This window comes from Harpia harpyja, chromosome 6, assembly GCF_026419915.1.
Source record: "Harpia harpyja isolate bHarHar1 chromosome 6, bHarHar1 primary haplotype, whole genome shotgun sequence".
NCBI lineage: Eukaryota > Metazoa > Chordata > Aves > Accipitriformes > Accipitridae > Harpia > Harpia harpyja.
The window spans coordinates 29377636-29647965 of record NC_068945.1 but is presented as its reverse complement, the minus strand read 5'-3'; the positions used below and the strand labels follow the sequence as shown (position 1 = coordinate 29647965).

Below are 270330 nucleotides of genomic sequence, written 5' to 3'. Positions count from 1 at the left end.
AATTTGTGCCTCCTACACGCCTATGCCCCAGGAGCTGTGAGGTGCGAGGTTTAATTTCCCAGTAGATTGCGTTTCAGGCACAAATGGGTTCGTCCCCTCCCCAAACCAACCTGTGGACAGTGACAGAGCCCACGTGTGCTTGCTGGCTCCAAAGGCAATGCACCCAAAGGGGTCTGTCGCCCGGTCTGCACCAGGCTTTCATCCATCAGTGCAGAGACAGGGCTGTGCTGGGAGCAGTGGGAGCTGGCTGGCATGCTCTGTGATTTCCTCCTCATCCTCCTTTTGTTCTCCTGAGCCCCACTTCTGCTTGATGTAATTTTGTAATAGCTTAGAAGCATTGAGTATAGGCTTGCGATCCGCCCGTACCTAGCAGGATATCTGCACAGAGGATCAGATCCGTTAGGATTAGCTAGCTGCTGCTTGGTTTGCTGCAGCAAGGTGGGCACTCCAGGTGATTGCCACACGCCTCCAGAGAGAAGCCTGCAATCGCGTCTTAATTTTAACCTCACTGAAGTTCAGCCATGATACCCACCTTGACCACCGGCGCAGTAACTGCTTCACTAATCCTACTGCAGAGGGAGGAAAACACAAGCCTTATGGTTTTGACCGCACTGGGAGAGAAACACATGGTTTGGGCAAACCAAAAGCCAAACAGATTTTAAAAAAATGACATTGAAAGCATATTATTTATTGTGTTCCCAGAGCAAACCCTAAGGGCAGGCAAAGATGTGGTACATTTGAGAGGGCAGAAGGGAAACCACTTTCCAGGTATGCAAAGAAAATGAGAGGGAGATCAGTGGTGGCTGGCACAAGGCAGGAGACTATTCATTTCTCCAAGAGACCGCTCAGTGCCAGAGCCACAGGCCACCCCGGTAGGGCCTGCCAGGCCAGGCGTCCTTGAGGACATCATGCCGAAACATGCAAGATCCCCCCCATCCCCAGCCAACCGTCCCAGCTCTCTGTCATAGGTCACCCCAGAGGGATGCCAGAGCCAGTGTGTGTCCATCGGTCTGCAAATTCTCCCTGAGTTTAAGCTCAGGCTTAAAGCTAGCGTGCTGCTCATGCAGCCAAAACCCTAGAATAGCACCAGTTTTGCCTCACAGGGTCATTTTTTCCCCTGGCTCACTTCCCTGCCATGCAAGCACTGGGAGGGCACAGTGAGGAGCGGGGACCACCTCTTTCCACAGCCACCGCCGCACCGGTGGGCTTGTGCAAGTCATGACATGACAGCCTTGCTTGCTTCAAGCAGAACCCCCCCAGCTGAGTTTGAAGCACCCTTGGAGGCAGCAGGAAATGAGCACCGGGCTTCGTGCTGCCGGAGCTGGGAGATGCTGGCAGACCCCCTGCCTCCGACGCTGCGGCAGCTGCTTGCTGCCCATGACAGGGCTCTCAGGTGCTGCCGCATCCTTTGCTTTCCAACAGAGCTGCAGCATTGAGACGGCTCCAGGCATTGACGTGCCACGTACAGCTCAAACCGCATGGAAATGCTTCAGCTGCAGTTCAGCTTTCACTATGAATAAGGCTCCCGTGTGTCACTCAGCATCTTCCAGGCATAAGCACGTGCATATCATCCTGCCCAGTGCCTGGGGGGCTTCCAGCCCTTTCCACCTGGCTTGGAGGAAGCCCCTGAGTGGCTGTGCACACACAAGCCCCCTGAAGCCGCTCACTCAGGATACCTGCCCACCACCAAGCCTCCGACTGCCTCCGTATCTCTGGGCAGCCACAAATTCACCTGCACGATGAAGGCGAGTGCGGGGTCGGCTTAGACCTGAGAGGGCCACCCAGCCAGAGCCAAAATCACAAAACCCTTCTCAAACAAAAGCCCTGGCGGGAGAAAGAGGAGATGGTTGGGAATCTCAGGCACATGCTTCCTGATTGCAACATGCCTATAAATCACAGCATGAATGATATACTGAGCTCGGCTTAATCCCAAGCCTGATTAAGTGTTATTCCAGTTTTTCCTAACAAGTTTCCTTGCTGTTCTCTAGCATCCTTTAGGCTTTTATCAGCATTTTCTGAGATGATCAGACACAAGTATCTGCCTGTCTTTAAGGCAACACCAATCCCCCAAATACTACTCTCCCATGGTAGGTAGAGGCATGGGAGAAGATGGACTTTATCCAACTAGCCTCCCCCAAGGTCCACGGTAGAGGACAAAACTCCAGCAAGAGTCACAGAAATACTTCCCTGCTCAGCTGCTGGAGGTGAGGGAGCTGCTGCAGGATGCAGAAGGCACCCTGGATGCATGGCAGGACATGAGTCGGATACTCTGGTGGGAAAGCAGAGTAACCTGCCTTCTGGGTGCTACTGCAGCTTCAAATAAGGAAACCCATTCGAAAAGCTTTGCTGAGTTGACCAAAAAGCTGAGGAAATGTGTATGGTGAGTTAAATTAAACAGCAGAATGGAAAAAGCTGACTTACTTTGGGTCTAACAATAGCTGGAGAGACCCTTTGCCAAAGGAAGCTGAAGTTGCCAGTAACATATGTGGAAATGTCATTAGTTTCCCTAATAATGTGCACTTGCTGCAGATGATACCATTTTTGTCTATTAGTGAGAGAACAAGTGCAATCAAATACACACAAGTTTGTATTCTGCTTGCTTTGCAGGCAGCACTGCAAGAGGTCAGGCCGGAGCCAGCGACATATGGCCAGGCAACATCTCACAAAACTTGTGCTAAACAGGGCTGGGATGAAGCCATAGGAGGTCTGGGAGCAGGTGCTGGGACAAATGGGACCGTGCTGGGGTCAGCAGTGCTCCCGAGACCATCTCCAAAGCCTGTCTCCATTGCTCCTCTGGCTGATCAGGGAGAACCGAGAGAGAAATCAGAGAGAAAATATCCCGAGATTCAGTCACCAACCCACTGGATGAAGCACACAGCAAATTGGCCAAGGATATTCAAGGGCAATGTGTGTTGTACAATATTTTTGTAGTAGCTGGTGTTGTCCTGCTGCAGGAGCGACTGCACCATTCCCGGGGAGCACTGGTGATGGCCAGGCCAAGTCTTTCTGATGCTAATTGCCTTCATTGGCATCACCAGAGCATCTTCACAGGGAGTACATTACACTTCTACTCATTTTTTGAATGGTTTGTGCTACCAGAGCAATGTACAATGGCCCACAGACTAAAATCAGGAGCTCTCCCATTTCATATCGTACCCTGCTTTCCCCCCTTCTGCCTGCACTGGGGGCCAGTGCATTGACACCCCTGCTTCAGCTCTCCTGCACTGCTCGGAAGTGGAAATCGACTCATTATTCCTGCTTTGCAACCTGGAAACGGGGCAGAGAGGGGTGAAACAGCCTGACATTGTCACACAGTGATATGTAAAATACACCCCAGCCTCCAACACTGTTTCTCATCCCTCTCCCCTCCTCTCCTTGCCGAGCTACAGATCTAGACAAGAGCTGCAGGCACATTACCAGCCTGAGTCTCCACCTCCTTATGCCATCCTCTATCATGAAAAAGAGTTTTTAAATGCTACCCTTTGACATTAGATCTGTTTTGCACCCCTTGGCCCATGGGTAAATAGCCAATGAGGGTGGAGGATGATGACTCCTATTCTCCCTGCTGGTTTCCCACAGAGCTGAGCTTGCTCTGCAGGCTTTGCACACACTCCCCTGCCCCGCTCCCCAGAGCATCCCTGCCTGTGTTTCAAAGACGAAGGAAAGCAAAGTGAATCTGCCTGGTGCGGCTCCCCATGCCAGCTGTTTGGCAATGGCTTTGCATCCCAGGATGAAATTGGCTGTGCAAAGCCCGTACCACTGCCCCCCTCTGAGTCACCCTCAGGTGGGCCGTGCACCCAAGGGTCCTTTGTTAGTAAGGCGCTAAAGGGGAGGCATCCCCCGGGTTAAAGGGTGCAGAGAAGGTGGAGCACGCGGAGGAGGGAACAGGGCAAATCTCTGTGTCCCCAGGGGAAGGTGGGGGTCAGCCATGTGAAGGGAAGTCTGCCAAGGCATGGCCAAGAAACCTGCTGGGGACAAGGAAAAGTAACAGTGGGATTGGTGGTAGCTCATCTGGACACGCTGAACCTCAACAGGCACCGGTGTCACCAGGAGCCTGCAGCGACAGAGGGGACGGCGAGCATGTCCCTGACCAGACACTGAAGCCACCCAGGTCCTTCTGCAGGGCTAGAGAGCAGGCAATGGGGAGTAGCAGGGGGATGAAAGAGGAGAAACACCTTTTAGGTGGGTGCTGCAGCTTTTAGTGTATTTCTACACCCTCAGCAGCCCAAAAGCAGCTTTGTCCAAATTGCTCTCTGTGCCCCCCTAACCTGGGAGCTGGCTCTCGTTATTTATTGCATCTGCCTGCCTGCCATCTTTAGGACATGTCTGCCCTGGATTTGTCTTCCCTTCCCCCTGCCGAACTCAACAACAACCAGAAATATCCTGTAATCTCTTCTGCTTCACCTGTAATTTGTCTCATGTTGGCAACGAGCAGAACCGTCTGCTTTTGTCAAGATCAAAAAAGCCATAGAAGCCATGTGATGTCAGCTTACATTAAACCCCCCCTCTCTCCCCTCGCCGGCTTGCCGCAGAGGGACAGACACGTCTTCGTCCTCCTGTGGCCTTCTTCCTCCCCCCGGGAATGTCTCCTGCCATTTGGAGGTGCCCTGGTTGAAGGGGCAGGGAGGGACCAGCCCCGGCAGGCAGCTGAGGGGCTCCTGAACCCTCCTCCGCACCGAGCTGGAGCCGAACCCTGGGACAAGGCAAAGAGCAAGAGATGCAGCAAGGTGGACCACAGGCCACCGAGGGCTTTACATCGCTGCACGTCATCATCCTGCTCTGACCTTGGAGTGAGAAGAGCTCAGCCTACATCTCTAACTGCAGGGCCGCTGGCACGGGCTCCTTCCTGCCTGTATCACGGGCAGGGGACTGCAGGGCCGGGCAGAGGCCGGCCAGCCAAGGGCGGCGAGGGGAAGGTGCCCAGGAAGGGGTAGGACGGTGGTCGGGGCTGCTGGAGCTGCCGCAAAACCTTGCGCAGAACAAGTCAGCGTGCAAAGCCCGGCCGTAGGGTGTTCAGGCAATTCCCTTCCCTAGCCATTACATCGAGCAGCCTTTACAGCAGGGAAGTGCACTGCCCTTGTTAATCCGTGTCTGCGTAAGGGACAGCGGGATTTCACTGGAGCCTTCGGTGCCGCTCAGGCTTGAGCAGAGTAACGGACCCCACCTCCTGCAAGGATGCCCCGGGATCCGCGACTTTGCTTCTCGGAAGCTTAGGGCTTAGGGTGGGACGAGGCCAGCGTCCCACCGCCGAGAGCCCCCGCCGCGGCTGCCCCGGGGCCGCAGGAACACCGCTGCTGCGCGGGGTCTGCCGGTACGAGAGCGGCGCTCACCGAACGGGCAGGCCCTCTGCTATCGGGGGGGGGGGGGGGGCACCACAGCCCCGCCCCACCGCAGCCCCGCCCCACCGCAGCCCCGCCCCACCGCAGCCCAGCCCCACCCCGCCCGGCACACGCCTGCGCGTGACTAAAAGCCCCGCCCGCGCCCCGGCGGGCCCAATGCGCACGCGCGCAGGCAGCCCCGCCCCCTCCTAGGCTCCGCTCCCTCCCCTGACGCGCTACGTTAACGCGACGTGTGGCGTAGTGGCGGTTTGAGTCCCGGCGGGCGCGATGGCGGAGTTGCAGCCCTACGACAAGCTCCCGGCGCTCAGCTCCGCCGTCCTCCTGGTAGGTCCGGCGCCGCCGCCGCCGCCCCTGCCGCCCCTTCCCTCTCCCGGGGCCCGGCCCTGCGGTGGGCGCCCGCCTGCCCCGCAGCCTCCGCGAGCCGCGCCTCAGGGGCAACGGCCGCGCCGGCCCCGCCCCCCCCCCGCGGGGATAGGCCGCCTGGCTGCCGTAGGCAAAGGTGGGCGCCGGGGCTGGCCCCGCCCCCCGGCCGGTCGGCGGGGGGCGAGTGGCGGGGCTGCCCCCGGCTGGGCCCCGCCCGCGACCGCCGTTTTCCCTCCTGTCCGCGCAGCTGGTGGGCTCGGACGGCGGGCTGCAGCAGCGGCTGGCGGAGGCGATCCTGCGGGAGAAGAAGAACTTCAAGATCAACATGTGAGTGGGGGGGGGGGAGGGGGCAGCGGGACGCCCGGCCGCAGGCCCGCGGCGGGAGCGCAGGGGGTCCCTCTGCCGCCCTGGCCTCGGGACGGAGCCAAAGCAGCGGCTGTGATGCGGGTTCACGGAAAGTTTCTGCTGCAGAAGGGCCCGCACGGAAACTGCCTATAAGTGCAGCTTCTCGCCAAGCGGCGGTGGTGGGAGCCGGAGGGTGCGGGCTTCAGAGAACGAGCTTGGCTGTTGTGGGCACCGGAGGGCACTGCTGCACGGCACGGATGTGGCGGGCCTCTGCGGAAGGCATACTGCTCAGTCTTCAGGGCACGCGGCTCGGGCGTGATTAGAAACGGGGGTGGAACTAATTCTCGCGTTCGTCACGTTCACTGTGCACGTACCATTGCCCTTTGGATGGTGCAGTGATGTTTGACTACTAAATTGGAAGGGTATGAGAGGAGCACAGGTATTTTTTTGTCTCCTGCGAGACGGGCATATACAGGAATTAAACACCCTGGGACGAAATGGGACAAGTACAACGCTTGCAACTACTTGCAACCAAACAAGTTTTCCTGAAAGATGTCCTTTACTTTTGGTGCTTTTCAGAGCCATTTTCTGGTTTGTATGCATGCACGTGCTTTTCCTCCTCAAGCTATTAAGACACATTTGGAATTTTAACTTTATCTGCATGACAAGTCCTGTCTTAAAAGCTCGATTAACTAACTTTTTACGATATAATGTCCTTGACAGCTCTCTTGCCAAGACCAAATGACTTTAGTCAGCTCTTCAGAAGGTTTTTGTGTTACTTCGCTGCTGTAAGCCAAGGCGATGCAGTAAAGGCAAACCCGAGCTAATGCTCTACTAGCCAGTTAGAGCAACTGTACTACTCTGATCATGGCATCTTGGATGTTTGAGCTAAGTAATAGTAAGTTAATTACCCAATTTTCTGTGCAAATCCTGCAGCCTCTGCTGAGCTGTGGAGTGCCATGGCTAGATGGCTGCTGGTACTGCAGCTGGGTAACTACACAAAGGCATGGAAACTTAGGCTCATACTACAGAGCAAGATAAGTCCCTGCACTAGTATCACTAGGGAAGCAGAAGTCCGTGAGGAAGCAGAAGTCTGTGACAGTTTTTTCCACACTGTTGCTTTGGGAAAATATACATTACAAAGAAACATGGTATCTTGTCTGGCAAGTCTACCTGCCAGATACAGCTGTTAGGAGAAGAATTGCAGGGCTGGGGTTTTTGTGTCTCTTACCACTAGGAGAAGAAAAAAAAAAAAAAAAGGCTTCTGCAGTGCATATCTGGAGGCTGCTGACATCATATAGTGATGTTGGTTTAAATATAGTAGAATTCCAAATCATGGAGGCTTTTTTGGGTTTTGTTTTTTTTCCCCCCCTAGACAATGAGATCTGATACTACCCTTTCACCACAGCTTCTCCCTAAATTTCACCTTAAGTTTATAAACTTGTTTGTGTTGCAATGTGTCTTTCAAGCACACTTTGCTCCTATCTTGTGTTAGTTTCGAAATGTTTTTGTTAAATCGTACCTTTCTTATTTATAGGAAACAAAACACCTTTATTTGGAGACTGGCAGATAAAACTATGAACTGCATACAATTAATAGAAGGGAATGTGTACCGTGGTCTGTGGCTACTGGGGAAAACTGTTAAGTCCTTAAGATTTAATTGGTAGAAGTAATATTCCCCAAGGAGACCAAAATCAGTGTTTCTTTTGGCTTCCAGAGAGGAAGTGGATTGTGAGAGAGACTGAAATTCTGGGATTTTTGTTTGTCCAATCTGTTTTTTGGGTGATCTTCCAAAAATATGGTGCTGATAATATTCTTCCCTGTGGAAGGCCCAGATGTGCACTACTGAAACCTGTTTTTTGTAGTGGGAAGAGACACAAAAAAATCCCCACCCTGTAATTCTTTTTTCCAACAGTTGTATCAGCAGTGGTGGTATTGTGTGGAAGGACACCTAAACTAACCTAGTAACTCGTGACACAGTGAACGGGATAAAAAGGGGGGTAATGGTATAATAGAAGCTCTTTCCGAGTTATAACTTTATCTATAAAGCTATACTAGTGATAAATTTCTGGTTTAAGGTTTTGCAAATACAACACACCTTTCTGTTACATGGACACCCGAGAAGGTAGCCTCTCCTGTGTGAGCAGTATCTTTGGAATGTGACAGGAGAACACTGACACATTTTAACTGAAACTTGGCAGCAAAATATACAGTAAAGCATTGGGGTTCACTTTGTTAGAAAGGACTGTTCTTAATAATTAAATAAAATGACTGTCGTACAGATCTGTGCAGAGAAAATGTTTCTGTGAGTCTTGTTATGCTCTAATAAGCTTCCCATTATAAACAGCCTTCTCTAGCAAGTATCACTGTGGCTGTCAGCAGCTATGAGTAGGCCTAAGGGATGAGAATGCCACTTAAAGAATCACAAAGTCTCTTCAGTGCCTACGTGTTTAGTAATTAGTGGGCTTCCTGGTAACTTGCTACATGGTGAACTGCAATAGTTATGAGGTTATGGTTAAGTGGATACTGCCTTGCCAAGCTATTTGGTTAAACTGGCAAATTTATTATCTTTCAGTCATCTTGCTACATCCCTTCCCTTACCTCCAGAGAGGGATCACCTTCGGCCAAGGATAGATCTGGTTGCGTTTATGATTGACATCAAGAGCAAATACAGGTAAAAGAAGGGTGAACATATGAGAGGGGAAACTGATATTCTTTCTTGGCTTGATGGCTAAATCTACATTTTTACTGTGTCAGAATTGCTGAATAGTGGATTTCAAAGCCAAGACTCGCTGTGGTGGAACAGCTCAGTAATATATACAGTGTTTTTCTGGCCTCCAGCAATGGATTAGGACTGAACCGCTCTGTCCAATAACATGCCTGTTGTGCACTAAGTTGCCATAGCAGAGGAGGCAGAATTTATTCTTGGATCCAGATATGGGATGATACAAACTGGGCTTTGGAAAGATGCTGTCTGTAAAATTAGATGGAAATGATGGTGGTGCTGTTAAGTTCTGTAATATGCAGATGGCTGATGTGCGCTGCGTAGTGCTACCTGTTAACCAGCCAGGTGCTGCATCCATGTCCCCAGTTCACTGATGCTGCTGGTCAAGTGGGATCAGCACTATGGATGTCTGCAGGGATTGATCCCTTTTCTCTCATCTTGTGCTCATTATTGTAGAAATGATATTTGTGTCCCCAGGCCATAAGTAAATACTTGCTAAGACATGAAAGTCAGCATTTTGTGACTTGCTTAACTTGTGACTGATGATCCTGGGCTCTCATTTACCAAAAATGACGGGCCCAGCTGCATACTTACTGCACAGATGGTGCTGCAGAAATGTGTGGACTAGCTTTTCTGAAAGAGCTGAAGCAGTGCTGAAGTGTCGTTGAATATTAATGAATTTGGATGCTTCGTGTCTGCAAATCATGGAGGACACCGTTCAAACTAAGTCTAACTGTTGAGTATGTTGCAGATTATTAAACAGCTGTGGGTATTACAGAGGTCTCTGATGCCATGCTTTTAGCACAGAGCATAACCCTGCCAGCTCACAGATCAGCAGATGTTAATATCGTTGGTTTTCTAATTGTGCTTCTGAAAGTTATTCCCTTTGTCCTTACGCTGCACTGGTTTTACCTCCCTGTCCAACTGGATTGTCTGTGCTTTTCTGACAGCTTGAAGAATGTTGAAGCTTCCCTAGCATATGTGGATGACAGCTTCTTCCTGGGGAAAGTATGCTTTCTTGTTGCTGGGGGTATGTATGGCATCTGCCCTCTTCCTCCTCTCTGAGCAGCACAACTCACTATTGCCTTCCTTAAAACAGGGTAGTGACTTAACTTGAAACAAAACAAAGGAAACCAGTGGCTTTGTTGAAAGCTTTGTTTAAATTATATCTGAGCTCATCTGCCTTTTTTTTTTGTTTTCTTAGATAAAACATAGTTCTCTTATCTCATGTTCACTTGCTCTCTCCTTTTTGTTTTTGCTAGTCAGACCTCTCTGTCCCTAATCCCTGAATATCATTTGTGTTACTGATATTTTTTTTTTTGTGGCCCTGCAGAAGTCTGTTCTGTCTGCTCTTGCAGATATGTCTTAATGATGATCTTAATGAGCAGTGAGGAGCATATGATACTGGGGTAATAAAATGAATCTAAATGGGTGAGCTACTAAACTATTAAGTACAGTTTTAATACAAGACTGGTATCCCTGCCGTGTACTGCCTGGCCCTGTTGTGCCTCTAATCTCTTTCTCTCTCTCTCTCTTTTCTCTCTCCCTGCCTCGAGCGGAGAGGGTGCTTTCCTGCGTACCCTCCCTTCTTCAGCTCTGAGGAACTGGAGGGACCAGACTGTACTGCTCAGTGTTGGAACAGTGGGGATGTGTCCCTGAAATCTGGGGGTCAGGAGGCCTAATTCTGGGTTGAGAAGGAGTCTTAGCATTGTCTTGTGCTATGGCTCTCGTGACAGAGTGAATTCCTTGGAGACATGACCACCCCGTGATACCACATGAGCCAGGAGGGCTTCTAATTAGTGAGTGGAAGATTCTGCCCATGCTGATAGTGTACTGATCCCTTATCCAAAATGTTAATGTTACAGTACTCAGTAATGTGGCAATGCTATTCCTGCTGTCAGTATTATGAAAGGCTTCTGTGCATTGTGAATCTTGTACCATTCTGTTTGTACTGCTTGCTGTTGCCTTACCTTCTATGGTGCTCTCAAAATTAGCTCTGGATCATTTGTGGATGTGGAATTTCCTGGTACTTTTCTTCACTGAATGTTGATTGTGGGGCTTGTAATGTGGGAAAACTTTTTCTGTAGTTGGCAGGGTGAATTACTGCAGTGTAGAGATGAATGCCATCCGGAACCTGGGAGAAGTCTACTGCAGCCCTGTGCTATTCTGTGAGCTGGAGGTAAGGTGCTTGTTTGGTGTCTGAAGGGATTTGTGAATTCCACTGCTCTCTGATCCTTAGGAGTGTCATTACATTAGCAATAAATATATGTACATGCCCTACTGTCTTGTGGAAGTGTGAGAGACCAGACTCTTTCTACAAGAGCAGTAAGAGGTACAGGAGTCTGACACTCCTTGAAATGAGTCTTCTAGATTACCTGCTCCTTCTCCATGCTACTTCAAAGGCTCAGGAAGCCAAGTCTAAATTAATGAAGACTTCTCTGATATGCAAAGCCTTGGTACACTTGTTCCTTGAGGCATCTTCTTTTCCTGGGAGCCCCTGAGCTTTTATTTGCCATGTGACTCTCTTGCCCACATAATGCTTCCTGTTAGCTGGGCTTTGTTGCTTCACAGACTGTTTTGCCATCTGATATGCTGCTCTTTCCAATTACCTGCTTGGTCTGAAAAGCTGGAGGGAGAGTTTGGCATTCAGCGGTAGCACACTTCACTTTTCTGTGTACTCATCATTCCACCCTCAGAGACTGCTTCCCTACCAGCAGGTAATATCTGTGCCTTTGGCAAGCCCTTCAGGGTTTTTGGCTGACAATGCTGTACCTTCCCTAATGTTAGGGGAGTAAATGGGCCTCTTCAGGATTTTCTGTAGCTAGCTGCTCTGAACCATACTTAATGCCTGCTCCGGTTCATTCTTTTATCACAGCTTAGCACTGCTTTTCTTCTTTTCTATTGGTTAAGTAATTTCTCCATTTTGTTTCCAGGTGGAAGGGTCACAAGTTGCCACTGCTCAGCGACTTCTACGGATGTTAGAGATCTGTGCTGGTCACGTACCAGGAGTTTCTGCCTTGTCCTTTAGTTCACTGATGAGAAACTGTGCTGATGACTAGCTTCTCATTGTGAGAATTCAGCCACATTCATCAGTTTTTTCACTTCAGGCATTCAAGCTGCTGCAGTTGGAATCACATTGGGAAGCTTTTTTTGCCTGACTTGTCATGACCACTCGTCCAGAGCTGTTTCTAGTTGCTAGTCTCTCAAGAAAAGCTTGATTTGTGTTCAGTGGATAACATAGGTGCTGGGAGGAGGGCAGTTTGAATTGGGGATTCCTGTCCATTATTACATCGGAATCCCATTTCATGATCAAGTTTGAGTTTTACCCACTTTGCCAGTGGCCAGGAGCTACATGTTTTACTGAGAGAATACTGGAAGAACGGGCCACTATCCCAAATGCCGCATGTCACGGTTGAGTATCTTCATTTCAGTATCACCAGAGTACTAGAGAAGAGGCAGCAGGCTCCTGCTTCCTTTCAGTTGAAATACAGCACCTTAGACTAATGTGAAACCTCACTGCCAGGTTTTGTCTCCCCACCAAGAGAAAAACGGGGAAGAAAGGCTGTCCTGCAGCTTCTAGATAGACTGCACTTGGTAGTTAGTGATCCAGCTGTGTGAGCATCTGCCCAGTGAAGGGCTTAGTATTTCCATGCCTGATACCTAATTGGGGAGGAAGGGACTAAAAAAGATAATCTAGCACTTTAGCTTTCTTTTAGACCTTTAGAGAAAAAGGCTCCATCTATCAAGCCCAGGATGACCCTAGCAACCCAGGCTCTGGGGCTGACCAGAGATGAAACACAGCAGACTGGACTATAGCAATGTACAGAAAACACGTGTCTTTTGCAAGTTGGGCATATGCTGTGTATAATCCTTTAACTAACAGGTTCTTATCAGTAGTAATGCATGCCTTATTCTTACTGCAAGTCAGTAGTGTGTTTTGGAGTTCTAAGTTAATAAAGTGTTTACTATTGAATAATTAGTTGCATGCTCTTTGTTTAGGTGTGTGGCACGGGCTCTTAAAACCTATGAACACTTGCCCCAGTTGGCCCTGGCAGTAAGGCTGGTCCTCGCTGGCAGTTTGCGCTTGTTTGGCAGTGGGCTGCAGTCAAGCTTTCAGCCACGTGATGGCAGCAAAAGCTTTCTGAATGTAATCCTTCCTGCCTACTGAGTTGTGTCACCTCCAAAATACAGTGTTTCTTGAAATGCTGGGATGTTTCTTACCCAGAATTGCATGCCAGGTAGAAATGAAGCCTAGAGAGAATGTGTTAAGCTCCCCTCTGGTTTAATTTATTTAATCCCTAATAGTCTGCTTTAATGTTCCTAGGTGCAGAGCTCTAGCTGCGTGTGCTGTTTCACTTAGCTTGTTTCTGACATCTGTCTGTGAGCAGGAAAAAGCAGAAAGCAGCACTGCAGGCTTAATCAGCTGTGAGTGTTGGCAGTCCTTGCAAAGAGCTCAGCAAGGCACAAAGCCTGTATCCTTGCTCAGAGGACACGCAAATCCTAGCTCCAGTTGTACTGTTGCTGGCGGGGGAGGGCTAAGTTGTTTGTCAGCTGGAACAAAATGAGCTAAACCATTCAGTTGTGTCACAGTGCCCAAAAGGGCTGGACTCTGGCTAAAACCCAAAGGAGAAAGACATGTGCAAGCTTGTGGCCATGTAAGAAGGATTGGAAGCTTAATGGGCATGCCCTACTTTTCAGCTAGCTTTGTGATCCTGAAGGTACTAGCCAGGACTTTGCCACCAGAGAGGGGCAATCATGCTGAGAAACAAGTTTCTCTGTTGGTTATGCTGTCTCAGTCTTGCTCTCGCTTTGGGTCCCTCAAAATAAATGAGACCATGGTTTAGAATAGACTGGTTTCGATTTGCTCTTGATGTGCAGGTGCAGTCTGGGGGAGGGAAGGAAGGGCTGCGGCATGAAGTGAGCCAGTCTTTCGTGTCCTCCACAACTGCTGTAAGGTAAGGAGGCTCTTCTGTCTGCTAGGTTGCTCTCCAGTTGCTTCTAATAACTATTGGATTTGGGTAAAATCCCTTCAGCCTTGAGTAATTTCACTGTGCTTTCTTAACTGGTGAAAATGAAACTTTCTTTGGTTCACCCAGAATGCTTTGTAGCAACCGACACATGCTATTGTCCATTCCTGTACCTTCAAACTGGGGTTTTTTTCCACTGCTGTGTTTCAGATGCAGTATTTCTTTCCTTCTACTACTTTCAAAGAAGAAAGATGCTGTTTGTACTTCCTACAGGTGGCCGAATCCCAGCTGGTACAAAATAAAATCTCGTTCCTTAAGAGCAGCATCTTGCTTCACCTTGGGGCAAATATTTTTTTTACTCTTGGGAAAAAGTCTTTACTAGAACTGGCAGGGGAAGTAGAGCGTATCTAAGAATATGACACTGTGTCTCAGGTCCATCACGTTTTACAACCAAAAGTATTTGGGACACATCTAAAGCTACAGCTTCAACTGTGTAAATACCTCTAGGAACTGTCAGCTATTAATTTAGACAGGCCATAACACAGCCCCTACCAGAGAAGACAAGGCAGCTGAGGGTATCTTTCATCTGGATGGAGCAGCCAGGGCTAATGTTTGATGAAGTCTTGTGAAAGTAGTACTTGGATTGGGATCAGAGGCAGGGAAGGCCTGAAGCTGAATTAAGGGTAGTGACTCAGGTTCTGTTGTATTTAAACATCGTGAAACAGCTTGCCAAGCTGGCTGAAATCTAAACTAACAAATATTTTGGAGTTACTTGCTTTCTCTTCCTCTCTCTGTTGCCTCAGTTCCCTATCCCTGTGGAGATTTACAAAGAGAAATCCCCCTCTCTGTGGTAAAAGTACCCATGAGCATTGCTGGTTTGACTGTTTCAGTTTGTGGATGTGTTTTTGTTTGTCAGCAAAATTAGTGTAAAAGCAGTTTAATTAGCATAGAAGACCTTGCACCAGTTGCAGTGGTGTAAGCTTTGGTCATGCAGTGCTTTGCTTTGGGTGGAACTGAATGAGGCTGTAATAAGGTCTCTTCTGCTATGGCAGGTTGACCCACAGGATTTTGCCTTCAGTCCCATGACTTGAAGAAGATTTTGTGTCCTCAGCCTGCTAGCCGAGCTGCTCACAGAGGTGCTCTGTGAGAGATTTCAGCACAAATCAGCTTGGTTGGCATTACTTGTTGGGATTATAGCTCTCTGCTGGCCCAGGTTTTCCAAGGGAAGGGGTCTTTTGCTGGCTTCATGACACCAGCAGTTAAATCAAGCCAACTTTTAAGCGTGATAAGACTTGATATGCTCAGTCTGTACTTACAGGAGAAAAAGTCTGTGTGCTGATACGGCTCTAGTAAAAGATCTCTCTGTCCTGGAACAAAGATCAGAGATAAATCCAGCCCTGGGGATTTATCTGTCCCTCCAAACCTTGAAACTGGTGGTAGAGGTTTAGAATCAAGGCCACCTCTAGTATTTGCTTTGGAGACTGGTTAAAACTGAATGTCTGCTTGCCAAGACCTGTAGTTTGAAGGGGCTGGCTGGGTTAGGTCAGCGGTGGCACTCAGCAGCTGTGGTCACGCTGTAAGAGCTGCTTGGTAGCTCTCATCATGACCACTGTCCACAGCAGTGGTGGACAAGAAGGGATTCCTGCTCCGCTGCCTGGAGCTGACCTGCAGAGCTGTGGCAAAGGTACCTGCTCTGCTGGCAAAAGCAAGGGAGACACTTTCTCCTGTGGGGTTTTTAACTTGTCTTGATTTAGCAGGAGCACTGGGCTTTGCTCTGGCCAGATTCCAGCTGCTCTGTCTCCATTCAGCTGGCCCAGATCCCCTGGCAGTCTCCTCTGCACACTGAGTGTTCTCCATGTCCCACCCAAAAAGCTGGTGTGCAATGTTGCTGTGAACTGCTGAATAACTGCCACTTTCCATTCAGTGGCCAGCTGTCCTTCACTGGTGGGGAAAAGTGATTTATATGCAAGAGAAAGCAATAGCTGGCACAGCCCAGAGCTGGGAGCCAGAAATGCTGGACTTGTTTCGCCTCTGTGGCTGATTTCTTGCATTACCCTGGGCACGTGTCTTAAAATCACTGTGCCTCACTTGCTCTGCCTCTACAGCAGGAGCTGCATCCGCTGGAGGGGTGCGATGAGGGTGAATTAACATTGCTTTGGGGTCACAAATCTGGAATTGGGTGGAAACATTTGGAAGAAACCATTTTTTCCTAATTAGCAGAGTTTGATTTTTACCTAAGTTCTGGGGGAGGAGGGTTTGCTGGGACCTGCTTGCCAGGCACCTGCTGAGATCGGCTGTGTTTTGTGCTGCTTACCTGCCTGACTGCTGCAGGCAGAGAGGCTGCCTGAAACTGGGCTGCGATCCTTCTAATAAGGCATTGCGGCATGGTTGGGGTTTGTTGTGAACTGGAACAAAACCACCTTCTGAAACGCTGAAGTTCCCTGCACAGTTCAATTATCCTTGAGTTGGCCGGTGGGAGAAATCAAAGTCTCTGGATCTCTTCCTCACTGTTAAATATTAATACGGCGTGGCGATGCTAGGCAGGATGGCATCCCCTCGGGTCGCCTCTGCGCAGGAGGGGCTGTCTTGGCTGTGAAGAACCAGTGTGCGGGAGAGGTTGGGTGCAGGGGACTCGGGAGTGATGTGACTTGCTCAGACTCCTTGGCAGCTGAGTAGCGCGGGCTCCCGGCCCGTGCTGGGCCACGTTTCCCTTGCCACAGGCTCCTTCTGCAGGAGCTGACACGTGCCGTGATGCCGACATCCGTCGTCCCCCTCGAGCTCGTCGTGTGGTGGGGCGTTCTGCGAGGAGCCAGGAAAGGCGCCGTGCCTGTCCCCCCGCCTCCTTCGCCGACGGAAGTCAGCGGTGTGTGAAAGAGAGCCCGTGTTTTACATACGCGCAGGCTGCTTCCCCGCCACGGACCCAGGTGCAGCTGCGGGCTGGGTGCGAGAGCCCTGGGGGCTCTGCGCGTCACGGGAAGGAGCACCGAGGTGGGGTGAGGACAAAAACAAAGAGAGAAGCCACCTCCCCTTGGGAAACCTGGCCCTGGTGTACAGGGGCTGCTCTGTCCTCCAGGTCCTGCCACCCTCTCTGCCCTACAACCAGCTGTGCCAGGGCCAGCTGAAGCGCCCGTACTCTAGACTGGTCCCCGTGCAGGAGCGAGGCGGAGGCATGCTGGTGAGCACTTGGAAAGACCTAAAAAGCCTGGCTGGCCCTAAACAAGCTAAGGAGGCTTCACCCATTTTCTGGCAGCACGGAGTATTTTCCTTTCCTGTCCTCCCATGGAAGCGCTCCCGTCCCACCATGTGCCCACCCTGCAGTGACGGGGTGATGGTGCCGTGCTGCAGCTGGGCCTGCCTTGCTCCTGCCCTGCTGGCTATGTCACTGCAGTGCTTGGGTTGGTGAAACACCTTGGGTGTTTGCTGAGGGTCGGCAGTCCTTGAGGCACTATTGCTGTCTGCACTGGTCAGCTCAAAGCTCTCCTGAGCCTCTGTGCTGGCCGCTCTCCTAGGTTTGGCGGCAGAGTTGGCATCACCCCAGTGTGAACGTTCATTTCCACCACCCCCCCCCCGCTGTTTCCTTTTCTTGCTCTTCCAGAGATGACAGATGTGAAGCCAGGGCTGCGTTTGACATAGCTCAGTACGTAACAACCTGTGGCTTGTGCTGCAGTGAAGTACCTCTCTTCGAAGCAATTTGCTAGCATCAACTAATTAATCCTCATTTGCCCGTGGGACTGAGAGGTGACTCAGTGCATTGTGCTGTTACTCCGAGCAGCAGAGAATCAAAGGCATTGGAGCTGGGGAAGCCCTGGGATAGCGCAGTGTTGCTCTGTGCCTGCACACCGGGCACCTGTAAAGGCTCAGTCTTGCACACTTGTCTCCAGGGCTCCTTTTCAGCCATGCAGAGGGCTGAAAGATCTGCTACCTTAGAGACAGGGCTGGAGCTGCCTTCACCTTGCTCTGCAGGGAGTGTTTGTACTACCTGGTGTTCCCTTTTGATCTTTTCTGTCCTGTTGCTCCTTCGTTATAACTCAACTTGGCCATCCTGAACAATTCTCCCTCCTTTTCTCACCTACAGGTCTTTAATGCCTCCTTGGCATCTCTGCTTGGCTGTGCTGAGCAGCAGGCGCGTGTGTCCGGGTGAGAGGCAGGGGCAGAGAGGCCTGGGCACTGTGGAAAGAGAGCTGTGGTGGTGGTGCATGTCCCCCTCGGGCTCCATGACCCCCAGTGAGCTGCACACCAGGCTCTGCTAGCACGGTGGCCCTGAAGAAGTGAAAACCAACCCCAACACCCGGCCTTGGGCTGCCCTGGCATCCATCGTGCTGCTGCGTGAGCTGCTCCCGGGGAAGGGAAGGGGAGCTGCTTCCGCGCAGATGTTGCATAATACTGACCTAGTTTGAACACAAGTTTGCGGGCTGGGAAGTGTTTGCCCAGCCTGCAGGGAAGAGAAAGCCCCTCCGGGGTGAGGGCTGCTGCACCGCGTCCTCTGCTCTGTGTTATGAAGGAGATGAAACATGAAGCGTGTGCTTTCTCCAAAACCTGGCTCTTCCCTCTTGCCCAGGTTGCACGTGGAGCATCACCTGCGCGAGTCCCCTCTGTGTGTGCATGAGCTGTGGTTTGGCTGAGCTCAGCCACTGCATGGGACTAATATGTAGTGATGGTGTCCTATAAATTATATAGTCGGTATGTTCGCCATCTGCTCTGCGCCGAAAGCCGAGTGTGACTGAGACCTTCCCCCCTTCCCAAAGCTTGACTCTCTTGCCAGGCTTGAAATGTGTGCGGATCTTGCGTAAGTGGTTCTGATTGAATCAGGTAAAGAGGGAATTTTTTAGGCAGGCTGCAATGTTCCCTGCACCCGAAGTGAGAGCTGAAGCACAGGCCAGCATCCTATTATGAGGCTATGAGTAAAAAGCGAGTCTGATTTCTTGCTAATTAGGTTCTAAAGGGAGTGAGTCTTGATTGCAGTGGTCATATCAAAGAATCGAAATAGTAATGCAAAAAAGCAAAGGAAACCCCGGAGTGATTCATATGAGAAGGGGAAATAAAGACAGTCATGGATGAAGAAGGAGTTTGAGGGGGACTGAATTGCTCTGCTGCCCAAAAGCAGAGGGGATTTGAATCAGATTATCCTCATTAGATGTCTCTTTAAAGCATCATCAAGCCAAATGAATGGTCCGGGGGAGAGCTTGCAGGCATGGTGGCTGTGATTATCACCAGGGATTTACAGTCCTAGTTATCTAGCTTAGAGACAAGATTATTAGGGGGTATAAAGCTGTATCTGCCCTCAGCCTCTAATGTGCATTTTTAGGTTGGGTGATGGGAGATGCTACGTTGCCGCATGGTCCCTCTGAAGCCTGCCTGCATCCTCTGGTGGTCCAGCCCTCTGCAGTGCTGTGGCTGCAGTGTGGAAGGGGAAGGCAAGTGTGAGCCAGGGAGCTGTGCTGGCCAGGAGACGTTCCCTGGGGGCGGATGGGCAGCCTCCCCCGTGGACTGGCAGAGGGCAGGACCTCCCCTACGGATGCTCTTACCGAGATGGGAAATGGGGAAAGGGATCTCAGAGGGGCAATTACGTCTGCCTGCCTTGCAGTACCGTTCACCCCCCACAGCATCTCCCTTCCTGTAGCAGTCTGTGCCGGTGCAACTCATCCTTCTTCCAGCCAGAGCCTTTAAGGCCCTAAAGGCTCAGAAGTTGGTGGGACTGTTACAGGGGGACACCCTGCGAGCTGCAGGGAGGACCATCCCTTTCAAAGGGAATCGATGGGCTTTGCCCAGAGGTCCCTTGGAGAATGGGGCAGGGGGGAGCATGGGACAGGGCTGCTGGCAGTCCCTCTCTACCTCCCCAGCTCTGCATCCACAGCAGCCCATCATCCTCCCCTTCCTCTCCTTTCCCAACCAATGCATTGCTCCCCTGTTGCTTCTCCGGGCTTTGGCAGGGTGGCCGAGGCATCATGCCCAGATACCGGCCAGGAGAGGTGGGGTATGGGCCAAATCTGCCTGTCAGCTCTCTCCTACATCACATCCTTAATGCGGCCTTTGAAATGTATAACATGAGTCTGCATTCAAGCCCCTGCAAATTAAATCACTCTGGCCTTTTTACACCAAGCCGGTACCTAAAAGTCTCTGAGAAGCTGGTGAATGGTGTGAAGGGACTGGTAAGTGCAGCAATGCCACCGCAGACTAATGAAACACTGTTGGCTCGGAGGTGCTTCGGCTGGAGAGGGAGGAGGGGAGAGGCTGTCAGCTGGAGCCTTGCAGCTGACAGCACGGCGGTGACGAGCTCTCTGCCGGAGGCAGCTGGCCGGCTGCAGGGGCCTGCTTCGGCTCAGCAGAAATGTGCTTCCTTGCTTCTCATCCCGGACTGGGGCTTTGCTCATGTCCAAACACGTGCCACTCATTCCTCCTCCAGCACTGCAGTCCCTCTCAGTGCTCCAGGGCTGACACCAGCTTGAGTTTGGCATCTGACCAGCCAAGCAGCCTACAGTCAAAAATCCCTGTACTCCCTCAGCTCAGCCACTCGTGGGGCATTGTCCAGCGGTGACAAATGGAAAAGCTGGAGCTCCCCGGCGGTGGGGGTGAGGGAGGCTGACCTTGCACCTACCACCCCTGCCTGTGGCCAGGGTGGTGGGAGGCTGCAGGGCAGCATGCTCCCTACTAGCAATGAAAACAAGTTGGCCACAAAAGCCACCTCAGGGAGCCGTTTCTGGAGCAGTGGTTAGTACTGGAAACCACTCAGGCTCCTGTACACTTACTCCTGCTTAGGCTGTTGCAATCTGCAGGTGTCATAGGAGTTTTAGGGGGGGGTTGGTGCATTCTGTTCCCTGTTTGAGCTGTGCTTTAAGTTATCCAGGCACGCTGCTGGTTTTGAGCATCTCCATTAGGATGGCTTGTGTGGCCAATGTTGAGGAGCATGACTGAGGAGCATGGCTGTGGAGTGGCTGTGCTGGGGCTGGGCTGCAGTTGTGGGGTGTTATTTGTGTATGGGCAAGGCGGTTGGTCGTATGGCAGGCAGCAGAGTAAACTGCAGCAAATGAGTGCCTCATAAAGATAATTTCTTCTGTGTTGGAGTCGCTTGCAAGCACCTTCCCATTTCCTCAGGTTGCCTTCTTGTTCAAATATATTCACCGAACCATTCCCATGCATGAGCCAGAGCTGCAGCTCTCCTGCAAGCAGTTCATTATAACGAAGCGCTATGCAAAATGCAGTCAGGGCTGCTTAGTTTAGTTTTGACTTCCAGGCTGACCGAAGTGGTTTCCTGTCCCCTGCTGCTGGAGCAAGCCGCAAAGGGTGGGGAGTCAACGGGAGACAGCCCCATACCTTCAGCAGGCTTTGATTTTGGCTCTGGAGTCGTCTGCTGGACACCTCGGCGCCCTGAGAGCGCAGCAGTGGGGCTCCCCACTGCGAGTGCTGGGGAGGTTTCTGCGCTCAGTCTGGTGTGCCAAGGAGGTTTGTGCCTCGGCGTACGCATGCCTGAACCAGCTGAACCCACCTGCTCGGAGGTTTGCAATGTGGCAGCGCATCGCCCTCGGCCATTGGTTTCTGTTTCGGTGTCGGAGGTGCTGCCCGTCCCTGCCAGGGCATGTGAATGCTCCCTATAACCAGTCAGAGGCGAAGCTGGGGGGGGGCACTTGGCCTCCCGCTGGGTCACCCAAGGGGGACAGGGCGAGATCCCACCCATCTTCGGGATGAGGATGGGGGCAGCGTCCCTGCTGCAGGCAGAGCAGGCTCACCACTTGCTCGTGGGGACATCCCATCAGAAGAGCGGGGCTCAGCTAATGGCGTGTCGCTCACGACATGGGGGGGGGGGCTTGCAAGAGCTTGGGCAGTGTCCGGGGACCCAAGCCTTGCTAAGAGAGTCCCACTGTGCTCTGCAGAGCGGCAAGAGCAGCCAGCGGAGGGGCTGGAAACACCCCTCGCTCCCCCCCCCCCACCGCCTGCTCCTGGCAGGGGAGGTCGAGGGCTCGGCTCCCCCAGGGCTGGATCAGGGAGGGGGGCTTCCCCCATGTCCTCCATGCTGCTGTGGAAGGCTCTCTGGAGCAGGGAGGAAGAATGGGCAGAGGGAGCTTGAGCCTAGGCAGTGCCGACCCACCGCTCTGTAACCCTGGAGGGGTCTTCAAAGGGCAGCCCACGGTAGAAGCCTAATTTGGGTGCCCAGTATCACCCCTGGAGGGGTCCAAGTCCCCTTGCAGAGGGAGCCGAGGACACCTGTTCATTCTTCCTTAGCCTCATGGACAAGCACAGCTCCAGGGACATGTAAACAGAGAGGGAGGAGGCAAATGACGTTCAGCAGAGCCGGTGCCACCGAGGCACTGCCCCACACCAGCTCCCCGTGCAGGTGGTTGAACAGAGCCACAAAAACCCTCGGTAAGGAGCAGAGCGCCTATGGAGGGGTCTAGGTTTTAGGGTGACGGTGAATCTCTTTAGGCCTTCCGTTTCCCACATTATTCCTAAAATCTTCCCAGATTTTGTCCCTAAGCCTGGCTGGCTTTGAGAAGGCAGAGCAAAGTGGGGCTGGGGCATCCCAGTGGATCCCGAGGAGGAGGTTTGTGCTGGAACCCTGCGAAACTGGCTCCTCAGAGCCATAGTGGGACCTCTCAGGAGGGGATGCTTCCCACTAGCCACCACAGGGGTGTTGGGAAGGGGTGCGGGGGTGAGGTGCCGAATGCGCTTTGGGGGTTGGCTGCAGCCAAAGTCTTCCATCGGCACCATCTGGATGCGGGGCAGACATCGGGCTGTGCCGAGGCGTTCCTGGGGCTTTGGGTGCACCCTGTCAGAGGTTTGTCCTGTGGTAACTGGGTCTGCTCAATAAACACCTCGTGGCTTCTCTGATTGACAAGCCTTTGGGTTTCCGGTGTGCACGAGCACAAGGTGAACTTTCGGTGGATATTTTCTGCTACGGGCGGTTCTGCAAGCGTGTGCGTGAGTCACTTCACCCACCCCTGACACCAGAGGAACCACTCGCATGAGTCCAGTCGCTCATGAGTGCTCACAGGATGCAGCCGTCCCTCCGTGCTCCTGGGTCACTGGTGCTGCCCCATCCACCACAGGGATCCCAGCAGCTGACCTCGGCCAAAGCTCAGCCCTCCCAGTGCAGGGTTGGAGCAAACAGCACTGGAAATCGAGCTCTCCGACTCCAGGATTAGGACATAATTTTTAAATAGCTTTGATATCTTTGATGGTTTATTTGTTTAATAAAAGCACTTACTTAGCAGGAGTCCCAGGCTCCTGGGGCTTTCATTTCTCTGCAGAGGAGATAAGAAAAGCACATTTCCTTATCCAGTGAGTCATTTTTTCTGCTCTTTAATTATGCATTTGTGCTATTATCAAGTGTATTCAGCTCTTAGATGCAAACAGTTCAAGCTACCCAACAAGCTTTAACTTTTGCTGTTCCAAAACCAATCAACAGCTGTTATGAAGGGAAGCGGAGGCAAAGATGGGGAAGATGAAGAGGGGGACGGCCGATGCCCAGAGCCGACCGGGCAGCCCGGGCCACGCTGGTGAGCAGGCTCACGTGTGAGTGCCGCTGGGGAAGTCAGCGGTGATTTTCTCCATGAGTAAGCGTTATCATGTGTGAGTTCAGACTTCATTTTCTTGGCCCAGGAGGAAGCAGACGGACTGGGAAGGGAGCATGAAAGTGCTGTAGAGGGGGATAAGGGTGACCTAGGAAGTGGGAGGGAATGGGGTAAGGTCAATCGCGGCGATGGAGCTGCAACATCCTTCCGCATGACAGGACCCAGGAGCACTTTATTCACAGGAGGACATCACGGCTGCTGTCCCTGGGGTCCCTGCCGTGCATTCGCAGCTTCAAGTTTTCACTCCAGGTACTGAATGAAGTGGGAGCCATCAGCTCCTGAGCTCTATTGTAAACCTCACCCCCCACGTCAAAAGCAACGTGTAGGTACCTCGGTTTGGGCTTTCCATGGTGCATATATTTGACTGGAGGGGGTCACAGAGTTAATCTGTAAGTGTGGTACAGCAGATGCCAGGACCCATTTCCCCCCTCCTACATTTAGCCAAGCAGGGAGGGGAGAGGGGAGGGAGAGGGGCAGGGTGACAGTGCTACAGCGGGACCCACGGCAATAGGGGCTGGGAGTTGCCAAGAGGTGACTGATGTGGGGGGAGCACAGTGGGGGGATTTCGGGGGGGGGAGGGCAAGAGGGGGATGATGGAGGAGCATCCCCCTTTGGGAAAAGGAGACCAGCAGGTGGAAACACCCCGGGGCAAGAGGAACAGCAAAGCCTTTGGAGCAGGGAGCTGTTTCAGGGGAAGGTGTCCTAACAGAGCACTGGCTGTTTTGTGGAGGTCCTCTGCCTCCGTCCACGGCTCCAGCCCCACCAGTCCACAAGGCAAGATGTTTTCTGCTCCCTAGTCCCTACCCTTACGCTTCTGTGAGCTGGCTGCCAGGGACAGCAAGCACTCCAGGTGCCCTCTCCTCCCTGAGGCTCTCCGCTGTGGAGCTCAGCTGTGGCCTGGAGCGAGCCTGAGCTTTTCTCCTGACCCCTCAGCCCTCCCTGCTGTGGCTTTCTGACACCCCACCCCCCCAGGATGCTCCCAGTGCACCCTGCCACTGAACGCATGCCCCTCCTGCTCCCGTGCTTGCACCACAGCCCCGATCCTTGCCCATGGCACATGAGAGGCAGGGAGCTGGGTGAGGTGGGATACGGAGAGATGTCCTCCCCCAGCAGGTACCAGCGCAGGGGCGAGCGTAGCCCGTTCAGCGCGAGCATCGAGGTGGAGGGTGCCGAGCTAGCTGTGCTGCTCCTGGCTTCAGAGCTCAGGGCCGTGCTGAGAGAGGGAAGTGCTTGGAGTGTCCCTGCTCAATTGGGGAGTTTTACTTTGACTAACGTGGAGGGGGAATAACTGAGTCACAGGTGCAGGAATGGCAGTCGGGCTCTCACAGCTCCTTGGAGGAGCCCGCAGTCCCCCGGGCTTGGCACAGCGCAGCTGGGCAGAGCGCTCCCTGACAGCCAGGCGCATGTGCACGTGTGCGAGGGGCAAGGGAGCAAGTGGCTGGGCACGCCAGCTGGAGAGGGAAGTGAAATCGCATCAGGCGTGGAACCGGCGGGCAGCGACCGGTTTTGGTCGGGACTTTCACTTGCCCAGAGCCCTGCGGCACCCGGCGGGGAGAGCTGAGATGGTGCTGAGGCTGCTTCGGTGCTGCCCTGGTGCAAGCCACCCTCCGGGGATGCTGCTGGTAGGGCAGGAGATGCAGCCGGAGTGACAGGTACTGGTGGCAGGACGTTTCTCCTGCTCCTGATCAGGAACACCTAGGACCATTAAGGGTTTATTTAGTCCCTTCCAAGGGTATGGGGACCAGACTTGCTTGGTGTGACCTGCTTTGCCCATGCCCTGGGCAGTTACTGAGCAGAGCCAGCTCTGAACCCTGGAGAATGAGACGTGGTGCTAATGGGCTGGGAGGGTCCTTGCCACAGGTCTAGGTCTGGGTTGGGGGAGTTAGAGAGAGCAAGATGGTGGTGAGCACCATCATTAGGAGAGGTGGAGAACACACAACAGTTGGCCTGCGCATGCGGCAGTCACTAACAGGCCGTGTCCTGCGGGCAGTGGGAACTTTTCAAAGGGGAAACCTCAGCACCCCTGCACTCTTTTCTCCTCCGGTCCTTTTCTGGATTTTCCATCCAAGCCAGATCGGTGGCCCTGGGATGGGGTCTTGTAAAGGTCTGGGCACAGGAAAGCCTGCTGTAGGCACTGGAGGATGCTGAGGGGGCTTTTCGCCAGCCAGCGAGGAAGGGTGTGGGTTGGGGACATGCCCGGGTTGGGGGCGGTGGGCTGGGGAAGGGCGAAGGCTGAGGAGGTGACACCATCGGGCTGGGGGCCATGCCGCTGGGCACAGGGTGCTGCGCGGCTGGGGCACGCCAGGGGCTGCGGGGATTTCGGAAGCATATTTTGGAGCAGAGGGGTAGTTTGAGGGTGCGTTGCGCAGGCAGGCAGGGGTAGGGCTTGGGCATTTGCTCTCCTCCTCCCCGGTGAAGATCCGCCCCAGGACAAGCGCAGCGATCGCGAGCCCCAGGGGAGACGACGCAGCTTGACAGACTGTATCTCCCTCTGCCACGGGCCCCAAGGCGCTGCGATTTCACACTCGGGCGGCCCCTTCGCCGCCGCGCCATGCGGGAGCCGGGCTCTCGCTCCCACTCTGCCATGTCCTCATCAGGAAAAGCCACCGGTGCTTCCTCCTGCCTCTCCTCCCAGTGCTTCGACCTCCTGACCAGGTCCTGCGTCAAGTGCTCCGACTTGTTCAGGGACAACACAAGTAAGGGGACGAGGGCGGCCAGGGACCGACCTCCCCGGGGCTGGGCGCTGGTGGGCCAAGGGGGCTGGGGGCACCCCAGGGGTGGGCAGGCGGAGGGGACCTTCTCCTGCTGATGGCAGTGGAGGTGGCAACGGAGGATGGAGCTCTGGCTTCACCTGGAGGAAGAGGAGAGAGGAAGAGGGCAGCCAGTTCCAGCGAGGGGAACGCAGTGCGGGGAGAAGAGGGATGATCCAGCCCAGCGGGGTGGGGGGTCACAGCCTGGCCCAGGGGTGACCATGGGAAGAGCAGGATGGCCTCATCTCCCGCCAGCCAGCGACAACAGCGGGTGGGACGAGGGTCCCGTCAGGCAGGGGGACAGTTTGTTGCGGGTGGTGGGTGGGTAGCGGTGAAGAGCCGCTCTCCTTCCCCGCCGCCCCGGCCCCAAGGCCGGCCGGCCAGGTGGGTAACGCTGCCGCGCTCCTTCCCTCGCCAGCTCTCCCCCTCCTGACGCTGCCGGCATCTTGCCCCACAGCAGAGCCTGGCCGCGCAGCGCCCACCTCCGCCCTGGCACCCACCATCCCCTCGGCGGACCTGCCCAGCACCCTCCTGATCTTCGGGGTCCCAGCAGCGGTGGGGCTCATCCTGGCCCTGGCCGCCCTCTGGGGCTTCCTGGCCTGCAAGGTGGGGAAGCAGAGGAGGAAGAGGAAGGCAGCGGACGAGGAGGCCGAAGGTAGGGGACCTCTTGCTCTCCCCGTCACAGCACCCTGAGGACCCCCCGGCAGTTGGGGTGACTCGCCGCCGGCTCCCCTGAGGCGCATCCCTGTCGAGGCCGGCTCCTCCACCTCGACACAGGCTCCACGGGCACCCCGGGGCATTTTGGGGCAGCCGAGCCACCCCCTGAGTGATGGTGTCCCGCACGCAGGTGGGAGCCCACACCTGCACCTGACTGCCAGCGTGACCTTGCTGAACCATCCCTCCCTTTGCCGGGTCTCCCCACGCCTTCGCTTGCTTAAAGCACCTGCTGGCACCGTCCCTCTCCATGGGCGACACGTACAGAGCAGTGGTGAGGAGCCTCTCCCTCTCCCCGGTAGCTGGAGGGCCGTGGATGGAGTGGGGGGATGCAGGGGCAGCGGTGGGCATCTGGGGATGGCTACGGAGGGAGCCTCTCCCCACAGCGCTGCGAATGGGGGTCCCGTGAGGACTGCCCAGCTTGCCATTCCCACTTGGAATGCCCGGTGCCCTCCAACGCGTGCCCCAAAGACCCCAACGGTGTCAGGGCCAGCCCCACTGGGAGGACACCGGAGCGCTGCACAGGGTCGTCCCCAAAGGCATCAAAAATAGGGCTGGGGGGCAAGGGATGGGGCTGAGCCTTTCCTGGTAGAGTATTTCCAGGGCAGTGAGGCCAAGGTGGCCCACGATGGCTCATCCCGTTGGGGCATCCACGCAGCCGTTTCCTCCCCCGGGGACCCGCACCCCAGCGCTGACTCAACCCTGGCCACTCTTCTCGGAAACGGTCTCGCCCTGGCTTCACGCCTCCCCATCCCCAGGAAGGGGATATGGCTCCCCGGGACCCCCACGAGGGGCCGTCCTGGGGCATGCTGGCACCCACCACTGCCCCACTGCCTGGGTGGGTACCTTTGGTGGGCAGCGGGGCTGGGGGCAGCCAGTCCTTGTGCCCTGGCTTGCTTGCATGCTGCTGGTGGTGCCGGCCGGGTGACTCAGACTCGGGGGGGACATTACCTGGGGCCTTTCCACTAAACTGAGTGTTGCTGCAACAGCCTGTGACGAGCACACACCTGGGAAAAATACCAAAAATGAAAGAGAAGGGAGAAATCCAGTGGCAAGAGAGGTCCAGCCATGATGGGAGAGCATCGGAGGCACCCCTCGGCTACTCCCCTGCCGCAAGCCCTGGTCCCTGTCCCCCCTGTTCCGCACCCCAGCAAGCCCACTGCTGCGGCACTGGATGCATGGAAAGTCATGGGAGGCTTGGGGCCAGCAGCATGCGCCTGTGTTCAAAGCATGTAAACAAGTCTATTTTTAAGTGGGAGGCGGTCGGGGAGGGTGAGCCGCCAAGGGCCGGGCTGATCTGCCACCAGCAGGGTTTAGCGAGAGGGCTCGAAGTGCAAGTGCAAGTTTTTGCCTTTCCCTATTGTTTTTTAGGGGGGAAAAAGCCCATCAGTCATAAACAGGAGGAGCTCTGCAGCAGGAGAGGTGCATTGGGGACCTTGCAGGCTCCTCCTGCTCAGCTCCATCTTGCCCCCTGTGTGTCCCCAGGGACTGGACCCTCTCCCTGGGACCTGCCTGGCCCCACTTTGTGAGTCCAGTAACCCCCTTTTCTTGCCTCCTCCCAGCAAACATGGATGCCACCAGCCCCCTGCCCAGCCTGGGCTGCCAGGACCCTGCCATGCTGGAGGGAGATGCCACCCTGGCCCCAGCCCCAGCTCCGTGCCCACATCTCAATGGAGGCCTGAAGATGCCAGGGCTGCCCGGGAAAGCGGGGGCGAAACGGAGGCCGTGCTGCCAGGGTGATGCCAACGGTGACATCGTCCTGCTCTCTGCTGTGTACCCCCGGCATGAGGAGTGCAACCACGGCTTCCCACTGCCCGCCACCGAGCTGGGGGCTGCAGCCCTGGTCACCACCAAAACCACCCAGAACTGTACCGGAGAGGAGAGAGCCTGAGAGCAGGAGGAACGGGGCTGGAGCGCTCCAGCTGCTCCCTGCAGATGCCCAGAGCCCATCCCCAGGGCAGGCAAAGCCTTGCACAGATATGAGCTGTCTGAGGACCAGGTTTTGCCTTGAGCAAGATCAGCCTTCTAAGATGACTGCCCTTTTCCACGTCCCCGGTTGTGCCGAGTCCTAAGTTATGCCTGTAAGCACTGGAGGAAGCCAAAGCGGATCACGCCGAGTTATGCTGAACTGCCCACAGCTGCCACGGCCGTACCGTTGGGAGGAGGAAGAGGAGACGCGGCTGGTGAGGACAGAGCGTGGCAGGGGCTGCTGTGCCATTTGCAAGGCTGCCTTTGTGCCAGGACGGGTCTGCTGCTGGATGGGTGATTCCTGAGGAACATGGGGCTGGAATAGCAGAAGAAGGGGTGGGAAGGAAGATGGAGAGGGAGGCAGGGAGTTACATTAGGACCAAATTCCACACCACTGCCATTAACTTGATTTTTGCTACTGACCTCAGTAAAAGGAGGCTTGGGGTCATGTGGAGCAAGGCACATCCAGCAGCATCTGCTCCATTCACAGTCCTGCCCGCCCCCATCTTCTGCATGCCGTAATATCCAGATCTCTCCTCCCTCTGGGCACTCTCATGTAGCGGCAGGCACCCACCGGCGCTCATGGGAATCCCCTCTGCAGCCGGGTACCCCAGGGATGAGAAACAAGTCCGTCTTCCCAAGCAGGGAGTGAGGGAGGGAAGGGGTAGGGGGGGAATCTGTCTTTGTTCTGACTTGCGATCACTGAAGTCAGGGAGGACCAGGGGCAGGCAATGGAGACTGCTGGTCTAGAGGAGCTCCCTGAGCTTCTCATTATGGCCCCAGACAACCGTCACTTCAGCTCACTGTGGCTGCAGAAATACCACGTGTCACTTGGGATGGATGTTTCCAGGCCACGCAAAACCAGGCAGGGAGTGATGTGAGTGTAGTTGGGATGACTTAATTTATGTGAGTGTCTTCAAGGCTTTGCCTGCGTGCAAGAGCTGGCCAGCATTGCTGGTCCAAGACACTTCTCTGTAGATGGTCTTGTTCACCTGCCCACAAGTGGCTTTACTGCACAGGAAGGGCTCTGCTTTGGAAATGAACTCGTTAGTGTGGGATTGCTGTTCCCAAGTAATTACAGCAGCTGAACCCCCTGGCTGAACAAGAGCCAGGCCGATGCTTTGGGTGAGAAACCCTGCTGGCCCTGGAGGGGGTGATTAGGCAATTAGAAATGCTTTGCGGGGTTATTTGCATGAAGCACCATCTCGGTGGCAGTCTGGGTCTGCTCTTCCTTTGGTGAGGCAGCTTCCTCGCCTGAGAAACTTCAGGGACCAAGCAGAGGTGGCCAAGCAAGGTGTGGGAGCACTGCTGCCAAGTGCCAATGGGCCACCAAGGGCCACAGCTCACAGTAGGGTCGCCCGGTGGCACTGTGCGGAGGCGATGTCCCTCTGATGACGGGAAGGTGACTCCCTGCCCAAGCCTGAGCTCTCTTCTGAGGCTGCAGGACCAGACACTGCTGTTGAAGGGTGACCCTCCCTCTTCTCCCCTCCCCACGCCACTGGAGGTGGACTCGCAGCATCCTTCCCATAAGGGGAACCACAGGCACTGCCACGGGCGCCAAGACCCCAATTCCTCACTACAACTGCTGTCCCAGACCTAAACACGCTGGTGGAGGTGAGCCTTCATCCGGCTGATGCTCCGCATGACCCGGAATGGGATGGGTCCCCATCTCAGCCTGGGGGCTGAGGATGGTGAGGGGCCACGTGCCCAGCAACTGTGTCCTGGGGCTCCAGGCACCTGTGGCTTGCTGGCAGGAGCTGTGGAGGCTCCAGTGCTGGGCTCCCAGTTATCTGCAGCAGGCGTGCTGCCTGTCACAGGAGGGGTATCCCCCCCATGGCACGAATCGGGCATCTCCTCATCCCCATGCTCCGCACCCAGCCCTGTGAAGTGACTTTGAGCAACCTTTGTGCATCTGGAGTGGGGAAATGAGCTGAAGCCAGGCCGGGGGACATTTTGGAGCTGGAAGAAGGACTGCTCGTGGGAGACAGAGCAACCTGCTTCATGGGAAATGGGGGCGAGAGGGAAATGGAGCTGGACCGTCAGGAGCATCTCCCACTTCCCACCCAGTGACTGCTGCAGCTCAGCCCTGCAGATGTGCTGTCCACCCTGACCGGTGTGGCGATTTGAAAAAGAAACTCCCATACAAATCCTGTTGAAAAAGCCCCTCTCTCTGCTCAGGTAAGGGCTTTTGCTCTCATTTCTGCTAGAGCTTCAGCCAGGCATCTCCTCTACGGGACGCTGCCAGCATCTGCAGTGTGCAGAAGCAGCATTTTGATCCACATTGGATTCCTCTCAGCCGGCAAGTACCCTTCAGATCCCCTCTCTGTTATGGCACGTGGGGCATCTTCCCCACATCCTACCTGCCCAACTGCCAGCCGTGGTGGGGCAAGGCTCCCCTTCTGCCTGGCCTGCCTGTCTGCCTGGACCTGGGAGGGATTTGCAAGCCCCTCTGTTCGTGCTTCTCCATCCTTATGTGCAGGTCAGGGGGCTGTCCGTCTCATCTCCATGGATTGCAGAGGGAATGGAGATCAAAAATATGGCTGTAAAAATTAAAGTGAACCTGCTGCCAATGCACACTCAGAGGTCTGTATGGGGAGGTGGCTTCTCAATCCCCATTCCCTTGGCTTCAGAGGTCTCCAGCACGGCGGTCCCGGGGGTACAGCAGGACCTTGATCTGGAGAGGCTCCCTCTGCACCGGCTTCACCAGCACGTCCCCTGTGCACGGCCACATGTGTGGCTGGGGACCGGCTGAGCTCGGCCACCTCCATCTGCCCTGCGGCCACCCCGGGAGCTGGCTGACAGGACGAGGAGTGGGGCAAGTGGTTTTGGGGGGGGATGTTGCCCGTCTTTGACTTTCCACAGCAGTTTCTCACTTCCTCCTGCAAGGCAGGAGCTGTGCTTCCTCCCCAGCCCGGTGCCCGCACAACTGCCTAGAAAGGTGGCGAGGCCGGACTTAACCTCGCCACAGGACACAGGGTTTTGGAGAGAGCCGGGGGAAAGTCTGAGGAAACCCCAGGGCAGGAGGAAGGAGCCAGGGCTCCTCCTTGCTGCAAAACCATCTCAGGCATATCTCCAGCCATTTCAACACCACTGACCCTTCTATGGTGGAGGTCATTGTGGTATTTGAGCTCCTGCAAGTCCCACCAACGATGCTGGTGGTAAAGGACGGAAACCTTTGTGTCCCTAGGGATGGGGGGTGGTTTTCACCCCTGGTCCTAAAGGCAGGAGCCAGCTGGCCGACAAAGTGTGGAGGCACAGGGAGGGAAGGCACCGGGGGGGACCCTGGCTGAAGGTCTTCTGCAGCCACCAGTCACGTCTGTGAAACCCTCCTCAATCCCACAGGCTCCCCGGCCTCCAAAGTGCTCGGCTTCTTCCACCAGCCTCTCCGTCTGGGCCCTTCTCCCCTCCCTTTCTCCTCTCTCCCCCCATTGCTGGTTCACCCACCAGTTTGGTCTCCTGGTAGTTCACCCACAGGCCCAGCTACTCCAGCCCAAAGCACGTCCAGAGACCCATATTGCCCTTCCACGGGCTTTCTGTGGGTGCTGGACCTCAACAGCAGGCAGGGCAAGGTGGGCACCATTTTATCCCATGCACAAAGCAATACTCCAATGGCCAACGTCCAACAGGGACCGCCGGTCCCTGGGTACAGCCCCCGATCCCCCTCACTTGCTGCAAGACAACCAGGGCTGCGTGGCCACCCCATCACCCGCCCGTGGGGCACGGACCTCATCGCACCCCACAGGAGCCTTCCCTACCACCCGCTTCCCAGCGCCAGCCATGGCAGAGGGAGGCCGTGGGTGCCCCTGCAATCGCCGGGGGACACCCGTGGGTGACGATGAGAGTCCCGGGGCGCCTGCCACGAGGTGGCACTGACACCACACGCCGGCCTGCATGGCTGCAGGGGAGCTGCATGGGAGGGTGAATGCACAAATGCAGCAAGGGGAGCTGGGGAGGGCCAGGCAGGCTAGCGGCCAGCCCCGCTTTGGCCAGAGAGAAGGGTGATGGCTGGGCCTGACTCTGGCCACGCAGCCCATCACCATGGCCTCTGGTTGCCTGGGAGAAACGGCTGCTGGTGGATCTGGCTGTGGTGCCCATCGCCGCGGCCTCTGGGCTGCCCTGGAGAAATGGTTGTTGGTGGCTGGACGCCTGCGGGCAGGGCAAGCACGGAGTGGTGGGACAACCAGGGGCACAGTGGGATGCAGCAAGCTGCTGCTCCTTCCCCCAGCAGCACTGAGCACCTCTACCATTGCCCCACTGCCCAGAGCAGCCCATCCCCAGTGGTGTCAGGCCTCTGCGGGGACTCCCTGGGACCTGGTCCCACCAGCCAGCACCTCCCTTCCCCATCGCCTCCCCATCAGCCTCTACCAAAGAAGAAACTGCCCCGCTACCTGCCAAGCTCCCCAGCTGGAAAAGGCCCCAGGCTGGGGAGAAGATGCTGCCCAGCCCCCCCCCCCCCCAGCCCCGTGCGAGGCTGTTGGGGACCACGGCCTTCCTGATGCTGCTCATCAGCATCCCTCCCTAATTGCTACCCACTGCCTAATGACAGTAATTAGGAGGAGTGAAGCTGCCTGGGGACTGGAAGCGCTGACAGAGCTGGGGGAGCCAGATGGTGTTCGCACTTAAGGAAAGATTAAAAAAAAAAAAAAAAGAAAAGAAAAAAAAAATAGCACCCAGCTTCGATCAGCCTCCCTTTCCTTCACTCAGTGTCAGGATCACTTTGGTCCATGGGCACGCTGGGGAGATGCTGAGACGTGGCACTGGCCGCCCTCCCCCCACCCCCCGCCATCTCCAGGTGTTTTAGGGTGCCGGGGGAGCGGTGGGAGGGGGCACGGTGCCCGCCCAGGTGCCCGGTGCAGAGGGGGTTTCCTCGCTGCCTTCATGGGCTGATGCTCTCCCCCGGGGCCACCCCCGCTGCTCCCCGCTTTGCTGGCCGTGCTCAGCGAGCGGTTTTGCAGGGGGGCAAGAGCAGGGGAGACAGCCAAAAACCACCTGAGGGGCTGCGGTGAGCGGGCAGCAGCTCCCCTGGCAGAAGGGGCTGGCCAAGGGACAGCCCCACATTTTCCCCGGCACCGCAGAGCAAGGCCACCACCCCGGGGTTTGCAGGGGAGCACCCAAAACCTGACCTCGGGGACCAAAGCGGTCGGACAGGGACGGCGATGCTCTCGGCCTCACCTCCCTGGAGAAACCCCACCTGCAGCCAAACCCCTCCAAACCCTTTCGCCAGCCCCTTCCCCGAGCCCCGCGGCGATGGCACCTGCCTCCAGAGCCACCTGCGATGCTGCGGGTGCACCCGGGGCCGGTGGGGGAGATGCGAGGGGGGTCTGAGGGAAACCCCCATCCTGCCCCCGGCCGCTGCCCCCAGTGCTCTTGGGGTGCCCGGGCCTTTGCCCCCCCATCGCACCCCGGGGATGCAGGGACAGGGACGTGCCGGGCAGGGATGATGCTCAGCCTCATGGAGGAGGATGCTCAGCCCTGTGCCATGGCATCAGCCTGGCCCCGCTCCGGGGATGCTCCAAGAGGAGGCCCCAAGGCAGGCGTAGGGCAAACCTGGCACGTTCCCTGGGCTTCGGGGGGTGACCTCCCCCCCTCCCACAGCAAGTGAGGTCGTTTTAAACCCGCTCTTCGCCCCAGTCCCGGCTAGCAAGGAGGGGGGGAGCCCCACCAAGTGACACAAACCCTGTCTGACACCTGAAGTGATCAGCAGCGACAGGCAGATTGCGCGGGGAGAGCCTCTGCGCTCCCGTCAAGGCAATGCCATGACAGGGACCAACCCCCCCCCCGCCAGGGACACCTCCGAGGGATGCAGGGCTCTCCTCTTGCCGGGAGGTGGGTCACCCCACTGCGCTGCTCCCAAAGGGCTGTGGAAATGCACGTGGGATGTGGAAGACCCCCAAAAGTCAGGGTCCACTTTTGGACACCCCCCCCCAAAAAGGGATCGGCCAGGCGGTGAGGTGGCTGGTGTCGGAGCTGGAGCACATGGCGCAGCCCACCCTGCTACAAGCCCACACTGCATCCTTGTCCTTTCCACCTGCTTTATGTTATTTCCCCTTTTTCCCCCTTTTTTCCAAGCATGGGGCTGGGAGCCAGGGATGCAGCCAGAGGGGTGCAGGGCTGGGGGCGGTCACCGGCAGCGGGGTGCCGTGGGAGTGAGCCCCATGTCCTTCATCCAGCAGCTCCAGTGTCAGCCGGCTGCAGCTCGCTGGCTGCTGGCGGGAGCTATTCTGAGCCCAGATCGATGGTCGAGAGCAGGGGTTTGGGTGACAGCCATGGGAGGCATGTTGGGAGGAGGGCTGCAGGCAGGGAAGAGCAGGTGGGATTTTTCAGGAGATTCCCCCATCTTCCCCCCCCCCGTCCTGAAAGGTTTCAGTGATGCAGATGTCTTTCTCGTTTCCTTCCCTGCGGGGGTTGCAGTCTGACTGGGTGCCACTACCCAGATGCCGCTTCCTGATTTGGGAAGCACCAGCATTTCGCGGAGCAGCGAAACTCCGGGATGAAGGCACCTGCAGCCAAAAGCTGTGGCCGAGACCAGGCTCAGGATGGCAATTGAAATAGGAGTTTATGGTGGGGGTGACATGCAAAAGAGCATCTTTTTCTTCCTCCAAAAAAACCCTGTAACTCTTATTCTTTGATACTAATAATATTTTTGATAAGAGTTTACAAGGCTGTTAATTCCTTCACGAAGTTAGGGTAACTTTAAAGCAGGTGCTTTAAATGCAGCACTGGTAAATTTGGGTATTGGGTAAATTCAAATATTTGAATAATTTTTCGGGGTTTTTTTAATGCTGCTTTCCCTAGCTGAGAGGTTTGCTTTCCCTGTGAGCATCCCCAGGGGTGTCCACCATGGACCATAGCCCTCATGCAGGGGGCCCAGTCCCCTTCCCTGGAGCAGAGCAGGGGCAAAGGATGGGCACAGGAGGGATGGCCATGGCCAGTGAGCCTCGCTGGCCCCTCGTGGCCATCGTTGCCCTCCCCTGAGGTGCTCCCGGCTTATTTGCAGTGGGAGATGCTGAAAGCACTTCCCATTCCAAACAAGAGGGAGCATAGTTTTGAAGCTGGGCAATCCCATTGCGGGGAGGGTCAGAAAGGGCTGGAGCAGTGGAGTGAGATGAGAGGGAAGGAGAGACCTGTTGCCCCCCTCAAAGCCCCCCCAGAGCTCCCCCCCAGCCCCCCAGGCCTGCCCCCCCCTCAATCCCCTTCTGCCAAATTCCCTCTTCTCTCTGCTCCCCTCCCCACTAATATAAAAATGAGATCTATAAATGCTGCTGGGGTGACACATTTCCCAGCATATTCCCGGTAATGGTCTCTCTGGGTTTCTGGTTTGCTGTTCAGCTCCTCAATTATTTATCTCTGCAAGGAAACGGGGAAACAAACTCAGTGAAGCAAACTTCGGGCCCTGTAGTGACACCATGAGTTATTAAAAAAAATAATAAAAATTCCCCAATGAGTCATTTAAGATGTATTTAATCAGCTCTAACCACAGAGACGACAGTCATAACTAGCTGCTTAGTGCTGGCATCAGCCAGGGAGGGCCAGTGGCAGGGCTGAATCAGGATCCTCCCGTGGCATTCCCCAACAGGGATATTTGCGGGGGGCTCCTGCTGGTGGAGGGTAAACCCTGAATGTCCTCATTTACAGTTTAAGGTGGCTGGGGGTAATCATAAGCTCCTTGTAACCCACATGCATGTCTGGACTGGGGGAATGCAGCGATGTGGGAGGTTATAGAGACTGGTGGGATGTGGGGGATGGAAGGGTGCAGGGGATTTGGGGGATGCAGAGGGATGTAGGGGATGTGGCAGGAGGTGGGGGATGCAGGGCGCACAGGGGGATGCAGGGGCTGCAGGAGATGGAGGGGATTGGGGGGACGCAGGGGGTGCAAGGGCTGTGGGGGGATGCCGACGTGCACGGGCACATTGTGCCAGGAGGCTGCGGAGAGCCTTTCCAGGGACTTGGAGAGCAGCGGGGTGTGTGCCAGGTCAGTTCCCTGGGAGCGGTGCTGACCTGTCCCCAGCACTCCCCTGCCCACCCGAGCCCCATCCCAGCTCTGATGCCAAATGGCCGTGGGGGGCAGCAGTGAAAGGGCTCCCTGGACACCACCTCCCCGTGACAGTGGGTGTCCGCCGCAACCAACTGGGCACTGACCCCATGCTCAGGAGAGACCCCCCTTGCCCCTGGGGGTCACTTGCTGTGGGACCCCCCTGCTCGTCGCCTCTCGCACCACAGCCAGGGCGCTCTGCTCCCTCAGCCACTGGGAACTGCTGGGGCACGTCCCGTGTCCCCGCTCCCAGCCTGGAGAATGGCGGTGGCAATGCGGGAGGTGGCTTAGGGCTGTGCAGAGGGTGTCTACAGCCCAGTATGGGTGGGCTCCAGTAGAGAGAAACTCGGGGGGACTACTGGCCTGGGAGGTGTTAAGAGCAGCTTATCTTTAGCTCAGCCCTTGCTTTCAGCCCAAAACCAGAGCCATCCGCAGCTAAAATGCTCGTGCCCAAACTGTGGTGTACTTTGAACTCTGGCTTATGTGCGCTGCGGAAGGGGAAGTGTTGAAACCTGTTTTGCTTCAAGGGATGCTCTGATCCACCCTCCGCTCCCCACTGAGGGCATCCACGAAGTCATAGAATCATAGAATCATTTAGGTTGGAATAGACCTTTAAGATCATTGAGTCCAACTGTCAACCATGCCCATTAAACCATGTCCTGAAATGTCCAGCACAGACCCCTGCTGTCACCCCACGGCTCCCTGGCTCTGCACTTCCCAGCCCTCCCACCTCTCCGGTCCTCTGCCCTGGGAGCCACCAGCCAGCGAATGCTCATTTGGGCAACGCTTAACCCATTGCTCCACTGGCCCCGGAGCCGGGCATAGCCAGCGAGCTCTCTCCTCGCATGCCGCCGGCACGCTGGGCTCCGCTTCAGCTTGAACGCCGAGAAAAGCAAAGGGCATAATTTTAGGAGAAGCGTGTGAAATGTGTTCTGGCAGATCAGCCGAAGAGCTCTCCAGCGAAAGGAAAGCATTAACTTTTGCAAAAGGTCCTTGCAACAAAGCAAAAAATTCCCAGCAGGCAAATCACGATGTGGGGATATACAAGCCCTGGGATGCAGACAGGGATGGGACAGGTCCACTGGTTTGGGAACGGTCCAGGAGGGTCCCAGCAGGGAAACATCCCTGGGCAGGAGTGTTACGCTAGTGGGATGAAATACTGGAGGCAATCGGAGTGCAAGGGACTGCTGGCTCCTGGTCGGGATCGATGGCACGCAGAGGTGCAAGGGTATCGGTTTAGACTTGCTTGGGACAGGATCTCCCCTGGGTCTGAGCTTCTTTTCTCTGCCAGCCCCTCTCTCCCACATGATGGATTCACAGAGAAAGGAGGGGAAAAAAACCCTGAAGCCTGCAGCCTGTGATTCATCCTTACTATATTTGCACTTATTATTAGAAAGACAAAAATATAGCCAGAGCTGGAATTACAGATTTAGTAAGCAGGACTGCCTATTTCAGCACATACTGCTTTTCCCAATAACTCTAACGCTCCAGGAGACCAACTTACACTCTCACTACTATTAAGGCATTGCCCTACCCCGTCTGCTTATACATCTGGGTGGATATATTAAGCGAGCAAGTCCTTCAGGGACGGCAACGTTTGGGTTCCTGGTGGTGCCCGCTCAGCACGCTATGCAACCTGCCAGCGCCTGTAAACCTCTGCCTTGACATTCAGCCTCCTGCTAACGCTCACCCAGATTTTGGAGACATATCGGTCCATGAAAGCTGTAGGCGGAAGAGACTTGTTTGCTCTCTGCTTTACAAACCTTCTCCATCCCGGGCAGGGAGCCTGTGCCAAGGGGGAAGAGGGGGGACCCTGAGCTTGCTGGGTCCTTGCTGTAACTCACCCCTTTGCCCCGAGCCCCCAGCTTTTATGGACAAATTATTAACAAACCCCACAAGGGCCGAATGCCGCCTTCTTGAACCCGAGGTCTCAGCAACCATGCCTGGCCCCATGCCAGCCCTCGTCCCTGTGCCTGGCTGGTGGTCTCTGCAGCCACCAGGGAGGGAAGGCGGCTGATGTCTCCCCGTGACACCTCTCTGCATTACCCCATGCAAGGAGACCTGCTGCTGTCCATGAGACTGGCAGCCTGCCCAAAAGCCACAGCATCCTCCTGCACCGGTTCTCCCTCCCCGTTGAGGTCAAGTGGCCTGGGTATCTGCTGCAGTCTGCTTGCTTGGTTTAAGACCTTTTGGTTTGCTAAGAAACTAGGTTTATTCAGCATTGTGGCTGCCTGCAAAAGATGTTTTCCAAGGTTTAATGAAGCAGCAGGCAGCTGCATGACCTGAAGAGCAAATAAACTACCAGGTGCGGTTGCTGGTCTCCAGCATCTGGCTTACAAAGCATTGGTGTGCTGAGCCCACTCCAAGTGCAAAAGCCAACACGGTGGGGCCAGGAAGGCAGCACCAGACCCCGCAGCCAACACAGACCTCGCCCTACCACCAGGCAAGGGCTTGGTGGGATGAGGATGGGGAGGGAGGCAGCAGGCTCCCATCTGGGAACAGTGGGCACCGTGCCCTTCTCATAAACATGTTGTTTGGAAGGGTCTTATTTGTCCAGGCGGGTCTCCTCAGCAGCCCAGCGTTGGGAAGACCCCCTTGGTCCCTGTACCCAACCCGCCGGTCAGTCAAGGGCTGCGGAGCAATCCAGCAGCAAGCCTTGCAAGATATGTCAAGCTGGCCCACTGCAGAACCAGCAACCACCTTTTCCACGGCAGCTCTCAGCCAAGGCATGGGAGCTGTGCTCATCACTCTGTGGCAAATTCCACCGCCATCACCTCCCACGCTGACAGCCAGCTCGCCCACCCGCTCTTTGCTGGCGGTGGGTGCTGGGAGAATGGAGAGGATGAGTCCCAGACCACCGGGTCTCATCCTGCACCCATGCACCTGGGCCAGCCCGGCTCTTCTCCCTGAGTGGATCAGGTCACCACACATTTCACAGGGTGTCTTGCTGAAAGGCGCTGGTGGGCTAAGAATAGCTCTGCCCAGAGGCAAAGGAAATTCAGGTGTGTTTTCCCCTGAGATGACAGCACGGCACCTGGAGCAGCTCAGACCAAGGAGGTGAGCGGAGCCCCAGGATCTGTCCCTCTGGCCACCACAGCCCACGCAGGGATGCAGCCCCAAGGGGGTGAGCAGCATGGTCACAGGCATTTTGGCAGCAGCACGGTGACCCGCGCGGCCAGGGTCTGCGGGGAACGTGACCTTGTGTGACGCTTTCCTGCTTTTTTTGGCAGTAAAGGGAGAGCCACCGCTTTTGGGGGAGATTTTCTGATTGCTCCATCCCCAGGGAAGGAAAGGGAGGGCATAAGGGAGTCAGCTCTTGGGATCGCACATGGCAAGAGACTCTGAGCCCCTGATGTTCTCATGTTTGCTGTGAGAGGCGCTGGGGGACTCCACCTTTGGGATTGCAAAACACTGGGTGACCCCAATGGCTCACTGGAGAGGTGGTAGCACCCCTATTTCTGTCCTTGGCCTCCTAAGGAACATGTGGGAGGTATTTTTATCCTCCTGCCGGCTCCCTTAGTCACCGGTGCTTGCTTTAAATGGGTCAAGAGGGAATAAAGATGCTGCAGCCCTTGCTCCCTTGCTGCCTGTCTAGGAGCACATTTACCAGCAGCACCAACGCTCCCTCCTCTTGTTCTCCATCCCGGCCAAAAGTGCTGTTGTGGACTTGGAGATCCAGGATAGATCTCCTCCTCTTGGGCAGTGTCACTTGTGATTAACTCCTCATTAAAAGCCTGGTGGCGAGGCAGCCCTGCTGCAGAAGTGCCACACATCAGGACAGCATGGGCTCTCTCCTGGGATGGCAGAGAGGAAAGTGGCCACCCTGATGGTGGCAGAGGCAGCGTGCTGGGGTGGAGGGATGCACAGAGGAAAGGGGCAGCAGGAAAGAATCCAGAGAGTCCCAGACATGTGGGTACAGGGCAGCAGGGCTGGCCCTGGAGCATCAGGGGCAGGTATAGCCCCACTGAGTTGTTTCAGGAAGGGGATGAGGTACACTGGGAGAACCCACAAGATTTGCATCTGTTACCAGCAAGACCGTAACAGCATTTGACACCAATGACTCCAAAACGACAGCGATCTTCCTGGGACATGGTGCCACTCACTGCTGCAAGTCCCAGTGTGCTCTGCTGCATGCTCTTGCACGTCTCGCGATCGTTGTGCTGGCATGGCTTGGGCAAGCCTGCCTGGGCACGGCGTTTCATGGGCTTGTGTCCGGATACACCTCCCGCTTCCACCTGGAAACCTCGGAGGGTTTGGAGCCAGGGCTCTGCCTGAGCATCTCCCCCTGCCCTGGCTCCAGCCCCGCTGCCCTGGCACAGCCCCGCTGGCCCGGCGAGCAGTGCATCCCTCTTCTAGCGGCGACGCTAGCTGGCTGCCGGGCCAGGAGATTTTAAAGGGTTTGCTCATGAAGGGTGACAGCAGAGCTGCACGTCTGCCTGCACCCGGTGTTTCGAGGGTGTGATTTCCACTATGGTCGCCTTTGCAGCTGACACCCGGTCTGGAGGGGACAGAGCGAGTCTCCAAGGTGACCTCAAGAGATGAGCAGGGGGTAAGCCGCAGCACCCAGGGGAGATTTGGGCCTAATCCTTGTGGCATCTTATACCCAGAGAGAGAGAAAAACAGCAGGAGACAAGCTGGGTGCGGGGGGCAGGAGCGATGGCTGACAGAACCAGGCAGTCATCTCCATCACATTTAAGGGAGTTCGTTTTCCTCCTGTCTCCTCAGATCTGTCTTCCCGCTGCACTTGCACGGAGACACGCAGCATGGCTGCCCTGGGGAAGAGGCGAGAGGAGGGGGATCAGCTCATCAGGAGACATCCCGGACAGGAGCCGCGGCTCCAGGCAGGCCGTGCAGATGGGGATGCATCCCCCGGTGTGAGCCAGATGGAGAGCGGGGGGTCAACAGCCTACCCGGGACCCCTGCCACATGCAGGGAGGGTGGGATGGGTGCTGGCAGCCCGGCTTGCCCACTCTGGTGGGAAAGCATCTTTGATGTAGGAGGAGACTGCAAAGTCCTCCCAGGCCACCAGCAGCTGTCCCGGGGCGGGGCCTGGCATAGTGCTACCCTCGGACACCTCGAGGCAGGAGCCCAGACTGTGGAAAGCCAAAAACTCGCATAAAGATGGTGAGTAAAAAAAAAAAAAAAAAGGAAAAAAGTGAAGTTTGGGGACTTTTCTTATTTCATCTCCAGCTCCTGAGCCTCCAGGCTATACTCATTTTACCTTTGCAAGGCTTTTCTCTGTGAGCCAGGGGACTAGAAACCCACGTCTTGCTTATGAAGGCAGAGCTCCACGGGCACTTGTGTGGGTGGGGAACCTGGCAGGGCTTTTGGGGCTCCAGCCCCTTCAGTTTCTAAAGCCACTGAGCCCCACTCGCACAGCTGGGGGCGGGGGGGAGTGGCACGAGAGCAGCAGTGAGGGCAGTGTGGCTGGCGGAGGTAGAGCCGGTGCAATGGGAAAATGCCTCTGGCTATGATGTGGAAGACAGCAGAAGAGCCGCTCAGGTGTTGCTAATTTTTAAGACTGAGCTTTTTTTGCCTTTGCAGTTCGGCTGCTCGGCAAGGCATGACATTTCTCCGCCGCTGCTGTGCCGGCCACCCCTTCTCCCACTGGTCCTGCTGCCCGCCGAGGGCAGGCTGGTGGTGGCCGCTGTCACCATGCAGCCAGCAAGCTCCTGTTCAGAGCTGAAGGACAACCTGGAAATGTGAGCTAAACATCTAAACATGAGCTCAGTGCTAAAACGTCCCCTGCCCTTCCAAAGAGCCCTTTGGTACGAGGCATCTCTGATGCATGTACCACTTTCCTGCTGCAGGATGGTGCAAGTGTCTGCGATTTTCTCCTTCACCTAAAGTATTGAAAACACTTTAGCTAGAGCAGCCTCGAGCTATCAGCCCTCCCCATGAAACAGGGGCTCCAACCTTCACTAAGAGGGGCAAACTGGAGCAAGAGAGCTCCCACATTTCTAAACGCTTAGCACTCTGCATCCTCCACGCCTCCCAAAATCAGGGGCCCAGGGTCTTGTCTCAGGCTCCTAAACACCAAGGGAGCAGAAATGAAGAGATGCTTCTGGCTGTGCTGTGCTCAGCAACATGCCTGTGATAACATGGCAGCTCTGGGGCACACCGGGGAGCAGCTTCCTGAGCCAGCTTTGCTCTGCCCAGGGTCCGCTCCCCCCTTCCCACACTCCAGGCAGGACCCTGGCGAAGGGACCCTCCGGCCAAGCTCTTCTCCCAGCGCCCAGCTCAGCACGCGGCAGCCTCCCCTTCCCCAGTGGTGCAGGAGCCAGCTGCTCCATCCTTAAAAAGGATGGCGGATGGGAGTTTTTACACCTATTTCGGACCTGGCCCAAGACTGCTGGGCTCTCCGTGCTGCTGGCAGTACAGGGGAAACTCATTGCTGGTGGATGCCAAGTGCTTATTTTTCTCCTTGCGTTTGCAATTACCTCTGTTGGTTGTGACAAATACTGGCAAGCTTTAAAAATTAGCAGGGCAGCTGCAACTCTGCATTTACACCCCTTGCTCCAGCAGCCACAGCCCTGCGTTTAAGCCCATTGCCAGCCAGGGCGTGAGCACCATCATCCTCTGCCCGCGAAAGGCCGATGGAACATCGTGAAACACAGCGCGGGGACAGAAAAAGGGCAAGACCAACGGCAGCACCAGCAGGCGACTGCACGGGGTGGCCGTGGGCTCTCATCACACGATGGACATCCATCAGCGAGAGCCCCGTTTGGGGGGGATGTCAGGGACTTCTCTCTCCACAGCACCCATTAGACTCTGAACTAGTCCTCCAAGAGGAGCGATGGGCGAGGGTTAGCACCTGCCCTGCGCAGGGCCTGGGAGGCTCAAATGCAGCTCTCCCTGCCCGCAGTATGTGAGCTGGCACTCGGGCAGCTTCACCGTCCCCTCCGCCTGGATCCCACGTGCATGGGTGCGTGCCCCGGCCGATGCGCTCGGGCAGTTGCAGAAGTGAGAGCAGACCTGTCACATCCTCCTCCCTGAGCCCGCTCTGCTGCTTTGGCACGTTTTTAATGATGCATGGCTTGCTCCAGCCTGAGAGGATCCTATAGCCGCATATGTCTCGCTGTCTGGATTTTCAGGTTTTCTGCTGTTCTTAATTTAGTCCTAGTCCTCCCATTGCACATTTGCCCTCTTACCCTGTCCTTCATGGAGCTGCAGGTAGTTACTGAGCCCCTCATCTGGCCTCGGCACTTCACAAACATCACATAGATCTTCAGAACAGTATCTTGCCTTCCTTTCCTTCCCTTCTTTTCTCCAAGATTTTCCACGGATCCTCCTGCATCCCTGGTCACAGGAGTTTCTGCTGTCACCTGTCCCCCAGTCCCTTGCCTCCCCGGGGTGGGTGCACCCACCTGATGCCCTTCTGTTTGCCTCAAAGCTACTTGCTAATTTGCTCTTCTCTCACCTCTAGACTGCACTGAGCCATGCCAGCCTTCCCCCTTCCTCACATTATACAGGATTTTTTTATCCCCAGAAATATTTGCTTAAGCTGAATCTCACCCCTCCAGCTTGCAATGGCCTTATGCTCTATGTGGTGGCTTCACAAGTGTCAAGGGACAGTCCCTCACCTCCTGACGAGACAGGGAGGCAGGAGGGGTGCAAGATCTCTGAGGCACAGGGACAACCCAGCTCCCATGCCGAGGCTCTTCTGCTGTCATTCTGTTAGAAATGGTGGCAATGCCGGCAGCAAGCAAATTGCATTTTTAAATGAGTATCAGGAAGTAGAGTGAATATTTTGCATTTTCCTGGGCTGGAGCCATGAGGAGTGGGACGGAGTGGGTGTCCGAGGCTCAGCAGTGGAGACTTTACACCCCTAACTATCGCAGGTGATGAGCACTTACTTGGGTTCAAGGGAAACCCAGACAAGCTCAAGAAGTAGAAACCCTTTGAGACATACCAAACCCAAGAAACGACCCCTGCATCAGGAGTCCCCCAGGCTGCTGGAGGCAAGGAGATGGCCTGGGGAAAGTCTCACTAAATACTTGCCCTCCTACTATCTCCTCAGCATCTCCCTTTGGTTGGTGTCAGAGATGCTTCCCAGGGCTGGACAACCCCTTGGTCTGATGCTGCCTGCTCTTACCCTTCCTTCTGAGGGGCTCAAAGCCACGATGGCTTTGGCTGGCATCCAAGGGTGACAAACACAGGACTCGTTTCACCCAGAGCCCTGCTGCTGCTGGCATCTGTCCTGTCCCTGAGCTGGGATTTGGGAGGCGGAAGGAAAATGCCGTATCTGGTGGGAACACCAAGGTGACTCCCAACTGCTGCAGCAAGGCTCCTGGCAGCACGGTGCAGGGATGGTTCCTACGGGGGAAAACAGCACACTTGATTTTTATTCTCCCAGAAGACAGAGGCTTATTGCCCAGCAAAATGTCATTGGGTTAATGACAGTAGACCTGAAGCAAATCCCTGATGCTAATAGGATTGGGCCATCTTCAGCAGGTCTCACTCACAAAGGCGGATCAGGCCAAAAAGAAGCTGGCTCGAGAGCCCGTAGGGTCCCAGTGGGTGAGGGAGCTCTGCCCGCAGCCAGCCCTCTGATAGCAAAGCCTTCTCCCTCCGCTCTAATCTGGGGAAAAGAGACATCAAAGGGCGAGTTCATCTGCCCTGGGACCGCTCTCGGGAAGCCAAGGGCAAACAGAGCCTACTGTCTGCCGACAGAGAGGGGAAGAACTTGGCACATGCCCAGGGAAGGTGATGGTCCCGAAGGCAGCACGCTGCTCCGTGCGGAGGCGATGCAAGGGGGCAACACGTCCGCACCTCCACGTTTTCTTTAGCTTCTTGTTCACCCTCGTCCTCTGCCATGTGAAAAGCAAACCTGATCTGCTGAGAGCCTCTTCCCTTCCCTGGTATTAGTGAAGGACCTTCCCTGCCCAGTTCTGCTCATGAGCCTTCCCCAGTGCCTGCCTGAAGTCCCTCTTTCTCAGGACACATCCGATATTGCTTTTTCACCCCTTTGCACTTCAAGCAAGGGCAGGAGTGGGAAATCTGGGGCCAGCCTTTGCTGGAAAAGGATATTATAAGAGGAGGGAGGTGCTGAGCCCCTCCACATCCCCGCTGGAGGAGTCTGTACCCCGGCACGGGGCAGAGCAGGTGGAGGAGGAGGTGGATGCGCTCCTGCTGCCAATGTCCCCCTAGCCAGACTGTTTCTGTGTTGAAATGTTGTCCTTGTAGAAGAACAGGAGATTTCATCCACTTGCTGGGAGGTTTGAGGCACCGGGCAGCCCTGCTCAGATGCCCACTGGCTGCCCTAGCCAGCCTGCCCGGCACGCAGACTCTAGCAGTAAATTGGCCACTCCGGCCGCTCCGTCTGCCTCACTCCCCAGGGCTGCCCTGGCCATGGCATGTCCACCGACCCTGCCCGAGATGGCCGCCAGCACAGGGACGCACAACGCACACCTGCACCCTTCCGCCATGCATTGACACACGCACGCACCGCTACACCGGGCACTTATGTATGCACGTGCCCACACACGTGCAGCCTCCCACCATGCATACACATGCACGCACCCCCACATACATGTGCACCCACATCCCTTACCACACGCTTAGACACGCACCCCCCCACACACACATATTTACATGGCTGTGTCCCCCCTTCCACGGCCTGTATTCCCCGTGCCCATCCGGCTCATCGGCACTTACACCGCGCTACAACCGCACGCACGGTTATACCTGCCTGGCCCAAACCTGTGCTGGGCAGGGGGTGACAAGCCCCCACACGTCCCCTGGTGCCCCGGGGATGAGGAGGGACAGCCAGTTTGCATGGAGGCGTCCCGCCGTGCCGGCCGTGCCGTGCCGCCCCATGGGCTCTAAGCCTCCTGCGGCACCTGAGCAGACCTGGCAGCAGGCCGGCGCCTGTGCCAGAGCCCGCGCTTGGCACGGCCACCCTTCCCGAGGAGAGGCTCTGCCGGTCTGCTGCCGGGATGGCACACTGCACGCTGCTCCCGGCCATATGGCCTCCTCCCACCAGCCCTGCCTTGGCTGCCGGAACAGGCGCCCTAAATCCACCCGCCCCGGCAAACGCCAACAGCTCGCTCTGCCGCCACGGCCATCTCGGGTCCCAAAGCGCAGGAGGGAAAGCGTTGGGTCCCTTTTGCTGCCACAGCCTGGTTTTTATTGCTCCACAGCTGGCAAAAGCAGCCCGGGACTGGCCCCGCTGCCTCCCGCCCGCTCTGCAGCGGACCCCCGCCCCTTTACACACAGCAGTGTCCCCCAGCCCTGGGGACGGCCTGCATGGGGACGGCTGCTCTCATCCCTTTTCCGTTTGGGTGTGTTTTGCCCTAAATGATTGCAGTTTGAATCGGCGCCTTGCATAGGGGTGAGAGCGTCCAGGGGAGGGGTGGTGGGGAGGGGGAATGGAGCCAGGGATGCCGCGGCACTGCCGGGTAAGCTGGGCTGTGCACCACCACCTCTGGGTGTGCTTATATGGCCTTTTAATGCTCGAAAACACTGGTAGAAACTTGCTTTGAACAGGAAAGCAGAGAGAGGATGCTCGGGCTCCTGCCAGGATAGTGGCAGGGACTGGCCACACAAGCCCGGCATGGGAGGGAGGTTTGGGGATGGGCTGTTCCTGCTCCGCTTGCAGGCACCAGTGAGAGGATGGGTTTGGGTCCAATGTCCTGCTGGCTGCCCTGAAGCTCAGATAAGTGTAAAGGGGGCTGCAAAACCCCACACCCATCCACAACACGAGCTCCAGGCCACGCTAGCAAAGCCTCTGGGGCCAGCAAACTGCTGGGTACCGAGTGTCTGCGCAGGGGGGGCATTTACCAGCATGGCCCCTGCCACCAGCCTCCGGGATTAATCCTAAATGCAAAGTCCATATGCAGCCAGCCCCACCAGGACTCTGGGGGTCACAGCCGATGCTCGGGGGCCTCTGTGGCTGTATCCGGGGGCACAGCTGCCCTCTACCAGCAGCAGCTGGGGCAGCTCAGGCTGCCAGCCTGGATCCTGCTTGCCCATACCGCAGTGTAAATTACAAATAAGCCCTTGCTTTTTGCTGATTTTCTCCTGATTCCTCTGGATGTCATTTGGGTTCGAATCCAGCCGCCTTTGGGAAGCTGGGAGCTTGCAAATCTCGACTTTTGAATGTTTGCAATTATGATCGTAATGGTAAAGGCACATATGCTTCTGTGTTCTCTATAAGCCATTACGAGGCACAGTTGCTCTTTTACAGCCGTTTTACAGCCAGAGCATCAAGCACAGGCAGGGCAATAAAACCCTTGTGCACATTGGGCTGGAAGTAGAGTGGCTGGGGGCTGCTCTGGGCTCTGCCACTGTGTCCCTGTGCCCCTCCAGTGCATTTAACTAACTTCCCCCTGCTTTAGCTCTCCATCACCAACACCAGACACCCAAGATCTCCTTTGGGTTCCCTTATCTGCTGAGCCCATGAGGACATGTGGAGGGGAGCAGCATCTTACTGTGTGTTAGCCCAGCACCCAACCCCGTGGATCCCTTATCCCAGTCCTAGACAGTGGGTCCAGGAAAACTCAAGACTTGCCAGTGGAACGCTGATGTCCAAAGAAATTTCCCCCATAGTGAAGACAAATGCAAGGAAAGCCTCTTCCCTGGTTCTATGCCTGGCTGGAACAGCATCAGCTTCAGTAGCTGAAGTTTTGGAGGGGAGCAAGTCTTTTCGGGGTGTCCTGGGGAATGGTGGGAGGTGTGGGGGAGCACTCCTGCCCTGGCACAGCCCTTCGGTGTGGGGCATCCACCCCGCAGCAGCATCCTTTTCTCCCTTCACCTCTTGGCCCAGGGGCCAGCTTGGTCCTGCATGGCAAAAATCACTTTTTGGCGCAAATGTCTCAAATAATCCCTGGCTCTAGGAGGGGCTCCCTGGGTAGCTTTGGTGCTCTGACCACCAACAGCCAGCTTTCCCCAGGAGCTGATTGTACCCCAAAGTCTCCTGCGCTCAGGGAGGCTCCCGTGGCTTTGCTTCACATTGGTGATGGCTCCCTCCTTCTCCTCCTCCTCCTTTGGCAGGGGCCTGGCAGCTCTGCCTGGCTTGCACCTCCACGATCAGCAGGGATCTGGGTCTGTTGGGCTCTCTGGCTCTCTGGCTGCGACAGAGAGGATCTCCTCCAGATCACCATGCCCTGCCAGAAACAATCTGTTTATAGTATCAGGGCTCAGCGTATCTCTCCCCTCCCGGTGTTGAACCGCCCGTATCCTATTTCTGCAGGTGCAGAGACACCCTTCTGTAGTCCGGGTGGTGTTGTCACTGCAGGGGATATTTCTGTGACATCCTCCAAGGCTCATGGCCAAAGCCTACCGCAGCTCCTCTCCCAAATCCCCATCCCCAGAAGTGCCTGCAGATGTTGCAAGCGCATCCTTTGCTTTTTCTCCGGAGGTTCCTGCTGACCTCAATTTTCCTATGGGTCCTGCTGCTGATTCCCGGGGATGAGAGAGGTGTGGGTGCCAGGCTACAGGATTTCCCTCCCACAGCCCCCTCCCTTTTGTGATGCAGCTTGTGGCTGGGTTGCTTATTTGACGAAGACGAGCTGACGGCTCAGCGGGGCTGTGGGCTGCAGCCCCTGGTGCCAGCACCGCACGGAGCCAGCCCCTGCAGGGTCTTGCTCTGCGCACCAGGGACATGCCAGGGGCAGGGGGTGGGTGGTCCTCCACACCGTGCCCTTGGGTTTGCTTTCCTTCTGGGTTGATGCACGCAGCTAACACCTGCTAATGAGCGGCTCTCCCTCCCTCCCTCCCTCCCTCTCGCTCCCAGAGACCCTTTAAATTGGCTGCTTCACACTCAGTGAACATCTTCTCCCCCTTAAAACCATTCCCTTTCTCCCAGGTCATGCCAGGCAACCATTTTCCAGCAAACTCCCTGATTTTGGCCAGTTTTTCACTCTGCCTGCTAACAGCCTGCCAAAGCCTCCGGGCCCCCGGGGCGGCTTTGTGTGCACACACATCGGGAGCGATCGCCCGGCGCCTGGGAAATGATTGCTGGCATTACCTGGGCAGCCAGCAAACTTTGCTTGCGCAGCTTCTGCTGTCGGCTATTAGCGCTAACGACCCCCACGTCTGCAACTTCCAGCCAATGGGGCCTTTCATGAGAGAGCCCCTCTGAGATTCGGGGAAAGCGAGGCTTTTGGAGATGCGCGGTTTTCTTCCACCTCACTGGCTTTTTATCTCTTTTGTGAAGCTCTGGAGGCTGTAAGCTACCTTACCTAATGGATCTCTATTAGGTTGCGGCAGTGGAGGCCGATTGGACATGTCCCGGGCTCCAGCTGCTCTCCTTAGCCACGTTTTCAACAACTTTTGCTTTTGCCAGCTTCCAGATGGGAAGCGGTTGGGGGCCTGCCAGGGTCCAGGCTTGGTGACCACGGAGAGGCTATTTTATCCCGTAAATTCCTCCCACAGCAAAACACAGCAGCGTTTCACCCTCGCTGCGGGGGAAGCTGTTTGTGCAAAGCTCTGGCCTGAAACATCGTGTCGCCATGATGCGCGGGGAGGAGGATGACGGTGTGTTTCCTCCCCCTGTGCGGCACGTGGCGTGGCGTTCTCCCACCTGAGCAGCTCGCGATGGTGTCACGTCCCACCTATGGCAAGGGGGGAGTGACTCACTCAGATTCGCAAATCCCCTCAGTGTGGATTAAAGTGAAATAGCACTCGAGGTTCGTGCATAAACATCAACTTTAATGGGAAACTTCTATAGCAACAAATATTCCACAAACGATGGCACTTTAACAACTAGATCTACCTAAGCTATGCAACTTTATGGGAGATCAAGGTCGGCCTTGCATTACTTAACCATTTAAACTATAACTTAGAGACTATTTAGAAGAGGGGCGAGAGATAGAGACAGAGACAGAGAGAGAGATCATCAGTCCTGGATCCAGCGTTGGACCTGCCAATGGGGGTGTTTGCTGGGGAGAGCCCCCCAAGAACTCGTCCTTCCTTCTTTTATACCTAAAGTGTCTGCCCCTGTAGATGGGGATTTGTCGTCATTGAGCAGGTGCAGTGTGTGCTCAGGAATGTTCCAGAAATGAGTTGGTGGTCTTGACATGCACAGTTCATGTCTCTGGAAATGGGTCGATGGGTTGTCAGGGAGTTGCTTCTCCCTCCCCGTAGGCATGACTGCTATCTGAGCCTTCTTCCTGGCACGTGCGTCATGCTTCTTCTCATGGTTGCTTAAAGTAGGGAAGTGTGACTTTGGAGAAGTGCGGTCCCATCCCCGTGGGGCCCTCTCCTCCAGACATACCCTCCTGTTTACGCAACTCCAGCGCTTTTACAGAGGCCATTTTTCTCCACCAAAGTTTTTTAATGAATGTTTGAGACATTGGTTATAATTTTTCAGACCGTCACAGATGGCCAGCTCTGGCCCCGCGTGCCCACGGGAGGCTGCCCAAGCCCTCAGCCGGGGCGGTTGTCTCTGCAGGAGCTCCACGTCGGTGTGAGACCCTCAGCCTGCCACCCATGGTGGGGCAGGTAAGGGATGGGTCCTGGGGACAGGCTGGTCCGTGGGCCTTCAGCGCTGGCCTGAAGGAGGCACCCATAGGAGGGAGCTGAGCCTCCCTGACCCATTTAATCCCACCTCCATCATTACAATGTCTTTTTTGTACCACCGCTTGCCTGGGGTCTCCTGTGCCGGCACTGTGCAGCCCAGAGGCAGCCCCGTCTCCCAGGTCAGGGTACCGACAAGGCAAGGCAGGATGAGGCAGAGTCCAGCCTCTCTTTCCTGGAACATGGAAGGAACGATTTGCCCAAGGAGACCCTGGTGGTTCTGGATTTGCTGCCCTTCCCTGGGGCAGGACGCGGGACTGTCCGGAGAGGACGAGGCTGCAGCCACAGCTCCCACGTGTCGCTGCCCCTTGCCCCAGCTGCCCTTGTCCCAGGCTGCACAGCATGCCAGTGCTGGGCAAGGGGCTCGATGGCGCCTCAGTTTCCCCCACCCTGCTCTTGCCACAACAGCCTCAGAGCAGGGAAAGCAAATCCTGCCCTTCTGGGGAGAGGACCCGGCAGCGAGGATTAATATCATCTTTATGGGCAGCACCGGCCAGAGCGCAGAGCAGGGGAGGCACGTCACCCAGAGAAGCCCAGACTTTGAAGCCCGAACAAGGGGCCGTTTAGCAGCTTGCTAAAAATCACCATGGCTCTGAGGAGGACGTGTTTCTGGGGGTGCCCCAGCAGCCCCCTGCTTCGCCCATCCAGCATCCCCCCTGTGCACGTCTCCCCTCGGGGGGTGTCCCAATGCTGACACAGGGCTGGGGCTGCCGCTCCCCTCCCTCCCCAGCTGTGGGGCTGCCGGGGGGGGGGGCATCCCACCGCCCCGGGGGCCGTGTCCGTCCCCCCCCCCAGCACCCCGAAGGGCCAGCCTGCCGCCCCGCAGCTCCCTCCCGGGAGGGTGGGGGGCGTCTCGCAGCGGGGGCGGGCGGGTGCCCGCGGCGGCAGCCCGACGGGGAGGGCGGGCGTCCTGCCGCCCGGTGCCGGCGGCGGAGCCTGGCAGAGGACTCGGTGAAGGACCTTCTCCGATTTCCTCGGGAGGCTGTCAGGCGGCGAGGGAGCCGAGCCCCCCGCGCCTCGCTGGCCGCGCCGGCTCCCTCCCCCCGCCCTCCTCCTCCTCCTCCTCCTCCTCCTGCTGCTGCTCCCGCTCCTCCCGCCCGGGTGTGAAGGGCTTTCGCTGCTTTTCCCTTTCCTTCCCCCCCCTCCCCTCCGCCGAGCGCGGTGCCGGCAGCCGCGGGGATGGGGCGGCCGCCGCTCCCCCGCCCGCCCGCCCGCTCCCGCCCGCCGCCGCCGCCGCCCGCCCTCCCCGGCCGGCGGGAGGTGGCGGCTCTGCCCGGCCGCCCGCCTCGCCCCCTGCTCTGAATTGCTGCCCCTCGGCCGAGCTGGGGAGAGGCGGGGAGGGGGTACGTCCCCTCGCACTTCCCCCCCCCCTTTCACTCCCCCCCCCCTTTTTTTGCCCTCCGCCCCCATCACCCCCCTCCCCAGCCCGTTTCTCCGCCGCCGGGGCTCTTCGGCGGCCATGCGGCCGGTCCCGGGCGGGCGGCTCTAACTCGCCCCCTCGCCCGGATGGCCCCCCGGAGCCGCGGGCGGATGGAGCCGAGCTACGTCGTGGGCATCTGCTGCCTGGTGCTGCTGGAGCCGGGCCGGGTGTGGAGCGGCGAGCGCAGCACCGGGCGGCCCGGCGAGAGCGGGAACGGCAGCCGGGCACCGGCGGCGGAGCCCACGGCCCCCGCGCCCACCAGGGCGGCACCGCCGGCGGGGGACCGCTGCCGCGGTTACTACGACGTGATGGGGCAGTGGGACCCGCCGTTCAACTGCAACGCCGGCATCTACCAGTACTGCTGCGGGACCTGCGGGTACCGCTTCTGCTGCCAGTTCAAGCCCGGGCGGCTGGACCAGAGCGGCTGCTCCAACTACGACACCCCCAACTGGGTCAACACGGGCCAGCCACCCACCCGGGTGGACGAGACCCCCGAGGACCCCACTCGCGACAAGACCAACATGATCGTCTACATCATCTGCGGCGTGGTGGCCATCATGGTGCTGGTGGGCATCTTCACCAAGCTGGGCCTGGAGAAGGCGCAGGGTCCCCAGACAGAGATGACTGTCTCCAGGTAAAGGGGTCTGGTCCCCCCCCACCTGCCCTGCTCGATTCCCCCGTGGGTGGCAGCCCACATCCCCAGCCCCTTGCATAGGGCGAGCCCCCGCTTCACCCTAGGGCTGCCAGGAGGGTGAGGTGATCCCCAAAACCCCCGTCCTGGCATGCTGAGACACCAGGGGGGTGGGTTGGCTGCAGCCCCCCAACCTGTCCCGGCAGGGAGGGCTGCCAGCCAGGACAGCCTCCATGAGAAGGGGTGATCGTACACCCATCCCCTCTCAAAGTGACCTGCTCCGTCCCTTGGGGAAGCCTGTCCCTGCCTCCCGAGAGCCATCCCCATCGGCCAGCGGGGTGGGCAACATGTGAGCTGTAGGACGTGGCTTCTGTCCCCCCCAAAACAAAGCCGTGGTTCCCAATGTGCGAGGGAGGCAAGACTGGGTCCGACTGTGCGTGGGGTGACTCGGGACCGCAGTCCCCTTGGGCTCAGCCTCGCTGGCAGTGCGGGGGGAGAGGAGACGGCAAAGACAGCTCGGCTGTAGCTGCTGCGCTGCCTCGTTGTGCGTGTGCATGCATGTGCACACGCGTGTGTGTGTACATGGGTGTGCACAGCTGCCTGCCTCTGTGCACCGGGGTGGGACGTCACCCTTGCGGGGGGGGGACGACTGTGCTGCACACCCCTGGGGCTCAGCCTCCAGCATAAAGTTGGGCAGCCTCCCCCTGGCCGCCGCGCCCTGCGGCTCCAGCCCCCGGCTTTTCAGCCCACTCCTGGGGCTGAGTGTGGGGCTGGTGGGGGGGAGGTTGGGGTGTCAGGCACACTTAAGCATTGGGGACCCCTTGCATGTCCCCCTGCTCCCGCCCGGCTCCCATGGCTGTTGGTGCATCTTACCCTCTCCCTCCCGTACCAGTCTTGGCTCCAGATATACGCTTCTCACCCGTTTCGGCCCACCCCCCCTTGCCACACAGCCTCCCCCCCATCTCCCAGCATTGAGGTGTCATGAGCGGCCTGGCCTCAGCCCCGCCAGCTTCCCTGGGGGCAGCGGGGTCCTGTGCCTGACGCTGGGGCACGTGGGGACAGGCAGGAGCGGCAGGTGACACCCCCACCCCGGCGTGGGGTGGGGCAGGGCGGGGCTGGATGTGCAGGCAAGGCCAGGCAGGGCTGGTGGCCCCAGCCCCAGCCATAGCTCTGTGGCCTCGCTTTCCCGTCGGTGTCGTGTCGTACAGCTCCTTCACTTGAGTAGGTTTTTTTTCTCCCTCCTTTTTTTTAATTTATTTCTTTTTTTTTTTTTTACCAATCACATTCAATGAGTTTAACACTTCGAAGCGGCTGCCGGCAGTTCCAGCCTCCCTGGCGCAGCTCTGCCCCTGCGGCTCTGACTCAGAGCTGGCCCTCCTCAGCCCCCCCCCCCCAGCGCACATGCAATGCACACATGTGCACACACACAGAGGAGCAGAGCCGGGGCAGGTTCACCAAGGTGGTTGTGCCGTGGTCGTGTCATGGGTGCCCTGAATCAAAGAGGGAGGGATGGAGGGGGGACCCAGTGAGGGCTGCAAGTGCAGAGAGAGGGGCTGGTGGCTGAGCCAAATCCAGCACCTTGCCGAGCAGCGGGATGCACGCGCTACTTCGCGTCTTCCCAGTGAGGACATTGAGCCTGGCGATAAACCCATTTTTATGCCATTTTGTTCAGGGATTTTAGCTTTTAAAAAGAAAAAAAAAAGGCAGGGCTGGAGGAAATTATTTCACAGGGACAATCAGGGAGCCGCCCTGATTGTACCTCCCCAGCACAGGCACCCTCTCTCCTTCCCCTGGGGCACCCACCTCCCCCTGCCCGCCTGGGGCTTGGGCAGCTGCTGGGTGCTACACCCCAACTCCAAACCTGCTGCACCCCATCCCCAGACCCACCCTGCTCCTTGCACCCACCTGGGGGAGCAGAGGCTGACCCCCCTGCTTGGAGGAGGGTCGTATCCGGGCATGGGTGGGCATCGCAGGGCCCTACTGAGCCACGCGAGGCAGTTTTGGGGGGATCCATGCTGCGGCTCCCCCCCCTTGGCAGGGAGCCTGGCTGGGTGCTGCTGCGAGCCCATGCCTCCCCACCCCGCATCGCCTGAGGAAGCGCTGGCACCTTGACAGGATCAATACGGCCTCTGCCAGCCTCCCTGCCTCTCGACTCCCTTTCCACTTGCCCGCCGCTGCGTCTTTTTTTGGTGTCCCCCCCCACCTCCTGGGAAGGAGATACTGTGCTTGGGGAGGGGTTGGCCCCCGGGACGCCCGGACCCGGGTCCTCATGCCCTGCCGGTGGGTCTTGCCTTCTCCCATCACCAGCCGCTGGCGGGACTGCTGCCACTCACCGGGCGGTGTTTTCTGTGGTTAGCCTCAATTCTGTGCCGCCGGAGCCATGTGTTTCCCCAAAGCTGCACATCTTTTGGGCATTGACATATGGACTGGGAGAAGGCATTTTCCTTGCCTGCCTTTGTGGGACAAAATCAGAAGGGCACCTCCATCACTGCAGAAGTCAGGAAAGGTCTCGCCATCTCCCATGCCCTGTGTCCTTCTGCGTAAGCCATGAGCGGCTCCCGGTCCACGGGGATGGTGACCAGCAAGCCACGGCAGGGCAGGAGCAGCGCATCGGGTACAGACCCCCGGGCAACAGGCAAGGCACCAGGCCGGCGCAGCCTTTTGGGTGCCAGGCTGATGGAGACAGTGCCAGGGGCTGGGTACATGGCACGGGCATCTGAAAAGGGATGCTGTCGCCTCCATCCCGCTGTGCGCCCCGTCAGCCTGGGCAATAAGTTTCATCACGGTGCCTCTGAGAGAGCAGGGCTATTTCTAGGTGCCTTGCCCCTGTACCCACGCATGGCCCAAAGCATGGGCAGTGCCACCTCGCCTCCCTCCCAGCGCCTCAGGTAGGAGCTTCTCATTTGCTCCTCGGGCACCGCATCGTGGCCTCAGGCCAGCTCCCTGTTGCACGGCTGACTTGGTTTCCATTCCCATCCCTCCCTCCCGCCAGGGTTTTTCCGCTCCTGGGGAGTGCTGCCTGCTGCCCCGGGATGGCTCCTGCCGCCGCTGCTTGCAGGCTTCCCCCTTAGAGGGGGGAAGGTTAACCACTTCTGCACCTCCAGGCATCGTTTGTCATGGTCCTGGTCCTGGTCTGAGCCCAGGAAGAGCGGCCAGGCACAGAAACCTCACCAGCTCCTCCCAGATGGAGACACCTGAGCTGCCCGCTCAGTCCTGGCTTGTTGCAGCCCTCATCCAGCTTGTCCTGAGACCCACACGCCACAGCCACATCCAACACGGCTTCTCCTCCCAGCTTTGCCTGCCGGTCCACCCAGGGGAGCGGGCGCCCAAGCAGCTGCAGCTACCTGGCGTGTCCCCCCTCCCCATCCGCCTTCTTCCCGCAGGGCCTTATGGCAGCTCCCGCAAACCCCTCTCCTTCCTGCTCGGCTCACGCTTGGCAGCCATCCCCGGCACTCGCTCAGCCTGGCCAAACCCCGCGTTGAGTCAGGAACACCTGCCCATGTTTTTCTTCGGGGCCCGGATCTCCGGGGACGTCGGGTCCTCGGGGGCTGCTGGGATCTGGCTGTGCCCATTGCATGAGAGCACGCGCGTGCCCCGGGCCTCTCCCCGAAACCTCCTGGGGGGGGTTGCAGGTTATGGCTGGGGTGACCATCCTTATGGGACGAGTTGGGCGAGGAGCAGCCTCCTGGGGGGGCAGCGGGGATGCTGGAGAGGGGCAAAACAGCCGGTGGGAGTGGGTGCTCTGGCAGCCACAGTAGCCGAGCCCCTGATGCTGGCTTTTCACTCTCTGGGTCCCCCCATGCTATTTGGGATCCCAAAACCCAGCCCTGCTGTGCATTCGACCGCCCTGGGTGTTTGGCAATGCTCCAGTCTGTGGCCAGGCCTGTGGTCAATGCCCACGGTACCAGGTGGCTAGACCTGAAAAGGTGTTTGCAGGCAGCATGGCGAGTCGTCATGTGCTGCCCTGGCTCTCCAGGGGACAAGAGAGGGGACCCAGCTCTTTCAGGGAGTGACATCCAGACCCCTGTCCCCAGACCGGATGCGATGTCCAGCCAGGCTCACTCCCACCGCCCGGTGCTTTGCCCAAGCTCCGTTACCCCTTGCTGCAACTCCAGTTTTGCAAAGGTGCCTTGCTACCCCCAAGCCTTCCTGAGTGTCCCAGCCCTGCCGGGCAGGTGTCCCACGCTGCCCGCACTGCTCAGTTGCACAGACGGGCACCCCCTGCCCCGAGCAGATGCACCATAAGCCACGGGAAATGTCCCCCCCCAGGAGGTGAAGGTGACACTCTCGCTGGGTGTGGAGGTGGCATGGCCGGCCAGGGTGCCAGCCCACCTGCAGCCGCAGTATGCCGTGTGCCTCCTCCACCACCGCGCCTCTGCTCCAAACCTCGCTGTCTCGCTCAGCAGGCAGCTGCCACCTTCTGTGTCCCCTCCAAGGGTTATTCACTCCAGCTCGGGGCAATGTCACTTTGCCTGTCACTCCATCATCTCTCCTCTCCTCTGGAGGCTGCGCTCCTGTCTCCTCCCCATTGCTCCCTGTCCCCTTGCCCAGGACTTGCAGCCACTCTCCTGTTGGGCTTGCCGGGTGTGGGGCTTGGGCCTCCCAAAAGCGGGTCACCACCCCTGGGCCGGGGTGCTCTGCCAGGCCCTGGGTCCCGCTCCCACATGGGCACCTCCATTTCACGTGCCGGTGGCTCCCCTGAGGATGGCTCGGGAGCACGGAGCGCTGTGTACCAGCTCCTGCCGTGGAGCTGTCTTGGCCTTCACCATCACTGCTCCCGGATCTGCCTCTCTGCTTGGTCTCAGGGCTTGCGCCAAGCTGGTTTGGGGAACCTTGGTTGCACCCGTTGGCAGAACCAGGCTTGCTGCGGAGGTGGCTGCACGCCTGGTCTGTCAGCGGCTGTGCTCGGGCAAGCTGGCGGGCAAGCGACCACACGTGGCCTCATGCGCTCAGCATCCATGGCCGTGGTGGTGGATGGAGGCCTCAGTGGTGCCGCTCGTTAGCGTTTTGTTGCAGATGAGCAGTGCAGCTTTAAAGGCGCATCTGCCCTGTGTACCCCACTTCCATCTGCACCCTGGAGCCGTCTTGGTGCCACAGACTGCCGGGTGACCTAGGGAGATGTGGCCTGACCTTCCCCAAGCCCCCCGGCCTTGGGACTACGCTGGGGCTCATAAAACCCCCCAAAACATGTACAATGAGACAGCGGCTCCTCAGCACGGTGTCACCCTTCAGATCCACCTCCCCTGCACCGCACCACCTGGGGACAGGGACGGGGAGGGGGTTGCAGCCCCCGGGGCCCTGCTGGCAGCCCCCGGGGCCCTGCTGGCAGCCCCGGCCGGCGGCATGGCTCGTGGTGCAAGGTGGGGGGTGAGTCCGGGTATTGCCGGCACTGAGGGCTCGTGCATGCGTCTCACCTTAGCAAAATAGCTCGTTAAGAGCTGCTCGTACCATTATTGTTAATTGTTATCGTCCACAAACCCCGGGCGGTCGGCGTGGAGGGCAGGCTTATGAGAAAGAGCAGTGATGGATTTATGTGGAGAGGAAGTCACAGATAAAGGATTGCTCAAGCTTCACAAACAGACCCGAGGAAAAAAAAAAACCCAGAATTTAAAAAAATAGGTCAAATCACATTGAACTTCCTGGTGAAACGCCTGTTTGAGCGCTGGCCCCAGGGACAGGCGAGAGCAGGCAGCGGCCAGTGGGGAGGGGGCCGGCCAGCATTGCACCCCGGGGAAGGTGGGACCTGACAGGGCGGCAGCTCCCCGGCTTGACAGCCTGTGCCCACGGCCTCGGGGGACCTGCCTCCCCCCTGCCCTGCCTCGCCACAGCCCGCTGCCCCCCCAGGCTTGTGCCCAGAGCTTTTCTGGGTGCAGCACCCGTGGCCAAAGGAGCCTGGCTGGGCCCAGAGCTGGGGTCAGGTCGGCTGCAGGAGGGCTCCCGGGGAGGTGTGGGGTTTGAATAGCTGCAGGATGGAGGTGCCACAGCCTCCCCGGGCAGCCTGGCCCAGCGTTTGACCACCCTCACTGGCAGGTTGTTTATTCTGTTTAAACAGAATTTCCTGCGTTTTGGTTTGCGCCCGTTGCCTCTTGTCAGCCTGGCGCTGTCCTCATTGCATCCTCCCTTCGGATATTCACGTGCATTGATAAGATGCCCCTGAGCCTTCTCTTCACACTGAACAGTCCCGGCTCTCAGCCTCTCCTCGCAGGAGAGATGCTTCACGCCCTTCATCATCTTTGTGGCCTTTTGCTGGACCCTCTCCAGTATGTCCGTGTCTCTCCTCTACTGGGGAGCCCGGAGCCAGAGCCAGCACTCCAGGTGTGGCCTCCCCAGTGCCGAGCAGAGGGGAAGGATCACCTCCCTCGGACCTGCTGGCAACGCTTTGCTTAATGCAGCCTAGGAGACCATTTCGTCGCCTTTGGCCCAAGGGCACGTTGCTGGCTCATCTTCAACTTGGTGTCCACCAGGAGCCCCAGGCCCTTTTCTGCCAAGCTGCCTTCCAGCTGGTCAGCCCCCAGTGTATACTGGTGCCAGGTGTTATTCCTCCCTCATTTCAATTTCTTCAGCTCCATGAGGGTCCTGTTGGCCCATTTGGAGATTAAGTGATCCCGGGGCGGGGCGGGGGGGTGTTACCCAAAGCTCCCCAAGAAGGATGTGAAATGAACCCAAAGGGCAAGCGACCCTCCCTTGTAGCTTTGCTCTTGCCATCGCCCTGTGATTGTGACTGGATCCAAACTGGGAGGGAAAATGTCCCGGGAACAGCCCTTGGGGCCCCTGGATCATCCACACCCCCAGGCATAATGTATTGCTTTCGCTGTTGTTCTCACTGCCTTCCCTGGCAATTCCCTGCACCGGGCTCACTGGGCTTTTGAGCGCTCCAGAGCCACGAGCTGACATATCCACCAAGCCAGGATTATTCCCCCCTTCCTCTCCAATTTGCATTTATGCACGTTGAGTTTAATCTGCTGTTTTATCGTCCAGCCACTTGCTAACCATGAACTCCTGCTGCAGCTCCCGGTGCGTGTCTATGAGCCAGCCAGAGCCTTCGAGGCGCAAGGCATGCTGACAGTGACCCAGGGATTAGGGAGCCAAAAAAAGCCCCGAGTGGACACCCCTGCACCCTTGCAGTCATGCAGGGCCGATCTCTGCAGGGGGAATGGTGGGTCCTTTCATGGTGAAGCCCCACACCAGCAGGAGCATCCCATCCTGCCCTGGGACTTGCTGCTGAAGGCTGCAACGCCACAGGGGCATGCCCCACTCCGGCACTGCCGGTGTACCCCGCTCCGGCACTGCTGGCGTGCCCTGCTCTGGCACCACTGGTGTGCCATGGTGGGACTGCGGCATCTCTGTCCATGAATGTTAAACACAATAGGGCTTTATCTTATGTAATGGTGTTTAATGTTTAATGCTGTTACTTATAAGGAGGGCGTTACGCAGGGACAGCGCGTGTGCCGGGGGCTGCCGCTAGTTCATCCTCCTCCCCAAAGAGGTGCAAGCGGCCTCTCTAATCCCTTCCTCGGGGTCTTCTCTGCTTTGAAGGAACTCGAGTGGAAGTGTTGCCTCCTGTGTTGTCGTCCCCCCCCCGCCATCAGGCTCTCACTCCGGGGGAGCATCCCCGAGGTGTTGCTCCGGCTGCCGGCAGTTCGGGTTCCTCCAGCTCGGTTGGTCGTACCCTTGCAGCCGGCTCAGAGCCTGCATCTCCCTTGCTGCCCTCGCCCGCTGACGCTCCCGGCCCTGGGAGGGCTCAGACCCAAATTCACTGCTGGCAGGGGCTCGCCAGCCCCCTTGCAAAAGCTGCGTTGGGAGCCTGGGTGCGCTCCTTGCTCCCAGCGGCCATTTCCTAGCCACGGGCTGCCTGGCTCTGCCTCCAAAGAGGGGGGGTTCAGGGCTGGGACGCATTGGTGGGGCCAGGGGAGCAGGGTATCGCCCTAACGGCCCTTTGCCCCCTCCCCAGGACGCTGACGGACCTGCTGAAGCAGCCAGGCCACAGCCCCTCTGAGCACATGGATGGCCTCATGGGGGGCGTGCAGGTCCCTCTGGGTGAGGGGCTGGCCCGGGGGCCCCCCAGGAACGGCACAGGTAAGGCGCTGGCGCGGTGGGGAAGAATAAGCTCCCTTGGGTGAATAAAGGTGGCAGAAGGGTGCTGCCCATGGCTGAACCCCCCTGCCCGGCTGCCTCTGGCCCCCCAGACAAGCCGCCCCTGGACAACGCGGTGGCCATCGGCCCCCCGCTGGGGCGGCCCCACAGCCACAGCAAGCGCCTGCCGCTGGCCAGCAGCCTGGCCCTGCCGGCCCCTGCCTACGCCGCCTATGCCGCCCTCAAGGCTGGAGGTGAGTGCCGCTGCCGCGTGGGCCGGGATGGCGGCCGGGGTGGGACGTGCTCCGTGGAGCCCGTGGGCGGGTGGGGAGGGGTGGTGGGCTCGCAGAGGGGCGCGGGCAGGACCAGCACCCCCGTCCCCCAGGGCGGCTGCTCACGGCAGAGGCTCTGCACTGCCCCGCCGGCCAGCTGCACTGCCCGGCCAGCCGGCAACCAGGATCCCCCGTGGACCCGCTGCACTCCCCAGCCAATCAGAGCTCAGGATGCCCCCGTGGATCCACTGTACTCCCCAGCCAGTCAGAGCTCAGGATACCCCACAGATCTGCTGTACTCCCCAGCCAGTCAGAGCTCAGGATACCCCACAGATCTGCTGCACTCCCCAGCCAATCAGAGCTCAGGATGCCCCCCGTGGATCCACTGCACTCCCCAGCCAGTCAGAGCTCAGGATCCCCCTGTGGATCCACTGTACTCCCCAGCCAATCAGAGCTCAGGATACCCCCATGGATCTGCTGTACTCCCAGCCAGTCAGAGCTCAGGATCCCGCACGGACACACCGCACTGATCTCCCCAAACCCTACGGCACTCCCCGGCCAACCCGCGGCCGAGATCCCCCCCGCACTCCCCAGCCAATCGGCGCCCGGGATCCCCCCCACACTGGCGGTGGCGGCGGGGGTGTCCTCGGGGGGTGACGCCCCACCCCTGTCCCCACAGAGCGCGCCCCCAAGGACGCCTGCAGGCGGTTCGGGGGGCCGGAGGTGCCCCCCGCCAGCGCCCTGCCCTTCCCACCTGCCGAGCCCCCCGAGGGCTGCCCCCCGCCTGCCGCCAAGGCCAAGGGCCCCAAGCTGCCGGGGGGCCCAGCCTTCCCGGGGGGCTGGGAGGGGGGCCCCCCCCGCGGCCCCCGCCGGCCCGGCCTGGCCGCCCTGCGCCCCGAGGGGCCGCCCGAGGCCTTCAGCCCCGCTGCCCCGCCGTACGGCCAGCCCGCCCGGCACCTTGCCACCAACAGCAAGACCGAGGTCACCGTCTGACGGCCGGCGCCATCGGGGGTCCGGGGCTGCCCGCTCGCCCGAGCATCGCTGACGGCCTTCCCCCGGGCTGGCCCGCCGGAGCGAAGCGTCGAGACGGATGGCCGCGGCGGGAGACGTGCCGTCCTTCCTCTCCCAGGGATGGGGGCTGCTGGCTGCGCTGCACCGTCGAGGAGGCACTGTGGGCCAGGCCGTCCCTCTCATCTGGGCAACAAGTTTTGGCCGTTCTCGGCCCATCCGATGATAGAGGCTGAGCCGGGGGCATGTCAGCTGAGCAGCGCACTGCTCGGGGGACGGGGGCCGACGCTGGACAGACTACAGCTCCCAGGGATGGGGGGAAACATCCTGCTGGGGCCAGGCACCCCCACCTAGCTCCCGGGACCAGGTGGGGGAAGAGTAACGGACTCAAAGCACCATCCCAGCGCTGCCGGCAGAGTCCCAGCAGCCTCCTTCCCTCCCCAGCCTCCCCTTCCCCACTGCCCCAGCCTCCACCTTGTCAATAAATAATACATTAAACTGTACGGCCCGGGTATGGATTGGCTGGGGGACCCCACGCTGCTCCCAAAACCCCAGCTCCTTCCCCGGGGCAGCAGAGCCCATTCCCACAGGGCCCGGGGAACCCCCCCAATGGGGGAAGTGGTGGGAACACAGCTTCCAGGGCCAACGGCAGACCACTTGGAGCAGCTACGCGAAAACCAAACAGATTTCCTCTGTCTGAGGTTTAATGGTTCTGACAGTTTTACCAGGGGGAGCAGAGAAACAAAGAGACGGAGTGAAAGGACATTGTTCCGAGCAAGGTCGGGTAAAAGTTTTCCTCCCCTATAGATGCTCCTAAAACTGCAGGCTTCTGGCCCAGCTCTGCCTCGCTTGGCTCTGCTCGAGCCATCAGCCCCTTGGGTTGCTTCCAAAGGAGCAGAGACACCACACGTGCTCCACCAAGGGACCATCTTCCGCTACCAGCCGTACAGCTCCATTTTCCAGGTTATCCGGACAAAGGACTGACAGCTTCCCAAGGCGCTTGCAGGGTTGGATGTCTCCGAAGGACGTTTCAGGCTCACCTATGGTTAAGAGCAGCTGCTGAGTGGGATGGAGAGGGCTGAGAAAGAGGGCAGGCAGGACGTGGTGGCAACGTTCGCCTTTATTAGGTAACAGATGCTCAGGAGCCCTGAACAGGGTTTTCGGACAGCAGATATGTTCCCCAGGGAACCTCCCCACCACCAGCTGCACCTCGTATCACAAAGCACCCCTACTCCAAACTCCATGTGGATAAATAGACTTTCTTCACATAATCCATAAAACAATTTCCTCCAACCCGCAAACGAAAAAAAGTTACAGTATATACACACACATATAAAAAAAGTTGTAGGGACAGATGGGCAGCAAATTTATAAACAGTGTAGAAAAAACAAGGCAAAGATCCCTTGCCCTGGAAGGGAGAGAAGTACCATCCATGGGTGATGCCGTTAGCTACCAGGGTTTCAGCCCAGCAGCCTCCCACCCCCAGCCCAGCCTGTACTCCCTGCAGCCCAGCCCCCAGGACTCGGTCCACTGTTAGTGACAAAGTGAAGCCTCAGCATCTCCCTTTTCCAATTACTAAAGCACAAAACTTCCCACGCGTTGGACGCAGATCTGGGGAAACGCAAAATAACTCTGAGGTTGTCACAGGTAAGGAGTTTCTGTATTTTAGGAAAAAACCATGAGCAGGAAGACAGTGTGAGAGCCACTTAAGAGGAGAAAAAGTAGGAGGGTGTAATCACGCCACACACCCACACCCCCCCCCAACTAGGATCCCTGATAACCTAGGAAACTTGGGATGGGCAATCCAAACCCCCCAAACCCAGGAGCTGTTCTGCACACTTGGGATCCCTGCTCAAAGCAGACGTGGCTGCCACCAGAGCATCCCCTAGGCTGATCGAAGACAGGCAAGAGCATCCTCAGAGGATGAGCTCACCTCCGACTGGCAGCGGGAAGCAAGGGACCCCCCCTGCCTGCCAGTGGGGCGAGCAGCACAGGCTGCCAGCCATCGAGGCTGGGTGTGCACCAGCTATTCCCCAAATAAAGCGGGAGAGAGAGGGAAGCATCTTCTGGTCCCCATACTGTTGTTTGCAGCTATAGCCCACGGCCGCTGGGAATGGGCTTTGCTGAGAGACGGGTTTCTCCTGGCCCCTGTTTCCATCTTGTTGAAGCCAGGCAACTCCAGGACTAGCACTGTGTTCAATTCCCACAGCACATGAAACCCCCCTCCCAGATGCCAAAAGACCCCATGCAAAGTGAGGCAACAAGTCCCCATCTTTTTCCCCTCATTTTGGAAGGAGCTCAAGCTCTCATGCTCCTCTGCAAAAGCCAGATACATGTAGAAGCTTCTTGCAAAACAGCCTGAATTCTGATTTTGCAGGAGTCAGGCTGTAAGGGCCTGACTGGGACAGGATAGGATTGGGCTGCTGCCCTTATCTAAATGCTTCTAGCTGCCGACACGGAGCACACGCCAGTTATGCACAGGGAGAAGCAGTGATGCTCGCCTGCCAAGGGCTGGTTTCCACATTTGCATGAGAGGGCAACTGCTTTGCACTTCTTTGGAGAGATGCAACAGGAAAGGCAGAGAGAAAGAGGGCAAACTGTTCCCTCCCTGTCCCCAATCCGCCTCCCCCTCTTGAAAAGTCACAGGCAATTCAACACCTGCAAGTCAAACTGCTCTGAATAGCAATGGTAACAGAGCTGGGAGACTCACACCCTGAACCAGTGCCTCCCAGTCCCTGGAGCTGCTCAGGAGCTGTTGAGCAGTTGGAGAAGGGAAGGAGAAACACCTGAAGACAAGTTCTGGGACTGGGAGTTGAGTAAAATAAAAAACTGTTTCTAAAAAATTGTTTCTGCATCAACAAGGCACCAGAGCAGCATTCACCCTTCGCGCAGAGTGCAGGGTGCTGCACGTCCACCTCTGCTGCCACGCAGCACTGGATGACCAGGGATGCCCCGGCCTTCTACGAGGCTCCGCTTGTTGTAGGCTGCCACAAACCCAGCCCCCTGCCAAAAACCAGAGGCAGCTATCACAGAAAGGAGGCGCACGAAGTGGAGAGAAAGGGAAATCTGCTGCATTGTTCCCTATGTTTTTGTAAAGCCACAAACACTCCTATAAAAAAACCTGTATAAAAACCGTAGAGAAATTTGCCGGGCAGTACTGGCCCCACGTAATACTCCCAGAGCACCTCTGTAAGTTGGGTCTAGGGGCCTTCGGTTTCCTGACACACAGCTCAAGGAAAGCTGGTGCCTTCCTCCCCCCCACCTCGGGAACAGCCCCAGAGCCCAGTAGCCCTGTGGGGCAAGGCTTGAGCAGATCCTCTGTCTCCCCAAAGGTTCCTTTCCACAGAGGTGTTTGGAAAGAGAACAAGAGGCCCCTGAGGACAGACACAGGGTGTGCCACTTCTCTATGCCTTGGGCTTGTGGGCTTCTCCCCCAGCAGGGATGGGGGCTCCGGGTTGGGGCAGCGCTTCCCAACAGCCCCGGGCACGGTCGCAAAAACCACAACTAGACAGATTCCTGCTGCAGTGCCTGAGAACAAGCAAGGGGGCTAATAAAGCTAAACCTGGGACAAGGTAAAAAAAAAAAACAAAAACCAAAACCAAAACCCTCCCTCCCTCTCCCACCCCATCGCGATCCCACCAGCACGGCCCTAACCTAGCACTTTTTTTTTTTTTTTTTTTTCTTTTAAGCTCCAGAAGGGCAGTCTAGGCTGACGGTCAGCCAGGCTGTCTTTACATGAGGCGGCCCCACGCCGGCGTTAGGAGGCGGCGATGGCTGTGCCCCCGCTCAGCTTGACAATCATCTGCTGGCAGTCGTTGCAGGAGCGCTTGTCCCCCACCTTCTCCAAGGTGCGGGCGGCCTCAGCCAGCAGCACCGCTCGCTGGCCCGGGGAGGAGAGGAAGGAGAGGGGGAGATGGCGGCAGGCCAACAGGATGGCTGTGGCTCGCTCCCTCTGGCCCGGCAGGGTGTCCAGTTCACCTACATGCAAAGAGGAGGGAAAAAGCTCACCGTGAAGCTACCACCTGCATGACAAAACCCCGCCATGCAGGCCCTCAACTGGCACCAGTTAGCACAGGCATCCCTGGCTGGCATCCCCCAGCTGTGCCAAGATTGAGGGGCTCCCTGCGGATCCCCGGGCAGCTGCTTTAGGCTGGCAGGGGAGAACAGTCTGAGCTGGAGTCAGGCAGGGACTGGTAATCCTGTCTTCTACAGAGACAGTCCCTTTCACTTCACTTCCTAGGGCTCATCCCAGCACCGGCACACACAACTGCCCATTTCCTTAAACCCCCAAGGGATTTTATAACCAGCAGCATGCCTCTTGGCGCTCCCCTTTAGGATTCCTGGCTTCTGCCTTTGCACTGACCCCCCTGAACTCTGCCAAGTTTTGTGCACGTGTGGCTGCACGAAAGCGAATGTTTTCTAGCCTGTTGGCCAACACCTCCAGCCAAGGGGTTGGCAGCTTGCATTAGCCACCTTGTAGAGAGCATGGCAGAAGCATCGCCGTGAGCCGTAGGCTGACGAGAGCTCGTTATCCTGAGCCTCAGACATGGGGAAGATGCTGTGCATTGCAGCCATGCCCCCCCACCTTGCCCGAGCGCTGCCCCCTCCCAGCCCCACAGGCAGTGGGTCGCTGCCGGGGCCCAGGAGCCCACCTTGCTTGCTGCTCTGGGGGGTGCGTCGCCTCAAGCTGTGCTCCAGCAGCTGGTGGGTGCGGGTAGGGCTGGCACCCGCCATCAGGCGCACGGTGGCCTCGTGGAGGAAGACCTGGAAGGGAAGGCGGGATGGGGAGGGAGAGGTGGGCTGGCACGGCTCATGCTGCGGCTGAACTCGCGTCATCCCTCAGCCACTGCCATGTCAAGAGCGGAGCGCTGACGGCTTGACAACAACAGAGACCCACTTCCCTGCTTCTCCCTGATCTTCCCACCTGTCTCTGGGGAATTTGCAGGTCAGGGCAACCGCAAAAAGGGGGAAAAAGCTTTTGACACGTAAGTAAGTGGCCTGGAAAGGGGGAAGAACGAGAGCAGGGAACAGGGCAGAAAACAGGAGAGCAAACCCTGGCACTGTGGCCTAGGTGGGCATCTCACCCCAGGCTGCTAGTGCAGCACTCTGACAACAGCATCAAACTTTGAAATCCAGAGTTTGGACAATAGCAGGACAACTCTCTTGTCCAAGTATTAGACTACACTTCCTCCACAGAGGCTTAAAGCTAGATGGTCTAAACAGAACAGAAGCAGGGAAACCCCCCAAAGAAGCACCTGGTACTCTACAGATGCAGAAGGCATCTGACCCCCCAGCTACCTGCAGAGCCAACATGGCCAAGGAAGCCTCCTTCCACACTCCCTGGAGGGACTGACCAGGTCTGAAGCCACGTTAAAGGACAGGACCCCATAGTATTTGCTTGGCAATACAGTCCTGCTGATGGTTTTCTAGGCAGAAACTAAAGCGGGCACCTCCCCACACACACCGGGCTCCCACGGGAGCCCCCTTATCACCCACCAAGAGAAAGTATGGAGGTCACTGGTGGCAGACCATCCCACCCCAGGTGTCCAAACTGCTCAAGCCCACACACACCGCATGTTTCCAAGGGCTGCCTCCCCGTCACCCCCCGGGGAGGGCTATAGCTAAGCTGAAGCAGGCAAAGGATGCAAGCTGTCACCTTGCGATAGGCGGGCCTGAAGCCATGGGCCAGCTTGCGCAGGCTGCCGAGGTCTCGCTGGAAGCCCGTCAGCTCGGGGGCCGAGGCGTGGTAGGTCTCACCCAGGGTCTGGCTGGCATTCGCCTGCTTCTGCCACAGGCTGGTGCGGAGAGAGAGCAGCAAGTCACAGGCCAGCAGCTGGATCATCTGCAAGAGCCAGGGTGCCCGGGCACACATGCCAATTAACACAACCCATCAGGTGAGTAACAGGTCATTTGCTACGCAGCTGCTGACACGGCCCATGGCAGGATGGCTGCAGCACCCCCGGCCCTCCCAGCCAAGTCACCCCACCATGACACACCAAAAGGCACAGGACTTTGCCTTTTGCCCAAGCAGCATCCCTGGGGCTCGGCACCAAGAGGTCTAGCCTAAGGAACAAGCGCCAGGCTGTGCCCAGGGAGTGGCTGTCCCCTCCAGGACGGATGGCATCTCCAAAGGCTGACACCGACCCCACTCCAGACAAGGCGTGCCAAGGGGATATCGCACCAGCAATGCCCCAGCTTTCTGCAAAGGCTTTCCTGCCCAAACGACGATACTAACTAATGGGAAAGAGCAAAGACAGCCTTGCTAACTGCAGAGGGGGAAAAAAAAAAAAAAAAAAAAGGCAGCCCTGACACAGCCCACAGCAGCTGCCCAAATCCCTTCTCCCCATCTGCTGCTGCCCCAAAGCACCACTCACTGTCCTGGCTGTTCTTAGCAGACCCTACCCGTGCTGGCGAAGCGGCGAGTGCCTCTGTACTGCACTGCAGAAACATTGCACAGTTACTGCCACAACATGCAATGCAACTACAATGCACGACAGCTGCCACCCAGGAGCGACTGAAGGGACCAGAACAGTGTCCCATACACCATGAAGGGAAGCTCCAGCTCTAGGTAATCCTGGAAAGAAGAGAAACAAGCCCCATACAAACTCAGGAATAGCATGGCAGTCCCACTTCTGCAGTAGAGGGTTCAAACACTCATGAGTGCTGCCTGAAACAGAGCAGACTCGACTTAATGATGTCCTGCTTTACAGGTGTCAGCAACTTCATTTGGAGGATGGAGATGGATGCTTTCCATGGGCCAAATTTGAAGTGGTCGAAGCACCAGAAGGGGGTGACAGCTACTGGCAGGAAAGGAGTGAGAGCTCAGCTATCTGAGATCATGCCCAGGGAAATGATGTTGTACTTGCAGCTCTGCTCCTCCAGACAGCAGAGGCAGAAAGATGTTAATACCCTTTGCAAGGAAAGGGAGGAAGTTTCCCCTCTGCTCCCATGAGACAGAGGGTGGATGGAGAATGCAGATAAAAGGAGGAAGTGATATACCTGCAGCAAGACCAACCTTACAACCAAGACAGACCATGTGTTATCCCGGGGCTTATAGCTCTTACATTGCTGAGGACAGTGCTGGAGACACCGCTGCTCATGTTGAGGCTGTTCCATAAGTGACTGCTGGCCCTCTCACAGTGACCCAGGGAGCTCTGCTGTCCATCTGCCTTCCCGGACAGTGAGGCCTGCATGGCTTTACAGACGTAGAAGGTGGCTTTCACTAGGGCATTCCTGAAAGAGAAAGAGAGCACTGCTTTCGAGCAGTACCATGTCATGCTGCCACAGGGCAGCCCCAGGAGCTGAGCTCAAGCAGCAACCAGCATCAGCTTTCACCCTCCCATCTTCAAGAGCAGAGGTATTGTCATTTCTTAGACAGAAAAAAGATGGAAATTGTTCCTCACCTACACAGACTGCACAGAGAAATGGAAGGAAACTGGCAAAGATGCTTTTGTGCAAAAGAACCAAGATGATGACACCAGCCTTTCCGTCAGTGCGTGAGTATTGTTTGATGTTGGAAGGCGGGAGGCTGTGCAATTAGAACAAAGCCAGAAGACATCCCTAAAGAAGCAATTCTGACACTTCCAGTCCACAGCTCTAATATCAGCCTGCAAGCCTTGACCTACACATGAACTGCTGAGCACATTCGCATGTCATGTTATTGTGTCCCAGAGCACAAGAGGCGTGCGACTCCAAAGCACAGGTCGGGGTAGCCCTACAGGACAGCATTAGGGGAAGAGCCACCCCCGTTTAGAAGGAGCAAGTACGTGAAAGTCATACGAGGCCTACGCACTCTGACATCTCCAGGGATTTTGGCATGCGCTCCACTTCTGCAAAATGTGACCTCACAGCCGTGTCGTCCCCTCTGAGCCAACCGATCGCCATAGCCACCGCTGCTGACCACCATCTGCATACCACATCAGGGCCTGTGAAACAGAATCATAAGCTGCAGCCCAGGAGAGGACAGCCGGCTCCTTCCCGCTCAGAGAAGCGAGCGGGTGTCACGTGCCCTTGCCAGTGCCTTCCACTGAGATCAATGCTAACGAGCCCAAACTGATCCCACGGGAACGCAGCCACCCAGGTAAATGCTGAGATGTGCTGTAGGAACACAAAGGAACTTGGCAGCAGGCAAACCCCCTACATCTGACTGCAAGCAGAATTTTGGATGCCGAGTTTGTATTTTGTCAGCAGGAACTTACCCCACCTACTTGTCTAGAAATCTGTTGACTTCCTTCTCAACAAGGATCTCCACTCACCACCCCAAAATAACAACTCCACTCATATACACTGTGCCTTGACACTAATCACCATCAAGCCAGTAAATCAGGTTACCTACGTAATTTTCTTCTTCACTTAACATCCCCTCAAAAACTTCCCAAAGCCTACCTAGGGCCAAAGGACATATGCTCTGCTACTCTGACCTGCTTTTAAATTTCATGACAATATTGACCCAAGTATAGACTTCCCTTTATAGCAAAACATAATCCCTAGAAAAAGAAATATCTAGTTTTCCTTCTATGTTTGCTCTACACATTTTAGGTACAGCACAGTTAGTCTGTGTCTAAAACTCCAGCAGCAGTCCGGTCAGCTGCCAGGTGCTGCCTGTACCAACACCAAGCAAGATGAATACTCCAGCAGCCTACTACCACCCAAGCCCAGATGAGCACACGGCTCAGAGGGAGTCTACAGCTCTCGTTGTCCCACTAAATATACACCAAGGGACCAAACCAAGCACCTCCCAATATATGCCTAGAGCTTGCCTACAGCAGGGGCTTCAGGTCTCTGGAGATTGAGGAATATGTGACAGCTGCTGTGAAATTGAGGTCAACCTGTATTTGGTACAATAGGTAATTAAGTGGAAAAAACCTTCCTGTACCTCAACTGCAACACTGCTATGCTTGTTTATATGCTACACCCTTCCTCTCGCTTTGCATTGCCAGGAGCAAGCTCTCAGGTGAGGGCACGGGGTTCAGCTTGGAATGTGCCCGGCAATACAAATAACAGCAGTCCCACCTGGGCACACAGCATTATGATACACAGCCAAATTTACAAGCCTTCCCAACCACCCTCTTCCAGTCTGAGCTGCTGTACCACATTGCGGTGTGCTGCTGCTCAGCAATCAAGTCTCGCTCCAAGGACTGCATTTCTCCTTGCCTGCAGTTTGAGAGGTGGTGGGGAGAGAGAACATGTATCAGCAGTAGTTCCTGCAGCTGGGAGAGCTTCGGTTCTGCAGACTTACCCAGGGCGGACTTGAGTACAGAATTGCTGGCAAAGGGTGGGGCTCCGCTCCCCATTGAGTCCAAGAAAGAGTTGAGCAATTTCAGGTACTCCATGGCACCAGAGAACTCGCTGAAACAAGAAGTAAGGCAGACCTTCGCTATGCTGTCAAACAGGAGATACCAAAGCCTGAAGGCATTTCTCAACAGTCACAAGGCATTTTTAAACAACATTGACCCATTAAGCCAGCAGAAAGTTCAAGCTCTACAAGTAACACAACACTGCCGGACTGAAGAGATGGCCCCGAGAGTGGAAGCGCACAGACAGATGCTCAGGGAGGAGCAGCCTCACATCTCCCCGTGCAAGGAGACCAGCATAGAACTACAGACAACCTGGGAGTCTCAGCTCAACTACAGAGATGCTGGACATGACATACGTTACAAGTTGATGACAGGCTCCTTTTCAATCACTGCCTCCAAAAGAGGCTGAACTACACTGCTGCGAGTGACTATTTGCATATACGCAAATATGTATGAATGCAAGTGACAACATGTTCATAGCGTTGGTCAGAGAAAGTTGCATATGCAGCAATGATCTAATTTCCTGGGACATGCTACAGAGGAAGATCTTGAGCTCCTACCCCTAGAGGCGGACAAAAAGGCTTGCTGTATTACTCAAGCTAGTCCTTCCCATGAGGAGACAGGACTCCCACAAGTATACTGACAGTCCACCTCACACAAATCCTGCTACCTTCTCTCATCATCAACAGCAGCACCTGATCACAAGCATTTGTATTGTGCAAGCAATTAGACAGAACTGCTGCTCATTCTCCGCAACTATGCTAGAAAACAGACGTGATATTAAAAAAAAAAAAAAAGGCTGAATGTGCAGTATTTCCCCTACACAGGTAGGGAAACTGGGTTATCTTCCCACTTGAGGTTTTTACCCACACTTTTGGGGGACAGGATCCTTTCAGAGCTTCCCATATATTTATGTACCGTTTGCCTGGCACCAGCACATGTGGAGATCAATTAGAAACAGTACAGAATTGCTGGCAAAGGCTGGGGGTCCGCTTCTTGTGGAGTCCAGGAAAGAGCTGGGCATGGGTGAGTACAAAAAGCTGCTCTGACTCCCACCTATCAGCCCCTTTCATTTGGTCACAGAGCTTAGAGGCAATGACAATTTTGGCTGACATAATCTCTCCCCCTCTTGCCACATGTCAGTTTGATTTTTCACTGCTGGTAAATGCGGCACTTCAGGAGAATACTCACGCACAAGGTAGCGAGCTGGTGGGGTCACTCTCTGACATGCCAGACCTTCACGATCTCAGGGCCCTGAACTTATGTTCTGGTCTATAGAAGTGGTAGGTGTATGCTAATTTTAGTGCTCCTGAACATTAAACTTTGTCACAGCAGAGAAAGTGCCATCCATCCAGTCCAGGAATCAACCAGTACTATGCCAGCCAACACCAGAAATCCTTACCACACCTGGGTTCACCTGTGACTTCAGAGGTTTTAACATGAAGAGGCAGAGCTCGCCCTTCTAATAAGCTGCAGTGGTCAGACTTAACGTTGTCATTTCAAGTCTTTAATAAGGACTAACCACTCAATTTGCCCCAGAGCGCTCAGTCAACAGTTATGAGCTCTGCCTCAGAGCCTGCAGCTGCAGTGAGCAGTTCCCAGCACAGCACACAAGCTTACCATGGCTCCTCCTCCTCTTGTCCCACTATCTCTTTCCTGGTCTGAGGCTTCACGAGTGAATCCACTGCTCGCTCTAGCAGGTTCTCACAAAACGCCTGATGAACTTGTGCAATAGGATCCGCTAGAGGAAGAAAAAAACCAAACCATTTTACTTGCTTACTGTGATAGCCCCCTCCCAATATAACCAAAAAGAAGAATTAAAATGCAGGAGCAAGAGGAAGAACAGCAGAGGGAAATTCTTGAGGAATTAATGCAAAAATTTCTAAAGACTAAGTTTTGAGGGCCTTTTTAATCCTTTAATCCATTTATAAAGCTGCAGCCCTTGGCCAAACATCCCTCTGGCACTTCAGCCACTCAGCAAAACAGTGATGACACTGGTCTGAGCAGGATAAACCTTGGTCACCCCAAAGTCACCCCTGACATTCAGGGCCACATCCAGGTTGTGTTCCAGCATATAAAGACACAAGCAGGATGACACAGCACAGTATCCAAAGGGAACAGAACCAGCTCCTGCAGGCTGAGGAGACATTTCTTAGCTCCACAGCCCCTCTCACCCATCAAGACCACAAGCAGGGCACCCATACAAGAGCACACTCTCAAACAAGACACCTGCTTTTGTCCCAGAGGTGCACAGACTGCCAAGGACTCGGGACACAAGCGGCTCTCACCGGGGTTTCTTTGGGTGCAGTACAGGCTCTCCTTCGCAGCAGACTTCACCGTCCAGCTTCGCTCCACAAAAAACTTCTGTCCCAGGGGGTGGCACAGCCAACGCAACGAGTCAGGAATGGCACTCCGCTCCGAGCTGCACAGGCTTTGAGCCTGGCTTAGAAAGTAGCTCTGGGGAAAGGAGAGGCTAAGATTGAGAACAGCATCCAGGGAAAGAGACACACCACCGAGGACAAAGGTCATATCATAATTACAGCTCATATCATAACTGCAGGCCATAATGTAATTGTAGTGCTAGCAGATGCCCTGAGCTACAGCAATGCCAGCTTGCAGGTATTCCTAGAGCTCTGCTTGGAGGTGTGATAGGATAGGAGACAACTCACCGCTAGGAAGCCAAGCTTGCCTCCACAGCGGGTTTTCAATCCAACCGCAGCCGTCAGGTGGATTTCTGCCATTGTGCTGGGTGGGATCTTTTCTTCCGCGCACTCGGCCAGATTCACCGCACACAGGGCCATGTGCAAGCCCGAGTAAGCTGAGCTGGAGGGAAGTTTACCTGCACCAGGAGGGAAAGGAAAAGTGTTCAACTTTTAATGCAGTAGTACCAGCTACTAAACACTACCGTGATTTGCAGGGCTGCTATCCTAAAGAGACAATGAGAACCTGCTGACGTGAGTTTACAACATCGTATGCCTACTTTGCATTCACACAACAGAACAACCATAACCAAGTGTTCCCTCCACAGATACCAAGGTTGGCATCCACAGCTTTGCTTCTGTGAGAAAGCCCTGTGTAGCTAAACCAGTTAGGATAAAATCATCAGCAAATTTTGTCTTGCTATATTCATCACCATCTTAAAACTGAACTCCTTTGCAGTCCACACCTGTACCTACACAGATAATATTAAGGACAAGTACTTATCCCTGGTGGCATGGCTGCAATTCACATAGCATGATTAGGCAGAAGGAAGTTGAGCTTGGATTTCTGATGTGCTCAGAGCCTATTAACATTGCAAATTGGCTTGCCAAGGAAACAGCAAAAACAACTGTTCACAAGGAACATTCAAGCACTTCCTCAGTACATGTGCACACACCCAGGTTTTCAAAGCATATCAACACCAAGTGGCAATCTGCACTCTACACAGATTCGGAAATTTAAATTCTTCCAGCAATTAACCCCAGCCCCTGCTTCCACATCACGTTCCCAAGTGATAGGGATGAAACAAGCCCTTAACAGCAGCAAAAAGGGACTGCACTCAATCAATGGCTGCTTGGGACAGACTCTCAGCCACCTCTGCAGACTCAGGAACATGTTACTCAAGACACTGCTGTTGCTTTGCTCATTCTTACAGACCTCTTATTGCATGAACCTGTTTTGTTTTAGTAAGTGGCTCCTGGAATTTGTCAGGCTCATTCCCAACAGCAGCCCTCCCAGAGGAGGGAGGCCACAGTGCTCTGCCTGTATCCCCCAGGATTGGCTCTGAGCCTCCTCATTTGGCAAAACAAGGACAGCAGATCTGCCACCTCAGCTCCTACCTGTTATGTGGAGCTGATGGAGCTTATGATATGCTAGAGCTGCATCCCGAGCGCTGGTCTTGGCCTCGTCCTCGAAGCCTGCAGTGGCCTCCCTTGCCCGCCACTGGTGAGAAGTCCTCTTCAGCAGCCACCGCACCAGCGCCAGCTTCTGCAGGCTATAGCGGATCACGTTCCAGGACAGGCTGCAGGCCAAGTCCAGGCGGGAAGCCGGCAGCGCTCGGCCAAGTACCGACAGGCAAGTCTGCAGGTTTGACGCAGCTGCAGCAAAATCCCCCTGCAAATAACATGACAAAAGGTTCGACGACCAAAAGCACCATCACAGAGACGCTTTGGGATCTCCCTGGCATTGGGAGGAAGACAAACTGATGTGCAAGCTAGGACAAGATCTTTAGCTGAGGGAAGTCAACATAGTCCCAGTAAACATGAAGGCAATTTACACCAGCTTCAAATCTGGCCCTACACGTCTCTTTGCACACATGGCTCTGATCCTGCACTGCCTGCAAGACATCGGCACTAGGCAAAAGGAGCTTCATGCCTTCTCAAACAACCTGGAAGTTTCAGGGTCCCCATATCAAAAGCCAAATGCTGCCTCAACAATGGAGAAGACTTCCAAGAGGCTGGAGGACAGCAGACAGACAGACACAGCAGAGGCCAGATTATGGACAAAACCCAAGACCTTGCCGCCAGAGATTGCTACAAGATGCAGCAGCAAGGAATAAGGACAGAAGTTAAGAGCCTATTCCAATGCTGATGTCCACGTGTCACTAATTTAGGCTGAGGGAGGAGGGCAATCCACTCAAGACAACCTAGCACCGGCTTCTCTGAAATCAGACAGGATAATCCGCTCAAGTAATACCATGGTCTTGCAAGTGCCAAGCCACTGCCTCGCTAGGCCGCATCCCCCCACAGAAGACGCATTTGATGCAAAACAACAAGTCAACTTTACCCGTGCCAAATCCAGGTCCGCTTGCTTGCGATGCCTCCAGAACGTGACCGATGACCTTGAGTGCAGCCGGGTCACTGGCTCTCCATGCACAAGGAGCTTTACGAACACGCTCAGTACAATCACTCCATTCACGAGCCACAGGATCAGCGTGGGCATCATCCAGCCGAACCAGCTACCCACATCTGCAATGGACATCCCAAAAGGAAAGTTAAAAGTTAATCTGGACACCAAAAGCCTAGCAACAGGATGAGCACAGACCCAGAAATATGTCTTGCTATGCTTGCCACATGTGGTATCAACTTTTGCAAAGACTACATTTTAATCAGGAAACACCTGTATCAACAGCTCTTCATCCAAACTCCAAGCCGCAACATTCCCAACTAAATCAAAATAGTTATTTTTACAAGACTGATCTGTAAAAAATACGAGTCAGCACTTAGTTTTCATTGAGTACCTTGTATTCTGATTTTTCTATCGGATACACCCATGGGTACAAGCAATACTTCAGTGATATTTTCTGGTCTTAATTAAGTTTACAAAGCAACTCCGAGGAAGCGTATTTACCAGTCAGGGAAATGACAGCATGCCTACAGAATGCCCTGCCCTCCCCTAAGCTGCTGTACTCTAAACTGTAAATATTATGGAATAAGTGTATTGAACAAGCCAGTTGCAAGACCCTACAGCAACATTGTTTCTGAAGTAACTCTTCACCTATTATTTATTACTAAGTTACAAAAATCAGTTACCTTAAAAACAAATATAAAGTGACCAAGCCTCTAAGACCGGTGAGGACATGAGGACACCCCTTACCCTGAACTCCTTTTCAAGGGTCTATCCCCAGAGCTCAGGCTGCTGGGCCACAAACGGGTGCCCCCTCTACCTCACCACGCTGAGCAACAGCTGGTTTTGCGCAAGAACGCTGGATGTGGATGTAAACTGGAACCGTGTCCAAGCACTCTCGGCTGGCTCTCCTTCCACGTCCAGCCCTGCAGTTACTACCCCTCCCCAACCATTAAACAAAGGTCGTACAACTCCCTGAACACACAAAATCATCCCACTGAATCACACCCACAGTCCACCTTGTGACCTGCAGCAGCCACAGCTGGAGATGGTTTTTAGGGAGACCACGTGTAAGCCTGGCCACTTTCTGTGGTCCAAACTACTCTAGCTGTTACCTGACTCAATGGTCAGCACGTTCCTGCCAGAGCCGTGGCGCACCAGGCTGTCAGACTCCGGCGTTCCTCGGGCATCCAGGAGAGATGTCAGAGGATTGAAGGAAAGGCAAAGGAACGTGAGAGCACAGAGGAGTATTCGAGAGCGATCCACCATACCAAGGGCCACGGGAGGAGAGTCAGGCTCGTCTTTAACCTTCAAAGGAAGAGGAGTGGAGAGAAAAGCAAGAGGAGAAAAAAAACCTGCTTACCACTCTGTAGAATAAAACCACCTTCTGCCAAGGGAGGTGTAGAGAAGGAGAAACAGAACACATTTTAAAATTTGCTTTTAAGATCAAGATCAGCAAGAATGCCAGTGAAGCTTTCCCTAGCTTAGTAAGATAAGGCTGAAGTATTTGAGTGCCTCCACCTTCCTTCTGTTCCCAGTCATTTCAGTTATCATTAACTGGATTCCTGGTTTATGCTCGGATTAACCTTTGCGGCCCTTACTCTTTTGAGGATCTCCCAGAAGACCCACTTCTTCTGTGATATCCACAGAACAAACCTGTCAGCCGAAGACAGCTAACAGCCTTCTGTTGCTGTGGTTACTTACGGTCTCATTAACCACAGCTGATGTCATCATCCGTTTCCAAGTTCTGCTGCTTTATTCACTGGACATGCATATCCCTGGAAAGCCAGGGGCTCTTTGGGTCATAAACATACACTGTAAGTCCACAGAGACTCTACAGGGGCTGAAGGCTACGTACAGTTCTTCTAGCAGCTGGGGTATGGCTCAGATAATACAGCTCAGGAAGTAGTCTCAATAGTTTAAGAAAAAACACAACACACCCATGCACCTTCCTCATCCTTACAAAGGATCTCTGACCCCTACGGATCTGCTTGCCAGACATCCGTGGGTTCCACTCTTGAGAATTAGGAGAATTTAAATTCTGGCCCTTAGGTACCCCTGAAGTAGATGCCTTCAATTTGACAACAGAAGTCACAAATACCTTTGCATCATCAAGGAGTGGGCTTCCTGGCTCTGAATCAATGGAATAGGGAGAGAAGCCAGCCTGGGATCCTGAGTCAGAGGCTGGAGGAGACATCAGCAGCACGTTCTGGTTGAAGTCATCTATCTTCAGATCCACATCGTTGTCAACCAGACTGCTTAGGTCAATGCCCTTCAACAGCTCTGCAAAAATCAGTGTACTATGTACGTGCTTCTCAATCCTGCACCCTGCCGGTGTCGCTCAGGTTGGCTCTGTCACGTGGAGTAACACTGGCCACTATCGATGCCACATGCGTGTTACCTACCTCTGTCAAGGATAAAAAACTGCAAGAGGCATCCTACGTTCCTGCTGACTGCCTCCCCCCTGCCGCACAGCCTCCACAACTTACTGTTTTTTTGGTTAGCCAGCTTCAGAACCATGTTCTCCTGCCTCAGCTTATGGTTGGCCTGCTGCAGGTATTTAATGTAATCAATGGCTTTCCTCAGGACTCCAGACTTGTGCATCTGCAAGGAATTAAGACGTACAGAAAGCAGTTTGTTTGAAGAGTGTCAAAGGGTCACTCCTGCTTGTAGGGATACCACAACCCATTGTATCATGCAGCAGCAGAAAGAAAAGTGTGTAAAGGACCACTCAGCAGCTGCAAAGACACTAATAGTGGGGCATGCTCTGTGGGCAAGGTATCAGACTTTGAAAGACACACAAGGACTGGGGTCTCTCAAAGATCTTATAAAAATAGTACAATGGAAACAGATTAACATCCAAATTACAACAGAGTTCACATCTGGGTTTCAGCCAGAAATAGTCCTTTGAAAGTACCATAGTTTTGAAATGAAGTGGCTCTCTTCTGGGATGGAACAAGCTGCTGTCTGTTAACCATCATTCACTGTTTAATTCCTAGATAAGTGGTTCTCTCCTTGCCTCACTCCCTTGGCCATCCCCGTGAAAACACTTGCTTCCAGCAGCAGCAGACAAGTTTAGCTTGTAAACACAAGCCCAAAGCACTATGAAGCCACTGCACATGTAAGCTTCCAATTCCACCCAGCAATAGGAGGTGACTTCACTAGTGCACGTATTTGTACAGAACATGCAAGGTATCAAGAATACCCTGCTCTGCCAGCATGAGGTAAAGTGAATAGGACAACCCTGAACACATGGTGCGAGAAAGCTTCTAATACTTGAGCAAGCAGGGGTTTTTACAACTCAGTATCTAAAGGAAACAAATTGGAAAGCTCTGTAAACCCTCATCCCTCCTGCAGTCACATGGAGAAGGAAACTTAAATTAAGCAAGCTCTGGTTTGGCAGTTATCAAAACATCCCCTTGGATATTCTACCTAGAGGGCCTATTTAAGTTAGACCTAAGAACAAATGCATAAGGTATAGCTTATTTTCAAGAAACAGTACCACTAGCATAGTAAAATAAACATTTTACAGGTGACCCTTCCTGAGTACAATTATCAAGCTTTCCATCGCACAAGTGTTTCTCACCAGTCTTATGCCAATACACACGTGCATACTACTAACAGTCGTATGTACCCAACTAATTCATTTGGTAGAGCAACAAGCACCTGAAGAGAAAGTGTTTATGATGCTAGATTTGCTCTTATTCCACATCTTTACCTTGGCATCTGTCCCCATGACAAGGTCCTTCAGCTCAATGATCTTGTCATTTATGGATGACCGGTAACGCTTTTCAATGATGTTGTGAGTTGTTCTCCTCTCTCCTTCTTTAGGTGGTTCTGGTTGCTTGACACCCCCAGGAACTTGTTTGATAGGCACCTTTTCTTGTCCCACCATCACTGGCATTGTGGTCAAAATGGTCCCATTGCTCCCAACAAGGGTCTACAAAGACCATGCGTAACAAGCGTCACAAGCAATCAGCCAATTTAGATAAGGTTTATGATGGTAAAAGAAAAAGGAATAAACAAAAAAAGCATCAGGAAAAGGTTGTACAGGTCAGAAAAGAAGATATGCCAGTTCCTCCCGTCCTCCTTAGCTGGCACGAGCATTGGCACAGCAGCACAGGAAGAATCTGCCACTCTGCCTCCCACACTGGTCACTGTGGAGTAAAAACATCTCTTGTTCTCCAAGAGCACCAACACCCTTCCGCCAATACCATGCTCTGTTCATCCACTAGAGGAACGGACCAAGGCTCCTCCTTGCTCCTACAATCCTTATGCCCCAAGTGTCCAAATCCACCTTTTCTGTGGACAAATAAAGTCATCACATCAGCAACAGGCAATGCTGCTTCCAAACTGGTAACGGCAATGTTAGAAAGGACCCAACTATGGAAAAAGCAAACCTTGGCTTGAGCAATGCAGTTGATCTGAATTTGATTAAATGGAAAAAAATCGCTCCATAAGCTATAAAAATGCCTTAAGATGAGGAACTAAGGCAATGAGTGATATACATTGGCGTGAAATGCTCCAACTTGGACATCTAGATTTAGGACAGACCACCTACACCAAATTAAAGCAGTACCTACTCTGCGATAAAAGATGATGAATCCCACAGAACAGTTGCACAGAGGGGCTTCTAGGACAGTGGGAGTAAAGAAAGCTTAGACTGCCTAACCCAGCAAAACAAAAATAAGAGGGGTACACATGTTCTCTGAAGTACACCAAGGATCAGAGAAGTGGTTATGGAGAGGAAGAGTTATTTCTGTCAAAAGACAGGCTAGCATAAATGAGAATAAACTAGCTGTGAGCAACTTCAGGAACAACTTCGACTCTGAAATAGTCTTCTAATTGGGATATTAGAAATTAATTTAGTTTCATTTCAAGCTGGAACTTGACAAATAAGTGAATTTAAGTCCTACACCTTCCCTTGGCTAATTTCCACCTATTTTCAGTGTATTCAAAATGCTTTACGGATTGCGTCTCAGACAGACACAATCACATAAACCTCACCTCTGTGTGAAAACGTCACCTAAAAGCAAGCAGGCTAAAATCTTCAACTAACCTGGCTGCTAACAAGTACATAAGAAGCCTACAATGCTATGCAAAAGAAGTCAAAACTTAAGTCCAGACTTGCAAGTTTATCTCCCCCAGTAAATATCTGAACACAGATATCTGTTCAGAATGTACAAGATCATAATAAATGCGTCTTTGGGGCCACAAGTTTCTCAGAGTTGATAAGAAGTGGAGGCCATGAAGCACAGCTGCCATCTCCAATGCGTGTACTGAATCCTCACTGCAAATGCCCCCGAAAAGTAGCTTAATTAGTTTTCACATTCAACATACTGCTATTAGACACTACTGAGGGGGAAAAGAAAGTTCCACAGGTATTCTGAGCGAGCTAGCTTTCAGTTTCAAGTACCTTCCAGAGGTTAAAAACTGGATGGCATTTTTAGGTCATATTCCTCTCCTTGTAATACCAAAAAAAGGTAAACAGAAACATGCCCTTGGTCTTTGCTTACTGACCATGGGAGGCTGCCAAAAAAGTACAATCTGTGTGTTTAGCCTTGGCAGAAACAGGGCATTACTCACTGCGGACGTGTCTAGAGCAGTCCTCAAACCCCCTCCCGTTCGGACCACTGCAGAATACTAAAGCCCAAATCTCTTCCTCGCGTTAAGAGGAAAGGACGTCAGTGAGGAGCGGGAAGGAAGAACGTCATCCGTGTGGTACCTGCAGAGCTGTGGTCTGAATGGGAGCAGCGAGTGCTGTCAGCGCTGGGTTCTGTACTGCGGCCATAACAGGATTACCGTCCGTTTTCAGGGTTGTCAAGACAAGGGAGTCCGTTTTTATGATCTGAGGTTGGACCAGAACCTAGGTGGAAGAGAGTTACAGGTGAAGGGGAGAGCAGGCACATATTTCTCTGCTGATCTCAGTAGCCAGACATAAGCGATGACAGAGTTGTAACTTTACATCTCAGTGGATGGCAAAAGAGCAGGGTATTTCTTTCACCTTGTGCCCTGCATCACCTGGATGGTTTTTGTCGGCCCCGGATGCAAACTCTGACCGTGAGACAGTCTGAACAGCACTAGAGGGAGGGGGGCAGAGGAACCACCAGGACGTTGGTTTCCAAATCAGTCACCAGAGGTAAACAAGTATGTCAAAACACAAAAGAGCTGATGGAAAAGCTCCCTTCCCCTCTCCAATTACACCTATAATTAGCTCGCTACATTAACTGGTTGAGTACTCGGGAGTCTAACATGGCTAGGACAGCCTGCTTTGGCAGATACCTGTAGTAGCTTCCCCCCCTCCAATTTCACCACAAGGATCTGTACCATGAGTATCAAGCAGATCAAAATCAACTGTAAGTTATTTTGCCATAACACAGCTTGCTCTTATTTTTTTAAATACCTTGTTGACTCTCAAACAGAGAGCGCTACAGATGGCACAGTACAACTGAACCAGAGCAACCTTGTCATATTGAGAGAGTCCCCTAGCCATAAACATTTTTATATAATACAAAGACACACAAGACTTTCACTCTTGTGTATGTTTTAAAACAAAATCACATGACACTGTAGCAGGAAAAAGATCAAAGAAACTGTGGCAGAAGAATTGGAATAAAACATTCCAGTATCAGCTGGCCCTTATAAGACATGGCAGAGATGGTGGACTTGCAAAGAAGCAGGCAAAAGTCAAAGAAAGCTTGTTCAAGTAAGGTTTCTAATCCAGTTTGGCAGCACCAAGTTACAAAAATATTTTAGACCAAGCTTAGTTATGCAGGTGTTTTAGTGAAAACTGTTTCTGAACGTTGCCCACTACTTGAAGTCACATCACGGCTCACAACAGGGACTCTCACACATGACTTCCATGAAGTAAAATGCTTCTGGAACACGGGTTGGCTAGAAACACCTCTCAAGGAAGACTTGCCTTTTCCCTGGCAAGCCAGGAGACCAGACCCTCAAAAAAGCAATTTCTTCTTCTGCCGGATCCCTGGATCACTCCACATTTTTACTTACCGGAACTTGCTGGACCTGTGGTGCAGCAACCGTCTGGACCGTGGCTGGCGTTAATGTCTGGATGGTGCCGTTGGCAGCCTGCGTCAGCACTCGCTGGGCCTGCACAGTCTGCACTTGCTGCTGGATGGTAACCGGCTGAACCTGTGAGGACGTCACCAGGCTCTGGACTTGAGGCTGGAGAACTGAAAAGCAGAAGAGATGTCAGGAATAGCCCAGAGACACAGGTCTCCGTTCTGGAGCCTGCAGATGCTCCTAGCTTGACTCCTTCCCAGAGCTTCTCAGTAGGCAGCGTTCATCTAACACATCCCACACATTGGGAAGATGCCAGCTCCTTTGGTGCCTCATGCAAGAGGACACTGCACCTAGAACAGCAGCTTTCCAGGAGGCACAGAGGATCAGCTAAGAGAACAAAGTCAAAAACCTTTGGTCTGATAGCACAGGACTCATGACTTCAGTGACATTATGCAGGACACCCAACCAGCACCTGCCCACTCCTGTTGAGCTTGGTGGGCCCTAGGATCCTATCTATCATGTAAGGAATCAGCACCTACTGAAGAGGATCAAGACAACTGGCATTCGCAGAGGAAGATCCAGTCATCATTAAATATCCCTAGAAGTGTCTCTGCTCAACACAAGTACTGCACTCAAGAGTTTGGTAGTTAAAAGGCACCTTCATTCCGGACTGCCACGTGGGACAGACTGGAGCTTCAGGGCTGGATCTGCCTCCTGCACCCATCAGTGGGAGGACAGGGTTGCCGACAACCATTTTTTAGACATGCTTTTCTCAAGCCTCCTGAGAGCCATAGGAGAGAAGGCCATAACAGAGGAGAGCAGAAAGATGACAACTATTGCTGGAAGTCACACAAAAAGACTTAAGATTTCATTTATGATGGTTTCTCATGCTCCCCCAACTCCAAAGCAACGTAGGCAGAAGGGACGCCACACAGGCAGCACCGTAAGAAAAGGATCGTCAGGCTTGTCGTGGCTGAGGATGCTTTTGGAGTTTGAACACCGACACCATTTATTGTGAGTGCACCAGGCACACCCATAGCCTGAGCACCCCAAAACGACGAGCACACCAGGCACACCCATAGCCCGAGCACCCCAAAATGGCAAGCGCACCAGGCACACCCATAGCCTGAGCACCCCAAAATGGCGATCTCACCAGGCACACCCATAGCCCGAGCACCCCAAAATGGCAAGAGCACCAGGCACACCCATAGCCCGAGCACCCCAAAATGGCAAGAGCACCAGGCACACCCATAGCCCGAGCACCCCAAAATGGCGATCTCACCAGGCACACCCATAGCCCGAGCACCCCAAAATGGCGATCTCACCAGGCACACCCATAGCCCGAGCACCCCAAAACAGCGAGCGCACCAGGCACACCCATAGCCCGAGCACCCCAAAACAGCGAGCGCACCAGGCACACCCATAGCCCGAGCACCCCAACCGCTACCTTGGAAGCTCGTGGCTGCGTTCTGGTAGATCACCGGCTGCTGGATGATCCTGGTCTGGGGAGCAGAGCTGAACGTCGGCGTAATCATCACGGCCTGCTGCTGGAGCTGCGGCTGGAGCGGGGGCCGGGGCTGAAGGAGCGGGGCCGACCGCGGAGGGGCCGGCAGTGCTGCCTGCGCCCCTTTGACCGGCAGGCTCTGGAGCTGGGGGGAGGCGGGGGGCGGCGGGAAGGGCTGGAGCTGCGCCTGGCCGTACGGCCGCTGCAACTGCGGCTCCAGGGTCCCACAGCTGCCGCCACCGCTGCCGCTGCCCTGGAAGGTGCCACACAGGTGATCCGAAAACAGATCCGGAAAGTCTCCCGCCTGGTTACTGACGAACTGCAGCATCTCTGTAAAACAGAGGAAAACACGTTCAATGCCGCTTTATTGCCCGTACACTTCGAGGCCCGCTGTTATGTCAGGGCTCGAAGAACGGTGTGCGTGCACAGAAGGGAGCTCTGGGTCCTTCAGAACCTCCAGAGAACATACCACACCAACCTAACACCTCCAGAGAGAAAACAAGAGGTGGCCGGCAGCAGGGCACTGCTGCCGCTGTTCGGGGGAAAGGCAGGACTCTCCGACAACACTTTCCCAGGCTACAGGGTCCGAGCGCAGACTAGAACTTAAAGCCATCTCCAGTACATCTGAAACACTAGAGTCTCGTTCCATCACTGCTTCGGTCTAGTCCTTGCAGAAGGAAGAAACCAAGCACCTCCGCAATTCCAACACTAACCGTTCTCCCACCCAACTTCTAGGGTGCTTTCAAGCCCCCTATCCCTCTTGCCCCACTGAGTTATCTGGAAAACGAAGAAATGGGATAAGCATTCACCTTAACTTTGCTGTATTTTCAAACGTACTGGAAATTGGGGAAAAAACACTAGGGGAAACAACACTTTATAGAACTGTAGCAGGAGAAATCCATGCATGTGCTTAAACCACCAGAATAACTTTTTGCTGTTGTTTTTTTGCCTATTTATCCCCTGCCTGCAATCACTGCACAGCAGTTTCTCTCCATCCCACCTTCTCCAGGATTTTATCAGCCCACATCACGAGGCTCCTACCGCAACGCTACAGCTCTCCCTCACAGAGGAAAAAATTTCACAACCAAGAGATCATTGTTCATAAGTAAAGCTTCCTCTTCCATCTAATCCAACTTAATGCAATTATGATCCTAAGCTACCTGAACGCTTCCCCTGATCTGTGTGTGGGCGGTGGCATGAGGAGTCAGACATCCTTCCCCACCCCAGGATCTGTCCATGCTGCTCTGGCTCTTCCACAGCTTTCTGAAAGTAGGAAGAAAGGGAGGGGACCCACAAACATAACGCAGAGTTTATAACTAAATAATAAATCTGGGTTTAGAAAGTAGAAAATAGATTTCTGATTTATAGGTAAAAATACAGCAAAGGGCCCCTTACACCAGGAGCTTTCTTGTCCACAAACCTGAAGGACGTTGCTGCTGTGGTTTATGAAGGGGGTTCAAAGAAGCAAACTTTTCACAAAATGTTTCCGTGGAAATTGTCCCAGCAATAAGAGGGCTATCAATTTGCTTCTCCAAAATGCTACCCACACACATTATCCCATTAATTTGTCTGACACTCCTGAGACAGAGCAAAGGGATCGTCCCCCAAGCTTCTTGCTCCCTCAACAAATGTTTTGCCATATTTCTATATTTCTACGATACTACTCTTCTTCCCCTCCGACAGCAATCACTCCGCATCCTTATACACATTTAAGCATTGCCCACGACCATTGCTCTTCAGAGCTCGAGTCTGTTGGATGGAGGAGATGTGTCCTCCTGACCTATTTACAACCTGACACTTAGTGGGGACACGCGGTTCCCCCGGCACGGAGTGGCGGCTGCCCTCCGGGACCGGCCGGACCAAGCCTTTGTCTCCAATTTTAACTAGAAGAATGAAAGGTTTGTTTTATGCAATGCCTCAGTAAACTTTCACAAAACATTACCGGAGCAAGGAGGGCTGTTTAAAGATTAACACTTCTGCATAACATCTAGATAGACATTAAGCAGCTTTTCACCCTCCAACTGACCGCAGCTAAGACCATCCCAAATAACCCTCAACGTGATAAACTTGATAATCCAACTACATACTTCTCAAACTTTTCATTTGATAGCACTGCTATTTCACTATCAGCACTACTGCAATAAACATAAATCGGACAAGATTTGCTCTGGAAGAGTAAATTCCAGTGCGAGAGCCAAATTTCAAGTACTGTGTTTTAAAGAACATTGTGTTCAACACCGCAGATTTAATATCTTATTAAAAAAACCTACTCTTGCTCTCACAAGCTAAATCACATCTTTATCACAGACATAACTTTGACTAAACGCAAAAGGTCTAAAGATTAATTTTAAAGAATTAGACTGCCAGGGGATCAAACCCACCTCTTTTAAAGGGCCCAAGAGCTTTCCTAGTAGCAACACAAGAAAAATAAAAAGCAGGAGAGACAGCAACGTCCAAAATCCAAATCTCTGCCTTTTAAAACACCTTCACCCACACAGAGAACAGAGTGAGTGTCCACACTAACTGTTAGGAAGCTCGGGTGCTTTTGGAGGACAGCTACGGGTGCTAAATGCATCACCTCCAGATCACCCGCACCCTCTGTGCCAAAGAGGTCTCGGCCCCTAACGCAGAGCAAGATGTTTCTGCAGAAAACCATCCCAGCCCAACCAACACCAAGGAGGTATTACAAAACCGAGCCCACCGACAACTTCTGCTGTTCTCACGCACCCAGTGCCCGAATACCTGGCCAAGAAGCAAGGGCTGGGCTTTGGCTGCCTCTCCCAGGCGGTGGCTCGGCTCTGCCGCACGCTCCTGGAGACACCGTGCTTTGAGAAACAGAAAGCAGTGGAGATCCCAACCTTGACGGAAACAACCCCTCTGCCCCAAACCCAGACCTGCTTTGCGCCCACGACCGACTCAGGCCTCGCTCTCCAGCATTATCTAGTGGCACCCCGCCAGCGGGAAGGTGCCCGCGTCCAGCAGAGCAGCTTGCGCCGGGGCAGGAGGCAGAGCCAGAAGCCTTCGGCTCAGCGCCGGGACCTCCCCACCTGGAGCATGACCCCGGTGAATGCCGACATCCCAGAGCAGTCACCGCATCTGCCTGACCGACCAGCATCGTTCCTCCTCCACCGCTGAAGCCGTGCAGCCGGCAGTGAGGGTCCCTCAGCCTGAACAGGAGAGGAACGCCGAGACCTGCCAACAAGGTGACTTAGAAACCAAACCAAAACCCTTGCAGAACTTCCAACCCTGAGCAGAACCCATGTCAGAGCACAACAAAAGCAGGGTTGTCGTACGCTCCCCCCCCCCCCCCCCCCGCCAGAAAATCCAGCCCAGGAGCTGGGGAGGAAGGTGAAGCTCTTTCTCCGAAGTTACTCATCACTCTGAATCACACCTCCGCGGGCACACCGCAGTTCAGAGCCGGCTCCAGGTTCATCGGGATTCATCCCTGTTTCCGTACGGATCCCAAGAAATCATTACGAGGTGCCAAAACAAGAGCAAACATCACGTTGGATTTGCACCGGCAGCTTTATGAGGGATAGCTAAGCCCCTTACATTCACATAAGGTATAGTCTTCTTTTACATGCGATAAAGAAAAAAAACAAAAGGGGGCTATGAATTTTGCTCCTAGGTACACTGCAAATCAATCGCAATTCTAAGCTTAAAAGCACTTGTTTAATTTTATCCCCCAGCTGCTAAACAAGAACGCTTTAGGCATCACCCCCCCAGAGCCGAGCCCTGTTCGGGATTACAGCCGAGCAGAGCAGGGCAGCCCAGCCAGGTCCCCATCACCAGCCGATAGCAGAGCTCATCCAGAAATCCTATTTTTAAAGGCTTTTTCAGGAGCTGTTTGGGAAGCACTAAAGGCGGCGTCGCACGCGGGTGCTTCCTTTTGCCGCACCTGGGTGGAAAATGGGGATTTTCTCCTGGGTCTGAGCTCTGGCGTCGATGCGGTGAAGTTTTAGGATGACACGGAGGGGGGGGGAAGCTGAAGCGGTTGGAGCCATTCGGCGGAGGAAGGCTCGGCGGCACGGCCCCCCCCGGGCAGGGAGCCCCGGGGACACGCGAGGGGAGCCCCGGCAGCCCCCCCAGCCCGCGCAGAGAGGCCAGGCCGTTACTTCCTCCAGCCCCCCCCCGCCCCGCGCCGGCAGCGGCCACGGGTGGGAGGAAGGGCCTGGCGGCTGCGGGGGCTCGGACACCCCCCCTGCCCCCCCCGGGGCTCCTCGCGGTGACCACCCCGGCGTGGCTCAGCTCCACGGAAGCGCTCCCCAGGCGGGGCTGGCCAGCGGCTGCCGCCCCCCGCCGCCTCTACCCACGCGGGACAGGGGGCTCCCCGCGCGCTGGAAGCCCGCACCGCGTGGGACGCGCACCCCACGCGGCGGGGCAAGGCGGTGCGGCCCCCCACGCACCGAAACCCGAGAACCACCCCCCCCGCCCCGGGCGGCACCAGCAGCCCCGGACCCTCGCGGACACGCGGGGAGGCAGGAGAGCCCCCCACCCCGCGTGGAGGAGCCCACGCGCACCGCCTCCCCCCCCCCCTCTTTTCCCCGGCACCCACCGTCGATGTCGCCCAGTGTGAGCTCGTCGCCCAGCTCGGTCAGGCTCTCCATGTTCTCCACGCCCAGCTCGCCGCCCTCCATCGCGCAGGGGCCCGCCGCAGCCGGGCGCACCGGCGCATGAACCCCCCCGCCGCCGCCCCGGCCGCTTAAGCGGAGGCTGCCGGCGAACGCCGCCGACCCCGCGCCATCTTGGGCCGCCCCGGCCGGCCGGCGGCCCCGCCCACCCCCCGCCACGCCACGCCCTGCCCGCCGCCACGGCGGCGGCGCGCGCGCCCCCCGCGGTTTGTTGTCAATGAGACCAGATCGCCCCCGACCAATCGGCGGCCGCGGCGGCGCGTGGTGTGATGGCGCGTCAGCGATCAGCAGCTGCGATTAGCATAGGCCGCCCCGCCCCGCGCTCCCCCGCCCTCCTGATTAGAATATTCATAGAGGGGGCGGGGCCGGCGGGAAGCGAAGCGACGCGCAGCGCCGAGCATGGCGGCGGGCGGACACGCGTGGGAGCGGGCGGAGCGCTAGCGGCTCCCCCACCCGCTCCAGGAAGGGCGGCAGGGGCAGAGCCGGCAGCCCCGGGCCCCCAGGCCGGCCGAGGTGGGGGGAAAGGCCGGGCGGAGGGCGGCGGTGGAGGCCAGAGGAAGGGGTTTGTGTGTGTGTCCCCCACTAGCGCCTCCATCCCCCCGCAGCTCCCCGCAGACCCTCGCCTCCTGAGGGGCCAGACCCGACGCCCGCTCCCCCCAGGAACAGGAGCAAGAGCCAGGCTTCTTTTACTTAAAAAAAAAAAAAAAAAAAGGTCAATTTTATTCCAGAAAAACAAAACACGTGCCCATTGCCACCCCCCCCCGCCCCCGCTGGACAGACCTGGCTCTGCAGTGAAAAATTCAGGACATTTCCCCTTTCCCGAAGGCCACAGTGCTCCCAGCCCGGCACAGAGACCCCGCTCCTGGGGACAGTCCCTCCACAAGAGCCTCCTCTAGTCTGAGTCCGGCAGCAGCCATGACAAAAAGCAGGGTGGTTGTGCCGGGGCCACAGCCGGCCCCTCGCCTCCGCTCCCACTGCAGCCCAGAGGCCCCACAGAGGGTCACGGCACCCATGGAGGGTCGCAGCACCCGCAGAGGGTCATGGCGTGTTGGCTGTCTCCCTCCCTGCTTCAGGCCCGCTGTCCCCACGTGCCTGTAGCTGGCTCTCCCCCTGAGGAGGGGGTTTGGGGGACTAAACTGGAGGGGATCAGCTCCACACCGGAGGGACGGGGGCAGGACGGCGTGGGGCGCAGGACCCCCTCACAGAGGCTCAGGGCTGGCTCCCCAGCACCTTCAGTGCTTGCACTGCGGGCCCATCGGCTCCAAAGAGGGCCAAGAGCCGAAATCCTGCCTTCCCAAAAACTGTGCGTGCGCCTGCCTGCGGCAGCTGCCCAGGACAGCGGGACGCGGTCGGGCCGGCAACCGGCACCGTCGGCCTTTTCAGCTACGGCTGACCGATGAAACGCACGCACGCTGCTTGGTAAAACAGCTGCTGGAAAGAGGGGAGAGCTGATCCAGCAGAGGTAGCGGCTGGGCAGAGACCGGGTCTAACCGGGCAAGGGGTGCCAATGAGATCACCGGCTTAAAACAGAAAGAAAAAACAACCCCAAAACTGAGAGAAGCAGCATTGCTCGTGAGGCTGTTTGGCGTGACACGCTCCCCAGCCCACCCACGACGGAGGAGGCACGTTCAGCCTGGGGCACGCTGTGCTGCGGAGGGGAGGGCTCCCGGGGCTCCCCGCGGGGCTCAGCAGCAGCGTGTCCCCCTTGCCCTCCCCCACCACGGGTGACAGCCCCCCACCAGCCCAGGGGACAGCCCTGCTGCCTTCCCGTCTGTGCTTTGGCTCTGGGGAAGGGGTACCCCACTTCAGCTCCCCCCAGCCCCATTGGGGCAGCCCACCGGCACTGCCGCCCGGCCCCCACCGAACGAAAGGGAAAGGCAACAAAACAAAACCCACGGCACAAACAGAAAGGGGACCGCCGGGCACCGGCCCGAGGCTGCCGAGAGGGAGGGAGCCGCTCCCCGTCCCGTCGGCATCGCCCCCGCCGCGAGGCACGAGCCCCCACACGCTACAGCTCCGACTGCGAGCGGGAGATGCGCGGGCCCTTGCGGATCTCCTTCCGCTTCTCCTCCTTCTTCCTCCGCTTCTCCTCCTCCCGCAGCGCCTTCTGAAAGGTGTCAGCACTGGGGAAAAACTGCGGGGTGACAGCAGGGGGTCAGCATGGGGGAGCCCCCGCAGCCTCCCAGAGGCACGACCTCCCCCAAACCCATCGCACAAGCCCCGCGATGCCAGAGGGCTGGAGGCTGGATGCGGCACCAGGCGAATGGGGTCCCGATGCTCCCACGGGGCAGGTGGCCATGGGCGGGGGGAGATGGCACCAGGCACCCGAAACCAACCGCAGCCCAGCTGGGGAATTCGATGCACACGTTTTGGCCAAGCTCCCTCTGTGCCAGGGGGGGTTGGCCGCTCCCCACCAAGCCACCCGTTTCCTTTCCCAGCCGGCTGCCTGGAGCCACAACGGGGATGGGGAAGCCCACGGGGCAAGCCGGCGGCATTACCATCTTACCTCGGAGTGGTCCGTTTTAAAGGGATTGCGGTAATCGGGTGATTTCTCGCTGATTCCCAGCTCCTGAGCCATCTGTGGAGCAAAGCGGAGACCGCGTCAGGGAGCGGTGCCTCCCCCCTGTGACCAGGGTCCCCTCCTCCCCACCAGCCCCCTTCGTGCTCTTCCCCCACCCCTCAGCCCAAGCACACCCCTCAGACATGGGGTACGCTCCCCCTGCCCTCCTTTTACGCCCAAAACCTCACCCCCCAACCCCAGCAGCAGAGTGGGGACGTGGCAGGGAGGGAACCAGGAGCCGTACCAGCCCCAGGACCTGGGAGTGGGGTCCCTGCTCGAACACGCCCGTCAGGTTGCAGAAGCCGATGCCCCAGCGGATGAGGCTGTTCCAGTTGGAGTTGCGGTCGAAGTAGTGGTGCACGATCTTGGGGAAGCGCAGGACGACGTCCCCGAAGAAGGCGGTGTTCTCCACCACGTGGGAGTATGCTGTGGGGACAGCCGACAGCCCCGTCGGCACACGTGCCCCATTCCGCTGGCACCTACGTCCCCACCGGGAGGTGGGGAGGCTGAGGGCAAACGGGTAGGCTCCCCAGTACAAACTGGTCAGAGAGGCAGCAACAGGGTCCCCGACAGACAGGGACCAGCCCAGGTCTGGTCTGGGTACACGGGGGTTTCGGACCTACCCCAGTGCCGGTCCCGGGAGGAACGCTGGCGATGCCCCAGAGCACTAGGAAAGGGAAGGGGTAAGGAGCGGAGAGGACTCACCATCCTTTATCTTCTCGTCCTGAGGGAAAGGCCCGTCTGGAGGCACGTCGGCAGCGATGAGCACAGCACGGGAGTCCTCCAGCACCTGCCAGAGCCCTCGGTTACTGCCCCGTCCTGCTGGCCCTTCCCCAAACCCCGGGGGTGCTGGCCCAGCTGCCCCGCGTTGAAGCCCCATGGCGTCCCACCCTCGGTTCCTAAAGCCCACTGCCCACCCAGCTCTTCTCTTTGACCCCATGGAGGCCCCTCGGCCCTCCCTGCTTCTCCTGCCCGCCCTCCCCAGCCCCACGGCACTCCGAGCCCGGGGGGCGGCCCGTGCCGTGGCTCACTTTGAAGAGTCCCTTGAGCATGATGTCGATGATTTTGTACTGCTGGTTGATGTCATTGAGCTCGATCAGGTTCTTCAGCGCGTTCATCTGGTCCTTGCGCTTCACCTCAAACAGCTTCTTATCTGCACCACCGTCAAGGACGCTGTCGGTACGCTCCCACCACGCTCCTGCTCTCCCTCTCCGCCGGGCACCCGGCACCATCCCAGCCCCCCCAGTTCTCCACAGGGTGCCTGAGGGCTGGGGGGCAGCGCCTAAGCCAGGATGAAACAGGTTTCCAGCGAGCCCCTTTGCCCAGACACCCCAGCGGGGCACTTAAGGATGCTGGGCGCTCGTGGGGAGCTTTCTACTTGCCAGCCCCTGCTCCAGCTGACGGGCTGGAGGATGAGCGTGAACTCCCACCTTCCCCATACGCATCTCCACAAGCACACATATTAAATACCTTTTAATAATTTGCCTGTTCACCAGGGCATGCTGCCGTGTGCTAGGAAGGGCTTGCTTTAGTCCACCTCCTCGTGGGTGATAAATGCCCGCGGCACAGAGGAGACCGAGTGCCGCAAGCCCAGGAGCCCTCTCCCATCATCCCAGCCAGCGATTCCAAAGCACTGTGACCCACCGGCGTGCTCTGCCACCTGGCTGACCACACCGCTCCCGAGAGCGGACTAGGAGACACGCTCAGCGCCCAGCATGCTGGAGCAGAAAGGAAAAGCACCGCGCTTGGGAGGATGCCAGGCACTGCTGGAAAACCCACCTCCACTCCTGCACTGAGCCAGGCGCTTGGTTAGCAAACCTGGGAGCTCGGCTAAAACCCTTCTACAGAAGAGCAGAGAGGCAACTGCCCAGCGGTTCTGGGTCCTCTCTCTTCCACCCCCCTGTGCCCCCTTCCGTGGTCTCTGACCCTTTCCCTGCGCGCGAGCTCCTTCCAGCCTCAGCAGGCATGGGTGCGTACGCCAGGACACGAGGGGCAGGCTGCAGAGAAGGATACAGATTTCCAAGCCGGAGTCCACCCTCTGTTTTTCCAGGTCTGCGAAGCTGCCCCGGGACAGCAGCAGCGCCAGCAGAATGGGGCAGATGAAGAGAAAATCCATGTTGGCCGCCACAGCCTGGAACAAAACGGACCAACAAAACCAATTACCAGCGAGGAGACTTACCAAAGGGAAAAGTCACAGGAGCCTCTCAGGACCGATAGCACATCGTCCTCGGCAGCAGGGTCCTTGCCCACCTCTCCCTTGTCCCCATGAGGGGTTTGCGGGAGATGGTGGCCAGAGCAGGGCCACGGGGCGATGCTGCAGCTGGCCCGCTCTCCCCCGCGAGGGAAGCCCTGGTCTCCCCCTCCTCTCTACCTGCCTCCACTGCTGGCTGGGCATCATCTGGGCCCCCAGGGATCTGACCGAGCACTGACCCAGCAGAAAAAATTAAGTCCTACCCCTTCTCCCAAAAATAACAGCTAGCTTTTTGCTGGGTATGCGAGTTAGAGCAGCCAGCAACCAAAGCAGCAGGGCCGAAGGGAGGAGGAGGATGGCCAAGGGGATGAAGTCCACCTCTCCTTCGAGCACCAGGCTCGACCATCTCACTTCACCTCTTGGGGTGCTGCTGGTACCTGGACCCTTCCCCTGGCTACAAGCCGGGTGCCAGCTGTGTGCCCCATGCTGAAAAGCAGCAGCTGGGTGATCTGGTGGTAATTCCCCCCTCACCCCAAGCGCATCCCTCCCCAGATGGTGCCTGAGGCTCTGCAGGGATGTGGTCAGGCTGCTCCTGGCCACGAGGGTCCCTCAGACAGAGCCAACACGGAGAAGAGAGAGGCTGGAGGAGAAGGTCCTTGAGAACGAGGACCCTGGCCCCTGGGACAGCCCAGACCTCGGACAAGGAGAGCAGTACCTCGGCCTCCAGGCACCGGGATTCAAGGTGGCCTGTCCACAGGGATGAGGTTTCCGCGGGACTGAGCAGCGGCCAGTGGCAATTACGGAAGCAGCAGCTCCTTCAGAGGCATCCCCTGAGCTGCCTCCTGCTCCGGAGGGAAAGGCAGATGTGTGAGGCCACCAGAGCTGCCCTCACCCCGTCCCCCTGCTCTCCCCCTGCGTCCGAGCTCGCCCGCCCAGCCGAGCCTCTCCCTGCGATGCCCTAACTGGAACAGAAACAAGTCTCTTCTTTGCACCATATCTAGGGTTGGTTTTTTTCTTGTTGTTTTTCTTTTTTAAACAAATACAATTTCTTCAAGCTCAGGCCCATGAGCGAGGCAAAGCAGGCAGCACCGGCAGCTCTCCCAGCCCTGCAAGGAGCAGCAGCAGCTCCCACCGAGGCTGAGCCAAGCGCCCTCGCACCCCCAGCACGGGCAGGGAAATGGCGTCAGGCAAACACGAGAAACCCTCTGCATCATTTTCCTGTTGTGCTTCGCAAAAGGCAGCACCCCTGGAAGGGAACGGATCAGAGAAACTACTACCAGCGTTACAGAGGAAGAGACGGCTGCCCCCGGCGTGGGCTCAGCATCACGCTCTGCATTTCGGATGCAATGCAGAGCCGGGACAGCAGCACAAGCCTCCCACGCAGGGCCTGGGGTCAGTCCCCTCTGCCTGCTGCGGCGTGAGGCTTAAGGCATATTCCAGCCACCCTGAGAGGCCACAAAGGACACCAATAAGCCGAGGCTGTAAGGAGAAATTCTCCACCCCGGGCAAGCAGATGCTCTGCTGGACCCACCAGCCTGGTGGGCTTCCAAGAGACTGCTTCACCCTGCCAAAAACCACGACCCAAGGACCCGAGGCCTGGCTCAGTGAGGGGGTGTGGGTCCACCCTCTGCAGAGCCCCCCCCAGCTGCTCCCTCCCTCCCTCCCAGGCTCTCGGGGAGGAGGAAGAACAGCAACTCAAAAGCACAAACTGTGACTGCCCTGGGACCCAGGCTCTTGTTTGCCCCTCGGATCAGACATGCGGCCGTTAAGGACCAGGCTGGCTATTTGCCGTGCTCTTGGAGAATCAGAGAGAAACCTTGGAGGCAGCCGGTGGCCCCCAGACCGGGCTGAAAGGCAAAGAGCAGAAATGCTCCCCACAACAGCTCTGCCACGCTGCCCGCAGCAGTCCCGGCACGCCTGGTCAGGGCAGGGGCTCCCGCATCCCCTCCTTCCGACACGGGAGCCGGGTGGCTGGCGGATGCCCCGTGGCCGCTCCAAGGAGGAAGACGCTGAGCTGCAAAAAAACCCGCTCAGGCAGCAGCGGAGCGAGGCACGGCTCTCAGCCGAAGCGGTTGCCGGCCAGCTGGTTGCTGCAGCAGAGAGCCCACCAGCCTGCCTGGCTGCCCAGGAGTCTCAGAACGGAGACGGGCTTTTCCACAGACACGACAGCAGATGCTGCAGTATAGGTGGCTAGTGTTTTCAACGAAAACGTTTTCAATGACTTTACAAACCCTCCTGCAGCAGTTCTACAGATTGTGCCATGGGACAAGGTCAGAAGAAGAGGACTAGAGAACCACGCCATACCAGAAGCCCATCACCTTTTCATCTGACCCCTTCCCTGCTAACACTCATTCTCACATCGAAGCTACTGACCGTCGTTGTCCGTCAGGCTGAAACACCCCCGTGAAAATGAAGCAGGAGCCAGTTGTTGCCCTCACCCGCAGGGAAAGTGAGGCTGCTGGTGCCACATGGGACCAGCCTGAGCTTATTTCCCTTTGCTGCCCTGCCCTTTTCACCCCGTTTTAATAGCAGAGGGCATTCCCTCCTCTCCAGGCCAGACTGCGTAATCGCAGGGATGCCAAAGCTTCTTGCAGATGTTCCTCCATGCTTTCCCCACAAACCCTCCCTCGTGTCTTCACACACGCTGAGGGACGAGACGAGACAGAAACACTGCAGAGCTGCTCCTCTCTTCCCTCCCTGCTCCTCCCTGAACTGATCCCTGCCAAAGCCGGCTCTGCCCGGCACTCCCAGAGCGGTCCGGGGAGCCAGGGCCTGGCCTGATGCTACAGATGGGAAGGAGCTTCCCTTGCAGCCCCGGCCAGCTGGTTGTTTCAGCAGAAAGCCCACCAGTCTGTCTCGCTGTCTCCCGTTCTCTTAATTTAGACATGTTTTTCCAAAGACACGACAACAGATGCTGTGTTATAGATGGTTAGTACTTTCCATTAAAATGTTTTTAATGACTTTATAAATTCTACTGCAAGAGCCCCATCTGAACTGAGCATCCCCGGGATTTATGCACTTAATGAGCTCGCGAGGCAGAGCCACGCTGCCACGCTTCGGTTCCCAGGAGGGACTTTCGCAGGACCCCCCTTCCCCTCCGCAGGGCACTGAAACGCAGGGGCAGAGCATCACCAGCCCGCTTGCCCCGAAACAAGGAACGAAAACCCCCCGCCCCACGAATCCATCCCTGAGCTGCTCCTCCAACAACCAGATGAGGATTAATCTCTTGTCGCAGCTGAACCAAAAGCTTCTGAAGCGAAACACAGGCTGCTCAGACTTCTTCTGCCAGGACGTTTCTCCACAGGGCTGACACAATCAGCGGCACGGCAAGGGCCGTTCGCACCAGCTTGCCTCCGAAGTCCCTCAACCCCCAAACCCAGAGCTGGCCCACCGCGGGGACGGACAGCCCTGACCGAAGGCAGGGAGCTGCTGCGACTTCCAGCAGGAACGGGTCCGTCCCAGCCCACCCCCGCGGCTCCCATCCTGCGGGAGGGGGCCGGCAGCCCCCCGAGGGGCTGGGGCGGCGGCGGGCACGGAGAGAGGCGGGGGGGGGGTCTCTCTCAAGCACCGCTGAAAGTGATGGCAGGCGCAGGGGGACCGCAACAGCCGAGACCAGCCCGGCCACGCCGCGGGAAACCCACGCAGAGCCGCGGGCGCGGCAGGCAGCACCGGGGGGTGCGCACCCACGGCTGCCGGGCTGGTGCTGCCGGCGGGCGGCTCCCCGCACGGCTCCCACGGGGGGGGCCGGGTGGCCCCTCGGGCAAAACCCCTTTAACCGAAGCTCCAGCCAGGCAGCCCCGGGGCCGCGCCGCCCGCCCCGCTCATCGGCCACCCCGGCTGCGGGGGCTTCCCTCCGTCCCGGGTCTCCCTCGGGGGGGTGGGGGGGGGGCGCAGCAGCCACCCCCTCCCCGCCACGACCCCCCGGGGAGGGGAAGGGAGGGCTCCCCGGTGACCCCCCCGGCCCGTCTCCCGCAGGCTGCCCCCTCACCTGCGGGCCGGCTACCGGGTACCGGGGTGGGCGCTCACTCCCGCCGCGCTGCCATGCCGCCGCCGCCGCCGCTTCCCCGCCCCGCCGTGTCACTTCCTGAGCTGCCGCCCCGCCCCGGGCCCGGCCCGGCCCCGCCGGGGCTGACCGCGCTCCTGCGGCTGGGGGGGAGCCGGTCCCCGCGATCCCCCCACCCCCCCCACCCCCGGCCCGGGGGTCTGCTCCCGCCGCGGGCGGGCTTCCCCCGGCTCCGCGAACGGCGCTCGGTGAGAAGCGGCAGGCGGAGGGGTCGCGGCCGCAGCCCACGGGCTCGCTCTGCCACCGGGGAGAAGCCGCCTCTGCCCAGTGGGCCCAGCGGCACCGCGGCTTCCCCGGGGGTCCCCGCCGGCCCCGGGGAAAGGGCCAGCCCGCAGCACGGCCAGCTAAGGCGGGGGAGCAGAGCCGCCGCCGCAGCCCCTGCCCGCCCGGGGCGACGGCGTCCCCGCCAGGCAGGGCTGTTCGTGACAACCGAGGAGCATCGACCGGGCCTCGCCCCACACAGAAAAGGAAAGGAGCCCCGTCGCAGTAACCAGGCTTTATAAACGATTCTCAACAAACCTTTCTCTGAAAACGAGCTACAGACGACTTCCTTCGCCCTTCTCCCCTCTACTACTCACTGGGAATAAAGGGCAGGATGGGGTCTCCTGATCCATCCCCGCTCCTCTGCTGCGTGCACCCCATCTTCTCATTTCAGTCTCCAATGTGCGAGAGGGACACTGCCACACTTCCCAGACATCTGTCGTGGCTGGCATGAGCGGAAACCGCAGGGAAGGCATGGCTGACACTCCAGCGCGCTACGGGAATTCCCACATTTGACACACTGCTGACGGGAGGTTTTCATTACTGAACCAGCCCTCCCCCAAGCCGTGGAAACCCCACCAACAGATGTGAGAAACACCAGCGTGGGCGAACCCGAAGAAAGTTCTTTTTCGACAAAACTGATGTCAAAACTTGGTTTTGACCAGAGGGTTTTGTCTTCCGCGTTCATGACTCTCCCGTTCAGGTAGCCACCACTGCTGCTTTTTGAGTATACCCAAACCCCGTCCTAACAACCAAGATTTGAAGGCTTCTTTGTATGTGGAAAAGCCAGAAAATGAGGAGCCACTTCGGCAATGTAACATGACCTCCTGTCCCCCTTCCCTCACCCCTGTACAGACGGGCAAAGGCGGTGCAGAGGAACTTCATGGGGCTGGGTGGTCTCCACCCGGACAACCTGCGCTCCAAGTGTCCCACTGCAGCGCGGTAGTATCACAGTGGGGGCAAGCACGAGGATAAGCTACTTCTCACAGGTAGCAAACACCTCACCCAGTCCGTGCCCTGCACGTGGCCGATGACAGTGTCCCACAATGGAGGAAGTCCCCCGCCAGCAGGAAATCACTGCTGGGGCCGCTTCCATCACTGCTATCTGTCTGAGGCAATGCGGCGTGATGAAAACAGGAAGGCAAAAGCAGTCGGTCTGAGAAATAAACAAACACTGCGCCAGGCTCCCTCCTTCTCCACAAGTAATCTGGGAGCGGCCCCCACCTCCCGTCCATGAAGAGGAGGATTCAGGTCTCAGGAAGGGACTCTACGGCCGAGCAGAACAAAATTCAGTAACTCCACTCGGCAGCTTCTGAATGCTCGCTGCACTCTGAAAGTGCTCGAGTCATCTTCGGGTTTCCACGACTTTATGGGCGTACTGGTGCTAGTTAGCACGCAGACAGAGGTTAAGTGATTTCTCATCCTCCAGGGAGATCAATACAGGGATCATTACTGCTTTGAAGTCACAGGCTCCCCGGCCTGCTCCCCTTTCATCAGACCACCCCTGCCATATAGATGAATGCAATCCCAGCACAGAGACCCACCCATCTTTCGTCCCAAATGTCTCCTCATTTCCCAAATGTCTTCTCAAATTTGGGGATGACAAAGCCTTTCATCCCAAAGTTAGCCAAGTGTAGCAACCGCTCCGAGTTTTTGCAATTGTGTTCGCCTTCAGCTGGAACAAGGGAAGGAGCAGCAGATCAAGTATCCCTTCCACCTCTGTTACACCTACCACTCTCACATCACCTATCAAAGGCATCTGCCCAGCAAAGGATACACAATGTCCTGATGTTTTACACACGCGGTCCTCTGTCCCACGAGGCGCTCCAGCAAGGTCTGAATGGTCCTCGACTGCACTGGCTCCACCTGGCAATGACTGCTCTGAATCTGAGCAGTCAGAAGAAAGAACGATTTCCAGACCAGCAGGAAACTGTTGGGCTTGTTCCTCATAACCTCCCTCCCTCATCTCCACACAGAGCAATGAGACCTTCAAACTTTGATCCAGGAGGGAATCAAGGGGACACCCAATACGACGACACAGTTTAGGCAGCTGCTGGCATCACTCCCTTTCCGATTTAACTGTACGCCCCTCAAGGCAGTAGGCCAAGCTAGCAGCTGCGGGATTCCTCTTCATCTTACTATAACCGCCTCAAAGGAAGTTTACGGCTCCCCATCAAAAGCTAAAGCAAACCCCTAGGGATTCCCTTCCCATTCTCCTAGGCAGTCACCGTGCTCTTACCTGACAAAGGAAGAGGTGAAGAGCACGAGATGTGGCCTCAGGCAGCTCTGCTAAATTGGCTTCTGCTGCCTCCTGGAGAATCTGGCTAATTTCTTTTTGAGAAATAATATTGCTGCTCTGATATTTCAGAAACTTGACCAAAGGAAAAAAATAGAGGCATTAAATAGTGAAAGACCCACAGACTCCAACAGTGACTCATCTCCTGGAAAGGCCTCTTCTATGTAACGGCATGCTGCAGCACCTTAAGCACAGGCCTGATTTTTATACCACTTCTAATAGAACCAGTGCAAATATCTGTGTTGATGGTGCTCTGGTTTATAACCAGACTTATTTTGGTTTAGGTCAGGAGGGAACTAAAATAAACCAGGTAACCTTTTAAGAGTGAAGTAAGAATAGCAAATATTCACAGACACATCTTGGATTTGGAGGAGGAAGGTTCACATTAAACGCCTTCCTCTCATCCACTGCCACGAGGGCTTTGTCTGCAGTGTTTCTGCTGGGTAGGACCACATCCCCTCTCTTGCTCGCAGGGCCCACCTACAGCAGGGCAGGAGGTTGCGGCAACTCCCCGCCCCCCCGAAAAGTCAGGTCTGTAAGGTCAAAGACGGGGAGACAAGCTGTGATGCCAAGCAGAGCTCTGTTCTCCAGAGCACTGCAGCACACTCCCTGACTGTCAACAGCAGTTACATGTTCTCTGCAGGTTTCCCCTCTCCTCCCCAGCGGTCCTAGATGATGTAAATAAATGCTACAAACACCAGAAGAACAGGAGGTGCTCACTAACAGCAGTCAGTTTCTGCAGGGTGTGGAAGGGAAGTTCACTTGAAAGTATCATTATTATTGGGCACAAATATAGTGCCAGATGAAGCCACGGCAGTATCTGAGATTGTGTGTACGTAGGGGGTAAGTTCCAATAACTGCACTGTACCAACACACTGGTAAAAACGGCCAACAGCCTGCCCTTCCCCTGCTCACCAAAGTCACCAGCCTGAGAACTCCTGGCTGCAGAAAGGACTTCTGGCCCCCATTGAGTAGTGCGAAGAGCAGGAATCGGTGCCAGGGCTGTGAAGCAACATGTAGAGCTGGGAGAGAAGGAGAAGCCAATCAAAGACAGCTTTAAAACTGGCCAAGTGACAGGCTGGACCCGGATAAGGACAGTCTTCAATACTGACCCCAAGTTTTCTCTTCTAGACCCCACGCTGTGAAACACTAAGGGGATATTTTGCTCTGTTCTTACTTGCTTTTTAATCTGTCACTCTTTGGGCAAGAGTTTAGTCATGAGGACAAAAGCTTAATAGCTTTTTAAAGCAGAAAATACACTTTGTCCATCTTTGTGCTCGTACAGGAAGAGAAACCTTCTCCTGGGGTGCGCATCATAAAATAGTAAGGGGATATCTTTAGCCCAGGGTTTTAAAAATAATACCCTCTGGTTTCAATATGAGGACAAGTTTCCTAACCACAGGTTTTATTTAGCTGCAGAATACCCTTTGGGGAATGAAGAAAGCCCTATAACATAAGCTGCAGAAACCAAGCCTGGATCTGCAGCAGAGAGCATACTATGGGGACCAGCCAGGCTGATGGCAGCAATGCAAACAATCAGTAGAGAACATTTTCTTAGTAAGGAACATATATGATAAACAAAGTTAAGGCTCAAGGTCACTGTCTGTGACAGCATGAAGTCTCTCACTGAATGCTGAAGGTAAGTGTTGTTACCTGGTATTTATTGCAGGTTAGGAGCATGAGATGGACAACTACAACAGGTCAGCTGATATAACTTGTTACAGCATGGCAACTCACCAGGGTTTTAGAAAGGTCCCTTTTCCACTGGCAGTCACGTAACCTCCCTATTGCCACTACAAGAATCTTTTCTATGGGAAAACAACACTAAAAAATAATGTAAAAATGTTTGGGGGGCATCTTTTAGCTGGTGGAAATGAGAAAGTACCAGCACTGTGCACTGAGCCTGCTCTGCGCATCTGGAAAACCCTCTGGATCAAGAGAGGGGTTTAGAAAGCCTCAAATGAGACAACTCCTGGAGTCAGAGTCCAGGCCGCACTCTTTGCAGTGTTCTCACATCTTTCAGTCAAACATAGCTATGACTCTCATTCTGCTTGGAATAAGGCGACTCCTGTTATCGCTATTGTGAACTTCTGCACCACAGCAAGAATTCGGGCAGCCAAAGTGACAGGTTCAGCTGTTTCTGAAGAAGCATTTCATTAGCTTAATCCCAAATCAGCGGAACCTCCCCATAACATGCCACCTTTTTTTTTGGTTAACCCAGCCTTTTAATAGTCTCCCTTCAGCTACTGGCTGTCATTTATCTGCAGTATTACATCTTCATTCAACCGCTTCCTTTCTCCCACCAGTGTCCCTTTTGTCTGGTGTTCATTCACTCCATCCCCTTCTCTTAAGTGTTTAAATGACTGACTTGAACAGGTCAGGGTACAGAGAACTTTCTGTCTGTTGTAAGATCAGAGCCAGCACCTGGACTTTGTGGCAGGAGGCTGACAAGAAGCAGAAGGGTCTGTTCTTCCCCGCAACTGTACAACGCTGTCGTATTAGGTTATATTGCTAACAGAGCATACATAAGGTCTGACATGGACTCTGGAAACCAAGGTCTGCATTCACCCCTGGAAATCTAGAATTTCCAGCTTCCATTCCCTAAGGCTGCCTAGTACCCTGTTCTCCCTTTCCCTCCCTCAGGGCCAAACTGTGACCAACGCTGTCCGTGTGGAAGACACATCATATTCAGATACTCCCTCCCCTATATTTATGGCCTAAAGGTTTGCTACAAATTGGCCTGGAAGTGAAAGACTATTGCTACACTCCTTCCACTCCTAAACCTCTCACTCTTACCATATGGGGGGGTGGGGAATGACTTTTTTCCTTCTGGAAAGCATCTTGGTGTCCAGAGCCAAAGCGAGGGCTCATGCCTTCAGGGGAGCCTGGCACTGTGATTTCATCCCATAAAGCACATGATTAACTTTAGGCATACAAATAATTTTTCTTATTGGGCATAAACTCATTAAGCATCTGCTCCAGGGCGCTACTGGATGGAGATCAAAGAGCTCAAAATCACTGCAGGAGGGAAACCCAGGAGAAGAAAGAGCAGGAAGACTTTACCAACATCCTGGTTCTTCACATACAGGTATTCCACTAAGGTTTCCAGGCAGGCAACCACGGCTTGAGAGAGCAGCAAGTCTTTCTGGAATACCAAGAGGGGGAAGAAAAGAAGAAAAAAACCCACCCAAGCCAGTCAACAGCTATTACAAGAGGAAAATTCATAAAGTGGCAGGATCTGAAGAGCATGCAGGACAGGAAAATAACACCCTTCATCTCCTTCACGGGATGCAACGTGCTGCAAATCATCTGTCACGTCAAGGAGCCAGACAAAGGCACGACTACTTATTCTGAAACTAAAAAAAAATTAAGTAACAGCCTCCAAAGAATAAAGATGGGAGCCCAATGTCGCTTGAGAGAGTTAAATGTAAACCAACGTACCACCCCTGGAGCCCAACATCACTTGAGCAAGTTAAATGTAAACTGATGTACTACGCCCCAAAGCACCTTTCCAGGGGCCCTGGTGGAGGGACTGGGATTTGTTACACTTGTCCCACCTCTGTCCCTATGCATGTGGCATCCCTGCAGAGCAGGAGATGGGAAAACGGAGATCATCATTAGCGCACAGAATTTCAGCTACCCAGTTCAGCGGCAGGGAGTACCGCATAGCTTGATTTACCTTCTTTCTCACTGCGCCATGCTGCAGCAAGAGCATTTTCCCTCCTCCTTATCACATGTCTGTAAGGGGTGGAAAATGCAGGCAGAAGAAAAAAAAAAAAGGCAGCCCCTTAGGTCCTGCAACAGGGTGGTTTCTCCTCAGGTTAGTGTACCTGCTTGAAGCCCAACACTTGTGTTGTTCCAAAAGTCATATTTTATATACCTGCAACTCGACGTGCACCATAAGATTCTGCAGACTGACAACAAGCGAGAAGACCTGCCACGTGGCAAGGGGGTGCAAGGCAGCATCCTGCAGCGATGATGGCTGTGGTGGCGTAGCACCTTGGGCTGTGTTTTCGCCAACGATCACCAACAGAGAGGAGGAGAAGTTCTGTCGCAGGACAGCTCTCAGGAACTGCATGATGCTTACTAGACAGGGAGTCACTTATTAGTGTGCGTCAGTGTTTTCCTCTCCCCTGGCCTGTGTGTTGGTGCATGTGCAATAGCATGGGAGAGGGTGAGGAGAGAAAATTTGGGCTTAAGGGCCCGCTGGAGTTGCCCACCAGCTGCTGACAGCTGCAGGCAGGAATGGCAACACGAGTTCCCTTGTTCGTCTCCCCTCTGTGAGACACTATCCCAGTTCACGCTCAGTTCCAGATGTCACTACCAACCCCCAAGGAAGATTTGCCCAAACACAGCAGAGCTCCAGACAGTTCCCTTTTGCCCTTTCTCACTCCCAGTTACGTACTCCCGAAGCCAAATGGACCAAAGCTTCCAGATTCCCACCAGCACCTCCACCATCCCTCTCCACAGTCACCAGTTCTCCCTTGTTGCCTGTAACATGGTAGTAGCAGCTGCTTCCAGTCAAATCCCTGTAACAGATGCAGAATACCTAACAGCAGGACTGGCTGCTTCTTCCTGAAGATGACTGCATTCAGGACTGCCGTTAAGTCTAGAGAGAGTGTCTGGTGAACCTAGAGGAGAATGAAATAGAAGAGAAAAAACAGTGCTGGTTCAGACCAGGTAAAAAGCTCACTTACATACTTTCAGTCCTTAGACGCTACCCCACAACGACCACTGAAAAACAAGGGAACAGCAACAGGGTTTCAGGAGTCTGACCCAGAAGGGAGAGTCACATCACTGGGCCCTCAGGTTTCACTCACCACCAGCTGCCAGCCTCGCACAGCTTCCAAACCACGGTGCAGCTCGTTCGCCTGTCTCGCTCTCACCACTCCCTGCGGGCCCTCCGGCGCATGGCTGTCAGAATGCCGAGCACAGTGAGCGGCAGGAACAGCCATCGCCAAACACGGCTCTACCTTCGCCACACAGCCGGTCAGCAAGACTGAGGAGCCAGGCAGCCAAAAGCCAGCAGTGGCAAGAATCCGTCCCTGCCTGCTGGAGCTGGGAAGCCTGCAGAGAGCCCGGGGCTAAGAACTACGGCATGGGTGAAGGAGGCAGAGGAGGTTAGGGACTTGGGAATCAGGGGAGGCAGGAAAGGTGGGCTTGAGAGGGCAGCCTGCAACACTCCGTCTCCCTCACGGAGCAGCCACCCAGCAGCAATGGCATGAAGCCTCACAGAGCCCCAGAAGGGTTCAAGCTCTTCAGCAAGGCAGAGAGTTGGCATGGGAGGGCAGGCATGAGGACCACAAGACTGATTCCTTCAAACCGTCTTCTGAAGAGAGAAATGTTCAACAGGAGAGTTAGGAGTACCTCCTGCAACAGGGTGGCAGTGGTCACTTGCCTAATAAACTGACAAGCCAAAGCCTTTAACAGCTCACCATCCACGACCCATGTTTATCCACAGGCTTCTGCTAAAGCCAGTAGCTAAAGCCAGTTAAATAAACTTAACACAGTTAAGACGCAAACTTGCTATGGCCAGACAAGTCCTCACTATTAACATCAGCCCAAGATGAATGTGGCCATTTCTCGGAGCCATTGTTCCCCTCTAAAAAGCTGCAAGCTTGGGGAGACAGCCTGGCATCAGCTCACATCCACAGCCACAAAGGCCCTCTTACAAGGGTCCCCAGGACGCTTTGTGCAGCTTCAGCTATACTGAGCAGCAGAAAGCAGCAAGAGAGGTGAGTCTTTCTCTTATCCCCTCTCCATCCCGCTCAGCAGAAGAGTAGAAAAACTGAAGCTTAGAAATGCTGAAGATTAGAAACACTGAAACAGCCTTGAACCACTTCCATTTGCCACCTGTATCTGTAGTTTCTTTCCCCATCTCTGGTGTGAGAAGGATTCTGGACTGCACATCATAGCACATCAAGCCAATAAAGTATCGACGAAGCCAAACAACAGGTTTATAAGCCACTAAATGATTGTACTTCAAGGATCAATGCAAGCTGAGAGAGTCACTCCCAGAAGATGAAGCTCAACACTAGCCACTAGAATTGAATCCCTTTTGGGACTGGCAGAACATTGACCACCCAGACACAGCTCTGACTTGGAAACCGAGAAGGTAAATTGTGCTCAGCAGTTAATAGAGCAGGGACAGGCGGGTCTTGCTATGCATTCACACAGGTGACAGTCCATACAAGTCCCATGCTGTAAGACCTAGGCAGAGGCAGTACACCCGTGAAGTAACAGCTGCAGATGTGGTCTGGGTTGGCCTTTTGGAAAACATCTTCCCTCACCATTAGAAAACCAACCCTTGCTTCTCTGTGCAGATGCACGCATGCCCTTAACGTGATTTTACCATCTGCGAATAGGTGCACCGAATCCCAAACAACATATTCTGGTGGGCATAACTGCAAGAGCAGAGCTCACAACTCATGACATGCTGTTTAACTCCCTATCAAGAGAGGAAGAGAGGCCTGGGCAGATACTTCAAAAGGAAACATTATCCCCTTGTGTTGGCATTAGAAAGTGCTTTCCTTGAAGCTGTAATTCCAGTATCAGCTGACAACTCCAGCTTAGCTCTCTTGTCAGACCGCAAAGCATCACATACAATGACAACTGCCCACATTCGTATGAGCTTGCTAATACTGAACACTTACTTGCCAGTAATAGGTTTGGATTTTGACTGTTCCATTATTGATCATTTTAGTATCAAAAAAGCAGTTTACAGCATGGGAGCTGTGTCTCCCACCTCCAGCCTTCCCTTGAGAAAGGCCTTAAAATGCATTTTACTCTGTCCTGAAGAGGAAAGTGATTTGGACCAGGAGGGCTGGGTACGCATTTTTTCCCCCAGGATTTCTGCCGCGCTGTAACTCTCCAATGATTCGTGTCTCAGCCTTCAGCAACATGCTAGCTTCCAGTCCTGCTGGAGAAGTGCAGCAGCGAATAACTTGTGGACAATATCAAAAGAGCAACCAAGGCAAGCAGATTCCAGGCCAGAGCAAACCACTTTCCTCTGCTAATGAAGATTTTTTTTTTTTTTCAATTTTTCTTTTTTAAGGTTTAGCCATTCCCTGGATCTGAACACTAGAGTGGTTCTAACCTCAGTATTGTAGCGATGCTGATAAAGTAAGAGGGATGCAACCAGCAGCCATCCAGAGCAGAGCAATGCATCCTCAGATGATAGGTAAGCAGGTTCAGAAGGAGGGGACCGCAACCAGGTGTACTCCAAAACCTTCTGCAGGAGCTCTAGCAAGGACACGTTGGAAAGCAGCACAGCCACTGCTGCGTGGGAGAAACATAATTGGAGAGGCTGATGGGATGGCACAGGTTAAACCAGCTTGACAAGCAGAAGAGAAGTGCAGAGCACACCTCTGCTGCAGTGAGGCAGCCCCCGCTGCCACGGCTCATCAGAGTAAGGCTGTCCAGCTACGCTAGTATTCATCTCCCACAGTGCAAGCGACCATTCAGCCAGCTAATAAAATGACCAGCCTTCAGCTAACACAGCTGGAAGGTTGGTTAGAGCTGTTCTCTATTATTGTTTAATTTTTTGAACCATGGCAATACCAGGACATTTCAAACAAGGCACCAGAGCCCCACTGCTGTGTTTTATGAACAAGAAAAATACAGTGGTTCTGACTCTCAGCAGCCAATTCCTGCATCATCAGAAGGCAGCAAAACCAAACCAAACCAACACCCTCAATCTAAAAAAACTCATCCCAAATACAAAATGGTCTTTGTTAACTGTAATGCTGCATCTGGAAGGGGAAAAATCCACCTTACCTGCTGAGACAGTTAGAATACCATCTCTAATGGCCAAGCTACAACCTCGCTGAGACTAACTTAGCAATCAATACAATCTTGCCTCACCTCTCTGTTGACTACAAGGTGTTGTCTCATGAAGGCTCCAGTACAGAAAATTCAAGGATGGCTGCAGGAGGTCACTGTCCCTCGGCCTGCATTTCCCGCAGAGATTACTGACTGGAAACAAAAGAATGTGCATAACACGGACACCGATAGAACAGAGCACCTCAGCACAAGAGAGAAGTCAGTCAGTGGGGAGAGAATTCGGACAAGAGCGACACAACCTGAAGTGAAAATAAACAGAGCATCGTACAGACAAAGCAATAGACACCTGCCCTAGAGTGTTTGCTTTAGACCGGACAGTGCAGTGGAGGACAATAATGGGGGGGGGGGGGGGGGGAATAGAAAAGGGTATATTAAAGGGCATGTATCACATCGGGCAGTAATGAATCCAAGAGCAACAGACTTAAGTGACCTGTTTTCACAGAGTGAGTTTGATCCTAATACCATGAACAGCCATGTGCCTGTCTCACATGGTGACCAGACTGGGGAATGGCACGGAGAGCTGTGCTCCTCCATTCTCACCAACTCTGCTCACACGAGGAATAAACACGCCACGTTTGTTGTAAGCACCAAACCCTTAGGAACAATGTTTAGCAAGAGTTTGGGAGGGAAATCCAGGACTGCAGGGCCCAGCAAAACTGTCACAGAAGATCTTCTAGAACAGCTTAAAGTCTGAGTAAGCACTTCTCAAAAACCACACATCAACACGCCTCCCCACACCCCGTCCATCTACGAGCTGACTTCACGTAGGCCTCGTCAGAGGAGAGTGCCCTGCACACCCACCCCTGAAGAACATAGCCTGGGGAGCCAAGCAGGGAATGAAGGGGGTGGCTGGGGCAGGGAGAGAGCTGTGTTGAAAAATACAGAGCAGAAAGCAAGAGCAGAAGGAGCTTGTGACTCCTGGGAGCAGCTGAGCTGTGCTCTGAAACCACAGCAGCTAAAAAAGGGCTGGCATAAAGAGGACATGCTTCTTCCACACCTCCGGTTCCCTGGGCTAATGAATGTCTTGAGAAACGCTGCTTCTTTACAAGGGCAACACAGGCAGCCCCGAGACATGCAACCTTTCAAATTGAAGGGGATAGTCCTTCAAAGTCTGCTGGAGAGATCAATTTGTCAGACCAGGGAAGAGATGACAGGATGGATCAGCGGAACTTCCCTCTAGTATCTATTCTTTTTTCACAGCCTGCATGAACCTCCAATAGCCAAGAAAGAAGGGAGAAGTCGCCAAGTAAGGATGACCAGCCAAGAGAGCAGGTCACGGTATGGTGAGCGAACAAACACGGCCTGCTCTTCTGTGTCTCTGGGGTGCAGTGGGCAAGTCCCACAGCTGGCTGGGACCCATACACTCTGGACTCACGCTCCAGGGAGAGCCCAGGTTCACCAGGCTGCTGGTCCCTGATGGCTGGTTCGTCACAGGGCACCCCTGTGGCCTGAACCCCACAGGAGTGTTTTAGCAAGTGTGGATGGGGAAGGATGATTCAGGAAGCTCATCAGCAATACTGTCACGTGCCAAGTCCACAACAGTCACAGACCCTAAAATCATGTCACGGCCAGGAGAATACTTTGGCCACCTTGTGAGGTTTCAGACAACAAACGTATTGTAAAAGCAAGAAGCAGAGAACCTGGGTTTTGTTGACTGAACTGATAACCAGGGCTCTTTACCATGCTCTGGCTATGAAAGTATCTCAAAGCAACCATAACTGTAATGCAAGGCACACCTTCTCTCAAAGGACAAAGAGCCAGCCCCTAATCATCTTATGGAACAATTATCAAGCACAAATCAAAGTCCCCCGGGAGAATATGGATGCATGGACTCACCCTGGTGAAGCAGCTTGAAGTCTGTGCTGTCCAGCTCCCTCACACCTTTGCTCCGCAGCTGCACCAGGAAAAGGAGGCTCAGCAAAACAGGCAGGTTCCTGTTAGCTAAGAAAGGCGCAGACAGCTTAACTTGTCAGTGAACTCTAAACTGTTGTACCTTAAAGCGTGCAAAAAATTGTTAATTTTCCGACTCAGGAATGAGGGTGGGTGAGGGGACGAAGTATTCACCCTTTACACACACACACACGCTCCTAACTTAATTCTCATCTCTACAGTCCCCGCTGGATCTGGCTCCCTTTCTGCCACTGTGGGTTGGCCTGAGTTACACGCCGGATCCTGCCAACACCATTCTAGGAACAACTAGAAAAGAGGGGGAAAAAGGAGGCTAGGGTCTTTTACACTCTTAGTGAACCATCTAAGGGGCATGGTCACTGCACATTCAAACTGAAACCTCATAAGCCCTTTGCGGTCTGCCCTTTTCCCATCTACTGGACCATCACTGGCAGCCTGCGCTTTGACAGCAGCCCAGCACCTCAGAGCGCTTGGCTGCACAGCATTTGTTCTCCTCCATCTTGTGAGGCTGGGAAATGCTGTCCATCCCACCCCACAGGGCAGAGCAGAGACAGTACAAGCGAGAGGCCCACACGGCAGGTCTATACGTGAGGAGAATGGAGCTGCTTAGACCACCAACTCCCCAGGGCAACCCCCTCCCTCGTATACTCACTCTTCTGCAGCGCTGTGAAGAGGTAAAGATTTTGTATTGTATACAGCCATACCTACAGCAAGCAACTATCGCCTCCAGGAAATGTCTTCACAAAGGCTCAGGAGTTTTCAGTTTTGAGGAGGAAACATTTATGGGTGTCTTTAATGTTCATGTAGTCTTGACAAAGTCCCACTGTTGGGCCGCCTTCTTGTCTGAGAGCAGGCTACTGTTTGAACAGGGATGCAGATCCCCTGGACTTATCTGCCCCAGACCTCACAGAGAGCTGCCTGCGTGCCGGGAGACAAGTCGTGTCTCCAGAGTACATCTGGTGTTTGACTTTCTGGATGGGGCTGCCAGGAACTCAGTTAACGAGTTCAAGATGCAGTATGAAGAGGAGCTGGGGATATTAGTGGCAGCAGAAGGGCTGGAATCTTGCAAAAGCCCCTCTAGCCCAGTGTCCTGTCTCCATCACCAGCAGTTTGGAGGAACAGGTCTGACTCCCGCAATAGGAAATGGACAATCTGCCTCCCCGCAGCCCCTGGCACCCCTGGATCAGCAACAGAGGGACACCGCAAGTCCAAATGTGCACAGTTCCAAACAAGATCAGATCTAGCAGATGCCAACATTGCCTTCTTTATCCATAATCTTGCAGTCTTGTGCTCCCCCATGCTCCTGCTTTCAGCCCCTCCTCTTCTCCAGCCTACTGACTTTGCTGGAGGTAAGGCAAAAACACTTTCCCTCTTGTTGCTTCCATCCCAACTGCTGCACAGAAAAAGACCCCAAACAGAGCAGGGCTGTCACCAGTGTCAGCGGCCCCCTCAGGAACAAGTAAAAGCTGTGCTGGGCCCCTATCCTAGGGGAGCCAAGGACGTCCTAGCACTGCTCCCTCTTTCAGTTCAAGCTCACAGGCTGCTTTGCACAGCGACTTTCATGATGGGACAATGGTCCCAACTCCACAGCCAGGGCTAGTAAGGAAAACAGAGGGATATCCCCCAGCCACAACCCTGCTAAATCTTTGAGAGATTTAACAGAATTATGAGATCTGGTGATACCACAGTTCCTGTTTGGGGATCAGTATCATGAATGATTCGGATGATCTCTGCTCCCAGATTCTGTGCCCTGGGAACTGAGGGTACTCAGGCACACCAAGCTGTTCTGCAGAGAGAAGAGGCAAAAAGGAGGATGTCTTTCAGTCACCAGTGCTCAACCGGTTCAAGCTGGAAGATTTACTAGCACGGCTCACCCCTTGAACACTTACGGCAGTGTAAAAGAACCTTGCCTTGGTTTAACAACCACAGTTTGAAGCCAGAACAACCTAAAATAGAAAGAGACTCTCTCACTTCAAAACAAGAATCTCTGGAGAAGGAAACTAAATCAGCACGGTTCTGTCTGTAAATTTCCTCATGCAGGTAAGTACTGAAGCTACATCAGCAGTTCAAAAACACTTTATCCCAGATTGCACCCCCTCAGCCATCTACCCTGCCAGTTATCTTATGGCAAGACCAAGTCACAGCGGGGAGTCACCTTGTAAGGAGGCTGAGCTGCTCTCTACCAGCAGCTGCTGCAGAATCTGTAGGAACTGACTCCGGAGGAGGTCACAGACAAGGACATCTTCATTTCTTTCCAGGAAGGTCCTTAGAGTCATCAACACCTTCCAAGCCACCTCCACAGAGCTTGAGCAGACCAGGTCCTGCAAGGGAAGAAGCACACACATTACCTTTCTGCCCTGATTAGGCAGAAGTCACTGCTATTTAATACCATTATGCTAATCTGGTGCCTTGGGAAACAGCCTAATAAAGCACTGTTCAGATTAAGTATGTCCTGATTAAACAGAAAACTGTATAAAGCAGATGGACCCTCGTCTGGTAGGCACCTCTGAGTGATATCCCGTTTAAAGAATGCATTTGGCTAAGTAACTCCCATCCAGCACACAAGTGTAGGGGTAACATACATTTAAGGTCAAGGTTTTTGACAAGTGAGATCCTAAAGCCCGGGCCCTGCTTCTAAGAGCACAGAGCCTCTGGCACTTCTGCTCTCCTTGTTGTTTTGAAAAATCAGGTTGCATATTAAGGATGCTTACCTAAAAATCAAGCTTATGAGTCAGTCCATAGTTACTCATTTTCAAAAGGCTGGCAGCCTTGTATCTGCAGCAGCAACATAACAGCTAAACTGCATGAAATGTACATAAACCAGACAAACAATCACTCAATCACGGAAAATGGAAGAGTCGTGTACACAGCATTCAGCCCACAAGCTTGTTCCTTGAATATAGATCTCTGTCTGGAGTCTCTGAGCTGAATCCCACAGCCAGTAGCCTTAATTTGGGCGTAGTTTTGTTGTTAAGGTGTCTAACATTAAATTCACCTGCACAGCATGTACAGATGCAGTTCCACAAAGACCAGGCAGAAAATGCCTGGTAGTGCTGACATAATATGATCGTCTCAACATGTATTATGTCAGCCCTGCCTTTCCTCTCCTCCCGCAGTAGTCCTAACTACTGCATTGCAAATGGTACAGCTGAAAGAGGTAAGAGAAAACTGGTCTCAGCAACCCAGCCTACAGCCTGCCAGGACAGCCTACTGCCTCTTCCAGCTGCCTTCCCCTATCACACCGTAGTCGTGCATCCAGACTGGGGTGATGGAGAGGAAACGGCTGTGGGACCCCATACTCAAGGAAAGCAGTTAAGGTAAGAACAGGCTGCCTGAGCCAGAAAAACCTCTCTAGTTCTGAGCCCGATTCCTGCCCATATCTGAGGCTTTCAGGAACAAGGGGCCAGGAGCAGTCTGCACAATCAGCTCTGCTGACATAGATCTGCTCCATATGACATTTAGGAATGTAATCTAACGTCAGTCAGTCTATCTCCATTCTCTGAGAGAGCAGCTCAGATCTGGAGCATGGAGAAGACAAGTGGGACACAGTGTGTGATCATGACTACGTTCACCCCCAGATGAACACACGCAGCACAAAATGGCACTAACCAAGGACCACAGCCTTCCTGGTCCTGGTAAATGCATCACTGTGTGAACATCTTCCTACTCAGGAGCTCAAGGTCTCAGATGAAGCCACTAACCATCTGTTCTACCTAATGCAGACAATTATTAAAAGCAGATAAGCAAATAAATCATCCTTGGAAGGACATTCATTTTTGTTTCACTGTACCGTGCAAAGGCCTTTCCATTTTACTAGTGCATTCTCAGGCTAAGGTTATTCACCTCATAAGTTTTGTTTACATCTGACAGTATATTTACCCCAGGATATTGCACTGTTTTATTAGCCCATCTAAATTCAGATTGATTATGCTTTTCCCCAACTGAAAGGTGAATTGTCAAAGCCTATGATTTATTACAACTCACTTTAAAGACCAGGGCAGAGCTAAATTAATTTATTTCTGCAAGAGCACATGGCAAGGCTGAAAAGGGACAGCAGGAACGTAGTACCATTCAGGGAAGGAGCCACTGTTTCTCTTTTGCTTATTGATAGAACTGTGATGTATACATCTGCTTTAGTTTATGGAGTGGTAGGTTCCAGAACTACTGCTAAAGGTAACAGCGCAGGCAAGTCTCATGGGACACTTCTCCTCCTTAATTTGTACTGATATGTCAACTCATTTATCACTTTTACTAATGCTCTGCAATGGTATCAAATGTCTGGATGTTGCTACCTACTCTGCAATACCACCCTAACTGTGAGAGAACTGCCCTATGCGACAGCCCTCCTGTCAGTCATTTCAGTAACCTGGGATATTAAAATTTACTTCATAGCCTCTTAGATCAGAACAAATACACGCCAGTCTGCAATGCCCAATAGGTGCCCACTCAGAATCAAACCTTGCTTCTTCACTGTCTGCTGACATGAGTTTCTATTCTCAATGATACATACTTTTAATTTCTCTAACAGGTGGGAGAAGAAACATCACAGCTCTTAGCTTTTGGTCTTACAGGCAAATCTCATGTTCTTGTGTGGAAATGTTAGCAAGTATTTACTATGTGACTGGCTGAACAGTCATGGGACAAGTGGTCACTGATGGGGAGGGGGGACAGGGCAGGTGGGAGAGGTGGAGGTGAGAGAAGGCTTCTGAGCAGCCATCAGGACCTCGATTCTGTCATGATTACATAGGTTAACAGAGCTCATTATGCCAGCTAAAGACAAACACACTAGTCCTGCTACTTCAAGGCCCCTTTCACCTCTGCACCGATTTATTTTCCCCGTCCCAAGATTTTTATCTTTTAAAAGCAATAACACATACTATTTGCAGTCCTGAAAACTCAAGAGTACTGCAAAAATCTCTGACAAAGACTCTCCAGTTAAAAACAAACAAAATTAAAACCCCAAGCAAACAGAAAGCCATGCCCTCAAGACCTGTTCTCTGCACCACTGCTTTTTCACAGTTCTTTGTCCCTCATACCTTTCTCATCTATCAGTAGCAAACCATTGCTCCTAAATTAGCAAAACAGCTTCTTGACAGGCTGCCACAGAAGAATCTGGAGTACCCAGCTGTATATCTGGATAGAGATGGGAATGGGGTTTTTCATGGCATACATCGGCAGCACCCTTCAGATCCTGTCCTAGCCAACTCCCAAAAGATGCCCTTCCATCACAGTGGGTGGATGACAGAGAAAGAGCTAACGTGTGTACACACTCCCATTTTCCATACCAGGCTTTCCTGGGACGTGGAAGCCTGTGTATACACACATGGGCCCTTCCAGCAGAATCCTTGGCCTCATAACAGCACTAAGAGCTTTAAGAACCAAAGAGCCCCCTAAATCAGGGCCAGGATAGCAGCCTGACCTTGCCAAAGTCACATACCAGTAAAATAAGTAAAATGCTGGAATTGCTCTTCAGAATGGGAAGTAACGGGTTAGCACTGTTCAGCTGATCAGACATGCCAAAACCAGCTTCTTCAGTCTCAGTTTGCTTGCAGTCTCTCCAGGAAAACCAGAGTTGGAGGATTTGGTGTCCAAATCTCCCCATAAGTTCAGGGTAGCGCAGGAAGAATTTCAGCAGGAGAGGACAATGGACGTAGACCAAGCTCAGATCTGGAAGATTATCCAGGATCTTCTTTATGGTAGACAATGACCTCTGGTAAGTGTGTGGGAGGGAGAGGGGGAAGGGGAGAGAGAATAAAATAATCACTAGATACTGAATATCGAAAAGCTGAAGGGATGAGAGTTTACTGTGAGAAACAGTTGCACTGCCTTTCAAGTAGACAATCAAATATATCAGTTAAACATAATTCTCTGAAACCCATTTGCATCACAAAGGCTAAGAAACTTGTAGGATTTATACAGTGCTCAAAGCTGTGCAGCAGCAAAGAGCCATATGGGAACACTAGAAAGCCTGCTGCAGAGGCTGTAGATGTGTTCAGGAGATTGAAGCTATGAAATTTATTATATTCCATATGTGAGTTCACAGCCTATCCAACGCATTTACACATCCCACACATACACAAGTTTATTCAGTCAAATCTATATTCCCTAGTGGCTTTTCACAGTTAACTTTCCAGAGTGCAGATGCACTGCACACTCTTCACTCACTCACCACTCACCACCTATGTCAAAAGACTTTCTCCAAGAGGGTTGATGGGAGTGGGGAGAAACCTTAGTTTCAACAAAAAGGGTCCAAGAGGTAGGAATGAAATCTTCTTTTACCAAGTCCAGGGCTTTGCCTTTGTCCTGACAGACAGCAAGGAGGTAAAGTGCAGCTCTGAGTACGTATGGAGGGGGACAGTCTCCATGGTCCTGTGCTGATACGAGGAAATTCCTTACAGCTAAAAATAATTCTGCTTCTGGGATAAACCTGCATTCAAGGAGATTGGAGTGGAAACAACAACATTCGACATGGCTTACCGACCAATACATGGTATGTAATGGCCACAAAACCACTTGCCTTGTATACTCTTGGCTCACCTGTCCCCAAGGGTGTAGGCAAAGTATAAGAGTAGTATGAGGCAGTGTTGGTGGCTGCAAAGAGACTGATCCAAAGAGAAAGGCTCAGGGGTTTCAGCCAGGAGGAGAAGGCTTTCAGCAGTGGTGTAGTTTAATTGAGGCAGACCCTTCTGCAGGAGGTCAGACATCTCTTGCTCTAGAAATAAAACTAATATGAGCAGGCAGGCAGTGATGAGGAATGTCTGCGATGAAGCAGAGTGGCATAGGGGGATGGAAGCATCTGCCTGCCCTAACTCAAGCACGTTAAATTAGGGAAGCTCCTGATGTAAGAAATATCAAAGCCAACCTACTACCCCACAGCCTGCATACAGCAAGCACACTTCTATGATTTGGCATGAATAGAGGTGTGAGACCCGATTTAATGGAGCTGGCTTTGAGGATGAAAAGACACTTCTGTTTGAGGTGCCCAGCTCTTTGCTGATGCTGCCTGTATGGTGACCAACCACTGCCTGTGGGAAAAGTGGCTTTTGTGATGTGGAAACTTTCATCTCATTTATTTGGGACTTACCTGTTACAGAAAGTTACCGTATAGACAGGAAAAGCTTTACAGAGTATACCAGAGGAAAAAATGACCTTAATCTGCAGATATGGGTGACTATGTGGCAAGTAATATTGTTTCAATTAAGCCATGCACAGTTGTGCTAATAAACGTCATCATGAAAACAAAACCATAGGCAGATGAAACGCATTCTTTCAGGTAGGGTTCCAAACTCTTCAAAAGGTGTTCTCTGACTGTTATCCCCTTGCTGGACCAGCTTAAAAAAAAAGCTGGGGGAAAAAAAAAGTATCTCTAAATAGAGCTTATATGTGTCCTCCCTTCCCTCCTCCTTTGTATTTTTTATTATTATTATTGTTGTTGTTGTTATTACACCTATTGCCTAAATAGAGGGTAGCAGGGCCTCAAACTAAATGAAGCAATTTGTGTCTTTCCCCAAACTTGCCGTCCTGAGAAGAAGTTCTCTCCTCTGTGGCAGAGTAAAGGCTCAGGCACAAGCTGCAGAGGAAGCTGGAACAAGCCTGATTCAAGGCAGGATTACTGTGAAGAAGAGCAGAAAGACACAGTGAAGAAGGCTAGAAACATCCCCTTCATGCTTCTAATACCACATGCTGCCTGACAGAACCTCAGCTTACTGAATGATCACATACAAGCACCTGCCCCATTCACAACAAGACTCCAGGAGCCAACCTGGGCTTCCAGGAAAATGAGGAGTTCCCAAAGGACAGTCAGCTCACAGATGTGGCGGGTGTGCATGGTGACAACAGTGAACGTGTTCACATACCTTGGGACAACATGAATGCAGTGGGGTACTCTCACAGTCATCATACCTGGTATACACAGGGAGTCCTGTAAGGGCGGGACCCCTAACACAGAGAACAGTGGGAGGTGTTTGAGAGTGGCTCCCGATTCCACTGGCAAACACCAGTAAGGAGATTTTGTAGCAATGCTGTTTCCAGGGATGAACAATGAAGAATGCCAAAACATTAACTAAAAGGATGAGAACAGCTCTATTTCCAGGTATTTCTCTCCCTCTCCAATTATTCCCTTGCAGAATAGGACATAACCAAACATCTTTGCACTGTAACGCACCACCCTTGGTGCCCCACACTACTGTATTCAGAGGCTTAGATCACTCCCCGCTCACACCATTCACAGGCACAAACATCCTCACTCTAAGTTCCACAGTGGTAACCTGGACTAGCGGTGCTGTGTATTTTGTTTACTCTTTTAATGAGATGCAGTCACAGGAAAGAGGATGTAAAACATCTCTGCACATCCACAGAGAGTCTGCCCAAGTGCTCCTCAACCTAGAAATCATAGCCTCTGCAACAGAAGACCCTTTGTGATGTCTGCTGTTGAGGTCTTCCTCCTCCCTCCCATTTCATATACATTATCACACCATGAGGAACAAAGATAGTGGTAGTATGTGCCTAGGAAGCCGGAGCTCCGATGGAACTGATCCTACTGTTACTTCTTTTCAAAACACCCACTGATCTGACTACTCCAAAGTCAGGCTGCTTTACCTCTATCTGCGCAGCTCACAACGGAGCACAGAATTCTCACAACAGTGTGTAAATCCATCCGCTCCCTACCCGGCTGCTTCTCCCCTCTCCCACATCCAGCTTTTCCATTGTCAGTTACCATTTACATTTTCCAGTAAGATACAACCACTCTTGAGGCTTTCAGCCTCCCATCTTGCCTAATCAGATGCATTAGGTTAGGCATGATCTGCTTTCCCATCCAGAAATTTTTGACTTGCTCACAATACACACATCACAATACCTTTGTACAGAGCAAAATCTGGCCTTCAGCTCCAGTGTCAGTCGGATGAAGGAGGAGGATGCTAGACAGAAAGCAAGACAAAAATGTTGAAGGAGTACAGAACGTGTACGATAAGGGCAAAGACTAGGCAGGTCCCATAACCATCTCCACATCTCCATGCAAACCTGGTGAACAGGGCAGGCCATTGCAGTAAGAATACATTTGTTAGGCTTTCTCTCCCAAAGCAAACTACTCCGAGTTTGGTTTGGAGGGAAGTATCTGAGATTCATTTGTTTTCTCAGGAGAAGAAGGGAAGATTTGCCAGCTTCACATGTTTAGAAAAGAGGAATTCTCTACATCACCTCCCTGATGCGCAAAGAGTAAGGAATACACTGAGTAAATAGGATTTCTACATAGTAAAATTGCACCAACAATTCCAGCATAATCCCTGCCTACAGGAACAGCCAATTCTGAATATTCCAGAGGAAAGGCTAAAGCTGACACAACTTACTTATCTAAAATAAAATCTGTCCCATCATCATTGCTAGTCCAAATAACTTTTTCATCCTGCTGAACATGACTGCACACTCTGTTCTTACTCATATAAACATGTAATATAATCCTCCACATAAAGTCTCGTTAAGGTCATTGCCTCAGTAATATGCAGTAGCAGCAAGTTCCATCAGTTAAGTTAAGAGCACAGAGAACATGATCCCACACTACCCCCATACCCAGCTTTTTGGAGAACTTATTCTGCATGTTTGGCAGCACTGTAAAGAGGGTATTAAGTGTTGAGATGAAAACCTCCACCACTGACGGGCTGACAGCCCCTTCCATGTAGTTCTGCGGAAAGAAGAAAAGATCAGGTGCATGATATGCAATGAACACTGAAACCAGCAGCTTTCTTCCTGCCTCCCGCCCACCCAGAAAGTTAGATTTCTAAATCCAAAGAAGTGGAGTAACAGTTCTTCTACCAAAATGCCTGGCAGCAAGTACACAGGCCTACAAAGCACTTTGAAAGCAACTAACACTCCCCTCTGCCAACGTTACGAGCTGCTAACTCTGCAAGACATTACATCAAACAAGAAGCTTCTTCCCGATTCCAGCTGGCAACTGGTTAGGCCTTAATGCACAGCAACTGACTTTACTGCCCATACTGCCCTGGAAGTAACTGCGCTTACAGGTCAGATGGCTAATTCTCCAGCGTGGCATACAACATAAGACATATGCTTAAGAGCAGCTGACTTCAGTAACACTTAACACCTGTGCTTCAGCACTTTATTGAGTAGTGGCAAACACAGGCTTTTAAGCTCTCTACAGGGTCCAGTCCTAAACTGTTTAGAACAGAATGACTCGACTCACTCTTGTAGAAGGTCACTGGACAATTTTCTCACAGTCCGTTGATTTTTACCCAAGTTCAGTGAGCAAGAAAGTGAGCACACTGACTCCAGCTTTGCCAAAATGCGCATGCACTGCACCCTCCCTTCAGGGAGGAGAACAGCAATGCCACTGCAGCTGCCTACCAAGAGATTGGTTAAAAAAATGCAAAACAAAACACCTCCAAGCTCCTAACAATGGCAAGAATCCATACAGCTGAACCTGTGACCTTTGCACAAGCAAAATGTACTCAACATTTAGAACCACAACCAGAGTCCCATTGCTTTGACAACTCTCCTCAAAGTGTCTTAGTAACAGGTCTGTATGGAGCACTAAAGCACACATGACTCTCCACGGCTGCTTTTTAAACCATGTCCCTGGCCTTACTGAGGGACAATGCTTAGTACTGCCTTTGCTGTGTAGACTGGGCAGCCTCCTCAATACCTTCTGGAAAGAAGTGTGAAAATGAAACTGCAGGCGCAAAATACCACTGCTTTCCAGGACACAGGCAAGTTTTGAAAAAGTGGCAGAAGGAGAAACAACAGTTCAAGCACTCTTTCATTTTCTGCAACATCGAGAGCTGCCATGGATTAGATAGCATGGCAGGTAGGCTATGGGGATTGCACAGTCTGAAGAAAGACACTGCCACCTACATGGAAGCTTTATGAATTTCTCCACCCTCTGAGACGGTAAGCTCCCATTTTGCATGAACTGTACAATGCCACATTTGACTCTGGAGAGGTGGCATGCTCTCTTCCCCCAAAACCACTTGTGCAACCCACTCTTGGTGCTTTCAAGCACCTTTCTAGGTACCCAAGGAATAGACCAAGTTCAAAAGAAACCATACCATGACCATGGGGATGCAGAGACTGTCACAAATCCTTAACAGGAACTCAGAGAAGTTGCTCAGTGTGTCCTTGCTCTTGGAGTTGGGGGCAGTGAAAGCGTTCTCCTGGGCCATGGGGTCACTCTGGAATTCCACTGCTAGCCTACAAACACACAGCAGATACCAGAGGAAAGAGGAATCCTCCTCACTCTGTAAAGGAAGTCAAGAGATACTACATTTCCATCACAACTTTCACCATTAAGGACCACACAAACACTTGATGGATTGGAAATACAGGAATCTGGCAATCGCACAGAGTTACCTTTTGAGTGAAGCTATTAAAAGTCAGCAATGTTGCACAACAGTACAAGTTGGGAAAGGAAGACTTAGCTTCTGTGAAGAAAATATCTGCTGTGGGAAGCCCTAGCGTGGCAAGATTAAAGATTATCAGCCAGGCCAGAGTGCCTGGAGCACCACAGAGCAAACCTTGTGAAAATCAGCCAGGGACCATTCAGCTGATCTAAAAACCATGACAGAATCTGAGTGCCCTCTAACACCACCCCAAAACACTGGGTCAGTGCAGACAGGGACACCTGCTTCTGACTGAATTATCTCAGCCAAGCCAAATGCAAGTGATGCAAGGCAAAATAACTAAGTTGGCCAGACTCCCTAACAACAGATGCAGACTCACACACAAACTCATCTACCACCGTCTGCTGTGCAGCTAAGGGGGACAGGTAGCTCTCATCCAGCAAAACAGGAAAAGTTGGTGCCTACAAACCCACTTGCAGTAACAGGTCACAGACATGAGCAAATCCAAGGCCAACATCTGGAGCAGATATACATTTGTTAAATGGTTAATCCCCTCCAGCAGTGAGACCACATACCCCAAGGCACAGGAATATGGTTTCACACATACCTTCCAACCGTTCTTGCATGGTCAGTAGTTTTGGCCAATTTTCAAGCAGTTCCTCAAAGGCCAAAGACATGAAATAAACTGATAGGTCCCAGGCAAATTTCTTGGGAGACACATACAGGTGTCACAAAATTTTCACTATCACTACATATCCCTCCTTCTGTTGTTTCACTGACAAGTGCCATGCATTGAACTCCCCTGTGATACTTCAGTGGCGGGGTTGGGTAGAACAACTCAGTTACATGGACAGAAGGATGGAAGGACATGGACACCCCACCCCCCCCCACCCCCCCCCACTTGTCCTCACCTGCAAGCATTTCTGAAACTTTCCAGGGTGTTTAGCAACAACTGGCCCTGCCTCTGAGGAACTCTGCTAAGATGTCTGTTTGCTGGGTGACTTTGAGACACTGAGAATAGGAGATCACCCTGTTAAAGGAGAGAAGTCCTTAAAAGCTTATGTTCACTGTCGGAAAAAATAGCTTTCTTCTCTGATACCAGCAGCTGGAGGAACAACAGACTGCATTTCACTCACTTCTTTCACATAACTGTTTTTTTACTATTGTGCTTTCCCCAGGGAGGGGAGAGCCTTTGTGCTCTTCATAGGGAGGACAGAGTTACAGAGCTACTAGTTCTGCACTGCCCTGTCTTTACAGTCTGTATTGCCAAGGTTTGGTCTAATCTGAGTTTTAAACAGCTCAGCTAATGGAGCTTCAAAACCTTCTGGGAAAACTTGGTATTTTTCTACATTTTGTTTCTTCCAATTATTCTTCAGACAACGCTGAACAGTTCCTCTCCTTGGTCAGCAGTGAAATCTTAGAAGTTCTCCACGTTGGCTCAGATTTGTAAGCAACTACCCACGTACTAGCTCTTGCTCCCACACAGCATCCTACCAAGTTCAGCCAGAAGCCAACTGCAGCATCAGAGTTAACCATTTGCCCAAACTTGGAACCACTTGGAACTTGAAATCTGCCTTTAAGCCTTAACCTGTTGTGGTGGTGTTCTCCGAAAACTACCAGAGGAGGGCACAGTGACACGTTGGTGCCTGGCAGTTAAGAACTCCTCCTCCTTCTCCAATTGAGGCTGAGATACCTTAGTACAGGTACAATCATTTCCTCTTTTCTCCCTTTAAAGACAGCCTGGATGTCCTTACGATCTGCCTAATTTCCTTCCTGTGAAGCTCCTTATTCTGAATGGGACACCAAGCTCCGTGTGTGTGTAAACGACTGACCAACATCTGCCTACGAGGCAGAAGGGAGTTCTGACTTCTCCAGGCAGAGAAGACAGACATTTGACAGCACAGAACTTGGGCCTAAAGATAGTTCATCAGGCACTTGGAGTGCTGGTGCTCCAGCAAGATGCTCTTGCCACTACAGACATGTAATCTAAACCTACATGGCTCTAATCCTAGAGCAAGAAGGCTCAGCCCCTGTCTTTTCACTACCCATCTGTAATGGGGGCTCTCCTCAGAAGTGCCTAGGTCCCAGCAGCGCATCACACTAACTACGTATTCCAGGAACAGGAAAGGATTTGCAGTTCAAAGAGTGGCTAACAGCTCCCTTGCTGAGGGTTCACAGTGCATATATGTTGTCCCTCTTGGTCTGAAGGCACAGCAAGAGATGTTCATTGGCAAAAAACATACATTGACCGACGCAGCCTACAAGGTGGGGGCCTGAAGAAGGGGAAGTTCAAATGATTTTGGAGTACTGGACATGTTAAGAGAACAGCATGCTCAGGTGGTGCCCTGCAAATCTTCATTGATTTAGAAAGACAACATTCACCAGCATCCATCTTCAGCTACTTCAAAGACAAAGATTGGTACCATCTCGAGGCACGAGGATCAAAAGAAACACCAGGGAACCCAACAGCCATAGGGCAACGGGACAAAACATATATACAACAGCCACACAGTGTGCTAGGAGGATCATTCCTGTCCTGCTTGGTCCTACCAACAAGCAACAACAACTTTTGACTTACTGCATGCCTCTTGCTACTCTGTAGTGGGGAAAGGTCAGCACATCGCTTCAGCACTGCCTCCAGCAGCTTCTGCAGCTCTTCGTATGGGACTGGAGGGCAGCTCAGATGGTCCTTCCTGGACAAGCAGAGAGAAAGACAGCATGCACATTCCCTGCTGGGGACATTCCACCTGGGAAGGCAACACCAGCAGAAAAACTGGTCTTCTGACAGCAATATGCCATTGCCACTTCTCTCCAGCACACCATACTAAGGTCACAATATCTGAACAGTGCCTTCATCCACATGCGCGCCCAAACACAGCCTCACTGCATTCACTGCCCGCTCCCACTACAGTCAGGAAGCATATGACTGTACAGTCTTATGCTTGCTCTTACCTATCTGGATGGGGCACAGAGTGACAAAGCCACAGCAGCCGCAGTCCAAGCCTGCCTGGGATGCTAGGTCCTTGCTGCAGCGACTTGCTGCCTACCACAGCAGCCTTGTGAGGCGGGTGGGAAGCTAGCTCTGCTGTACCCACGCCTGTCTCAGCCAGAAGTCCCACTGCAGAGCACACTCACCCACACAGCCACAAGGGAGGCACAGAGACCAACACGATATCAACAGATCTATCTGAAGAAAAGCCTGCAAATACTTTCCTGCCTACCTCAGGAAAGCTGCCACCGCTCTCGCAACCTCCACTACCACCTCCAGCACCGGGCAGTTCACTGTCTCCATCAAAACATCAATGGCTTCTATACATACACCTCGGTTTGTGAATAATTTGATTTCCACTGGTTGCCTGTGAAGAGGAAACAGTAAGCAAGGGGCATATTGTCAGTTAAGTAACTGTAGTGCCTTCTCCTCATTTCACCAAACGGACAGCTGAGCCGTGTGGTTCCAGCCATGCTTTTCAGCATTCAGAGCCAGCTGCTCTCAAGGAGGTAGTCTCAGACTTGAGCAGGTGGAGGGTTTGCTACAAAGAGTGAACTTCAGCAGGTCTGGAGCCCTACTATGATGAAAAAAAACCACAGCCTGGATAACCGTGTGACTGCACCAGTGAACACTGACACAAAAAGCACAAGAAAAACAGGCTTTGCAAAATATGGTGATTCCTCTGCCTAGGACTTTATGCTGAGGCCATCTGCTCTGGCATTTGCAGGTTCATCTGGCAATTCATATTTCTGAGTGAACAAGCAAACACCACCATCCTAGAACAAGGATGATGCCATGAGAATAGCTTCTCTCACAGTCCTATAGCACTTCTAAGGCCAGATGCTGTCAGAAGGACAGGGACTTCTGTGAACTTGAAAAGTAATCAGGAAAATAAACACAATCCAACTGTTTTGACAATTCTTGACAGTGAGCATTTTGGTCATCTGATCACCTTGCGGCCCAGCACCTTTGAGCATTCAGCACGACAGCACGGAGGGATGACAAGCCATTAATCCCATTATCAGACAGAGCTGTGTAAATGGCAGACTGTGCTCATTTGGCTTCTGGCTCAGGTACAGGCAGGCAGCTACATGCAGACAAGAGGCACTAACAGCCTGCCAGAGGGCCTCTCCGAAGTGAAGCAAGAAAAGCAGCACAGCATGACAGGAGCCAGACTTGGGAGCCAAAAGTATTCCCTGTTACTCAGTTTTCACAGATAGCAAGCCAGGAGCACATGCTTCCATGCACAAAGAGGAGAGGAAAGTGAACTTCTGCAAAAATTACACTAGTAGCCCAGCTACAGGGCAAAAAGCGAGCAGAGGCAGAACCACTCTTTTTAGCCACTCAGTGGAATGAAACCCACCTTGGCAATCACCTCACGTTCTGCTGTGAGAAAAAGCTGTGAGGTGGGCAAGGTGAGGAAAAGGCTTTTTGGAACTCGGGCACCAGCAGCAGCCTCTCTCCCAAGCCTTAAGCAATGTGCTGAACTTCCAAATTGTTTCTACTTATACTGTAATTCTATTAATGCTCCATATTCCCCTTCTCTAATCACTGACCTTCTGCAGTAAACCACATCAGGAAAAAAAAAAAAAAGTCTTCACTGACTCATGCAGGGAGGAAGGGATGGAGGAGTATTGCTGACTCATTCAAGAGGCACAAACCCACTTGCAATATGGTGCACTATGAAGTCTTCAGGGCCTGGGAGAAAAGTGTGAAGGACAGCACCCTTGCAGCTTCCTGCAGCCTCTCTCTTGTCTTTGGGCCCCAAACTGTGCCTGCCACTCTGTGCTGGGAGAGACAAGGGGCACTCCAGGGACAGCTACCCACCATTCCTGACAGGCTGCCAAGGGGACCAGTATGTCCTGCTTGGACAACACCAGAGTGTGGAGCTCGCTTACACAAGAGAATCCAGCTGCAAGGGAGAACCAAGAGGAGAGGTTCCAGGATGAGACCCTTTTCCCCACTATGAGATAGTTTTAAATTAAACATCATTTCTAAGGCAAAGCTCAGAGAAACAGAATGGGTGTGCTAGTAAATGAGAGTAATTGCACAGAGCGTTCTCTTTGTTTTACAAGCATAAATGCTGTAATTAGTGTTTGCCGCATGCTAGTTTCTCTTTTTGACAGATACCACACTGGCATCATCACACTGTTCTAGCGCTGCTGCTTTTCCTTCTCCATTTTACCCTGCCACTTGCTACAGAATTGACTACGACATTTCCAAAAATCAGCTCAAGGGCTTTCTCGGGGGAACTAAGTGGCAAAAACGAGACCCTGTCACTAGCATGACAGGATGGGAACGAGATCATAGAGGCAAGAACAGGAAGCACAGAAGAAAAACAAGCCAGGGTATGTTATTCCTTAGCAGAAAACAAGAGGGAAAAAGGGATAGAAGACATCTGTATTTCAGCCTAGAATTTGTTTCTGCTGTTTGAATTTAGCTTAGGTGACAATACAAGACTAGAAGCCATGGAATTTGCACGCTGTTTTGTCACAGAAGCGCACTTAGCAGGACCTGGCCTGCTCACATATGCCTGAACCTTCCTAGCCTTCCCTCCTGCTCCATCTACAGCTGAAAGGAGATTTCACCTCCCAGACTGGCAAGGAAGCAGGAAGAGGCAGATATACTGGTGGATGCATGCACAAAGAGGACAAGCTGGGAGGTTTGGAAACAACCATCTGGCCCTTCTTCACAAGAATAAGGGAGATGCATTTGTTCAGCAACATCTTTCAAACACAAAGGCTCTGGGGGTGTAGATATTTGGTCTCAGGCAAAAACCTTATAACACAAAAGCACCGCAGCCTCCATTTTGGGGCACCAAACTCCGCCTGTGCAAGCCTGATGGGGGTACTCCCTTACCGTTTCAGTATTTCAGTGAAGAGCAGGAGCCCTTGTTTGTGCAGCTCCACATTGTTCAGCTGCAGGACATCTTGGAGACTCCTCACCAGAGATTCAATGCCTGCACATGTTCAAGAGAAGTCACAGAGAGGGTTTTTAACACCCCAAATTCCAGGATGGAAGCAAAATTAATTTTTAAAAGGAAGGAAGATTTAAACGATTATTCTTCTGAGCCACTGACAGAAACAACTGCTCCAAACTGCTGAGCATTCACCCAGCTCCCTGAAAACAGGCCCCAGCCTCCACTGCTGGAGGTAAGTCCAGAAGAACAGAAGGGAATTAGCCTTTCTTCCTAGATCCACTCTTGGCATGTCCACAGAAACACCTAATAGTAACTTAGGTAGTGTCAGTCATGATAACTAGTTATTATAACGAATGCATACTCACCAAGAACTCATTAGAACAGTGACATTGTAATTCAAGCTATGTTGGACGTCACAAATGTGTTTGATGGTTACTCATTTTCAGTCCTTCATCCATCCTGACTGGAAATTGTGATTGTGTGTAAAGCGCTGAAAATTCAGCTAGAGGCACAGCAAATGCCCACCGTATTACTGCAGTCGCTCTGTCAGAAAGGTTGATGACTCACCATAGACTGTGTGACACTTGGAGAAGAAAAGGCGCTCTTCAGTTAGGAGGAGCAGGCAGCAATACACTGACCAGATGAGAATTTCACTGTTGCACGAGAGACACTCAAACAGGAATTCTGCAAACACACATATACACACAAATAAGGTCACCCCGGTCTGAGGCAGTTCTGCTCACAGCATGGCACAGCTGCTCCTAGAACAGAGCAGAGGGAGGAGGAGGAAACGAGAAGCATAGCAACAGCCACAGGGAGAACGGCTGTATTATGAAATGGCAGGAATGGAGAATGGAGCGGATGCTTGGGGGTATGCTAGTCTTCAAAACAAGGTGACATGAGAGCAGAGTCCCGCAGGCAGGCATCTTCCCAGCACAAACTCAGCAGGCAGGAGCTGAATTGTGGCTCTGGCCTTTGGCACAAACGAAAAGGCACAAAGCAAGCTTTACCACAGAGGCAGTGATCTTTTTTTTGCCTCAGAACTTTTACATCTCCCAAAGAATTTGTAAAATGAAAGCATTTCTGTCTTTTGGGATTACAGAGAAATAACAAACTATCTCCTACAGCCGTATTCTAAAGCTAAATCCTAGACCAAATTCTGTGCAAACTCACAATACTTAGTGGGACAAGATGGAACCCCAGTCTGTTTAGGCTTGTATCTAAGGTCCTGCACAAAGGGCCTTGACCTCAAGGACTTGTCCAAATTCTTGCTGTGGAAACTCCATTCTGCCCGCTGAGAGCTGCTTCTACACTTTCTTTCGAAAACTTACTCCCTCCTTCTATTCCTAAAATCACACTAGCCATTTTTACTGGTATAAAATGGTCAGCGTGCACATTGTGCCATCAGTGGATTTCATGGAGCCAGACTGATTCCTAAAACAAATAGCCGGGGAGTGCTTTGATACTGGGAGATGAACATTAAGATGCTACTGCATTTCTTCACCTGGGACATCTGCGTGGATAAAAGCAGGAGCATATCTGTTGGGAGAGTGAACCAGCACTGCAGCCACACAGTAAGAACTTGCTGCCTGTAACATCTCATCTCTAGTCAACAAAAGCTGTTGGGAAACAAAAGTCAAAATGAGAGAGGAAGTCAACCATGCAGATATGAGTAGGAAACAGTTTCCTCTACATTTTAAAATTAAAACATAAATGAAGATCTCACTTTTAGCATGTATTCCACAGATTAAACTTGCTAAGGCAAGATAAAACACTGGACCAAACACACTCAAAAAAACGCAAAATGAGAACCATAACAGAGCAAACTATGAGTAAGAATAGCTCTGCCCCTGTGCTTAGTCATGCTGGCACTACGAGCACTGTATCAGACCTCAAGTGTGAGTGAGTAAAATCAACTGAGGCCAGGAGTAAAACTTCCCCCCCCCCCCCCCCGCGCTCGACCCCCAGGATGCAGGAATGAACAATGAGGCAATCTGCGGGGGTGTCCCCATTTCCCACTGCAGCCTCTATTGCTGCTGTTGGCAACAGCATACTCCAAGTGCCTCAGATAAAAGGTTCAACACAGGCCAGCAAATTCTTTACGTTTACCGATGGCTCACTACTACTTCAGCAGTCACCTTTTTGAGAACAAGTGGCAGTGGATTTTCCCCTTCTAAAAAGTCAGGGTTCTCAGACTCCTCCTCTGCTTTTGAATTATTCATAAGAATGGATACAAAATGGTCAGATTTCAGCAGCTCCTTTAGCAAACCTGCAAAAGGGGGAGCAAGAGTGAGCACCGTACTGGGGACAGCAAGGATCACGTTAACACAGGAGTATTTACAGCCTAAGACTTGTTGCCAGCTTCCTTCCCTTTCCTGCACTCCTAACAAAGCCCTCACCTCCAGTTTAGGGAGCTTCTTCTCACTGTATCCCCAGATACTGCCATGAGCCCCATGTCTTGCAACCCCTTGTTGCTGATGCTTTTTGCGGGGTCTGATCTGCTCCCTGTTCCTTCTCAAGAGCTGTGCATGTGCACTGGTACATGCTCTCAGGAGCTCTCAACTCCCATCGTCTTCTGTGCGCCAGTACCCACCCCTTAAGCTGTTTCTCAGGAGAGCTCTTGACTCACATTTTCCTCCAAGCTACAGTGAGTGACCCAACAATAACTAGACATTTTCCCTGGAACACTTCCTCGAGAACTGCCATTTATCTTCCCCTTCTACTTTCACGGGCTCTTACTGAAACAGCTGTGTTTAGCTAAAGGATATCCACACACACACAAAAGCCCTCAGTATAAAAGTATAGAGTACTGCTACAGGTATTGATGCAAATCATCAGTACATGTCAGCACAAATTCACAAGGGGCATCATCTGAGCTAAAGAATTCTACTTTCAAAGGAATCATCACCCATTTCTAGTAGCCGAGTACATGATCTGAGGAGCAATCCAGTTCCTGCTTACCTCCTACAAGAAAAAGGAATTCCCCAGGTGGTTTACAAACAAGCAATGTCAGAAAGGCTGAAACTGTGCTCCTCAGCAACAGCTGATACGTGCGGTTGGAAACATAAATGCAAGAAAGCGCCACTTCCACATTAGCTTTCCAACCTAAATAACAGGATGCCCCACATCTGAAGACCATATTCGTTAGACTCCATCCCACTGCTCTACAAAACCTGCCTGTCCGTGCATAGTGTTTGCATTCAGACACCTTGAGGGATGGTCTGTTCCTAGGATGAAACATCAAATTGAGACAGGACAGGCCACAGTGCAAGTTCTGAGGAGACTCCGAAGATTTGTCAGTGCTAGGCAAATGTGGGGCTCAAGGGACCATGGAGGGCTGGGGGAGATCAGCAACAGGTCTGGGCCATTTGATTGCTATGGAGCAATGGAAAGGATTGACTGCTTCACAGCAGCAGCGAAAAGCTCCTCTGGGGAACAACCCACACGAGAGCATCTAAACCAGCCAAGGATTTCTTCCTCATTCTAAGCCTTCCCTTGCACCTTGCAGTTTCTCTCAGCAACACCTTACCCAAACAATTAACCTGCAGCTCCTTTGTCTGCGCATGCCCCAAGGTATTCAAGAAGAGACCACACAGCCTTTCTTCGAAGTGTGCCGAGAGCCGTTCTGTGCCAACAGGAGAGGAGTACAGCTTGCCATACAAGTAGCAGACAGCAGCCTTTATACCTTCATTTGGGTATGCCAATCCCATCAGCAGATGATCCACTAAATTACCTCATGTGAGGAACAGAAACGGCAAACATTCACACCAATGAACTGACTTTTTAAACGCACCGACCTATTTCCCTTGAAAACTTGCAAAAGCCCACTGGACCGAACGGTGTATGCAGATTAATGAATGCCACAATTAGGTGATGTGTTCACCACCATCTGCCCCTCTGAGCAGAGGTACAGTAATAAATGGCTAGAGAAGCTCGCTGTTCACCATATGAAGATCCATCATCCCAGCTACTTCCACAAACAGCTAAGCTTGCTCACCAGACCTGCAGGGGCTGGACCAAGGAAAGAAAAACTGAATGTATGTTGCCTGTGAGGCAGACCCACAAACCCCAGTTCACAGAGGCGGGTTTTGCCAGGCTGGCTAAGAGCACAATGACAAGCCTGCCACGAAGGTACTGACCTGCAACCCCGGAGGCCTGAATGCCACTCCAACTTCTGCACAGGCTTCTTGTGTGACCTTCGTGAATTCACACAGGGGACAGGGGAGCGCATGCATGCCTACATGTACTAGGGCTGCGAATACTACCCTTCAGTGGGGCACAACACGTTACTCACTGTGCTCTACTACCAGTATATCAGCAAAGCCTGGGATGGCATCTGCCAGCTTGCCCAAGAGAGTGAATGTAGGCAGGCTGCCTCTCATGGTAGTTGCTTTGCACAGCTGTAGAGGAGACAGAGAAAGCAAATGTTTCACTGGTGAGGACACAGTCCAGAGGCAGAAATGCACCCAAACCAGCAAGCTCTCGGTGATGCATAACACTCCGGAATAGGATCTTTTCGTAAGCTGGGTCCTCTTCACCACTTAGGATAAACCACAGGAAAACCCTGAACACACTGCTAAGTCTCCAAAATGTCTTTTAATTAATCCAAGAAATCTCTTGCTTGTTGCTCCTTTTCCTCTCTCTCCCCTCCAGCTCTTACATGAGCAGATGAACCAGCTGAATTTCTCCCCACTTTTGCTGCTTCCCAATTTTTTGTACCCCATGGGATCGTCACAAACTTAGGAATGAAGAGAGCAAGAGCCCACGGCACAGGCTGGGAAAGCTCCTCCTATCACTGAAACAGTAAGGTAGGAAAAGAAGAATCTGAGGAAGCCACACAGCTTCGAAAGAGCACCACGAAGCCATATGGCTGCAAGGCACCATGGGAGCAAGAGGAAAACTCCAGGGTAGACACCAACACTGCCAAAATCACAGCTGGGGAGCTGGCACTAGGACACCCCGCTTGCAGCAGAGGCTGCATCCCAGCGCAGCAGCTGCAGTCTTGCAGGGCCTCTCGTTCCCAGCTCTTCAACCTCTGAAGGATTGAAAGGAAGGGCAGGGAATTCATCTTCACTGACCTCTTTCTGGCTTTCATCCAAAATGCAGCGTAAGTACTGTTCTGACTTCAGCTCCACTACAAGCCGCACCAGAACTAGGCAGAAGAAACAGGATCAGTAATTCACACCCAAGAGCACTCACAATCCATCATCCACGGGGCTTCAGCAGACCAGTGAGCAAAGAGCTTAGAAATTAAATGAGCACAGAGGTGCTGAGAGAGCAGGGTAGCATCGGCATTCCCAGTGCTATTACTTCTGATAGCCCAGCCCGAGCTCTCTGCAGCAACATTACAGCAGTCCTGTTCCAGCTGCACTACAAACCATGCATAGAAATGAACTGCAAGCGACAACCTGAGCATCAGGACACCAAGTAAAGGTAAGGAACCAGGAAGGGAAGGAAACAAAGCCCTGGCTTAAAAGCATAAAAATTTCTGGTAATTGAATAGAATTTCCTACAGTATGAAAATTGGCCTTTAAAAACACATCTTTCCAGAGAAGATATCAGAACTGAAACTGCTGAGTGTCCTTAGATGCAGACCGAGAGCTCCTCTTCCAGCTCCTGCTGTCCCTGAGGTAACATTGCCGTCTATCAGCCATTCCTCCCCCCTGCAGTTATCCCACACACCTTGCCAGAAAGCAAAGCCCCAGTCACCTTTGTGGTACCATTCACCTCCTCAGCCCTGAGGAAGGGCTGTTATTCTGGGTTCAATGCAACTTTAAGAACTCTGTCCGCCCTGTCCAAGTAAGAGGAATCAACAAGAAACCACGTTTACCAGGCACTGGCTGCACATCACCTGGGGTTTCCCTAACAAAATCACAAGGGAGTTGCCTGATGCTGGCAGGTTGCCTCTGCCTCCACACATACGCCAGTGGACCAGTTGCAGGAAGCAAAGTTCTTCTGGTACTTTTAGAACCTGGGCACCTGAATGTTCAGCAGATAAAGTTTTGACAATAGCCCCCTTACCGAGACACTGTGCAGAGCACTGTTCCATGGGATTTGCTAAGGCTGTCTTGGATGTATCTTCCTGTCATGGCACGACTCATTTGAAAAACACACTCTTTTGATTTGTATTCTAGGAAAGCATCATTAAAAAAAAAAATACCAGAGACTTATAGGTTCACTATCTCTTGGTATATCCAGGGCAATACTGGAGGTTTATCCAGGAGACCTACTTTAGCTGAAGAGCTACGCATCTCAGCAGAGGCGTATCTTGAGGCAGGCGATTTATAGATGGTTTAATGGCCCTTTCTTGCCCTGAACTCTCAGAATCTCTAAAAACTTTCAGGAGTTAGGTAACACTAAGTTAAAATTCCTCTGTTCGAGAGCATCCATCTCTCAACAGACTGGTAACATGTCAGAAAGAATTCTCACCTTTTCAAGACCATTTCAAGTAAGTGCCTGAAAACCAAAACGCCTCTGGAAGGAGCTGGTCAAACCTCCCTTCATCTTTCTTGGCTGGACAGGAGGAAATCGCTCCATTGCTAATACCACTAGACTCAGCAGAGATGCCCAAGTTTAACTGGCCTGCTGCTTTGTCAGGCCTGCAGGAGTTTCCTTCAGATTTCAAATGAAGGACTGCTCACAAAGAGAATCTGCAGCCTGTGCAGGTAAATCCCAAATACTCTCTGTCCTGAGGAGAAAGCAGTGGATCCCAAAGCTCACTGAAGCCTACGGGAAGATTGCCATTTGCTTTGAGACTTCGGTCAGGTCCCAAGATGAGGCATTGTTTACCACTGTTACCCATCTGACACTAAATTCATGGCACACACAGAACCTGTGAGAGAAATGCTAAATATTTAAATCTGCATGCACTGCCCTGCCCCCAAATATTGGAACAGTATGCTCGTCACCGTTGCATTGACAGAAAATAGATGCTCTTTCCAATTCGAGCTGTGTAGAAGCTGAGCATCTCGCTATAGTTATCGGACAAGACAGAGCCTCCCTTCACAAACTGTCAGTAATTGAGACGTGGCATCTGCCTCTCACCTTCTATGAATAAGTCCAGGGTACTGCTGTCCTCCACAGTATGCAACATCCCTAAAAGATAAACAACAATCAGTCATGGAACCCACTCCTGCTTGTGCTCATCAGTGCTGTAATGCCTTCTAAAAAGAGCTGCAAATTTTTTTCAGAACTGTTTTGTTTTCCCCACTTCACATGACACCAGTCTGACGTTGTCAGAGGAAGGTGGATGCTCTCAGGGAGAATCGCAAAAGGCACCTCCATAAGCAGGACGCAGGGACATGAAGGCATTCGGTTCTTTTGCAAATTTTTTAGGTACTTTACAGTTTAAGTCAATGGCTCCACCTATGTAAGTAAATATGGAACTGCTACTGTCGCCACATCTCGCTACCTGTATCCAACGTTATACATCTGAAACAACACTCCAGAATGACAGAAGTTAGAGCCCAGCTGTGAGTTGTCCCTTCTGTCTTCCATTCATACCCAATACCATGAACAGTCTTCTCCACAGTACTGAAAATCCCGAGACCAAATCTGAACACGAGGTTTAAAGCATCTGGAAACTATTCCAACATTAAATTGAACCTGAAGGCACCACTTCACAAGTCATTTGTACAACGAGAGCATAAGACTGGATATATTAAAATAGGCACTGTCTCACTCCACCACACCACGACAGATGAGAAACTCTACCTCCCAGCTCCTTCCGACTTCAGGTACCTACAGCATCAGGCGTCTGGTTCAGACCCCCACTTCTGCCACACCAAACCACTTGTTTCAATATATCCAATCCAATTACCTCCCCTCTGGAGACTCCATGACCTCTCAGAAATTTGACCAACTAAAGCAATGTTATGACATTGCAGGTGAAGAAATTACTTATTTCCTTCCTCATCTGCCCAATCTTCAGTAAATTCCTTACCCTTTGGAAAAGATTTGCATACAGCACTAGTGAACATTGCAACATAAGCTGCATGAAATTCTGGCTTACCTGAAATCCACCATCTCCTCATATGTAACACTCCACAGTACACCTCTGTTCTCTTAACCCTCTTTCTTCTGTCTGTACTTACCCTAATATTCTCCCTCTGAAAAATGAATGTATTTTCCTGAATTTACTATTAATTCTTCCTCCACAGAATTGCTCAAACCTTTGGGGGGGGTCCCTCTTACTCTCTTGCACCAGGCGGGCCCCAGTTCATCCAAGCTCTATCCAAAACGTACATGTCATTGCTTGTAGCCCCAAGCTTAGACTGGGATTCCAACTGCTCTAGGGGTTACACCAAGTACAGTAAAATCCCAAAGCTGTCCCCAAACCACCCAACTGTAAAGCTTATCAAAGAGAGGGAGAATTATTATTTAAAAGCAGACAAGAGCATTGAAATACAAGCACAGCTCCCCTGACTTCTGGGGTATTTCGTGTTAGGGTCATACAGCGTAGGACTGAGCTGGCCCTAAGGACCACTCCCTCCACATCTGTATAAGATCATGTGCGCAGACGGCACTCAATAAAAATTTGTGCAACAGAGAGAACTAAACCTGCACAAAGTTCCATTTCTAATAAAGCTGCTTCCAAAACATGCACAATGCAGTTTGTGCTGGGAAATCAACTGGGAAAACGCTGTTTGAATTATTCAGTGCGTCAAGGCAGGGAAAGGGGCTTGTAAGTCAGTTTCCCCCAAAGAACAAGAATTATCTGTGATGTGCAAATGAGATCATGGAATTAAAGGAATCCAGTATATTTGCTCTTTGAAGGCACTCACATTCATACCCTCCACCTTTCTCTTCCTGCCTTGCCGTTCCCTCATTTAGACCCTTATTTCTTCTCCATCAAGATTTTAGACGATGTTTCAGAGACCTTTCCGAGGGCAAACAGCAAACCAGTAAGAGATGCTCAAGATCACTAAGGCCGTTACTGGAAAGGCACTTTCTGGCGTCCTGCAGAACACTCTCCTGCTGTGAGGCTGACGCACCGCTAAGAAGCGGGTATTACAGCCCTGTGCCTACAAGGATTTCTACAAACGTAAAGCAACGGCGTGAAAAAAGCGCTATGTATTTTGCACCTTTGGTCTTAAATCCTGCAGCGCCTTCTCAAGGTCATGCTTCCATTTCTGTGTGAGTCTCCCCGTAAGGCCACAGCCCAGCCAGAGCAGAAAGCACTGAGGCCGGCAAGCAGAAGGGGGGGTGTTCAGGGGAGGGTCGTACGCCAGCTCTCCCTGTTCTCCAGAGAGGCTTTACAGATACGCCGAGATACTCTGGGAGATTGCAAGAGCTTTCAGAACGTGCCGGTCCCGCTCCTTGGGGGATAAGGAGATTAATTAACCGATTCCTAATCAAATGTCAGGCGGTTCTCCGCAGGGAGTGAAACCACACCTAGCGCAGAACGCTGCAAGTACGGCATTAGGCACCTCGGTGTTCTTTTGCTGGCTTTTTTTTTTTTTGGCTTCCCAGGCAGAGAAGCTTCACGGGTACACGTCTGCCGGGGAGAAGGACCCGTCCTTCCCCCCGCGGCCGCACCGGGCCGCGGCAGGGCTCTTACCGGAGAGAGCCGCCACCAAAGGCGCGCACAGCCTCTCCTCGGCCGCCAGCAGCTGCACGGCGGGCCCCGCCGGCCGGGCCAGGGCGTCGCGGAGCCGGGCGAGGACGTGCCTCCTGCGCACCAGCTGCGGGGCGGACAGAGGGACAAAGAACCCGTCAGCGCTCCGCGCCGGGATCGGGGCGGGGGTCTGGGGGGACCGCCGCGTGGCCCGGCGGCGGAGGCCGGCCCTCCCCGGCAGGCGCTGCCCACCGAGGCGCCGCCGTCGCCCAGGGTCTCCACAGCGCAGGCGAGGCAGAGCGGCGGGCGGAGCGGCAGGGCCCAGCGCGGCCCGTGCCCGCCGCCAGGCACCGCGCACCCTGCCGCCGCCGCCGCCATCGCCTGCCCCGTCCTGCGCATGCGCGGGGCCACCACCGCCTAGGGGGCGGGGCGGGGCGGGGCGGCGGCTCCTCGTGCTCCCTCCGTGCACACGTCACACTCTGCGCAGCAGCCCCGGGGAAGCGGCTTCGCGCCGATACTCCCCGCCGGGGCGGGCCCAGAGCCGGGCCCCGCCTCCCCGCCCCGCCCCCTGACTTCCGGCGGCGCGGCGCGCAGCAGCGCTCTCGCCTCCTCCCTCCCCTTGAAGGCGATCGGGCCGGGAGCGGCGACCGGGCCGGGCCAGGCCGCGGCCATGGTGAGCGGGGCCGGCCGCCGCCGCTTCCTCCTCCTCGGGGCGCGCCGGGGGGGCCCTGGGGCGGGGGGACGCTGCCCTGCCCTCCCCGGCCCAGGCTGCGGGGGAGCACGTGGAGGGCGGGCGCCGCGGCCGAGTCGCGGAGCTGGAGGGGGGGATGCCCGGGTTTGGGGGGGGTCCGGCGGTCCTGGGGGCACCTAACGGCGGGAGGACTCGGCGGCCCGGCCCTGCAGCGGGGAGCGGGAGCACGTGCTGGCAGCGCTGCCGTTCGGCCGGCGCCGGTCGTTAACGCCGGTCGTGACCTCGTCGGTGTTCCGCTACGCCGTTGCCGTTAACAGCCGAGAAGCCAGTCGTGATTCGCAGAAGAGGAGCTGGTGGGGATTGCCATACGGTTCCTGCCTGAGCGCGCAAACGCTTCCTTTGGCGGAGAGTCCCTGCAGCGAGCGCCCGGCCTGCTCGCTGCTGCTAGTTTGTAGGGCGTTAATTGGCCATCTGCGCGAGCAGAGGTGCTCTTGACTTCGAAGAACGCGAGAGAATCCCTCTTCAGAAATAATATGCAGCGGGATTTCTAGGAGACGTGCAGAGCAGACGAGAATAGCGATGTGACTGCAGTTGTCAGTACGTGTGGTGATGCCGGCGTGATGCTGCTCAGAACAAAGCCCGCTTTGCTCCTGTTGTAATGCTCTTTACTTTTTCCTCTCTCTAGAGCGAGGCAGAAGTGAATCCCAAAGCTTACCCCCTGGCTGATGCGCAGCTCACCAAAACGCTACTCGATCTCGTGCAGCAGTCCTGCAATTATAAGCAGCTACGCAAGGGAGCCAACGAAGGTGAGACCTGTGCGTTGCAAAGTGTCCTAGAAATCATAGTGAGGATTTTGTGAGAAGCTGTGGCTAGAGAGTGTCTCTTCTCTCTAGCTGTGGGCCGCTAACTTTATATAGATCTGGCTATTGCAAGTGTCTCCTTCCTCCTCCTTCTAGCCTTCTTAAGCAATATTCAGGGACAGAACTAAGCTGTAATCTATTCAACACGTATATGCAGTTCTGGTGGATGCCCAAGCTGCACTCCTGGTGCATGTCCTGTGATCACGTGCACTTTAGTGGTGTGGCACTGGGATTACTAGATGCCTAGCCAGTTCAGAATCATTAAAAGATTTGGGTCTGAGTGTACCTCTAGTGCAGCCCGCTCAGAGCGCGGCTCCCTCCACAGTTGGATCAGGTTGCTCGGGGCTTTGCCTAGTCAAGCTTTAAAAAAAAAAAAAAAAAAAAAATCCCTAAGGGTAGAAACTCCACAGTCTCCCAGGGTCCAGTTCCCATGGCTTAAACCCATCTCATAATGGGGAGGGTGGAATATAAAATACCAGCACGTCCCTAGAATCTCACTGAGGCAACAGTCACAGTCTGCAACCTGTCCTTCCTGTGCACTCACGAGGATGGTCTGGCTCCATCTTCTCTGCCATCCCCTTGAAGTAGTAGAAGGCAGCAGCCATACACCTCCCCTCCCACCTCAGCCCTCTCTTCTCCAGGCTAAACCAACCCACCTGCCCCAGCCTCCTCTCATCCGTGGTGCACCCCAGCCCCTGCCCAGCAGCAGCCCTGGGCTGGCCTCGCTCCCCGGGGAATCTCTCCGCTGTGCTCGAGGGCAGCGCTGGGCACAGTACCCCGGGTGCAGCCCTCTGAATAACACCCTCCCTGCCCCTATAGCTGCCATTTTCCTTTGGCCTCCCTTCACGCTACCACTACATCTCCTTCTTGCTCGTGCCAATTTCAGCATCTCCTAAAGGTGTTTTTCATTAGATGGGCTGTCCAGAAGGACCTAGACTTACTCTTCAGTTTCTCTTGCAGCCACCAAAACACTGAACCGAGGGATAGCGGAGTTCATTGTGATGGCGGCAGACGCGGAGCCCTTGGAGATCATCCTGCACCTCCCTCTTCTCTGTGAAGACAAGAACGTACCTTATGTGTTTGTGCGCTCCAAGCAAGCCCTAGGCCGGGCTTGTGGTGTTTCCCGGCCTGTCATCGCCTGCTCCATCACCATCAAGGAGGGGTCACAGCTAAAGCCTCAGATCCAGTCTGTCCAGCAAGCTATAGAAAGACTGTTGGTCTAAATGCCCGTGAGTTTAAGTCTATGTGGAATAGGAAAGCTGAAGTCAGGGGGAATTAATGTCCAGCTTCAGTTGAGATTATAGTTTTGATGTCAGTGTTCCATTTCAAAGCACCACGTTTTTGTTTAATAACAGCTTAATTCTTAGTGTTTCTGCCTCTCCTCCCCCCTCTTTTCTATTATTCCACTCAAACACATTCATTCTCATTGTATTACTTCTTGAAAAGTGATTGTACAATTGTATTTCCTGTTTGATGTTTAAAAGAGAGGAAAAAAAGAAAATCCCCCCCCTTATTTCCATGTTTGCCTGCTCAGGGCTTTTTTTTAACCCACCCAGGGGCTTCCTCTGTGTTGGAGTATTTTGGTGAAGCTTCAGCCTCTAACAGGCATAAGTAACTCTGTGTTCCTGAATGGTTTAGTCTACTGAGGATAAAGCATGTTGGTTCCCCGCACAGTGTGTGCATGCAGACTGCTGGAGTTGTTGCTTTAAGTGATGGAGCACCATAGACCATATATAGGGCAGACAGCGGCTACCATGTAGCAGCGGACAGAACCAAGATCAGTACTCATAGCACAACCTTTTTTCTTGAAACCAGACAAGGGACTTCTATAAGAGGTGTACAGGGAGCAGAAATCTTACGGCAGTGCACAAGGGGAAATCTCTTATCTCACTTATTTTTAAATACTGACTTTTTAAGAAAAATAAAATTGCTGACAAAGCTAAACATAATTGTCATTCCCTCGGGGAAAGCATTTGCAACTAACAGAAGTGTTCCTGCTTGTAAAGCTAGACTGCTCAGAGATTGCCTAAAGGCTATTGCAGTGCAGTAGTTCATACTCCTCAAGTTTTCTTTGTGTGGACTGTACCAATGAGCTTGGGCTACCTAGGGAATTTAAGTGCAAAACACATGGTAGAGAGCAGCCTGCTGTGGCTTACAAGTACCCTACATCTGGCTGATAACTATAAAAAGCATCTCATGCTTTTAGGGAAGCTACTGTACTGTAGTCACCTGACTGAAGAGGAGTGCTTTAAGTCATGGCCAAGACAAGAGACCAAGTACTTTTTCAGGTAAATCAACCTGTGTCTCAAGAATGCTAGATAATCATGTGCTCTGGAAAAGCATGAAACACCACCAGCATTCTGAATTAGTGGTGGGTTTATGGAGCTAGCTTTAGTTAAATGCATATTGTATAATAAATCCAGTTACTGCTCTGAGCAGAATCTAAACCTTTGTGTTGGAATGGGTCGTATCAAACCTGTCTTCTACTGCAGGATGCCAAAGCAAAGCTAGTGTGGAAAGACCCAACAGGTACAATAGCAGAAGGGAAAATAAGTTCTCCTGTAATGTTTCCACGGAGGCACTAACTTCATACCTTTAGTAAGTACATCCCCAAGCAGATGAAATCAGCTCATGAAAGACTGAAGACAAATCGTGTCTGTTTTTGTAAATGGCTGATAACAGTAATATCCTTGCTGAGGTGAGCTTAATACAAAGATTTTGTAGAGTCCTTTCACTTCTATGAGGTTTAGAAAGGCTGCTGTTCCCTTCTGCTGATGCTGCCTGTTGAGGTACTTGTGTTTAAAACCACAGTTTTGCAAAGGATTCGTGCTATTGTACCATGCCAAGACAGCTGATGTAAGACAAAGCACATAAGGAGCAGAAATAAAGGATTCTTGAGCAAGCAAAACCGTCTAATTTTCTGCTCTGAAGCCCTCCATCACCATCCCTTTTAAACTTCCACTTAATGCAATAGCCTGCTATTAAAAAAAAGCCAAAAGGAAGATCTAATAACCTAGAACAAACATGCCACGATCATCCAAAGCCTGGAACATATTGTGCCTGGGGGTTAGCAAGCCAAGAGAGAAGTTAACAAGGGCATTTGGGGAATGGAAAATTCACAGAATGAAGGACAGGATCGTATCACTATTTTATTGCGTTCAGTTTGAATCTTGCTAAGAGAAGTGTTTGCAGTAACTTCTTTGCTGAAGGGCAAAATAAATTGATCGCGTAGACAAATATTCATTAAAAGTCACTATAATGCAGGCTGATTGAAAGTATCCTAGACTATGTAGCTTCAATACTGCAGAGCTCAACATGGGCTAGCTGCTCTTTCGAGAGGAGCTGTGGAGGTGGAAGCAAGCAGCCTGCTGGCACAGCTAGGGTGGTCACAACTGGCTCCGATGTACGTGCCGCATGACAGCACTGCCACAACCTTAATGTATGACTTAATTCTCCAACAAGTTGCCTAATAGTTTGCGTGCCAAACACAGGAATCCCTGAATACTAAAAACACCACACAGACCAAAATGGACACCTCATCTATCCTATGTTTGCCTCCTGTAGAAAGTTACAGTTCAGCTAAACAATTAGTAGTTTCCTAGAGCAAGGGCAATGACTATTTATTAGTTTTAGTCATCCTGCACTGCAAGATGCCAGGGGTGGAAATTTAAGAACCAAAACACAGCCCGAGATGCAGTCTCTGTGTGATTAAAAAAAATAAAAATACTGGACGTAACAAGGGCTACTCTCCACAACTTGCTATTTTTCTGTTTCTAAAGCACAGATTTGAGTACAGAAGCCTGCACAATAGTCTGACTCATACTTGCTACAGAGGTGGAAAAGCTCTATGCCATCGCAGTAATTTAACTGGGGTAAGTGCTTGCAGCCTTCCAGGGAACATGACTTTTTTTTTTTTTCATTTTTTAAACCAGCTTTTGCTATTACCATTTAAAAATGGAAAACCGGGCTGCGCAGCTTTGTGAAGTGCTTGCTGGCTTTTTGCCCAAAGGTTTGGCTACTGCTTCCCAGTCATGATTTTCTCCTTTATGATCTGCTGGTAATGTTTACAATGCCGATGGTGGCAAAGAACCCAATTTGATCACAAGTACTGATACTGACTGGCTGTTTTGGAGAGTAGGAGAGTAGTACACCACATTTATACCCTCTGTTAGCACACAGACTTGACCTGCTGCTTGGATTCACATGGTGCCATTAACACAGATCATTCTATTTTCTTACATTGAAGTGAGTTTTGCTGTCTTTATGATGCAAAGACAGTACAGCCAGTGTTGCAAAATAAGAAGTCCAAAATAACTTTTATTAAGAAACCAGGAAGGCACAACCGTGTTCACTTGCAGTGGGTGACCTGAGTTAGTAGGGAATTTCATTCTGCCTTTGGCTACTGTGAACAGAATCCAACTTTGCAGAGATGTTTCACAACTAAGAGTAAAAAGTTTCTCCACTGCTAGATGCAGCAACATTTAGCCACCTTCTCCTCCACAGCAAGGTTAAACAGACACAGCATCCGCATAAGACAACTAAAATTTTAAGCAGATGGAAGTCAGCCAGGGCCTTTCGCTCCTGCTTAGTGCTCACTGAAGTATTCAGTTAACGCATCCATGAGCTCCTGCTTCTTCCCTCCACCCTTCAGCCCATAAAGCCGGCATGCGTCCTTCAGAACAGGTACAGTGAGCTTGCCTAGAGTGCCCTTCTGCACATGACTCCGCAGCTCATCTTTTGAGACTTCTACCTTGGGCCTCTTCTCAGTTTGACTATCAGAAGCTAGAAAGATAAATTTTAGATCACCAAGATTTTAAACAGTTTCTTAATAGAAAGACATCAACGTTTCTTAGACATACGACAGTTGGTGGCCATTAGCACATGGTACTTTAACAGCTACCTACACACTCACAGACCTAGTTTACACATTTTGTTTTAAGAAGTAGGTGTCACTCACCACCTAAGTCATGTAGTATTTCATTGATAGGAGTGATCTCAAGCTCAAGTACGAAACTTTGTGTTCTGATGGAAAGACCACCCCCAAATGAAACTTTTAAGGGATTCTCATTGAGACAGCAGAATGCATTGATTCCACAGGGAGCTCAGCTAACTGACACTCCCACTTTATGCAGTTTCATAGACTCCCAAACTACACAAGTACTTCAGCATTACTTAAACATTTAGCCCTAAAGACGCCCATCTTGGACTTGCTGAACAGCCCATGCATAAAAGTCTGCTTCCTCACCAACACCAACTGAAAGCATGAATGATTTTACTACTCTGTCATAAAAACCAAAATTATTTAAAAAAAAAAAAATTAAACTATATTTTACAATCATTTACCCACATTGCTTCCTATACTTCACTATGCAGTTTCTCATTCCAGCAGCTCTCCAACTGGATACCACAATATCCTCTACTTCCTAAGAATCACCACTGGATATAAATCCACTTTGTTGTAGAGATGAGTAAAGAAAGTTCTTGCACAAGCAACTTCTTTAAGCTATGAGACAAACTGAAAACACAGAAACTTCTAAAGAGAATACAGACACCATGTTGTGTGTCTGCACCATCATTACTTACCTTGTTTTCGCTTTACAGCTTTCCCATCCGGATTGTAGTCAGGGGGATAAACCAGCTGCTTAAACTCCTCCACCAGGTTGCCCAGCCTGCGGTTCATCTCTTCAGCCTTTGGCACTGGCAAAAGAGAAAGATTTGCCCTCTCAACAAGAGAGTGATCACAGGGAAGTCTAAACGAGGCCATCACCAGATACAACTGTGCTTCTGTAATAACTAGCATGTGAGCATCTTGCAAGCATGCAAAATGCAAAGACATATGTTATGGTATTCCCAAATGAGAAATTTACAGCTCTTGGTAACGTTGAGAATTTGTATTATACAGATGTAATGGACCTGCACATATCCCTGAACAGGAAATATATATGCAGAACAAAATGGACACGGTGGAAGTGATGTAGAAGATCGCCTGCCTGCTTGCACTGTTACCCAGGTCTAATCTCAGACATTGAAAATACAACAGGTTACTATCTAAGGTTGCGAGTAGTTTGAGGCAGAACAGTTTGTTTCTGTCATATATTTGTATGGTATCTAGCGCAGGGGCCTAGATTATTTGTTAGGTATCACTACAGAAGAGACAAATAGTTACTCTAACACTATTCCTGGATTACAATATAGTTTTAAAAAAGGAACTTCCCCTCCAGGAGTAGGTTTCTATCCTTTGACAAGATATTCTTCTATAGAAACTCTCACAGCCACAAGGCAGCATCATTGCCTCCTAGCAGAATCATTCTCTGAGTAACTCTGCCCATTTATCAGACTGAAATATTAATTAAGACTCTTGAAGAGAGAAATTTCAGAGAAAGCATTTGTCACCATAGAAAAAGGTGATCCAATTTTAATTTTGGAGGGTAAAGTGAACAATTTTTCCTTTATCTTAAAAGTGACAGCATTAGAAAGTAAGGTGTCAGTATTTCAGAATGGACACATCCAGAATTCTACATCTTGGAAGTGCACACAACTGAAATATTTTTTAAAAGACATTTGGGTTTGTAGTAGCGTATCTCTGACTTAGAACAAAGTCAAGAGCCCTCTACCCCACCCCCCTTCACACCCACCAATAATTCTCACTTGTAAGATCCTCAGCTTGTTCTGGTTCCAACATATCCAGTGCCAAAGCCTCCAGATTCCTGAAGTGCTGCTGCAAAACTGGGTTCTCAAAGCTGTCAGCCCTGTCAAGAATCCCCCAAAATGTCAATGCATGCTGCCCAGAAGACAGACAAGACACAAAAGACCTACCACCAACTTATTTCAAAGTAAAACTTCCCTCCTTCCCACACAACAATCCATCTCATCAGAGGAACTGCTTTTCCTCTTTTCAATTCACCTGCTGAATCACTATCCTGTCATGCATCAACCACATTAGAAAGCTGTGTGAGACTTAGAAAGCTGTACGAGACAAATGGAGACAGTGGCATTCTACTTAATAACAGTTAATTCTACTTTAATAACAGTTATGTTACTTTCCACATACCTAGGAAAACATGTCCTGTAAAAGCACTTCATAAAATTTATCCTAGCTATAACGAAAAAGACCTAACCATTCTCTCTAAAGTGCTCTAATTTAAATGATCCAGCTCTGATCTGCAATAGATTGGCAGAACCACAATAAAATGTGATACCTCTGCAACAAATGACAACAGCCCAGAGAACAAGAGCAATTCTACGAAGAACTCCAGAACATGCTACATAAAGCGTGTGGTGCCTGGGTATTCAGAATGATTAAGAATAAAGTTTAGACAAAGCTACTGTAAAGGGAAGCAAGTTGCATCAAAATACATCAAAATCTCACCTCGTGGACACCACAACTCAACAATGTGTGCAACAGAGCAAGCAACAGGGTTGCGCTTTCTTCCCTATGTCACATCCCGCACACAATTTATCTCCCTGTACCTGTATTTGAACCGAAGTTTTTGAATTATTTCCTTCATTTTGTCCATCTGCTCTCGACTGGCTGGCACCTTTTCTGTAAAATCAACATTCCGTTTGTCATCTGCGTATGGTAGGAAAATGATGTGGAAACCTACATGGAAGAGAGGGAGCAAGAGAACAGTTATACAGAACCACGGCCTCAGAACAATGATTTATGGGAAAGACCAAGATGCTTATTATCTAGGTCTGATGTCTCCAAACTAGCTAGCTATTTTGTTGTAAACAACAGCAATCCATAATACCTCCTAGTACCTACAGCACGACACTGAATCCCAATCTCAGTGTGTACAAGCAACATCACTAATGGCTTTTTGAAAGAGATTCGAACTAAATGCATAGCTAAGAGCTGGATGCTTGTGACTTGCTTTTTATGCAGGAGATCAACTTGTCCACCTTCCCCATCTCTCCCTGGATATGAGCTTGAAAAAGGCTTGTTTGAAAATTAAGTTAATGCCCCCATGTTATTTCTGAAATGCTTTACTTTGTACACAAGCAGTGTTATTACCCTACTTCACATCCTCCCAGAAGAGGATTTTCCAGTTAAAGAGGTGAGAAAATGCAAAAGAGCAAGAGTCTGCCTTTGCTCCCTCATCATTCCCCACTCAGCTGATACAGTGTGAGGCTCAATATGCACGACTATTTATTTAACATTTTAAAATGTATCCGAGCAGACAATAAACTTCAGGGAAAGACATTCTGTCTAGTCAGCAAACAGAAAAAAGAGCTTTTAATTTTTAGGTCAGTTACTTGAGACTGCTAAAAAGAGGTAGGAGGCAGGGAAAATACTGTAGCTGTGTGATACCTGAGCAAGCGCTGATGCAACTGGGGTTTTAAAAATAGATTCAACATCAGATGCTTACAATGACAAAACTGAAGAAAAGGGATGTTGGAAACCACAATCCTCAGTTTTAAGGGGAGCAGCACTAAGAACATTTTCACACAATACAGGAGGCTATTATGCTGACTGCACCTGATCGTGCAGGGAAAGGCAGCATCTCTTCCCATACCTGGAGGGGCTATCTGCACTTTCTGCTCATCCACCTCTTCCTCCTGGGGAACCAGGGCCACGAAGCGAGGGGGAGTGTTCCGGCGGGCGGTGTATCTGCACAGTGCCATCACCTGCTTCTCCAAGCACTTCATCAGTAAGGCATTAAATAGCGTTGTACTCCCTGCAAAGACGAGACAGTATTGGTCAGATTGACAGCTTTGCTCCTTTGTTCAGGAACGTAACCCTAGATATTACAGTTTCAGAACCTGTGACTTCTTTTGAGTTGCTTGTAATATTCCAGAGGTAAAAAGCAACTTTTGGAAGGGGCAGCCCTCAAAAATAACAATGCTAGTGTCTCTCCTGACCAGAGCAGCAGGAGTTCTGGTGAGAGAAATGATATCACTAACATCCGAGCAATGAAATACGGTTCAAAATTGGAAACAAGTACCTACAAAGCCTCCTCCTGGTCTGGCGGCACATCATAGCAGCAGCACATCATAGGAACTTTTGCAGAACATACTAAGAATTCAGCTTGCAATGTTCCTCTCGAGGCACACATTTGCTTTGTATTTTACTAGATTCAGTGGTCAGGAACAGACTGACATACAAGTAAGGTGTTTGATTCAGGAAACTGCTAAGCTGGAGAAGGTACTTTAGTCAGACACGGCAAAGCATCTGGTCATAACTCAGCCCTCTTTATCCACTGGTAGATTGAGGAGCTGGAGTTTTTTCTTTACTATTGCAGCTTGGGATGGATTAATACTGTATTTCTAGATAAGCAGACTTACATATACACACAAAAAGGGGAAAAAAAGCAGTCCTAAGCTTTCTCTCCTCTCTTTACAAGCCTGTAAAGTGCTGTTAATTCAACTGTACTTCCTGAGTATTGTGTTTCCACTCCTAGCTGATATAGACTTTGTCATGGTTTAACCCCAGCCAGCAACTAAGCACCACGCAGCCGCTCATTCACTCCCCCCCCACCCAGTGGGATGGAGGAAAGAATCGGAAGTAGAAAGGTAAAACTCGTGGGTTGAGATAAGAACAGTGTAATAGAACAGAAAGGAAGAAACTAATAATGATAATAATAACAATAGTAAAAAGGCAATAATAATAAAAGGATTGGAACATACAAAACAAGTGACGCACAATGCAATTGCTCACCACTCGCCAACCAATGCCCAGTTAGTTCCCAAACAGCGATCCTCCCCAAGCTCACTCCCCCCATTTTATATACTGGGCATGACATCACACGGTATGGAATAGTCCTCTGGCCAGTTTGGGTCAGCTGCCCTGGCTGCGTCCCCTCCCAACTTCTTGTGCCCCTCCAGCCTTCTTGCTGGCTGGGCATGAGAAGCTGAAAAATCCTTGACGTAGTATAAAAACTACTCAGCGACAACTGAAAACATCAGTGTGTTATCAACATTCTTCTCATACTGAATCCAAGACATAACACTATACCAGCTACTAGAAAGAAAATTAACTCTATCCCAGCTGAGACCAGGACAGACTTAAAACCGGCAGTTATCTTCACTGGTTTGGGGTTTGGTTTTTGTTTGTTTGTTTTTTAACCACCTTTGCCTTCTTGTCAGGTACTAGGATCCTTCACTTTCATGAATGACAAATCCAAATATTTTGGGACTACATCTGCATAGTTTGATTAGCTGCTTGTCACGATGGGTGAAACATTAAGCCCAAGTGGCTCTTCTGCTATTGAAGAAAACAAGAATTAACTGCAGCTGAGAGGGGCAGTAACAGTTAATTCTGTACTTTTTAACATTATCAAGTTTTTAAGTTAGACAAAGATTTTACACTCAGTGATCCCCACTCAAACACACTATGAATCAGCTGGTTACCATAATGCAAGGTGGTGAATCTTCTCTTGCCATCTTTACTTACCACTTACTAAGGACTCCTCAGGATAGATGAACTGGGAGGGCTTGACATGGTGGTGCTGTTTTAGCATTGCAAGTGGTTTGAAGCCAATCAGATACAAGCCCTGAGAATCAAACCGCTTTAATTCTTCTGTTTCCTCTTTCTCCATCACAATCTGGCGGTTTCCATAGGTCTAAACCAGGGAAGAGCAGATAGTAATGCTGCCAGCATAAAAAAAAATTGCGGGGGAGCAGGGGGGGTAGGAAGAGAATGTAATTGCTGTTTTCCACTACTGAAAAGAGGGTTATAGACAAGACAGAGTAAACTGTCACCATGAGGGCAGAGTGAAATGGCAAGTCACAGTCCGTGACCACTACCCCAAGGGAAATGCCACCTGGACATTAGCAAAATGCACTTTCCTAGGACAACGGTTAAGCCCTACCACAGATTCACATCTCATCCTTGGAGTTCTTCAGAGCTGACCCAAACAAACCCTGGAGTGACCTGATCTGGTTTTGTGAGTCTTGCTCTCGGCTGGGTGGATGAGATGTTTTCAGAGGTCCTGTCTGATTCTAAACTTGCTTGAGCAGATGCATGTCAGCTACATACTGCTGGCAGAAACAGTGATCAAGAAACAACACTTTTGAAGCATCACTCATAAGTCACAAAAACATATTGTAGTCCAGCTGCTGAAGTTAGACATCAGGGCTTAATGCTCAGCTTTCTGTTCATCTCCTGTACTTTATTTCAAGAAACTAATGTCCAGTACAAATAAACTTAATATTTAATCTTAAGACAACAACTTTAAGAGCCTTTGGCATGGAAGGACACACAAAGTGCTCTTGTGACAATACACCTAGCAACTGCATATCCTGCTTTGAAATAAGGCTGTGCCTGAACAGAATATGACATTCAATCTACATCAGCCAAACTATCAAGCAGGAAGGCAAAGCAAAGAACAAAATAACAAAAAACGAAGGTAATATACCTATTTTTCTGTTTGGAAAAGAGCTCCAACCCCCCCGTTATTCACACTTGTATGTTTAATAAAATGGACAAAATCTTTTCCTAATGAATCAAAAGATAACACCAGCAGCAATAGCACAAGGCCACGTAAGGTCAGGTTCTGACAACCTGGTTCTGCCGTACAGAAAGAAATGACCTGTGTTCCTGAGTGCCCTTCCACCAGCGGCTATGCCTTCCCTTGACAGTCATGCCAGAGAAACAACCCACTCTCACTCTGCGTGGCTTACAAAGTGACCAGGCTATCCCTAGGGGCATACAGATGTAAATATTTCTGCATGTGATCTTGCAAATGAAATACAAACAAACACAGCAAGAGAATCAGCATCTCCACCACACACATCACAGAGCCAGGAAAAAGCAGGCACATAATCAATACGTTACCTGAGCCCTTTTTGTGTCACTCGGCAGGAGCAAGCTGCCTGTTTTTCCATTAAACATCCTTGTTTTCGTTTTAACCGGTTCATTAGTTTCCCGATAAAGCTTCACCGGATATGGCTTATAAGCCTTTTGAATGAGGTTGAAAACACCAACAGAAAGTGACAGGTCTTTGTTCAGATACAGATTTAACCTGTGTAAAAAAAGCAGATACAGACTTGAGCCTTCCAAAAGATCACTTTTGCAAAAGAAAGTCATCTCCTCAGATAACTTATTTTCTCTGAGCTCCTGCTATTCTCCTCCCCCAAAATCACATGTATCTCTGGAAACATACTATTACTTGAGTCACAATCTCACTTGTATAAAAACACTCTTGCAATGCTGTCACTTCTGGTCATAAAAATGATTTAAACACAAATGCTTTACCATATTTCTTTCACCTGTTTTCACTCTGAAGGGCAGCTATGCTCAAGCAGAGCACAGGACAAGTTCACATTTGGGCACCCCACTTGTGCTTAATGCAATGTGACCTCTGAATTCACACAGCTGTTCACACAAAAGGCAAAATTCCCCAAAAGAACCCCATCAAGACAAACAATACCATGATTTAAGAAAAAAAATAATCCAAAGTTAGAGAAAAATTCAGAAGTAAAGGTTTAAGATTGGAGGTAATCTTCAAGTTCTGAGAGCGGAACAGTGAATGTTACTTCCTCTCCTCTAAAACGTATCACTGGTACGGGATTCTTCCTCCTCAACTATTAGAAAGCTTGAGGAACATTCCCAGAAGAGGCAAATAAAGCTGAGAGCAGGAGCAAGAATGCCAGTGACAACAGCTCAGGTTGGTTTTTGTTTTTTTTTTTTTTTTTTTTAAAATACCTTAAAAAAAACACTAGGCTGTGAAGTTCATTCCCTTACTGTGCTTCCATATCATTCTGCTATGAACTCACTCATTAAAAAACCCAACTGTTACAGAGCATGTGATTCCAAAAATACCTTCTCTCTGCTTCATCAAGATCCTTTTAATCTCTCTGTAAGTACCTCTAATCTTTCAGTAGGAGATCAGAAATATCAAGGCTGTGTGAATCCACACCAACTCCCTAGACAGACTGGCCGTATATAACTATTTAGTAACAGGCCAAAATACCTACCAGTCACATTGAGATGAAATTTTTCTAAGTTAACACTAGTAAGAAAAGCCTCATTTCAATCAGATTTCACTATAAACTAACCATATTACGTTACAGATTTTTTGGTAAGTATTTTACTTGGCAATGATGTAATTTTTTGAAAAAGGATCATTTCTGGCCAAGCTCAATACAGGAGATGTCACAGAGAGTAAAAAAGGAGGCCTAGCTTCCCTCTCCACTCTTCTCATCCACCAAGGACAATACCCCTGGAAGCTACAGAAGAAACACCAATCTTGGACTAAGGAATCAAGATGGAGGAATGTAAGCACTGATGCCTTTATAGACCAATCATTCCAGAAGAGGGAGGTGAGATGCAGTCTAAAAATAACATCAGGTGCCTCCACTGAATGAAATATCATAACTAGGCACAAACCTGACTAAAGCCCGTTTGTTTGTCTCCTTTGCTCGTACTTTCTTCATGAGATGTTCCAGTTTCCCTGACTCCTCAGGCTGGATCCCAAGGTCCTCATCCTCTGCTGTGTTTATGATATCCCTGTAGAACAAAGAGATATCGAACCCTCCAGGCTTCTTCAAGTGCATCAAATCCAGGATGATACCTAGAAACAAAGAAAGAGATAGGAGGAGGATCACACAAACTGCCTTTTTCTTACATCGGCATGTTTCTCAGCACTCTCAGATTTCTCTAAGCAAAGAATTTAAGCAAGAATAAGCTCCAGATTGTCATCTGCATCAGATGTGAAAGCTTCCAGGGAAAGAGGCAAAAGACATTCTTCAACTTCAGTCAAAACAACATGGCACAGAAAATGTTTCCTCCCTAATTAAGAATCTGGACAACTTTGTGTATGAAACAGCTCTGACAAGCTCCTATAAAACATAATCTTAGCTCAGGCATAGAGGGAAGTAAGGAGTTCAGAAATTCCCCTTTCCCAGTTATAAGGGCTAATGGATTAAGGAAGCCTCACAGCTTCTAGATCCAGCACATCTGCTGAACTCCAAAAACACTGGTGATCTCAGCTACATAGCTGAACTAACAAAGCATTTGCTCTCTAGTCTCTGAGCTCAGGTTGCTGTTCTTCAGCTAATTCAAAATGGAGCCATTAAAGTAATTTTCCTTTTGTGTTAACTTAGTGTTATTGTTTCCTTCCTGGAAAATGGCAGAACAATGAAAAAAAGTGGAGTTTGTTTTCCACGGCCCTCTCAAGTCCTGATTTATGCTACCAGAGTAGAAAAAGAGATCCTAGAAAATAAGTGTTAGTTGTTGCATACCAGATTGGATAACAGATTTTCTAATTTAGATTAGATACCAAATTTCTCCTTTGGAAAGCTTCAGGAAGATTCCCCAGTTCTGATTATTTTACATTCTTTTTCCGTCACAGACTTGCAATGCAGTCAACATCTGCTGTGAGGATACATCACTTTTATTCTGCCCAAAATTAAAGGGGAAAATAATGACCTGTGTCTCTCAGATCACCAGCTCTGGTCCTGGCCAGCTTGGCTTTGGCACTGTCATTGGCATGAGGGTCATCCTCATTGGTGAAGAGCATGATCCTTTTGTGGCTCAGTCTGACTCGGACATCGCTGAAGAGATTAGAGCAGGCCCAGAGTGCTTCACCCAGCGAATAGTCAGCATTGTGGCCAAAGGAATCACGGAAAAGTACTCGTCCTTCGTCTCCCCTGTATTGGTCCAGCTCTAGAACACGCTTTGCACCTAAGGGGGATAACAGCATTCACGTGCATTAGAAATGCTGAAAGAAGTACCATAAACTCTTCTAAATATGCAACAAGGGTCCCTCGCAGCTCATGTCCGAGTAAGGTCCCCTAGCACCTCTGTGACAGCACCCTTCCAACACCTGGCTGAGAAAATGATTCAGCATAGCCTAACATTTGCAACACTGCAAGCCGGTTATCACTTGAAAGCACATACCAGAGCCAAAAGGACACAAAGTGCCCTGGCACCGATGCGGGGCTCTTCCTCTTGGGGGAGGGAAACAGGCTGGGATCGAAGTATCGCAAACCCTCTACACTGAAAGGACAAGTGCTCAGCAGGAAAGGCAACAATTGCACCCACCGCAGAGGCATGGCACACTGCTGCGCCACCAGAGGAAGGAGAGGAGCCTGAAACACATCCTGCATCTCCACCGCACATTGGGAAGGTAGAGAATTCCTCCTGCTCTCTTGCCCCTCGTGCCAGATAGACTCAACCTAGAGATCAGATGCAGCCCGTAGATCACCACATGGAACACAGCAACATCCAGGGCAGGTGTCGGTGGCCTTTCTAAAGCTCTGCGGATTACTCCAGCCCAACTATGACTCCTTTTCCCACCTGTCTACAGCAGACTCTGTTTTCTCCCATAACTCTACAAAGGGAGACAAGCTTTCATTTTTCAGCTAGTGCATTCTGCAGAGCTTCTTCCTTTGTCCTTCACTCAAATTCTATAGCACTTTTGAAATCTCATCTGAGAATGTCTTCCCTCTCCCCCATTTACTACTTTATTTTCATCTCCTCATCTGCCATTGAATTAACAGCAAAAGTGTTCATCATTATGTACTACATAATAACTAACTATAGCATTTCTTCCTTCTCCAGAGCACGCTGCTCTCCAGGGGCAGCAAATACACAATTCTCTTCCTTTTTAACAACACCCACCTTTCACCTGCACTGTCTTTATTATCATGGCAAAGCTACTGCCTCTAACACGGGGAAAAGGGCGAGCAGAGAAGGAGGAGGAAAAAGGATGAGCGAGGAGCCTAAGGCGCTTGCTGCCAGAAAAGGGAGAAGAACCTAAGGCAGTCTTGTCAGGTCCCCATCATAATTAATTCTGAAACTAGGACAAGGCACAGTTGTTTCAGGAGAACCCCATGCGTCACTAAACCTGCACCTCCTAGTTAAGAAAATGAAATCCAACCTCCTCAGAGATAAAGGCTGCTATTAAAAGCTAGTAGACACCCCCCCCACCCCCCCAAGACTCCGTGCTGTCAGAGAATCTGTCACCACTAGCATGCATTCTTTGCAGTCCTCGTACTACCTTTTCCAATTCTGCAACTGGCGCTCAAGCAGATGCTATGTAATTCTAAGAAATTATAAGAAAATGGAAAAGCTACATTCAAGAACTGCAAAACTTATTATAAAAATAAGAGATGGAACACCCCAAACAGGTCAACATATCGGACAACCTGTTCTAGCTGACCCTGCTTGAGCAGGAGGGTTGGACAAGATGACCTCCAGAAATCCCATCCAACCTCAGCCATTCTGTGATATTCTCCATCAGCTGGAATCCATGGTGCCTTAGCATGTACATGCACTTTTCTGAAGTGCGGCAGACACATGATGGGCTTTCAAGAGTTCTGTTGAGGTTTAGCAGACAGCAAGCAAACCACCACATTAAAATAGAAGAAAAGACAGAGGAAAGGGATCTAAACTAACTATAACAGAAAAAGCCAAGCTCCCACTAAGTTTCTAAGCTTTCAGTAAATTTCTAACTCTATGCCTCCACCACCACCAATGCATCTCAGGAACTTTTTTGTTTATCTGACAGCTCTCTGTTTTCAGAGAGACCAGTTACTGACAATGCTACTACACAGATTTCCTTAGTCCATCTTTCTACATAACCTTCATATCACTTTACTGCCTTTACCTGGATTGTCCAGCTCCTGGAGAACATAGACGTGCTTGAAATCTGCCAAGTTCTTGTTCTTTTCTGTACCATAGAAGATGACACCTAACAGGTCCCTGTCACTACTAATAATTTTGCTGGTATACACGTTCCGGACGCACTGAAAAAAAACGCACGCAGGTCAAAATACGATGAAAATCGGTTGCAGTAAGGGTGCAAAAGTTTTGTCTTTGGCAGTTAGCAGTTTATACAGGCAGGTTCTAGCAAACAGAAGAACCATGACGCATGGCTTCAGCTAAATTTCACCAGGAGAAAGAATTTGGGAGCTTGTTTTTCGAGGGACTCCTTTTCCGGTACACAGCCTTCCATATTTTTCATTACGGTTCCCTTTCTGCGAGCCAGGCCGAGGAAATAAACATTTATCGAGCACACCACGACGGCGGCGGCGGACCGACCTCATCCTACAGACACTTCCCCCCGCCCAGCGCCGGACGCGGCCCACCAGGCCACAGCCCTTCCCAACCCCGAGCCTCTCCAGTTCCACAGCCACCGCGGACACCCGGGGGTCAGGCAGAGGGACGAGCCGCGGCCGTCCCCGCGGCGGAGCGGAGCGGAGGACGGGGGTCGGTCCCCGGCGGCGGCCCCCGCAGCAGCCTTACCTGGACGGTCATGTCGAAGGGAGTCACTCCGTCCCCGTCGGACTCGAACATGGCCTTGGAGGCATCCACTAAGAAAATGAGGCTGTCCCGACCCGAGAACCTGTAGTCCGCTACCGAAGCGGGGGGGAAACGGTTTTAGCAGCGGGCCACCCCCCGCCCGCTCACCCCACGAGGGCGGCGGGCCCCGGGCTGCCCTCCGTGAGGGGGCGGTGGGCCCTTACCGACCGCCTCGGTCCCCTCCTGCTGCTCGTCCTCCTCCTCCTCCTCCTCCGGCCCCGGCCCCTCGCTCCGGTAGTACGAGACCCACTCCGACATGGCTGCCCCCGCGGCGCGAGCCTCACCGGCAGGGGAGGGGCGGCCCGTGCCCCCACCGGCCGCGCGAGCCGGCCCCGCCCGCTCTTACCTGCGCTCAGCGCCCCGCCAACCGCGGCGGCCACGCGCCGCTGACTGCCACTCGCCAGGGGACCCGCCTCCCTTCGTAACTCCGACCAATGGCGAGAGAGGCAGGGCGCCGCGCACGGCCCCTCCCCGCGGGAAGCCACGCCTCCCCCCCGCGGGGATTGGTTGCGGAGGGGAAAGGAAGGCGGGAGCTCTGCCCGCCCTTGCGCGCGGCTCCGGCTCGCGACCCTCAGCCAATGACAGGAGGGACTTCCCCACCCCCGCCCACCGCCCCTAGCTCCGTCCCCACGGCCACCCCCGCCCCAGGCCAGAGCCGCCGCGCTGCATAACGGCGCAGTGACGGGCTGTGCGGCCGGTTGCCGGCTGCCGCGCATGCGCAGAGGCGTTGCCGCCCCTTCCATTCCGTTCCGTCTGTCACCTCACAATCGGGCGGCGGCGGGACCGGCACCGGGGCCGCCCTTTCCCCTTCCCCTCCGCCCGCCAGGGCTCCGGCTGCCGCCCGGCGGCCGTGCCCGCGCCCCCATGGAGGAGCCGCTGGCCCTGCACCCGGTGAAGCTCTATGTGTACGACCTGTCCAAGGGCATGGCCCGGCGCCTCAGCCCCCTCATGCTGGGTAAGAGCGCGGCGGGGGCACCGGCACAGGTACCGGCCCGTCCCACCCAGGGGCTCGTGTGCCCCCACCGACCGCCGCGGCCCGGCCGCGCCGTGCCGGGAAAGGCGGCCGGAATCAGCCCCGGGGGTGGTCTTCTCCCCCCCACCCCCGCCCCGGTATCGCTCTCCCGAGGGCGCGGGCAGCGCTCGGCGGCGGCGGCGGGCAGGGGGCTGGAGCAGGAGTTGCGGGTGTGGGGGCCTGGCTCGGGGCCCGGTGCCTGGGAGCAGCGCGGGGCTTAGCTGCGGCATCCCTGCCGCCGTCCGGCGTCGTCGGTAAGGCCGCCTCAGGTGAAGACGGTCCTGCCTCTTCCCCCAGCTGCCCTTTGCCACTTCGTTGGCGTTGTTTACTGAAGGCTAATTAAAACTGTTCCTTAGCCCCTGAAGCGAGGGGGGCCAGCGAGGCCAAAGTGGAAGAAAGCCTTCGTCTGTTGACAAGGTCACTGAGCTTGAGCAGCTCCCTGTCATGGCGAGGCTGGCTTGGGCGAGGCGTTGCAGGGCTCACTGTGTGCAGCTAGCCACCTTCTCCTTCCAGAGAGGTCCTAAAAGTTTGTGGTATGTCTTACCAAGAACGTGTGTGTTTCCAGCTGAACCTTGGACTGGGGAGGCGAAGGAAGCTTAGGTTTTGCTTGAAGTTTTGGAAGCATGAATTAGGAATGTGATGAGAGAGTGGTTTACACCTGTTACGTGTAGACTCTGCCCCGTGTCAGACCAGCAGCCTGTGTGAGATGAGAGGCTTCTCGGCAGGCTCAGTGTCTGAACAGATGGCTCTGTGTAATCTTGTTTTATAGTTTGTTGGCATTCGCTTCGCTCATCTGTCCCATGAGGAAATTCTGTGCTTTCCTGCAAGCTTAAAATGAAAGTCCAAATAATTCTTAGCATGAGGTTTCATACACGTCAACGGAAGGCTTGCAAAGTTGAGAAGAAAATACTATAGAGATCGTATGTGATGCCCTCTGTTAGCCAGACAGCAACAGCAACTTTGGGAGACGTGTTTCCCGCGCTGGATAACCTCAAAACTTTTTGTGTGGTCAGAGTTGCTTCTGTTGTAGCCCTCAGGGAAGTAACTTTTCACCTGTCAGTTCATAATAGCCATGTTTTATCTCGTGCTAAGAGTTATAAATCTTAAGATATGGGTTACATGTGTGCATGATTTACTTGTGTTTGAGGTGAGCAGATTTTAACCAGTCTTATTTCAAAGTGTTGGTCCAAGCAAAGACTTGTTCAGAAATAGGTTGTCACTATATGTATCTCCATGCCAATCTTCACATAGATCAAATGAAGGCTTTTTAGCTGTCGTCTTACCCACAAAGTCAATCTTGGGATCTTGTCGCTTTCTGAATTTCCACATAAAAACACTTAGTGCATGACTTCATTTTTGGTGCTTTTTATGCTATCCAAACAACAACTTAAAACTTTGTGCTTGCGATACAGTTTGGTGCTAAATTTCTAGGAGTCTGAGTAATGAAAAAGAAAACTTAAAAATCTGAACGTGTCTCATGGTAGTGTGGGAAGTATTGCTAGTACTGCCTGGTAACCAGCTGAGTTCAGACGTGTTCATGGAACAGGGCCAACTAGGCCTGCGTGGTCACAGTGACAACGCAAACTGCAGAGTATTTGGGGTTATGTGGATCCAGCGACTGGATTGTCCGTAAAACAAATCATTGTTTGTTCCTTTTTTCCTTCAAGTTAAGTATCTTCTCTGCATTTACACTCAGCTCTGTCTTACCTCCAGATTATTTTAGAAACCTCCCCAAGAGCAAAGTGATGGAGAGAGTACTCCTCTTGCCTCATGTACACACCTTTTTTTTTCTTGAAGAACAACAAAAACTGTTGCTGCTTCTCTGTGCATCAACTTTCAGGTGGTCAATAGCTATTTTTCCATTTTTTTTGTCAGTGATGTTCACAAACTGTACATCACCAGGGAAAGTCGTAGAAATTGAAGAGGAAAGGATTTTTTAGATGATTTAGTGCTAAACATTTGTCATCTCTACCTATGGTATTCTTTCCGTAGATGCCAAGTTTGATGGAAACAATGCTTTTGCTTTGAGTGATCATTCTGTAACATAGCCTATAGTGAAATACATGTGTTTTAGAGAGAAGAAACAAATACAGTAATTGATTGTGCTAAAATCAGTTCCTAGCATCCTCAAAAGCAGAAGCTGAGATCCCCCTGCCAGAGGGAAATGAATCCCTTCTTACGGGGCTGACCACTGTGAGAGCATCACCACATGGTGTCTTCAGCTGTGCTAATAAGATCCAGAGGTATTATGGATTATGTCAGTACAGCATTCAAGGATCAGCTCTCACTACTAAGCATTATCCTAACTTTTTCAGTATCAGTTCTCTCCATTGTCATTGAATGATGAACCTGGAAGGCAGAGCTATACAGCACTCTTCATAGCAGGCTTTAGAGTGACTTAGTTGTGTCCCTTGGGCACTTCACTTTTCTTGGCAAGTTTACTCTTTTTCTACCCAGCCTGCTTTTGTTGTTCTTATTCTTCTGTGAGCTTCCTGTATTTTTTCAGTGATATTTCTATTCTAAAGTATACATGACCAAATACTGTAGTTCAATTGTCTTTGGTATCAGAAGCAGCGTATTTAATTTTTGTGTGCTGTTGCTCTACGTGCATCTTCTCTACAGGTACTGTTCCCCCTCTCTACCCCAATCTCAGTCTGTGAGACTACATTTGTCTGTCCAGCTACATGTTAACCTGAATCCAATGAGATTTCTGTTTCCAAGGCTGAAAACATAATGCGGCTGATTCTGTGGAGGGTAGAGAGGAAAACAGAATAGTTCAGCTGGCAGTGCTGATTTTGAAGTAGATGTCCAAAGGCAGAGAACTCTTTAAGGAAGATTAAAATCCTATTGCATCATGGGTTTAAAGAACAATGTCTTGCAGCTCTCGAAGTTCCCCTGTCCTGTAACTGAGGTTATTGCTCATGTGACTCACAGAATGGGCAGGAGCTTAGTTTACCACAGCAGCTTTGGCTCAGTGTAGTATAAATTAACAGTGAGTTGACTGGGAGTATGTAGCCGTTGAAATTTTTAAGTGGTACATTCAGCTGTAGGGACTTAACAGCCCAGAAGGAATGGGCGCAAAAGGTAACTGCTAGAAGGAGGTACCTTCTGCTTTGTTCCTCTTTTCTAGACCCAGTGCATTACTCTGCCTCTCCTCCACCCATCCTGAAGAGTTTTGAATTGCTCCAGCATGAGATTCCATCAGCTTTGCTCCAGAGCATTTGCTAGGGATTTCATGAAAATCAAGTGCGTTACCCTCCCCCAATCTAGCCTACTTCTTGGTCTCTCTAGGCACTTCAGGGAGAAGGGAACTGAAGCAGGCTCTTCCCTCTCCATTAGTTTTCTTGCTTCAGTTGAGCACCCTGGGTAGCACATAGGAGAAAGTGCTTGACTAATTAGGATAATTTTCAATTCAAAAAGGGCAGGAATCTTAATGGGTTGGCCTAAGGAAATTACGACAGTATGCAAAGCAACACACTGCTAGAAATATCCAGGCTAGTTGACCAAATTGTATTGCTTCCAGTTCCACAGGAGACCAGTTCACTACTTTTGGGGGGTCTTTTAGGGTCTTCTGGGGCTTGCATATCCATTGCAGAGCATAGATATGTGGTTAAAAATACTAAGCTTCCTATTACTTCTTTACTTCACAGCTGAGGAACAGCTGTTTTTCTTGTGCTGAGGGGTGGATGGCCTAAGCTCTGAATGGGGTAAACAAAGTACCCGTCTCCTTATATAATTCCTTCGTCTCTCAGAACTCTTCTGCCCTTCAGTCTAATAATTTGATGAATATACAAACGCCACTTTCATTTGATATTTAAAATGCACAGGAATAAACTACATTGGATGGCCCTCAAGATTAACAAATTAACTGTGCCAGTAAAATAGATTGGTGAACGTCTAATCTCCCTTCTGCTTGGCCTTCCAGATAAATCTAAGCATGGAAGTAATCCCATTTGATTGTATTCTAAAATTATAGGGGCGGGCTTGCTTCTTTCAAAATGCCCTCGTATCTTAACAATGACATTCTCCTGAATCAGTTGTACAACAAACAAATCTAACTACTTCATTCTCCGCATTCCTGTGACTAAGCTGAGGGTCCTGGAATTGTTTAATGCATTTGAATGTTGTATTTTTCTCATAGGTTTCTGGCTCATGTAAGCACCATGAAAGTATTTGAGCTATGAATGTTACAAAGAAAATTAACAGCAAATAAAAAAAACTTGTTTACTTGCCAGATGATACTCTGCCTCATTCAAACAATTTGAATCTTTGAGATGCTTAAACACACGGATCGGTGCTGAACTGGCATCCCCTCCTGAGTTCTAGTGAGTATTTTCAGGAAAGATCCATATAAGGACCTTAGCAATTGAAAAAAAAAAAAAAAATTAAAGATCAGGTTTCCAAAGACTAACAAGCTATCACCCTAAACTCTCACAGATATGACACAGTAACTTTCATGTCCATGTTTGTGGTCTATGACAAACACAAGGTACCTTGACTTGCATTAGCTCTTAATGGAAGCAGATCAAATTAAGCTGAATTGCTTCACATTTACTTCAGGCTGAGCTTGCACACAGGCAGTCAGGGTGGAACAACTGATACCTGGTAACCTGATCATGTGCACTAATTGTTGTATGATTAAGTGTGTACATCTAAATTTGTGACACCCTTTCCTGCTCAACAGCCCTCTGTCCCTTGAAATATTTAAACTCTTTAGGCATCTTGTTGTTTCTCTGTTTTACCTGGATGAACATTAGATGCGCAAAGGAGTATCATCCCATCAGGATGTTCCTATTCTGCATTATATGCGTGTGCATCATTTGGGTTAGCTTTGCTGTAGGTATTGAGTGAAGGGTAGTGCCTGCAATTTAAAGGCTTTTGCAGCTCAAATGGAAATTACTGGGGAATCAGACTTTTCTATATAGTTATAGACAGCCTCAGGTTCTGAGTAATGTGTTGGTTTTGGTGGCGGTACCAGCATACAGTTCTGCCCACGTTGCAGCATGCCATGGGAGTTTGGAGTGTTGTGGCAAGGAGTGGAAGAACACGAAACGTGATGATGTCTGCCAGTATCCCAGATGGTATTTGCAATCCCTTCTTCTAGACCACTCAGTTGACTAAGGGATGTAAGCTCTATTGCACTGTAGGAGTATTTGGGGAGGCTCCCTGGCAAGCCTGACCTATTTTTTTAAGCTGGACAGTGTTGCCAGAAGCAGCTTTATTGGAAAGTGTCACTGCAAGACCTGGATACAACTTGTGCCTTAGCACTGCTACAGCAATACCATACTCATGCTCTCACTTGGGCAGCTGGCTCTGGAAACAGGGCAGTGCCGATCCTTGCTTGATCGTACTGTTGGGGCTGGTATGTGTATCAAACCTTCAGAGGCTGCAAGCAATGTATTTTGTGTATAGTGGACAATGTCCAGCAGAAGGCAAGACGTACCTCCTTAGTGCAGGCTGCTCTGATTGCTTTACGTGAATTTGTCAGGAGTGACGGTTGTGAGCTGTCACCTGTTCTGTGCAACGTCTCAAGAGAAAGGCAAGAAGAGTCATATAGGAGGATCACCAAGAGAGGCAAAACTTCAGGAGGAAGATGATGGTGTCCATGAAGGTCTGTACAGAACCTCTTACATGATGCAACAGACAAAAAACATTGAGATTCTTGCTGAGCAGCAGGAAAGGGAGCTGCCCAAGTTCCTCAGAAGCTGGTGGCCATTGACTTATTCCTCTGTCAGTCAGTTCAGAACTGAGATGACAACAGCCAGCTGTGCAGCATGGGAAACTGCAGCAGCATACCAAAAGTTCTTGGTCTTGGATGTCTCTGGGTGATACATATGTGGCCAATAATAAGTTTCTTAGGCATGGGATTCCCCAATGGTGGTGTCATTGGAGAGGCTTGCACTGCCTCTGACCAAGCATAGTCCACCAGTGGCAGAAAGGGATTTTATTTTGTCTGCAGCAGGCTGGAGAGCTACCATGGATGTCTTATTGTTATCAGTGCTGCAGATCTGGCATGTGTTTTCCACAATGCCAGCCAGGTTAATGTCTTACAAGAGCTAAGCAAAACTAGCAGGTCAGCAGCTCCATTAAGATCATCAAACCAGTGCTTGGCACAAACTGACCTAGCTGAGCAGCCTCAGACAGACCTGCCTTGGGAAGATAGGCAGCTTTACTTGCCAAGAGCTGTTCTGTTATTGCCCTGGTAGCTGCTGCCTGTTGTTGGCTACAGATTTCGTGTGTAGCAGCCAGAGAGGAGCCCCCCAGGGCTGGACTGCAGTCTGGTACAAAGTCCGTTTCCTGAATTCAGTTTGGGTTTTGTTCATACGATCAGAGAATTGCATTGGTGGAAAGGGACCTCTGGAGGTCCTGCTCAAGGTAAATCTGGCAAGAGCAGATTCGTCAGGGCCCTGGGCAGCTGAGGTCTGAGTATCTCCATGGATGGAAATCCCACATGTTTTCTGGACCCCTGCCCCAGTGTTTGACCACCTTCATGGTAATTTTTTTTCTGCTCTTACTGAGCTGGGAATTTCCCATTTTCCAGCTAGCACCTGTTGCCTTTCACTGTGCACCTCTGAGTAAAACAAGGCTCCCTTTCCTCCATAGCCATTAGGTTGTTGTAGACAGCAATAAGGACTTTTGGCCTTCTCTTCTTGAGGCTGAACAGACCAGTTCTCTCAGCCGCTTTACAATACAGCAAATGTTCCAGCCCAGTATGTCAGTGTCTTTTGTACTGGGGGGATCCAAAAGTGGACACGACACTCCAGATGTGGTCTCACAAATGTCAAATAGGGGGAAAGAGTCACCTCCCTTGAGCTGCTGGCTGCAGTCTTGCTAGAGCAGCCCAGTGTGTGGTAGCCTTGGTTGCAATGGTCTTTTCAAGTAGGTATTGTAATTGCATGAGCAGGTTCCTGGCAGCACCTGTGACAGTGTCAGCATCTGCTGTAACTCTTTCACCTGCACACAGAATCTAGGTGCAAAGTGGCAACTTTGTGGAAAGCCTTTCATCATTGTTTGCTGGAAATGTGTGTGAAAGTAAATATTAAGATGTTCTTTTTCCATTTAGCATGCAAAAGGACAGGTACAATTCTAGTAAGTGCTGCCTTTGAAACAGTTTGTTTCTCAGCCTGAAGGATAAAGTTCAAGTTTCTAGTGGAAAACAGTGACTTATTCTGAACAAATGTGTAATAATTTATTAACAGATATGCAGAACGTTAACTATGCAAAGCCAAGCAGTAGAGCCTATTGTAGGCCAGCTGCTAAAGTTATGGCAGTGTGCTATACCCTACCTTGTGTGTTACTGGTGAGCCTGCAGTGTCACTGGTTTCTGGCAGCTCTAGAGCACAAGGTGAAAGCTCTGATGGGGAAGGTGTAGAACAAGGGCCATGAGGATCGAAGAGCACAACAGCGTGGGCCATGCAAAAGGGGCAGCAAATGCTTCTGAGATGTTGCAACACACTGCTCTGCTTCTGTCATCATTGCTACTATCTTTTGGCCTTCATCCTACTCCATGCCTACGTTTCTGTGTGACGGGTTGACAGTGAATATGCTTGCTGCCTGGCTGTGATCCGCGGCGGTGACAGATCAGTCCACCTACTTCAAAACTGTGTGTGCTCACTTCGACTGATGTCTCTATTGTCACAATCGCCTTTTCCCTGCCTCTGTTCTTATATGACCCTCGTCTGAAGCACTTATCTGTCTCTGTGTCGAATTCCCTTCAGACTTGAGCAGAAAAAATATGGTAGTGACTTTTTATTCCTTACTTGGACACATAAACATCTTTTTCCCAGAACTCTTGAAGGATTAGCCTCATCAGTTTTGTTCTTCTGTTTTACCCAGTCCTGATGATGACAGAAAGTTGGTTTTGCCCAAGAGAAAGAACTCGTGAAGAACTACTGCTTCTTCGAAGTAGCATATTCACTCCTGGCACTCACAGACCAAAGCAGCTGTGACAGAGGAGTAGGAAAGGATGAATACCCCAAGAACCTCTGCCTACAGAAAGGGAAAGGCAATGGCAATGCCTCTGCCTCCCTGTAGGCCATTGATGCTGTGGCACTGATCTAAGTAAGGACAATCAGAGAATGTCTTTCCACAGAACAAGTGGGACTGGGACAAGGTACCCCATCACTGCTGCTGCACCAGATACCTTAGAAGAAGCTGGACACCAACAGAAGAGTGACTGTTAAAGTTTCAGCAGAGCAGCCAGCATCCTGGAGGCTGAGGGATGAAACATTGCTTGGTCAAACTATCGTTTAGCTTTAGGCCCCTGATAAGCTACCTGGGGCCCAGTGTGTAACATTCTGCCTCCTCTTTGGGAATCGTGGGGGAAGAGCAGGGGAATGCAACTGAGCCGAGCTTCATTTTTACCAAACTTTTTTTTAATGAGTGGAATAATTTATTGTTAAGCATCTGATTCCAGCCTTTGAAAAGCAGTCGCAGTGCACTTTCAGCATCATAAGCTGTGGGAATACAAGCAGGGTGCCTGGTGGAATAGTTGCTAGGGAGAGGCAAGGCTGACAGTGTGCTGAGGGATGCAGCCAAATCCTGAGTTAAGGTCAGTTAAGGCAGTGGCCCTCAAGATAGCTAAGAAAAGCCTGAATGTCATAAGCATTTGAATAAAACATTAAAAAAAAGACCACAGTTCTGATGCTGCGCTTAAAGGAGGAGGATAATATCTAGACATAATGGCCCAGAACTCGGGAAGCAAGAACTGTGGCTAGCTTTGGGAGGCCTGAGGCTGGTGTGATGCAGACAGATGGTGTCCAAACCAGAGCAAAGCCTGTTGGCCAAAAGTTGACCCATCAGTGCTTTCTGAACAAACTTTCACTAGAACAGTGCCTGTCCTGTTCAGGTGGCTTTTTTTATCGTGGCCACAGTGGGTTTTATCTAGCTCTGGGAAACCTGCAGATGACTTCAGCAGATCATCACATCACATTCTGGTATCTAAAAGTTGAACAATAACAATAAAACATCTTGAAAGAGGTGCTGCTTGGGTATAAAGGATAGTGGTGTGGGAAGTGGTCTGCTGGGGGAGAGCACTTACACATGGAGGCTGACTAAAAGGGTCAGGAGCCTGCTGCAAGCAAGCAGAAGCTAGGGAAGAGGAGCACTCGGTCTACTGCTTGGGTTCAGGAGAATACCAAATGTTGTTATGCACACAGTTTTTCTGTTCTGAATCCACTTTTCTGGGTCTTGTGGACCTTGTTTGGCAAAATAAAGTTATAGCGCATCTGTCATAGCATGCTGTTGTTGCCTGCAAGTTTGCAAAGGGGCACAATACCAGGGACCAACCCTTTAGGTTATGATAGATAAAATAATTGAACCTAGAGCAGTAACAGCTGGTGACCCTTTGAAGAGAGGTTTGATCTTGACACCCTACCATGAACACGGAGAGATTTAGGTTTCCCACTTCCAGGGAACTGGAAAAGCATTTCAGAAAGGACTTTTTCTCTAAGACGCAATGATATTATCAGTTTAGTGGTGCCTGAAGCAAGTCTTTGCTGCTGTGTTCCATAAAACACAATTTTATAACTTGTATAAATTTCAACCTTGCACTTCTCTGCCCCAACTCCCACTTAAACTGTTAATTTTTAAGGGCAGGGCGAGGGAGGAAAAGGAGGAAGCCATGGAATACATTATAGAGGCTATCACTACACATCATATGTTCAAGTCAGGTCTCTCATCAGTTACTGAAAAAGAAAACTGAATACTCAGTGCTGGCTAACTGCCTGCAATTATGAAATCAGTGTAAAATTCAACTCTTCTGGTCCTGACTGAAGACTCTAATTTTAGGAAAAGGTTTCTTTTCTTCATCTGTAGACAAAAGCCCAAGGAATGTAAGCACTGACAGGACAGGATAGCATTGCCACCTCTGCATGCAGGAGGAAAAAAGTACAGCAGTAGTGTGGATGGAGTAGTTCATTTGAAAGAAAGACATTCTGTTTCTTTAGAAGCAACTCTGGGATTAAATCTGTGGTATTACTGTCATGGTGAAATAATAAGCATGGTTCCTAAGTGATTGACAGAAAATAGGCTGGAATCTGGAAAATACGTTGCTAATAACTGTTCTTTTCTCTGCATACAGGGAAACAGCTGGATGGCATCTGGTAAGTGACTAGATTTAAATTATATAAAGTGTGTTAAACACCGTGTGGTGTAGGAAGTATTTTCAATATGAGATTATATATGCTTCAGATCTTAAGAACATTTTGGTGCTGAAGAAAGACCAAGGCACTTTTTGTTCCTGAATACAGATTGACAGTAAGATGATGTATATTCAAGTGCTGGTTAAACTTCTCCATTCAAAGCTCAGTGGACCCCATGAAAGAAGTGTTGGTAGTAGTTGCATTTTAGTGTACTTGTACACTTTTTCAAGGGTAGGATGTTGTCCTTGTCCCAAGCACTTTGTCTTCTAATTGTAGGCATGACTAAACATGAGAGTAAAAGAGTAGGTGGGAAGAAGGTATTACAGAATCAGGCCTTCTGGCACATAAAAGTAGTGGCTACATTCGGTTGCAAAACACCCCCAATTTGCTATAATTCATATCAAGGGTTTTTTTTAAAAAAAGGCAAAAAAACCCCAAACCCTTGTCCATCGATTTCCTCTCTATTGATCCATCTCCAGTGATTGTCTGGCCTTCTCAGTCAGCAGGGTCCAGAGTGTCTCTCTATCTCTGTGACTTCACCCTCAACCCTTTAGCTGAAAGAGGCTGCCAGAGATCTCATGCTGGTGCAAAAGTCCCTCTCTTCCTATGTTCCTTCATGCTTGGGCACCTAGCTAAGCCTGTTCTTTCCCAGCTGCTTACAGAGTTACAGTAGGCTTGATAATCATTGCTTCCATATCCATTCATGTCCCAGCAGATCCTGTTCCTACTCACAGAAACACATTGACCTTTTCTTTCAGTTATCCACTTCATTATGTCCTTGAGCACATAAATTTACCAGTGACTTATGTGCTAGGTTAAACATTTCCTTTGTTTCACCTGGCTTTTGTTCTCTGTGGCAGGCATACCTCCATAATAGTCCATAAGGATGAGTTCTTCTATGGCAGTGGAGGAATCTCCAGCTGTGCACCTGTAAGTTAAACGTATTTTTCTGGTAAGATAATTTTGTGATAGGGTTACCTGATCAGAATGGCTTGTGTCACTGTCCTTTAGGAAAGCAGCAAGAGGCTTCTGAATTCAGCCAGATGTGGCCACTTGCCATGGTTGCCCAGAGCATCTGAGAAAAAGGGAGCATAGGCAGTAGGTTTAAGCCCAACTAAATACAGGTTGGGGGTTGCTTCTGCTGGTAGAGTCTATCTATCCAAGACATCTTCTGCAGCTGCATTGCCAGAGTGACACCTTGTCTAATTCTGTATCGATAGGTTTTACGTGCAGACTTGGCAACTCAAGGCATCCTTTTTAAGATTTAAAAAAAAAAAAAAATCACGGTGCTTTGTCAGACCTCTCTGTTCTTGGGAGAGGCAAAACTGATGGGCCATTCTTCTAAAGTAGAATTTTGCCATAACTTGGAGCTTTCAGCACAAAGAGCCAAGTATGCAAGCTGAAATGTAAGTTGCATGTTACTTCTCATTCTCTGAGTGCAGAACAGGGGAGGCCAGTAGGGCTTTTTCCTTGACAAACATACCAAAAGTTCCTCCTTTTGTGCCTGGACAAGTCACAATAGCTATATTCAGTAGAGTCCTCCAAAAGCATTCAGTCTGTCCATTTAACATTCTCTTCTGGCTGTTAATTTTTACAGGGAGGGACACTTCTTGGCCCCCCAGACTCAGTTGTTGACCTGGGGAACACTGAAGTCACAGAAGAAATTTTTCTGGAATATCTTTCCTCATTGGGGGAATCTATGTTCCGGTAAGTAGCAACTTGTACTATAAAATCTGTATAACAAAAAAAAAGCCTTTAAGGGGAGGGGTGCAGAATGGAGGAAGGTATTATGAAACCAGTCCTGCCTACATTACTGTATTATTCAGTACTGTCCAAATATGAGACTGGAACTGATGCACCAATACACAAGGAGGTACCAGCTAGGCAACCCTCTGTGTCAGCCTTGAGCTAGGCTGGGAAAGCATTTTGCCAAGAAGTCTTTCACACTGTTTTTTGTAAAATGGAGTAATGCCTGAAATGCCTTTGAGAGAATCACCAGGGAAAATGAAGGCACTATATGAAATATTTCAGTAAATAGTGCTTTGCCCCATGAGTCATAGGTGAAGTGTTTTAGTAAAGCTGCCAATTTTCAGATGAGTAAAAGCAAGGCCTTGACTGTTAAAGAGTCTAGTCTACTTCTCGCAAGAATAGGAAACAGCAGCATTTAGCGTTCTGGCTGTATTTTGATGTCAATAATTCCTGTGATTTCTTGTTATTCCTTCTGTGGTTTTAATTGAACAAACCTGACCTCACTTATCCTCCAAAAAAACATTGTATAAAGTCAGTGATGCAGAGCGATGTCATTTTCCACCCTGATTCAATTGAATTTGAAGGTGAATTGATGTCTGTATTTACCTATTTGCCTTAGAATTCTTTGTGGGGAAAAAAGCATTAGTGTAAGGAGATGTTCCTCATGAGGGGTCTAAGTTTTTCTGCTCGTTAGATTTATTGCTGAGACTGTCTTTTTATGTTTCAATTCCTTTCCTGTGGCACAGAGGAGAGTCTTATAACCTCTTTGAACATAACTGCAACACCTTCAGTAATGAAGTGGCACAGTTCCTGACAGGAAGAAAAATCCCTTCCTACATCACTGACCTTCCAGCTGAAGTTCTTGCCACGTGAGTATGCATGCCGCTTCTCTCTGTAGGGTATTGCTTCCTGCTAATGCTTAAACACTTGACGGAGCCAGCTGTACCAGTTTCTGCTAGGTCTCTCTGAGAACCAGCATAAGATTAAAGGGAGGATGCTATTTGCTGTACTTCAACACTTACAACACTACAAGTGTTGACTGGCACTGACGTTACTAAGAAAACAGAAGGTTGTTCTTCTACATTTAAGTTAAAACTAGTTATTTTGTGATGGTCTCTTGCGTGTGACCAGACAAGCATAGAAAGTTTCAGAAAATGGTGCAAGTTTTTCTGCCTTAGGAAACCAGGATCTGTTAAAGGTCACTTCTCTTACTCTAAGCGCTGTAATTGCAGTGGAGGTGTCGGCTTTGCTTGTGAAGAGGCAGGGGAGATGTAATTTTAAAATTAATGCTGCAGTTTTAAAGCTAGGACTGGATGGAAAAAGAGGATATGAAAAAGAGGAAATGAAGAATTCTTGCCTGGTAGTTTAGCTCAACCTTTTTTTTTTTTTTTTTTTTTTTTTTTAACTCTCAGCTAGTGAGAATCCCAGTGGGATGATTTGAGCTCCATCATTTAGGTCTTATTTCTCCTAACAATGGTATACCACGTTATTTGGGAGACACATGTCTTCTACCCTGGGCTCTTACCGCTTCAGATCTCTCAAAATCAGATAAAGTCTATAACAGAGTGAGTCAAAGTGAGAGATAAACCAGGTGCTACAGATTGCAGCAGAAATTATTCTGTGAGTGGTAAACCATTGTCTTATCAGGGAGCCAGAGGCTATTCTTCTAGCAGTCTTTAATATTGATGTGGTACTTAATGGAGCACTGCAGTTGCATAATAGGGATTTCGTTTGCACACTTAAGTAGAATGAATTACTAAAAGCCAGTTTCAGACACAGTATTACCACATTAGCAGTCTGGGCATGTTAGGACTCAGAACTAGCTTGTATGAAATCATGTTTAAGATTCTTAGTTATTGAACAGTAAACTCTCTTTAATAGGTTAAATTACTTTGCTTTAGTTTGTAGTGGAAGTCTGTTCTTCAAATTTGCTTCTACAATGTTGGTTTGATTCCACTCTAGGAAGTGAGTGCACTTCAGTAGTAAATGGGAAAAGTTGTTCATCAAGTAAGTTGTTTGAGATGTTTATTTCTTTCCCTTCTCAGACCTTTTGGACAAGCTTTAAGGCCCCTCCTGGACTCCGTCCAGATCCAGCCACCCGGAGGAAATACCTTCAGCAGACATAACGGACAGAGCTAACAGGAGTGACCCAGTCTGCCCAGCCTCACCAGGCCTCTTCCTTTTTAAACGTGAATCTACCAGATTTCTATTTTATAACTTCCCATCAGAATTAACTCTACAGAAGTTACAAGACAAGTTTTAAAATTTCCTAGGGAGAGGATTTATCAGGGTGCATGTAAGACAATGCTACCAAAAAGATTGCCATAATTTCTAATAGTATCATACTAATTTATAAAGGCTGTCTTGTCCGAGTAGGCTGACACTTTCTAAGTAACTCCCGTGCTGGTAAGTGGGAATTCATTCCATAAGGATTCAAGGGCCCATTACACAATTTGGAGTAAACAAGGGGATGTCCTAGCCATCCCTTGCAGGCTTGCATCTCTTTCTCCTGTCACTGTCTATATTATAGGGGTATTTGCTGAAGTCTGTAGCAAAAAGACAAAGGAAGTATTGGTAGCCTAGGAAGTGAAGGTGTCTCAGGATTAGTCTTCGGTGTATTTCATTGACATAATGTTATTTGCTCAGGGGAAAAGCTGAACTCATCTGATTAGCATATTTGCAGTGGCACGGCTGTGTGGGAAAGGTGATCAAGCTGAACTGTGTGTCAGTGTCACACTCCATAGTTGAAACTTTCAATGGGACTAGCTGTGTGTGGGAGGGAGGCTGGAACCGAAGGTTACGAAGAGCTTCGTAATGCTAGATCTGAGAGTTACGGGAAAGAACCAGCTGAAAGAACAGAATCTCATGAGTAGAAGTGGTAGAAACAAATTTCACGTGAAAGTAAAATGAAGTAAAATGTTCCTTTTCTCGCATGTAAGCTTATCCACAGATAGACAGATCCTTGATAACTATTTACCTTTGCATAAGAGCCAGTTTTTTGTTTTGGTTTTTTTTTTTTACCAAGCCAGAGTTACAGTACAGTAAGGCAGGAATAGCATGGCAACTGCACGATAATATAAGGTGGACCAATTCTGCCTTCAGTATCTAGTTGCAGACACAGTAGGAGTTCCAACTTTCTTTGATATTGCTGTCTTTTCCAAAGCAGTCAAGCACATCACAGAGAGGGCTCTGCCTAAGTGTAAGAGAAATAGGTGGCAGGTCTCCCCAAATGTAAAGAAAATGAGGAAGAGTAAAATTAAGCTTTTCTATGGAACAATGGAGTTTATTGGGATACATGCAGAAGCAGTCCTGTCCTTAGATTGGCATTAGATTGTATCAATACTGCATCTTCTAGTTTAAGATTCTTATAGCTTTGCAGTTATGTGCAGTGGAAGAAGATCAGGGGAATGAAAGAATAGGCACGCTGATTTCTTTCCATGCATGTAAATACACTATTTTCCTGAAAACTTTTGTAGCCGTTACATTTAGGAAGGAACATAAGAAAGACATCGGACAAACCCCAGAATATTTCTGATGCTCCATAAATGGGGATTGCATGTCCCAGATGCTGCTGAAAAAGCATCTATGCAAATGTATAGCCCTTTGTCCAGTGCTTTCGTGTGAAGAGTATTGCTGCAAGTTCAGTCCTGCATCTCAAACTTCCTGCACTGGAAACTTCCTGCGTACCTAAAGGAGATGTCTTTCCTCTGCTGGGCTCTTTCTCCCAGAATAATACAGTTTGATAAGTTTCTCACGCTGTTACTCAGTGTGGACTATAATGGTTCATATTTTTGAGGGGTTGCAATGGAGGAAAACTGCAGTTCAGTCACTCTGTCAAATACTCTGTTGCCCTGCACCTTGTGGAGTCACTACACAGGTGGAAATAGGGTACTGTCAGTCCATTTTGCAGTTTTTTGTGTACCTGCTCTCAATGCACAGCAGTGGCCCTTGCAGCCTAGATTTTTTTTTTTTTTCCTTCTCATTCTCTGCTTGTGCCATCAACTTCTCCTTAAGCATTTCATTTGATGGGCTGGACTTGGAGACAGCTGTAGCAGTTAGTACAGATCGGTTTATACAAAAGCTTTCAATCTTTCCCCATCAAAATGTCCTGTTTGCAGAAAGCATTCTGTAATAAGTCATTTATGAATGCCTTTTGGTGCTTCTGGAGGAAGGATTGGTAAGTGTTTGTTTTCTGCTAAGCTGTAGCTTAGTTTTCCTGTTCTGTATGTATATCCTCTCCAGTCTTTTCTCATACCAGTTCTGTGAAGAGTAACCAGTCTCTAACCTTAACACACACACAGGACTGTGCCACAAAATGCTGTAGCATGTTAGAGATCTTGGAGCTTCCTCAGCTGAACAGGTATACTTGAGCTGATAAAGTGCAGCCCAACATCTAGGTATGCTGGTTTGGTACCTGCAAGCAGCACAGCTGTGGTTGCTTATCTTTCAGCAAACTATCACTTCAGGCACAGCTGCCTGTGGTGGAAGCACTGGTGCCACAGTTTCTACCCCACACTCTTGCACAATGAGGATATCCCCTGTATGTCCACCACTTTAGAGGTCCTGAGCCTGGTTTCTGCTTGGCTGCCTACTTCAGGACTTTTTACATCCTCTCGGGAGGCAGGAAAGAAAAGGAAGATGTTCGCCCCGTGCATTTTGCAGTCTTTTTCCCCTCCTGAGCAGCCCCTTTGCAGAGATAATGCTGCTACTTTAAGGCCACTGGGTAAAATTTCACTCGGCCATATACTGTTTGCAATAGCCAACTGTGTCTCGTGGCAAAAGAACTGTAGGAGGGACTCCTGTTTACCTGGTCTTACTGGGTAATGAGACCTCTGTACCCTGTGGGCCTCTTAGGAAACCCACTTTCTCCAAAGATGGTTATGTGTAAATTGCAGGACTGTGCCCCCAACATTCCACCCAGCCATACCTACCCGTAGGAATATAAACTAGACTGAGAAGTGTATGTAAGTGTATATAGATGACGAACTTCAGCCAGCTGATTGACGAAGGGGCAGGGAGACTGAACTCCTGAAAGGGAACAGAACCCTTTTGCCCACACTTACTATTCTGTCTTGTATTGCTGGGGTTCCCCTGTGCCATTTAAAAAATGTTAATAACGTCTTTAGACAGAAAGTGATGTTTTGATTTTATTTGTGTTTTTTTTCTATTACAATAAAAAGAAATACAGCAAGTTTTCCGGTTCGAACGCGTGTGTCCACACAGCTGCCCAGCGAATGCAGCTGACCAGAAGTCGTCATCTTCACTCAGATCCCAGCTGGAAAGTGCAAGATGAGAAACTGTCTGAGCAGTTTGTGTCAGGTGCTGCTACTGGAAGTAGCGGTGACTACTGCCCTTTGCTAGAACTGGTCACAGGCAATATTCTTATTTAAGTTTGGGAAAATTTTCCTTCTGTAAGCACTGTGGTATCTTACCAAGACCACACTCCTGGGGCTTGACACAGCTTGGATGATATGAGTGAAGGGTGGACAGTAGGCGTTCTGTCAGCACGGGGTTTGTGCAGCCCTTGCTCATCTCAGTGTGCAAGAATGAATTGTCTAACGTCTGCTGTTGAAGAATAGGCCCAATAGAGCTTAAGCACAGGAAAAGGCTCTAAGCTTTTCCTGATTGTCTTGATGCTACTACTTTCAAAAGGAAAAAAGCAGCTTTAAGAAGTAGACTTCATGCCTGGGTTCCTCTGGAGCTGCAGAGGGGATAGTGGTGAGGATTATGTAGCACTACCCATCATGCTTCTGCCAGTGGACTGGTAAGGAGCAGGGGAAATACCTGGCTCTGGGGAAGAAATGAATTCTGCTTGGTTTAGCCCTCTGAATGCTTATCGATGGTGTCCAAATGATAAACCACACAGTTTGCTGTTTGTGTAACAGTCTGTATCAGTGTAATACAGAAGAGGGCTTGTAACTGAAGGGGGCTTTAACAAAAGATTCATGATTGCAGTTATTTTGGGCTGTGTTACTCAGATGTGGTGCTGGTTTGCTATTGTCGTGGCTTAACCCCAGTGGGCAGCTGAGCCCCATACAGCCGCTTGCTTACTCCCCTGCCCCAGTGGGATGGGGGAGAGAATCAGAAGGGTAAAAGTGAGAAAACTCATGGGTTGAAATAGAGACAGTTTAATAGGTAAAGCAAAAGCTGCGCACGCAAGCAAAGCAAAACAGGGAATTCGTTCCCCACTTCCCATCGGCAGGCAGGTGTTCAGCCATCTCCAGGAAAGCAGGGCTCCATCACACATAACAGTGACTTAGGAAGACAAATGCCATCACTCCAAATGTCCCCTCCTTCTTCCCCCAGTTTTGTATGCTGAGCATGACATCATACAGTCTGGAATATCCCTTGGGTCAGCTGTGTACCCTCCTGACTTTTTTTGCACCCCCAGCCTACTCGCTGGTGGGGTGGTGTGAGGAGCAGAAAAGGCCTTGACTCTGTCTAAGCACTGCTCAGCAATAACTAACACATCCCTGTGTTATCAACACGGTTTTCAGGACAAATCCAAAATGTAGCCCCATACCAGCTACTGTGAAGAAAACCAACTCTATTGCAGCCAAAACCAGGACAACTATCAAATACCAGTACTCGCCCCACATAATAATACCTGGGAACACATAGAAAAGGAAAACCTTGACCTTAATGGCAGCCCTAGACAAGAGCGTAAGCCAGCACTCACAGCCACTTGAAACTTCAAACAAAATACTTGCCCTTGCTGCTAGTAACAGATTTTATTCATGATGACATCTGCTGCCTATCCGAGCAGCAATCAAGGGAACACATCAAGAGCGGTTATATGTATTAAATAACCGAAACGGCCGCAGCAGCCCTGTTCTCAGAGCTAACCCAGATGAAGGAGCAAGCACAGCTGTCTGCAGCTGTGCACTTCAAAATGCAGACTAGACTCATTCTGGGGAAACCAAGTCCTCACCGGCCGATACCCAATGGCCATCACGGTGCTGGGAGAGGTGTTTAGACTTGAGCAGAGTTTCTAAAGCAGTGTGACAAATAAGCTGGAGAAAGCACCGTAGGTAGCTCAAGTTTTGGAAAGCCCTCCTGGCAGCATAAACCCGATGGCACTGTAGGAGTGCAAAAATGTGAACGCTGACCCGTATCTTAGCAGCCTTCCCAATTCTGGGAAGTGCCCCGAGGTGGCACTGCTGCCTTGCAGCACAGGGATGCACCTGAGCCGGGGAGACCAGCTCCTGCTTTTGGGATGTCCAAGAGTAATGTCAATGCAAGAGGCAAGGAGGGTCTGACCCGGAGGAGAAGGCTGCAGGTGGGAGCAGCCAGGAGACTGGACTATAGGGCAGCCTGGGCTACGACAAGAAGCGAGTGCTGCTACAGTGCCCAGGCTGGAACAGGAGCGAGCTGGCAGGTTTTCCTAACACCATGCCTCTGCCACCCAGGCATGGGAAGTCTCGTCCTTGTACCATGTCGTGGCTTACGAAAACTAAAGGCTTGCGTTCCTGAACCTCTGGGAGCTGAGCGTGTGTCTGACCCCACGGCTGTCTTGTGAGAGTCCTGGGCGTTAGCTCACAGCTCTTCGCACGGGAGAGCAGCCCTTTGGCTTCTGGTAGGCAAGCATCCCGAATCCATGAAGGCATCTCTACTCGCTCTTCAGCACGCTGTGGTAGAGACACTTTGAAGTACTCATATTCTGGAGTAAGCGTCCACACATTAACTGGTGAGGGATATATGTAATTACACCTAGACAAGCCCTGTAAATGAGCACGAACCTAAACTGAACTAAAAATTCAGCACCCAATTGCATACTAAGCAGCTGGGTACTGAGAAACTGTTCTGGGAGCTTCAGTGCATCTGAGAAAAGAGTCCAGCTTTCAGAGGTGGGAGCTTATAACCAGGGGCTGATCCAGAAGGCCCCAGAGGCTGTGATTTTGCAGCAACACCAATGCCAGGGCAAATACCACTTCTAATACCCATCCAAGACTGCCTGACTCACTATGTTATGGAGGCAATTCGCAGCAGCAGTGTGGAAATAGCTATCCTGGTGACATTAACTGGTGGACACAATGAATGCCTCCCCCCAGCAAGTAGCTGAGGATGCTTTGGTAAACATTATCCAAGGCAATGGCACAGAGGTAAATTATTAACACTCTTTCTGTACATCCCCTTTTCATTGAGTGGGAGCAGGAAAATCAAAACCATGAGCAAAAAACAGAATCTGTGAAGCCACCTGAATGCTTCATTTGGAGAGGAATCTGGTGGGGAGCTGGGAAAAGGGGTTGCACAATGTCCTGGAAGGAAATAATACTGAGAAAAAACAATCAGACCATAAAAAAAAGCCTCCCCCCCCGCCCCGTTCCAATTTAGCTCAGTACACTGAGCACTGTCTGGGGAGAGAAGGCAAGCTAACTGCTGAGCAAAAAGCATTGAATGTTCCATGGAGGTTGTTTTTGATGTCAGAAAATAATTCAGGAATTATTGTAGGAGACGGCAGCCGGGCAGGCTGTCTACCATTACCTGATACAGGCCAGCATAATACGGAGCCGTATGAATATGATCTGACCAAATGGTCTGATTAAATCCTAAATGACTCGTGGGGTAACTGCTAAGTGGGTCAAAGCAAAAGTTACTGCAAGAAATAAGTTTGGCTTTGTGCAGAGGGGTGGAGGCTGAAAACTGCACTTCTCCAGTGAAAATATTAGCTATTAACAGCAGCCTGTTAGAAATGCAAGGTGAGGCATGGGGACTGACCGGGTGAATGCACGCTGCTCCTGTTCCCTTCCTTAGGACACAGAAACCCCCAGAGCTTACCAGGTAGCTCGGTCCAGAACCCCCGACCCTATATGCAGGGGGGGCACTGCAGTAATAACAGCAAAAGTGAAGACCCCCGCCCCAGACTCCCCGGTCCTTCGTTAGGGCTCTAAAGCAGAGGATTTAACGAAAGAGCTGAAGCGGGGAGCTGTTCAAGACCTGCACATTAAGGCCTTGTTGGAGGGGCCTTCGGAGGCATGGGGGCACGGAAGATGGGTTGGCGGAGGGGTCCTCCATGGCCGTGCCGGCCTGCCATGCCGCGTCCGTGCGGCCGCTGCTCGGGGAGGGCGGTGCGGCCGCCATCGCCTTCTCGGCACAGTCCCGCCTCCCGCTCGCAGAGGCCGGGTCAGTGGCGGGGATGGCGGCAGCGGCGGCACGGGGTCGGGTGCTGTGCCTCTTCGATGTGGACGGGACCCTGACGCCGGCTCGGCAGGTAGCGAGGCACGGGGGCGTTGAGCGTTGGGGGGGGGAGACCGAGGTCAGCATGGCGGAGCTCGTCCCGCCGGCCGCGGCCTCACCCGCCGCTTCCCCTCCAGAAAATCGAGCCGGAGGTGGACGCGTTCCTGCGAGAGCTGCGTGAGAGGGTGCACATCGGCGTGGTGGGAGGCTCCGACTACGCCAAGATAGCCGAGCAGCTGGGGGACGGGGACGAAGGTGAGACGCGGACGACGAGGTCTCCTGGGGGGTCACCCGTGTCCTGAATGCGACCCCGAGCCAGCCCGTGGGGTGGTTGGCCGTGCCCAGGCGGGAGCCGCCGCTCGGCTCCCGCTCCCTCCGGGGCGAGCAGGCAGGGATGCTCCGACCCACGCCGCCGGCTCCGGCGTCGGGTTTGTATGAGCTTCATCTGGGCCCTGACAGCTTCCCCCCCCTCCGTGCTCCAGGAGCCCCTTGCAGATTTTGCCTCCCTGCTGCTCCACGGTGGGGTCTCCGGGGGGTTCCTCATGGCGTTCAAAGGGGGACATGGGGTAGAGGAGGGAGCAGGAGGGCGAGGGGCAGCCCCCGCTCCCTCCACCGTGTTTCCCTCCTCTGGCATGGATGCCAAGTGCGGCTGGGCTCTGAGCTCTGCCTCCTGCCTCATTAGCGGAGGGAGGCCAAGAAATTCCCGGCTGAGGCTGATTGCTGAGTCGGCGGTGCTGCGTGTCCGGGTTGCAGGAGGGTCTGGAGTTAGATAACCAGTAACTGCATCGCCACAGCACCCTGGCAGTGGGGAGGGGAGGAGAGCGAGCGGAGTAACACGCACGTGGTTGAAAGCCTGACATTTCGGAGCCCTTATCTTCGTCCTGCTACTGATTCAGCCTGTGACCTCAGTCAGGTCGCTTCCCCCTGCATGCGTCAGCTCCCCACCTGTGAGCAGAAGATAATCTCCTCGCCCACTTTGTGGGGAGCGAGGCGGGTCGGTGGCCCTTTGCAGAGTGCGGGAGACGTGGAAAGTGCGATACTAAGGAACCGGGAGGATGGCTCACTCAGTCCTGAGCCCAGTCCTCTTGGCCCCTTTTCCCAGGCACTACTCATGTTTCCTCTTTTGTTTCCTCCCCCCTCAGTCATCGATAAGTTTGACTACGTCTTTGCAGAGAACGGCACAGTGCAATACAAGAACGGGCAGCTGGTCTCCAAGCAGGTAGGTCCAGCTCCCTTGCAGCCACGGCTCCACTTCCCCATCCCCGTGCAGCCCCTGTGCCCTGCGTGCGGTGGGGAGCAGCGCCTGGCCCTGGGCAGATGGGCAGCCTCTTCTCATCTCCCCAAGAACTAGGTCTGAATGTCCCACTCCTCCCAGTTGTGTTCTCGGGTGGGCTTCCAGGGAGGTCTAGCTTCTTCCTCACTCCACCTTTTCCTCCCACAGGCCATTCAGGACCACTTGGGGGAAGAGCTGCTGCAGGATCTCATCAACTTCTGTCTCAACTACATGGCGCTGCTGAAGCTGCCCAAGAAACGGTAATGGCCCAAGCCTGTGCAAATGCCAGTCATATCACTGATTTCGAGGGAGCTCTGGGCTCCAGAGTCCTCCTAAGAACAGCTGTGCTACTGAGCTTGTCTTGCTCCAGCTTTTACCTTAGCATCTAGAGGCCTTGTGTAGGATCACTGTCCCACCGAGCTGGGCACTGTGGGCAAAAAACGGAGGAGGGTCTTTGTTCTGGAGAGTCTGCACAATTTTTTAGCATGATGCCTGCTCTTTTGCCCCTCGGGTTTTCTTCCCTGGGAAGCAGGGTACAGCCACCGCGTGTGTCTCATTTAGGACAATGGTACCAGCTCGTTACTGGTCAGGGCATCGGGCAGCATTGGCCGTATGAGTTTCCAAACAGACGAACAATGGCTCTTAAGATGGGAGGTCCAGCGCCTGAGCACAGTTTCACACTGTTTCTAACCCCGTGTCGCTTGGCCCCACTGGTAATAGAGATGGCCCTGCTCTGCCCCGTGCCATGCGTTCCTGCCTGCTTCCACCCAGGAGATTCGCAAGCCACGGGGCGAGCTGGGTTGGTACACCTCCTCTGAAGGAAGACTAGGCCACTGCCAGGAAAGAAAAGGGTCGTTGTCCATTGGATCGGCTCGCCCTGTTATCACAGAAAGGAGAGGGAACAGATGGCATGAAGGTGAAAAGGGAGAGCAGGCGGACCTCTTTCAGAGGCAGCCCGCCGTTAAAGCAGCCCGGGTGCAGTGTCAAACCACCCCTCAGACCACAGTTTCACAAACGCTTGAAGGCGGCGTGAGCCAGCAGAACTGTTGAAAGCAGCGGCCCTGCCCTACCCTTGCCCCGGCCGGTTTGCTCCTGCTCTCCCCTTGCGCTTGTACGGTGAACTCCAGTGGGCGAGCTGTCTGGTCAAAATTAAGCTGGTAAAAGTTGCTAAACTGTGATCCAGATTAGTTGCCTGATGTGAGTCACCATGTGGCAATACAAGGACCGGTGAGAGGGGCCAGGGTGGCTCCTTGCGACAGGACTGCCAGCTGAACGTGTCCCTGAAAGCGTGGGCTGGGACCCAGAACCCTCAAGGCTGTTTGGTTGCCTCATTGCTGTCTGGTTGCCCAACAGCCTGGCAAAGTTTCAACTCCCAAGTGCCTCTGTGGATTTAGGCTTATGGGATTTCTAGCAAAGCAAGGACTTTAACCCACATCTCCCGAGTCTTGGCCTGGGACATGAGTCACCAAACCCTGCGTGCTGCAGAGACGCTGCTCCCAGGCTGCAGGCATGGCTGACCCTGTGTCCATTCCCCACGATGTTCTTCACTGTGTTATGAGGCAGGAGGTGGAGAGTTTTTCCCCCAGACTCAGAGTGGTAAGCTCTTCATCACAGAGGAACAGCGGGCAGGGCTGGGAGGTCCATCAGAGGGTTAATGAGCTCCTCAGCTGGAGAGGGAAGGGGATCTCCCTGCTCCAGCTAGGTTTCCACTAGAGTTCCAATCTATTTCCAAACTGGCAGTGCTGCCATCCCCTGTTGTTTCTGCCCCACCAGTGGTGGTACCTGTCTGACCCCTCGGTGAGCTATTCCAAGGTGATAAGCAAACAGAAGTGGCTGGGTTTATAGCAAAGAGAAAAGGAGGGAGCAGTTTTCTGCCGGCTTAGTGCTTCGAACCAGCCCACCGAGGAAGCGGCAGAGTGGTGATCCCAGTGCAAAGTGAGGCTGGCACGCAGGAGCTGGGTCCTGTCCCTGCAAGCTTAGGTAAGAGTTGCAAGGGTGCAGGGGACAAATGGGAGATACAAAGGCCCTGCGGGTCCTACCTGATTTGTGTCCCACAAGGAGGTCCTGATTGCTCATCAGCCTGCCGCCAGACATCAGCAGTGAGTTACACTGACCTGTTCCATCCCACTGCCCCAAGGTACTGCCAGCTTCACCCAAACCAGCCAACGTTTCTTAAAAGCCTCCAGGGGTGGAGATGCCACAGTCTCGTCAGGCAGTTGGTCCAGTCTGGGCGATAGCTGTCCTTGCAGTTATTACAACATTAAAAAATGTTTGCTGTCATCTCACCTAAGCTCAATGCTTCCAGCCTGTCCCCAGGGCACACAGGAACTGTTTATTCCTCTTCTCTTACAGTCTCTTCTTATAAAACTGAGAGCCCCTTGGAGACCTTAAGCAGAGTTGTTGATGCCTGGTCTCTGGCTGGCAAGAAGCACCCATGAATGGGCATGGCTTCTCTCCTGCTTGCCCCTGCAGAGACTGCGTGCCTCACTCAGCAGCCATTCCCCTGGAAAGCTCTGTTTTTCTCTCCCTGCCCCAGTAACCCTGTGCCCTTGCCCACCCACAGAGGAACCTTCATTGAGTTTCGCAACGGGATGCTGAACATCTCCCCCATCGGTCGGAGCTGCACCCCAGAGGAGCGAATCGAGTTCTCTGAGCTGGACAAGGTACACAGGCCAGACGTGGACTCGCCCTCCCCTTTGATGGTTTTACACCACCACAGGTCTCGGGTCTTACCTGCTTCCCCCCTTCCCAAGGAGGGGAACCGGGCCAACGCATGCAGTGAGGTGGAGACAGGACTGGGGGTCAGAGAGCCCAAGGAGAGACAGAGATGAATGGAAGAATTTGACTTCATTGGGGACCACCGATGCAATGGGACGGCCAGCAGGATTCCTTGTGGGATAGAGCCCCTGGGAATAGGGCACTGACTTAACAGGGTGTCTCCTCGTTTACAGTAACCAAAGACAGAATTGCACTGAAAACCTCAGAGAGACCTAAACTTCTCAGGCTGTGCCATCCCTCCAGGCTGGCCCAGCAGCAGTCTTCTCTCTCCTGCTCCCCCAGCCCCAACAGAGCTGGAACTAATGGGCTTTCCAGCCCAGGAGGGCCACAGCGGGCAGATCTCTGGAGCCCTTGGCCCATGGCCCAGACAGTTTCTGCCTGGGTGGGGGACACTTGGGGTCAAGAGACTTTTCAAGACTTTGCAAGACTTTTTAAGCAAAGCTGGAGACTTTGGGTTATGAACTGGGCTTCTGGGAAATTGAAGCATTGCATTTCATTGCCAATGAAGGGCTGGCATCTGCTCTTCACAGGAGCCTCCTGCAGCTGCCCTGAGCTGGTGGCTTTTTACGGAGACACTGGGCAGGACTGGTGAAAGCTGGCTAAATGACGTTACGTTGGGGGCAGGTGGGAAGGGGGAACGCGATAAGCCAGAGTTGCCCAGCAAACAGCTATATGGTGGCTTTTGGTAGACTGTCAAGACCTAATCACTCAAACCCTCTTTCCTTCCCTTTCCTCCTTCTCCTCCGCAGAAAGAGCGGATCCGGGAGAAGTTTGTGGCAGCCTTGCAGAGGGAGTTTGCTGGCAAAGGCCTGCGTTTCTCTCGAGGTGAGTGAAGGGGGCTTTCCCTGGCTTGGCCGTGGCCTCTTTATCATGTTTCCCATAAAATACGGGGAAGGGGAGCGGGAATCGTGGCTGTTCCCTCCAGGGGCCTGGAGACCCCAGTAAGAACACGAGGAGCTTCTGTTCCTGAAGAGCCACCGCAGGGGTGTCACTTTGGCATTCATGGCGGGGTGACAGCGGAGAATAAACCAAGCTGCAGATTTGCCTCCCTGAGAATCAGCCAGACAGGCGGGTTTCTGTCCCATGACGTTATCCCTGCCTTAATTCCAGTTAGCTCTGCAGAGCCCACCCCTGCCCAGGGCGTCTGTCCTGGCTCACGGGTAGCAGCAGGGTGGCCAGCAGAGCTGCAGGCACATGCAGCCCTCTCTGGGAACGCCACGGCGTGAGGGAGACAGGAGTCTCACGCATGTCTCGGCCCTGGGGTTTTATTGGGAGGGCTGGCTCCGAGGGGAACGTCTTTCTTCCTGGAGGAAGAGCTGCCGAGAGGCAGGGAGCTTGCAGCTCCATGCCGTGGCCTTCTGCAGGGCCACTTCGTGGGGTGGAGGTAGGCTCTTACAGCCAGCTTACCGAAGGCGAGGAACCGAAGGAGGGGCTTGAGCAATCCCGGGGGTTTGGAACCCAGGGTTTGGACGGGGAGGAAAATAAGGGTGTGTAAGTGGTGGGGCTGAAGCGGAGCGGTGGGTATGTGTGAGATAAGAAGGTGCCACGGGGCAGCCTAGCCAGAGGGCAAGGGGGTGACGAGGGTAGGAGGCAGCCGGTGACACCCCGCTCTTGCACCCACTGTGGGCCAGTACCGAGGGTCTGGCCCTCTGGTCCTCCACGGGTTTTCCTCCCGAGAGCCTTCAGCGTCCTGCCAGGGGCATCCCGTGCTGCCCGCAGCACTGACACACACCGTTTGTCACAGCAGAGAAAGACAAGGTCCCCGCCGCCGTGTCCCCGCAGGCACAGGGGACGAGAGCAGAACAATGGGCCTTTCTCCTCTGACTTTGGGAAGCCACCATGAAGAGCCCGGGCCTGTTGTGTAAAAGCATGAAGACAAGGGGAGCTGCGGGCCCCCCCCCAACTCCTCCACAAAGAAAACGCGGGGTGTCTCAGGTCAGGTATCCAAAAATAGGGACATGCGGAAACGGGGCTCTTCTGCCAAGCTGGCTCCGTGTGCCTTGTCCCAGGCTGTGGAGGACGCAAGCCCCAGAGGTGGTAGGAGACCTCCCTGCAGCCCCCCAGACCGACGCTCTGCCTAGGCGAGGGACAGTGCTGGCTGTCCTCCATGCCACCTCTTCTCCCTTTGATTTTTTGCCCTCTCCAGCTGGCATCAGGAGCCCCTTCTTGCTGCCCAGCTCTCTTTAAAAGGCCAGAATGCAGTGAAATGCAGCATTTTTCACAGGTAAATGGCTTTGGATACAAAAAACAGGAAGGATTTTAATGAGGTCAGCCAAGTTTAGCTCCTGCTCTGATGCTGGCTTCTGCTGCGAGACCAGGGGCATCCCCATCCCTGAGCTCCTAGGGCACTTGCTCCCGTCCACATCCCAGTGCCCTGCCCACGGCATCCTCTCCGGTAGTGAATCCTCTGCCCCGAGCTGGACACACAGGCTCCATCCCCAGCTCCTCGGGCTCCAAGGAGGGTTGGTTTGGGATCTCCAAACCAACGGGGACACCTCAACCAGCCAGGGAGGAAAGGAGCACAGCATCAGAACACACACGTTTGAACAGCCTGGGGGATCAGTGCCTCTCCTGCAGCAGGGACCGTCCCCTGAGGGTACCTGTCTACTCAACCCCTTCCTAAGAGAGCTTCGGTTATGATTTATGAAGAAGGAGAGGGTGAAACTCAATTGCCTGGAGAAGCAGGGGGGCCCCCTTGAAACCAAGAGGAGCAGAGACCTGATCTGGCAGGGAGAGGCACATCCCAGCTCAAATCCCCGTTCCTCCAGGCTCTGAGCGAGACCCAAACATACGCGTGCCCTAAGTTGCTGGCTTTGTTTTGGGAGGAGTGTGTCACCTGTGTCAGTGACGGGACAAGGGACTGGCTCCACAGCCTGTGCACGCAGCAGGGCAGCTCGAGCGGATGGGAAGGTGCTGCTTCCATGCACCCCCAAAAGGCAGCGCAGTGCTGGGGTGAACTCTGCCTGGTCTAAGAGCAAGGGCTAGGAATTTTGTTAACCCTTGATGGCTGTGGGTGTCCGTGTGCACGCGTATGCACGCTCTCTGGGAAAGCTCCCTTCCCTCAGTACGTTTGCCCCGTCTGCCTTGGTGTCCCTCCAGATGCTGGCAACCTGCACTTGGCTCTTGTGGTGAGAGGTGACAGGCCAGCGTCGTGCCCCGATTATGTCAACGGGTTCGTGGTACCTCCACGGCAAGACCCTGGGTCCTTGATCAGCGTGCAGAGCCTGCTCGGGCCCCCTGAGCTGTGCGGTGCACGGGGTTTGCTTTGCGTGTGCAGGGTGCTGGGAGCCCCTGGTCCCCGCAGGATTAAGGAGTGTCGGAGCAGTGGTTGTAGAAGGGCCAGCGATGTCCACGCAGGAGCCTAGTGGAGAGAGTGGGGCCAGTCTCTGAGGGCTTTGTCCCCTCTTGGGACACAGAACGTGCTGATGCTATCTCAAGGCGTGACTCCAAATCTCCCTCGGCAGATGCATCTCTTGGGACCTCCCGCCCCAGCATCCCCCCCCCTGCAGCCCGCTGGTTCCCGCTTGCCTGCCTGCCTGCAGTCAGGGGAGCCCTGCTGATGTCACACCAGCCCTGCTGATGTCACTCCAGCCTGTTGTCATAGGAACAGCATCTGCCACTATCCTAGCCACATGCCTGAGAGGCACACCAAGGCAGAGCTGGTGCCCAGCTGCTGTTTGGGGTGGGGGCTCCCCACAGATACCCAGCCCCTCTCCCCTCCTCCTGCCCGTCCCAGGGTGGGGGGGAAACCCTGCCGGCTCCCACCAACGTTGCCCGATGCCCTCCCTTCTGCTGGCAGGTGGCATGATCAGCTTTGATGTCTTCCCGGAAGGCTGGGACAAGCGCTACTGCCTCAACGTGCTCGATGACGAGAGATTTGACGCCATCCACTTCTTTGGAAACGAGACGACCCCTGTGAGTATGCCCCGCTCACCCTACACATGGCTGCTGTCCCTCCTTCGGGCTGGCAAGCCTGCGTGGAGCCGCTCCATCACAGGACCTGTGGCCTGAGTCCCACTGGTGGCCAACAGACCTCCGGCAGTGCGAGGGGGAGAGATGCTCGCGTGGGTTTGCACGGGGCTTGTGGTGGTGGCAGGCCCACTGGGTGGCAGGGACATCGCCTCGAATTCACTGGGCTGGGGAGCACGTCCAACTCGGCATCACCTTCCTCCCCCCGGCAGCCTCGGGATGTGGGGCAGCCGCTTCTGCGGCTCACAGGACCCAAAACATGAGCCCCCCAGCACTTAGGAGAGGGCTTTTCAACAGCAGGAACAGCTTCGCCTTCCCTTTGGCGTGGTGGAGGGTGATGCTTCCTTGCTGCTCTTTCCACAGCTCTGCCCCCCTAAATGTGCCCACCCCACCTTTTGCTAGCCCCCCCCCCCGCCCCAGGCAGGGCAGGGGGCAACCCCAGGCTCCTGGACAAGCTTTGCTGGTCTAGGACCTTCCCCTTCCTTTCTATACTCTTCCGCAGGCACTGAAGAGGGGAGGCAAGAGGGAGGGAGCAGGGCTCCCAGCCCAGCCTCTTCTGCCTCCCTGGGCCAGCAAAGCCCTGACAGCCCCTTCCCAGCAGGTCCCTGCCTGCCCAGCCGCTGGCTCCCACCCCAGCTCCTCACAGGATGGAGCAAGACGTGGATTCAGGGATGAGGATGCTCTGGCGAGACCCTGCTAATGCCTTCCCTATTTTCTATTCCCCTGCAGGGAGGGAATGATTATGAAATCTATGACGATCCCCGCACGGTGGGACACAGCGTCCAGTCCCCCCAGGACACGGTCCAGCGATGCCGTGAAATCTTCTTTCCAGAGAGAGCAAACGAGTGCTGACTGCCAGGTCCCCGCAGCCCTGCCCCGACCCCACCTTCTCCCCCCAACAGGAAAAGCACCTTCATTTGAGGAATCTGCTCAGGGTAGGCTGAAAAAAAACCACTTTCCAGAGCTGGTCGGGATGTAACACGTGAGTGCGGGCGGGTGCGCAGGAGGCGGCCTTCGCTGAGCAGCCCTTCGGCATTCCCCCTCTACGGCTGGGGCTCGTGGGACCAGACCCTCCTCACCTCCAGCAAAACTTCTCTCTTGACAGTTGGGGCCATGGTGGGCAGCCATGCAGATGCTTTCATGGTCAGAAAGCATTTGAAAAGGCCAGTCACAAGAGCGTGCGTGTGTCCATCCCATGCTCCCTCCCCTCTTTTCTATTTCGCTCTGTTTCTCTTAACACTTCTGCATGAGGGAACATGCGTCTCACCTTTCTCTCCCCCTTGCGCCTTGGCTGGGGAGGATGGGGCTGTTGAGGCCCCAGGCGCTCTCACCAAGAGCTGCTCTGAAGCAAGAGGCCGGGAAGGCTGTTTGCTGCAAGCCCGTGGTAGGAAGGGGTAGCTGCGACCCTGTCTCATTGCAGCGTTGTGCATCCTAATGGAGAGGATCACCATGTCCCTCACCTTGATGCCACACCGTGCCAGTCCCTACAGGTGACCTGGGAATGACAGTTTTAAAATGACTCTGCTCCTGCTCTCAGCTTTGCTCAGGTGCATGAAGAAATTCATTCTCTCTTTAGCTTACAAAAAAAAATGGCTACCGTGGGTTTATTTTCCATGTTTGTAGATGTTGTCAAGTCAGACCTTGCCTGGCGTGGCTGGAGGACCCTGGGTGCCGGGCGTGTGCAGAGCACCCTGCAGAGCTGTTGGGGGCAGAAGGCTTCCCAACAGTCTTCCCATCTGGATGTCCATTAGGCATCACAGATGTGTCAGTGTAAAACCTTACCCAGGGCATTCATAACAGACCCAGTCCCTTTCCTTCCCAGTGCTCAGCTTTCCATCATGCTGCCAGAGACCTTTTCAGAGAGGGCCAACACAGGCCAGACCTGGTTTCTAGTGCCAGTGGTGGTACACACTCAGCAGTGCCCTCCAAGCTTGCTTTGCCACCCCATCTCATCCCACGTGCCTGGTTTACGTGGTCACCTTTAGGGACCCGAGTTCTCCAGTGCAGCTGGCACATGTCCTCCTGCTCCTCTCTTCTCCTGGGTCTTCATGGGTTGCAAAACTGCATCTCTCCTTTGGCCCTTGCCCTCCTCCCTCATGTTGCCCCTTTATTCCTGGCCATTATGCTGGGGGTGTGACTGCACCAGTGATGCTAGTCACAACTCGGTGCTCAAGAGGAGCTCAGGGATCCCCTCCAGGCAGATGTCCTGCTTAGAGCTCCCCAGGGCAGACACGTCTGGTATCTGTGGACCTGGAGGGTGCCAGAGGTTCCTGCAAAAGCTCCCCACATTGCTCCCTGGGAGCCTTTCTCAGCACATCCCCGCTGCTATGGCACTGCCCCATCTCTTGGACTTGTTTTCTCTCCTCTTTTTCTCCTGTTCCTACTTTCCTCACCATTGCTCTTCATCTCCCACCTAGCAGCTGGACTGCAGAGAGAAGTTTCTCAGCTGGCTATTGCCACTTAACCACGGGGCCAAGTTCCTCAGGCGAGATACGTTGGTGCTTTTAGACCCTGGGCAGGGCTCCCGCGATGCCACGGGCAGAGTCCTGAGTGGACCTTGGCACTGCTGCCTGGGGCAGGAGCAGGGGTGCTGCATGACCAGCGCTGGCAGGGTGCTGTCTTCTCCACCTGACTGCACCTCTTAATTCTACAGTACATCAGGTCTGTAACGCATTGCATTCGCATGAGCGCAGCAGTCTGCCCAGCATCCAGAAATCCTCAACAAATGCACAAATTCCTCTTTCTACCCAGAGAAAATTTCTGCGTGGGAGAAGAGGACCTGTTGGGGAAGCCTAGATGCAGGGTACCCTTTTCACAGGCCACTGGTTTTGGCCCTCCACTGCAACCTTCACGGAGGAATCGTGTGTTTTGTGGTTCCTCCTTCTCTGTTTCACTGTGGATCAGGTTACGTGCAGGTTTTGGGGGTTTATTTTTCCTGTAGGTCTATTCAAATTCAGCAGGCTTTCTAGAGAGCTTGGTGGTGGGTGAAGAGCAGGGCCTGGCATGAGGCACCGCGGTGGCCTTGGGGCTGAGATGCCTTGAATGTTTGAAGGGGAGGGCAGGCTCTGTCCAAGGCTGCTCCTGATGGCAGCACGTCCCGTGCTCAGGCTGGGGGGAGCTGCAGGGCAGAGGCGGGGATGACCTTCAAGACACCAGCCATCGCGTTCTCCACTCAGGAGCTCATGTGTGCATGGGTGAGATAAGTTCAAGAACCTTCCCCATTCTTGTCTCTGTCTTACACCAAGCTCAGGCTAGCTGAGGGCACCTCCTGCCAGGAGACTCTGTCCTGCTGGAAGGATGAGGAGGAGGATGGCATCAGAAGCAGCCCCAGGCTCTCAGACCCACAGAATGGTTGAGGTTGAAGGGACATCGGGAGGTGACCTGGTCCCCCTTCCCTGCTCAAGCAGGGCCACCGAGAGACCCGGCTGCCTGCCCTGTTTTTGCGGGCAGGGATGAGGCACGGCGCTGGGGTGGGAGCCTTACACCTAGGGAAGGGAGCACGCCTGTCCCCCAGACCCCTTTGCCACGATGCTCCTCTCCCGGTGGGTGCCCACGGCGTGCGTGGGGGTTTCTCCCCGCGTATGCGTGAGCGAGCGGATGTGGCGAGCCCCGTGTTGGGGACCGTCGTGCCGTATGGCTCTGTACCTGTGCGAGATGGGCAGCTCCTGCCTGGCTGATACCAAGTGTTAAATAAGAAATATATTTAAATACATATATATATATGTATATTTAAAAAAAATAAAATCAATCATATTAAAGCTACAACACGCAGTGGTTGGAGGCAGTGTGTGCTTTGTGCCAGGCTCTGCTGGAATGAAACGGCAGGCAGATGCACTTTGAAATCCCCGCAGCAGCGGGGGACCAGCCCCGGTCCCGGTCACCCCTCCTAGTGGGCAGCAGCCTCCTGTCCCAGGCTCAGGGTCTGCTCCCCGAGCAAGGCTGGAGCACCCCGGGACATGCTGTGTGGAGGTGCCTGAGTCCATCCTGCCATCTGGATAAATCCCTGGGTGCTCCAGGTGCTCTATGTGGGAGAGCCACCAGTGTCCCCGCTGCAACACACGCACGCAGGACAAAGAGCCAGGACATGCAGGGGAAAGTCACTTTTAATGGTTTATTGCCAATGTTACAAAGGTCGACACATGGTCAGACAGGCGGGAACTACACCGGAGTTGTAAAAACACCAACAAGTCTAGGGTTTCAGCTTATTTCCCAAACAAAAAAAGAGAGAGAAAAAGAAAAAAGAATCAAACAAAGTTTCCCTTGGCCAAGCTGACTGCGTGTCCCGGGGATGCTTGGGGCCTGAGCTGATGTCGCCGCAGCCCCTGGGTGAGCCGGGCTTTGGGTTGGCAGTGAGATGGGCTGCGGGGTCCTGGGGCGGTCCCCATGCCAGCCTGGGCTGGGGCAGCGCGCGGTGGTCCTCCCCAATCCACGGGGCCTCAGCTGTCCTGCGTGGCACCAGTCTCGCCCCCTCCCTCTCCCCTGTCCCCACCGCAATGGTGGCAGCAAGAAAGGTGGAAAACGGCCCTCTCCATCAGTGCCGAGGACCGGCAGTGCTGGCAGTTCCCACCGAGTGGGTGCCTGGGGAGTCAGCCGTCATCACCCGCTCCGCTCCGGGGGCTGTTTGCCCTGCTTTGAAATAAACCCCTTAAGATGTCGATAGTCTCCGGAGCGTTGGTGCAGGCACCATTTCCCTGGGGTCAGTTCAGGACCAGCCGGGTGCAAGCCACTCCTGTCCCACCGCCCTCTGCCCAGTTCCTCCCCGTGGGAGCCTGCCTGGCCAGGGTATGGCGGAGAAGACCAAAAACTAAGTTTGTGCTTTTATACAAGACCCTGCCTATACCGAGGGGCTGGGGAGGAGGTGGATGCACTCGCCCCGTGGCCGAGGCTACCCAAACCCCTCAGCCCCTCGCCCCCCCAGCAAGCTACAGATGTGCACACACACACACACACACGCGTGTGCGCGTGGGAAGGGGGGTCCCCAGGGGGCTGGGGGTGCAAGGGGAGGAGGAGGAGAAGGCGGCCATCACCCCCAAACCACGTCAGCACCGACCCAAGAAAAGTGCATAACAGGCCCGGCAGCGGCGGGGAGCACCGAGGTGCCAAGCGCACCCCTGCCCCATGCCCGGGCACAGCCCCCCTACTCCGGCGCCCTGCCAGCAGCTGTTTGCCCCTTAAAACTACATTTTTTCTTTCTGTAAGCCACTCACCTCCCCGTGGCACCACTGACCTGAGATCTTTTGATGGAGGGACGTGGCTCAGGCGGGTGCCGTGAGCTGCCGGCGATGGGGATGGGTCTCAGCCACCTGGTCCCCGCACAGTGATACACCGCCCCGTTTCCCCCCAGCCCCACCGCATGCCCTGTGGCTGCCGTGCTGCAGGCAGCGGGACCAAGTGGGGTGCCTGTCTCGCCGGAGCGGGGTTCAGGAGAACAAGCCGAGCCCCTCCAGCTCCCCCCCCCGCCCCCTCCTGCTCTCAGCACCTTCTTCAGCCCAGGGCAGCCGGGGGGGCCGGGGGGCAGGACTGGTTCCCCTGCTCCCCATGGCCTCGGGGACAAGGAAGGGGACATGGGGCTTGGCACTGCCCCCGGAGCTGGGGGGTGGCAGGGGAGGGCTCTTCTTCCCCCGTCCCCCTCGACAGACACTTACAAACACATACAGAGAAAGGAAACCGTAACCTTATAAAAGACACTGAATGCAAACGCCTGCGCGTTTGGGGGCAGCCCCGGCCCCGACGCCGCCTCGGCAAGCCGGGCAGGCTTGCTCCGTGGGGCCGAGTGGCCGGCGGCCCCCCCCAGGCGCCTAGGAGCCGATGATCTGGCCGGACCACGTCTCGTGCTTCGTGTGGGGCGCCAGGTTGGTGAGGACCACCTCCACCGCTTGGAATTTCTGGTTCTTGGGAGGGATGGGGCAGACCTTGTACGTCACCTCGTCCCCCTCCACTGGGACGTACTCCCCCTCGATGCTGCAGGAGAGGAGAGGAGAGGTGGTGGGGCTGGGGGCCAAGAGCCGGACCCCCCACCCCGGACCACCCAGCACCAAGGAAGGCACCCGACCCACCAGCTGTGCCTTGGGAAAGAAAATCCACCAGTGATGGGGGGGTAGAGGACAGGCAGAGCCCCATCCCCACCCGAAGGAGACATCCCCAACCCAGCCCACGGGTCCCCAGCCCCACGCTGATGGCACGGCTACCCCAGGGTGTCCCGGCACTGCACGACCCCCGGACTTACTCAGACACGTGGACGAAAATGTCCTCTGTGCCATTCTCGGGGGTGATGAACCCGTGGCCCTGGGAGCGAGAGAACTGCTTGCAGACACCCTTGAAGATGGGGCCGGCGGAGGCACGCGCTGTCCTGTGGGAGGAAAGGGATGGGGATATCTCAACGGCGGCACGGGGGAGAGGTTTGCTACAAAAACGTGGCGTTCCCTGGGAGAACGCACGGCACCCACCCACAGTACCCTGGGCAGGTGGGTGCGCTGACGCCGGGTGCCGCGATGGCGACGTGCACCGGGTGTAAAGGGTTCTGCAGGCACCGCTGGTGACCACGGTCCCTGCTCGGCTCAGCCGGACAGTCCCAAGCCCGCTTGCCGTGTGCCGGGTACTTACGCCGAGTAGGTCCTGGTCCTCTTGGTGGGGAGGGGGCTTGGCAGGTCCCGCAGCAGGAGGTTGCCCCGTTCCCAGATGCGGCTGCCCTCCCGCTGGAAGGGGAAGGTGGGCCACACCGGTGACTTGGGGGAGTGCAGGGGCGGCACTGCCGGCGGGGCGCTGGGGTCCGACGACATGGTGGGGCCGGCGGGCTCCTCCGTTTTGGGGATGGGCAGGCAGGCGGCAGGAGAAAGGGCACCCGGGTGCGCGGGTCCGCTGTCTGTGACCTGGGGAGCAAAGCGGGGGGGTGGTTACAGACCCCCCGGGGGGGGGGCTTTTGGCGGGGACAAGTTGCTGTCAGGATTTGCTCCCTCTGTTCCCGGCCCCACATCTGTGGGGCAGGCAGCATGCCACTGGCCTTTGGTACTAGGCACCAGTCCCCAGCACTGGGAATCACCCTGGGAAGCCCATCCTGGCTTGGAGCAAGCCGGGATGTTCCACCAAATCAATCCCATGGGAAGAAAAGAGCCTGGTTTGTGGCTTCGTCTTTCATTTTCCAGGATAATCCCAATATATTAGAGATGAAGTCGCTAAAAAGCACACCCTGGGAGAAGAAGCAGCTGAGCGTGGGCTGCCACGGGCAGGGACCATTTTGGGAAGGATGCCCAAGCAGTGCCAGCACGCCCAGGCCCCCAGCCCTGGCCTCTGAGATCTCTCCCCAGCCCGAGATTTCTGCTAAAAGGGTGAAGGACAAAGGCTGAGACAAAAGGTAGGTCAAAGTCAGGGGTCTGAGGTCTCCCCACCACTGGAGATTGCCTCAGTGCTATGGGATTTAGGACCCAACCCCAGCCAGTGCCTCGCTGCCTGCCCCGGGCTCATCCCTACGAGAGGCTATTTCGGGGCCGCCGGCAGCACACGTGCCCCTCAGGCACCTCAGATGATGAGCCACGACACAAACACAACCTCCTGCCACTGCAGTCATCGGGCTCCAGTTTTCGGCTGGTGTCATGCCAATTGCAAGGAGTTAAAGCCCCAAGGGGCAGAAACCCCGCAATCTGTGACGTGGCCTGACATCTGAAGAGCAGGAGCCAGAGCAAGTGTGGGCACGGCTGTCCTCGCCGAACCACCCCAAGCATGAAATGGCGGGGGGGGGTTGTGCATTTTTAAGCCTCCCGGCGAGATGCTCCGGTGCATGATCAGCACTGCGGCCGCTTGCCCAGAAAGCCTTTGCTCTGCTGATTTCTCTTGCTGTCGGTTGCTGCATCTGATGTTGGGTGCCTCCATCTCGGGGTGCCCCATGCCAGCGGCTGCTTGGGGGCACCGCTCTTTGGGGGTGCTGGGTGGGGGCTCACCCATCTCCATCACCCCTCAGGCTCGGGGGTTCCCCCATCACTCGGAGCAGAGGAGCCCGACATCCCATGGCGTTACCATCCCCTTCCCCGCCACCCCCTCCAGCCCCTTCCGCCCCACTGGGGTGTGCGGAGTCTTTTGGGATGACACCTGCACACAGCGGGAAACCCAGAGAATATTTAATTTGGTTTCTGACTCATCTGCAGCCCCTTGAGACGCAGAGGCCCTAGGGGGATGTGCAAAAGGGGGTCACCTCCGCTCTGAAATTAGCAAGCACCAAGGACATGGGAAAAGATTTCTAGAGCAGCTGAAGTTTCGGGGAATCCTGTTCCCCTCGCCCACCTCCACTCGCTTCCCCTGCCAGGGGGTCTGCCTGCCACCGGGTCCCGACTGCTGCCAGTCCAGCTCCGGAGCCCATCTACGCCTCAGCTGGTGTCCTAACAGCTGCCCCCCCCGCAGCCCTGCAGAGCTTCACCCCAAGGTCCAGGCAGCAGAGGCCACCCTGACGTCCCACCTGTCCTGGTTTCAGCTGGGATAGAGTTAATTGTCTTCCTAGTAGTCATTTTATTAGTGTTATCATTATCATTATTAGTTTCTTCTTTTCTGTTCTATTAAACCATTCTTATCTCAACCCACGAGTTTTACTTCTTTTTCCCGATTTTCTCCCCCATCCCACTGCGGGGGGGGGGTGAGTGAGCGGCTGCGTGGCGCTTAGTTGCTGGCTGGGGTTAAACCACAACACCACCCCAAGGCAGAAGCCACCGCTTTCCTCCTGCCCTCCGAGATGACTTCCAGCCATGGCTGCAAACCCCTCCAAAACATCTTTCCCCTCGCTGGCTTCCCATCTGCTCCCACACCAAACCCTTCACGCACTTCAGCAGCTCTTCTCTGCCACGAAGCAACTGCAGCGCGCGCGCCTGCCGCCTCCTCCGCACCCCATCCCACTCCGGGGCTGCTCGGGCTCAGCATCTCCTTCTCCCATACCCAAGGAGCTGGGGGAGGCTCAGGGAGCACCCGAGCGAGACGCCCAAAAGCCGGGGCGGCCACCAAGCTGCCTCACTGCTCCCATCTGTGCAATGGGAGCCCTGCCTGCGCTGGTGAGCAGCCTGGCCGCTTTTGGGCAGCAAAAAGCAATGCGGTCCCCGAGCGTCGCTGCAGGATCCGTCGCCTTCCCAGAAGGTGTCAGGGCTGGACGAGCACGACAGTTTGGGGGAAGGGGCCCTCGGTTCTCTGCCACATCATGGACCTGCCGCTATGAAAATGGCTTCACCGCAGCGCGCCTCCTCTGTGCCCGCTTTCGCTGATGAGGCCTTTCGGTTCCCCCACCAGATTAGGGACAATGGAGGGTATTTAACCTGAATAACGATGCTTGGAGCAAACTATTAGTATGCTGAGGGGGTTGGTTGGCGCCAGGAGAAAGAGCTTCCTCCGGTGGGTCTACGAGGGGCTGGAAAAATGGAAGTTTCCCAGAGGCAAAAGAAAAATAAGAGGCGAAGGGGAAGGGGCGTGCAAGAGGGGGAGCCTTGCAGGGACAAAACGGCGTGGGCTGATGAAGTGGCAACCTAGAGCGGGTTTGTCCCAGGTTCACCTGTGGGACCAGCCCAGGCTGGGGTGCCCTGGAAGGCTCCCTGGTTTGGGGGATGAGGGGTGGTGGGGAGCAGGAGCATGCTGGCATCACTGGGGGAGAGGAGGCAGACCGCCCGCTCCTGAGGCCCAAGGGCACGATTGCCCACAGGCACTTTAGGGGGCTCCAGCTGGCCCACGGGGATGTTGGGGAGAGCCCTGGCATGGGGCAGCAGCTCACCGGGATGAGCACGGGGACAGGGCACAGCGAGGCTGCGAGATCCCCGTCCTCGGGGGTGTGCAACCCCCCCCAGACATGTCCCTGAGCAGCCTGCTCTAACCGAGGCATTGCACCTGACTCCTGCTCGGAGCAGGGGGGGCTGGAGCAGAGACCCCCGTCCTGCAGCCATGCCAAGGCTGGCTCCCACGGCCAGCAGCGCTCTGCCTCTCTCCAGCACCCAGCTCGAGCAGCCCAAATTTGTGGGTCAGCCTTGGGGCCCGGCAGCTGAACGCCCGGGTTTACCAGTGCCGGTGAAGCTGAGGCTGAGCGGGAGCTTTGGCACCACAGGGGGCTCCGGGGCAGGATCCTGGCTCCCACCTCATTTAAATCCCCGCAGCAAACAAAGGGAAGGAGGAAATTAAACTCACGGCAAAGGTGGGCTGAGAGAAGCAGGGAGACCCAAGCATGTCCTCGATGGAGTCTCCTCCCCTCCCAGACCAGCCGGAGAGCACGGGAAGCCTCTCCTGTCCTTCTCCTTCCCTCCCTGTGCTCCACCCCACCATCCTCTCCCCAGCCCCTTCCCCACGCTGCAGCCCCAGCAGGCGAAAAGGAGGGGGCACCTGGGGCATGGGAGGCATATTCCCCCTCTCCTCCATCGCCAGCGGTCATGCTAACCTCCACCGGGGCCGAGAGCATCTCTCCCCACCGCAGGTCTCTCCCGGCCTGGCAGACACCACCCATCACACCGTATCCACGCCACGCACGTATACGGTGCAGGGACGAAATCCGGGTCACTTGAGAAGGCGAGCAGAGGCTGTAGCAGCCCGGCTCTGCCGCGGGGCACGGGAAGCCTTTCCAGCGTAACCCCCCTCCGCTGCTGCTGCCGGACCCCCACCTCGCTCCTCTGTGTCTCCCCTCGGTGGCTTTGCTCCGAGGGTCCCCGCGGTGACAGTCCTCCAAGCCAAGGACGTGTGTAAGTGACACCGAGCCCAGCGCACCCTGGAAGGATGCTCTTCGTTAAAAAACACCCCCCACCCCGTCCGTCTTCCCCCCCACCCCCCCAAAGAAACCATGTCGGAGCGAAAACCCAGAGCCCTCTGGTGACAGGGTTTCCTTCGGCAGCGGCAGCCAGCTTTGCTTTTATATTTTTCGGAGGGCAGGCTTCCAAGCGGAGCTGACAGTCGGGAGCACTCGCAGGCGAACGCAGGAAACCCAGGCCAATTAAGGCAGACAGGCAGTAGACACATCAGCTTTTATCTCGAGATCCAAGTACCCCATTCATCACCAGTGACTGAAAGGTCTGCGGTTTATCAAATAAAATCACTGTCTCTCTCCCTCTCTTTAAAGCCAAACACATTGACTTGCGTGCTGGCTGCAACCTTGTTTAACTAAACAGCCTTTCAAGGTCCCCCAGAAGGGGGGAAGGAGCCTTTTGAAGAGGCACCAGCTTCTGTCTGCCACTCCCCGTTCATTAGCGGCAGCGAAGAAAAACCCTTCACGCGTCCCTCGGCCGGGTGGGGGAATACATATTTAATTGGCTTAATCGCCCTCGGCGAGTCGGCCCTCCCGCGCGGCGCTTCTTTGTGCTTCTTCCCATCCACCGGCACCCCGAGTGCCCAGGACGGACAGACGGATGACGGATGGAGCAGCGGCCGCTCTGCCGGCGGCTGTCACACTCCGGCTCTGGACGTGACCCTTCGGCTGGCCCGCCGTCGCCTTTACGGGCCGTCTCCTTTCACGCCGCTGCGTCCCTTCGCAAGTCCCCGTCTCGGATGCTGTCTGCCACCGCGCTCGGGTCTCCCGAGTGCCGCCGCTCCCCCTGAGGAGCCGGAGGTTATTTTCCCTCTGCTGCCTTTTCCAGCGAGCTCCCGCACAGGCTTTTTCCCTGCCGCTCGCCATCACGGTTCCTTCCTCCACCCCAGTTTAGGAGTCAGCTTTACCTCCCCGCTGCTTCTGCCCCAGTGACAGAAAGGTCTCTGTACATCAAAAAGACACCCGCATCAAAAAGACATCTCCGCAGCCGGCTGCCGGCAGCCATCGCCTCACCCCACGGAGCAGGGGAAGTGATGTTCTGGCCCGCCGCCATCCTCAGGGAGGCTGATGCCCCCCCAGACCCAGCCTGTCTAGACACGGGCTGAAACAGAGAAGAGCTACACCCCTCCAGACACGGCAGCGTGTCCCCAGAGCTTGATGCAAAAACAAAAATCCCATTTTTCAGCTGCTTGGCACAGTCACGCGCCGAGGGACCCACCAACAATGCCGTGGCCAGCAGAGATCCCGAATCGGCATCTCCCGGGGGGATGGGGGCTGCCGCGAAGGGCAGGAACCAGCTGGGGAACCAGGATGGCTCCAAGCAGGGGTTACCACAAGCAGGACCACCGCAGCGCTCGCCGGGCTGCATTTCTCCATCCATCCTTCCTCAGAGGAGGCTCACAGCCTTGGCGTCTGGCAGGTTTTTATAAATGCTGTCTCTGTCCGATGCTAATGAAAGCCTTTCAGCACCCCCCCCCTCCCTTTTTTGGTTACCAGATCATGCCGCTAAGAGTTAAACACCAAGCAAAGCGATCTCCTTGCCTACCCTGCATGTTAAAAACCCGTTTGCTGAGACAAATTACTATAGGAAAAATAAACTAGGCGGTTTTTGGGGAATACACACTGACAGCGTCCCCTCCCCAGCTAAGCCAATCACGCTCACAACTCCAAGGATCTTTGCTGAGATAGTGTCGCCTACAATACAGCCTGCTTAGCGCTAAAATATGAATGTCACCTTTATGGATGGATTATAAAAAGCTCCCTTAGTCAGTGCTGGGCTGCCCAATTCTCGGGGAGGCCATGGGGGAGAGCAAGCAGCCTGCCAGATGCAAAGGGGAAGCAAAGGGAGAAGCCATCATGGAGGCTTGATTTACCTTTTAAGCATATATGCATAATCATCACTCCCAGATACCAAGTTTGTGGGATTTGGTTGCTTTGTTTTGTTGTGGTGGGGTTTTTTTTTAATTAGAATAGTGTCTGTTCAAAGACCTGGCGCAAATGTCCTCATCTGTGTCCTTCCTTCCTCCTTTGTGGATCTAACTTGCCGTCTGCAGGAATGAATAGTGCAGCCAGTCCCAGAGAAACCCCAATTCAAGCCCCCGTCATTATCAGCCCGCTTTAACAAGCCGGATTTTTTTACAAATCGCCTCCCCCTCAACCCGGCGATCGGGGAGCTGGGTCCCAGCTGATCTCAGCCCTCCGTGGCAAAGCCCCGGCTATTTGCCCCCCCCAGCCAAAGCAGGCGTGCGACGACGACGACGCCACCCCCAGAGGAGTTATTGTTCCTGAGGCTGGCGGGGAATAACCAAACCGGAGGAGGCAAGTCACGCTTCACCCTCGCACCTCTCCGCCGCCAAAAGGCAAAAGCAGGTTTGAAAGATAAAAGGCGGTGCGCAAAGTTTTAACCTCCAGCTACAATAGCCCAGGCAAGCTGGGTGGATGGCCATTGTGCCTCCCCTTACCTCCTTAGCAGTGACGGGCTCCCTGGAGCTGCGCTCCGCAAAGCATCGGTGCTCGCCGAGGCCGAAGGCTCCTCCGCTACCTTGCGAGGAGCAGCAGTCTCGCCTGCAGCACGGCTCTGGGGGGGCTTTCTCCGGCTGCCTGCCTGCCTGCTGATGGATCTGCGGTATCTGATGTGTGTATGATGTGCGCCTCGCACACACACGCACACGCATCCGCACGCCTTCCCCTGACGTCAGGGCCAGGCCAGGGGGAGCGGGCAGGTGGGAGGGATCAGCTTGGTCATTTCTGAGCCGGGCTTAAAGGAGCAAGTCTGTACGGGGGGCTGGAGAGGCCAAGGGTCGGCCCTGGGGGGCTGCATCGCTCCGGTTACGCAAAGTGACGTGCATCGGTGGCAGAGCCGGACACGATGGGGCAGCCCCACGGGCCGCGGGGACAGCGGGACGGGGGACAGGGTGGGAAAGCACCGGAGGGGGAGATGGTGCCATGAGGCCAGGTCTGGACCAGGAGGGGTCCCCCACGGCGGGTCAAAACTCCCCCCTGTCACCCCGAGTCCCACTGCTGCAGCCACTCTCCCTGCCTGCCCAAGCCTGCAGCCCCCCCAGCACCCACGGGTGCCGCGGTCACAAATCCACCCTGCTGCCCCGCTCCCCTGCTCCGGGCTTGCAGCCGTCACAAACCCAGGTGCTTTCCAAGGATGTCATTTCTAGCAGGGCACTATGCCAACCCCCCGACCCCAAAAGATGTTTCTTTTCTGTTTTCCCCTGCGCTGGCGTGCTCAGGACAGCCAGCTCTGCAGGCAGAGGCAATGCCATAAATTGGCCCGAGACTTTCTCTCTTGGGGGTGCGGGCCGATGCGACGAGGACAGGAATCAATCGTTCGCTGCATCCGCTGGGGAATAGGCCGAGGAGTAATGGGGTTTAAATTGCAAGGAGCAAGACTGATGCTAGACATTAGGAAACGCTTTCTAACAGAACAGACAGTTAATTACTCAAGTAGATTGCCTGGGGAAGCACCAGAATCTCCATCACTGGAGGTTTTTAAGAACAGGCTGGGTAGGCATCCTTTGGGGGGAATTTAGGTGATATCAGACTCATTTTGGAGCAGAAGGGTGGACCACACTGGCACCTCACCACACAGGCCCCCGTGATCCTGCAATAAAATCTACAAGAAACCCGAACAAGCATGGCGCAGTGTGAGTGCTGCAGGGAGCCATCACAGGTGTCTTGTGATGCAGGGTGGATGTGGGTTGGTTTTGGTTTCTCAAACATGACTCTTGCCTTGACTCCTTTCTCTTCTAGGTGGCTGAACGCAATGACACGAACCGGACCTTTTCCATCGACAACCCCCGGGGCTGCAGGATGGCACACAAGTTGTGGGAAGTCATGAGGCATGGCACAGTCAGGAGACAGGGTCACGACTGCTCCACCTGGCTGTATCCATCCATCCAGGTAGCTGGGTGTTGATCCGTGGCTGTCCCAGGGGCTTTGGCAGAGGGACCGGATCATAAGCAGTTGTGTCTCTCCTGTCAGTGAACTATAGTGCGGAAAAAGGCTCCGTAGACAGAAGAGACCAGCCCACGGCAAGACCACCAAGAAGCACTGAAACCCCAAGTGCTGGTGGGTTCTGCCATTGCCCATCACCCTCCGCTTGTGGCTTTTCAAGCAGTTTTCTGTGGCAAAACAGGAGCCCCATCCACCCCCTACAGACACCATGAGGCTCATCTCCCCAGTGTACCCTCCAAAACCTTGCAAAAGAAGGGGAGGAGAAACCCAGCCAGCTCTCAGTCTCCTCTCCAAGTTTCTCCTGAGATGGCACATCCTCTCCTGGGGGACAGCTCTACACATCCAGACCAGGAGGGTCCTCAGCTGGCAACAGCTGGAGGCCAGAAGAGTGCTGGAGACATACAGTACAGGCATGCCTCTTCTTCCCCAGGCACTCATTTAACGTTTGTACATTGAATATCATAAATACCTGTACTTCCCTGCCTGATTTGTGGTACACCAGGGTTAGCCGTGTGCCCAGCTGCCCTCTGTTAAACAATATAAACTGAACAGAGGAGACGAGCATCAGAACCTGACTCTCCCACGTAGTCACTAAAGGCTGTTGATGACAAAGGCATGGGGAACTCAAAGCACATTTGACTGGAAGGTGGCTCTGGGCACACGCGGCAGCAGAGGAGGCAGAGAGTCTAAAGCATGCAAAAATGATAAAAGGAGAAGAGGGGAAGCTTTGATCAAACAGAGAGTGGGGGTGCCAGAGATGCCTGCAGAGACGGAAGCAAAGGCAGGAGCGTGGAGGACTTTGTACGTGAGAAGATACATAATTCCTTTGGAGTCAATCAAAGGAGGGCCAAAACAGTCTAGATGCAAATTACCACTCACCTCCTCCAAAGTCCCTGAGCCAGTTTTCCCCAACAGCCATGGGGATGTGGGGGCAGAGGAGATCTTAAACAAAATAATTCGGGGGTTCCTTTCATTTTCCTCCCAGTTTCTGAGCCTTCAGGTAACTTCAGATAGTATTTTCCAGTTTTCCTGTTGTTGTGGTTTAACCCCAGCCAGCAGCTAAGCACCATGCAGCCTCTCACTCACTCCCCCCTCACCCAGTGGGATGGGGGAAGAGAATCAGAAAGAAAAGTAAAACTCGTGGGTTGAGACAAGAACAGTTTAATAGAACAGAAAGGAAGAAACTAATTAATAATAACAATAATAAAATGACAATAATAATAATAAAAGGATTGGAATATAAAAAAAAAGTGATGGACAATGCAATTGCTCACCACCTGCCGACTAGCTGTGTCCCCTCCCAACTTCTTGTTCCCCTCCAGCCTTCTTGCTGGCTGGGCATGAGAAGCTGAAAAATCCTTGACTTTTAGTCTAAACACTACTTAGCGACAACTGAAAACATCAGTGTGTTATCAACATTCTTCTCATACTGAACCCAAAACATAACACTATACCAGCTACTAGGAAGACAATTAACTCTATCCCAGCCGAAACCAGGACACCTGTACAATTGTGAGAATGAGAAACGTCTGGGATTTTCTCTTGAGTGACAGAAAGATCCTTGTGCAATCCCTGGATTCCAGCAGCTGAAGCTTCAAAAAAAACCAGCGACGAAGAACCATGCTCCCAAACATTGGAAAAGCCCCAATACTGCTGAGAGAGACTCTAGAGACTTTATGGTTATGTATGAAAAGGTGTGTACAGGTGCTGCGGATTTGTGGATATTCATTGTGTCAGTACTACTGGGACAAAAAGAGACCACCCAGCAAAATGAGGCTGTTCACACAATCTCCAACATCAAGATACCTTAGCTGCAGCATTAAATGTAACATAACTCTGAGCGCTATCAATAGCTGAGTTGCGACAACACCCACGTTTTACAGGGCAAAGTGTGGCTTTCGTTTATATTTTTACATTCAAGATGGTGCTTATGAAATACGGAACTCCTCCAGGGAGAAAACCTAGGTGGTAACAGAGCAACATCTGTCACTTGTACGAAGGCCCAGGCACACCCTGCTTGGGATCAGGGGGGTTACCTGCAGAGGGTGAGACTGGAAATCATTTCCCACAGCCTGTGATGTTACTGGTGGAGGCTGAGAAATTGCCAGTTCGACTCAGCTTGGTGGTGTTTGTAGCCTGGTATCTAAGGCAATGAAGCTCATCTGACGCCGCCATCACCATCTTTCTCTGCACACATTTCAATTCAGTTTCCCCAGAGTAGTATCAAAGTACCTGCAAGTTTCACTTGCCTGCCCGCCGCGCTCTGCTGTGCTCCCTCAAATATGTAGCTGCATAGAGAAGAGGAATCCTGTCATCCTTACCAAGGAACAGCCTGCAGCGTTCAGCCCTTCTTGGCGATCATAGAGCTGATACAGGAGAGAGACATTCTGCACGTCCTCACCCTAGAAGAGCTTGCTTGGTGCCTGCACTTTATAAGACACCAAAGACCCAACCGTAAGACACAAGCCAATGTGAAGTGAGGCCTCGCAGACCCACTGCTCACAGCTGTTTTTGGGGGGCTGTGGATCAGGCTGAAGAGAGAAGCATCTGCTTTGTATTGGGCACCCAAGAGCCCCCAGTGGGGCACGGCTATTGGAAGTGTGAAAAATGTTAGCTCAAGGATGGGCTAGAAACAGAAGTGTGATATGACTGTCCAAATCCACTTCTCTCCATCTCCCATGTTCTCCCGAGCATTCAGCCTACTATTCCCCTGAGCCCCTGTCCCTATTTAACCTTACAGTTCTTACGTACAAAAGCATCCAGAGTGATCACCTTGCCAGTATCAACAGTGTCTAACTTCTACCTCCTCATGTGATACCAAGGCTACTTCTTCCCCTGCCATCAGAAGAGGCACAGGATCAGGAACTATCCTCTCTTCTGAAAAAGTAGCTGCAGATACCTGCAAAACTGGCACTCCAGCTAAAGGTCAAACCTTGCACTGCCAGACCTGTGTGAGGCCAGGGCAGAACAGCAAGGGATGCGGCACGTGTGCCAGCAAAACTGTGCCACGCCGAGATTAGCACAGCCGCGACTGCAGCACAGGAAAAAGGAACCTTTGTAAGGCTCCCTGAAGTAGGACGAGACGAGCAAGAAACGCTGGGGATTTGGGATGAGGTGTTCTGATAGAGCGGTGTCTGCTGCGTTGGCAGCAGAGCTCCTTGCTCAGATGGTAGATGCTGCTCCAAGAAAAATGCTGCTCTTCTCAGGTGACAGGTAAACTCATTTCAGGGGCCCCCATTTAATACAAGCACAGCAAACACACACAGACCAGCCATGTTTGTTTAAAAAAAAAAACCAACCCACAACCCAACAGATCCTGGTGAAAGAGGAGTAATTGCAAAGAAATCAGAAACTCCTTGGCCAGGACATGTATCTTGTTAATGAGGTCTAGCCACGGTATTTACCACCTCGTTTTCCCCTTCCCGTTCCAAGACAGCTCAACATTTAATGATTACTTATCTGAAACACTCATTACTGTGCCACTGTGCGCTGCTGGGGGGTGTGGGGGATGACATACTTAGGCTCTGCATCAAAGCCTTTATGCTGACAGTGCAGTTTTCACTGTCAGCCAGAGATGTTTGGTTTTCCTGGCAGATCTTTTTTTGAACAGACTTCAAACAACCTCCTTTCATTTTTCCCCAGAAATTTCAGACATTAGCACACCCCTTTGTTTTCTACCATCCCTCATGCTGCTTACGTCGCTGCAGAATGCACCGAGGCCTGCAAAATCATACCACGGGGGTATTTTTTTGCAGTTAACATTCAGAATAAATTATTCCAGCAATACGTGATGCCAATGTGTACCTGATAATAACCTTGACCTAAACATTGGGCAGTTGCTGCTGTGAAGAATACTTTCTAGGCGCAAGAGGGCTATAAACCCCCCAGTTTTGCCGTACAAAACAAACAGCTAGGCATTGGCTCCTGGAGAGGCGCAAACTTTGCTCTCTGCTGCCCTGTCGGGATCGAAGCTTACGAAAACGATAAATGGCATTACAGTAACTGCAACTGTGGATTGTGTCAGGTGAAACAACAGCTGCGGCACAGGGACCGCTGCCCGGGGAGACACCCGCGGCGGGCGGCAGGCAGGTACAGAGCAGCCCCGCGCAGGGCGCCCGGTTGCCGAGGGCCTTTCCACGTTTATATGGACCGAAACCTCACACGGGGACCACCGCAAACCCCCGCAGCCCGGGCCCGTCCCCGCACCGCTGACAGCAGGTAAGTGCCCCGCACTGAGGAGGGACAAAATGGCCGCCGCGGGGCGGGGCGCGACAAGGCTCCGCCCCCACACCCCTGAGCGCTCCGCCCCGCGTCAATCAAGGCGGGGGTCCGCCCGCCGAGGGTGATTGGCTGAGGGGCCGGAAGCGTGCTGAGGCCGGGGAGCTGTGCGGCGGTTGCGCGGCCGCCTTCGACCCCCCCCCCCCCCCCCCCCCCGCCCCGTTTCTGGGCTAGCCGGGGTGCTGCCCCACGAAGCTCCGTGCAAGGCGTTGGGGGGGTTTCCTCGGGCCGCCCCCGGTCAGGTGTTGGGGGTCTCGGTGTCCCCGCAGCGCTCCGGTTCCTGAGGCTGCTGGTGTCTTCTGGCTCTCCTCAGAGGTGCTCCCCGCCGCCATGTTTGTCCTGGTAGAGATGACTGACACAGTGAGAATTCCTCCCTGGCAGTTTGAAAGGAAACTGAACGAATCCATTGCTGAAGAGCTAAACAAGAAATTGGCCAATAAGGTAAAGCGTGGGCCATGTGTAGGTTGGTGCAGGCGTCATAACATCCCTGAGCGTTTCTTCCTTTTATCTGTTCCTGATAAGGTGTGCGGGTGAGGCATCAGAATGGCTTAGATGTGAAGGCCATCCCCAGCGACTGAAATATCAGAGCGTGTAAACAAAGAGACGGCCATGTATCATCTCAAGGGGGCTTTTTTTCTAATGGTTAGTGCTGTCATGGGAAGATACTGAGATGGCAGATGGGGCAGAGAAACATGGAAGAGAAGCGTGAGTAACTGCTAGTTTGTGTTCAGAGTAGCAATCCGAAATGCAGTCTGAAAAGCGGATGCGAACTAATCCATCCAGTGGGGGAATTTTAAAAAAGATGTTGGAAATAAATTTAGAACAGTAATACTGGGAGAGAACTGAAGGTGTTAATAGCTGACTTGATCTGCGCTTAGTACTTGAAATACAGTGTGGCAGTAAGAAGTTGGTCTTCGGCGCAGGATATAAAAAAGTGTTCTTTTGTAGACCAGGAGATCACGGTTTCCCTGTGCAGGCCCCAGGACTGTGTTTAGCGTATGGCTCTCAGCATGAGACAGGTGCAAAACTCAAAACGTGGCTTGTGAACATGAAGGGAGCTCAAAATCACAACCTGAAGTGATCGAGGGTTGTGAATAGCAGATTATACAGACAGGTTATGAAAAGCAAAAGTCTTTCCTCATCCACTGATGACTGGTAGGTGCCTCAAATTCTGTAGGCTATAAAGCCATCTCAGAAGTAGCAGAGAAACCAAGAGTTCTCCTCGTCTCTCCCCAGAGCTAATATAAAGACAAAGGCAAGCCTAGAGGCTTCTGAGAGTGTAACTCTAGTGAAAAGTACATTTAGCATTTGGACAAGCTGTGGGGCTGCTGAATGATATCTGTGGGCAACTGTTTACTATCCTGGCAGGTCAAGTTCTCTCACTACTGACAGTTACCCCAAGGGTTTCTCTTTGTAGCAGTGCTCTTGCCAGTGCCAGTGAAAGCACATGCTCCCATAACACTTGAATAAGTTAGGGGTTTCCCTGCAATGCAGTGTGGTTAGGGCTGGGGCTGTTGAAGGGAGTGTACCAAAACAGCCTTCCTTCCATCTTGCCACCCTTCTGTTGCCTTTTGAAAAGGTGTATAAATTTGATGGTTTGTCTGATTTAACCTGGTAGGTTGCTTGATTTATTGCTTTTTAATTTTTTTTTTTTCTTTGAGCAGGTTGTATACAATGTCGGCCTCTGCATCTGTCTGTATGATATCACAAAGCTGGAAGATTCATACATATTCCCTGGAGATGGTGCATCACATACCAAAGGTATATGCTTGTCCTCACTCATATAGTTTTGCAGAAGGTTGGTGATCTGGAAATGTAAACTGAGTTCAGTTGTTAGGGACAGTAAATTTAGGGGAACTCTACTGAAGTTCACAGCATTAACTCTGTGCCTGTTAGAAGGGCAAGAGGAACATGGCAGAAGTCTCTTCTCTGCGTTTTTTGGGTACAAATACAGCTGTAAATAGCCAGTGTTGTTTGCCTTCTCTAGCAGTCCATCTCTGGTCTACAATTAGAGCCATAGGCATGGGGTAAGGAAGAGGTTAATTTAATTCAAAATGATTGGAAATCTGCACGTAGAAAGTAAGTTGTATTAATTGTTCTGTGTTTCTCTAGTATTTTTTCTTTTTGAAGCTTATTTTCCCTAGCTAGAATGTTGAAACAGGTTTCTGCATATAACATTTGCACAGCATTTGATGCTCTTTTCCTAGCTGGAAGTTTTGCTACGTTTTTGTATGAGACTTTGACAGATCTGGTTCAGCATACATTTCCAGTGACTTTTTTTTTTAAATAAGAAATGATTAATTTCTTTACTTTGAGTTTTGGCAAATCTGAGTAAAAACTGGAAGTAAATGCATAAAAGCAAATTTCACATCTTTTTTTTGAGTTAAGATAAGTTTCTTTAAGCTGGAAAGAGATGCATTTTTCTAGTTTCAGTTTTCAATGTGGAAGCGTAGCTTGAGCAAATGAAATGTTTCCTGTTAGAAGGGAACTGGACTGACTGTATGTGGCTCCCCTTGTCTAAAGTTTAACTCCAATAGAACTCGCTGCCTGCGAATAAAAGCTTCTCTTAATACTGAAGGAGGATGGCAGGCTTTCCTGCTTGCTTTAATCTCCATTCAGCTTCTTAACTTTGAAATACTCCTTGAACTGAAACGAGAATATATTCTCTCTGAGCTTGGAAAAAAGTCTGCTCTCAGAATTTGGGATAGCACTTTGATAAATCCCACTGTGTCTGGTAATAACTCTTTCTTTAATGTACTGCCTGATTTTATGTAAAAGAGGAGCACTGAGTATGGACAGCTAAATGCTCCTACAGTGTTTGGCCAAGATTGTCTTAGTATAGCATTCTTATAAGTATAAATGCAAAACGCTTAGTTAGAAACATTTTATTTAACCTGGATGAAAAATCCAGTTATGCTAGAGAATCTTATTTACTCTGATAATATTTGATATCAAATATTTCATTTAAAGAAAATACAGCATTGCTGACAAAGATAAAAGGAGCAGAAGCATTACAAGAAAGTATAATTTCTTGGCCTTTTAGCATTGTGGAGGAATACTCACATCGTAACTTAAGCAGAGGCCCTGGTCCATGTTCTTCATCTTACAGTTTCACTCTGTGAACTTAAACTCTTGCAAGATTGAAGAGCAGAGAACAGGACACTGCTGATCAACTGCTGTCAGAATTTGTACAAAACAGTTAGGAATCAGAACTCTTATTCCTGTTTTTCTATCAAATCAGTGCCTGTAAGGAAATTGTAAAAGAAACTGGGCAAGCATTTTAGAGGGCATATAGGATGTGGGATTTTGTTTTAATGGCTGCCACCCTGTGGAAGGAGTATAGTTCACCAACATGGGCATAACATTAACGATCTGTTTTCTTTTAAGTGCATTTCCGCTACGTGGTCTTCCATCCCTTCCTGGATGAGATTCTGATCGGACAGATTAAAAGCTGCAGTCAGGATGGCGTTCACGGTAAACCACAACTTCTAACGTTAGGGACCCACGAGCTGCAGAGCTCTTGGGTCTTCTGAGATACTGTGATTTCAGGTTGTGTAGTGCTGTGTGTAGGCTGGTTAAAGACTATTACTGGCCTCTGGCGCTGCTCTGACCTGACGGTGGTTGGTAGCTTGAGCCTGGCAGCTTCCCCTGCCCTTAATGGTTTTGTCTGCACTCCCCTTTCCTTTTGTCATTCATGTGCATGCCCAAGAAGTACAGGCAAGCCCATCTGGAGCGTAGACTGGATTCATTTTCTTGCTTCAGTTAACAGCGCTTGTTTTTTTTTAAAGTGGTAGTATCGGCTTGTGTTGGTCTGATACATCTTCCCTATAGTTCTGTGCAAATTCATGATCGTTTCCTGTACCTGAAAACATGGCGGGGAAACATCTGTGTGAACACCAAGTGCTGTCAGATTCATGGAATACATAATTGATGAGTTGTTTTCCTTTCTTGTAGGAGCCTTCCATGCAAGTGAGCTCCTCTGCCCTGTTGTTAAGTTAGGACACTAAGATTATCTTGGGTGCATTTGTTGCTGAATTTGGGCATGTCCACTCTGATAAAATTCAACATCATGAAAGCTCAAGGGGGAGGTGGGGGCTGTTCTAGCATTATATTGGTCTTTATTTCACGTGTTACATCTGTGATTTCTAAGCTCTTTTCTGTCACAGACCTCTATAGCATCTGAGTCATTTCTTGGAACACTTTTATTTCCAGTCCTGCTCCAAACAGCCTTTTCCTTTCCCAGTGGGCATTGAAGACTGTGCTCTCTGTTGCTCTATGTACTTTCAGCTGGGTGCTTGCTTTGCTGCCAACTGAAATTGAGCATAGTGGCTCAAAGAATAATTCCTGCATGATCTCAGATGTCCTTCCTAACAGAGGAAGGAGAATGAGTCTAGAAATGGATTTTAGGAATCGTTGCAGTACATCGTTTGCAAAGAATCGTTTCAGTCTTAATCAAATTCTTTTCTCCACAGTTTCTATTGGATTCTTTGATGATATTGTCATCCCACCAGAATCCCTGCAGCAGCCAGCTAAGTTGTATCCTTTGATCACCTTTGATAACTTTACTACTTCATTTCAAAAGATTGTGCAGTGCTGGCCCAACAGGCATTCACTACTGCAACAATGAAGGTGCTCAGTGGCAGAAGCTAAGCCGTTGTGTCGGGCAAGTCCCGCAGACTGTTATCACAGCTAGACAGGCCTCATGCTTATTAGGTTTTGCAGGACCATTGTGCCTGCTGATAGAAATGAATGGCCGTGTCCCCCGAACAGCCACATTGTAATCCCTGCTGCTAGTCTTGGCCGCTGCTGAAGACAGAATGCCGGTTTTACCACATCATGTAATGTCTAGATATGTGGTGTGACTAACATACTTAATTGTGGTAGGCGAGGTCGTCTTGGGTTTGGGGTGCGGCTTTTGCTTGTTTTGGGGTCTTTTTTGTTGTTGGGTTTTTTTGGGGGTGGGCGTAGGCCCAACTCTGCCCAGCAGCATACACCTTGAAGGAGGAAAACTGGAAACAAGACAGGGCTCCTGGGCTGCGCAGATGATAACCTGGGACAGTGTGTTGGGGTTTGAGAAAAGATTGTGAAAAGGCTTTGACTGAGTCTGTTCTCAAAACTGTCAGGAAGGGATCTGTCGGGCAGAATACTGATTGTTCCCATCCTTAACCCTTGGCTTGGCCAGCGATGAAGCAGAGCAGGTGTGGGTGTGGGAATATGAGACGGAAGAAGGGGCTCACGACCTTTACATGGACATTGGGGAGGAGATCCGCTTCCGAGTCGTGGATGAAACGTTTGTCGATACATCACCAACAGGTCCCAGCTCTGCGGAGGCTTCCACTTCAAATGCCACAGAAGAAGTCCAGAAGAAAGAGGCACCCTACACTCTTGTGGTAACTATGTGCATAATTCGTACAGCTTTGTGAACATTGTGGTTTATTCTATGTCTAAAATAGCATCCCTTTCCCAAGGAACTGATTGCTTTAAGCTGACTGTGAAGGAAACAGTCACAAAATGAAAGGAGTGGCAAAGGGGAGAAAGGAGATTGTTCTTGTGGTCGCTCTGTGTTTGCCGTGTGTTTTCACTGGAACACTTTGTGGTTGTTGGTGGAGTTCCCCCTGGGAGGCCGATTGAGAGCAGAGTGTGGATGCAGGATGGAGCGTATGAGGAGCGCAGAGCTGGGCGAACCACACCAAGGTTTACACAGCAGCTGAGCCGTCTTTCCCATGGAGTGTTTTGGCATTAGACCCACCTGAGTACAATGCAAGAGGAGGGATCTAAGCCAGTGAAAGCTGTGTTTTCTCACAGCTGGAGTATGTTGGGACCGTTGGGAGGTGGAATGGGGAAGTGCTTGATTTTCAAGTGTTGAAGGTTTGGTGTAGTGTTGACAAGGTTTAAAGGAGCCTGGGCAAGTGCAGGGCAGGCTCTCATAGGGAAAAAAGTGAGTACCTCATCTGTAACTTGGGGGAGAGATTTCATAATTTTATGCATTTACTCCTGTATTCTCCATGCAGTTTACAATTGCACGTTCTCTTTGCCTCTCTCTGAGCAGGGATCAATCAGCGAGCCAGGCCTGGGCCTCCTGTCATGGTGGACAAACAGCTAGCTGCAATCAGAGCCTGCTCCACAGAAAGTCTTTCCGGTGGCTGTTCGGGGGGTAACAGGATCCTGCTGGTGCTCATGGCTGCTCTGAAGCTGAATAAGAAATTAGACCTGCCATTCTCTGTTTCCCTTTCAGCTTCCAACCTGCCAGATCGAGACAGTCGCTTTCAAGAAATGTCTTCGCTGAGCTGTAGAAGTGAATTTACAGGCACAAAAAGCCTTGAGCGCAGCAGTAACAAACTCAGCTGGAGCTTTGGTCTCCTGCCCTGGAGGGAAAACTGGGGAGGTCTTTACTTGCCTGAGTTAAGAAGGGAGTTGACTTCAGTGAGTGAAAGCAGGAGAGAATGCCTGTCAAGAAGTATTGCTTCCTTGGGCCGAGAGCTTGATCTCAGGGGGGTAGAAACCTGCCCTTCTTTTGACAGGAAAAGGAGGAGAAACAGCAAAAAGACTGGGGTTCATAGAGGTGTGGTACTCTGGAGAATGCCGCTGCTGGCAGGGCAGGGGAGGTGGTGGTAATGTTCTGCTAAGAATGGGAACTTAACCCATGGATGAAGTCAGCCAAAAAGAACTGGAATGACAGTAGTTTACCCAAAAGTAACTAGGCTCTGTGAAGATGACCACAGTGGAAAGCTACAGGCTACTCATTGCGCTGAATGGAAATACTTTATTGGGTGGGCTGTATTTATGTAGAATGAGCTAAACTTTGCAGGAGTTTGACTGAAAATATGTAATTATGAACTGAAATGGACCAAGGCTGCTTTGAGCAAGCTAAATACTTGTTTGCAGGGGTGTGTTAATACCAGGAATGGAATAAATAGTAAAAATGGCACAGCCTGCCTTCCTGTACAATTTGTGGGGAAACTGTTAGCTTCCTGCCTAGCAGGAAGAAAAAAGTTGCCTCCTGCAGTTTAGTTACTTGGATTTCAAGGCAGACAGTGTTGAGACCAACACTTTGCTCTGCTCTAACAGCCAACAGCAAACAATTGCCATCACCCTCCTTGACAGCAGTGAAAGGAAAGGGGGCACAAAACCATGAGTAAAATCTATGCAGGGCCCATTGCCAGGAGAATGATGTTGTGCATAATTACAAAGCCAGCCACGTTTGGCAGGAAGGGGCTGTAATTCCCTGGGATGGTGGGTCTGCTTAACCTCCAACTGTGAAAACAAAGCCTGAGTCACCAGCACCCTCCCTGCAGCATTGTTAGAAGCCCTTAATTCTGAACTGTTATTCCTGGTGCATTGCCCTTATTAAAAGGGAGCCTAGAACTTGGTAGGTTCACATAGTAACTGAGCTCCATCTGCTCAGACAATAAGCTCAGTGAATGCTGTCTATAGAGCAGTAGTGCTCAGATGTGCAGAGTTGGAAACAAACTGTTTGCAGAAACCCCCCAGCTGTTTGTCTAGGTGGAAATTTGGGTGAAGCAAGTTAGAGCCTCAACAGCCAGCAAGGCTTCCCTACAGGCAGTTCTGGGGGGAGGAAACAGCCCAGGTACCTCCTGGTAATGCTGTTGTGCTCAGCTCCTGCTTCAGAGGGTCAGAGCTCCCAGGAGTGCCACGAGGTGGTAGCTGCATGGCTCTACACACTGTGCTAAGAAGATACTCCTCAACCTCAGTCTCCCATTGTGGACAAAGCAAGCTGTGCTTGAGAAAACAAGTTTACTGCACAATGCTGGGAAAACATATAAATCAGTTGTTCCTTACAAATTTGTCATTGCTGCAGTAGTGGCACTGTTGCCCAGGACAGGAATGTAGTTGGAAAGGCAGTGACACAGCCATGAGCATAGCCTGCAGTAGGTTAGTGTCAAGGGATAAACAGTGCAAGACAGCTGTGAGGGCTCTTTTTTTACCCTGTGTTTTTGTGCACAGCAAGGATTTGCAGAATAAGAACTGGGCAGGTACCATCTTGCATCTCCAAGAAGTTCTTTTTCCCCCTCCCTGTGACAGGGGAAGCAGGGGCTGAAGAACAAGATTATGAATATAACACCACAAGGCAGAAGAGATGGTCACATTCTTTATTTTTATTTTATTTCTTTAGCTATCAGTAAAGTGAATGGACAGAAAACAACCAACTGAGCAGACAAACCCACCTTAGCTGGTTATTTCCAAATATAAATAACTGTGGGACAACTGAAATTGAGCCAAAATAGAAAAAGGGAGCTGGGGCATTTAAAAGACAAAAGTAAGCCTAGCTGCACTCCCTTTTCATAGTGTCAGTGAAGAGGAAGTACCATAACAAAAAGGAAGCTATGGTTACATTTGATCAGACATTTATTCCAACAGGAGGCATGGAATTGCACTTTCATGAAAATGCCAAAGCTGAATCAAGTCCAGTGTGCTGGGGGCATTGTGCGTACTTAGCTTGATTTTTGCTGCAGCTCCTTCATTCTGTTCAGGGCACTGCCAGCTTGAAACCACTCAATCTGTGACTCGTTGAAGGTGTGGTTCAGCATGATTGTTTCTTGGCTCCCATTGGGATGCTTGATGATGCACTTCAGAGGCTAAAGGAAGACAACAGTTTTTATTTCCCCCCCCTTCTCTTTCAAGGAAGCAAGTTAATTGAAGCTTCTCACAGGACAACTCCTACATGTTTTTAAAGGGTTGAAAATGAAGAATGATAGCTCAGGGGGGTCATAACAGAGAAGTGTGGATGCAGTTCCTTCTAGGGAGCACTCGTGCTTAAGGCAACGAGTCCAGGAATTCAGAATATTGTATGAGGGTTTCTCATAACTGCTCAGAATAACACGACCTGATTCTGGCTTGTGCTCTCGCCCCCCAGACCACTGGTGCAAAGTGTCTCATCTGGCTGGCAAGCCATGCTGCCCATCAGTGCCTGTGCTGCTCCAGGCCCCAAGCACACAGCACAACGCCGTTCCCCATCAGTGGCACATCCCTGCCCCCCCAGTGCGATGACAAGACACCCAGACCCAGTTACCTTTCCAGGTGCAAAGTCTGCCAGCCCCACGATGCTTAGCTTGTCCACAGGATGAATCTTGTTATAGTCCGCTGGATCAGCGAAAGTGAGAGGCAGTAAACCTTGCTTCTTCAGATTGGTTTCTGTGGAGAGCAAACCACCAAGCATGCTTGTAACAACACACTGCAGGGGATCAGGATTACCTTCTGGCTGCCTAGTGCTTCTCATGAGTAGTACTGCAGCAACGATTCCTATCTTTGTAGCAAAATCAGCATACCCATGTTTGTGGCGTATCTAACTAGATACGCAACAGGATTCCTGACAAGAGGGACCTTGCGATCTGTCAGCAGATAGGGTTCATGCCCATAGGTGTTGAGCCCTGTGGCAAGGTGAACACCGCTTCCACCCAACCAAATACATCCTGTTTACACACCTCACAGGGGAAGCAGGACTCACCGTGGATCCTGGCAAAACTCTTGGTGATGATGACCCTGCCCCCCAAGTGACGTGGCTCCAATGCTGCGTGCTCCCGGCTTGATCCCTCACCGTAGTTTTCATCCCCAATAACTGCCCATTTGACACCCATTTTCTGTGACAAAAGAAACAGATTTACATTTCTGTAGTCACTCAAGTGAGGAATTAACAATAAATGTCCACCCACACATCTAATTTCAGTCCTACACTGCTGACATTGCTGTGCTATGCTACCTTCTCCCAGAAGGCTCCCCTTGGTTCTGAGGAAGGACAGAAAAGAATTAAGCTCTTCACAGCAGTTAGGCACTGCCATCCTTTGCTAATGAGGGCTGAGGAGGATTACCCTTAAGACCCAGAGCAAATCCTTGCTGCCACCTCTCCTTCCATGGTCCTGTGCCAGAGCAGTGTTCACACCAGCCATGATCCCTGCTCTGCTTCTGGAAGTGATACCACAAAACTTTAACCTCTGTCTGCTAGAAGAACCAATCTGAGACCACTGCCAAGCTGTCCAGATTGTGAAAGGACATTTCCTGAGGTTCTAAGCCAAGTTTTAAAGAATGAAGGGGACAAGATTAGAATTTATTTAAACATTAGACTAGTCACAGGTGAAACCCTCCAGAAGGCAAGATTTTATTGCAGTCTGATGACACCCGTGCCTTGTAAGGTCTGCAGTGCCTAAAGGAGTTCTTCCCCTTTCATCTATGATTTCTGGTTCCCTCTGGGTCACAAGATCCTTCTCCCTCTTCCCCATAGCAGGCAGGGAGAGAATCTCCTACAGGAATTGCCATCATCAGAGGAAGTCCCAAGAAAAAGCCTCAACGCTGAGTGAATTCCCAGCTGCTGGTACTTGAGAGCAGGAGGGTGAGATCCTCAGTCTTGGCACAGACTGCCCGAAGTGTAAACATCCTCTTAAAATAGATGTGTCAGGGGAAAGTCTCACCTTGTAGTAACGGGCTGTGTCGGGGACTGGCCCAAACTCCTGGGTTAATGCATTCCTCACAGAGTTGGCTTTGCCATTTTCAATGTTGATGGCACCGATGAGCAGGTTGTTAGAGATGTTGTCCAGATGGCCACGGAATTTGAGCCACGGTCCAGCTGCAGAAATGTGGTCAGTGGTGCATTTCCCTTTTACCTGAAGGGCAGCAGAAGAGAAGAATGTCTTAGATGGATGAGTGACTTGACCCCTCCTCAACACTTTTTATTCTGAAGGATCCTCACATCTCTTTTTAAGGGCACGAACCCAATACAATTGCATCTGTTACAGAATCAACACACTCTAAGGCAGAGCACAATGGTCATTCTCCACGCGTTGGGCAGGAAGAACATCCCTGTTCCAAAGGGTAAATTACAAAAATGAACTTAGCCATGACACCTCCTGCCATGTCCTCGCTTCCCTTAGCAGCAGGTTCTTCAGGTACAAAAAGCAATTAAACTCTTCCTGCTACAGCTCAGCCTCCCTGCTGGGGGAGTTCAGCAAGATGCCAAGTGCTTCCTCTAACTTTCCAACCTGCACATAAGCCTTCTCAGCTTTTAAGAATAGAATCCCCAACCAGAGATAATGGCCTTTCTTCCAATCAGTAAGTCCCAAAGTGCTTGCAAAGGAATTGCCCATGTCAAAAACTCAAGCACAGCTCAGTATGGCCCTTGGGAGTACCTGCAACTCTCTGCCACTGAGAATCAGCAATGTTTCTGAAGGTCATTTCCTAAGCGACTGCATTTCAGAACCCATCAATATTAACTGAAGTTTTCATCCTGTTACCACAGGCAGTGAGGAGAAACCCATGTCTTCATTGAGACTGAAATGCAATGTTTAACTATTGACAAGTAATTTCTCTTTTTATAAAATGGGAACACACATACTGATGGATGAGAAGCTCCTAACAACCTCATTTTAGACAAAATGCATCTCAAACCAGTCAGGTATTAGAGATGCTAATTAAAGAACCATCCACTCTTCCACTGCAGGCTGTAACTGGGATGAATTCTGCAAACTGCATGGTGTGGGTAGGATTGTATTACATGGTATAACAAGCTTCATTTTTCATGGTATTAGCTAACCACTAGCCCAAAGGAGAAAAGTCTTTTAGTTGTAATAGAAAGTAGTATCAGAAGGAAACAGCTGGAAGGAAGACACTTGCTTCACTTTCTGTAACAACGTGGTTGCAGGGGAGGGAATCACAGATAGCTCAAAGGCATATCCGAAGCTTCTAGCAATTGACATGCAAACCCCTGTTTGAGCAGTCCTGTCACAGCTGGTGTTCCCCCACTTCACTCCTGACCTTGATGAGGATCAGCATGTCTTCTAGATCCTTGCCATCCCACTTATCAAAGGGCTCAAGCAGCTGGAGGCGCTGGCTGGTGGGGCTCACGTCCACATGCTGCCCACTGCCATCCTTGGGAGGGTACTGATACGTGTCCTGGCCTGGGTCAAACTCCTTCCAAAGAAGAAAGGAAAATCGTCAGCCTCAGCCATCCCAAACAGCACATGAACAGAACAAGCCAATACAGGCAACTGCACCCATTCTAGCTCTAACACTAAGGACGAGGTCAGTGCACGGAAGTTCCCTTACTACATATAAAACACTACTAGTGACAGGCCTTCCCTCCCTCCATCTCCAGACCAAGCAGTTACCAGCTTGGGCAGCTCATCTGCATCAGGTGCTTCTAGTTTAAACTTCTTCCCATCTGCTCCTGTCAAGTAATCTGTTTCAGGGTTAAATTTTAGAGTGCCAGCAATGGACAGGGCTGTGACAATCTGAAAGAAAAAAAAAAATGACAAATTTAAAGGCATATTCTACCCCCCATCTCTTAATTTGAAAATCCTACGCCTAAGTCAAAGCCAGCAGCCAAGCTACAAACCAAGCTACACTGGGTCTCTTCTGCAGGCAGAGAAATTAGCTCCCAAGACACCCTGAACTATTCCACAGCCCCCCTCTGGCTGTTTCTTACCTCCGGAGAGGTCACAAATGCATGAGTCTCTGGATTGGCATCATTGCGACCTGTGAAATTCCGGTTGTAGGACGTAACTATTGTGTTTTTCTCTCCTTTCTTGATGTCCTTCCTGTGAAAGAAACAAACGTGCTCATTGAATCCAAAGGGAATAATATTGCTTCTAGGTGTCTCGCTGCTAAAATCCCCCTGCTTGGTTTTGGTAGCAATCACTATCTTTTGGAAACATGTATTGGTGCCTGGACATGTTTTCCTCCCTTAAGCACAGACTCAAAAGCAAGGACAGTACAAAACCAAGTCAGACACTGATTCCTGAAGTAGTTTTCATAGCTCGTGTTGCGCACTGTTGAACTGTCTAAACAATAATCATCTAAGTACATTGCCTTTGGACACCCCACCATTAGCAATGACAAAGCCACATGAGAATATGTCTCCCACCCCTTCTTCCTATGGGGACTTTTCCTCCCTGCCACTCCAATGATTGAAGTTGGACCAAATCACTTGTCTTATTTTAAAAGGACCATACAAACACCAGTCCACCCTCTCACAGATAAGAAATCACTCTCCCCATTTTTTGCCTACTGTAAGAAGCCTCCAGGTGGGCCACACTTGTGGCCATTCTGCAGCTTCATTCATCTGAAGCTCAATATAAATCTGCAGTCTTTCATTCCTCCTCCTCCAGTGCATATCAGACAGCTATGGCCTATGGGGTTTTAAGCATTTATTTTTAATTCCCAGTGTATTATATTTACAATCAAATTTGGCTTCACAGAGCACTTCAGGAGCTAAAAGATACAAAGCTAGAGTGAGGTCCATCTTTCACTTTACCTGTCCCACTGGCCAATGCATGGCCCACAAGCGTTGGCCAGAACCAGCCCTCCAACATCTCGCAGGATTTGTGCCTGGGGGCAGAGAACAACTTTGTTACTGGTAGAAAGGCTGGAATACGTTTCTGGGGTTGCTCTTTCAGGGGAAGAGGACACCTGTCTTCTAACAGAAAGCACCAAGCCTGAGAAAATTCTCCTCCTTGTTTCACTTGCAAGTTTTGAGTCATTTTTATAAATACATGGGGTTCAATCCCAGTAAAGTTATAAGTTAACACTGAGGAAGAGCACAGGATGACTTGCCATGATGTTCCCATTCTCTACCTGCTTCAAATTGAGCAATCCAGCCACTCGCAGATATTTGACTGCAGGGCAGTGTCTGGTCTGATTAATATCCTACACACCTCCTGTCCATGTAAGGAGAGAATTGGTAACAGTGCAGGCAAGTGTGTGTGCCTGCTCAGTCTGTTCAGCAAATGATTCAATTAAGTGGGCAGGTATTAAGGAAAGGTATGACTGTGGACTTTGTTGGAGGAGGCATTAAGCATTGGCTGGACATATCCACATGTAAAGACTTGGTCCCCACACTGTGACAGCATCTAACGTTTACTAAATATTAGAACTAATTAAAACAATTTTCTGCACAGAAAAGTGGAGAAAGCAGGCCATGGTTCCTCTACAGAAACATTCCTTTTAAATCAGAGTTTTGCTGTAAGTTTAGTCTAAAATAGGAACCACCTTCTGACAAAGGGCTTGCTCACCTAAATGGTTCTTAAAGGAGAAAACTGGATTGCAGGTGGGTACTAGCCCTTCATCAGTCACGGCCATCCACAGAATCCCAGGAGGGTGAGGCATCCCTTGCTATGCATACTTTTATCTCCTCAGGGCCCTGGTTCCCAGTAACTGTCTCAGCTCTGTCCAGTTCCAATCCCATTCTTATACACCCAGGTAGTAAAGGTAGCAGGTCAAAACACTGTCAAGGTGACAGCAGGACCCACAGGCACAGTAACACAAGGCTGGCTACCACCTCAGCAATTGCACCTCTAGTGATAAGTGAAGACAAAGTTTAAGAGGTTTCTATTAGTCACCTTCAGACTCCTGAGTACTGTCTGGAAGAGTTTAACACTGACTGTTTGGAAGTGTAAAGAGCAGCCATACTCACATAACCGTCTCTTTCAATGGTGGCACGGATCTGCTCTGAGCCTGGTGTGATTGTGAACTTAGATTTGCACTTCAATCCATGTGCTAGTGCCTGTTTTGCCACTGCTGCAGAGCGTCCCATGTCCTCGTAGCTGGAGTTGGTGCAGCTGCCAATCAAGCCTGTGGCATTTAACAGAAACAGGGAAGTGGTTACTGCAGCCCCAGTTCTAGGAAGCTTCTCCTTGACCCATCTCTCACCAGAAAAACCAAGGGACAACCACCTTCTCTGCTGACAAGGAATCTGAAATGGTTTCAGGTACTAACACCACCAAGCCTCCCAGCAATATACTGTGGTCACAAGCAATCCCTTGTCCAGCTTTGGAGGTTGCAGAGTCAGATCACACTACCTGGTCACTAGTCTGTTTTTGGTTTTTTTATAAGATCTGAGTGTCACCTACTTGCACTTTGGTTAAGCAAATTACCACAGAGAGGTATTGTTCCACAAAGACAGAAAAGGCTTCAAATCAAGATGGCAAGAAATGGAGGAAATGATGAAAAGAAAGCATCCTTTATTACAGTATGAAGGCCACATGAGGACATACTGTACCATCCTGACAGCAAAAAAATAAATTCTTTCAGTTATAGCTGCTCTTGATCCTACTTGTAACACTACTGAATAATACATTTCCCACCTGGAATGTGGCCTTTACAACATAACTGCATTCTTTTCATTCCCCCAGTGAGCAACGCTTGAGAAGCCAGCCAACAGGTTACCATCCCACAAGTGAGTATATAAATATCCAAGCCTGCTCTTTAGGACACCAAGTACTAACTTTACTTAATGTCCCGAGAGCTCAACAGCCAACTGCTGGGAGGACTGACAGTCATGCTTCTGACAGATCTTTGCAACAGACAAATCCACGCAACAGACTTTTAACAAAGGTGCTCTTCAACAGGTAACATTCCTGGCAGCCCAATCATTCAAAAGTTCCCAAGAAGGAAAAAAAACTTGTCTGGCTCTTGAGATTAAAATCACTCCAACTATCCCAGATCTCATCCCATACACCTGGCCCCGGTGGTCACTACTCTTCCCAGCAAATTCGTATGGCCATGAAGAGATGACACTGCAGCAAAGTCAAAGGACATATAGCAGTAATCAAAGGATTGGATCCCAAGCTATGTGACCAACTGCTTATCCCAAGACAGCAACATTTATGTCACAAGGATGAAGGCAGAGGAAAGAGCAAATGCTACCCACCAACTCTGATATCAACAGGCCAGCCCTCCTTTTCTGCCACAGCACCAATATCTGACACAGGGTGCGCCAGGTCTGGTGTGAAAGGTCCATTGATATGCGGTTTCAGCTTTAAGAAACAGTGACAAAGTCAAATTTCAGTAGCCAAGAAAAAAAACCCCAAGCACAGCAGCAAATCAATTCCTTTCATAGCTCTATCTGGAAGATGTTTAAACAGGATTCTTCTACATGAACACCAGAGCAGGAGCTGTCAGTGAAGCTGACCCGAGTGTTTTTTATATGTTCTAGCACAGCACCAGGGATGTCACATCAAACCCCCAGCTTGGTCCTCATTCACACAAAGCAGAGTCACATCACAACATCCAAGATGGCAAGCAGGAAGGAAGCCTTACCTCACTGAGGTTGATTTCTATCACCTGGTCATACTGACAACCAGAATCTGGCACCAAGTGTTGCTGGAATTCATCCGCCAGTGCAGCTATGTCTGGAATAAGCAAGAAGAGAGATCTGAAAAGTGCAGCAAATATGAGGGAAAAGAAGAAGCCTGGAAGAACTAAACACAGGGGGTCCACCATATACTTCCCCAGCCACTTCATCTACAGACTCCCCACTTGTATCAGAGGACCTACAGGACCATGCAAGGTCAGGAGCCGCATCAGACACCATTGTAGGAGGATGCTGCTCCCAGAATACACCTTCACTTGAACCCACACTTCTACCCACTTCAACCCCAAACCCTTACCGGCTCGTCCAGTCTTGCCCAAGTATTTCTTCATCCGTGCATTGTAAGGGAAGATCGATGTCGTAGCTCCGATTTCAGCCCCCATGTTACAGATTGTTGCCATTCCTAGAGAAGGAGTGGGAGAAGAGACCACAGGGTCAATGAGAAAGTCCAAGACCATTCAATTCTTCAAAAGTCAGTCCACAGGAAAGACAGAAAAGCCAAGAGAGATCAGGGCATTAGCTACTGAAACCAAATTCCACAGCAGAGCAGACACACTGACTACACAATGGCTGGCTCAGCCCCTAACTTTTCTGATCGATACCGTGCCTGCAACCAGACTTTTCTGCAAGGAAGGAGCCGAAAGCTACATTGATTCTTGCAGATACTGGAAGGGATGACAGAGAACCCCGTCTGCACTGAGCACCAAATATATTTACAGCAGTAATCAGTGTCTCTGCTACCTGCAATGAGCATCCTGTCCATCCCTACCATCTCATTTCTCTTTACTGTAAGAGCCAGAAATTTGTGAGAAATTTAATGGGTTGAATAAAAAGCTTCCAGTGATGGAACACAATATAAAACAAAACCACATTTGCTCGTGGCACTGGGATCACCCATGCCTTTCAAGGACACAGCAATGAAGCTGTAGAAGCTGCTGTTTTACATTTAGCAAGCTAGAAGCAGATATCACAGGTCAAGTTCCTCTGATTTCACAGAAGAAAAATCCCAAATTGCTCTCAGTTTGTAAAACCTAATATTCCAAGTTGCAGCCAAGCCATGCAAATGGAGAGAAGCCCAGCTTGAAGGCTGCACTTCAAGCCAAAGGAAAGGACACTTCTTGTAATTTGGTCCTAACTAGCATCATTACAGACAACTGGCATTTTTGCTCGTTCAAATTCAGCACCCAGGACCCCCACAATTAGCTAATGTAAGACTGCATGTTAGAAACTGCTGCTGCCTTCTGGTCTCCCCTCTGCCCTGCTTTTCTAAAAGCTTTTTCTTTAGCAGCTGTCACCCATATACCCCCTTCAACCTGTTTCTTTCCTCTATCCACAGCCTATTTTAGGCTGAAATGAAAATGTCATCCTTTCTCTCTGACATCTTCACCCTCTAAGCATATGCCAGAATACCTCCACCCTTACTCTTATCCTGACACACCATCTTACAGGATTCTTCACAATTAACCACTCAGTGTTCTCAAAGTCACAAGAAGTTTTAACGGAGAGGTCACTTTTTCACCAAGAGGGAGTGCTATCTTGTTACACCACTCTCACCCACTCTCCCAGTTTGCCATGTACTTATCACCTGGCCAGGCTAAAGGAGAACATTTAGTACTTCTTGCCCGATTCCCTTCCCAGCCTCCACAGACAACTCAACACCCAGCTCCAACAACAATCCACTCAGATAAGAGATCAGCGTTGTCTTACCAGTGCAAGAGATTGAATCCACACCAGGCCCGTGGTATTCGATGATGGCTCCTGTTCCACCCTTGACAGTGAGGATGCCAGCCACTTTCAGGATCACATCTTTAGGAGAACTCCAGCCTGAAAGCTTGCCAGTCAGTTTTACACCAATAACCTGAGCAACGTTAATGGGAAAAAAAAAAAAAACAAACCCAACTGACACCATTTCCTTTCAGCAGCCAAAACAATTCCTCAGAATTTTTCCAAAGAACCCTAGGTGGTCATAGTACCAAAAAGGAGAAAATCCTGAAGTATCAGAACATGTGCACAAGGGCTGACACCACTGACAAGGCCAACTGAAGGGAGATCAATACTCATCTATCACTATCAGCCCCTGAATAAAAAAGCTGGAAATGGAAACTCAAAGCTACCAATACATCATAGAGCAGCTGTTTAAGCCAGTGTGCAATTACAAACAAGACTGTAATGATATATAGTGGCTTATATAAGTAGGGCCTGAAAGTAAACATTTCTTACATATCTTATATCTCACCCTTCACATCGAGGATTAGTATTGCTTTTGCTCCTACCTTTGGGCATTTGAGTTCCCAGGGGATTCCTGCCATGACATCTACAGCATCAGCTCCACCCACACCAATGCAGATTCCTCCCAAGCCACCTCCGTTGGGGGTGTGTGAATCTGTGCCAATCAGCATAACCCCAGGGTAGGAGTAGTTCTCCAGAATGATCTGAAAATAAAAATGGATTGTTTCCTTGCTTGTTTGTTGGGAAAAGAGGGGGAAGACAGCAAGAAAGACGACAAGAACAAGAATTTAGATCAGTTTGTATTTGCAGATTTCAGTAGCAAGAAAGTAATTGAGTTTGGTTTGGATTGGAAATTCACTTCTGTTTCAAACTCCTTGTGCAGGATGTAATGACAGAACAAGGTACCAAGTCTCAGCCCCAGGATCCTTGCTCGTCCCAGGATAGTAAGAAAACTTAAAAAGTGATCTCCATTTTCTCACTGGAAGACTCCTTCCTTCCAGTTTAGGCTTTTGCTAAGGTGCCACCTTTGTTAGGGCTCAAGAGTCTGTTCCTTAGTCTCTACACCCTTAATCAACTGCTGAGCAAGTCAGTTCACCTATCCAATGCTAGCGAGACCTTTCATAGTCTCTATGCTCCCATAGCAGTAGAATACCAGCAGGCTCCTCCAACCCATGCTGTTAGCCAAAACCTAATCACATGGAAGAATCCCTCACAAATACACCAAGGGGCTGCCCTTCACTTACTGCTGCTACTGATTCCACACAAGACTCTTCAACTACTAGCAAAGCCACAAAACAGTTCTTTAATGAAAAATGATGAGTCTTCTATGGCAGCAAAACAGTAGAGAACTCAAGCCAATGAACGTCTCACTGCATATGTGCCATACCAACATTATGGACCGCCTTTCTGGGAAGCACAGAACTCACAGCACATGCATTACAGAACAGTGTGGAAAGAACTAAGGTGGTCCTTTATTGAGAAGACCCAAGGTTTTGCCTCCAGTACTTCCAGCTGTATCTGCGTGTAGCTCACATTAATATACTTGTGCGAGAAAGGTCACTCTCGAAGGCCCCATTTTGCCAGAGTTGGACTCTGAAGCTATACAACACAACCAATTTTCTCCAGCTGGAGAAAGTCAGCCCCAGGAAAGCTGGTAACCCCGGCACTGAGCTATGTTGCCACGTGACAGATGTGCTCAGAAACCACTCGTAACAAGTGACCTGAGGTGTTCCCATAACCTTTTGGAGAGTTCACCTGTTCTATTTCCTTTCTCTGTTGTGACACACCAAGTTAAAATAACCTTAGTAATTCATTTTGTAGCTAAGAAAACATAGCAGAGAGCTCTTGACCGCACCTGGTCACATATTCCCTGCTGACAGGATGCTTACCAGTCATCCATTCTCCTCTCCACTCCTTTTGCTTCGTGTTGCACTTCAGTTTTTACTGCCTGCCACCCAGAGGAACAATGAAAGATCTCTACTGGACCCACAAAGCAAATCAACCAAGAGCAAGTTAGGGAAATCCTGCCACAGGTGGTGGTTTTAAAGAACAAAAAGCCTCATTAAGTGCCAAGTTATCTTGGGACAGTCATATTCTTTTAAGGTGCAAGTGCTATAACAAGGGAATCTCATACTTGGAAACTGTTGGAAACTGTTTTGCATTTTATTCAGTTCACATAGCAACTCGTTATGTGTTGCCATTCTCGAGTACTTAAAGCAAGCTGCTCTGTTTGGTGTCCTTATATACTCTCCTGTTTTTTATGGAACCAAACACATACAAAACCACCCTAAAAAAAAGTATGTTCCCAAAGCAGCTTTCCTTACCACCAAACGCAATTCACATTAGCCCTATGTAGCCAGCTTCATGGCATCACCTTACTGTCCCAATCATAGCAAGAGGAGCCAGCCCACAAGCAGTTAAGATATTTCAAGCTTCTGAAATTCACGTGACATGCTCTTGGCACTACCTAATCATGCATCAGGTTACAGTTTGACCAAAATAACCTTTAAGAAAAACCACTGTTGTCGAGATAACTGAGAGAGAGCAAGCAAGAAACCTCACCCACCTCAAGGAAAGCCAGTTGTTGCCCTAAGCTGGTGAAATTCTCCAATGGTTTGCACTTGAGCTCTCTCTTCACCATAAGGTAAAAGAGCCACTGCCATGTTCAAAGAGTGCAAACACACATACACACTTTACCTGGTGAATGATTCCCGACCCAGGTTTCCAGAATCCCACTCCATACTTGGCACCAGCCGTTGCTAGAAAGTTGTACACCTCCTGGTTTATGTCCTATTTGCACAGGGAAATGCACAGCATTAGTAACACATTTTGTTCTTCCATACATCAAGAGCTCATTCAAACACATTCCCTTCCCTCCCATGCCTGTCTGTAGTTTGCTCCACAGTTTTGTAGCAGCTAAGGGGGAGGTGCACATCACTCTTAAAACAAAAAGGGATCAAGACTGTTTGCCAGTCAGTTGTAACAGGCCATTTAATTTCATCCAACTTGTAGCTCTACTAAAGCATCTTTTTTAGTTTCCAATTCCAAACAGCACAAGGGAAATAGCACAAAGGAAAACCCTGCCAATAAGGCATTTAAAAATGCTCTGCTCATTTCTTGTATTCTCAGGGTTGTTTTTTTTTTTCTAACCTGTTTTCCTCTCTTCTTCTAGCCCCTCCTTTCTTCTCTACCAGCTGTTCCTTTTGCTTTACAGATGCTTTGCAGACATTTCAAACCCCTTAGATAAGCATTTTGGCTTTATTTTTACAGATTAAGAAATAGAACTGAAAGTTGCTCGCTGCCAGGGGAGTTGGTGGGTGTCATTTCTCATTCTACCAAGTCCCCTGTTTAAGACTCGCACAATGCTGCCTTTCTTGCTGCACCATTATTGGTGGAGGTCACACCGTGAAAATTGCTTGTGAGAATAACCACGGTTGCTAAGGAAGTATGACACTATTATGTCCTGATAGTTCTTGGCAGAGGAGTGGCAGAGTAGATAAGATAAGCACTAGGAGAAGAGAGTTTCTTAAAGACTGTTCTCATACAGCTACACTTCAGAATAAAGAGAAAGGGGAAACTGGAGATAATGGAAGACTTGTCTCAGCACGCATTTGCTGAAGCTTCCCATGAGGCAGCAGCAGTTCTTTAAGCCCCGTTTTCCACTGGGAGTCCAGTCACTTCACTCTGTTTGTGCATCCTTCCCCCAATAAAGCATGCTGATGTGCCAGGAGCAGATCCAAACCACCCTCTGGCCTGCCAGCATTCATTGTGTGCCAACTGGCAGCAGCAGAATCAGAACCCAGTCACAAGAAGGCAGGACCTTTACTTGCTCTGCTCAGAGTGGATGGCAAAGGAGGGACTCAGCTCAGCTCAGGGCTGCAGCAAATATAATTGCACTACAGAGGACAAATGCAGGAATAGGGGGAAGGGGAAGACAGAAGGTGAAGGGAAGAAAAGAAACTGTCTTATTTAGTAAGTCCCAAATTCTTAATTGCACAACTTATGACCGAGACAAGCAGAGCAAGAACTCCCAAATTCACTCCTGAATGGTATAAGTTGCTTTAGTGTGGCCTAAAGGAGGAAGCCAGAAGCACTTACTTCAACATCAGGAGTTTCTGAGAATAGATACGGACTAAAATCTTAAAATGCAGCTGAGCCCACACAAACTGTTTACTGTTTTTAAATTCTGGTATCAACATCCAAGGCACAATTCCTCCTGGCTCTGACAGTGGACTTAGGCTAGGTCCACTTGGAGTAACAAGACTTCCCCCACCTCCCTGCTATGCTAAGAGCATGTTCTTCCTTGGCAGATGTATTGTGGTATGTAGGACAGAGGTGACTGTGTCTCTATTTAACAGAAGCCCCTAGAGAGGGATAAGCAGTAAAACAGTGAGCGGGAAATTTTAAAAAGGCAGTGGATCAGCAGTTGGACAAACACCACGTTGAAATTCCCAAATAAAACCCAACATTCTCCATGCTTCTATACACATTTATACCTACCCTCACTAGCCCTGAAAGCTGCACATGCTTCAGTTAGTGTTCTTCAGCTAATCACTACCAAATGGTTTGGGAAACAAAAGTAGTTATTTGCTCCCCACTCACAGGATACACCAGTGCAATGCAGACACATGTTCAGGAAGTTTTTCACACTGCCATACTGCGGCATAAACAGCATAACTCTAGAGAGTAATCTGTCTTCCTTTCTTTCCCTTTGAAATAGATTTTTCCTCTTCCCTTAGCTGAAATAGCTTCTCACTCTCCAGAACATGTATATGACCTGGGCTTCCATCATTAACAGATTAAGACTAGCTTTTCCTACATTTATGGTCCTTTAAACCATGTAACAGATCACTCTCAGCTGAAAAACTCCCAAAGATCTGTTTACTCTGTTTCTTTGCTGCATCTGACCTCTCTACAGAGCTGACCACCACAGGCAATCTGTTACCCTATCTGATTCATGGCTGTCCTTCTGGGGAAAAAAAAAAAAAAAAATAAAATCTCTTCCTTCAACTGGAAAGAGGCTTTCAAACAGACAGAATTTAAGTCTCTGCAGTAGTGACCTTGGCTCTTCGAAGGTCCTTTTCACCACCTAACTGGGCTTCGATGAGGTGATCACAGTGGATGGTGGAAGGCACAGCCACTTTTGGCAGTCCGCTGCTGATGAACTGTAGCATTGCCATCTGAGCAGTGGCATCCTGCATGGCCACACGGTCTGGCCGTAAGCGCAGATAGGTCTTGCCCCGCTCAATCTCCTGTTTTGCTGGGTCATCCAGGTGTCCATATACAATCTTCTCAGACAAGGTCAGGGGACGGTCAAGCCTGGGGAGCAGAATTTTAGTATCTGCATCTTGTGTAGTACCTCAACATTTGACCTTTTAAGCATGTAACAGAACACTCCCCTGTATCACTCAGACTTTTAAGACCTATGAACACACAGAAACCTGCATGCTCTTCTTATAGCACTAAAATATCAACTGGCAGTCAGCTAAAACAAGGGCTCAGTCCAGAAAGTTCAAAAGTATATGGATTGATGTCACTTTATGCTTTCTTTTATAATCTTTCTATACAGTAAAACAAACACTGACTCTGCTCATTTCTTGAGTCATACCTCCGGACAGCAAATATGGAGGTGAGACAGAGGTCAGACTCAATTCACAAATACCAGATCCCACAGCAAGTACAACTAAGTGGAGTTCTACAACCTCAGACCTTTCATCCTGCAGGTGTATCAGTTGAGGAACCCATTTATGTCAGTGGTGAGATCTTCTGAGAAGTAACTAAGTAGACACAATGACTTGAAATGAGAGCTACCGCATTTAACAAAGGACGCAAAGACTGAAGGACATGTCATACAAACCACTGCCAAGGTAAGTGGAGCAGGAATGACAACTTAACAGGCACACAAGCCTATCAGCAGATTAAGGTCACTGTGTTCACATATGCTATGAATTCCTAGCCTTCCTTCCCATGCCTAACGCCTACAGTGGAACACAGGAGAACATTCACTGTCGAAACACAGTGCAACGGAGCATTAGCCTATAATGACCACTGCCCACACGCTGCTTCCCCAGAAAGGAGCAAGGGCCAATATGAAGGCTCCTCAAGGTGGGCATTAAACAAAGAGGACAGAGCCCTTTCTAGCACCTCTTCTGCACTGGCCTGGTTCTCTGCATGTCACAGTGCTTCACCGTAACCTTCAACCCTTCCCACAGTGCCCCACCACTATGTGGAGACACTACATCTCATGCTTCACTACATCTGCAGCTGCCACTGCTCAAAGCTGCTCTCCCCAGTAAATACGCCCTATGCCAGGGCCCCATGACATTTTTTTTCCTCCTCTCCCATCACTGCAGAGCTAAATTCTGCATATTGAGCCCCCACCTTCCCTCCTCCACTCTTACCTCTTACGGACAATGTTGATGTTCTTTTCCAGCTTTTCATAATTTATGTGTTCATTAGGCTCAAAGTGGCTCATGGCCACCTTGGCCCGCTGGCATAGGACAGGAGCAACATGGTAGCGTCGTATCCCACTATTCAAGGCATGCTGGAAAAAGGAGAGTATTAGCATTGGAACCTTGCAGAGTGAGTTCCTATAGCATACCAATAAACTAATTGTTTTTCAGTTGTTATTCCTGGGATTGTACAGGCTGAGGAACAGAAAAATTGCAAAGGTTTTTAAAGGCACCCAGTGAACTTTTGATAATACAATACTGTGTATTATGTTAAACAGTGAGACAGCAGGTTACCCAGAACAGGTAGCATCTACCAAATTATTTTACATTTCTATTTATAGCACCAGATGCCTTACACTTTCAGTGAGAAATCTGCTTTCAGGCAATGCTGAACTAATTCCAAAACAAACACCAGTTTGCTATACTCCTGGCATACTACAGCCATGGTGGAGAAGAACCTACACAGTTTCCAAAGCAAGCTAACCCTAGGTTTGTATTTGCTCACTGGTATTAAGTTTATATTGAAGGACTTGCAGGTGACACAGTATGGGACTGAGTAGATAGCCGTCTGTTCCACCATCACATACCAAGTTCCCTATGCAGGGTCCCTGCATACCGTTACAAAGCTTATTACATTTCCACATAAGATGAGCCGCATTTCAATGTGAGCTAGAGTTACTTCGATGTACGTGCCTGGTCTACGATGTAACGCAGAGCAGGAGAGAGGCAAGATGTGGAACAAACGCATCAGCTTCACCAACCTGGCTGCACAGATCCACATGCTATTTATCTTCAATCTCACAAAGGCATCCTCACCTTTCCCCTAAGAAAAGCCTTGCACGTGCCCTACAGGTGAGTTAACAGCAAGACAGATACTGTGAGCTGAACACATCAGAAGAAAATGCCATAGAAAAAAAAGCCCAAATTTTGCTTGGCAGCCTCCACAGTGAAACAGTTCCCTGGAACACGGAAGAAGGGCAGGCTATGGCGAGCACCTTTAGAGCACCTGACCTGAAAGAGACAGGTCAGTGCCCAGCGTTAAAAGGCTCTCACACAGGTTTGCAAACTGAGTCAGAGGGCAACCTCCATAAAAACTTCTAAGGATTTGGCACATGCATTTCTTACATCCTTTGAAAGTCTCACTCATCAGCACTGGAAGTCTGGAAACAGACTGAAGACAAGGGTTCAGAGTTCTTCCTCCTCCAATATTACACTTTAATCTTAATCCTGTTTTTTGTATTCATCCTCTACTTCAGCGTTACAAAGTTTTGATAAGTACAGGTTAATAAGCATAGCATTATTGCACTAAATATCCCTTTTGTATGTATGATTGTAAATCAGCAAATATTCCTCACACAGAACACAATCACAGTACCTACCACTGTTTTTGCACTGTCAAAAATGCTAGTCAATTCTTTAGATCTGTTCAACGATTTTTAGTTTTTTCCTGTGAATATTTTTTCCAGTTTTCTTGCTACCAGCATTGAAAACATTGCCTGAAATAATCACGATCAATGAGACATCACCAATTTTTATCCAAATCTCTTGCTTTATTGTCCTTTTGATAACATTTGTTAGTATCTTACACAATAAAAAGTTCAGGAAATCTAGATGAGATCATAATAGCCAGCACACTAGCAATAAGGGTGTAGTTTGCTTTTTTACCAAACAATCCTCAGCTATTAGTTATGCAGCTTTTGATAGGAGCAATACAGACCTACAGCAGCTGCACACCACTTTTGTTAAATATCTGAAGTAAGTGAACATGGTGGTACAAGAGAGGGCACTGCTCCTCCAGGAGTGCAAATGAAACCCAGTCATCAAATTTCACTGTGCTGCACTTTAAGCTTAGAACTTCCAGAACGTATCACAGGCGTCAGAGTTGAGACTTCTCCTTCTTCCACCAGCAAAAAAACAAAAAAAAAACCCAACACAAAACAAACCAACCACCACCCAGCCTCTCATTGTTTAACATACATAAGCTGCTCTTTACCTAGTAGCCACATAACTTCTGTGTTTGTTTTGTTCTGCCCCCCCTTTTTTTGTTTTTAATTAAGCATTTATCCAGCACAATTAATGCTGTGGAAATGTCTTTACTTCACAAGATATCCATTATCATGTGAAAGTCTCCAACTGCTGGAGTGGCTGGAAAAAACATTGAGGGATTTCATCAATGTTCATGGAAAAATAATCTCTTCCCCAGACCAGGAACGGTATTTTGGTTTAATGCAGTAATTCCTTCTTCCCACCCCCCACCCCCCCAACTAAGCCTGCAACACAACTGATAAGCAGTGTTTCTCCTTGTCACCCAGTAAACTGAAAGCTAAATTTCACTGTAATTCAGCATACAGAAGAATGGATTTGCACATTAAAGTAATGGCAGAAGCTTCATAGCATTCTAGTCTTGCCTGGGACCAAAGCTGATTATTATAAAAATCTGAGGCAGGGCTCTTCAAAGAGAGGTACAAAGAAACTTTCCAGATAAAATTCAGATAAAATCTTTTCCGTTTGAACATACATGTCTATGTATCTTGTTACTTCATGAATGGCTCGATGAAATGTAGTATTTATTCAAATCGTAATGGCTCAATGAAATGTAGTATTTATTCAAATCATAATCACAGAAGTAGCGATACAAAGTAGTTGACTCTTGCTTGACCACAACTTCAGGCTACCAGAAGTGGGAAGGGAGCATGTCTGAGGTGAAGGATCCTGTCTGGACATGCAGATTGGCAAGAGAAGGCTGGAAAACTGAAGGTCCGTTTCAGTGATGGCCAGTAAGACTGGGGAAAAATAATCACCTGGGCCAATCCATTTCAGAAGACTAGAAAATAATTTTTGTCTACATAAGACTTTTAAAAGGCACCTATTAAAAAAGTGCTACCTTCATTTTACTGGGACCTAAATCTCATCCCACATTTCTGCTCTGTTAGAAATTAATTTGATTCCACATGATTGTTCTCATGTGGGTGCACAGCAAGCCTAAGGATCCACCACCACCAATGAGCAACAGCGTACACTGCTTGGTTCAAAAGCCTGATCTCTCCTCATAAAGAATCTACAACATATCACTCATCACACTTGTCGATTCTCCGTGCCTGTCCTTCTTCCACTGCATCCTCAGAAACAGCATGGCAGAACTACAAGATTAAGGAAGAGCCACAAGCCTAACAGTTTCCAGCTTCATTCCCCGCACTCTTCCCTGAAATAGTAGGTGGTGTGGGGGGCTTCTGTGGCAGTTTTTTTACTGAGTACTGAGAGGTGCCTTGAGACCCACAGCCAAGGGAAGCAGGCAGCCAGCAATCTACACATTTTCCCTTTTATCTGGGAAATGTTCATCTCCAGACCAACCACCCAGCAAACAGCTGCCAAGTGATCTCCTCTCATCTAGCATTGAATTTATTACCCCAGCACCGGAGTGTCCTTATTCAGATTTCAGTAAAAGAAATGGCAGTAATCATTACAGGGCTCCTAAGTCTATCAGTATTTTGGCAGGTGAAAAGCTTCCTTAAAAGACACAAAAAAGCCAGCCTAGTAAATGGGTCATTATTTTTTGAAATCTCTGTAAGAAAGCCAACACTTACCTCTATAGATTTTAAAAGCTCATCTTGAAAAGCTAGCTGTCTTGCATTTAGCTCACTACAGTGAATGGTCCAGATGCAAGGGGAGTCTGAATTCAGAAACTAACTCACATTTTGGCAGCAGATATGGTAGGCAAGTCCAGTAAGCAAAAGCTCATGTTCAAAAGAGTAGTAACTGTGCTACATGCACTCCAATCTGGGAAATCAGTCCTAGAAATCCTAGCTGAAACCCAAAATACCATCTTTCCTCATCCTCCCTGATGCAAGAACACTGGCCAACTTTCCAACATTCACCACGATTCAGCCTAAAAAAAGCAGTGTGGTATAATCAAATTGTAAATGCCGTCTAATTTTCTAGACCCACCTCCAAAGAGCAACCAAAATTAGGGTTCTGAAGATCAGTTTAGCTCTAGCCAGCACTGCTTTTCGCCAGCATGCACAAAGATTCCCATACATAATTACAGTACTTACTTACCAGGCCTTCAATAAACCCCTGATACTTCAGATGGTTTAGAGTCTCATAGTACTACTCTTTCAGTCAATCCTCAGCCAACGTGGCTTGAGAAACAGGATGCTACTAAAAGCATCTCTCAGCCAGGAAAAAGATCTTGACTATTCGAGGCTATTAGAAGAATTGTACTTTAAATAGGACAGTCAGCCCAAACCAGGCTAATTCCAATTTACTTCCCTCAGAGGTAAGCTTCCTATGCAGTTCCAATTCCAAAACAGTTCTAGGACAGGAGGTGAGTAGAACTGACATTAATAACATGTGCCATGGTCAATGCTGGCACTATCACAGTGACTGGCAAGGTGATTCTCATATTCATTAAACTCTAGGCTGCTACGCATGGGCAAAAATTGTTTGCCTCCTAAAGAGATCACCTAGAAGCATGTTTGATTACCATCACAGATTTAGTCCTTGAGAGGAGAAAGAAAACATGTACACTGAGCCTGCTAATAGAAGACAGCCTCCTAGAATACTAAATTCCCCATATTCACTGTGCTAGCGCAGCCTTTGTTTTACATTATACAAATTTTAGCAAACAGCTGCTTGTTCTCATGCAATGACACACCACAAAATGAGAACCAATTCATTATCCTAATAAGGCATTTGCCTTCATTTTATGAGAGTCATTTCTGTTCAAAGTACAAATTAAAAACTGTTTAATAATTAAGAATAAATATACAAAGTTAACTGAAATGGTGCTATGCTGTAACTTCTGCTTAAATTAAAAAAGCTATACTTTACTAAAATACCTACCTCTAAGGTAGGGAAGTAATACAAAACATGAATTGAGCTTCACAAAGTACTGTCCGAATACTAGAAGCCAAGTTCTCACTTTGGCTCCCTAAGAAAACGGAACATGTTGGCCAAGGTCACAAATGGCAAACCGAGAAGTTAAATTGCCTGACTTCATCACGTGCTTTATTAAGGGGAGCACAGCCTTCCTCATCCCTGTTAGCAGCCCTTAAAAAAAAGAGAATTGCATCCCAACATTTGCCTTCTAGGCTTTAAAGGCTCACGAAATCTTTATTACGGAGGACAGGTTAAAGACAATAACGTCTAGAGTGAGCAAATCTCTGGCGAGCTCATATTACAGGCAGATGTGATTTTTAGAGGTCACGATAGACAAGACTACAAGAATTGCTATCACTGCCTTGGAAATAAAAGGGCAGTTTCTGTGCCTGTCCCGGCTGCTTTTTCAGCTTTCCGAGGTCCCGTTTACATAGAGACCCTAGCATCTTTTTCACCCAGAGGCCTCCCTTCACATTAAAAAGCGGGATTTTCGAAGCAAAGTCACCAAAAGACAGCCTTTGCGCTCGCTTACACAACGAGGAGTCGGTCACCTTGTGCTGCTGCGCGCTGAGAAGGACAAGAAACCGAAGACGAGAGGACGAAAGAAGCACGTCCCCAGGAAAGGCCTTTTATTTCCCCCTGGGGCCCCTGCCCTCCGGTTCACCGCCCCGCCGGGCCCGCGGTTTGACAGCGAGCCCAGCCCAGCGAGGCGGGCTCCAGCCGGGGCCGGGGGGGGCGGCCGCCTCCCCGTTCACCTTGCGCTCACCTTGAGGGCCGGCCGGGCCCGGCGGCGGCAGACACCCTGCCCCGGGCCCCGAGAGGCGGCCGCGCTGCCGCCGCGGCCCTCCCCGCCATCGCCATGGAAACGGGGCGCTAGGCCGCGCCGGGGACACGCTGACCTACACGCGGAGGCGGGGATGGCCCGGGACGGCCCGGACCGGAGGCTGCGGCCGCCCGCCCGCCGGGCGGGTAACGGTCCTCGCCCCGCCGCGGCTCCCGCCCCGCCGCCGCCCGTTCCCCCGGCCCGCCGCCGCCGCCGCCCCGCTCACCCGCAGCCGAGCCGCCAGGACGCAGTACGGCGCCATTTTGTTCACTGACAAAGATGAAGTCGCACCCTGATGGCGTCACGCGGCCCCTTTCAGGCCTCCGGCGCGCGGGCGGGGGCGCCGCGGGGAGGGGCCGCGCAGGTCCTGGCAGGGAGGTACGGGCGCCAAGAAGAGGGCCATGGGCCGCGACGCGGGTCTCCCCCGGGCGGGGGGAAGATTAACGGTGGAGCGACTCCGCGGAAAGAGCTTTCTCGGCAGCCCTCCGCCCCACCGCGCTCCGGCGTTCCCCCGGTCGGGGCGGTGCTTTGTCAGGCGCCGTCGTCACCCCAGCCAGGACCGGAGGCGGCGGGGAGCGCGGGTCGGAGGTGAGGGAGCGCGGCGGCGGCGGCGGCAGGTGGGTGTCGCCTCGCCATGGCCAAGCACCACCCGGACCTCATCTTCTGCCGCAAGCAGGCGGGCGTGGGTGAGTCCCGGGCGGGGGTTTCACCCCCTCACCCTCTCTCCGCTGCGGGGCGAGGGGGGGGGGGAGGCGCGCGTGCCGTTAGCGGCCGGGAGGCGCGCGCGGCCGTTAGGCCTGGCGGGGGGAGGGGCGGCCGCCTGGCTCCTCCTTCCCTCCCTGTTTTATTTCTCTTGTATTTTGACGTTCTGCCGTGTTTTATGGGTTCTTTCCCCCGCGGTGGGAGAGGAGGCTCTGTGAGGAAGGCCCCGGGTGCTTCCCCCGGGGGTCCGCCCTGACGTACGGGGGCTCCTGGGCCCGCTCCCAGCAGAGCTGCATGGCGCTGGGGCGGGCCTGGCAGCGGCCTCCTCTTCCTCAGGGGCTGGGGAGGGGGTGATGGCCGTGCACAGAGAAGTACGATTTTGAGGTACTTTACTCCTGTTGTGTTGGCCGTGCCGGTGCGGCCAGGAGAATGAGCTGAAGGCTTCAGCCAGCACTGGGAGCACCTTCCTGGCTGCGAGATAAAATTACCTTCCGGGGTCATACCTGTACACAGATAATGAGCTTTTATTCTTGCCGCTTGGGTCAGAATTTGCCCTGCGAAGTCTTAAGGAAGTCTTGTACAAGATTAGAAGTCGAGCTCTCTCTTCAGATTTCTTTCACTCCTTGGAAAAGCAAATTTAACGTGCGATTTTCTGAAAGAAATGTGAACAAAATATTCAGCTGCACTGTCCATAGGAAGCTTCTTTTTAGAAGAGTTAATGCAGCTAACAGTCTACTATGTTGAAAATTCATTTCCAGCCTAATGAATCCCTTGACCCTCAAACTTCAATTGAATCACTCTTTAGTCTTTCTGAACGTGGACATCCTGTCTTTAGAACTTGATATTTATGGCGTTTATCCAAGTTACTAACATCGTTGTGAGTTTCCTAGACAAGCGGCAAGATTTCTAAGATACATTTAACTACCTTTGTGTTCCGAAGTGAGGAAGGTATTTGGGCTGCCTTAAATCAAATAAACACTTGATTTTTTAAATTTTTTTTTTTTTTGTCTCATTGAAACCAGTGTAAAAGCTGTGCCAAGACTCGTATATAGGATTTTGTTCGGTCAGGTACCTAGGCTATGTTTGAAATGGAATAATGAATGTAGGTTTTCTTACTGTCGATGGGTGTCATTGCGCATCCACAGTGCATCTAAACTTTGATCTTGGTAAATGTCTCCAGGAGGATATGTATTGTTTATCATAAATACGCTTGTATTTAGGCTCAAACTGTTTCTGTGGTTTACATTTTTTTTTTTTTAAAGACTGCTCACTGCAGAAGATAATTACTTGACATTCAAGCTTGTAGTTACTTATATTTTTCTCCTGTTTCTGCCTCAAATAATTTTTTTTCTTCTTTTTCTTCTTACAGCAATCGGAAGACTTTGCGAGAAATGTAAGTATAGCTTCTACATATAGTTGCTTGAGAACATGGTGTTGTGGGTAGAGCCATACAGTTTGGATTTGGGGATTGGATTCTATTTCACTTTAACCACGAACTTGATGTCACTCTTTGAGATGGGAACAGTTACTTGTGTGTTGCAAGTGTAAATTGATGAACATTCACAAAGTTACATGCTTAAATAGATTGTCACCAAATGCAGGCTGTTCTAGAATGTATGCTGCCAGCATTTTCAGTAGCTGAGGCTACAGTGACTTCTTGATTGTTTCCTTGTAATCTGTAATACAAAATGATCAGCCTGATCATTTCAAAGCAGGAAAAAGAGAATGCATTTTTGGAATGTGACTTCACACCTTGAGAAAGGTTCCCTTCAGCATCTAGGAGAATAAGAAATGGGGGGAACATCTAGAGTTAGAGCAGAAAAACCCCTACAGAATCAAATGCCAGTGCTCAACTGTACAAGGGAAGAAAGAGTGTGATCTGTCATTAGATCGTTGTAGGTGAACAGAACAAATAAGATGGCTGGTTCATGACTCAAAAATAGTATGAAAATAAGCAAAGTGGGGAGAAGTACAGTCTGAAGCAACAAGATTGTTTTCAAGAGCACTCAGCAGTGAAACAGATTCCCATTGGTAGTAGTTGAGGGCTGTCGTGCTGGAGATTTAAGAGCAGGTTAGATGAGCTGTTTGTGGGAGTCAGGATTAGATGCCTTGGGAACTGGTAATAGGATATGAAGCCTTTCATCCCTAGGTCAGTGTTTTGGATAAGGTCCAGCACAGCAGAGACTGTCAATGGCATCTGATGGCTGCTTGCCTGTATGATATGAGTACTTGAATTTCACTCAGTTCCTTGTGAGAAAGGAAGAGCAACTTTTGTGAAATTGCTGTTTATGCCAGTTTGCCCTTTCTTTGGCCTTCTCACAGATGAAGGATTAAAGGGACCACGAGTACAATCTCTTATCTCATCTCTTTGAGGATAGTAACTCCAGACTTCTGTTGATGTGGCACTGTGAGAGAAGCTTACACTGCTGCTTCTGTGTAGGTGAGGACACTAGTCCTGTCAGTCCAGCATTTTTTTCACAAGTGAAAAATTCAGGAAACGTTCTGAAGTAAAAGTAATGGCATGATCTAAGCAGGTGTTGGCAAATCACAGAAGAAGTGACTTTGGGTTTCTTCTCTGATTGTGAATGAATGAATGAATAAATAAAAAACCTCAAATATTGCAGGCTACTGACCCTTGTTCCTCTCAAGTCTGTGTGCAAATACAAAGTTGCACCCTGTGCCTGCAGGGTAAATTTCTGCAGTTCAATTGCATTGTCTTTGAGTGTACAGGCAAGTTCTTTGACTAGGAGGCTTTTCCTCTTCGATGTGGGGGTGGAGAGAAGGATGTTCTGTAACCAAAGGCTCTGCTGTACTTGCAGGTGATGGCAAATGCGTGATCTGTGACTCCTATGTGCGGCCCTGCACTCTTGTGCGCATATGTGATGAGTGTAACTACGGCTCCTACCAAGGGCGCTGTGTGATCTGCGGGGGTCCAGGAGTGTCTGATGCCTACTACTGCAAGGAGTGTACCATCCAGGAAAAAGATGTATGTTGTCATCCACTCTCCTGTTGAATTGGTTATGTCTTTATTTAGTAGCCGTGCTTACCTTTAAGGGGCTTGGAGCTACTGAAATTAGTGTTGAGACGTGGGACGCTTGGGTTCCTCTACCAGTATTGGCACTGGTTTTCATTACCTCGTACCTTCTTCCCCTGGTGGTAGTTCCCCGTGTTTGCAAAGCATTTTGAGATATTGTAGCATTCTGAGGTACTGTAACTCTCTTCATCCCAAAGGATCTTTGACTACTTTGCACTGTACACTCATGGTTCGCTTCTTCCACATGCCGCAAGTTACCACTTTAAGTTGTTATCTTACTGGATAGCTCAGCCTGCGTTTTATCAGGGTCAGAGATATTCCAGACACTGCAGAGGCAGTGGTAGGAGCAGCTCCTCACTAGAAGTCCATTATCAGCCACTGACCAGGGGCATGTACGGTACTGTAAGGCCTATGGAATCACCACCTGTGTTTTCCTTTGGATTACAACATAAAGTTAGATCTTAGTATCCAGTGTCTGCACTACTAATTGTGTTTTACAGGTTTAAAGTTTCTTACACAATTTCAGTGGGATACGATTTATTTTTTTTTTTTTTAAATTCTGTTCTGGAATGGCCTATATTGTAGACATCTCTTTTTCTGCTAACGCTTTTTGGTGTAATGATCCTGTATTTCTATAGTCAGTGCTACAATCTTTTTATAATCTTCTTGTGCTGAAAGATAGCCGCTGCGCGTGTGAAATGAGGCAGCTGTTCACCCCTTGTAAGGTATTTGTTAATATCCAACATGATTAGTGCAGGACGTGAAGAACTGCAAATCAAGTGGTAGAAAGACCTCGGGGAGAAGCAAGAACATGATGCTTGCAGTTGCAATATCCCCAGAATACAGACCTGATAGCTGTGAGAGTGTCTGTTAAAGGTTGTTTGGGCTTTGGTGCTTTGCAAATGCCATCTCTGGCACACCCTAATGACAATGGAGAACATGCTGAGAGAATGGTTCAGATTGATTTAGAGGAACATGCTCAGCTGAGTGAGTTACTGGTTTAATTCTCTGCAGTGCCTACATTTTCTCTAGAGGCCTGCAGCTAAATTCAGGACAGGGGCAGGTCCTCATCTGAATTTAGTCATTAGATCTGACGGGACCATAATCTTTCTTAGTATCTAAATATGGATATAAGTGCTGTGATGGTGGTGCTGCCTCCTACTTTAGAAAAGCTGTGAGAAACAGTAGTTTTGTTCACTTGCCTTTGGAACCAAGACACCTGGCTTGGTAAGTCACAAGTAAATAGGCTTGATTTTATTTTTACCAATTCATATTGAATACCAACAGGTATTTTTCATAACCTAAGCTCACCTATGGCTTATCATGTCTGGTTCAGGTGCGAAATAGCCAGCTGCTCTGCAAGGAAGGGTTGTAGAAAACGTAGAGCTGGAGGAACAGGAGAATGACAAGTCAGAACTGAGGTATTTTGAGAGCTGGGTGAAGGCTGCTGTGGGTGAAGACAGTTGTTCTGTACCAGCAAACTCAAATGTTAGGGATTATTGCAGATGTGAAGTTGCCGATCTGAAACAGCAGATTTGACATGACCAGTTTGCAGGACTGAAAAGTGCTGGCACAGGTATAGGGTGCCCGGAACAAGAAAAGTTAAGTGTGCTGCCTGTCACAACTACAGTAGCTGGTGCTGATGTGAATAAGAAAAGCAGATGGACAGAGCTCTGTACCTGAAGCTCTAACACTCCAAGGTTTCAGTCACAGCACTTCCATCGTCCTCAGAGAAAGACTGGAAAAGATCGTGAAGAAAGCAAGCAAATACTAACATGGAGGGAGGAGGTGGAATGCTGTTGGGCAAGAGGCAAAGGGCCTGGTTACTCTTGGTTCATTTGTTCTGATGGAGGGAGGAATGAGGTATTGTTTCACCCTGCTTCAATCTGTGGGTAAGGGCCAAAATCCCACCTTGTCACCCTGGACAGCTCCGAGTTGCAAAAAGTAATCCTTTCTTGGGGACAGGAGTGTGCTCATGTGCTGCCTGCCTAGGAGGAGGTGGAAGAATGAACAGAGCCCTGCAATAATGCTGTCAAGATTGTCACAGACTCCCTGGATTGTGGGAGGCAAGGCTTGGAAGAGTCCTACTATTGAGGTTCAAAATCAAATAAGGAGACAGTAGCTAGAGATGGGTTGTGGCAGGTGTATGGGGGAGGGATGATTTCTCTGCCCCCTCCCCCCCCAGCCTGTTATTTCTACCATGCAGACCCTCCCCACTGGCTTGCATCTCCTGCACCGGAGCGGGTATCGGTGCGGCAGCTTGGATGCAGTTTCTACAGCGGCTGACATCTGCCCAGAGGCTTTCTAAATCTAATCCACTCGGGCTTACACAACAGCCAAGGACATGTATTCCTCTGCCTGCATGTGTTCCTCACAGCTGCTGTTGCCAGCCACGACATTTTGCCCTCAAGAGTTATGCAGATGCTGGGCTTAGGTGGCCCACGGACAAATGTTCCCTGGTACACCAAGAGCTGCATCTCTGGTTTGTCTTTGCAACCACACCTCTGAGGTGGGTCTCCCCCGCTGCCCTCCTTGCTTTTCTTGTGGCTTTTTTCTCACTGTCTACTGGAATTCAGGTACAAGAACTTATCCATGTAGCTGCTGTGAATAGCTGTCCTCTCCCAAGATGACCATACAGCCTCTGCAGTCATCAATCCAGGATGCAGGAAATCTGAGATTCAGTTCTGCCGTCACAGCTGAGAGGGGTCCCTAAACACAAGAATGGCTTGGTGACATCTAAAGCAACAAGACTCTTTTTGGCTAAGGAGGGGAAAGGTTATTCCTCTGGGCCTTCTAAATCCTGCGTATCCAAATTTACAAAGAACCCAGTCTTGAGGCATTGAGCATCCTTTTCATTAAACTGCTGATGTTATACGAGCTGTTTCCTGTCTTCACCCCGAGGAAGAGAATGTCCTAGAGTAATGTTAAAAAGGCATCCATCCTCTTCTCTGTTCCAGTGTCTTGCTGGTAGTAACCAGAATTGGAGGGCAGTTTGTTTGCACAGGCGTTGAGAATGTGTGTTGAGGACAGGGTGAGGACCGTGGGAACTGAGAACCCACTAGAACTGTGTAAGCAATGATGTTGTTCTGTTTGCCCATCTCCTAACTTACATCCTCTTTCCTTCTTACAGAGAGATGGTTGCCCTAAAATTGTCAACCTGGGCAGTTCCAAGACAGATCTCTTCTACGAAAGGAAAAAGTATGGCTTCAAGAAGAGGTGATCCTATCCGTACGTGGCTACGCCTCCTGTCAGGTTGGCAAGAGGGTCTTGGAACATCTCTGGACTTTACTATTACTGGAAACCGGTTGATTATTTTTTTTCTAAAGCAGTACAAATTCAGTAGTATACTTGGGGTTGGAGAAGTAACAGACTGAGTGGGGACTGAAACCTGATCAGAACTGACTATCAGAAAGAGCAAATGAGGATTACCGTCTCTTGCCTTTTCAGAAGCTCTGCTAGTAGCTGCCCCAGCTCACTATAAAAATCGTGGTGGGCAAGTATTTACACGTGGAGGAGACCAGCTCAGTAAAAAGCAAGTGCCATTTCTGGTGTGGGCAAACACCTTGCGGTTGTTCTTACCAGGCCTCCTCTCAACTGTGTGAAATTGCCCCATGCATCAGTATTGAGGAACAAAGCACCAATCCCATATGTCCGCTCCCCCCCCCTCTTCCTCCAGTATGTTTCCATGCTGCCCTGTTTTGTAAGGAACCTGCTCATGGCTGGTGCCTTCCTAGGGAGAGCACAGCTGTTCCATGTTTCCTTTGACAGATTAATCCAAGGCCCTTTCTTGTAACCATTTCTGTAGGATGCATACCAATAAAGCTTCTTCTTTTGGTTTTTTTTGTATAGCGAGGATTTCTCTCCAGTTCATTCTGTGCTTAGCCTCTCTGGAGCTTTCTGGGGACACGCAGGATTAGCCCAGGTAGAACTGCACAATGGGTTATCTGGTTTCTGACAGTGTCTGCTTATGGCCGTGTGACCTTGCTGCAAGGAGCTTCAGGGAATGGCTATCGCTTTTGTCTGCCTGTGATCCCAGCCACTGATCATTTTGTCCCATAGCGTGAGGATCGCTGAGCTTGTAACCCTTATCCTAGCTAATACGGCTGTGGATGTTGTTTCACCATGCAAACATCCAATCCCTTTCTAAAACCTACTAAGCTATTTGACTCGCTATCCTGTTCTTGTGAATAAGTTAAAGCCTTCCCTGCTGTAACTGGAAACCAACTATTGTGTTCTAGGCTATTAGCCGTATGCATGCTGAAAACCAGAGGCTGCTTGTTTGTCAAATACCGGTAGAGGCTAAAAGCAGTCTGTTGGCTCAGCAGAGATCTGGGAACAGGCGCCTTTATGCAGAGGCAGAACTGAGTTCCCTGCTAGTGCGTGCACTCCTCAGATGGTTAAAGTAGGGTCCTAGCTCAGCGTGCCTTGCAGTCCTTAAAGTCTTCATAGTCTGAGCAGAGCGTGTGCTACAGTAACGGGATTCTCTTTGCGCGGTCTTGGGTGCAGAGCCTGTTTTATGCTCCTTCCAGGATTTCAGTTGTTCCCCTGAGGTTACCACTGATTCCTCTAACTCCTCTCTGGCTTAAACGCCTCTTCTACCTGCTCCAGCCATTTAGGTGTTTTGGATAAGAGTGAAAACAAGCAGACGAGTTGTGATCACCCTTCCCTTAAAAGTCATTTCTTCCTGTTGCAGCTGGCTGTAGCTATGACTGGTCCTACAGCCAGCCATCTCAGCTGCTTCTCCCTCCCCGCCCCCCCCAACTATTAATTCTGTCAGGTTTCTCTTCCAAGCTTTTTGCAGTCCTGAGAGTATCTGTATGTCTTCTTCCCTGCACCATGGTTCCCTTACACAGCTTCTGGTTAATTTTTACTAATGTGGATGCTATTTGCCAAGATGTTCAGAGCAAACTGGTTCTTTGGTTCCCAGAAACCCACTCTCTCAAAGGAATTCTACCTGAATAAGCAGCTGCCTCTTGTTCCTGACTGGGAAGCCCATGTCAGAGCCAGTAGCAGCCATGTTAAATTCTGTATTTCCTTAAAAGCAGGGCAGGGCATGACATGCAGATTTTTTTGTACCTGGAACTTTATCACTTCAACCAGCATTTATCACTTGCTCTCAGTCAGGCCACCCAAATTATCGCACTAGGAGTGCAGAAAGTTTATACGTATTTTTTTCTTTCCTGGAAGTTTCTAAGATAACAAAAGTTGTTCAGTGAAGGTAGAGGGAAATGAAGTTTGAATTACTTCTTTTGTCTTGGAGTTATTGGCCCTGGTGCAGGGACCCCTAGAAGATCTAATTTTAGAGCAGCCCTTGTTCCCGATCATTTAGCAAAGGAGCGGCCAGGCAGGGGTTGCTGTAGAGATACGAGTGTCCCCATCCCTTCCCCCACCCCCAAAAACGGCTGAGCATACTTACTTTCTTGGCACTCCTGGTGCCCTCACTCTGACTGCTGGGTATATCGGTCTGCGTTCTGGCAGCAATGAGAGTTAAGCTGCCATTTCTAGTTGTTCTGAGTCACTGGGCAGGTGGAGAGAGGGAGGGACAGGCTTTTTCCCCTTTGCCTTGTTTGCTCAGACAGCTCTGGGGAGAATGCCAAATGCTGCTGGTCCTCAGATCAGTTCAGTGCCCCTGCCTTTCTGGCACTTTCAGAGCACGGACGGGACATTGCCCTGAAGCTGCTAATTCAGACAAGGGTAATGGATACAGTTGGGTAGCCCAGAAAAACTCAGCCTTGCTTGTGTGGTAACAATTTCTGTTCACCAGCAAACGAAACCCAGGCGGGGCCCCTGGAAAAGTATTTTCTTCCTAAATAGATTTTAAAGTACTTGTCCGGTAGAAGGAGATCTCCTGGCAGTACTGGAGACCAGAGCACATGCTAAAAGGGCGAGCTTCCCTGCAGGGGGGAATGAGACAAGACGTGTCCTGCTACTGCGCGCCTGCCAAGCTCTGGAAAGGCTTCGTCAGACCTTGGAGTCTTAAGCAGCCTGACTGAGGGGCTCCCTGGCTGCCAGCTGTGAAGCACTTGCATGACAACTGCAAGGAAGGGTGGAAGGGACAGCTGCGTCTCTGTGGCAGCTCCATCCCCGGGGTGCTGCCTGCAAATCCTAATTACATGGAGCTAAATGTCTCTTCCTGCCATTACTTTTCTAGGTAGGGTTATCGCTTTTTTTTTTTTTAGTCAAAAGGATGTTATGTAATAAGTAAAAAAATCCCTTTATTTCAAATATTTACATTGCAGGGGGGGAACATGGGACCTCTTGGCCTATTAAGTAATTGGCTGCTTTGTTGCCAGTACTAACAAGGCATCGCTGCGTTTTGAAATGTTGATGTTCTCTGTTACACACCTCTTCAGAGCAACTGCCAGCCACGGCTACAACCGAGCTCAGCAAATAGCTCCATAAGACACCTCTGGTCCTTTGAATCATCTATACCTTGTCTTGACAAAGCCCTTAAGCCCGAAGCATCACCTTTCTTTAAAAAAAACCCGAAGGTAGGCAAAGGCCTCGAGCCTGCCTGTGAGCTTTCCCTGCGGGAGTTGCATAGACAAAGTCCTGCTTCTGAAACCTTATCTGCGCAGGAGCTATTATTTTCTCATTACAGGGATCAGCTGGAGATGTTGTTTGCCTGTTTCAGTAGCAGGAAAGACATTTTTCATTTCCTTGGGGTTGTCATGGGACTTGAACATAAAGAGGATTCGGGGTATGGCAGTGTTAATTACACCCGATTATAACCTGACTGCCCTTCCTTGGCATTAAATAACCCAGCAAAACGAGCTCTGTCCTGGCAGCCTGGCGATTCCTTCCCTCCCCGCCCGCACGTGATTCGGTAGCTTTCCTTTGACGTAATAGCCAAATGGCCGAGAATGCGTGAGCGGATACTGTGACAGAATTCCTCTGCCTGCATGTGTACTGGGGCGACGCGATAATTAAAGGAGCATGGTCAAGGCACAAGTATTTTAAAGAGCCCTAATGTGTAACACCCTCTTAGTAACACCTTATTAAAACAACAATAGAATTTTAGATATTTCATTGCCTTTTTTTCTTAATGATGCTAAAAATAGCGCAGTCATTTTCATTTCCTGATCTCTGGCTGACAGCGTGATTTTGTTTCCAGCAAAGCAAGGGAGTATTAGGGAAAAAAAAGGGTTCTTTTGTAACCAAATTCCTTTCAAACTAGGAGTGATGAAAATAAGGCTGCTCATAATAGCTCTCATAAATCTTCCACTTCTCTTCCTCCCCCTTCCACTGCAGAAAAAATAACACCAACTTCAAAAGTTGTTGGGTTTTGTTTTTTTTAATCAGTGGGAAGATGAGCAAGGGTGGATGCTGTAGCACTGTGGCTAGGGAGGAGAGCATTAACAAATTTCTCAAGGCATGGTGTTGGCTGGCTTCGAAAGAAGTCCTCTTCAGTGGCAAAGGCAGCACCAAAGGTAAAGGGTTCCTAAGCGAGGGAGGACAAACCAAACCCATAAAGATGCTGAGGATCTTTGTGGAATCGGGGCAAGAGAGGAACGTGGTATTTTTGCACTTGGGGGATGGTTGATACGGAGAATTATTTAACCAGAGGGACACGGAGCGGCTCAGGAAGCGTCTGTGGTCTTTGTCCCTTTTGGAAACGGGCGATAAACATTCAAATGTAACTCGGTATTATTGAGAAGATCTGATTCCAAGATGGAATGTGACCCGCGATGAGATTTTTTTCTCGGGGATTCTTCAGAACCAAGACAAACAGGACATTTCACAGGCCAGGCAAGCTACCCCTGCTACCCTGACTGCGGTAGCGCTTAGGTCACCGAGACCGGTTCTCCCTCCCTGGTCTGCGCGTGTCGACTCCGAGAAAGATGCCTGACACGTGGCTGGGAGAGCCTGGAAACGCTGTTCTTGGCGTCCTTTCCACTCATTTGGAGCTTTACTCTCCTTGAAAGCTGCCTTACGTGTGGATGGCGAGACCCCTTTGCCAGTGCTGTCTGTCCGAGGTGATGGCCTCGGACCGTAAAGCCCGTGGCCTGTGGGTGCCCAGAGGGGTTTTCTTCATTTTCCTTAGAACTAGTAATTGGTCTGGTTTAAAATACAGAGCGCAGAGCTGTGCGCGCTGGCAACTGCTGCCCTTCAAACACCTACGGTGAGAAATCCGCTTCTGGGTGCGGGGCTGCTTTCGGGGACGACTTGTTACGGTGCCCGGCTATCCTCGCCTACCCCAAAGCAAGCCCACTGGGTTTTTCTCTGTGGTTTGAGTTTTATTCTCAGAATAAAAAGCCGTGTGGCGCTAGGCGAGCACCTTCACCTTGCTAGCGGGCGGCTGAGGCTCGGCCTTTGCGGGTGCAGGTGCCCGCCATCCCCCCGTCACCCGGGGAGGCGGCCGGGCGGCCCCAGGGACCGTCATCTCCACAAGCCGTCCTTCCCCAGGATGGCACTCAACCCCCGCCTGGCATCGGCCACGGCGCCGGCTTGTGTAACGGCTCTCCTGGCCGCTACGGCGGGCGAGCCCGGACCGGACGGAGCCCTCGAACACCCCGGGCGGCGGGACCGGGACCGGGGCGGCCAAGGCGGGGCAGGCCGCGGGGTCTCACCCCCGGCGACTACAACTCCCGGCAAGCCCCTGCGCCGCGCCCGGCACCGCCCCTCTCTGCGCACACCCCCTTCGTCTCACTGGCTGAGGCAGCGCACCAATCCGAAGGCGACGCCGGGCCCGGCCAGCCAATGGGAAGGCTGTTGCTAACACGCAGCAGTTATTTTTAGCACGGCCGCCACTCGCGCACCTTGCGGGCTTCTCGTCTCCGCCGGTGCCGGGCCGGCCTTCAGCTGAAGGCGCACAAGCGTAAGAAGACAAAGTAGTCCGCAGGTTGTGCGCTGAGGGGCGAGGAGCGGCGGGGCTGAGGCGGCCCCGGGGCGCTGGAGCCCGGGGCGGTGGTTGTGCCTTGCGCCTGCCCTCCGCGGGGTGACACCGGCAGGCCCCGCTTGGCCTGGCCCCGTTGTCCCCTGAGGGGATGCGCCTGCCGGCCCGGGGGTCCCCGGGGGTTTGCAGCGAGGGAGGGAGCCGGGGTCGCCTGTTCCCCTCACGCCCTTCTTCTGGGCGCCTCACCCCCAAAACTCTCCCGCCCGCGCCCTCAGCGGCGCTTGGCGGTTCCAGCACGGGAGTTCTTGGGGACTTCGCCGGGGTCGTGCAGGGAGCTCGTCCCCTCGGGAGCCCCGACTCCCCAGGGTCCCCCGAGCCCCCGGGGGCGGCCCTGCCGCCGAGCCGCGGCCCGACAGCACCGCACACACACCCACCCACCCACCCCTTCCCCGCTCCGGCACCCGTCCTTGGCCGAGGCGAGGAAAATGCCGGCCGGTTCCTCCCCTCCCCGCTCCCGTTCGAACACCTCGCTGGGCCCCCCCGTTCGTCCGTCCCCGTCCCCCCAGGCTAAGCCGCTTGGGGAAATCCTCAGGTCAAGCCTCATCCCCGCTAAACCCCCGGCTCCTTCCTTCCCCTGGAGCCCAGAGCCGGGGCAGTCCCGGTGCCACACGGCTGCCAGCACCCCTCCGCTGCGGCTGCTGTATCGGGGGGGGCGGCAAGGGGCGTCCAAGCCCCCCCCCCAGTCCCCGGGGCGCTGACGGGCGGCGGGGCCGGGCGGGCGGTGAGGGGAGGGGGAAGTAGTCCCGTCCCGCCCTCCGCGGCCGCATCACACTCTGGGCGGGAGCGCGGATCCCTGCGCGGGGTTCCTAAGGGTGAAAGTTTGCCGTGAGTTGGCTCACTTGGGGCCAGGGCGCGGGCGGCTCCGGGCCGGCGGGGCGAGGAGAAGGCAGCGGCAGCGGCGACGACACGGGCACCCGCTACCCCCCCCCCACACAGACCTCCGGGCGTCCCAGCACCGCAGCTTTCTCCCCCGCCCCCCCTCCCCGGGCCCGCCCCGCGGAGGAACCGCACACGCCGGGGATAAGGCGAGGGAGGGGACGGGACGGGGCAGAGACCTGCACGCAGCGACCGGGCTCCGCCGGCAGCGCCCACGGCCCCCGACAGCCGCCGGCCCTGGAGCCGAGGACGAAGTAAGTGGGGCCGGGGGTGCTTAGCTTCCCCCCCTCAGCTTCTCGGGCCGGGTCCAGCCGGGCCCGCATCCCCTTTGTGGGCTCGGCCTGAGGGGGCTCATCGCCCCCCCTCTCCGCCCGGGGAGAGGTCATTGATCCGTCCGTGGAGCCACCGTGCGGCTGCCGGTCCCCGGGGGGGGGGATTAGTGGGGCTTGAAGGGAAGGGGGGGGGTGTGAAAGTCACTGGGTCGGTGACGCTCTGCAATGCCCCTTCACCGTTTTGTTCGGGGTCCGTGTGTCCCCCCAGCCTGATGGGGGTACGGGGGCGGGGGGCGGCTCAGCCCCGCAAAGGGCAGGCTGCGCCCGGGGGCGGCGGCGGGCACCGGCGGTGGGGGGGGGGGGGGAGGGGAACACGGACACGGCACACGGACGGACGAGGGGTGTCGCCGGGGTCTCTTCCTTTCCCGCACGGCGGATCCAGCCCCCGGGGGGGCGGGGGGAGAAGCCCGGCGACAACAAAGGCGCTGCTGGGGCTGGGCTGGGCTGCACACCCACCCCCCACCCCCCCGATCCTGCAGGCCTCGGCGGGCGTGTGGGGCCCGCAGCTCGCCCTTGGGGGGGGGAACCTTTCCCCCCTCCGTCGAAGGGCTCTTTTGGGGGCCTTGGTTGCCCCCCTCCGGGGGGCCGGGGACACGCGGGGGGAGCCGCCGTGGGGTGGGGACGCGCCTCCCCCCCCCCGTTCCTGCCGAGAGGGAGGGGAAGGGGAGAAGGGGGCGGCTGCCCGGCGGGCCGGGCCGCGGGGCGTGTTTCCCCCCCCGCCGGGGGGCAGCGGCAGGGCGCATGTGCCGTGGAAAATTTCGTGCCCTGCCCCGCCGAGGGGAGCGGAGCGGCGGGCCGGGCCGGCCGCGGGGCGCGGCGGGAGGCGTAGTCCGGGGGAGAAGTAGGTCGCGGGGAGGGGGGGCGAGGACTACAACTCCCAGCGTGCCCCGCGGCAGCTGGCGCCGGGAACGGGGGGGGCGGGGGGGAGGCTGTCCGGCCGGGTCACCAGAAATGGCCGCTCTCCCGGGGAGGGGGCGGCCGGCCGGGCGCCTGCCTCGGGTGCGTGTCCGCGGGGCATCGAGTGGGGGGGAGCCCCTCCGCCGCCCGTGGGTGGGCTTGGGGGGGGGGGGGTTAGAAAGGGGGCCCTCGTTCCGGACGGGTGTGGCCTGCTGTGGGACCGCAGGTCGTCGTGGCAGCCGCCTTCTGAAGGCCGCCGGTGAGGCGGTTCCCCGGGGCCAGACCTGTCCCGGGGGCTCGGAGGGATACTCGCAAGGTCACCCGGCGTGTTTGCGTAGCGAGGAGGAGAGGGCATCGCCCCCGTGTTTGTTCTCCTCTGATGCAAGTTGATGATTTGGCCTCTCTCCCTCAGCGCGTCGGGTGTGCTGGCAAACGAGGGGGGTCCGAGGGGGCTCCCGCTCGCCCTCCACAGAGCAGAGGAGCGGCCCTTTGTTCCCCGCCGGCACCTCGGCGCTCTGCCCCTGGTACAGCATGCCTTTACTTCGGAAAAGCTGGCGAGGTGGGCAAGCCTCTCTTCGCAGAGGACTTGTCAGAATACCTTTTACAGTTGGTATTCAACTGTTTCTTGTCTTGGAGCTGTGCTGCTTCGGCTGGGTTGGTTTTTTCTTTTATTTTATTACTATGTTACCACATTTTGGTGCAGTAGGAAGAGATTGAGGGGGTCCTGCTGGAGCACGTCTTACCGTGTCAACAACCTGAGAAGTCCGTGGCATCTCTGACTTTTTGTGCCTTCTGCAAGTATCGGCTATATGCAGCTACCTTGGCAGCTGTTGGTATTTTAGGCTAAATAACTTATCATTTTCATAGTGGAGGTACAGAGTATTCCCCTTTTAGGAAGGGGGAGTACTTAAGAAAAAAAGAGGCAATGATTTATAATTGTATCTCCTCTCTGTCTGCTGCAGAAGGCCAATGAGGATGTGGGCTCCTCAAAGTATGTTGAGGCATTCGTCCTGCGAACAGGGTGGTAGCAAATTTTGGCCTTCGCTCCTTTCCCAATCTGTAATTTCTGATTTCTTAATATATTTTGGGGTCTGGATTAGAATTTATCACATGAGATTAAAAGATTTACAAGCTGGCTGTTCTCTTCCCGCTTAATTTGCGGGGATCCCAAGCTGTCCTCTCCCTCAGATGCCTCAAAGCTGGAGGAGCGAGAAGGCTCTACGTAATCTCCCCTGGAGGTAGTATGGGCCGTATAAGCTCTTGTTAACATTTAGGTGTGCTCTCTCAGGGGTTTGCTTTGTGCTGTTTTCTCTGGAAGGGGCTCCGTCTCCATGCTGAGACTCTTGCCTTCTGAAAATGGCTTCTCCTTGCTGTTCTTAGAAAAACTCTGGTTGCTTATTTCTTTGGTGTTCTTATTTGAACTTGGTCAGGTCTCGGTGACCTACCAGAAGTTGTTACACTACAGTAATTCCTTAAAGCAGGTTTTAAAGGCAAGACTTCTTTCTTCCTTTTCCATCCCCTCATTCCTGTGGGGTTTTTTTTTTTCTTGTTGCTGAGTCAAACCCGAAGGGGATTCCTTCCAGAACTGACCACCTGCTTGGCAGACTTGAGGTGTGGGATCTGCTTCTGGTTACCATAGTCCTGAAGCCAAGCCTCTCTGAACTCAGACTAGTACAGAAAAAGCAGAGAATCCGCACCACCTTTTTTTGTAATAAAGCTTTAAAATACTTGAGGGTTTCTTTAAAATTTATTTAATCCTTCTTGTCCACTGAACTAGACCAAGCAAACAAGTCTGGTCAGTTTTTTCTTTCTCCTGACCTAGGCCAGCCTGGATACTTGGTTGAGCTGCTGGGATTCCCAGTTTTTCAGGGGAATGCTGACACCGTATGTTTGAACTCCATCCCCACCCCCAAATAATTGGCACAAGTCGTAAACATTGGCTTGCTTGAGTGCTGCGTGAGAGCATCCCCGAAGCCCATTTTAGGAAGACAGTTGAACACGGTGTGTCTGTTTGAGCAAGGTGAGGGCAGCTGAAGGCAGAGTGGCCTCTGACTAAGCTGCCAATTAAAAACTGGATATTCTGCTTCCCCCTGGAGAGGTGTGGAGGCTGCTGGAAGTGTGCTTCCTCTTAAAATATCTGTGGGATTCGTTTTCTTTGGATGGGTGACAAAGCACAGAGCTGACCTACCTGGGGGTTTTTTGTACCCAGACGAATGTTGTTTGCAAATCTGCGTATAATGGGAGAGTTGAGTGTTGTGGTTTTGCACTGTGCTTTTGTGGGTTCTCTCCATTTCAGAAACTTCCTCACGAGGGAGGGAAGGACGATTACTTCAGTCTTTGGCAAGCAGTTTCAGTTTTTATTAAGTAGGTACCTGATCCTGGCAGAGCTTGTCTTCCCTCCGTGCAGGGATAAGCGATGTGAACTGTATTGGACAGGCTGTTGGCACGCCTGTCTTTTGTGACCTTGCGCACATTTCCTGCCCCCCTTGCCCCCCAACTGAATTAAACTGGGATTTTAGGCTTGTAGCTAGACAGAGCCCCAACTGGGTACACTTAATAAGATATGTGCCTGCCAGTCAAGGGGATAGTAAACACAGGCTGGCAGCTGGTGCCTCAGCACCCTCCCTCGCTCCTTCTCCTCCCTTCTGTGCTTGTGCCAGCAGGACGCGGCACCCGGCACGACAGCCCGGCCTTGCGGAGGAGGGGCTGGCCCTGCCGTCCTGAGCAGGAGCAGGTCTCCGCACAAGTCATGAGGCTGTTTGGGTGGTGTGCTTGTGTTCTGGAGAGGCTGGTGCAGGTGAGCTGTGCTGGAAGCAGTTGAGTGCCAGGGCAGAGGGGGGTGTGTTAGATGTGCTGAAATAGCTCTGCCAGAGCTGGCGGTTGGCCTGCTGGGTTTCAGCAGTGGCACTTGGCAGCGAGGTGAGTGTAATGTACGCACCTGTGTGCGGGTAGTAGCTAAACGCTTATTTCTTCTGTAGAGGAGCAGGGAGACTCCTCCCTACCAGCATCTCTCTGTTTCAAGGTACAGTAGATTTGGGGTGACTCTCCTAGAGAGCATCACTGCTTGTTAATGTTTGTGCAGACTGCTCGTTCTGCTTTTGTTAACAAAAAAGCGCGGCTGTTTATCTTAACAGGTGGAGAGTTGTTGTGTTCTCTCGTCTTCATCCATCCTTTTCTTTCTTTCCCTAGGTCTGTTTGGAGCCAAATCTTGTCTATGTGTGTGTCATTTTGTCTCTTTTAATACACTGCCCTGACTTGCTTGCTGCGAAGGGAGTATGCATCTGGAGATCAAAGTTGCTCTTAACTTCATCATCTCATACCTGTACAACAAGCTTCCTCGGAGGCGGGCAGACCTGTTTGGTGAGGAGCTAGAGCGCCTGCTGAAGAAGAAATATGAGGGTCACTGGTACCCGGAGAAGCCTCTGAAGGGATCTGGCTATCGCTGTGTTCATATAGGGGAGACGGTGGATCCAGTGGTGGAGCTGGCGGCCAAGCGGAGCGGGCTGGCTGTGGAGGATGTGCGCGCCAATGTGCCGGAAGAGCTGAGCGTCTGGATCGATCCTTTTGAGGTTTCCTACCAGATCGGCGAGAAGGGCTCTGTTAAGGTCCTCTACCTGGACGACAGCGAGGGCTGCAGCGCCGCGGAGCTGGACAAAGAAATCAAGAGCAGCTTCAACCCCGACGCCCAGGTATTTGTCCCCATCGGCAGCCAGGACAACTCGCTGTCCAACTCTCCGTCCCCCTCCTTCGGCCAGTCGCCTAGCCCCACCTTTATCCCTCGCTCTGCCCAGCCCATCACTTTCACCACTGCCACCTTTGCTGCCACAAAGTTCGGCTCTACCAAGATGAAGAAGGGTGGAGGAGCCGGAGGAGGGGGCGGCGGAGCTGGGGCTGGGCAGCAGCCAAGGATGGTCAGGTCTCCCACCACCAACCTGCTGAAGCACAAGGGCCTCTCCCTGTCTATGCACTCTCTGAACTTCGTCGGGAGTGCTGGGAGCCAAGCCCCGCAGTCGCAGCTCTCCCCCAATGCCAAGGAGTTCGTTTACAGCGGCAGGTCACCGGGAGCCAGCAGTCTCTTCTTCGATGGTGTTGCCAGTGAGAGCCAGGCCAGCAGCATCCCGCCGGCATCGCAGTTCAACACCGGCACGGGTGGTACCTTTGATATGGCTCAGGTCTTTGGTGGCAGCACCAACAGCCTATTTTTGGAGAAGTCTCCCTTCGTGGAAGGACTCAGCTACAACCTGAACGCCATGCAGTATCCCAGCCAGTCCTTCCAGCCTGTCGTCCTGGCCAACTGAACACAAGGAAGGAGAGTATTTGGGGGGGGGAGGGTGGGGCGGGGGGGAAACAAGAACAAAACAAACAAACAAGAGGGAGAGAAAAGAAAAATAGAAATATACAGAAAATATTCAAATCTTATAAATATAGCTTCTTGGGAAAAGAGAGAGCCCAGTGTTGTTGCGCTGTGCTGGCAATGCTCCTGAAGCACTGACTTGTTTTTTAACTCAGTCTCTGTGCTTTTTTCCTACTCACTTTTTTACTCCTTAAATAAGTGTTGGGATTTTTTCGGTTTGTGTTCCCCCTTCTCCCAGCCCAGGACTGGTGCAACCATAGGTCACGATGCTCCTGATTCCCTGCACCCCTCCCAGCGCTGGACACAGGGGCCTTCCACCTGGGTGTAGGGATGTCTTCTTCGTACCACCTCGCTGGAGGAGGGACGGGGAGAGGAAGAGTTGATGTCAGTGGAGATACACACGCTCTTGTTGCGTGCTAGCCAGAAATGGGCGGGTGAGCTTGCTTTTTCTGTTACAGCTCTGCGTGTAGACGGAGAGCATCTACTGTGCCCACGGGCGTAGACCGATGTGCTGTTGTTGCTCCAGCCCAGGCTGGCGTCAGCTGTTCTGTCTGTGCTGAAAAGCACTAACTCTTCTCCTTGACTGCCTCCCAGCATGCAGCAGGGAGGGCAGAGCGTTACTGTGAAATGGCTTCTTCCTGCTCCCTTCCTCATCTGCACTTCCAGCCGCAGCTACAGGAGGACAGCGCTTTAAACTGAGGGACTCTGGTTATCATCCCCTTCCGCATGTGAGCGAGGGGGCCTTTCCATGCCCTCTGGGGGCCGGCCGGTCCGGGTGACAGCCCTGTGGGGTAGAAACACCACCCGCTCGTCCCTGCGGCTCGGGGAGGTGGTGCTGAGCCGGGCGGCCCCACTTGGATCCTGCCCCTGCTTCCCAGACGTTGTCCCCAGCAGCAGGGGCCAGCATCCACCTGGGGCGGCCTCTGAGGTCTGAGTTCTCGTTCCCTGCTGTGAATTCATCTTCTTGCCTCAGAGAGAGAATTCCTTCTTTTTTAGTTAGCGAGGCAGCACTACTTTTGAGGAGGAGAAAGGGCTATGTTGTTGAAGCTGCTCTCTGGAGTAGTAGCGTAAGGGTTTGTGCTTTCAGCCAGGTATGCGCCTGACTAAATCCCCTCCCCTGCCCGTCTGGAGGAGCGGGAGGAGGTGGCTGATCTGGTGCGGAAGGGAAGCACCTAGCGTAAACTCATCGTTCCAGCCAGATTCTGTTGGTGTGGACGGCAGCAGGCTTAGAGCAGAGTGGGGGGACGGGCGCTCCGATGGCGAGCAGCCATCCCAGGGTGTGAATGTGTGGTACCTCCCTGCTGCAGGGCCGGGATCTGGGAATGCCCCTGCAGCTTTCCCCAGGATGACATGCTGTAGTGGTTTCAGTAGGTCGCTTCTGTGTCAGGGACTCCAAAACCCACCTTCACAGAAGCCGAAGGAGGGCTGGTTCTTGCCAGGCAGGGTGGAGGCTCTCTAGGTGGGAAGGAGGTCTCCTTGGAGGCTGTTGTGGTAGTATGGAAGCATGCGAAGAGGAGAGAGATGGAGATGATGAGACTCCAGTCTTTGAAGTTCTCAGTTTAAAAGAAAAATAAGATTTTTTTTTGCTGCCTCCCAAACTGGAGGTTTGGTTTTCTTTTTATGATGTCTCTGGAGCACCCTCAGAAACCCACTTCTCCTGTATCTGTTGAACCAATGTGCTCTTTCAGGACATCCCTGTTTCAGGGGAGATGGGCTTGAATTCGTGCTTTTCCCGTTCCCTTTCCTCAAGCTGAGACGAAGGCACTCCAGCCCTCTTGTAGTTGTGTTGCCAGTGAGCCTTTGTAGAGGTAACGGGCTGTCCCAGGGAGACTGCCACTGCCTGGAGCTCTTTAAGGAGAGTTTTCAGCGCACCCTTCCCCTCGCTGGGTGACGGGGAGGCATGGTCCTGACCTCGCACCCAGCGTGGGTTCCTGAGCAGGCTGCTTGCCATCGAGCTATGACCAACATGGTGGGTGGATGAGGAGAGCGGAGCCTGGCTAGCTTCCCCCAAACCGGTGCCCGCAGCCTCAGCCCTGCAGGTTTCCAGACTAGGACAAGTTGCTGAGGAACAGCTGAGCTGTTGGGTTTCCTTTATTTCTTTGTGTTTTTGAACCCCCCCACTTACAGACGTTACCACTGCCACCCCGTCCTTCTCCCTGGGATTGTGCTGCTGAGTGCCAGCCCACTTGCCACACTGGACTTAGGGGTGCTCGGCCCCGGATGGTGGGACCTGGCCCAGTTGCCCCCCACTGTCCCCGCATCTGGCAAAGCCACCTGTGAGCCGCTGCTGCGGGACAGCGTGCTCTCCTCCGGCACGGGGAGGGAAGGGAGAGGTGGGGATGCCCCCCGGCCACCCGCTTGTGTGTGTGAAGCTTTGATGCCGCTTTGCCCTGCCACACGTATTATACCTGCTTTAAAAATAGTGGTGTGAGTGGAAGGAGGAAAAGAGGAGGGACCAACCTCTTTGTAGCTTAAAAGGAAAAAAGCGTGCTTCAGAAACGTTCCTCCAGCGTCAGGCAGCAATGGAAACTAATGGCCTTTTCGGGTCTTTTCTAGTCTTGGATGTAGGCGTTCAGCTTCAATTTTATTTTTTAAAAACCTGCACTAATTTACCTGGTTTCTTAGGAAGAGAAGAGAGAAATTTTTTTTTTTTAACTTTTATTTTTTATGGGTTTGTGTTCTTTTTGTTGATGTCCGTTTGTATTGAATAATTTGCTACATTTGTAAAATGTAAGAGGTATATATAATATATGTATATTTCTAACGTAAAAAAAACCTGTAATTTTTTTCTTTTCAAGATTTTTTCTTAAGAGGAGAGAAAAAAATATTTTTTCAGGAAAAAAACTTTAAAAAAAAAAAGTGGTGAAGATTCCTTTCTCCCCACTCAGCCTCCCTCCTTTCCCTCCTGCCCCTCTCCGAGGAGTGAATCGACAGTTGCCTTGTGGGAGAGAATGAGTGAAAGAGGACAGAAGTCTGTATGTCTCCGAGCGGAGGGTTTCCGTGTGTGCTCTGCTTGGGTTTCTTTCTGAGAAGGGGGCTACTGAGCGGGGTAACCTGGGGGTTGCTGTCTTTTTTTTTTTTTTTCTTTTTCTTTTTTTTTTCTTTAGCGAAGGAGGAATACAATCAGAGTTTTGTATTCAGAATGTTGTGCAATATTTTGGAACGGGGACATTGGTGTGTCTAGAGATTTAGTTAAAAACAAAAAAACAAAAAGGTTGATCAAATCTGTACAGTTTCTATTGTTCCAGATTTTTTTAAGTTTGTATTAAAAGCATGATATAATAACCGATTGTCGTGTGGTGTGTGTTCAGTGGGGAGAGAACAACTCTGCCGTGCCTGTTCCTGGGCGAGGAGGGACGTGGCCGCCTTCCCTGCCAGCCTTTGGACGAACCGGCGCTTGGCGTCTTCCTCTTGCAGACAGGCTCGCCGGTTTGCGATGTGCTTGGCTGAGGTTTCGTTGCGTGAGGAGTAGCCCGGCGATGCCCAGGCTTGTGCAACGCGGTGAGGGCAGCTGTCTCCCTGACCTCTGGCTCTGCCAAGAATAGCAGTGCCATAGGAAAAAGCGGTGGTGTGCCTGGCCTTCCCGGGTCCTGCTGTGATTCAGCTCCCCGGGGAGGGGGGAGTGGGATGCTTTGCCTTTGGTGTGTGGTGCCTCGGGGCCCTTCAGTCAATCAGCAGAGTTCCTAAAATGCCCTGAAAGCTTCGGCCGTGGCTTCTGCTGTGGCTCATCAGGGCCATCGCCTGCGGGGCCAGGCTGGGATCTGTCTGGTGTCATCGCATGGGGTAGATGAAGCCTTCCCAGGCAGTGGTTTCTGGATTGATCTTTGGCTTGATTTATTTCCTCTCCGTGCCCCTTGCTGGGGCTGCAAACCAGTTTGGGTTTATTCTGGGGAATCTGGGGTACTTGCTAAGCAAAGGAAGCCTCAAGGTGTGTGTGCAGGCCGTGCCCTCCCTGCTGTGAATGTTGATCCAAGGTGACTTCTCATAGCAGGGTGGGCTTGAGGCTGGATAGGAGAACAAGCAGTGATGGTGAAAGTCTGATTTTCTCTTTCTGACCCCTCATTGCTCAGCTTTAATCAGAATTTCTGTCAGAGGGAGCTGCTCCTCTTTAGCAAAACGAGACGACGTGACCCCTCTGTCCTGAGGAAGATGCTGAAATGCCTGTCCCACCCCACGTGTGCCGGATGGCTGTGTGACCCAGCTTCCCCAGCCCCTCCGAGCTCCTGCTGCCTCCTGCTCGAGGGGCGGCTCGCAGCTCCCCGTGCCGCCTGCTTAAAAAGCTGTTGAAGGGAGCTGATCTGAATGTACGTGAGGAAACCAAATGTGGAGCTGGTACTGGCTGCTGGTTCCTGCTAGCATCCTTACCCATGCCCCCTCAGCCCCTCCAGCCCGAATTTCTTCCTGGAAGAGCTTGGGCTGCTTTGCCCTTGGCTTTGCAAGCCCCGGGAGCTGGGCTGCTGCTTGTGCCTGCTGCATGCCACGTGACTGTCACACTCTGCTAAGCAACAAAACTATTTTTTCCCCTTTGTGTCTCAAACCCCTTGTAATCATTTATCTGAAGCACGCACAAACTCTTGCCCTTAGACTTGTTTCTGGAAATGGAAAATCGAGGGCCAGTATGTGCCTTCCTGATCCTTGCCCTGCATTTGCTCAGCTGTGACGCAGGGAGGCACAGAGCCTTTCCCGTTTTGGGCACAGGTAGGGCCTGGAGTTAGTTTACAGCTGATAGCTGAGCAGCCGGGGCAGGGATTAGGGAAAAGGCTTAGCATTGCCTCGTTCCTCCTGAGGTATTTGCCCCTCTTCTTTCTCGGGAAGCCTGAAGGGTGTGGGGAGGTGAAACACCCGCCTGGAAGCAGTGCGCAGGGATGGGGATCTGCCCTCCCTTGGCTGTCGGATAGGACAGGAGCTGCCGGAGCCCCGCGTTCGGCCAGTGCGGGGTGGTGTCTGGGTGTGGGAATATTTGCCGGGTGTTTGGGCAGTGACGGAGTCGGTCCCCACACAGGGTGCTCCAGCAAGGCACGGCAACAAGATGGGGCTTGTCTCCCGAAACCTCCAAAGCGAGGGGCGTGGGGGTGTTGTTTAGACACTCGTCACAGGGGACTCCGTTATTAAGAAGGAAACTTGAAACTTGAGTCACGGAGCGGGCGGGCTCCCACCTGAAAGGAGGAGACAGCTTGGGCAGAAAATGCCACGCTTCAGCCTTGGGCTTTTCAGTCTGTGACAGCAGCAGTTTCTGACATGAATCCGGCTGTTCTGGGAGAGGGAGGGAGCTGGCGCCTGGAGGAAAGCCTTATGCAAGCACGCAAAAGCCGTCTGTAGGGCAGCCGTGCCCTGGACTGTGTTTTAAAATACAGGCCCAGCAAAACAGCTGGAGTTTGCTCCAGCAGGAGAGCGTCTCCCGCTGCCCCAGAGCCTCCCGGAGACGTGGGATTATTGGGATTGAATAACACATGGCGCAGGCGCCGCCGGCAGCGGGTGCCTCCCTCTGCCCCGGCGCTTGCTGACGTGCCAGGACCAGGAGGTGGAAAAAACCGCTGGTGGGGGGGCCGGGACCGCAAAGTCCTTGGCGTCCCTGCGGAGCGCTCCTGCCAATGCCACCTGCTCCCCGCTCACGTGGCTGCGGACCCGGGGGGTGCGAGGCTGACGCCATGGTCGTGGGGGGACGGCCAGGTCTTCCCACCCCGCGCGCGTCCTCTGCCAGAGCGCAGGCACCAGCCAAGCGGCAGGTGGTGGCCAAGGTTAGCCACCTCCCGAACCTTGTGCTTTTTCCTTCGGTTTCTATGGCTGGGCTCCAATTCAAACACGGCCGGGAACACGCTCGCCCCGGCCCTCGCAGAGCTGTTCTTCCACTGTCCCCCTTGCCGCCACCGCCAGAAACCTGGTCTGCTTTTTATAAAGCTGCTAAAGAGCGAAGCTCTCACCCCCCTGGCCCCAAGACACCTCGGCGAGGGCTAAGCCCCGACCAGCACGCGTGGTGCTTTTGTGTCGGTCAGCGAAGGGCCCATTTGCGTGACAGCCAATTTATGTGTGGCCATTGCCAGCAGCAAAAGTGACTCCAGCACGGTCAGTGCACGTGCTGGGGAGGAACACAGGATTTTTATCCCCCCCCCAAGAAGCCCTCAGAGGCATGGCAGCGGGGTCAGGAAAAGGAGATCTCTGTGAAGAAGGTTCAGGGCCAGTTTTTGCCGCTTTGCCTTGAGGAGGAGGCACAGGGAATGGTGCAGGTGGAGGCGTGGGGGAACACGCTCCCTCTTCACCGAATGCCGAGGAGGCGAGTGTGGTCCCTGTGTTATTCTGCAGTTGCTGAGACCTGGTTGAGGGGGGGGGTTCCTTATTTTTGTTGGCCTCGCGCAGCCTGCCGCGCTGCTGGCGCAGCCCGACTGCTGAAGGAAGCAGGTCCGTGGGAGGGAGTGTGTCCCTCCCACTTGGCAGGGTGTTTCCACCAAGGACAAAGTTTTCCTTCAAGTGAATCAGCCAGGAACTGCTTGCAGAAGGTGCAGCTGGGGCTTTCATCAGGAGAAAAAAAAAACAAAAAAAACAAAAAAAAAACCACACCAAACCCCAAATGACCCACACAAGGTGATGTGTAGGGAGAGCAATGGGTGATGTTGGTGCAGCAGGAAATGCTTCTCCCACGGGACTCAGCTGCAGCGCTCGGCGAATTCACTCAAGGGCCCACCCAGTCCAGCTTCCCTCAGCAACAGGCGCTTTTGCATTTCTTGATCTTCCTGCGGTCAGGTTCAGTGTCAACACGTGCTGCTCCGGGCTCCCACAGAGGCCTGAGCGACACTGCAGCAGGTCTCAGCTGCCTTTCCAAAACCTACCGCGGTCACCCTCCGTCCCTGCCTCTGCCCAGCATCGCCACGCGGCGTCCAGCTGCGGCCAGGAGGACGCACCGGCCTCACCCGTGGAGCCCACCGCCTGCCAAAGCAGCGGCGCTTGTGCAATGCACGGGGCAAGCGAGGGGCCATGGGCATGCACGAAAACGGGGGGGGGCAACCAAAGAGAGCTCATCTGCTGGGGAAGCACTGGGGTTTGCATCCTTGGGGGGGGACAGACTGGCAGCATGGTGGAGAACATGGGGGGAAGGAGCAGCAGAGGTGTCTGGAAGACCACAAGCACGAGCCAGGGAAGGATTGAGGAGCAGAGAGAAGGAGGACAGCACCCTGGGGACATCCGAGGTGCTTACACACATGTGCAAATATCGCAGGGAGGTCAGGGAGGCTGGAACCCCCCCCCCCCCTTCCCTTCACCACCCGGTGAAACAGTGCGCGTTCCTGGTGACCCAACATGGGCAGCAGCTGCATAGTCCTCCTTCCCGGCCAGCACAGCCTGGTGTAACCTCCCCATCCCCGCCTGGCTCCCTGCTTGTCACACTCTCGCACGCTCATCCTTCGGCTCTCCCTCTGGGCTGGTCCTGACACGGTGGTTCCCCTCTGGGGACATTGCCAGCTCTCGCAGGGTGCCTGTGAGTCACAGCACTGTCATCGCCTCCAGCACAGACATGGAGACTCCGAGGCTCGGGGAAGGGCCGCAGCTCCACCATGCTCGCGGGGAGCAGGAGCGCCGGGGCCAGCACCCATCAGTCCCTCCTGCTGCCTCATGCTGATCCCACCAGTGCCGGGAGCTGCTCCCAATGGGAAAGGAGATGATGCAGAGGGATGGGATGGACGCACGTCAGGGGAGGACAGCTTATCCCTTGCAGCCACACCATTGCCAGCTGTCCACCAAGGAAGGGAAAGGGCTTGACAAACCCAGACAAAAATAGGATCCAACAAAATAAACCCAGAAAGGGCGCAGGTGGGCTGTGATGCTCCGAGGCAGAGCCCAAGGTGCCCAGCGCTGCCGAGGGAGTAGGCTCGCTGCGTAAGCAGTCGCTGTCGGACAGGACACCAAATGCTAGAACCTACAGCCTAAGTGCTAACACATCAGCACAGGGAACCACAAATTGCTGATTTTTGGAAACATAAGCAAAGAAACTTTCCTATATTCCAGATTCTAACACACAGCACAAAGCAAGTGTACAAAAGTGACCTCACTTGGTTCTTCAAACTAGAAACTTGGCCATTAAGACTAACTGGTTGGTACAAAGCCAGCTAAGAAAGATTGTTTTATTCTGATAAGACTTTATTTTTAATCTTGGAGTCATTCTCTTCACCAAAGGCACAGTGCTCTTTGAAAAATATTATTTTCCTCCATAGAGATACTTGCTCTGGGAATTTTTTGACTAACTAGTAGTCAAAAGTAGTAGAAACCTTCTCAAAGTCAATGACTACACAGGTGATAGTGGGGACTTCAATAGCCCCATAGCAAGTAGAGAATAACACAACACCTAAACAACACGCACTCTATTAGTGTCATATTAGACTGGTATTTATTGCAGGAGAAAGCCACTGACCACATCTCCTTGTCGTACAGATATTCAGCGCACAGACAGCACCACGGCTGAGGAGATTTTCCTACTTTATATTTTTGAGAAAAAACTCCAGCCTTCCCAATGTACACCTTAAAATGCTACGAAAGGACCCGAGTCCATCCAACCTCAGCCCCACTGTTTTATATCGTGGGGTGCCTCAGACCGAAGCGCTGACTCCCGTGAGTGCACAGAGTAACTGCGAAGAGCTGCTGCGGGGACCCGCAGGTCTTCCAGCAGCACCTGACTGGTCTCTGCCCCTGTCACTGAGCTGTCCTGGAAAGCGGGATGAACTGGTCGAACGAGGTCATCTGAGGACTACAACAGTAATCTGCAAAGCATCACGATGAAGTGGAGGTCTGTGTTAGTAACTGCGAGCTGACCCTTCCCTTGCCTGGCCAGAAGAGCTTCATAGTCCAGAACCGGTTGGGGCTGGGCATCCTCCTTTAACACACCTGGAGTGTCCTGCGAAGTTGCACAAGTGTCTTGCCCAGCACTGGGCTGCAAGAGCTGGTGGGAGCTGCCCGTTACCATGAGGAAGCCACAAAAGCGAGACCACAGCACCCCACTGGAGAAGCCCATGTTGCCTCAGTGGTGTGGCAAAGCTTCCTGGAAATGGCCAAAGGTGCCTTTTGGCTTCCACAGCCTGGGAGGTAAAGTGGGGGGGACGACGCTGTGTCTGCCTCGTTGAAAAACCCCACTGATTTTATCCAGTGTGACCTTGACAGAATTGGGTACAGGGTGCTGGCTACAACATCACAAAAGACCCTCAAACACCTCCCCAGGTATTTTTCTGATACAACTCTGTTGAGGAAGGTACAATTAGCAAGGGGACCCCCATTTACTTCACTGCCTTTAATTTTGCCCCCTCTCCCTGCAAGGTCTGCAGACAGTAAAGGGTCTCCATCGCAGGCTGTGCCAGCCAAATGCACAGAGCGCTTTTCCTCTCCTCCTGTACCCAGCAAGGCTGTTGGCCACCCTCTTCTTCACCTGAAGGTATCGGTGGGGGAATTAGTAACTGCTGCTCCTGGAGGGAGCTATGTTTCCTCCTGGAGGTAATTGTCACTTGGCAGGATCTTACTCATCTTCAGGTGGCAGTGGTTGGCTTTCCAGGCTCCGCCACAGGCTGCAGGGCCATGGCTCTCCACCTCGCAGCCACTCAAAAGCTTCCTACCTAGAGGCACAGCCGGCTTCACTCCTGCCTGGAGCCTGCCCCGCCAAAGTATTTGCTTGTGCTCGGTGAATGCTGGCCTCTTCACGCCTTGCCAAGCAAAGCAGGTTGGACCTCAGGGAGTTAAACGCTCGTGCTGGCCCACTGCTGAGTCTGTCTGCTCTCCCTTGCGGATGCTCTTCACCAAGCAGACCAGACAGGAAGGTGAATGGATGCAACGGCATCTCTATGTTTGCTGTTACCTGCACCTGCTGCTAGAGGCTATGGTAAGACCCCAAGAGTGTGGAAGGGTTTCCCAGCTCTCTGGCTGTGAGACCAGCTAATGCCACAATGGGTGCTGGTATTCCCCAGGTGGGAACTTGTCCGCCTCGGGAACTTGGGAAGCATCCTTCTCTCGAGCCCCAGCCTTCTCCTCTCTCTTGCCTCTCTATCTTCCTTGCTCCAATGGGTTGTTTTCCCTAAATGCTGTGGTCTGATCCTGGGAGCAAACAGCAGCCAGCAGCAGGGTGCAAGGGAGAGTTCTGCCACCGGTGAACAGCCATCTCTCTCCCCAAAGTACCTTTGCCTCCTGATGGACCCATCCCCCCGTGCCATTCACCTGTGATCGGCTGATTTCCTTTTTTCCCCCTCCACAGCTCCTCCTGGTCTTCCCCACTTCCCACACACGCCCTGCCTGGCTGGCAACGGCTGCCCTCCGTGCAGCGAAACAGCATTTGCAAAAATATCGTGATGGCACGTAGCTGCGGGAGCTCGTCGCTGCATTGTAGCCCAGAGGTCTTCAAGCACAGCGAGAGCGCTGGCTGCACACAGGTGCATCTTGGAGCAGTTGGCTTGGCTGGCAGAGGCGTCCCAGCTCTGTTAGTGCTGCTGCAATAACCCAATTAGTAGTTCAGGTGTTGCCACAGTCTTTGGCAACGGCCCAAGAGCTAATGACAGAGCAGGTGGCAGATGCGAGGATTGCAGAAGCGTGGTTGGAGATGAGGGGAGCTCATTCCAAACAGCTTGTTGAGACCAGTCTCTGCTGACCAGCTGGGACGATGGGTTTTGCAAGGTGGATTCTTGCTTTGTGGAAGTCTCCAAGACACCCTTCAGCCTTTGAAGGATGCTGCAGCTGCATTTGGCACTGCCACTCCTCCCAGGATGTCCAAAATTATCTTGGGATTACTGGAGTGACCATACACATGACCACTGGTTTACAGCAGGAGGAAAACTCATTAAACCCCAGAGGTGTTTAAATCAGAAGCAAAGTGGCAATGGGGCATTGACACACTGTGCGTGTTGATGCAATATGATGATAGAGGGGCATAAATGTCATTATCTGATGAAAGACGGGTTTGTCGTACCAATTCCTGCGCTGCATCTCGACCACAAATGGCCTGAGGCACTTGGGAACTACTGACCCCAAAGCAGAGCTATGGAGGGAAGCTGGGAGGGAGGAGAGGAAAGGCTGAAGAGTGGCAGTGGAAACTAGAAGTGTATGGGCAGCGCAGCAAAGAACGTGCAACTTGACATGCAGCAAGAGCTTGAGGAGATTTTTTTCCAAGCAGGTTGAAGAACTGGTTAAAAAGAGGCTTAGAGCTATGACCAAAGAAGCTGTTGATGCAGTTTGACTCCTGCTGTGCTTACAGAAGCAGGAGTTTGTATATTCTTTGTAGGCAAACAGGATTATGTCAAACTACCTAATGCCATCATTCAGTTAGCTTACTAATGGAAACATTGAGTACGGGCTAATTGCTCAAGCCAAAAGGGAGGCAGGTTTTCGTGATCACCACGCTGTGTTATCTACAAGTACAAACCACTCCTGCGGTGTTCTATACAAAGCAGGAGTATAGATGCAACTCTGCTTGCTTACGCACACAGAGGAGTCAGGATACATGGACCCTCCGAATCTTTTCCATCCCAAGCTCTTGTCATTGCTGTCCTTCCCCAGGGCCAGCTTCTGCTTCTGTTGCACTCACTATCAGAGTTGACTTCAGTGGGAGCATTACAGCCCCTGGGTGTCAGCCCCCAAGTAGGCTGCAAAGAAAAGGGTTTAAAAGGTCTGCTCTGGGGGGTCTGTGTCCACTCTGTTGATGCTTTTTTCCCCCCAATGGCTCCAAAACCACCTTCAAGACCACCCATTGCTGCTGAAATACAGCCCCGTCTTGAAAAGAGCTGTCTGACAGTGGGTGTCAGGGCAGCCATTTTGTATGAATAACAGTAATTTTGTACTAATACCATGTCGCAGTAGGGAAGACAGAAATGACTAATTAAAATGTTGGGGAGATAGTCAAGTCATGAGAGCATTACTCAAGTGCAATTTAGCTGGGAAGCTGCAATTCACAGCTCTGCTACTACAAAAATACCACAGGACTTAATTCACCAGATATCGTCGTCAAGTTATCAGGTTATCATCCCACCCAAAAGCAGCTCCAGGCTACCCACCACCCAACCCGGGCACCGGTTCAGAGCCATCCACAGAGCACGGCCCTGGCTCCCGAGTGGTCGGTGCCACTTCCAGCAACCGTAATTTTTTTCTGGCCTAATACCAGGCAGGCCCAAGATGTCTCAGCTTGCAAACAGGCTCGTAGCTCAGTGTGGCTTTGCTCGAGATCAGGGTAACGCTATCATCAACGGGAAGCAAAATCCTGAAGCCCCACCGTTCCTCACATAAATACTTCTTCATGCCCTCTATCATTTTGCAACTGTTGCTCTCTGTCCTGAGCCCTCTCCAGATCCTCTAATGAAGAAGATGATGAAGAAACTGCTTCACAGTGAATGGAGACACTCAAGAGAACATCTTGGTGCTTGTTAGCTGGGGGTCAGGCCAGGCTCAGAGTGGACCCTCCGTAGCCCCCGAGTGTGTCCCATCCCTGCGGTGAAGGTCCCAAGGTGCGCAGGGGCGTGTGGCACACGGACTTCAGGCAGCGTAGAGAAGAGAGGCAATAACACCAGCCTCTACGGGCCCGACGTGGATTAACGGGAGAGCTGGTGCACGAAGCATGCGTTTTAGCAGCTACGGTCCCTCCCCTGCTGTGTCAGTCCCTGCTTTTACAGCTGGAGCAACAAGTAGCAGAGGTCTAGTGCGGTGGAGGTGCGTAGGAGGAGGGCTTAGCTGAGAGAGGTTTGAGCTGCAGATGGGCTTGGAGCCCCCAGTCTCGGGTAGAAATGGTGTTTGGGGCTGTAATACGGTTTGTAGGAGTTGGAGGGCTCTTTTACTGACAGCTCCTGCGCTGCTTTGGCTAGTGGCCACCGCTGACTGGTGAATGAAGGGGGAGAGAGATGAGGCCCCGGGGGAGGAGAGGGAAAAGGACAAGGAAGAGGACAGAGCAAAAGAAATGCGAAGATCAAAGTCTAGCCAAGAGAAAAATTAAGCATAGAAAGCAAAGGAGATGGAAGGAGGGAAAATCAAGGAGTAACACAGAAGGAGGGATGGAAGAGAGACGGCAGCCCTGCAACAGGCCAGGAAAGGGAGGTAGGAAGGAGCTGGGTGTGGAGAGGACAACAGCTCCCGTACCTGGCACATTTCTCTCCTGCTGTTGCTGTCTTGGAAAAGATGAGCCTGGCTTTGTCTGGAAATGCTTAATGAGCAATTAGCACAAATACCTTTTGTGACGCTTTGAAGCTAAATGACATATGTTACAGGAGAGAAAAGGGATCTTGGGTCTGGAGGAGGCATCGCACCCCTGTGAAAAGACCCTCCCTGAGATGTTAATGCGGGGCCAGGCCGGCGCAAGAGGCAGCAGAAGCAGCCGGGACGTGGGGAAGGGCCGTTTCGGTCCCGGGGGCCCAGTCCAAAGGAAGGGAAAGTTGTGGACACATCCTGGCAGCTCGGTGCCCTGCAACCAGGGAGAGCAGCCCTGCGCTTTTGCTGCCCCAGATCGGGAGACCGCAGGCACTTCCCCTGCTCCGGGCCAGAGAAAATGACTTTTGCGAGGAAACACAGCTGAGATCTTCCGTCTAGCTGGCCTGTATGTGGTCACCCCGCAAAACTCTGCTCTGCTCTTTCCGCTCCTCACGCTGACTGCCAATGCAGACGTCATACTCGCCAGTGATGCCGCCTTTTCCATATGCTAGAAATGCCCGGTCTCACCTCAGCCTGGCCAGCAGTGACCCCTCAAACCTCCTGCCAGGGCACAACGCGAAGGGCTGGCGGTCGTTCCTGCCTCTCCTCAGTGGGGCAGGACGGGGTGGGTGGGTGCTGAGGCTCAGCCTAAGTACGGCGTGTGCCCAGGACCTCAGTCGGTGCCAGCGGGACGCAGAGGGAGAATGATCTTCCCCAAGCCTGGACTCATTCATAGGCCAGCGGCCACACAGCAGGTCCGGCTGAGTGATGCAGAGCCAGGAAGGACATACACTGGGACTTACTCATTGCTCTGGGATGTCAGTCCTAATGGAAAACAGCAGGGAGTAGTTAGAATATGCCATAAATATTTACTAGCTAAGACATCCATTTCCCCAGCAGTTGTTAGAAGTCCGTAGCTGCCTGAAGTTTCGGAGCTGGACTCCAGCTCCTGCTCCAGCACCGGGAGAACCCAAGCATCATCCCGGCGGCTCCAGGTCGTGCCTCCTGTGGAGGAGGTGGCTGCATGGCTGCCAAACCAGCCCCAGGCCCACCGAGCCCCCCAGGCGACAACACAGTCGCCTCCTGTGCAGCATGGTTGGTTTGTGGTTATGGAAATAGCTTGGCATTGTTTGAGATGGGGATGAGCTGCATTGTTCTCCCCACCACGGCAGGGCTGCTGAGAAATGCCAAGGTCTCAGCTTTTCTTTTGGCAGCCGGCCCTCCGCATGTAAACCCGGGGCTCCGACTGCGCTTTCCTTCCCAGCCTGCGCAGCACAGGCACGTGGCTCGCGCTCAGAAGACACACTTTAAATAACCGCACCACAGTGACTCATGCCTTACCCAAGGCAGTCTGGCTGCTGGCGTATAAAGCATGAAAGCCGGTGATCTTTGGAAGAAGAGGGGCTCCTATAGCGAGCAGACATATGGCTCAGTTCCTGGCCAGAAGGTGGGAGGGGTGGAGGTGTTTCTAGATGAGATAGGCTGGGAGGCTGAAGCTCGCAGGTGCAGAGCCGTGACCTCCCCACCACTGACCAGCTCTGGCCTCCTGACCTGCTGCCACATGCGCAGCCCCTTGTCTCTGGAATTTCCCTGAGTCAGCAGTTTTCGGAGCTCGGGGTGTCTCAGAGAGGTAGGGAAAAGGCATGTGGGAACGGTGCCCAAGCCCTGTGTAGCTGACATGGGGAGGGACACGTGGAGTGCTCTTTTGCCCTTTGCAGCATTTGACCTGTAGCATGGAGGAGGCAGACAAGAACAGGCAGTTCTGATGGACCTTCACCTTGCCCTCAGGCTTTTTAATCACCCTCCATTTCCCCAGCCTCCACTGGTCCCAGCACGGCCCTTCTCAGCCTGCCTCTCTCTCAAAAGTCCTCCCAACCACTCAGCCCCCTTCTCACACCAGCTCCCCTCAGCACTGTCCCTCCCTGCACCGTCTGTCCCTCTCCTCCTCCCCTAGACCAGTCCTCCCACGCCTCCTGCTCTCCCCCTCCCAGTTCCTAATCCTCCTGGGATGCTGCTCCCCAACTCCTGTCCTCCTCCACGTCCCCGTGTCATCTCTGCACCATCCTCCTCCACCGCCTCCGGCCGCATCTTCCCCTCTGGCAAACAGTCACCCCTCGGGACCTGGCGTGGCCTTTCCCCCAGCCCCCCCCCGAGCCCCCGACCCCTTCCCGCGGCCGTTTGCCCCAGAAGCACCGCAGCGGCTTGGCAGCTCCTGTCTGCTTTCTGCCAGCAGCCCATTCCGAGAGGCCAGCCTTCGCCTTCGGGCTGCACCCCGCTCTCCCTCGCCCATGGCTGCGGCTGGGTTGCCCCTGCCAGCCACGCGAGCTGCTTTCCCT

General features: G+C 52.0%; 16 protein-coding genes across 31 annotated transcripts; 9 read left to right on the top strand and 7 right to left on the bottom strand.

Annotated features, from left to right (window-relative positions):
* Window positions 1-5542: 5542 nt before the first annotated feature.
* On the top strand, window positions 5543-14061 carry CENPM (centromere protein M). 3 transcript variants are annotated; one of them, XM_052790541.1, is made up of 6 exons: window positions 5543-5663; window positions 5950-6029; window positions 8623-8721; window positions 9723-9802; window positions 10860-10951; window positions 11706-14061. In XM_052790541.1, the coding sequence occupies exons 1-6, from the start codon at window positions 5607-5609 to the stop codon at window positions 11829-11831; spliced, it is 534 nt and encodes a 177-aa protein (XP_052646501.1). In that variant the 5' UTR covers window positions 5543-5606; the 3' UTR covers window positions 11832-14061. The 3 variants fall into 3 exon arrangements, 2 of the variants coding, with proteins under 2 accessions (XP_052646501.1, XP_052646500.1); XR_008235739.1 differs by lacking the exons at window positions 5543-5663; window positions 5950-6029 and adding an exon at window positions 6050-6638 and having other exon boundaries at window positions 11706-13727; window positions 13950-14061; XM_052790540.1 differs by lacking the exons at window positions 5543-5663; window positions 5950-6029 and adding an exon at window positions 6050-6638.
* Window positions 14062-24672: 10611 nt separating this feature from the next.
* Window positions 24673-31311, top strand: TNFRSF13C (TNF receptor superfamily member 13C). Its single transcript, XM_052790544.1, has 3 exons — window positions 24673-26001; window positions 26474-26710; window positions 28332-31311. Exons 1-3 carry the CDS (start codon window positions 25857-25859, stop codon window positions 28658-28660), a joined length of 711 nt encoding a protein of 236 aa, XP_052646504.1. The 5' UTR covers window positions 24673-25856; the 3' UTR covers window positions 28661-31311.
* A 21397-nt stretch (window positions 31312-52708) lies between these two features.
* SHISA8 (shisa family member 8) lies at window positions 52709-63196 on the top strand. 2 transcript variants are annotated; one of them, XM_052790538.1, is made up of 4 exons: window positions 52709-53343; window positions 61292-61416; window positions 61527-61667; window positions 62815-63196. In XM_052790538.1, exons 1-4 carry the CDS (start codon window positions 52796-52798, stop codon window positions 63045-63047), a joined length of 1047 nt encoding a protein of 348 aa, XP_052646498.1. In that variant the 5' UTR covers window positions 52709-52795; the 3' UTR covers window positions 63048-63196. The 2 variants fall into 2 exon arrangements, with proteins under 2 accessions (XP_052646498.1, XP_052646497.1); XM_052790537.1 differs by having other exon boundaries at window positions 62365-62929.
* Window positions 63197-63795: 599 nt separating this feature from the next.
* SREBF2 (sterol regulatory element binding transcription factor 2) lies at window positions 63796-90109 on the bottom strand. Its single transcript, XM_052790533.1, has 19 exons — window positions 89896-90109; window positions 85284-85670; window positions 83825-84006; window positions 82539-82679; window positions 80532-80753; window positions 79303-79417; window positions 78915-79096; window positions 77929-78121; window positions 76754-76935; window positions 75808-76081; window positions 74659-74828; window positions 74278-74446; window positions 73610-73730; window positions 71932-72041; window positions 70486-70618; window positions 69758-69926; window positions 68350-68535; window positions 67346-67457; window positions 63796-66671 (listed from the first exon to the last, which is right to left on the bottom strand). Exons 1-19 carry the CDS (start codon window positions 89975-89977, stop codon window positions 66451-66453), a joined length of 3351 nt encoding a protein of 1116 aa, XP_052646493.1. The 5' UTR covers window positions 89978-90109; the 3' UTR covers window positions 63796-66450.
* Window positions 90110-91520: 1411 nt separating this feature from the next.
* CCDC134 (coiled-coil domain containing 134) lies at window positions 91521-100287 on the bottom strand. Of its 5 annotated transcripts, none has more exons than XM_052789766.1 (8): window positions 99305-100287; window positions 95438-95564; window positions 94545-94662; window positions 93563-93684; window positions 93237-93321; window positions 92788-92957; window positions 92478-92549; window positions 91521-92105 (listed from the first exon to the last, which is right to left on the bottom strand). In XM_052789766.1, the coding sequence occupies exons 3-8, from the start codon at window positions 94645-94647 to the stop codon at window positions 91980-91982; spliced, it is 678 nt and encodes a 225-aa protein (XP_052645726.1). In that variant the 5' UTR covers window positions 94648-94662; window positions 95438-95564; window positions 99305-100287; the 3' UTR covers window positions 91521-91979. The 5 variants fall into 5 exon arrangements, with proteins under 5 accessions (XP_052645726.1, XP_052645722.1, XP_052645724.1 ...); XM_052789762.1 differs by having other exon boundaries at window positions 92776-92957; window positions 99305-100285; XM_052789764.1 differs by lacking the exon at window positions 99305-100287 and adding an exon at window positions 98711-98814 and having other exon boundaries at window positions 92776-92957.
* On the bottom strand, window positions 100288-138270 carry LOC128142976 (meiosis inhibitor protein 1-like). Its single transcript, XM_052789761.1, has 21 exons — window positions 137912-138270; window positions 135397-135447; window positions 133431-133504; window positions 132647-132752; window positions 131882-132085; window positions 130491-130621; window positions 129857-129971; window positions 128920-129036; window positions 128292-128391; window positions 125665-125799; window positions 125022-125136; window positions 113248-113413; window positions 111021-111125; window positions 109206-109316; window positions 108439-108620; window positions 105892-105973; window positions 105223-105428; window positions 104406-104487; window positions 102258-102364; window positions 101286-101417; window positions 100288-100933 (listed from the first exon to the last, which is right to left on the bottom strand). The coding sequence occupies exons 2-21, from the start codon at window positions 135443-135445 to the stop codon at window positions 100796-100798; spliced, it is 2457 nt and encodes an 818-aa protein (XP_052645721.1). The 5' UTR covers window positions 135446-135447; window positions 137912-138270; the 3' UTR covers window positions 100288-100795.
* LOC128142978 (meiosis inhibitor protein 1-like) lies at window positions 117811-122146 on the bottom strand. The gene is made up of 3 exons (XM_052789768.1): window positions 120660-122146; window positions 119950-120010; window positions 117811-118704 (listed from the first exon to the last, which is right to left on the bottom strand). The coding sequence occupies exons 1-3, from the start codon at window positions 120763-120765 to the stop codon at window positions 118569-118571; spliced, it is 303 nt and encodes a 100-aa protein (XP_052645728.1). The 5' UTR covers window positions 120766-122146; the 3' UTR covers window positions 117811-118568.
* Window positions 138271-138409: 139 nt separating the features above from the next.
* SNU13 (small nuclear ribonucleoprotein 13) lies at window positions 138410-142367 on the top strand. Its single transcript, XM_052789709.1, has 3 exons — window positions 138410-138581; window positions 139285-139405; window positions 140420-142367. Exons 1-3 carry the CDS (start codon window positions 138579-138581, stop codon window positions 140680-140682), a joined length of 387 nt encoding a protein of 128 aa, XP_052645669.1. The 5' UTR covers window positions 138410-138578; the 3' UTR covers window positions 140683-142367.
* A 1381-nt stretch (window positions 142368-143748) lies between these two features.
* XRCC6 (X-ray repair cross complementing 6) lies at window positions 143749-157094 on the bottom strand. 2 transcript variants are annotated; one of them, XR_008235574.1, is made up of 12 exons: window positions 156872-157094; window positions 156651-156760; window positions 156013-156151; window positions 153831-154085; window positions 152790-152973; window positions 151236-151422; window positions 149853-150021; window positions 147976-148137; window positions 146930-147059; window positions 146095-146208; window positions 145043-145156; window positions 143749-144241 (listed from the first exon to the last, which is right to left on the bottom strand). XR_008235574.1 is itself a non-coding variant. In XM_052789708.1 (12 exons), exons 1-12 carry the CDS (start codon window positions 156963-156965, stop codon window positions 144045-144047), a joined length of 1842 nt encoding a protein of 613 aa, XP_052645668.1. In that variant the 5' UTR covers window positions 156966-157093; the 3' UTR covers window positions 143749-144044. The 2 variants fall into 2 exon arrangements, 1 of the variants encoding a protein (XP_052645668.1); XM_052789708.1 differs by having other exon boundaries at window positions 146108-146208; window positions 156872-157093.
* A 263-nt stretch (window positions 157095-157357) lies between these two features.
* Window positions 157358-172561, top strand: DESI1 (desumoylating isopeptidase 1). The gene is made up of 6 exons (XM_052791025.1): window positions 157358-157662; window positions 167801-167822; window positions 168722-168791; window positions 169459-169568; window positions 170357-170479; window positions 171656-172561. The coding sequence occupies exons 1-6, from the start codon at window positions 157422-157424 to the stop codon at window positions 171747-171749; spliced, it is 660 nt and encodes a 219-aa protein (XP_052646985.1). The 5' UTR covers window positions 157358-157421; the 3' UTR covers window positions 171750-172561.
* Window positions 172562-176287: 3726 nt separating this feature from the next.
* On the top strand, window positions 176288-190578 carry PMM1 (phosphomannomutase 1). 3 transcript variants are annotated; one of them, XR_008235833.1, is made up of 8 exons: window positions 176288-178821; window positions 178925-179042; window positions 179930-180006; window positions 180229-180320; window positions 182624-182723; window positions 183588-183663; window positions 184586-185062; window positions 186638-186753. XR_008235833.1 is itself a non-coding variant. In XM_052791023.1 (8 exons), the coding sequence occupies exons 1-8, from the start codon at window positions 178624-178626 to the stop codon at window positions 187657-187659; spliced, it is 900 nt and encodes a 299-aa protein (XP_052646983.1). In that variant the 5' UTR covers window positions 178609-178623; the 3' UTR covers window positions 187660-190578. The 3 variants fall into 3 exon arrangements, 1 of the variants encoding a protein (XP_052646983.1); XR_008235832.1 differs by having other exon boundaries at window positions 184583-185062; XM_052791023.1 differs by lacking the exon at window positions 184586-185062 and adding an exon at window positions 187537-190578 and having other exon boundaries at window positions 178609-178821.
* A 1881-nt stretch (window positions 190579-192459) lies between these two features.
* Window positions 192460-200246, bottom strand: CSDC2 (cold shock domain containing C2). Its single transcript, XM_052791024.1, has 4 exons — window positions 200017-200246; window positions 193411-193676; window positions 193034-193156; window positions 192460-192768 (listed from the first exon to the last, which is right to left on the bottom strand). Exons 1-4 carry the CDS (start codon window positions 200227-200229, stop codon window positions 192606-192608), a joined length of 765 nt encoding a protein of 254 aa, XP_052646984.1. The 5' UTR covers window positions 200230-200246; the 3' UTR covers window positions 192460-192605.
* A 5709-nt stretch (window positions 200247-205955) lies between these two features.
* POLR3H (RNA polymerase III subunit H) lies at window positions 205956-212726 on the top strand. The gene is made up of 6 exons (XM_052790977.1): window positions 205956-206239; window positions 207463-207559; window positions 209186-209272; window positions 210271-210334; window positions 210981-211188; window positions 211848-212726. The coding sequence occupies exons 1-6, from the start codon at window positions 206129-206131 to the stop codon at window positions 211899-211901; spliced, it is 621 nt and encodes a 206-aa protein (XP_052646937.1). The 5' UTR covers window positions 205956-206128; the 3' UTR covers window positions 211902-212726.
* A 1170-nt stretch (window positions 212727-213896) lies between these two features.
* On the bottom strand, window positions 213897-236117 carry ACO2 (aconitase 2). Its single transcript, XM_052790976.1, has 18 exons — window positions 236002-236117; window positions 230024-230166; window positions 228683-228941; window positions 226320-226412; window positions 224168-224326; window positions 223602-223752; window positions 222193-222297; window positions 221843-221934; window positions 221454-221559; window positions 220218-220375; window positions 219060-219133; window positions 218232-218343; window positions 217915-218037; window positions 217562-217717; window positions 216223-216414; window positions 215265-215397; window positions 214830-214951; window positions 213897-214395 (listed from the first exon to the last, which is right to left on the bottom strand). Exons 1-18 carry the CDS (start codon window positions 236035-236037, stop codon window positions 214252-214254), a joined length of 2358 nt encoding a protein of 785 aa, XP_052646936.1. The 5' UTR covers window positions 236038-236117; the 3' UTR covers window positions 213897-214251.
* An 87-nt stretch (window positions 236118-236204) lies between these two features.
* Window positions 236205-243359, top strand: PHF5A (PHD finger protein 5A). 2 transcript variants are annotated; one of them, XM_052790979.1, is made up of 5 exons: window positions 236205-236461; window positions 237847-237870; window positions 238800-238917; window positions 239297-239463; window positions 242642-243359. In XM_052790979.1, exons 3-5 carry the CDS (start codon window positions 238875-238877, stop codon window positions 242729-242731), a joined length of 300 nt encoding a protein of 99 aa, XP_052646939.1. In that variant the 5' UTR covers window positions 236205-236461; window positions 237847-237870; window positions 238800-238874; the 3' UTR covers window positions 242732-243359. The 2 variants fall into 2 exon arrangements, with proteins under 2 accessions (XP_052646939.1, XP_052646938.1); XM_052790978.1 differs by lacking the exon at window positions 238800-238917.
* Window positions 243360-248238: 4879 nt separating this feature from the next.
* Window positions 248239-258151, top strand: TOB2 (transducer of ERBB2, 2). Of its 5 annotated transcripts, XM_052789839.1 has the most exons (3): window positions 249178-249537; window positions 253702-253872; window positions 253969-258151. In XM_052789839.1, exons 2-3 carry the CDS (start codon window positions 253788-253790, stop codon window positions 254808-254810), a joined length of 927 nt encoding a protein of 308 aa, XP_052645799.1. In that variant the 5' UTR covers window positions 249178-249537; window positions 253702-253787; the 3' UTR covers window positions 254811-258151. The 5 variants fall into 5 exon arrangements, with proteins under 5 accessions (XP_052645797.1, XP_052645799.1, XP_052645793.1 ...); XM_052789837.1 differs by lacking the exon at window positions 249178-249537 and adding an exon at window positions 248239-248329 and having other exon boundaries at window positions 253702-258151; XM_052789833.1 differs by having other exon boundaries at window positions 249185-249537; window positions 253702-258151.
* Window positions 258152-270330: the final 12179 nt, after the last annotated feature.

Bases quoted from the DNA above. Each gene is read 5' to 3' on its own strand.
- CENPM (XM_052790540.1), top strand. From the start codon at position 6,472: ATGAGAGGAGCACAGGTATTTTTTTGTCTCCTGCGAGACGGGCATATA. The intron at 8,722-9,722 runs GTAAAAGAAGGG...CTTTTCTGACAG, and splicing joins GACATCAAGAGCAAATACAG to CTTGAAGAATGTTGAAGCTT. The intron at 9,803-10,859 runs GTATGTATGGCA...CTTTTTCTGTAG, and splicing joins ATGCTTTCTTGTTGCTGGGG to TTGGCAGGGTGAATTACTGC.
- TNFRSF13C (XM_052790544.1), top strand. From the start codon at position 25,857: ATGCGGGAGCCGGGCTCTCGCTCCCACTCTGCCATGTCCTCATCAGGA. The intron at 26,002-26,473 runs GTAAGGGGACGA...TTCCCTCGCCAG, and splicing joins CTTGTTCAGGGACAACACAA to CTCTCCCCCTCCTGACGCTG. The intron at 26,711-28,331 runs GTAGGGGACCTC...GCCTCCTCCCAG, and splicing joins AGCGGACGAGGAGGCCGAAG to CAAACATGGATGCCACCAGC.
- SHISA8 (XM_052790537.1), top strand. From the start codon at position 52,796: ATGGCCCCCCGGAGCCGCGGGCGGATGGAGCCGAGCTACGTCGTGGGC. The intron at 53,344-61,291 runs GTAAAGGGGTCT...CCCCCTCCCCAG, and splicing joins ACAGAGATGACTGTCTCCAG to GACGCTGACGGACCTGCTGA. The intron at 61,668-62,364 runs GTGAGTGCCGCT...CTGTCCCCACAG, and splicing joins TGCCGCCCTCAAGGCTGGAG to AGCGCGCCCCCAAGGACGCC.
- SREBF2 (XM_052790533.1), bottom strand. From the start codon at position 89,977: ATGGAGGGCGGCGAGCTGGGCGTGGAGAACATGGAGAGCCTGACCGAG. The intron at 85,671-89,895 runs GTGGGTGCCGGG...TCTGTTTTACAG, and splicing joins CACACTGGGCGACATCGACG to AGATGCTGCAGTTCGTCAGT. The intron at 72,042-73,609 runs GTAAGCTTGTGT...TTCTTGTTTCAG, and splicing joins CAAGAGGAGGAGGAGCCATG to CGAGTTCTCTGGTGCCATGG.
- CCDC134 (XM_052789762.1), bottom strand. From the start codon at position 94,647: ATGGATTTTCTCTTCATCTGCCCCATTCTGCTGGCGCTGCTGCTGTCC. The intron at 93,685-94,544 runs GTATCCTTCTCT...ACGGTGGTGCAG, and splicing joins GGACTCCGGCTTGGAAATCT to ATAAGAAGCTGTTTGAGGTG. The intron at 93,322-93,562 runs GTGAGCCACGGC...GGGCTCTGGCAG, and splicing joins TGCTCAAGGGACTCTTCAAA to GTGCTGGAGGACTCCCGTGC.
- LOC128142978 (XM_052789768.1), bottom strand. From the start codon at position 120,765: ATGGAAGGGGCTGTCAGCCCGTCAGTGGTGGAGGTTTTCATCTCAACA. The intron at 120,011-120,659 runs GTATGGGGGTAG...CTTTCTGTCTAG, and splicing joins TAAGTTCTCCAAAAAGCTGG to CATCCTCCTCCTTCATCCGA. The intron at 118,705-119,949 runs GTATTGTGATGT...TCTTCTTCACAG, and splicing joins AGATTTTGCTCTGTACAAAG to TAATCCTGCCTTGAATCAGG.
- LOC128142976 (XM_052789761.1), bottom strand. From the start codon at position 135,445: ATGTTGCATACTGTGGAGGACAGCAGTACCCTGGACTTATTCATAGAA. The intron at 125,137-125,664 runs GTAGGCAGGAAA...CTGCTTGTCCAG, and splicing joins GCGGTGGCAGCTTTCCTGAG to GAAGGACCATCTGAGCTGCC. The intron at 104,488-105,222 runs GTATATAAAATA...TTGGTATTCCAG, and splicing joins TGGTGCACGTCGAGTTGCAG to AAAGACTTGCTGCTCTCTCA.
- SNU13 (XM_052789709.1), top strand. The intron at 139,406-140,419 runs GTGAGACCTGTG...TTTCTCTTGCAG, and splicing joins ACGCAAGGGAGCCAACGAAG to CCACCAAAACACTGAACCGA.
- XRCC6 (XM_052789708.1), bottom strand. From the start codon at position 156,965: ATGTCGGAGTGGGTCTCGTACTACCGGAGCGAGGGGCCGGGGCCGGAG. The intron at 156,152-156,650 runs GTAAGGCTGCTG...GTTTTTTTTCAG, and splicing joins CCTTCGACATGACCGTCCAG to TGCGTCCGGAACGTGTATAC. The intron at 146,209-146,929 runs GTACAGGGAGAT...GATTCTTGACAG, and splicing joins AAACTTCGGTTCAAATACAG to GGCTGACAGCTTTGAGAACC.
- DESI1 (XM_052791025.1), top strand. From the start codon at position 157,422: ATGCGCAGAGGCGTTGCCGCCCCTTCCATTCCGTTCCGTCTGTCACCT. The intron at 157,663-167,800 runs GTAAGAGCGCGG...CTCTGCATACAG, and splicing joins CCTCAGCCCCCTCATGCTGG to GGAAACAGCTGGATGGCATC. The intron at 169,569-170,356 runs GTAAGTAGCAAC...CCTGTGGCACAG, and splicing joins TTGGGGGAATCTATGTTCCG to AGGAGAGTCTTATAACCTCT.
- PMM1 (XM_052791023.1), top strand. From the start codon at position 178,624: ATGGCCGTGCCGGCCTGCCATGCCGCGTCCGTGCGGCCGCTGCTCGGG. The intron at 178,822-178,924 runs GTAGCGAGGCAC...CTTCCCCTCCAG, and splicing joins CCCTGACGCCGGCTCGGCAG to AAAATCGAGCCGGAGGTGGA. The intron at 179,043-179,929 runs GTGAGACGCGGA...CTCCCCCCTCAG, and splicing joins GCTGGGGGACGGGGACGAAG to TCATCGATAAGTTTGACTAC.
- CSDC2 (XM_052791024.1), bottom strand. From the start codon at position 200,229: ATGCGTGTGCGTGTGTGTGCGAGGCGCACATCATACACACATCAGATA. The intron at 193,677-200,016 runs GTAAGGGGAGGC...TTTGCTCCCCAG, and splicing joins AGCCCGTCACTGCTAAGGAG to GTCACAGACAGCGGACCCGC. The intron at 193,157-193,410 runs GTAAGTACCCGG...TTCCTCCCACAG, and splicing joins AGGACCAGGACCTACTCGGC to GACAGCGCGTGCCTCCGCCG.
- POLR3H (XM_052790977.1), top strand. From the start codon at position 206,129: ATGTTTGTCCTGGTAGAGATGACTGACACAGTGAGAATTCCTCCCTGG. The intron at 207,560-209,185 runs GTATATGCTTGT...TTTTCTTTTAAG, and splicing joins TGGTGCATCACATACCAAAG to TGCATTTCCGCTACGTGGTC. The intron at 209,273-210,270 runs GTAAACCACAAC...TTTTCTCCACAG, and splicing joins CAGTCAGGATGGCGTTCACG to TTTCTATTGGATTCTTTGAT.
- ACO2 (XM_052790976.1), bottom strand. From the start codon at position 236,037: ATGGCGCCGTACTGCGTCCTGGCGGCTCGGCTGCGG. The intron at 218,038-218,231 runs GTAAGAAACAGC...TTTTTCTTTCAG, and splicing joins CATTTGTGACCTCTCCGGAG to ATTGTCACAGCCCTGTCCAT. The intron at 216,415-217,561 runs GTCAGGAGTGAA...GCTGCCCTTCAG, and splicing joins ACATGCTGATCCTCATCAAG to GTAAAAGGGAAATGCACCAC.
- PHF5A (XM_052790978.1), top strand. From the start codon at position 236,410: ATGGCCAAGCACCACCCGGACCTCATCTTCTGCCGCAAGCAGGCGGGC. The intron at 237,871-239,296 runs GTAAGTATAGCT...CTGTACTTGCAG, and splicing joins CGGAAGACTTTGCGAGAAAT to GTGATGGCAAATGCGTGATC. The intron at 239,464-242,641 runs GTATGTTGTCAT...TCCTTCTTACAG, and splicing joins GTACCATCCAGGAAAAAGAT to AGAGATGGTTGCCCTAAAAT.
- TOB2 (XM_052789837.1), top strand. From the start codon at position 253,788: ATGCATCTGGAGATCAAAGTTGCTCTTAACTTCATCATCTCATACCTG.